We start from the raw sequence: 288,358 nt of genomic DNA, 5'->3' as shown, positions 1-288,358 counted from the left end.
GTGGGACTTAACTCGAGAGCCTTTAGGCACAGAGTTGGGAGTACTATCACTGAGCCAATGCTGCCACTTCATATTGCTTATCATTTCAGAAAATTATTTGTGCAGTTGATCTTAATGAATCAAATGTAGAATGCACAATCTGTTTGTTTTGGTATAGTTCCTAATTATCTGAAACAGCAGTTGACAGTAAACTCCCATAAGAAGTGGAATAAACACATTGGTGAAAATTATCTCCTCTGATTACAATGCATCAGTGAGCAAACTTTCTTTCGTCATGCTTTGAACAAAATCATAATTCTTTCAGTGTAGTTTTGTCTACACCGATTGCTCTCTCCTGTGTCAGGCCATTGTAAGTACAAAACACATGCTAGATTAAGCTAGTAATCTCGACTGACACTTCACTCCTGCCACGATGCTGCATTGCTGTAGGTGCTGTCACTCAGTTCTGTTGCTGAGATAGTCTTTTCCAGTGTTTCAGTTGGATGTTAAAGATCCCAATGTAAAGAAAAACAGGGAGTTCTCCTCCACCCTGGCCAAAATTCCAACATTGGAAACAGGTACAAATTCACGTTTCCGTGCAATAGCAGAAGGTGTAAAACCTGCCCATTTACCTCCTCCTTGCTCACCATCTCAGCCCCTAAACACTCTTCTTCAAGCAGCACGAGCACCTCCTTCAATCTGGTCTATTGTATTCACTGCTCCCAATGCGGTCTAGTCTACGTTGGAGAGACTAAACGCAGACCGGGTGACCGCTTTGCAGAACACCTTTGGTCCTGCTACTTGCCATTTCAACTCACCATCCTACTCTCACATCCACACGTCCATCCTTGGCCTGCTGCAATATTCCAGTGAAGCCCAGCGCAAACTGGAAGAACAGCACTTCACCTTTCGATTGGGCGCGTTACAGCCTTCCGGACTTAATATTTTAAGTTCAACAACTTTAGACTGTGAACTCTCTTCTCCACCTTCACCCCGTTTTTATTTCCATCCATTTAGTTTCATTTCTTCCATCAATCTGTTTTTCCTTCACCATTGACTCCCCTCCTCCCATCCCACTTGGTCCCTGTTCCTAGTTGCCCTTAACACACTGCTCACCTTTGTTCTGCCATTAACACATTCTAATGTGCCACCATTAGCCCCATTCTTCACCTTAATCACCCCATTTATATTCCCTTTGTCTTTTTGTCTATGACGCTTTGTCAATCTCCACCTATCGCTGGCCCTCTATCCAGCCCCACTGTTCCACGTCCCCCCCCCGCAACCCCCACTACAGTATAAATCTGACCCTATTTCCAGTTCTCCCCAGCTGTGACAAAGAGTCATCCGGACACGAAACAATAGTTCCGTTCTCTCTCCACAAATGCTTTCAACCCTGCTGTGATCGTCCCGTATTTTCTGTTCCAGATTGCAGCATCTGCAGTAATTTGCTTCCATATAGAAATTCACTTTGGCTGGGGATCTGAAATGGGTGACAGCCTGTGTGCACTCCATTTGATTTTCTTCTCCTGTGAGTTCCCCTCGCTGGGGTCCTGCAGTACCAAAATCCTGCTGTTGGTCATGGGTCACATTGAGATTCCCGTTCGGCTTGGGTGAAAGACCCACGTGGGAAACGAATATTACATTCAGGAGTTCAAATGGTGAAGGCCTCGCTTCAGCGTCACCAGGTGAGATTGACACTCAGCTGCTGCTCCCTCTCTGAACCCAAACATCAATTTATCTGTCCTTGAGCTGAGTTCCAATTAATGAGCATAACCTATTCTTCTTAATAAAAGAGAAAATAAAAGTGAAGGCAGCAATAGACTACTTGAGCACGTTTATGACTGTGTGTGACTGGTGCTCTTCCCGTAACGGATGCATGGACATTAATGAAAGGAATATGACCAGAGTGATTTTTAATTTTTAAAGACATTATAAAAGATCATTTGAAATTAATTGTCAACATTCAATAGCTGCGTACATGAAATTTGTAACCCTGAGGAACTGCTGCTTCTAAAAAGTTGGCAATATTTTAAAATTAATTCGAAGTGTATAAGTATCACTGGCAAGGCCAATATTCAGGCAGCATTGTGATTAGCACTGCTGTCTCACACCCTCTGACACCAGTTCGATTCCATCCTTGTCTGTGTGGAGTTTCTACGTTTTCCCCCGTGTCTGCGTGGGTTAGGTGGATTGGCCATGCTAAATTGCCCTTTAGTGTCCATGGATGTGCAGGTTAGGTTATGAGGTTAAGGGGAAAGGGTGGGGGAGTGGGCTTGGGTAGGGTGCTCTTTCAGAGGGTCGGTGCAGACTTGATTGGCCAAATGGCCTCCTTCTGCACTGCAGGGAATTCAATGATTTATCATTGCTAATTCCCTGTGAGAATGTTGTGCTGAACCACTGGACATCTGCTGTAGGTACACCTATGGTGCACTTTGGGTGGTGCGGTTGTGAGATTTATGCTGCTAGCATAAATCCGAGATGGAAGCTTGACAAATTGGATTCTCTAATTTCAAATTGATTATTGATTACCTTTCAGTCTTCAGGTCGCCACAATGCACCGTGATCATGTTCTGTACCCCACATGATGTGATATCAAGTTGACTATTAAAGGCTCAATCCACAAATGAAGCCTGGAGAAGCTAGGGAGCTTCTTGAAAGGATGGTAGGAGGTCTTTAGCATGGATTCAGGATGAGCAAAGGCATCACACAAATTATTACTGCTCCCCTGGAATTACTGCTGAATGCAGCCAGGAACGGGGGGGGGGAGGGGTTTGCAGAACGTCCTCGAGCAATGGGAAGGAGAAACCCAGGGCTTTTAACAAGAACCCAGGGCTTTTGTCAGAGACCTCTCACACCCCGGCTTTATCCTCGTCCAGACCCTTCCATCAGGCAGAAGATACAGAAGTCTGAAGACTCGCACATCCAGACATAGGAACAGCTTATTCCCCAAAGCTACTAGACTCTTCAATGACTCTCCCTTGGATAGAGCTGTTCCCTGTAATAACACTATTCAAAATGTCTTATGCAGATCTTGTTTGACCCTTGTTCTGCACTGTAACCAATCACCATTTGTTGATGTACCATTACCATTTGTCAATGTCCTCTATTGACTATTCCTTTGTCTACTATGTACGTACTGTGTACATTCCCTTGGCCACAGAAAAATACTTTTCACTGTATCTTGGTACATGTGACAATAAATGTCAATCAATCAACATGTGGCTGGCTGGAGGCCAATAATGAGGTGAGCAGCATCAACAAAACTTCCCAGTTTTGGGAAAAGCACAAAGTATTTTAATGAGCTAACCAGTTCAAGAAGAGTGAGTAGTTATTGATTCACCAACATCCTGTGATGTACTAAGCCACTCCTCCAACTCCCCCTTACCAAATGTACTCCACGTCACCCTGCTCACCCGAGGAAGGTCTGTGCCCGAGGATGCAGCTGTTCCTATTGAGCAGGTCTCAGTGGCTGAACTGTGAGAAAAGGAATGACAGAGCGGAAGCACTAACTTTGTGAGGTAAACATACCGGCAAGGCCGGCAACGATATTCAATGTTAATTGGCCCACTTAAGGAGGCCCCCACAGGCTACAAGCCACAAATGAAGGCTCGCCAGCCAATTCACTGGGGCTGCTTCCGCCACCCCCCCCCCCCCCGCTAATCAGATTGAGAAGCACTTACGCTGCTCTTGCACAGCCAACCCCACTCAGCTCGCAGATATGGCGCCGAGACGACTGGACCCATGATTTGGAGACACGGACCTGGGGAGGCTCTTAGAGGTGGTCAAGGCCAGGAGGGATGACCAGTTTCCCAAGTGTCCTGGAGGGCGAGCACTGGGTAGCCAGTGCCGCCGGGAATGACATGGCAGCGTCGGCCAACGTGACCAGGAGGACTGGCCTCCAGTACCACTAGAAGATCAACGACCTACACAGGGCCGTACCTGTGAGTTGGCACCACACCCCCCCCCCCCACCCTGAAACCTTCCCACCCCTGTGGCAGGCACTGTTCTAGTTGATTAAAGCCACTGTTCACTTCAATTCTCTGTCTCGTGTGAATTGATGGTCGCATCAATTTAATCAACTACAACATTGCGATGGAATCAGCCCTCAAACCTGACCGACTGTGACTTGACCCACAGGCTCCGGAGGCCAAAGGGATTTTTTCACACTGGCTCCGATGTTTCGAGGCCTACCTCGCCACCTCCTCGCCCTCCGTCACCGCCGAACAGAAGCTGAGCCTCCTCCACGCCAAGGTGAACCATAGAATCTCTGTGCAACTCGAGGAAGCCTCCACATATGCAGACACCCTCGCGATGCTGAAGCGCCTATACGTGAGGCCGGCGAACGAAGAGTACGTGCGGCATCTCTCGCCGCCAATGTCCCGGGGAATCGCTGGAGGAGTACCTATGTGACCTCAAAAGTCCTCGTGCGAAGCTGCCACTACAAGGCCGTCATGGCCTCCAAACACTTGGAACTCGCCGTCCGGGATGCCTACGTGGCTGGGGTCCAGTCCACCTACGTCAGACAGCACCTGCTCAAGAAGGGCGCCCTTGACCTAGAAGAGATGTTAAAATGAGCCACCTCCCTAGAAGTAGCGTTTCAAAGCCTCAACGCTTTCTCTTCCAATCACGCGACCCCCTCATGGACTCCTGACCAGAGAGTACCCCAGGCCTGTGCTGCACGGCTGCCCGCCCAACCCAGACGGCTACCCTGCTATTTCTGCGGCCATCACCTGCACCCCAGGCAGCGTTGCCCGGCTCAAAACGCGAACTGTAGCGACTGCGGCAAGAAAGGACACTATGCCAACCAATCCTTCCCACTGACCACGTGTTCATCCTCCCGCAGGACCTGCAGCCGATGGCGCCGGCCCATCTGGGGATGGTTCTCCCCCCTCTGCCTCCCATGAGCCACCTCGGAGGAGAATTCGAGGGTGCCACCATTAATGCACCACAGCTTTCATCCCCACCCTCTACCAACGCAGAGGCACTCCCTGCCCCATCGGATACACCCTGACCAAACATACCTGGCTACCGGGGGGCGGTGGGGGCAAGGGGAGCTGATCACCGGACCACACACCCTGCACTGAAGACAGCCAAACAGAACGTTGAACATCGAACAGAAGCTAGAGCCCGGCCATGAACATGTGTCCAGGACTTGGGCCCATTCCCCTGGGTGATCGAAGGTTGGCTGCTGTGTCTGTGGTACTGCCTCCCACAGTGTTCAGGCATAGTGCCCATGTATCACGGTGCGATTTGGCTGCTAGGCAATGAGCCCTACATGGTACATGGCCCGTCCACCCACGGGGATCCACTTGGGAAGTGTGAAGTGCTCACTTAACCACAATCGCCAATTCCCGATTAGCAATAGCCTTCAACTGCACAGCTAGAGGCCTCCGTGGTCAGTTGGAGTTATGGGTGGTTGGTGCGGCAGGCAGACAGACAGGGACGAGGGTTGCCCTTGGAACAGGAACACACAATCTATGGGTTGGCATGGAGGACCCACCCACGGTTGCCCCCTCTCCCCCCCCCCCAGCTCCGATACCCCCAACCCCCCCATGGCAGTCCATCCAAACCGGGGCTGCATCTCCCCCTACACCCCTCCCCCCCCAGATGGCGCCCCCTCCGGGCATGATGGCAGCAAGCCTATTGGCCCCGGGCTCACTGCCTATGAGCAAAGTTGGCTACTCACCTCCTCAGCTCCCTGCAGCAGTCCATCCACCAGGTTTACCTTTTTAGAACGGAGTACTGATTGGCGCCATCGTGACCACTTACTGGCGAGGCTGCTGGATCAGATGAGGCCATTGGATATGGGGTAGCTCCCATTAATTGCATGGAAATAGGGATTAAGTGGTGATAATTGGTTTCTCGCCATGCTTTCCTGATTTTGCCTATTGGAGCCGGCTGGTTCGATCCCAGCGGTTTGGCTCCCGGTGCGGACCTCTGACGCTATTCACCAGCCTTATTGTGCTCTCGCTCGGGTGAAATGGGGCCGCTGAATCACACCCATTGCATTCGTGGCCTGTCACTGATTTTCACCGACTGTGGTAAGAAGAATGTTCGGAATGATACGGTACTGTTGGGGAATGATGGCAATAGGAAACGTGGAAGTGGGAACACCACTCAGAGCACTGATACTTCTCGCTCGCAGCACTCACACCACCATCCACCAAATCAAACCTCAATAGGCTACCTCATCCCCCGGTGGCAGACTCTGTCCTCGCCCCTTTCCCTTTGGAGGAGGTGACAGATTTTGTCAGAGACCTCCCGAACTGAAAAGCTTAGAGGCTGGTGGTCATTTTGAACAGGGATCTGAGCAACCTGTCTCCATCTCTGCTGAAATCACAATTGGTTCACTGTGTAGAAGCAACTGGAAATGTGAAGAAAGGTAATATCATTCATCAAGGTAAATGGATAGCTGGTAAAATGTTAAGTGTTTTTAAGGCACATAAAATGTAAAAAATGTAATGATTAATATCACTTACACATACTTTCCATTAACATGTCCCTAGTGGCAACCCACCTCTTCAACTTCTTCATTGTAATAACCTGTACGAAGTACGCGGTGCTGTGCTGATTGTTTTTCCCATGTGGCTTGAGGAGAATGACCTCCCCCACCATCGATGGGGGTATTGCCATGTGACAGAGAGAGAGGACCCAGTGAAATCTAACCAGCCCCCTGTGTAAATAGAACGTATTATAAATAAACTCCTTTATGTTACTCATCTGACTCCCTTTGCCTTAATAAAACTGCCGACCAAGATAAACTGGAACTGTTAGCATGCTACTCTGCCACCTATACCATCTCTCCATCACTTTGCTTCTCCTGGGACTAAGATTCGGCGTTGAATCTTCACCATGCCTTTGTTTGGTCGTTTGGATACTTTTGACCCTGCAGTTGAATCCTGGAGCCAGTAATGATAATAATCTTTATTGTTGTCACAAGTAGGCCCACATTAACACTGCAATGAAGTTGCTGTGAAAATCCCCTAGTCGCCATACATTCAATGCCTGTTCAGGTACACTGAGGGAGAATTCACAATGTCCAATCCACCTAACAGCACGTCTTTTGGGACTTATGGGAGGAAACCGGAGCACCCGGAGGAAACCCACGCAGACACGGGAGAACGGGCAGACTCCGCACAGTGACCCAAGCCGTGAATTGAACCTGGGTCCCGTCGCTGTGCAGCAACAGTGCTAACCATTGTTGTATTGTGCTGCCCATGCCAACAACATCAGGGAACATTGGCATTACACTATGATCCTGTTGACAACCAGCGGTGTGCACACATTCGGCATAATTAGGGGTCTTGTTTTTCCAGCAATGCCGAATACGGTAGTATTTGATCAGCTCATCGTGCTGATGGGGAATCATTTCAACCCGACACCATCCATCATTGTGCAATGGTACAGATTTAATCCGGTGGAAAGTATTGTGAATATGGAGCTGTGTTGATGGATATGCTTCGTGGCCACTTGTTTTGCGGTATTAACAATCTCAACAAACAAAAAAGGCTTCTGAACGAAGGTTCCCTAACGTTCCAGTAGACTTTGCAGATTTCTCTTTCACAGGAGCGTGCCTTGCGGGGCGTACAGGAGCTTCAAGCACAGGCGGTAAATGTAATTTGACACTGCCCCTCTCGCTCCCTTTGAGCAACTACACTGGATCACTGCAATACGCAGTGCGCCTACGGTCTCGAGGTCTTCGTCTTCTCCAGATTCTCGCCCCCTGTGAGAAGTGTGAGTGCCAAAGTCGTCAAAGTTGCTGGCAGCATGAAGGACAATGCCCTCACAATTTGTGTAGAGGTACTCATCAACCCCGTGCTAGGGCCCTACATTTAGATGACCCTGAAGAAGCTGGCTGACCCTTGTTATTATGTTTCTGCCTCGTTTACTTCGATTATCTTATTCTTTATAATTATCTCATAATTAAATGTTGTGCTTTGATGTTTCAGTAAGAAATTTGTAGATGTATGTAAAGTTTAATGTAAAACATTTATGAACAAAAATATTTTTTTAAGTACAGAACTTTGAAACCAGTTGACATTTAACTTAACATTTAACTTTATCAGCTGAACAATGACATATTTCCTGCAATAAAATACATTTTTTCACTTGAACACAAAGGTCAATAAAATATATTTTTCCACATAAACACAACGGTTCTGTCTATTTGTAAAGATGAGGGAGGAAAGTGGGAAGGGAGGGGAGGGATTTGACATATCAATTGAGATCAATGTCTGAAAGCAGCAGCTGCTGAAGTGCAGTGCCTGACACATTATCTCCTCTGACATCATTTTGGGATGGCCTTTGTCAGTACACTCTTTGGGGTGGGTAAATGATTCGCTGTAACGCCTGTCAAAGAGATGTTCACATTAGCTCACAGGGCGCTTGCATGTATTAACTAAGGCATTAAACTTTGTTAAAGCATTTGATGTATTCACTAAGGCTTCTAAGGATGCACATTACATCAGGGAGACTCTTAACAACACAGCTTAAAATACATTGCAAAATCCAAATGTACTGAACTAGCTGGGAGGATATGCGTGCTAACATTAATGTCCTTGAAAGAGTCAATAGCACCAGTATCAAGGCCATGATTATCCGAAACCAACTCCACTGGGTCGGCCATAATCTTAGGATGTCCAGAGTCCCAACTGTCAAAGTAAATCTTCTTCACCTAGCTCCAGGAAGGATCATGAACAAGAGGAGGACAAAGGAAGCTTTTCAAAGACAAGTTGTAGGCTTACCTCAAGAAATAGAACATAGTGGTCAATGCTTGGGAGAACCTTGCTCAAGAGAGATCTACTTAGAGGAACCTCCTATTGGAAGGCTCACAATTCTTCGAGAAAACCCGGCAGCAAGAAGAAAAGGATCCTGAGAAAGGAATACCCACAACTTAACGTCCAAGGACCAATCACACCTTTTGGAAACTCCTGCCAAGTGAGTGACTGAAGATGTGGCTCTTGGATCGGACTCTCAGCCAGGTAAGGACCAACAAAACCCATGACCAGTAATACGGAGTATCATACCTATACCTATACGATTGTCCATATGGTGAACTATCCATTATAGTTCCTTTAATGGCATTAACTTCCTCATGACACACCAAAGTTAAAAATAAATGATTATTTCACCTCTGTGACTCCAAACTCACATTATACAGTAAAGTATCCTTTTAATGGAATTAGCAGTCTCACGACAAACCAAAGTTTAAAAAAAATAAAAATATATCTTCCTTTCACTTTATTACCATTTTAAACATATTTATATACGCTAAACGCTAATAACGTAAAACATTAAGCGACCAAAAAAATGTCTCCCGATGTCTCGTGCCTCTGCGACACCGAAAAATAAAGCGCAAATAAAAAGGCATAAAAACTCACCTAAAATGCGGCTAAGTGGCCCAAGTTGGGGCTGTCCTTGCATTTTACATTCAGCAGCTCCAGCGCAATGCAGGGCTTCAATCTTGTTAAAAATAAAGCTAACCCTGGATTCAAATGCCGCGCGCTTCTGGAGAGCATCCCTATACTGCCGCACATCCAAGTCGTCACGCCACGCAGGGTGGGGGCTCCAATGACTTAAGTCGCGAATCCTGCAGGAAGTTACGGACTTTTGATTCTTGCATTAAATGGGAGTGGTCCTTCTATTTTGCTGACTGAGTTCGATTATTCACTGATAGGAGGAAGCTCATGGCGACAATTGCTCATGTGTTTTTTCTCGTCTAATTTTTTTTCGAATCCTCACAATGCAGAAGGAGGCCATTCGGCCCATCGAGTCTGCACCGACCCTTGGAAAGAGCACCCTACTGAAGCCCACATCTCCACCCTATCCCCGCAACCCAGCAACCCTACCTAATGCTTTTTGACACTAAGGGGCAATTTAGCATCGCCAATCCACCTAACCTGCACATCTTTGGACTGCGGGAGGAAATCTGATTACCCGGAGGAAACCCACGCAGACAGGTGGAGAAGGTGCAAATTCCACACAGTCACCTGAGGCTGGAATTGATCCTCGGATCCTGGAGCTGTGAGACAGCAGTGCTAACCACTGTGCCATCATGCTGCTTTGTGGAAGAGGAGGATCTGGTAATCAAAGTGGCTCATTACTACCACACCAATCTGAGTGTTTAATTGAACAAAACAATTAGCGACGCTTAAATGTATGAGGAATTGTAAAAATTATTTACCTCCAGGGATTTTCTATGCATAATGCAGGCAAGTACTGTCTATCAGTTCCCACTTAAGCAATTGTTCAATCTGTTGAAGGTGATATATTTTTTTTAATAAGGTGCTTCAACATTATCAATTGCAATGTATGTTTTTTACATTTATATTCTGATTTATACATGCTTAATTAATCTGTTGTAAGTATTTTAGAATGTTTGATAATTTCTTTCAATGAGGCAGAACAGGAAAGTGGACTGGCCAGTTAATACCATATTTTGAATACTAATCAAGGTTTATTTCTTCTACAAACTGAGCTGAAAACATGATTGAAGTCTGCAGGGGATTGCATTTGTGAAATTACTTCAAATCAGCAGCTCTAGGGCAACCTATCTATCCACATGACTTCAAATTGAATTAAACAGAGAGGAAAAAGTGCACCGATTCTCATCATCCCACTCAGTGAATTTCTCAGCAAACTGGAGGCATCAACTGACAATTGAGAGTAGCTTTGACCTTGAACAAGGAAACTACTGACTCCATATTTGCAACTTCTACCGGTTGGACTCCCCGAGTAGCCATGGCTTTTTTTTATCACCTTCTACCTTCCCACATAAGATTTTGCTTCCGAGCAAAAGAAAAGTTTATTGGTGGGATTCTCCAGTCTCCGAAATCGCTTTCAGAAATCGGCTGGAGAATCCATGTTGGTGCCGAAATTGGGGGGCGGCACCGCTTTTGCAATCCTCCGCCCCCTCCAAAATGGCCTCGGAGTATGCCGCACACCATCAGGACGATGGTCTGCCCTCGATGGGCCGAGTTCCCGATGGTGTCGGTGACTAAGTCCAGCAGCGCCACAGTCGGGGGGAGGGGGGGGGAGGGGGGAGAGCCAATCTGCGGACAGGGAGGGCTCTGGCAGGGGCTGGGGGCACTGGTGGGGGATGGTCCAGGGGTGGCGGGTCTGGCCAAATAGGGTCACTATTTGGCAGGCTGGGTCCGCACGCCGCCGTGCGCATGCGCGGCCACGGACCCGGCAATTCTCCAGTCGTATCCGCAGCTGGAGCCGGGTGAACTACACTGCGTGTTTTCTAGTCCCCCACCAGACAGAGGATCGGTGGACATTTTGCACCATTTTTACGGTCGTATAACGCCACCGTTCCCATGCCGGCATCAGCACTTAGTCTCAAAATTGGCGAACCCAGCCCCATATTTCTCTAGCTGCTTTCACAGCCTCGGGCATGCCATAAAGTTTTACAACCAATAAAATATTTTTGAGGTGAGGTCGCTGTTGTAGGGAAGGAAGATGTCAAATTGCAACCAACAAGCTCCCACGAAGGGCAATGTGATAACCATCAGGTAATCGGTATATTTTGCATGTTGGTTGGGGAATAAATATATCCTGAGACATTAGGGAGACACTGCCTGGGCTGGGTTCTCCGCTGTCAGAATTCTCCTTTGCACCGACAGCGCACCCAAGCCCGGGGATTTCCCGACGGCATGGCGCTTCCCACAATGGGAAATCCCATTGGCTGGTGAGACAGAGATTCCCGCCACTGGTGGAGGCATGCTGTACCAGAAAACTGCTGCGTTGGGATGGAGAATCCCAACCCTTGCGAAAGGGAAAATGCTGGAAAATCTCAGCAAGCCTGGCAGCATCTGTAGGGCGAGAAAAGAGCTAATGTTTCGAGTCCGATGACTCTTTGTCAAAGCTAGCAGACACAGAAAGTGGCAAATATTTATACTGTGGAGTGAGAATGAAAGATGAGTCATAGCCACAGAAACCCAGGGAAACTGGGTGCTAATGGCCACAGATACTAAGGGGAAAGAGTGTTAATGGTAGTCCCCAGATAGGACAAAAGATGTGAAAGGTCAAACAGCTGGGAAACTAACATCAGAGGTGTCAGAAGAAGAAAATTACCAAGAATCCCAATCCCTGTTCTTCTTTGAAATAGCACGGTAAGAGGGTTACAGGGAGAAGGCAGGAGAGTGGGGATGGGCAACTTATCAGCCATGATCGAATAGTGGAGCAGACTCAATGGGCCGATTCTGCTCCTTTATCTTATGGTCTTATGATCTAAGTGGGTCAATATAGACTCAATAGGCCAAATGGCCTCCTTCTACACTGTAGACCAGTATATCCACTCGAGAGTGCAGACAGAGAGTAGACAGTTAAATCTGAATGATAGAAGCTCTGAAAATAGCCATCCTAGATTATGTGCTCAAATCTCTCAAGTGACCTTCTGCATTGGAGGAAGCGTGCTACTGCACTGAGTTGGTGACATTTAGACATTACTATCAGTGTCTACTGCACCACTCACACTGCAGCGCCACTGACAGAAGGTGCACAGAAGAGTTGAATTATATTGCATTACAGTGCAGGTAAGGCAACTTTAGCTCAATAAAACTTGGAGTCACAGGTTGAGTAGCAAGGTGTCCTGTCTGTTCAGAGAGCAGAGAGTTGTAGCTGTTCAGCCACGCCACACTGAAAAGTAAGTTCTTTATTACAGTTTGGACTTGTAATTAGAGGGACTAATAAACAGGAAGATTCACCACAGAATGGAAGAGTGCACAGTGTTTTTTTGTCAGAGAGTTTGAGTGCCTTAACCATTAGGCAGGTATATTACAATAGAGCGGGAACAGTATGTGAGTCCAAAGTGCGTTAAACCACACAATTCACAATGCAGACAGCCATGTAACAGAAATTAAGACAAATATTGTAGTATTGGGGCAGGGGTTCACAAACCTGGGTCCACCGACCCCATGGGGTGTCTGTGAAGAGTCTCACAGATAAAAAAGACATCCTATGGATACTGGGGATGATGAACTTTGTTGGCAAGTTTATTCCCAACCTGGCATCTAAAACCTCTCACCTCCAAGATATGATCAAAAAGGACGCAGCGTTCCAATGGTCTCCCAGACTTGAGCAGGAGTGACAAACATTGTGTATCTCGTTGACTACAGCTCTAGTGTTAACGTTTTTAAACCCTGCGAAGAAGACCAAAATTTCAGCCACTGCGTCTAAGTGTGGCCTGGGAGCAGTGTTACTGCAATAGGGTGCAGACGATAGCTGATTATATCATGTTTTGTAAAGCACAGTTACATTTGTAAATGTTAACACTTTCAAAGGAAGAGGGATGTGGTGATATGCATGTGCACCTCAATGTATATAGACATCTATCTATGTATATAGTTATCGGTATGACCTCCGACCAGCAGGTAGCGATAGAGATCCACCATGTGACTTGAGAAATTCGGCAGTTGGTATTAAGTCGAACAAGAGGTTAGACGTACTGAAAGTAGCTCCAGGAGAATTCACTAAATTCATTGATTTTGTTACCGTTCATGTCATAGTTAGTTAGTTATCTTTCTATGTGTTGATTTGTTAATAAATTACATTACTTGTCAAAGAACTAGATGTTCTGTGTTGATCTTTACTATGACCATAACACAGGACATAACAGTATTGAAGTCAAGTGTTATTAATAAACAGTTATTGTTCAAGCATACAAGCCGCTTGACTTCTTCATGAGGCAACATATAGCATTACTACATGGTAACAGCAGCTGAAGGCCCCCCAAATCCCTAAAAATGAAGAAGTAAAGAAACTGCAGTCTGACCTGAGAGAAGAGTGTGGAGGCTGAAGGACAGAAGAAAGATCCACGGTGTAGGACCCCTTTTACACTGAGAATTTGGAAGCCCGTTGTAAGACCTGATCAAAATCCGAGTGAAAGGACCCAGCCAGATTGTCAAAGAGGGAGCAGACTCCAAAAGAAGACTGAAAGAAGCTTCTAAATTTGGTACAATAGTCAGACGGCACTGGCAGATTGAGTGAGCCTGAGTTGAAGAATGCTGAGTCCCAGATCGAAAGTCAACACCATATCATTGTGCACAAAAAAACATTTTAAAGTAAAGTCAGAGGGAAAAAATCAGCTTCAATCTGTTTCTCCAAGCTCAGGGAAGCAATTAGCTGGAAAAAGCAATTTGTTCAAACTTTTTCAGCAGAATCGCTGAAGTTTAAAATGGCTCCGTAACTGCGACGGCAGCCCGCCAAATTCCGAGAAGCATGGGAAGGGAAAAAGGTGCAATTATTCTGGTGCCATTTAGAAAGAAATTAAGCTGTGCCCCACCTATGCTGAAAACAGTCAAAGTTGGTTAGTCAACACTGTGGGACAAATAAATGGAGATGAAAGGGCAGGCCAAGTGAAAAATTTCACATTATGGACAAGAGGATTTTAAGATATATGTCAGCATCAGGCTTGAATATGAAAACAGAAGCTGAACAAGTGAAAACAGCATCATATTCAGTAGGTCCAATAGCCGAAGACAGAATAAGTCAAGGAATAAGGGAATCGTCATTTGATACGTACTTTAGCCAAAGACAAAATAACATTTTGAAGCAAGCACAATTTAACAAGAGAATCCAAAAGCAGGGGAACCTTTTGACTCTTTCATAAAAGCGTTATATAGATTTGCTGAAGGCTGTGACTTTAGTGGCCTCTAGTCAGAGCTCATAATAGACTGAACAGTAGTGAGAGAATTTGATGCTACTCTTTCACATGCACTCCAGTTGAAAGAAGATATGACTTTGGAAAATCAGAAACCATCTATCAGAGCAGCCTCAATAGTCCAGATCACAAAGCAATCAAAGGGCAAGGAGCCTCCAGGGCAAGGCAAATAACACCCAGATAAAACACAGGATGAAGCAGACCATGTCAGCAATGAGGTGTCACATTACTGCGTGGTCCAAGAGGAATAGAGGAATTGGAAACTCCTGAGAGTTTCACCAGTGCAGTTATGTTGATGGGGATATCAGCTCATAATAATAATAACTTATTGTCACAAGTAGGCTTCAATGAAGTTACTGTGAAAAACCCCTAGTCGCCACATTCCAGCATCTGTTCGGGGAGGCTAGTATGGGAATTGAACCCGCGTTGCTGCCTTGTTCTGCATTACAAGCCAGCTATTTAGCCCAGTGTGCTAAACCAGCCCCATGCTAAACCAGCCCCATAATTGTCCTCACGACAAGTTATTCCAGCTCTTTTGCAGGCAGCAGAAATACTCTTCTTCGATCAGACCAGACAAACCTCCATATGAAAACCAACATACTTAAAACAGAGGATACAGAGGAGGAGCAGCAGGTGGAGCCCGAACTTTGGAGTCAGCAGTTGCTGTCACAGAACCAGTGAAAACTACAGCAATGAGGCGGGAACTTCAAGCTCACACACAAAATGAAGTTGACATGAGAGCAGGAGAGAAGCAACCAAAAACTCACCAAGACAAAACTCAGAGAGGCACAATTGCACATGAAAAATCAGAGCACAGTTAGAAACCCGACTGCAGGTTGGGCCCAAGGATGAGGAAAATATACATAATACAATCATAAGGAAGCTTCAACTTCGAGGAGGAACCTGGTGGGCTGTATCGAAAAAAAAACGCCCTGAGAATTAATGGAGGGAACATTCTCTCTGGAAGTAAGTCGATAAGTGCATGGTATCTGACCAAGGGAGACAGATTGTCGGTGAAGAAAAGTACAACACAAAGGGGCGTAGAAAGTGAACCAGATGTTGACACATGAGTATTTGTAACACCAAGTACAATAAATTCAACTCCAGTGCAACAAAGTCATCTCAAAGCTGTTGAACCTACTACTTCTCAAGATCTGAAAATAATGAGATCTGGAAGTGCCATAATGCCTCCAGACCATCTCGATTTTTAAAGTTGTAGACTTGGGGGAAGAAGGGGCTTGGCCTGTAAATATTATTGTAAAGACTTTCGGGGAAGGGCAGCAGGAGGGTGTTTATGACTGTAATGATTAATTTAACACTGGGGAAACAATGCTGCCTATATTCTTGTGGAGAGTCACATGGGATTAGAGGGCTGGTTTAGCACAGGGCTAAATAGCTGGCTTTTAAAGCAGACCAAGGCAGGCCTGCAGCGCGGGTTCAATTTCCGAACAGGTGCCGGAATATGGTGACTAGTGGCTTTTCACAGTAATTTCATTGAAGCCTACGTGTGACAATGTGATTTTCATTTTCATTTGAAGAGTGTAGAAGTTAGTCCAGTAAAAATCAGCATGAAGACAGCATCTTGAGAGGACTGTATCCTGTATATATAAGAACATAAGAACATAAGAACTAGGAGCAGGAGTAGGCCATCTGGCCCTTCGAGCCTGCTCCGCCATTCAATGAGATCATGACTGATCTTTTGTGGACTCAGTTCCACTTTCCCGCCGGAACACCATAACCCTTTATTCCTTTAATCTTCAAAAAACTATCTATCTTCATCTTAAAAACATTTAATGAAGGAGCCTCAACTGCCTCACTGGGCAGGGAGTTCCATAGATTCACAATCCTTTGGGTGAAGAAGTTCCTCCTAAACTCAGTCCTAAATCTACTTCCCCTTATTATGAGGCTATGCTCCCTAGTTCTGCTTTCACCCGCCAGTGGAAACAACCTCCCTGCATCTATCCTATCTATTCCCTTCATAATTTTATATGTTTCTATAAGATCCCCCCCCCCCCTCCCCCGCATCCTTCCAAATTCCAACGAGTACAGTCCAGTCTAATCAACCTATCCTCGTAATCCAACCCTCTCAACTCTGGGATTAACCTAGTGAATCTCCTCTGCACACCCTCCAGTGCCAGTACGTCCTTTCTCAGGTAAGGAGACCAAAACTGAACACAATACTCCAGGTGTGGCCTCACTAACACCTTATACAGTTGCAGCATAACCTCCCTAGTCTTAAACTCCATCCTTCTAGCAATGAAGGACAAAACTCCATTCGCCTTCATAATCACCTGTAAACCTACTTTTTGCGACTCATGCATGAGCACACCCAGGTATCTCTGCACAGCAGCATGTTTTAATATTTTATCATTTAAATAATAATCCCTTTGCTGTTATTCTTACCAAAATGGATAACCTCACATTTGTCAAACTTGTATTCCATCTGCCAGACCTTGCCCATTCACTTAAACTATCCAAATCCCTCTGCCGACTTCCAGTACCCTCTGCACTTTTTGTTTACCACTGACCTTAGTGTTGTCTGCAATCTTGGACACATTGCCCTTGGTCCCCAACTCCAAATCATCAATGTAAATTTTGAACAATTGTGGGCCCAACACTGTCCCTGAGGGACATCACTAGCTACTGATTGCCAACCAGAGAAACACCCATTAATCCCCACTTTTTGCTTTTGCTTTCTATCAATTAACCAATCCTCTATCCATGCTACCACTTTACCCTTAATGCCATGCATCATTATCTTATGCAGCAACCTTTTGTGTTATATATGTATGTATTTGTGTTATTAACAATTAGTGTTTAAGTATACAAGCCTCTAGTCCCCTTCATCAGACAATATAAACCTTACAACAGCTGTCTGAACGTAGTGATAGAACAGTACAGTGAATGATCCAGGCCCAGCAGGGAATCTACAGCTGACCTAAGAACTATGCAGTCAGCCACCATTGCCTTCAGCTTTAATCTCATCAAAGCCTTCCAATGTCCAAAGGAGACATTCAACAGTCAAACACTGGGCGCGATTCTCCGGACTCACGCCGGTTTGGAGAATAGCGGGCCGCGCAAATTTTCACGGCGACGCAGGTCCAACGCCCTCCCGCTATTCTCCGAACCCCGCACAAACTACACGTCGGGATTCCTGGCAAAGGCCTCGAACACGCCCCCGACACGACCAGAATCGCTACTTATTGGCCCCCCGCTATTTTCCGTCGTCCCGACGTCATCACGCACTGTTTTCACGCCGGCCAACACACCTGCTTTTCAAGTTCGTCAACCAGTCATGCTGGCTGACGAGATCTTCGATTAGGTGAGCGCACCGCTCAGCGCACCGCTCAGTGCACTGCTGGAGTCTGGCCACAACGGGGAAGGCATCCCCGAGAACGGGAGGGGGGGTCCAGAGCGGGGGGGGGAGTGTGGGAGACTGAGGGGGGAGTGGGGGAGACTGAGGGGGAAGTGGGGGAGACTGAGGGGGGGAGTGGGGAAGACTGAGGGGGGAGTGGGGGAGACTGAGGGGGGAGTGGGGGAGATGGAGGGGGAAGTGGGGGAGACTGAGGGGGGAGTGGGGGAGACTGAGGGGGGAAGTGGGGGAGACTGAGGGGGAGGTGGGGGAGACTGAGGGGGGGAGTGGGGAAGACTGAGGGGGGAGTGGGGGAGACTGAGGGGGGAGTGGGGGAGATGGAGGGGGAAGTGGGGGAGACTGAGGGGGGAGTGGGGGAGACTGAGGGGGGAGTGGGGGAGGCTGGGGGGGGAGTGGGGGAGACTGAGGGGGGGAGTGGGGGAGACTGAGGGGGGAGTGGGGGAGACTGAGGGAGGAGTGGGGAGACTGAGGGGGGAGTGGGGGAGACTGAGGGGGGAGTGGGGGAGACTGAGGGGGGAGTGGGGAGATGGAGGGGGGAGTGGGGAGACTGAGGGGAAGTGGGGGAGACTGAGGGGGGAGTGGGGGAGACTGAGGGGGGAGTGGGGGAGATGGAGGGGGGAGTGGGGGAGACTGAGGGGGAGTTGGGGAGACGGAGGGGGAGAATGGGGGAGACGGAGGGGAGGGAGTGGGAGTGGGGGGGGTGGTCGGGAGAGAGTGAGCGAGTGACCCGTCCAACCCCGCTACAAAATGTCTGCCACCATGCCATGGTGTGCCGGTCACGAGTACACGGCTGCTGGTTGCCCTGTGGCTTCCGGACACAGGCCACTGACGCACCGGTGAAGAGGACGTAGTTAACTGCCCGTTGGATGCAGAAAGTGACCAGGGGTTAGGCTGCCCGCGTGTCAACAGCGCGACCAGGCCACCGGGACACACAGGTATCCCGTGGCAGGCGGCTGCCGAGGTGTCGACTAACCTCCGTCTAACATGTCCCGTTTCTCTGCCCCCCACCACCCTTCTGTAGGTTAGCACAATGTCTGCGAACGGAATGGCTATGTTCTGCGCAGTGGTTGGAGCCGCTGCACTGCATTTGGAGATGCAGCAGCATCCACAGCCAAAACCCTCAGTGGATGCAGGGCCAGCTGCAGCAGCAGAGGGAAGGGTCGAGGAGTTGCCAGTCGTCGAGCAGCATGGGGGGGGAGGAGGAGGAGGAGGGGGAGGAGGAGAGAGTGAGGGTGCAGCCACGGCGCCAGAGGCGACGACCAAGGCCGAGCGTGTACCGTGCCCGGATCTCTTTCCTAACAATGACGGACATCACCTGCAGGAGGAGACTCCGGCTGAGTAGGCGGACGATGATACATATCTGTCACCTCGTGGCGCACCTCGCCCCACGTGGAACGGGGGGAGGACACGCGATCCCGGTTGCCATCAAGGTGACGGTCGCTCTTAACTTCTATGCTACCAGCTCCTTCCAGTCTCCGAGCGGGGATCTCTCCGGGATCTCCCAGTCATCGGTGCACAGGTGTATCCGGGATGTGACCGACGCCCTCTATGCCATCGCCGATCGCTACATCACCTTTCCCGAGGACCGAGCAACTCAAGACTCACGAGCTCGTGGATTTGCCAGCGTGGCCGGGTACCGATGGTGCAGGGGGCAATCGATTGTGTTCACGTCCCCATGCGCCCGCCTGCAGGGGACAGGGACGTGTTCACAAACAGGAGGGGGACATACTCCATGAATATCCAGGTGGTATGCGACCCCCACATGAGGTTCATGAACGTCTGTGCAAGGTTCCCAGGGAGTGTGCATGACTCCTACATACTGGCGCAGTCGTTCATCCCTGCAATGTTTGAGAGATGTCCCCCCCCGGCTGAGGGGCTGGTTGCTAGGCGACAGGGGTTATCCGTTGGGGTCTTGGCTGATGACGCCTACAAGGAGGCCTCAGACCAATGCGGAAACCCGATACAATGATGCCCATGCAGCAACCAGGGGTGTGGTGGAGCGCTGCCTTGGCCTCCTGAAGATGAGATTCAGGTGCCTGGACCGCTCCGGAGGGGCCCTGCAGTACCAACCCGACAGGGTCGCTCGCATTGTTGTGGTCTGCTGTGCGCTGCACAACATTGCGATGCAGAGGGGAGATGACCTGCTGCAGGAGACGGAGGGAGAAGCAAGTGGCAGTGGTGCCAGCACAGAGGAGGAGGAGGAGGAGGAGGAGGGGGAGGAGGCTGGCGGAGTGGCGGGCGCAGCACGCAGACATGACCCTGGTGCTGGTGATGTCCAGGAGGCGGCACGACGGACCCGGCGAGGACGGCGGGCACGCGACGCCTTGGTGGCAGCACGGTTCACGCGTCGTATGCGACGTCCCCGATGAACACCAAACCACCACCTGCATCGCTAGTCGTGCAGAGGGCCAACACATAACTGCCACCACCACAAACCCCCCCCCCCCCCCCCCCCACCCCCTCTCAGTGTACACTGCTCCACTTCGACATCACCCTTATCACTGGGTCCAGACGGTATGGCACAATATTGATGACTGTGTCAGCGGGTGTGATCAGTGCCATGTGGAATGATGACAGCCCGCTCTGCGAAGAGCTGTGAGCTCAGAATCGTTAGAGAGAGTCTGACCCATGGCAATAGCTGAACCATCCACCTTGGTGGCCGCTGAGATCATCACGGACACTCCATCACGTGCCCGCGTGGGCTAGCCGTGGGAGGGAGTGGGGGGGAAGGGACTGCACACCCGGCACCGAAGTTTCATCGCTCGTCAACCCCAGCGACACTCGGTCACCATCACGATTCCTGTGGCTGTGGAACAATCACACGGTATTACAAGTAAGGTGGAACTGTGCGTTTAATGTGAACAATAATTTACAGGTGCCCTAGCCCCTCCAACTAAACTGTGCCCTTCACCCGTACCAACTTACTCAGTGTCTCTCTTTGTTGCCTTACGGGCCCTACCACTACGTCTAAGTGATTCCCCAGATGATACAGCAGGAGTGGAGGAGGACTGCTGCGAATCGCCCCCTTCGACTCATTTCTCCTTCGGCAAGCGTTTCCTGGGGCGACCCGGCCTTGATGGGCCAGGCTGCTCTGCGGGCGTCTCAGGTGACGTTGTGCCACCCTGCTCTGCCTGCTGCCCACCCGATGCACCAGGGATGGGACGGGGGGAGGCCGAGAATTCCGGGACGTCCCGTGATGGAGTTAATGGGACGGGTCCCGAAACCTCCTCCTCCCTCGGGGAGCCCGGTGGCCCCCGGGCCTCACTTTGGGACAGAGGTGCGAGCGGGGAGGTGCCCCGTCGCGCCACCGACACCTGGCGCTGCCAGTCCTGGAGGCCTGCAACGGTATCCACCAGGATCCGAAGGTTTTCAGAGACGGAGTCCAGGGAGTTAGACATTCCCGCCAGGGACTGTCCGAACTCAACCTGTGAGTGCACGACACCATCCAGCACATGTGTCAGGTGGTTGATGCTCTCCGCGACTGACTGCTGGGACTGTGCCATCGACTTCTGGGACTGTGCCATCGACTGCTGTGACTGTGCCATGGCGTGCTGCGACTGGGCCATGACCTGCTGAGACTCGGCCAAGGCCCGCAGCGAGCCGGCAATGTCGTGTTGGCTCTGGCGCTTTGCTGCCTGTGAGAGGGCAACCCTGTCCAGGGCCGAGGATGACGCGTGCACATTAAGCCCAACGCCTTGCATAACCTGACCCATTGCCTCCACCGCGGATGCCACCCGTGCGGTGTCGGCCTGGGTTGCTGCCATGAGTGGCACCACTCCCTGCTCGTGGACGCGGTTCGACTCCTCTAACAGCGTCTGCAGAGTCTGGAAGACATCCCTCATCCCGTCATTGTGTCCCTGGGTTTCTTGATGCATCGGCTCGGTGGGTTGAGAAAGTCCAGGAACTCGGAAAACGTCTGGGAGCCAGCTGCATGCTGGGCCTGGCCTGGCCTCCGCCAGTCCGGGCCCTCGGCTGCTCCGACCTCCACCTGCTGTACCTGCTCAGCTGTGATGTGCGACCCAGGCTGTGACCCAGGAGCCTCATCACTAAATAGGCCAATCGGGGTGAGTGTCTCTGGGATGGTGGATGGTGTGGGAGATAGCTGTGCCGCAAGCTCGAGGTCGTCTTGGATTGATGCCTCCTCTATGTCATCGTCCCGCTGAGAGGCCGCAGGGCGTTCGCGGGCCATTTCTCTCTCTTGCTCTGTCGCCGCCCTCTGGGCGTCCTGCTCCACAGATTCGGTTGGGGAGGATGGGACTCCCCGCTGATCGGGCACCCTCTCTTGTGCGGCCCTGGGTGAGGTGGGGGCAGATGCCTGTGTCTGCCTGGAGGCAGACGGCCCTGGTCGTTCGGCATCACGTCCTTCGGAAGAGAATGAAACGGGTTATTTAGATTCGCTCGGCCGGGCGCTGGACGGTGACCCAGTGGGCAGGGTGTGAAGGGACAGAGGATGGGGGCGGTGTCCAAGTGGGCAGGGTGTGAAGGGACAGAGGATGGGGGAGGTGTCCAAGTGGGTAGGGTGTGAAGGGACAGAGGATGGGGGAGGTGTCCAAGTGGGCAGGGTGTGTGAAGGGACAGAGGATGGGGGAGGTGACCCAGTGGGCAGGGTGTGAAGGGACAGAGGATGGGGGAGGTGTCCAAGTGGGCAGGCTGTGTGAAGGGACAGAGGATGGGGGAGGGGGGGTGTTTGTCATGCAGGGTTGTCTCACTTGTTGCAGCTCCGCCAACCTCGCATTGCGCGATCTCCCGGGTGGCAGATCCCCCAACAAGGTCCAGTGCCCTCTGCTCAAACGTGGTGACGGGGCGCAGGATGGGCGAACCCCCTCCAGTCTTGTTCCGCTCATGGGTGTTGTGAGCAGTCTTGTCCTGTTGGGGGAGGGGGCATAGGTAGATCATTACAATAGGGCAGGTATCAGCAGTCCGTTCAGATACTGGCACAGTTTGGGGGTCAAGTTGTAATAAGACCATTGCATCTCTCCACGGGGGCCAGAGCGCTGGGTCTGTGACTACTTTGTGAACCACCCTCAACTCACTCTGCCCCAATCCCCCTCCACCCCTCGTGCCGGGAGGGGAGGGGGGGGGGGGCGGAGGTGGGTGATTAAGTTATGGGGGGAGGGATGGTTGTGACCCGGGGGCACCTTCTTGGCACTTACCCTGGCAGCCCTGGTGAGGTCGTGCGTCTTCTTCCGACATTGGTCTGCAGAGCGAGGGGTCTGCCCCACAGCACTGATGGCAGCAGCCACCTCACGCCAGGCCTGGCGCACCGCGCTGGCAGGGTAGCGATGCCCTCTACGCGGGCAGATGATGCCCCTCCTCTGCTTGATTGATTCGAGCAGCATCTCCACGTCAGCCTCAACGAATCGCGGGGCTGATCTCCTGAGCTCCGACATCCTGGCCTAGTTTCTGTGCTCGCCTGCGCCCTTTTACAGCGTCGGCCGGCGTCACGTGGGCGTGTTCGTAGCGTCGCCGCGTTCCGGCGTCATCGCGCACGTGATTGACGCGGCCCCGATCCTAGCCCATTTCCCGGACGTGAATACCTCGGGAAATGGGCCGTGTCGGGCCGTCGCAAAAGTTTTCACGGCCAACTTCGCGATTTTCCCACTTCCTTTGTTGGCCTTTTTAGAGGGCTGTCACTTTCTTTTTGCACGTTGAAAGAGTGACAGAGTTCAAGATAGATTCAAAGTGGATTAAAGATATTAAATTGTGCAATGGTTGAGATGCACACATGCAGTGTGTTTGCCTGGAGCATTTCCCTCTTGTGTTCCATGAATCTCAATGTTGGTATCGCTGCTTTCAGAGGCAACACACACAGCCGTTTGTTTCAGATTATATTGACATGAGAGTCACTTGTTTGATCTATTATTGGAGGGCATCTCCTTATAAGGTTTTCATTCAAATGCTCCTTAAAATCTTCCTCTGTCACTGAGCTACTTGGTCACCTGACCTGTTGCCTTCTTCTTAGTTCAAAGTCACGTTTGTATCATAACAGTCCTGTTGAGTCCATGGGCATTGCTGTGTTTGAGGTACTATGTTGTTGCTGTGGAGTAGATGTGTTCACATCCATGACAATTTTGAATCCCGCTTTCCGAATTGCTTCTAGTGACGATTGGAAGATGTCTGGAAAATTGTATTATAAATGTAGTGGCAATTTAAGGGTAAAAAGCCTGGGGTCAGAATGTGTTTGTTTGGAAGGACTTTGTTTTGCCTCCAGGAAACAGCAGGCAAAATTGAGAAGGAATGTGCTTAGCAGTCTGGTTTAACCAAAATCTGCTTGATGATGTGAGGTTGTGATATACACCTTTTGGGGATCACATTTTTCTGTCAAGTGCAAGGAAGCAAGTTGATCGCACTATAGTTGCATCTTCTATGTGACAGTAAACCTGAGATACCTGAGAATCTTAAAACTCAATGATGGTATATATTTGGGGCACAATTAATGGGCATGTTGCATTTAAGCGAGAGTGTGCCGAGGCCGTTAGATCGCGGGAGAGGCCAAAAACAAGAACAGTACCTGGCGCCGATCGGTTTGTGATTTAACCGACTTGCTCCCGTTGGGAAAATCAGAAACGCATTGTAACCTGGCGAGAAACCAATAATCATCACTTACGGCCAATCTCCATACAATTAACAGGAGTGACTCCCTATCTAACGTCCTCCCATGAACTAACCGCCTTCCTCCCCCCCAGCAAGTGGTCACATGGGCGCCAATTAGTACTCCTTTTTTTAAATGTGAAGTTGGCAGAATGGCTGCTGCAGTGGGCCGAGGAGGCAAAGAGTCCAGGGTGCACTGTGCTTGCTGCCCCGGTGCTTGGAGGGGGTGGGGGAGTCCCCGAGGGGCCATCTCAGTCGAGGTGGCCACCATTGTAAGAGGGGTAGGGATTGCGGGGGGATGGCCACCCATGGCTTGGGGGTGGGGGGAAGAGATGGGTGTCTCAGTGTTCGCGGGTCGGCCCTGTGTGTTCCCATTTCGGGGGCAACCCCAGTCCCAGCCCGCCAGCCCCACCGACCACCCGTAACTCCCACTGACCGTGGAGGCCTCGGGCCATGTGGCTGAATGCTATTGCTAATTGAGAGTTGGCAGCAGTAGCTAAGTAAGCACTTCACAGCTTCCAAGTGGATTCCCATGGATGGGCGTGCCATGTAGCATGTGGGGTTATTGCCAAGCATCCCAATCAGGCCGTGATGCCTGGACACTGTGCCTGAATGCTGCGGGAGGCAACACCACATGCAGTAGCCAACATACAAACACACAGGAGCTGGGTCCCAGCACTGGGGACATATTGCTGACCAGAGGGTGGGTGCGTACACCAGAGAGGGGACAAGCACCCAGTCCAGGTAACATTACATGCAGGTATCTGGGTTACAGGGTGTGGCATCCAATGATCAGGGGGCCGCGCTGCGGGTGGGGGGATGTGGGCAAGGTGGTTTGGATTACAGGGGATGTACGGGGGAGGGGCACAGTGAGGCGGGAGCAATGGGGGAATGGAGGATCCCGGGGAGGAAGACACCGCTGATTGTCAATCTCACACCCTCTCCCAATTCCTTACAGGAATGATATGGAATACATGATATCTTCGATCCCGTGGAAGTGGCCAGATGTCAGAGGAGGCAGCAGCAGCATTGACAGAGGCTCAAGGCAGCGTTCCATATGCAGGGCTCCACCCCACACCCTGAGGATCCGTCCTTTAGACCAGAGAAGGACCCAGAAGGGGAGACCCATGACCGCCCAAAAAATGACTGACAGCGTGTGCCACAGGAGGCTCTGCCTCAACAAGGAGAGGTGCGGTACCTGTCCCATGCCTTTGCAGACCACGTGGAGGAGGGGTATGCCCACTCCCAGTGGCCATCAAGATCACCGCAGCCCTGAACTTCTACCCCATAGGGCTCGAGCGGGGAGTTGTGTGGTACCTCATAACCTGCTATGGGTCACAGATGCCCTGTTTGACCATGCAGCTACCTATGTAACCTTTGACAACTCAACTGGATGCATGGGCAGCAGGTTTCTCTGCCATCCCCAGGATGCCCTAGGTCCAGGGGGTGGTAGATGGCATGCATGTCACCTTGCACTCACCGGGCTGTCTGCTAGTGCCCTACATCAACAGGAAAGGGATCCACTCCATGAACGTCCAGTTTGTGTGCTACCACTACATGAAGATCATGTATGTGTTTGCATGCTTCCCAAGGAGGGTGCATGACAGTTACATTCTGAGGCAGTCGGGCATCCTGACCCCATAAAGCCTGCCCACCATCTACAATAGCTGAAGAGATTGTGGAGGCATTGGTGGTGATCTTTCAGGGATCACTGGAGGCAGGAAGGGTCCCAGAGGACTGGAAAGTGGCTAATGTAACATCGCTGTTTAAGAAGGGAGGGAGGCAGAAGACGGGAAATTATAGGCCGGTTAGCCTGACTTCAGTCATTGGTAAGATATTAGAGTCCATTATTAAGGATAAGATCGCGGAGTACTTGGAAGTGCATGATAAAATAGGACTGAGTCAGCACGGCTACATCAAGAGGAGGTCATGTCTGACAAATGTGTCAGAATTCTTTGAGGAATTAGCAAGGAAGTTAGACAAAGGAGAACTAGTGGACATTATTTATTTAGGTTGCCAGAAGACCTTTGATGAGATGCCGCATAGGAGACTGTTAAATAAATTAAGAGTCTATGATGGCATGGATAGAGGATTAGCTGACTGGAAGAAGGTAGAGAGTGGGGGTAAAGGGGTCTTTTTCAGGATAGCAGCCGGTGACTAGTGGTGAGCCTCAGGGGTCTGCGCTGGGACCACAAATTTTCACAATATACATAAATGATCTGGAAGAAGGAACTGAAGGCACTGTTATGAAGTTTGCAGGTGATGCAAAGATATGCAGCGGTAGGGCAGCACGGTGGCCTAGTGGTTAGCACAACCGCCTCACGGCGCTGAGGTCCCAGGTTCGATCCCGGCTCTGGGTCACTGTCCGTGTGGAGTTTGCACATTCTCCCCGTGTCTGCGTGGGTTTCGCCCCCACAACTCAAAAATGTGCAGAGTAGGTGGATTGGCCACGCTAAATTGCCCCTTAATTGGAAAAAATAATTGGGTAATCTAAATTTATAAAAAAAAAAGATATGCAGCGGGACAGGTAGTATTGAGGAAACGGGGGGCTGCAGAAGGACTTGGACAGGCTAGGAGAGTGGGCAAAGAAGTGGCAGGTGGAATACAATGTGGAAAGTGTGGGGTTATGCACTTTGGAAGGAGGAATGGAGGCATAGACTATTTTCTAAATGGGGAAACGCTGAGGAAATCAGAAGCACAAAGAGACTTGGGAGTCCCTGTTCATGATTCTCTTCAGGTCAATGTGCAGGTTTAGTCGACAGTTACGAAAGCAAATGCAATGTCAGCATTCATGTCGAGAGGGCGAGAATACAAGGCCAGGGATGCACTTCTGTGGCTGTATAAGGCTCTGGTCAGACGCCATTTGGAGTATTGTGAGCACTTTTGGGCCCCGTATCTAAGGAAGGATGTGCTGGACTTGGAAAGGGTCCAGAGGAGGTACACAAGAATGATCCCTGGAATGAAGAGCTTGTTGTATGAGGAACGGTTGAGGACTCTGGGTCTGTACTCGTTGGAGTTTAAAAGGATGAGGGCGGTTCTTATTGAAACTTACAGGATATTGCGAGGCCTGGATTGAGTGGACATGGAAAGGAAAAACTAGATAGAGTGGATTTGTCAGAAAAACTAGAAGCAGAAGACACAATATCAGACTAAAGCGATGATCCTTTAAAAGAGATGTGGAGGCATTTCTTCAGCTAGAGGGTGGTGAATCTGTGGAACTCTTTGTCGCAGAAGGCTATGGCTGCCAAGTCACTGAGTGCATTTAAGACAGAGATAGATAGGTTCTTGATTCATAAGGGATCAAGGTTTATGGGGAGAAGTCAGGAGAATGGGGATGAGTGAAATATCAGCACAACTAAGGAGTGTAATGGAATACTCTCCACTTGCCTGGGTGAGTGCAGCTCCAACAACACTCAAGAGGCTCCATTCAGGACAAAGCAGCCATCTTGATTGCTCCCCCTTCCACAAACATTCAAATTCTCCACCACTGACGAACAATGGTAGCCATGTGTACCATCTACAAGATACACTGCAGTAACTCGCCAAGGTTCCTTCGGCAGCACCTTCAAAACTCACGACGACTATCATCTAGAATGACAAGAGCACAGCCACCTGGGAACCCCATCACCTGGGGTCACTCACCACGCTGATTTGTAAATATATTGCCGTTCCTCCCCTGTCGCTGGGGGGTAATCCTCGAATTCCCTCCCTAACAGCAGTGAGTGTACCTACACCTCAGGAACTACGGTGGTTCAAGAAGGTAGCTCCACCAACTTATGAAGGGCAACTAGTGTAGGGCAATAAAAACTGGCCGAACCAGCGACACCCACATCCTGTAAAAAATGAATTTTAAAAAAGAGGAAATCCCTGGCCTCTTTAAGGACCACCCCAAGATGGCCGTTTGACTCTTGGGAGATAAGGAGTACCCACTGAGACCCTGGCAAATGACAAAACGCAGACTGATTCAGAGACCCGCTATAACGAGGCCCATCTGGCCACTTAGACTGTCATTGAGTGATGTATTGGATTGCTTAAAATATGGTTCTGATGCCTCAACCGCCCTGGTGATGCATTGCAGTACATCCTCCGGAGGGTCACCCGTTTGTGGTTTTCTGCTGTACCCTTCACAACTTGGCACAGCTGCGGGGCAATGTGCTGGAGGTGCAGGGGGAGGAACATGTGGCCACCTCCGAGGAGGACGAGGATGAGGAGGCACCGGGCCAGGAGGACTGGAGGACCAGCCTGGGGAGGACCGCAGGACTAGCTGGAAGACTAGCATGGAGGACACGCTGCAGTCCGCCATGCCTAGAGGGCCAGGGAGGCCCTCATCCTCATCTGCTTCACATAGGATGTGGCTACATCTGTCATTCCCTCCTCCCCACCTCCTCTGGTCCCCCCTCCCAGGGTATGTGTTACATAACTCCAGGGTGCTAGGACTGCGTTGGCACTGTGATTGGGTCACTGTCAAGGGCGGGGGGATGATGTTAACACGCTGAGAGCTGAGCATCGGCACTCCTCAATCTATATCACAGTCTGACTCCAGCCTGTCCGCTTGAGTGCTCGTTCGCACCCATCACCTGCATGTGGTGTGCCTGGGTAGTGGGGTGAGGCAGATAGATAGAGATAGAGAAATACAGCACAGAACAGGCCCTTCGGTCCACGATGTTGCGCCGAACTTTTGTCCTAGGTTAATCATAGAATTTTGGATAATTTTTCATGGCCAATCCACCCAACCTGCACATCTTTGGACTGTGGGAGGAAACCGGAGTACCCGGAGGAAACCCACGCAGTCACGGGGAGGATGTGCAGACTCCACACAGACAGCGACCCAAGTCGAAATCGAACTTGGGACCCTGGAGCTGTGAAGCAATTGTGCTATCCACAATGCTACCGTGCTGCCCTTAAGAAGTTAACCTACACTCCATTATTCTACTCTAATCCATGTACCTATCCAATAGTCGCTTGAAGGTCCCTAACTTTTCCGACTCAACTACTTTCACAGGCAGTGCATTCCATGCCCCCACTACTCTCTGGGTAAAGAACCTACCTCTGACATCCCCTCTATATCTTCCACCATTTATCTTAAATTTATGTCCCCTTGTAATGGTGTGTTCCACCCGGGGAAAAAGTCTCTGACTGCCTACTCTATCTATTCCCCTAATCATCTTATAAACCTCTATCAAGTCGCCCCTCATCCTTCTCCGTTCTAATGAGAAAAGGCCTAGCACCCTCAACCTTTCCTCGTATGACCTACTCTCCATTCCAGGCAACATCCTGGTAAATCTCCTTTGCACCTTTTCCAAAGCTTCCACATCCTTCCTAAAACGAGGTGACCAGAACTGCACACAGTACTCCAAATGTGGCCTGACCAAGGTTTTGTACAGCTGCATCATCACCTCACGGCTCTTAAATTCAATCCCTCTGCTAATGAACGCTAGCACACCATAGGCCTTCTTCACAGCTCTATCCACTTGAGTGGCAACTTTCAAAGATCTATGAACATAGACCCCAAGATCTCTCTGCTCCTCCACATTGCCAAGAACCCTACCATTAACCCTGTATTCCGCATTCATATTTGTCCTTCCAAAATGGACAACCTCACACTTGTCAGGGTTAAACTCCATCTGCCACTTCTCAGCCCAGCTCTGCATTCTATCTATGTCTCTTTGAAGCCGACAACAGCCCTCCTCACTATCCACAACTCCACCAATCTTCGTATCATCTGCAAATTTACTGACCCACCCTTCAACTCCCTCATCCAAGTCGTTAATGAAAATCACAAACAGAAGTGGACCCAGAACTGATCCCTGCGGTACGCCACTGATAACTGGGCTCCAGGCTGAATATTTGCCATCCACCACCACTCTCTGTCTTCTATCGGTTAGCCAGTTTGTTATCCAACTGGCCAAATTTCCCACTATCCCATGCCTCCTTACTTTCTGCATAAGCCTACCATGGGGAACCTTATCAAATGCCTTACTAAAATCCATGTACACTACATCCACTGCTTTACCTTCATCCACATGCTTGGTCACCTCCTCAAAGAAGTCAATAAGACTTGTCAGGCAAGACCTACCCCTCACAAATCCGTGCTGACTATCCCAAATCAAGCAATGCCTTTCCAGATGCTCAGAAATCCTATCCCTCAGTACCCTTTCCATTACTTTGCCTACCACCGAAGTAAGACTAACTGGCCTGTAATTCCCACGGTTATCCCTATTCCCTTTTTTGAACAGGGGCACGACATTCGCCACTCTCCAATCCACTGGTACCACCCCTGTTGACAGCGAGGACGAAAAGATCATTGCCAACGGCTCTGCAATTTCATTTCTTGCTTCCCATAGAATCCTTGGATATATCCCGTCAGGCCCAGGGGACTTGTCTATCCTCAAGTTTTTCAAAACGCGCAACACATCTTCCTTCCTGACAAGTATCTCCTCAAGCTTATCAGTCTGCTTCATGCTGTCCTCTCCAACAATATGGCCCCTCTCGTTTGTAAATACTGAAGAAAAATACTTGTTCAAGACCTCTCCTATCTCTTCAGACTCAATACACAATCTCCCACTTCTGTCCTTAATCGGACCTACCCTCGCTCTAGTCATTCTCATATTTCTCACATATGTGTAAAAGGCCTTGAGGTTTCCTTGATCCTACCCGCCAAAGATTTTTCATGCCCTCTCTTAGCTCTCCTAATCCCTTTCTTCAGTTCCCTCTTGGCTATCTTGTATCCCTCCAGCGCCCTGTCTGAACCTTGTTTCTTCAGCCTTACATAAGTCTCCTTCTTCCTCTTAACAAGACATTCAACCTCTCTTGTCAACCATGGTTCCCTCACTTGACCATCTCTTCCCTGCCTGACAGGGACATACATATCAAAGACACGCAGTACCTGTTCCTTGAACAAGTTCCACATTTCACTTGTGTCCTTCCCTGACAGCCTATGTTCCCAACTTCTGCACTTCAATTCTTGTCTGACAGCATTGTATTTACCCTTCTCCCAATTATAAACCTTGCCCTGTTGCACGCACCTATCCCTCTCCATAACTAAAGTGAAAGTCACAGAATTGTGGTCACTACCTCCAAAATGCTCCCCCACTAACAAATCTATCACCTGCCCTGGTTCATTACCAAGTACTAAATCCAATATGGCCTCCCCTCTGGTCGGACAATCTACATACTGTGTTAGAAAAGCTTCCTGGACACACTGCACAAACACTGCCCCATCCAAACTATTTGATCTAAAGAGTTTCCACTCAATGTTTGGGAAGTTGAAGTCACCCATGACTACTACCCTGTGACTTCTGCACCTTTCCAAAATCTGTTTCCCAATCTGTTCCTCCACATCTCTGCTGCTATTGGGGGGCCTATAGAAAACTCCCAACAAGGTGACTGCTCCTTTCCTATTTCTGACTTCAACCCATATTACCTCAGTAGGCAGATCCCCCTCGAACTGCCTTTCTGCAGCTGTTATACTATCTCTAATTAACAATGCCACCCCCCCCCCCCCCCCATCTCTTTTACCATCCTCCCTAATCTTGTTGAAACATCTATAACCAGGGACCTCCAACAACCATTTCTGCCCCTCTTCTATCCAAGTTTCCGTGATGGCCACCACATCGTAGTCCCAAGTACTGATCCATGCCTTAAGTTCACCCACCTTATTCCTGATGCTTCTTGCATTAAAGTATACACACTTCAACCCATCTCCTTGCCTGCAAGTACTCTCCTTTGTCATTGTTACCTTCCCCACTGCATCACTACGTGCTTTGGCGTCCTGACTATCGTCTTCCTTAGTTGCTGGACTACAGATCCGGTTCCCATTCCCCTGCCAAATTAGTTTAAACACTCCCGAAGAGTACTAGAAAACCTCCCCCCCAGGATATTGGTGCCCCTCTGGTTCAGATGCAACCCGTCCTGCTTGTACAGGTCCCATCTTCCCCAGAATGCGCTCCAATTATCCAAATACCTGAAGCCCTCCCTCCTACACCATTCCTGCAGCCACGTGTTCAACTGCACTCTCTCCCTATTCCTAGCCTCGCTATCATGTGGCACCGGCAACAAACCAGAGATGACAACTCTGTCTGTCCTGGCCTTTATCTTCCAGCCTAACTCCCTAAACGTGTTTATTACCTCCACACCCTTTTTCCTACCTACATCGTGGTACCAATGTGCACCACGACTTCTGGCTGCTCACCCTCCCCCTTCAGGATCCTGAAGACACGATCCGAGACATCCCTGGCCCTGGCACCCGGGAGGCAACATACCTTTCGGGAGTCTCGCTCGCGACCACAGAATCTCCTATCTATTCCCCTAACCATTGAATCTCCTATTACTATTGCTTTTCTATGCCTCCCCCTTCCCTTCTGAGCCCCAGAGCCAGACTCAGTGCCAGAGACATGGCCGCTGGGGCCTTCCCCCGGTAGGTCATCCCCCCAACAGCATCCAAAACGGTATACTTGTTTTGGAGGGGAACGGCCACGAGGGATCCCTGCACTGTCTGCCTGTTAGTTTTCTTTCCCCTGACTGTAACCCAGCTACTCTTGTACAGTACCTTTGGTGTGGCTACCTCCCTGTAACTCTTCTCTATAACCCCCTCTGCCTCCCAGATGATCCGAAGTTCATCCAGCTCCAGCTCCAGTACCTTAACACGGTCTCTGAGGAGCTGGAGTTGGGTGCACTTCCCGCAGGTATAGTCAGCGGGGACACCAGTGGTTTCCCTCACCACCCACATCCTACAGGAGGAGCATGCAACTGCCCTAGCCTCCATCCCCTCTTACTTTACAGAATTAGCTGCCCCTTGGACAACTGGACCTCCGCCCTCCGACTACTTCCAGTCGGCTGTACTATAAACTCCTGGCTCCCTTCACGCTCTTTGATAAATATAGAAAATGAAATGTAAGGAGCACCTTACTCACTCCTCACCTAACTCCCTCAGTCACCAAACTCTCACTGTAGCACTCAAATGCCACAAACTCAGCAGTCCCTCAGTCACCAAACTCTCACTGTAGCACTCAAATGCCACAAACTCAGCACTCCAGTGCAAACCGGTGTGGGTGAGGCGGGGGTGGGTGGGGCGGGGGTGGGGGGTGGGTGGCGATGAACCTTCCAGGACCTCCAGGCCCAGGGGGCTGTGTCAGGGGTTAGTGCTCAGCGCACATTGTGGAAGAAAGTGCCAGAGGCGTCGTATTTCTTGAGCGCAACTTTATTTAATGCTATACGTATATGTCCTCTACTGCCCTAATCATCCAATGTTGCTGCCCCACTCTCCTTACACCTTCCCCCAATTGCACCCTCCTTCCCCTTATCCTCTTCCCGCCATGCCCTCTCAGTGATCCTCGATGTGCTTCACCTTCCTTGCTCTACAACTGACTCACAATAGACGTGGAGGCAGCCTGCTACTTACCACATCCCGTGGCCATCGAACCCCTGAAAGGCCTTCTCTGGGGCTGTGGTACTTGCCGGTCTCACCTGAACTGGCATGCTGCCCTGTTCCGGGTGCTGACTCCAAGACGCGCCGCTGTCAGCAGGGTAGGTCGCAGAAGAGCTGGTGAGCACCGTCACTACTCCATAGTGTGGTTCCGGGTTGGCACCCAGTGCCCCCTCCTCCTGGTTGGTGCCCAAAGGTCCTTGGGGTTCACCTCGGAATGGAGGGGAAGCTGTATCGAGCACTGGCTGCCCCAGTGTAATTTAGCTCTTCCAGCCCCTGTCTGCAGCACAGTATCGACGCACTTGGCAATGCTCCTTAGTGACTGGGCCATGCACCACAGCGCCTCAACAATGCCCACATGATACTGGGTCCGTCCCCCACTCTTTGGGACATGCAGTCGAGGTGCTCAGCCATGGCCGTCACTGACTGAGCCCACCTTGGACACCTCCTTTCATGCTGCCGACGTCGTGCACCAGACTCTCCGCTGCAGTCGCCACCCTACCAGTGTTAGCCTCGGTGTCATGTATTGCTGGTGCCATCTCCTTCATCCATAACCTTTGGGACTCCTCCAGTCAGCCATGGACCTGCTGGAATGTTGCTGTCATCCCCCTCGTGGCCGCACCCTGGCTTCTGCATCAGCTCCAGGTAAACCTGGCTCAGAGGCTCAGCATCTGACTGGGATCCAGCAGATCTCCGACTGCTGTCTCACCTGGGTGTTCCTGCCTCCAGGTGATGCACATAAGCAACTGTGTGGCTGTGCCCCAGAAACCTGACCACTACTGTCGTCGACCTAGGTATATGTCTCTGCGCTGATGGAGGATGGGGATGGTGGTGTCCTCGGAGCTCCCCTCCGGTGTGTTCCCATGGGAGGCAGGAGCAGACCACCCCGGATGGGCTGGCACCGTCAGATGAGAATCCAGCAGGAGAATGGGCATGTGGTTAGTTGGGAGGGATGGGCCATTCGGTATGGCATTGACAACTCATGTGTGACCGGTCATCTGGTTGGGGGCTGGTGGAACAACACCTCTGCACCATAGGCCAATCTCTATGTCAGAGACATATCTGCCCTCGGCAAACCCCCGCCCCGACCTCCAGGGCCCGTTCCTCGCAGGTGATGAGGACTCCGAGGGACGGCATACAGCTGCCCGTCCGGGCCTTCATCTGTTGTAGGCCAATTTCTCCTGCTTGTGCACAAAGGGGGCACCGTGAGATGAACGCATAGGAGTATGGGGGGATTGGGGAGCAATGGAGGGGGGGGAGTAGTGGGGGAGTGTGGGGAGTTTGGGGGGAATGGGGAGCAGTGGGGGGGGGGGGGGGAGGAGTGGGGGGAGTGTGGGGAGTATGTGGGGAATGGGGAGCAGTGGGGGGGGTGGGGAGTAGTGGGGGAAGTGTGGGGAGTTTGGGGGAATGGAGAATAGTGGGGGGGGGAGTAGTGGGGGGAGTGTGGGGAGTATGTGGGGAATGGGGAGCAGTGGGGGGGTGGGGAGTAGTGGGGGGTGTATGGGGAGTTTGGGGGGAATGGGGAGCAGTGTGGGGGGTTGGGAGTAGTGGGGGGAGTGTGGGGTTTGGAGGGAATGGGGAGCAGTGGGGGGTGGGGAGTAGTGGGGGGAGTTTGGGCGGAATGGGGAGCAGTGGGGGGTGTGGAGGAGTGGGGAAGTGTGGGGTTTGGAGGGAATGGGGAGCAGTGGGGGGGTGGGGAGTAGCGGGGGAGTTTGGGGGGGATGGAGAGCAGTGGGGGGGTGGGGAGTAGTGGGGGGTGTATGGGGAGTTTGGGGGGAATGGGGAGCAGTGGGGAGGGGTGGGATGCAGTGGGGGGAGTGTGGGGAGTATGTGGGGAATGGGGAGCAGTGGGGGGTGGGGAGTAGTGGGAGGAGTGTGGGGTTTGGGGGGAATGGGGAGCAGTGGGGGGTGTGGAGCAGTGGGGGAGTGTGGGATTTGGAGGGAATGGGGGGCAGTGGGGGGGGGGGGTGGGGAGTAGTGGGGGAGTTTGGGGGGGATGGAGAGCAGTGGGGGGGTGGGGAGTAGTGGGGGGAGTGTGGGGTTTGGAGGGAATGGGGAGCAGCGGGGGGTGGGGAGTCGTGGGGGGAGTATGTGGGGAATGGGGAGCAGTGGGGGGGGTGGGGAGTAGTGGGGGAAGTAGTGTGGAAGTTTGGGGGGAATGGGGAGCAGTGGGGGGGGGTGGGGAGTAGTGGGGGGAGTGTGGGGAGTTTGGGGGGAATGGGGAGCAGTGGGGGGGGTGGGGAGTAGTGGGGGGAGTGTGGGGAGTTTGGGGGGAATGGGGAGCAGTGGGGGGGGGGGGTGGGGAGTAGTGGGGGGAGTGTGGGGTTTGGAGGGAATGGGGAGCAGTGGGGGGTGGGGAGTAGTGGGGGGAGTGTGGGGTTTGGAGGGAATGGGGAGCAGTGGGGGGGTGGGGAGTAGTGGGGGAGTTTGGGGGGGAATGGAGAGCAGTGGGGGGTGGGGAGTCGTGGGGGGAGTGTGGGGAGTCTGGGGGGAATGGGGAGCAGTGGGGGGGTTGGGAGTAGTGGGGGGAGTGTGGGGAGTTTGGGGGGAATGGGGAGCAGTGGGGGGGGGGTGGGGAGTAGTGGGGGGAGTGTGGGGAGTATGTGGGGAATGGAGAGCAGTGGGGGGGGGGTGGGGAATAGTGGGGGGAATGTGGGGAGCTTGGGGGGAATGGGGAGCAGTGGGGGGTGGGGAGTAGTGGGGGGAGTGTGGGGAGTTTGGGGGGAATGGGGAGCAGTGGGGGGGGAGTCGTGGGGGAGTGTGGGGAGTTTGGGGGGAATGGGGAGCAGTGGGGTGTGGGGAGTAGTGGGGGGAGTGTGGGGATTTTGGGGGGAATGGGGAGCAGTGGAGGGTGGGGAGTAGTGGGGGGAGTGTGGGGTTTGGAGGGAATGGGGAGCAGTGGGGGGTGGGGAGTAGTGGGGAATTTTGGGGGGGAATGGAGAGCAGTGGGGGGGTGGGGTGTAGTGGGGGGAGTGTGGGGAGTTTGGGGGGAATGGGGGAGTTTGGGGGGGAATGGAGAGCAGTGGGGGGGTGGGGAGTAGTGGGGGGAGTGTGGGGTTTGGGGGAATGGGGAGCAGTGGGGGGTGGGGAGTCATGGGGGGTGGGGAATAGTGGGGGGAGTTTGGGGGGTGAATGGAGAGCAGTGGGGGGGGGGGGGGGGTGTAGTGGGGGGAGTGTGGGGTTTGGAGGGAATGGGGAGCAGTGGGGGGGGTGGGGAGTAGTGGGGGAGTTTGGGGGGGAATGGAGAGCAGTGGGGGGGTGGGGTGTAGTGGGGGGCGTGTGGGGTTTGGAGGGAATGGGGAGCAGTGGGGGGTGGGGAGTAGTGGGGGGAGTGTGGGGTTTGGAGGGAATGGGGAGCAGTGGGGGGGGTGGGGAGTAGTGGGGGGAGTGTCGCGTTTGGGGTGAATGGAGAGCAGTGGGGGGGTGGGGTGTAGTGGGGGGAGTGTGGGGTTTGGAGGGAATGGGGAGCAGTGGGGGGGGTGGGGAGTAGTGGGGGAGTGTGGGGGGGAATGGAGAGCAGTGGGGGGGTGGGGAGTAGTGGGGGGAGTGTGGGGTTTGGAGGGAATGGGGAGCAGTGGGGGGGTGGGGAGTAGTGGGGGGAGTGTGGGGTTTGGAGGGAATGGGGAGCAGTGGGGGGGTGGGGAGTAGTGGGGGGAGTGTGGGGAGTTTGGGGGGAATGGAGAGCAGTGGGGGGGTGGGGAGTAGTGGGGGGAGTGTGGGGTTTGGAGGGAATGGGGAGCAGTGGGGGGTGGGGAGTAGTGGGGGGAGTGTGGGGAGTTTGGGGGGAATGGGTGAGGTGTGACGGCATACTGGACATGGCGGTCGGGGTATGGAATGGTGCTGGGCGAAGCCGTGCGAGGCAAAATGTCATAGGGGGACGAAGGGAGGTTGGGGGTCAACACCAAAACATCCTTGTGGCCCGGTAGAGGTCTTTGACCTTCTTATGGGACTGGGTGCCAGTCTTCAGTGATGCTTCCCGATCTGACGGCCGCTGCTACCTCCTCCCAGGTGCCACTGGCTGCCCTGTGGCTGACATTCTGATACCCTCAGGGAACCTCTGCCGCGTCCAACAGTCTGGCCAGGTTGACCTCCCTGAATCATGGGGCGAATGGTATGACTGTGAGCTGTGTGGCGTTGGCTGTGCAGGAGTGGTTTATTTGCTTCTCTCCCTTTTTTGCGGTGCGATGCTTGTGGGGCCTCGTTAAGTGGTCCAATTAATGTTTTATAGCAGCAGTGGCCTCGCCGTGTGGAGCATCGGGAAGCTCGCGGCAGTTCCTGCTTCCTACCATACTTAGAAGCTTTTCCATTAAATCGGGCTCCCGTTTCACCAATGTAGACGTGACTGCCTCAGTGTACACATTGCAGTGACCTCTACAATGGAGAGACTGAATACAGATTGGGTGCACACCTTCATTCCGACCACAAGTGCGACTCTGAGATGTTGGTTGTGTATCGGTTTCGCATTTGTGGTCCAGCTAAATTTAACAGCAAGACCTAATTAACACTTTTTGCCTCCACTGACCACCGACAGCCAACAGACTGAGAAGCTGGTTGGTGGCTGGGTGTGTCACCCGACCACTGCAAGACCTGTGGAGCAGTATGGGGGCTCTTTGCACCCACGTCCACCGAAGGTGGGATGCTCTGCCTGACCCAGCACGTTACACGAAGGGAGAGGGCACAGAAGTTCTTGGATGAGGCACTGGAAATACTGCTGGGACTGGTCCAGAGGGGAATCTGGGAATGTCCTTTAACTACAGCCGGGGAAGGAAGCCATCTCTGCCTCCCCGTTCCTCTCTCCTGAAGCAGCTGCTGCTACCATACCAGATCTCAAATCCTGTCCCCATTACTACGAAAGAGCACGGGGAGAAACCTGGCAAGAGAACTTTTCTCCTGGTGACTCTTAGAAGGTGTTCAATGAGATAGAGTAACACAGCATTTAATCTTTTTAGGTGAAGTCCTCAGAGAATTTTCAGAATAAATGTTGCTCTAGTACTGGCAATATCTTGACAAAGTGACTTAGAAAGTTTTCCAATATGTTTCAAAACCTCTCTTCAAACCTCCAGGAGCAAGTAAATGGCATAAATTGATATGCCTTTAAGTAGTGCTCGAAATCCTCAATATCATATCTACTCCCAATCAGTGAAGGACACTAACCACCAAAATACCATGCAGCCTTTCTAATGACCACGCGGCAATTTTCTGTTCAATGAGCCTCCATGCAGCATTCCGGTGCGGGTTTCAACTCCTTTACCAAGCTGCCAGCTTGCACTAGACACGGGCTAAACTGGCATTTTGGTTTAAAACCCCATCTTGACCCATTGGAGCCTCTTTCACATCTAAAGTGTCTGAGGAAAGCTGCCCTCTTAGCATTGGGGTGAGAGTTGGAACTGAGTTCTGGAGCATGGTCATGAGATGCCAACTGCACCTGGACGCGTACATGGCCCCGTTATAATTAGATTGAACAATTGAGGTACAGGGGCAGATACATGAGTTGACCTATAGGGCAACACGGTAGCAGTGGGTAGCACTGTTGCTTCACAGCGCCAGGGACCCGGGTTTGATTCCCGGCTTGGGTCACTGTCTGTGCGGAGTCTGCACGTTCTCCCCCGTGTTTGCGTGGGTTCCCTCCGGGTGCTCTGGTTTCCTCCCACAAGTCCCGAAAGACGTGCTTGTTAGGTGAATTGGACATTCTGAATTCACCCTCCGTGGACCCGAACATGCGCCGGAACGTGGCAACTAGGGGTTTTCACCGTAAATTCATTGCAGTGTAAATGTCAGCCTACTTGTGACACTAATAAAGATTATTATTTTTCTATATTTCTGTTGTTTGGGTATAGTATGGGGAAATTGGGTTGTCGTTAATATAAGAGGTAATTTTCAGGCTAAATAATCATAGCGAGAAAAAAGCAGCAGGCATCCACAAGTTAGAGGCACTATTCTAATATAATCTCGTTCCATTTTTTAAAATTACTTTTTAGCTTCTTGCAAATACCAATCATTCAAATTACCTCGCAAAAACAAACTATTACGGTAACCAATCAGAGTTAACTGTGAATTTATTGAGTTAGAATCATCACAGCCAGTTTCCGACACAAGCATTATCCCTACCTTTCATGAAGCAGGGTGATAACGCTCAAAAGAGATGACATATGATTGTCCGCCACTAAATACACGAATGCAGATGTCTAGAAATGGATTCATTTTATCATATTCCTTGTTCTGTGGAAAGCCACAGACGGCATCACACTGTACTGCAGTTAACAGGGTTTAACTCATTTTATACAGCATCAATCCTTGAAAGCAGCCAGTACCTTTCTCTGACACGGCATTAATATTCATATCTTAGCCAAGAAACTCAGCAGCTCCCTTTGGTTCAGAAGAACGCAAATGCTCCCTGGCCTTCCTTATTTTGCTAAATGCTTTGTCCATTAAACAGATTTGTACAACTAGATACAGCAATATTTTTGATCATTCACTTCATTTGTTATTGTCAAAATATTAATCTTAAAACAATACCCTAACCAACCGTACAGACCAATACACATTGTAATTTAGTCCAATTAATATTCATTACTGAGTATGTGTAAAAGTGAAGTTGGCTTCTCAAGACAGGTTATGGAAGCGGCTCTGGTTCCCCTCCTTTTGAAGTTAAAAGGCATCACCTTAATGGCCTTCTTCCTCCACAATTATTTTTTTTAAATAGTTTTTTTTCTTTTGCAAACACGGGGAGAATGCGCAAACTCCACACGAACAGTGACCCAGAGCCGGGATCGAATCTGGGACCTCGGTGCCGTGAGGAGCAGTGCTAACCACTGTGCCGCCCACTGTGCTGCCCTTAAATAAAAAAGAGTATTTAATGTTAACATTTGAGGGTGAGACAGGTCGCCTAATAATAGGGAACAAGGAAATGACAGATTTTGAATCAGATTTTGGTTTGGATTCTCCGGTCCCCCGGCCATGATTCCCTGGGCGGCGTGTCCTCACCAACAGAGGGATTCTCCGTTCCTGCCACCTGCCAATGAGATTTCCCATTGTTGCCACCCCACGCCACCAGGAAACCCATCAGCGTGGGTGCGCTGCTGGTGCGAGGGGAATCCTGCCGGCAGGGAAATTCCAGCCCCCCGTATCTGTCTTCACAGTGGGAGATATGAAATTGCATCCCAAAATCAAGAACAAAAGGGAGGTAGGAACTTAAAACAATCATGACAACAAGGGAATAAATACCATGAACCATGATGCCTGATTCCTGGGATCTGAAAAGAAGTGGCTGAACGGGTGCATTGGTTGTATTGTTCCAAAATTACCTGGATTCTGGAAAAGTGCCTACAGGTTGGAAAACCATAAATGTGGGGCTGGATTCTCTGTTTCTGAGACTAAGGGCTGGATTCTCCGATCGCGATGCCAAAATCGCATTCGGCGATCGGCAGGAGAATACACTTTAACGCTGGAATCTGGGCGGCGTAGTTTTTCTGATGCTCTGCCCCCTCAAAAACGGCGTGCATGAAGATTACGTTGCAAGCTGTCGGCCTCAGAGCCGGGAGCAGGACGTTACCTGAGGCACGCCCCCGATGCTCTGCCGCCGATGGACCGAGTCCCCGAGGGCATGTGACACGTGTCCTCAGAACTTTCAGGGACTTTGTGTGGCGGCTGCAGACTGTGTCCTGCACCGACACAATCGGGGGTGGGGGGCGGTGGGGGGGGGGGGGGGGGGGGAGCCCTTTCGCTTGCAGGGGGGTTATGGCTGCAGCTGGGGGGACTGGTCTGGGGTGGTCTGGGATGGCGAGATTGTTGACAGGGGGACAGTTTTTGCAGGCTGGGTCCGCGTGCGGCCGGCACCATGTTGTACGGCGCGACCGACGCAGGCAGCCGCTGTGCGCATGCGCGGCCACGGACACGCCCATTCTGTGGCCATATCCGCAGTTAACGCAGCGAGGCCGCTAGTCCCCCACTGGTGCGAGGATCGGTGCAGGGGCGCCGCCGACGTTTTCGGATCCTGCGGACATAGCCGCAGTATTGGAGAATCCAGCCCAAAGTGTTGACATATCGTGCAAGTTCCTGCTTCTTGAGGTAGTTAAATGCTTTGCTGAACTCTCCCCGAATCCTAAATTTGTAGGAGATCGTCCTGTCCTGTCCAGCACAACACCTAGGAGCCAAAGTGCCCCATCTCCAAATTTGTGGGCATTGACCATGTCCCCCGAGTGAAATTGCCGCCCTGGCGTTCTCCGGTCATTGTGCCGCCTCCTGCTGCACCTCTACTTTCCTGCTGAGCTTCAGAAATGTGATGTTCAACCGGGTTCTGAGCCTTCGGCCCATCAGCAGCTCTGCAGGGTCTATCCCTGACGTCACCTGTGGTGTTGTGCAGTAGTTATAAAGGAACCACGCCAGTCGCGTGTCCATAGAGCCCGTGGTTTGCTTTTTTATGCCCCTTCCAAAAGTTTGGACTGCCCTTTCTGCCAATCCATTAGATAAGGGATGGTAAGAGGCAGTTCTAATATGTCGGACGTCATTCCGTTTCACAAACGTGGAAAACTCCTCACTCATGAAGGGCGTCCCATTATCCATCACTAGGACCTCAGGGATCCCATGGTGCTGAACAAGCACCTGAGTTTTTCTACCATGACCCTGGACGTTGTCGGGACCATCTTGTATATGTCAAGGCACTTCGAGTGGGTGTCCACAATGACGAGGAACATGGGCCCCATGAAAGGCCCATGGTGCAACCATGGGCATCCCGCACATTCCCATGGATGAAGGGAGGCAGCTGGAAGGAGCTTCTGTGCTCCTGGCATGCCAGGCAGCTACGAATGACTCTCTCAATATCTCCATTGATGCCGGACCACCATACATCATCTTAGAGGCATCCGGATGTCCACTGTTAAGGTCATTCAACAGGGACTCCTCCCCCTGTGTCGGGATTACCATGCAAGTTCCCCACAGTATGACACCATCCTCCACACTGAGCTCTAAAATCTTCTGGGCAAAAGGCTGTGGGACAGAACAGGACAATCTGTAGTCCTGTGCTCCGCCACTCAAAAGCAGGTGGCGGAGGTTTGCCAGTCTCGGATCCCACTGCGTCCATGCGTAACTTATAAGGTATCCATAAAGTATTTTAAAATAAATTTAGAGTACCAAATTATTCTTTTCCAATTAAGGGGCAATTTTAGCACGGCCAATCCACCTAACCTGCACATCTTTGAGTTGTGGGGGTGAAACCCACACAGACATGGGGAGAATGTGCAAACTCCACACAGAGTGACACAGAGACTGGATTGCACCCAGGTCCTCAGTGTGGTAGGCAGCAGTGCTAACAATTGCGCCACCGTGCCATCCTAAGGTATCCATAAAGTTAAGAGTTGCAACCACTTCATCCGCCACTGGTGGGGATGGTGAACTCATGGGCAATGGTAGACGACTGAGAGAGTCGGCATGGGCAATCTGCGTACCTGGGCGGTGTTAAAGCGAATATTCATACGCAGCGGGTAGAAGCTGAATTCTGGCTGATGTGATGGGTGAGATTCCCTTATCCTCCCTAAAAAAGTCTGAACAGGGTCTTATGGTCAGTCACAACAGAGAAGTGCCTCCCGGAAACATAATTGTGGAATTTCTTGAATCCAAATATCACCCAAGCCCTCCTTCTGGATTTCAGCAAATCGTCGCTCAGCATCTGCCAGAGTCCTTGAGGCAAAACAGATGGGGCGTTCCGTACTGTCATCCCATCTGTGGGCCAGCACCATCCCAATGCCAGAGAGGGAGGCATTGAATGTTAGGATTAGCAGCCAAGGTGGATCATAGAGAGTGAGGAGCTGGGAGGATGGCAGATACTCTTTTACTCCGGGGGACACTTTGTCTTGATCGGCACCCCAGCACCACTTTTGGTCCTTCTTCAGTAGTATGAGGCATGGAGCCATTAAGGTGGCCAGGTTGGTGATGGACTTTCCGTAATAATGTACCAGGCCTGGAAACGACTGGAGTTCAGTGGTGTGCTTCGGGGTCAGGGCCCCTTTTATGGTCCGAACCTTGTCCTCCATTGGGCGTAGACCATCCCTGTCCACCATGTAACCTAAGTAAGTCACTGCTCTAGCACGGAACACACACTTTCTCCTCTTCAGCTGGGCCGCACTTGGGAAAACGGCCTGATTACTTCTTGCAGGTTGTCCATGTGCTCCTTCTCTGTGGTGCCCGTGAACAGAACGTCATCTAGATCATTCAGTGGTTTTCATACTTTTTTTCCGGGGCCCATTTTTGGCAACTGTCCCACCTTCGCGACACACGCCAACAACCTTTGCAACACATCCCATGTTCGCTTACTTTTTAATGTGAAAGGGATGCCTGCTTTGTCTTCACAATCTCACATCAATTAGGTTCAAAGGTGGAGAGGGCAATGCACATATGGGCTGGTTTAGCTCACTCGGCTAAATCGCTGGCTTTTAAAGCAGACCAAGCAGGCCAGCAGCACGGTTCGATTCCCGTACCAGCCTCCCTGGACAGGCGCCGGAATGAGGCGACTAGGTGCTTTTCACAGTAACTTCATTGAAGCCTACTCGTGACAATAAGCGATTTTCATTTCATTTTTTTCACATATCAGGTGCTGACTTCAGCCAGTTCCTTTGTGCTGTCTTCATCTTTATGAAAACGGATAATCTAACCTCACACATGTAGGTCATCGCGAATGGCAATAGCAACAAAATGCATGTTTTGCTCACACTGGATACTCCTGCGAGATGCTACACTAGAATGCTGACAGCCTCAAGGGCTTCAGGCGAGTTTTTAATGTGGTCTCACGGGTAAGCTGCAGCTTACTCATTTGGAGTCAGCTCTAAGTTAATAACTGACTCGGCGGTCTCAACCTGAAAAGGAATTTTTCACACTCCACTTCTCTTTCACAATCTGAAACTTCTCTCATTTGCAAGTACTTCCCTGCATATAACACACATGGGTTTTGCCTCCTTATTGCATTGTCAGAATTGACAAAACCATACCTCAAGAAATCATCTTTACACTTTTTTCTTCTGAGTTAAGTGTATTTTTTCAGGGCTGTTAACCAGAGGCCTTGGAGCTCTAACACAACCACAGGACTCTCCTGGGCAGCTCTCTCCAGCAGATTCTGTTGTGAGATATGAAAACCTCTCCGATAGGTAAACTGCCGACCTATTTGGGTCTCTGACTGTCTCTTATTTATAAACAAATTGATCTTCACAGTTCACTTGCCTTGCTTGCCAGCAGCTGCAAAATCAAAGCTACTTTACTCCCTGGGTTGGTGCTAAAAGCCAGAACCTGGATGGTGTTTCACATCAGCTCTATTTGATCTTCTCTCTGCTGCCGCTTCTGGCCAGAAGACTTCAGGCAGCCTAATCTGTATCTCCATTTAAAAGATGGCAGGGGCCTCAATTTTCCATGTAAAATCCAGTTGCAGCTGTTTGGCCACTTCTCCCATGATTAGGACCACTGCAGGAATGGTGGGACCCATCACTCCACGACACTCCTGACACTGCCTGTGACCCACCTGCGGGTGGCGACCCTGATCTTGAAAAGCCCTGAGCTAGATAGATGGCCCCACCTTCCGCAGACCCTGCAGGATTCTTTCCATTACTCACTGGAAAATCGCTGGGACAGATGGGACCCCAAACTGTAGGCAGGTGTATTCAAGTAACCCTCTATGGGTGTTTATGATTGCAAATTTTCTGGACACTGGATCTAGCTCCACTTGTAAATAAGCATGGGGGCGGAGACCGGCGCCACTGAAGTGATTCTCCAGTCCCCGGAGAATCGCTCAGGAATTATTTGCGCGTGATCTACGCGGCACGGCTCGGACGCCATTAACAGAGGCACCCCCCCCCCCCGGCGATTCTCCGCGCAAAACTGCCCAGTTCCTGATGGCATGGTTCTAACCACATATCGGCCATCGGGAACCTCGGGTGGCGACTATGGACTCAGTCTGCCACCGCCCTAGTGGGGGGCGGGGGGATCGATCAGCGGGGGGGGGGGGGGGGGGGGGGGGGGGTGTCTGATGGACGGCCAGGGGAGCGATCGGATGGCACGATCCACTGCCGTGCGCGATCTCAGGGGGGGTCTACATTTTGGATGACGGTCCGTGGTCCGAGTCCGCTGCAGTCTGCCGCCGTGCCCGTGCGCAGACTCCCGACCGGAGGTGCACGGCCCTGTATCCACAGCCAGAGCTGCGAGGAGCACTCTGGGGCCCTGCCAGCCCCCTGTAAAGTCGGAGAATCTCTCAGGACTTTCTTAAGGAAAATCAGGAGTGAAACGCCAGCATTTTTACGCTGCCAGGGGGACGGAGCCCATTTTTGGAGAATCCAGCCTGGGGAGTTTCAGATCATTAAAACCAATGCATCAATTATCTCAATGAAAACTTCTTTTAAGACCCCAGAATGAAGTTCACCAGGACCGGGGCACTTGTCAGCCTGCAGCTCCAGCAATTTACTCATTACCATTTCTCTGGTTATTGCAATTTTCCTGAGTTCCTCCCTCCCTTCCATCTCTTGATTGTAGGGTGCATTTCAATGGCATCTTCCCACCCAACTTGGTGACACGACAAGGCCGCTGAATCTCATAAAGAAGTTTTGGGCATTTTAAAAAGCATTAAACGAGGTAAGTCCCAAGGGCCTGATGGGATCTACAGCGGACTACTAAGGGAGGCAAGGGAGGAAATTGTTGGGGCCTTGACAGTAATCTTTATCCTCATTCGCTACAGGTGAAGTTTCAGAGGACTGGAGAGTAGCCAATGTTGTTCCATTGTTTAAGAACTGCAGCAGGAATAATCCAGGAAATTATAGGCCATTGAATTTTACGTCAGTGGAAGGGAAATTATTGGAAAAGATTCTTAGAGATAGGATTTACTCACATTTGGGAACAAATGGACTTAATAGTGATTGGTTTTGTGAAGGGGAGGTCATGCCTCACTAATTTGATCAAGTTTTTTGAGGAAGTGACAAAGGTGATAGAGGAGGGAAAGGCAGTAGATTTTGTACACATGGACTTCAGTGTAACCTTTGACAAGGTACCTCATGGTGGACTGGTACAAAAGGCAAAGTCACATGGGATCAGAGGAGAGCTGGCAAGTTGGATACAGAACTGGCTTGGGCACAGAAGACAGAGGGTAGCAGTAGAAGGGTGTTTTTCTGAATGGAAGGCTGTGACTAGCGGCATTCCACAGGGATCAGTTCTGGGGCCTTTGTTGATCATGGTGTAAATGATTTGGAAGAAAAAGTAGCTAGTCTAATTAGTAAGTTTGCAGATGACACAAAAATTGGTGGAGTTGCGGATAGTGAAGAGGATTGTCAGAGGATACAGCAGGATATAAACTGGTTGGAGACTTGGGGGGAGAAATGGCAGATGGAGTTTAATCTGGACAAGTGTGAGGTAATGCACTTTGGAAGGTCCAATGCATGTAGGAATTACACTGTAACCAGGGGCTGGTTTAGCTCATAGGGGCTGGTTTAGCTCACTGGGCTAAATCGCTGGCTTTTAAAGCAGACCAAGCAGGCCAGCAGCACGGTTCAATTCCCGTACCAGACTCCCCGGATAGGCACCGGAATGTGGCGACTAGGGGCTTTTCACAGTAACTTCATTGAAGACTACTCGTGACAATAAGCGATTTTTATTTCATTTTCATTAAATGGTAGAACTCTTGCGAGTACTGACAGGCAGAGAGAGCTGGGCGTGTATGTCCACTGATCACTGAAAGTGGCAACGCATGTGGATAATGTGGTCAAGAAGGCATACAGCATGCTGGTCTTCATCGGTCGAGGCACTGAATATAAAAATTGTCAAGTCATGTTGCAGCTGTACAGGACCTTAGTTAGGCCACATTTGGAATATTGTGTACAATTCTAGTTGCCATGCTACCATAAGGATACCATAAGGACCATAAGGTGCATTGGAAAGGGTGTAGAAGCAGTTTACTAGGATGTTGCCTGGAATGGAGGGCATTAGCTATGAGGAGATGTTAGCTCAATTTGGTCTGTTCTCACTGGAACTATGGAGGTTGAGGGGCGACCTGATAGAGGTCGACAAGATTATGAGTGGCACGGAGAGAGTGGCTAGTCAGATGCTCTTTCCCAGGGTAGGAGAGTCAAGTACTCGGGGACATAGGTTTAAAGTGCGTGAATAAAAGTTTAGAACAGATGTGCGAGGCAACTTTTGTAAATATATGGAACACGCTACCTGGGGAGGTGGTGGGAGCAGGTACCATAGCGGTATTTAAAGGGTATCCAGACAAATATATGAATAGGGTGGGAATGGAAGGATACGGACTCCGTAAGTGCATACAATTTTAGTTGAGGCACCGGCCATGGTCGGCGCAGGCTTGGAGGGCCGAAGGGCCTGTTCCTGTGCTGTGTTGTTCTTTGTTCATGAGAGGCTTCTCACGGGATTTGTGATGCTCGGCGAGCTTCAATGAGCCCTCGTGAGATGTCGCAATCTTGATTTTGCCCTTGTTGGGCAAGATCAAAATTAACATATCTAAATGAGCCATTAGGTTCATTCAAATATGTCTGCGCCGTATTCTCTCATGCCTCAGAAACTAATAACCTCACCTGGGAAGCCTTACCAGGGCGCCATTTGGCACTGGGGCACACAAACGTAGGCGAGGAGTAACGGCACCTGGGAGGGAGGTTCTCCCAGGCCATTAGTGGTCGGGTTCTGGGCATGGTGGCACCCTGGCATTCCCTCTGGCACCCAAGCAACTTGGAACTGCCATTCTGTCCTCTTGGCACTGTCACTCAGGCACCACTACCAGGTTGCCCATGCCAGGGATTGGGCCCAGGGGTGCCTTGCCCTTAAGAAGTGGGGTGAGGCGGGTCTCGATTACCCCAGAAGAGGGAAGTTGTGTGAAGTGGGGGTGTCCTGAGGACGCGGCAGGGTGGCTGAGGGAAGGGGTCGAAAGATCGGAAAATGGCACCCCAATCGAGTCGAGCTGAGATTGATAGTGCAGGAAATTAGGTAAGTGCGGCCTTGACTGGACATTCCTCGCCGTGGCCCCAAAAAATGTAAAGTGCCATTAAATAGTGCAATGTATCTCGGCGCTAAGCATACTCACAATGGGACTCTGTTTTTGTCTCATTGAATCATGCCCATAGTTCCTGTTGACCTTGGTTGCAAGGAAGGATTGAGTATAAAATTAGGGAAGTCTTGCTCAAACTGTAGTGGACATTGGTGACCCTGCACCTGGAGTATTTTGTACCCCTTACTTAAGTAGGGATATAATTACACTGGAAGTAGCTCAAAGCAGGTTCACTCGGCTGATTCCTGGGAGAAAGGATTGTCTTATGTGGAAAGGTTGAGCGTATAAAGGGCAGCACGGTCGCATGGTGGTTAGCATAAATGCTTCACAGCTCCAGGGTCCCAGGTTCGATTCCCGGCTGGATCACTGTCTGTGTGGAGTCTGCATGTCCTCCCCGTGTGTGCGTGGGTTTCCTCCGGGTGCTCCGGTTTCCTCCCACAGTCCAAAGATGTGCGGGTTAGGTGGATTGGCCATGCTAAATTGCCCGTAGTGTCCGAAAAAAAAGTAAGGTTAAGGGGGGGGTTGTTGGGTTACGGGTATAGGGTGGATACGTGGGTTTGAGTAGGGTGATCATTGCTCGGCACAACATCGAGGGCCGAAGGGCCTGTTCTGTGCTGTACTGTTCTATGTTCTATGTTCTATACTCAGCGGAATTTAGAAGAATAAGCGGTAATTTTGCAGCAGAGCACTTAGAAAACAGTGACAGGATCAGACAGAGTCAGCGTGGATTTGTGAAGGGGAAATCATGCTTGACAAATCTACTGGAATTCTTCAAGGATATAACTGGTAGAATTGATGAAGGGGAACCAATAGATCTTGTGTATTTGGACTTCCAAAAGGCTTCTGACAAAGTCCCACATAAAAGATTAGAGTGTAAAATTAAAGCATCTGGGACCGGGTGTAGTGTATTGAGAGGGATAGAAAACTGGTTGGCAGACAGGAATCAAAGAGTAGGAATTAATGGGTCTTTTTCAAATTGGCAGGCAGTGGCTAGTGGAGTCCCCCAGCAATTGGTGCTGGGACCCCATATATTCACAATATATATTAATGATTTAGATGAGGGAACAAAATGTCATATCTCTAAATTTCCAGATGACACCAATTTGGGTGGGAGGGTGAGCTGTGAGGAGGATGCAGAGATCCTTCAGTGTGATTTGGACAAGTTGAGTGAGTGGGCAAATGAGTGGCAGATGAAATATAATTTGTATAAATAGGTCAGCACGGTGGCACAGTGGTTAGCATTGCTGCCTCATGGATTCGAGGTCCCAGGTTGATCCTGGCTCAGGGTCACTGTCCGTGTGGAGTTTGCATATTCCCCCTGTGTTTGCGTGATTTTCGCCCCCACAACCCAAAGATGAGCAGGGTCGGTGGATTGGCCACACTAAATTGCCCCTTCGTTGGAAAAAATGAATTGGGTACACTAAATTTATAAAAAATAAATAACTAAATTATTTGGATAAATGCAAGGTTATCCACTTTGGAAGCAAAAATAAGAATCAGACTATTATCTGAATGGCCATAGATTTGGAGAGGGGAACGTGCAACGGGATCTGAGTGTCCTCATACTCCAATCACTGAAGATAAGCATCCAGGTGAGGCAAGTGGTAAAGAAGGCAAATGGTATGCTGGTCTTCATTGCGAGAGGATTCGAGTGCAGGAGCAAGGGAAGTCTTGCTGAAATTACACAGGGCCTTGATGAGGCCACAGCTGGAATATTGTGTGCAGTTATGGTCTCCTTATCTGAGGAAGGATGTTCTAGCTGTAGAGGGAGTGCAGCCAAGGTTGACCAGGCTGATTCCTGGGTTGACAGTACTGAGCGACGAAGGGAGATTGAATCGGTTCGGACTGTATAACTGGAGTTCAGCAGAATGAGGAGAGATCTCAGAGAAAATTATAAAATTCCTACATGACTGGACAGGGTTAATGCTGGAAGGATGTTCCCGATGGTAGGTGTGTCCAGAACCTGGGGTCACAGTCTGAGGATACGGGATAGACAATGTGGTACAGAGATGAGGAGAAATTTCTTCAGACAGAGTGGTGAGCCTGTGGAATTTGTTACCACAGGAATGAGTTGAGTCCAAAACATTGTATGGTTTCAAGAAGCAGTTAGATGTAGCAATTAGGGCGAAGGGGATCAAAGGACATGGGGACAGCGGGATAAGACTATTAATTTGGATGATCAGGCATGATCATAATGAATGGCGGAGTGTTCTTGAAGGGCTGAATGGCCCCTCCTGATCCAGTTTTTTCTGTGTTTTGTTGAAATATAAGGGGCGGGATTGTCTGAGAACCGGCGGGACGGGCCACTCCGGCGCCGAGGGGTGGCGTGAACCACTCCAGCGTCAGGCCGCCCTGAAGGTGCGGAATCCTCTGCACCTTCAGGGGCTAGGCCGGCACTGGAGTGCTTGGCGCTGTGCCAGCCGGCATGGAAGGGCTTTGCGCCATGCCAACCGGCACCGAAGGGCCTCCACCGGCCTGCGCGAGTTGGCACATGTGGGGAAGTGCCAGCGTGTGCTGGCATCATCCCAGCACATGCGCAAGAGGGTCTTCTCCGCACCGGCTATGGTAGAGGTTGACAGCGGCCGGTGCGGAGGGAAAGAGTGCCCCCACGGCACAGGCCCGCCTGCGGATTGGTGGGCCATGATCGCAGGCCAGGTCACCGTGGGGGCACCCCCCCAGGGCCAGATTCCCCCGAACCTCCCGAGGACTCTGCAGGCTGCCTGTGGAGCCAGGTCCCACCAGTAAGGACCTGTTGTGATTTACGCTGGCGGGACCCGCCGAAAACGGTCGGCCACTCGACCCATCGCGGCCGGAGAATCGCCGGGGTGGGGCTGCTGACCAGCGCAGCGCATATCCCGCCCCCGTCAAAACCCGGCACAGGAGAATTTGGCAGCCAGCAGAGACGGGATTCACGCCACCTTCCCGGCGATTCTCCGACCCGGCCCGGGGGGGGGGGGGGGGGGGGGGGGGGGCGGTCGGAGAATCCCGCCCCTGATTCTGAGGAAAGCTTGAAAGGATGGTATCCCCTCTTATGGGAATCCAGACCTGGGGGACTGTTTAAAAACAAGGGATCTCCCATTTAGGGCAGATTTGAGATGGAATGTCTTCTCACAGGTCGTTAATCTTTGGAATTTTTTCCACAGAGAGCAGCAGAGCCTTAGTCATATTGAAGGTTAAGTTGGCCTGTATTTTGATCTATAAGGGAGGCAGGAATTATGGTGGCATTCAGGAGAGTGGAGTTAATGCAATAATCAGGTCAGTCATGATCTGATTGAATGATGGAGCAATTTTGATGGGCAGAATGGCTGCTGCAGTCTTATTTCTTATGATTTTATGATGTAGCACTCTTTGATGTTTCAGGACCGCCCAGTTCTTTGAACGAGAGATGAGAGACCTCCATACCTTTTCATGCCACATTGTTCGTTCCAGTACTGCTTTTCTTTGAGCCAAAACTTTTCTGAAAATATTTAATGTCATTACACTACCCACTGCTGGGATAAAAAGACAGGATTTCCAAGAAGATGATTTGAATTCTGGATGCATAATGTTTTGCCTTTTGTTAAAAATGAAAGTAATGAAAAAACGTATTGATATCCCATGGCTCCAGACTCAAACTTAGCTGCAGGCTCCCTCTTCCAGAGAATATAGAAAAACTCTGAACTGACCTTCAGCTTTGTATGTTGAACATTGGCTTGAGGAACTGCCGATCAATGCTACCCTGCTGCGTAAAAGATCTCTAACTTTCTCCACCAGCTCCCCTCACCGCCAACTCACATTGTTAAGTGGAATCATGAAACTACTTTGCTGCATCAGATGAATTCCCTGTTGGTACAATGAATGGAAGCTTTCCAACTCTGGTGATGCAAATATCTCTGGGAAGTACTTGCCCCATTTTCTCAAACTAATCTGGTTTCTGAGAATGCTCAATTGCTGACAGCTCTGATACATCAGTTAATCGTCATAATCAGCATCCTGAATATCTTGTGCTGCAGGAGATTAACTCTTTGCAGATTGAATTTTACTTCGAGAATAACGTTATAATGTGAATTATAATGTGAATTAAAAGGGCAACACGGTGGCACGATGGTTATCACTGCCGCCTTGCGACGCTGAGGACCCAGATTCGATCCCGGCTCCGGGTCACTGTCCGTGCGGAGTTTGCACATTCTCCCTTTGTCTGCCTGGGTTTCACCCCCACAACCCAAAGATTTGCAGGGTAGGTGAATTGGCCATGCTAAGCTGGCCCTTAATTTAAAAAACAAATGAATTGGGCATTCTAAATGTATTTTAAAAAGTAAGAATTAAATAGAATTCTTTGCAGACGAATAGGTAAAATTCTGGAAACAGAAGAGGTACTTCAACTCCAGGGAATACTTGCAATGTGTCCTGACCTAGACTATGAGTGACATCATTGATGTGGATTCTCCCAGAACATTGTGCCTGATATAGAACATAGAACATAGAACACTACAGCGCAGTACGGGCCCTTCGGCCCTCGATGTTGCGCCGACCTGTGAAACCATCTGAAGCCTATCTGACCTACACTATTCCATTTTCATCCATATGTCTATCCAGTGACCACTTAAATGCCCTTAAAGTTGGCGAGTCTACTACTGTTGCAGGCAGGGCGTTCCACACCCCTACTACTCTCTGAGTAAAGAAACTGCCTCTGACATCTGTCCTATATCTATCACCCCTCAATTTAAAGCTATGTCCCCTCGTGTTGGTCATCACCATCCGAGGAAAAAGACTCTCACTGTCCACCCTATCTAACCCTCTGACTATCTTATATGTCTCTATTAAGTCACCTCTCAGCCTTCTCCTCTCTAACGAAAACAACCTCAATTCCCTGAGCCTTTCCTCGTAAGACCTTCCCTCCATACCAGGCAACATCCTAGTAAATCTCCTCTGAACCCTTTCCAAAGCTTCCACATCCTTCCTATAATGTGGTGACCAGAACTGCACGCAGTACTCCAGGTGCGGCCGGACCAGAGTTATGTACAGCTGCAGCATGACCTTGTGGTTCCGAAACTCAATCCCCCTGCTTATAAAGGCTAGCACACCATATGCCTTCTTAACAACCCTATTAACCTGGGTGGCAACTTTCAGGGATTTATGTACCTGGATGCCGAGATCTCTCTGTTCATCTACACTACCAAGAATCTTGCCATTAGCCCAGTACTCTGCATTCCTGTTACTCCTTCCAAAGTGAACCACCTCACACTTTTCCGCATTAAACTCCATCTGCCACCTCTCAGCCCAGCTCTGCAGCTTATCTATGTCCCTCTGTATCCTATAACATCCTTCAGCACTAGCCACAACTCCACCGACCTTCGTGTCATCTGCAAATTTACTAACCCATCCTTCTACACCCTCTTCCAGGTCATTTATAAAAATAACAAACAGCAGTGGCCCCAAAACAGATCCTTGCGGTACACCACTAGTAACTGAACTCCAGGATGAACATTTGCCATCAACCACCACCCTCTATTTTCTTTCAGCTAGCCAATTACTGATCCAAACCGCTAAATCACCTTCAATTCCATACTTCCTTATTTTCTGCAATAGCCTACCGTGGGGAACCTTATCAAACGCCTTACTGAAATCCATATACACCACATCAACAGCTTTACCCTGATCCACCTGTTTGGTCACCTTCTCAAAAAACTCAATAAGGTTTGTGAGGCATGACCTACCCTTCACAAAACCGTGTTGACTATCGCTAATCAACTTGTTCTTTTCAAGATGATGATAAACCCTATCTCTTATAACCTTTTCCAACATTTTACCCACAACCGAAGTAAGACTCACAGGTCTATAATTACCAGGGTTGTCTCTACTCCCCTTCTTGAACAATGGGACAACATTTGCTATCCTCCAGTCTTCCGGCACTATTCCTGTCGACAAAGACGACATAAAGATCAAGGACAAAGGCTCTGCAATCTCCTCCCTGGCTTCCCAGAGAATCCTAGGATAAATCCCATCTGGCCCAGGGGACTTATCTATTTTGACATTTTCCAAAATTGCTAACACCTCCTCCCTTTGAACCTCAATTCCATCTAGCCTGGTCGACTGAACCTGAGTGTTCTCCTCGACAACATTGTCTTTCTCCAGTACTTATCAAGGACACGCAGTAGCTGTTCCTTGAAAAAGCTCCACATTTCGATTGTACCCATCCCCTGCAGTTTCCTTCCCCATCCTATCCATCCTAAATCTTGCCGAATAGCATCATAATTGTCTTTCCCCCAGCTATAATTCTTGCCTTGCGGTATATACCTATCCCTGCCCATTGCTAAAGTAAACATAACCGAATTGTGATCACTATCACCAAAGTGCTCACCTACATCTAAATCTAACACCTGGCCGGGTTCATTACCCAGTACCAAATCCAATGTGGCCTCGCCCCTTGTTGGCCTGTCTACATACTGTGTCAGAAAACCCTCCTGCACAAACTGCACAAAAACTGACCCATCTATAGTACTCGAACTATAGTTTTTCCAGTCAATATTTGGAAAGTTAAAGTCCCCCATAACAACTACCCTGTTACTCTCGCTCCTGTCGAGAATCATCTTTGCAATCCTTTCCTCTACATCTCTGGAACTATTCGGAGGTCTATAGACAACTCCCAACAGGGTGACCTCTCCTCTACTGTTCCTAACCTCGGCCCATACTACCTCAGTAGACGGGTCCTCAAGCGTCCTTTCTACCGCCGTAATACTTTCCTTGATTAACAATGCCACACCCCCCCTCTCTTTTACCATCTTCTCTGTTCTTACAGAAACATCTAAATCCTGGAACCTGCAACAACCATTCCTGTCCCTGCTCTACCCATGTCTCCGAAATCGCCACAACATCGAGATCCCAGGTACCAACCCATGCTGCAAGCTCACCCACCTTATTCCGGATGCTCCTGGCGTTGAAGTAGACACACTTCAAACCAGCGTCCTGCTTGCCGGTGCCCTCTTTCGAACTTTTAACCCTATCCCTGACCTCACTACTCTCAACATCCTGTACACTGGGACTACAATTTAGGTTCCCATCCCCCTCGAGTATATCTCAAGTACACTGTAGTAATCAATAGAGAACCTTACAGTTACTCACAGTGTGAGGGACCTAGGTTCGATTCCGGCCTTGGGTGGCTGCTTGGTGGAACTTGCATTTATCCCTGTGTCAGTGTGCACTTCCCCCGGGTGATCTGGTCTCCTACTGCAGTCCAAAAACGTGCATGTTAAGCGGATTGGCGATGTTAAATTGCTCCTAAGTGTCTAAAGGTTAGTTGCAGTTATGGGTGTCATAATATACATCCAGGTATATGATGGAGTGCAGACAGGCAGTGATTGACACACAGGATGACCAGTGAGCACACAGAACACAGCAGTCAATCACCAGACAGGACACGAACACTATAAAGCCAGAGGGCACTAGTTTTCCCGCTGTCTCGGGATCCAGCCTCTGAGACAGTCAGAGCTCGTGAACAGCAGCTAGAACAAACACCATGTGGTAGTCAGTTAGTCTGGTCAGGTTAGCCTCAGGTCTCCAGTCAAGTCAGCATAGTGTCAACCCACAGTTAAGCATGTATTATAGTTAGCTGTTCAATAAAATCATGTTGCATCTTTTCAAGTGTTGGAAGCCTGTGTCTCTTTCTACTGCATCAAAAGCAGTCCACGTAGACACAGCTTACCCAACACATCAATGGGGATAGGGCAGGGGAGTAGGCCGAGTTTGGGGTGTTCTTTTGGAGGGTCGGTGCAAACTCGATGGGCCAAATGGCCTTCTTCTGCCATGCAGGGGATTCGATTATTGTATTCTCATCTATGATACTTAAAAGGTAGCCAGTACCTCCTCTGTGGATGTTCAGACTGTCTCTTTAGATGACTGGTAAACCAGATTGGAGAGAGCTGTCCCCTATAATTATAATGTCCTCGGTGACTGACAGTGAAGAGGCACAGGAACTCCCGTTAAAGCTGAGTGTGGAAGCCATTAGAAAAAAACTGAAACCTGAAAGATTTGAGGACTGACCAGGCAGGTTGAAGGACTGGGTGGATTTTATCAGAGCCGATCATCGAATGTACCGGGCTATCCTTGCATGGACGAATGAAGGGGACTCTGGAAAGCTACACCATCAGGACTGCTTTGATGCGAGGGGAGGAAATAGGCCATGCTGGTGATAACGTATCCATGGTGGTAACTATATCGATGGGGAAAACTGCACCTGTGGGTCTCAGAAAGGGTAAAGCTGTTGTCGGAGGATACTTGAGGATTGGATCTTGAGTGACAAAGAGTGGTTAAACCCTGCTGGAGAGCTGGGAAGGACTTTGGGGCCGCACATGATGCCAGTATGTGCTAAGTGTGCTGCTTGAGAAAAATGTGTAGCAGTTATTTAAAGTAGAATTTATAGCTGAATACAGTTGTCTGTTAGTTCATGGTTAATCTATGTTGATTTTAGTAATATTGGTATAGCAAAAGGTTTTGAAAAGTGAAATCTTGTCCATCGATTTCTAAAATTGGGGTCATTGGAGAAGTTTGATTCTTTGATGTTAGCAGTCTGCACCGGGAACATAACACAACAAACATCACATGGGGCTTCATTGATCCCCATGGTTTTGTTCAGGCTGCTTCTCCACAGAAAAACATCCATGCAGAGCTAGTTCTCTATTGTGGTGACGTTGTATGAATCCATTCAAATGGTATTTGTTGCGTTTGATAATGGCCACATGTGCACACTGCTTGGACAAGCAGCAGGAAGGTGGCAGGTCAGGCCAACCAGGCAGAAATTACCTCTGCTATTACAGAAACATTATGGAAGCAGGATCAAAATCCCTGGATAGGTTTAAGGCCAAATGGGAGGAAGAATTGGGCGCGATGTTGGAAGAAGGGTTTGGTGCAAAATATTATGGAGGGTAAATGCATCGACATTGTGCACGAGGTTGGCACTAACACAATTGAAGGTAGTTCTCAGAACACATTTGTCGAGGTCACGAATGAGTCGCATGTTTGAAGGAGTTGAGGACATTTGCGACAGATGTGGGAGGGGGCCGGTCAATTATGTACACATGTTTTGGTCATGCCTGAAACTGAGGAAATTCTGGAACATCTTCTTTCGCACTATGAACCAAGTCCCCTGGCGGCCATATTTGGGATGTCGGAGTGGGGGGCAGATGTCATAGCCTTCACCTCGCTGGTGGCGATGAGGTGGATCCTATTGGGTTAGAGTTCTGTTGCTCATCCTGTGCCTCAGCATGACTGGGAGACTCAATGGGGTTTCTGAGCCTAGAAAAGGTTAAAATTTAAATTGGGAATTAGGAGGGCTTTCACAAGAGATGGCTTCCATTCAAATCAGGGCAGCACGGTAGCATTGTGGATAGCACAATCGCTTCACAGCTCCAGGGTCCCAGGTTTGATTCCGGCTTGGGTCACTGTCTGTGCGGAGTCTGCACATCCTCCCCATGTGTGCGTGGGTTTCCTCCGGGTGCTCCGGTTTCCTCCCACAGTCCAAAGATGTGCAAGTTAGGTGGATTGGACATGATAAATTGCCCTTAGTGTCCAAAATTGCCCTTAGTGTTGGGTGGGGTTACTGGGTTATAGGGATAGGGTGGAGGTGTTAACCTTGGGTAGGGTGCTCTTTCCAGGAGCCGGTGCAGACTCGATGGGCCGAATGGCCTCCTTCTGCACTGTAAATTCTATGAATATCTCACTTTAAGGATTGGCTTCTGTCAGCAGCTAAAGTGCGAGGGATAGTTAGTTAATTAATGGTTTTCAGGTTGAGGAAGGGATTGCTAAACGTTAGCTAAAAATGTCTAATGTAACTTATGATGTGTTCCGTTTCAGCCGCTTGAATACGTGCGAGTATCGGTTAGTGGCGTGTTCATGCAGAACGCAGGTCTTGATGGCTATAGCAAGGGTGAGCTGTTTAACTTTGAGGAGCTGCTGGCGTAGGGGGTTCGATTGGGGGTCCGAAAACGATCTGGTCACGGATCACTGAATTGGAGGTGGAGTCGTAATTGCAGGACTGCGCGAGGATGCGAAGGTGGGTGAGGAAAGATTGAAAACGTTTATTCTTACCCTGCAGACGCTGTTGAAAGACGTAGCGCTCAAAACTTTCATTTACCTCGCTGTCACAGTGCCTGTCGAATTTGAGCAGGACTGTCTTGAACCTGGACTTGTCCTCACCTTCAGCGAATGTGATGGAGTTGAAGATATGGATAGCGTGGTCCCCGGCCGTGGAAAGGAAGAGAGCAATCTTCCTGGTGTCTGAAACAGCTTCCAGGTCTGTAGCTTTGAGGTACAGTTGAAATCTTTGTTTAAAGATTTTCCACTTTGCACTGAGGTTGCCGGTGATGTGGAACGGCTGGGGAGGGCGGCCGCTGTCCATACTACCGGCTGGCTGATCGCTGGTCGAAGGCAGATTACTTGAGGGTAGGTCCATCAAACTCTAACATCACGTCCTGGTACCATGATGTGTTGGGTACTCTGGATCTGTGAAGACTGCGTTTACCCGAGCAGTAATATAGACAGGCTACCAACACTTGTAGAAGTACAACTCTATTTTACTTAACTACGAGCTGTTAAACATACTTGCACTGTGGGTCGACATTATGTTAGGTTGACTGAAGACCTATGCCTTATCTGACCAGCCTATACTGCTGCACATGGAAGCGGTTTGTGCTACTGACTGCGGGCTCTGTCTGTCCTAGAGGCTGCATCCCGAATGAGCGGGAAAACTAGTGCCCTCTGGCTTTATAGTGACTGTGTCCTATCTGGTGATTGGCTGTTGTATTGTGTGTGTTGATTGGTCTTGCAGTGTGTCAGTCGTGTGTGTCTGCACCATTATCTACTTATGTGTATATTATGGCAACTTATGATAAAAAATTTGAAAAAGCTGAAAACCATATTTCTAAAAAAAAGCAGCTTTTTCCCAGGACTGATCTGTTACTGAAGAGGAGGTATATTGTCTTGCAGAAGCCAATTATTTCACACATTCCTGCCACACAGGCAGCACCATGGTGAACCATGAGATTAGGGTTCAGAGTTCACATATCACAAACTGACACCAACAGCAAGCTCAGTAGGAAGTACTAGGCATGCCCTGTTGCTCGTTCTGGGTGAGTGTGCTGTACACTCAATTGGCTCTGTTTTATTCCTTAGCTCTAGAGTCGCCAGGTATCTTTATGATACTGCCACGAGGTTCAAGTTCAAGTTCAGATCAATGACTCAATACCCCAGTTAGTAAGGTTCAATCAAACACATTTATTATTTACACAGTAAATCGATACTCATGCAACTAATACTAACAGACTAAACTATTCCTTCCACTATAAGCCAATACTTATCTTCGATAAGGGAACCCACTGGATCAGGGAACAATGGCCTCTTGTTCAGTCCTGAGACTGCAAGCTTCCCAGTTGATATGGGCTAAGGGGTCAGGAGTGTCTATTCTCGTAGCGTGCGTTGGTTGACACTTACTTGTCGGTGTAGCTGCTGGCCAGGCCTCTCCTTCTCATGTTCAAGTTCTTAGAGAGCTGCTGCAAAGGTGTTCTGCTGGGAGGGCCGGCTAAGAGAGAGAGCTGGACTTGGGATCTGTCCTTTATAGGTCACAGGGGCTTCGCACCCATCTGGGCGGACCCTATACCTGCTTGCAATCGATTGGACCTCATACCAATCAATTGGTTTGAATTCCCCAATACTGGGGCTGTTTCCCGATCGCTGGGCGGTTCTTGGGGCTGTTTGTAACTTATTGTCCGGGACTCCTGCTGGCGCCGAAGAGTCTGGCTTGACCTTTGTTATTCTCGATTGTGTCCATTGTGCCCGGGAATCACCGGGAATCGCTCAATTAATATGCGCAACTGTTAGTTTCAGTGCTGTCTGGTTTCTTTGCAGATAGAATACACAGGGAGATTCTGCAGCCTGCCTGTTTTCCTTACAGTGTCCTGTTTTCCCTGCATGCATTTCAATTCTCTATTTTGTGTCGGGCAGTGGCCAACTTACCTGCATATAATAAGCGCCGGCAGTAAAATTATGGCTCTCATAAATTAATGTCCATGTAGATTTATCTTCAGAAAGGTGTGGAAATTGCTTTCATGAGACAGCAGGAATTGGTGATCAGAGAGTCTAGAGGCAGCAAAGATATGAATGAAGGTTGCAGCAGCAGGTGATTTGAGGCAAGAGTGAAGCCAGGCAGTGTTAAGGAGGGGGAAATAGCGGATATGTGGTCGGAACCTCATCACGCGGTCAAATATGATACCAAATATAAAGCCAAAGTTGCAATCTGGTTTGGTCTCAGCCAGTTCCAAAGGAGAGGGATGGGATCATTAGTTGGGCAATCAAGCCTGGATCGGGTGACCAAAGATATAGGACTGCAGATAATGGCTTCTCTATGGGGCTATCAACTATAGTAAAATGGTATACCGATATTTTCTGTAGCCTAACATATCATTCATTCCTTGCTCATCATCAAGATGAGCGACTGATCATGGATCAAAAAGAACATCAGAAGCAACACCAGGTATATCTTAGCAATTAACTAGTGAAGCTAAGCAACAAACTATAGACAGAACTAAGTAGACTCATGAATTAGAGAATAGCTATGTGCCCTCAAACTCCAAACCAAATTAAATAGGCCACTGTTGGGATCTCTGTAGAGAATGATAACTTGAAATTTGAACTACCAGTTAGTGGCTGAAAGAATGACATGACAAGACTTTTACTGTAAACAAAATGCTAAAAGCAGTATTCATAGAATCATAAAATCATAGAATCCCTAAAGTACAGAAGGAGACCATTTGACCCATTGAGTCTGTGCCGACTCTCCGAAAGAGTACCCCACCCAGCCCCACTCCCCTGACCTAGAACATTATTCTTGTAGACAACTTATAATTTCAACAACAGATATTCCTCTTTGTCTTTTAGCTGAACCAAAAACACGCTTCACAATTAGGCATTACACTGTTCTTTAATTGGACATGAAATCCTCCAGAATCAATCCAAAGTGATTTCTGACATCTGAGCATTTCCTTCTCCTTTCTCAACTTTGGAACTTTTAACTTCTGAACTGTCTTCCAGAGTAAGGTTTTTTCCCCCTGTAGACTCTTCCACGAGTACAAGCTAGGCAATTATCCAGCCTAATTTTAACTCATCCTTAATTTTTCAGTTTGAACGCTCCCACCTGTATTCCTGCATGATCAGCCATAGTATCTTGCTGCAGAAAACTCTTCTTCCACTCTAAGATACTAACATTGTTTCTGAGTTTTAAGGATATTTGAGATCCTTTCCCTCTCAAAGCCCACCTTCATGGCAATATGCATGTTATGATCCTTGTATCCAGGTAGAAATGCAGATTAGCTATCCTGGAGAGCCCAACCCTTCATCAGAAGGTTAGAAGTCACGATATTTTCTGATGTTGCACAGATGTTCAGCTCCACTAAAGTCAATGCTTGGGCTGACATCTAGCAGGCTACATGCCAATTAAATTCCAACTCCCCCTGACCCTTAATGACACCACCCTTCTGTGTCCCCCAAAATCCTGAGTGTCACCATTGATCAGAAACTGTACTGGGTCAGTCACATCAACACTGTGCTTGCTACATGAAGGTGGAGGACAGACACATACTGAGAAATGGATAACCTGACCCTTCAAAGTTTCTTCATCTCAGTTGTGAAGCACAGTGGGAATAGCGAAAGGATCTCCCATCTGATAATTTGTGTCAGCTGGAACTTCAATGGCAGCAATAGACTGCTGTAGCGTCTCCTCAGGAAATACAAGGCTCGAGCAACCATGATGCAATGGAGAAGAAACAAAACAGTTACCATAGATCTTAAATACAGAGACAGAAAAAATGATGGTAATAAACAAACTGCAATTGAGCAGACAGCAACAACAAAAGCTTTGTTCAGTTGAGGGCAATGGAATTACATATGGACAGGATTGAATTGTGTAGATTGTGACGTTAGACAGGTATCTCACAGTATCATACCACTGCACTGCAACTGAAAGGTCAAAAAATAATTTGAGGGAGTTATTCATTATTCTCAGATTAAAGGGAGCAACTGTACAAACTGTACTTCTGTTGCAGCAAGTAACATATGTTCTTAGACCTGGCATGATCTGTATATCATTTAGTGCAGAGTTTCTTTAATGTCTTCCTGATATCTTTTCGGAACACAATAGGATTCAGTTCAGTCACTCTTCCTGCTCGAGCTTGCACATCTATTGCCGCAGATATTATGTTGAAACAACATGAAGAAATTAGAGTGGATCATGACCGTGAGCAAATCATCACTGGATGTTTCCAGTAAATTGGCACAGTCCATTAAAAGCAGCTCAGCTTAATGTGAACCGCATATTAGTAATTGTAGTCAACAGACACATAATACAGTTAAACAGTGCAGTTATTTAATTAAAACCAGAAAATGCTGGAAATACTCAGCAGGTCTGACAGAACAGTGAAAAATGAAATGGGGTTAACATTTCAGGTCGATGAACTTCAATCAGAATTGGCAAATGTTAGAGATCAACAGTTTGAAAATTATACAGAGTCCAGAAGAGTGGGAGGAAAGGAAAAAAAAACACAGAGAGTCACTGATAGGAACAAAGGCAGGAAGTGATGAAATGTCAAAAGTGAGGGTGGTGCAAGGCAAAAAAAGGGGCGGTAACGAGGCAAGGAAAATTACAACTAAAACTAGATCTTCAGGAGGTATAAATGGCAACATTGAAATGATTACCAAAACCTGCTGTCCCAAAAAAATGGGAGCAGTGGTTATGATTAAAAATTGTTGTGTTTGACAGCCTGCAAAATACATAATAAAAAGTGGATACGCTGTTCGTCACGCTCATGTTGATCTTTATTAGAGCAGTAAATGAGGCTGAGGACAGAGATGCCAGAGTTCGGATTAGGGTTCGGTTTGGTCTCTCCATTGTTCAAGTGACCAGATTGTGAGTAGCGAATCTGATACCAATCTCATGAATCCAAACTGAAATGCCATCCTTCATGGTTTGAATCTACCCAGGATTACAGCTATTGCGATGATATTCAGCAGTCCTAGAACTACTGCTCTTTCTGTTTCCTGAGATCCACACTCTTTCTCACCATATACAGACTCTCATTTCCCTCTTTTCAGCAGCATTGCTTCACTCTCTTTCACAGCTCTTTAGCTGAATTTCATCCTTCATTTTACCCAACACTTCAACAAAACATTCTCATCTTCATTTCAGGTAACAAAGATCACAAATTTTAACAGCTCTTGGATGTCAACACCTCTCCATATCTTTCTCCACCTTTCTTTTCTCTGATCCTATCCCTATATCCAATCTTACACTTTGCCTTGTTTCCTCATTAACTGCTACTTCTTCTCTGACCTCAAACACTCAGTCCTCAGTGATAGCTGAAGCTTCATTCCTTCATGCCCCATATCAATGAATTTCAAGCCTGGAAAGATTTTGAGCTCTTCTTCTGTTGCCTCTGTTTCCATACCCACTTCTTCAGCCAGGAGTTTCCCCCTCCATGGACTCTTTCGCCCACCTTTGAAATTCTCATTCCTGCTGAACTCCTTTCTCTGGCACCTTTCCCTCTCTGGCACTTCCCATGAGCAACTTGTAGACTGACGGAGGCCATTTCAATTTCTCTGCTCTCCTCACTCACTCTAACCTACCTCTCTTTAAAATTTGTACCAACCACACTCTCAGGTCCATCCCTGACATTGTCATCAAAGCTGCTGACAAGGACTGCCACTATTCATGGTTAGCACAGTTGCTTCACAGCGTCAGGGTCCCAGGTTCGGTTCCCAGCTTGGGTCACTGATATACCATCAATTCAGACACGAGCTGTAGAGTGAGTCCAAAACTTTGGCTTTAATGAGCTAGATGTTAACCCTGCAGTCGACTTACACAGAATGGCCGACTGCCAGGTGCGATAGTACTTATACCCCTCCCCGTGGGAGGAGCCACCAGCCTCTCGTCAGCCAATTGGCAGAGAGGCACATGACCAGCCAGAGCCAATGGGCAGCGAGTCCTCTGCCCCAATAGTAGCACACCTCTTAAGATGCTGCAAGGTCTGCTAGCCATAACACCACAGTCACTGTCTGTGCAGAGTTTGCACGTTCTTCCCATGTCTGCGTGGGTTTCCTCCGGGTGCTCTGGTTTCTTCCTACAAGTCCCAAAATATGTGCTGTTTGGTGATTTGGACATTCTGAATTCTCCCTCTGTGTACCTGTACAGGTGCTGGAATGTGGCCACGAGGGGCTTTTCACAGTAGCTTCAATGCAGTGGTAATGTAAGCCTACTTGTGACAATAAGGATTATTATTATTGTGGAGGGTCTCCGGCAAATTTCTGACACCTTATCCCACCTCCACCTGGACACAAACATCAAACTATAGTTTCTCAGATTGTCATCTCCACTTCCTCCAAACTCATGGGGCGGGATTCTCCAATAATGGGGCTATGTCCCCACGTGAAAACCGGCGCCAACCACTCCGGTGTCAACAGGCCCCGAAAGTGAGGAATTCTCCTCTTTCTAGGGGGCTAGGTTAATGCCGGAGTGGTTCCCACAGCTCCAGCCGGCCGGCGTATTTCCGCGCATGCGTAGGGGTTCCTTTCTCCGTGCCGGCCCCCGGGTAATATGGTGGAGCCCTACAGGGGCCTTGCGTAGAAGAAAGAAGGCCCGTAGTGAACCAGCCCGCCTGCAGATCGGTAGGCCCCGATCACGGGCCAGGCCACTGTGGGGGGCCCCCCACCAGCCTTGTTCTCTCAACGTCAGGCAGCCCACTTTAAGCTCCTCCTGAAAGATCACAAGCAGGTCTGCCTTGGCATATCAATGGCAGGGTTTTCTCAGGGACTTCGGGGCCCCAATATTAGGGGTCACAGGGCTGACAGTATTGATGTCTTGGCAGCCCTACCTTGGGAGGTGGCCACTGCTGAGCCGATCAAGGATTGAAAGGATGCCTCAATATGGAAGCACCCTCAGAAGTCCACGTTTAAAATTACTTTTCGGAGAGGCCAGGCAGAGCCCACACATCAGAGAGGGAAACCTGTCTGGATCACTCTGGGACTTTCTGCTCATGGTCCTCTCTTTGTGGACTGGAACCGCCAGTTCCGTTAGGCCCCTGGAAAGTTACAGGGGGCCTCAGCACGTAGCGTCTCCACACGGCTAGGCATTCCTCTCTGCCACTGCTAGTGAACAGGGAATATCGTCTAATCGGGACCTTAAATGTGCAAATTGATTGCCCACATCAGTTCAGCGGATAGTTGGACCTCAGCGGCAGGAATGTGCCAGGGAAGTGATGAAAAGTAACTATTCAGTTCATCTGCCATTTCTTTATTTCCTATTATTACTTCTCCAGCCACGTTCCTCAGTAGTCCAATGTCTATTTTGCCTCTCTCTTACCTTTTACATGTTGAAAGAAACTCTTCCTATCTTCTTTTTTATTACTAGCTAACTTGCACTCATATTTCATCTTCTCTTGGTTTTGGACAATGCTCGGCACAACATCGAGGGCCGAAGGGCCTGTTCTGTGCTGTACTGTTCTATGTTCTAACTATCCTGGTGTGGCTCCCATTATCCTCCTAACTCTCCAAAAATGCCCACTCCAAGTCCACCAGGAAAAGTCTGCCAAGTTTGTATTTTGACTTGATGTTTATTCATTTTATCCAATCTCTTTTGACAGTCTATTGATAACTCTTTCAATACCTGCCACGACTTTCAACAGTTTCCTGGCCCTAAGTGTCTACTTTTCAACATGGACATCGACACTCCTGATTCCTCCAACTCCCCCCCCCCCCTCCAGGACTGTCTAAGGGCTCTTCGCTTCTTTATTGACTGGAGGCTCAATCAGTTTCCACTCACCAGCACTCTTCTCCACCTGGTTGAACTTGTTCTCAGATTGGACAAAGGCTCTAACTTCACTCAATTCAAAGAGTAACGGGAAGTGTTTGGAGAAGTGATTTTTGGGATACCGATCAGGAAGTTTTAGAAATCAGCCCAGGCAGCTATTGGGGCAGATCTTTCATTAGCGCCCAAAGCTATAACACTTCAAGCCTGCACTATCACCTCAGTAAATAATCTTTTTCCAAACACTGTCTATTATACTTTCTCAAGTACAATCAATGCCCATCATTTACTGTGTTTCTGCATTACTCTGCACAAGTTTATTTAAACCAGCAGGACAGTGGATAAATCAAATAGGAAATCCATTCAAAGCTCATTGTTTTCTGTGAATGTCGCTTCCCTTTTGTATTTGCTAGTCATGATATTTGGAATTTATATTCTTCGAACTCCATGCTTCAAGTGGAATGTCGGACCATACTGGCAGGCCACGTTGGAGAATGCCATTTCCTTGCAAGTACTTCCTCATTGTCACTGTTGTCCTTCTGTCCTGTCGTATCTTCTGGATTCAGATCTTTCTCTGTGGTGAGGCTTCTTTGCAGTGTCGCGTGGCCATTGAAGATTCTTGAGACACCGAGGCTGCAGTATCCTGGTCTAACAGGCTCTCAAAGCACCAATTCTATGCTGGATAATTGCTCTGTGGTGGAAGAAAGCGTGTTGTATCTGTGCTCTGGTTATGTCATTGTCACAATAACATTGTTCACAATGTCTGCAGAGAGCAGTGTTTGTCTTCTGGGAACTATCCTCCTATCCCTTTAAAAAGTTGATTGAGAATGGAAGCAGTTGGGAAAGAGCCTGTGTAATTCTGTGCCAGTAACCTCCATCCAGCAGCACCCTGATAAAAAACAACCTTTGCTGTTCACGTTAGCCACATGCCTTCTGTCCAAGATCGAAATGACAGAACAGGGGCAGATTAGTAAACTTTGGTCTCAGTATTGTGTAAGAGTCTATCCTGCCTATTTCCTTTGCTCCCAATTATTTTATTTTATCACTTTTGATCTGCAGACCCATAATTGGAATGTGCATTTAAGCAGAAGACTCAAGCTGAAGTAGAAGAGTGCTTGTCAGGACATTGTGGGCGGGATCTCCGGAGAGCGGAGAATCGGCGCCAGCGCGGTCGGAGCGGCGCCGGTCGGGGGCCACTTTTACCCGGCCCTCCCGGCGATTCTCCTCCCGGGATGGGCTGAGTGGCCGCAAAGAAATTCCGAGTCCCGCCGGCACCATCCAAGTGTGGTCTTACCTGGCGGGACCTCGGCATGCATCCATCCGGGGGTGGCCTGGTGGTGGGGGGGAGGGAGGGTCTGACCCTGGGGATGGCCTCCGCTGTGGCCTGGCCCGCGATCGGGGCCTACCGATCGGTGGGCCGGCCTCTCGAGCTGGGGGCCTCTTTTGCTCCGCTCCGGTCCCTGTAGCCCTACGCCATGTTGCGTCGGGGCCGGCGTGGAGAAGGAAGCCACTGCGCATGCGCGCAATCGCGTCGGTCGCAGTGCGCATGCGCAGACCCGTGCTGCCCAGTTGATGCCGGTATCGGCAGCTGGAGTGGCGTGGGTCACTCCAGTACCATGCTGGCATACGGAGGGGCTAGGATTCGCTGCTCCTGGGGGCCTGTTGACACCGTCGTGAAACACGATGGCATTTACGACTGTGTCAACACATAGCCTCAGGAACAGAGAATCCCACCCAGTGTTCCTAGGTCTTATTTTAGAAAAGTTTCAGAGTCCCCGGCAATGCGTGAATCCTATGAACCGATTTTGGAGGAAGCCGATTTGATTGGTTAACTGGCAACTGGTGGGTTGGCCAGGGATAGTGATCTGGCTGACAACAGTCAGTGATTGGGACTGAGGTAGGATGCTTTCTGAGAGAACTTGGCAAATGTATGTAGATCTTGGAAGGAGAAGGAACGCGCTCCCATAGAACCATCATAGAATCCCTGCAGTGCAGGAGGAGGCCATTCAGCCACCCCGCCTGCATCGACTCTCTGAAAGAGCATCCTACCTAGGCCCATGCCCACACCCTATCCTCTTAATCCCACCTAACCTTTTGTGGGAGCAAACTGGAGCACCTGGAGCAAAGCATGGGGAGAAAGTGCAAACTGTGAGGCAGCAGTGCTAACCACTGTGTCACTGTGTTGCCCTCTCTCTTGCTTACAGAAGTGTATGATCTGCTCTATTGTTTTAGAACTAGTGAGTGCCTGGCACATCTCTTCTGTAAAGTGGAAATGACCCTGGATCTACAAAGAATGTAGACAACCTTTGCAGAGAAAACCATCTCAAACCTAGAAGGAAGAAGAACTGAAATGGAAGCCTAAACTTCATAAAAATCACAAACTAGAAATCACCCCAGTGCATCAGAAATCTTTATCCTTATATGTCATTAATATTTTCTTTACCTTTCAATCACCCTTTCCCCTCTGTGTTGTGTGTGTGTTGTGTGTGTGTGTCTGTAGAGAGTGGGCATAGTTAGGCAGGGTGGGTGTTGGGAAAGGGGTATTAGATTGCCAGTTTCATTTTCTGTCATTTTAATTAGAATTCTGTACATAGTAAAAGGATACTTATGTTAAAGTTACAAACCTTTTGGTAACTGCAGTTTATTGGGCTCAGCCAATGATGTTGGGTATTTTAAATAAAGGTTGGACTTCTCTGGCCGTTTCCTGGAGGCGGGATTCTCTGATCCTGTCGGCAGCACACCCACACGCGAGTGTTTCCCGGTGGCACAGGATGGCTTCAATGGAAATTCCATTTACCGAGGCGGGAACAGAGATCTCCGCCACCAGTGAATTGCACGCCATCCCCTGTTGCTGGGGAACACACGGCTAAGGGACCAGAGAATTACGCTCAAAATATAATTTCACCTGTTTTGCGTCTCCAGGTCAAGTGAGGCTAGAGTCGACCTTGCACTAGCCCAGGGTGTTGTGGCGTAATTTGGGGGCTGATTCGGGATAATGTAAGAGTCCTTCCTGTTTATTTCCTTTGTTACTATTTCATTAATTTTATTTTTTTTGGTCACATTCGGAATGTGCCTTTAAGAAGAAGGCTCAAGCTGAAGCAGAAGAGTGCTTGTCAGGACATTGTGTTCCCAGATCTTGTTTTGAAAAGGAGAAGTCAAGCTCTTTGGCACTGAGTGAAGCTTAGGAATCGGTTTTGGAGGAAGTTGGTTCCATTGGCTAACTGGCAATCGGTGGGTTGGCCAGGGACAGTGTTCCGAAAATGAAAATCGCTTATTGTCACAAGTAGGCTTCAATGAAGTTACTGTGAAAAGCCCCCAGTCGCCACATTCCGGTGCCTGTTCGGGGAGGCTGGTACGGGAATTGAACCGTGCTGCTGGCCTGCCTTGTTCGGCTTTCAAAGCCAGCTATTTAGCCCAGTGTGCTAAACCGCACCATCTGCCTGACAACAGCCACTGATGGTTCCTGCGTGATGCTTTCTGGGAGAACTTGGCAGAAATTATTAGACCTCGGAAGGAGAAGGAATCTGCTCCCTCTCTTTTCCTCTGGGTGCTCTGGTTTCCTCCCTCTGTCCAAAGAACTGCAGGTTAAGAAGTTTGGCCATACTAATTTGCCTCTTAGTGTCCAAAATGTTAGGTGGGGTTACTGGGTTACGGGATGTGGTGGAGTAGTGGGCTTGGGTCGGGTGCTCTTTCCAACAGATGGTGCAGACTGTCTGGGCCGAATGGCCTCTTTCTGCACTGTAAATTTTATGAATCTATGAAGTGAACAGACTACTTTATTGTTCTAAAACCAATAAGTGCCTGGCACACCTTTGCTGTAAATTTGAAATGATCCTGTATCTACACAGAAATCTAACTTCACCTGTGTTGCGATTCCAGCTCAAATGGAGCTGGAATTGATCTCGCTCGAGAGAATTGAGGGAATGCCACACTGGCTAAGGTACATTCTTTTTGGACGAAATGTTAAACTAATGCTCTCTCGGATTAATATAAAAGTCCCATAGTATTATTTGCAGACAAGCAAACGTGTTCTGGTCAACACTTAACCCTTAGCCAACAAAATTAGAAGAAAACTATTTGGTCATTGATCTCATTGGGGTTTGTGGGCTATTTGGCTGCCATAGGTTTTGCTAGATTACAACAGTGATTATACTTTGATATAGTAAGAAGTCTTCCAAAACCAGGTTAAAGTCAACAGGTTTGTTTCGAATAACTAGCTTTCGGAGCACTGCTCCTTCCTCAGGTGTCACCTGGGAAGGAGCAGTGCTCCGAAAGCTAGTGCTTCAAAACAAGCCTGTTGGACATCAACCTGGTGTTGGAAGATTTCTTACTGTGCCCACCCCAGTCCAACGCTGGCATCGCCAAATCATACGTTAATATGTAAAACGTCATTGGCTGTAAAACACTATTGGACATCCTATAATGCAAAGCTTTTAAAAATGAGAAATGATTGGAATATAATGATTAAAAAGATGAACAAGACTTTACAACCCATTGCGATTTGTGGTAGATGCGCATACGTTGGCTGTCAGGCTTCCTACATTACAATGGTAAATACGGTTCAAAAGAGAGCTGGTAGGCTGGACAGCTGGCTTGTGATGCAGAGCAAGGCCAGCAGCATGGGTTCAATTCTCATACTGGTTGAGGTTATTCATGAAGGCCCCGCCTTCTCAACCTTGCCCCTCGCCTGAGGTGTGGTGATACTGAGGTTAAATCACCACTAGTCAGCTCTCCCCCTCAAAGGGGAAAGCAGCCTATTATCATCTGGGACCATGGTGACTAGAAAAAATAGTTTCAAAGCATTTAACTGGCTGTAGAGAGCTTTAAGGTTCTGAGGTCATGAAAGGTGCTATATAAATGCAACTAAAAAATGTGTACAACAGCGCACTCATATAAAAGAAGTAAAATAAAGACTTCAATTTATATCGCACCATTCATGACTATTGGGTGTTCCAAAGCCCTTCAGCCAATTGGCACAAATTGGCTCAAAGCCGTTCAATGCATTGTTGTCAATGAAGGAAACACAGAAGACAATAAGTTCTCAGCAAACCGTTATAACGACTAAATCATTTGTTTTTATGATGTTGATTGAGGGATAAATATTGACATAAGGATAATTCCTGCTCTTCTTTGAAATAGAACCTGCAACAGCACAATACTCCCTTACCTTTGTACTGGAATATCAACCTTGATTTTCTGCTCAAGCCCTGAAGCGGCACTTAAACCCAAACCTCAGAGGTGAGAGTGCTACTCGCTGAGGCACAGCTGACTCACATAGAACATACATAATATATGTGAAATACAAAAACATTAACTTAGTGTTCCCATTTCTGCGTATATTCTTTGCATATATTTCAGCTTGCTGATACAAACAGATCTCGGTGTTCATTCATCAATAATTTAACAGTGCTGATGGAGGAACTGTGGAATGCAACACAGAAATAGCTGAACATTCAGCATGTCAGGCAATAAATGTGGGGAGAATAGATAAGCCAATGCTTCCAGGATATTTTGTCAAAATTTCAACAGACCTTTCAAACCTTCGAGCACAACATTTAAACACGGCAACTCAACAAAAGGGAAATTTAGGTACAGAAGGAGTTGAGTGCCTGGGCTTTATTTGTTGACCTCGCTTGGACATTATGACCCAGAAGCAAACTGACTGATATTGCAGATATCCTGAGCACTAGGCTGAAGGCATCTGACACATAAACATTAAGAATCATGTGGCTATTGCTCATAAGGGGCGCGATTCTCCGCTCCCCACACCAGGTGGGAGAATCGCGGGAGGGCCGCTCTGGCACCCCCCGCGATTCTCCCACCCCCGCTCGGAGAATCGACGCTCGCCGTTTTTCCCGGTGACTGGCGATTCTCTGGCCCGGATGGGCCGAGCGGCCTGACGACCCCGACGGGTTCACGCCAGCAGCAATCACACCTGGTCGCTGCCGGCGTGAACATCGCGCGAAAGGTGAGTTTGGGGCCTGTGGGGGGGGGCGGAGAGGGGATTGAGCACCATGGCCGTGCTCAGGAGGGGACTGGCCCGCGATCGGCGGCCACCGATCATCAGGCCGGTGTCTCCAAGAGACGCACTCTTTCCCCTCCGCCGTCCCGCAAGATCAAGCCGCCATGTCTTGCGGGGCAGCGGAGAGGAAGACGGCAACCACGCACGCGCGGGTTGGAGCCGGCCAGCCTGCGCATTCGCGGCTGGCACCACTAAGACGCCGCCGGCCGCGTCATTATCGGCGCGCCGCCTTGACGCCAGCGTCAGGGCCCGGTGGCCGAGCTTCACGAAACGCCACTCCTAGCCCCCCCCCCCCCGGGGGAGAGAATAGGGGGCGAGGAGCGGCTTCTGACGCCGTCGTGAAACACTCCGGGTTTCACGATGGCGTCGGCCGTTGCGGAGAATTCCGCCCAAGATGTTAGATCTTGTCTGTAGCTCTTCCTGAGGGTAATGGCACATTTCTGATATTGCTTCATTTACAGGATGTGGGCTGACTTGACCAGCATTTATTGTCCATCCCTAATTGCCCCTGAGAAAGTGGTGGTGAGCTGCCTCCTTGAACTGTTTCAGTCCTTGAAGTTTAGGTACACCCACTGTGCTGTTAGGGAGGGAATTCCAAGATGTTGACCCGGCAACAGTGAAGGAACGGCGACATATATCCCTGCTTCTACGTTCTATACGACAGCCTCAGAAGGCAGAACCTCATTTTCAGATATGGGTTACCAGGATACCCCCTATTGGAGACAGCTCTATATAATTACCCTGTGTGTCAGTTCACAGCTATGGCTGTCCTTTAATTTGAATCAGAGTTTAAATTCTCATCTTTATGTTCAAATCACTCTCGCCTTGCCTGTCTGTGACTTCCTCCAACTCGATAAACCTCCAAGAGCTTTGTAACATCCAATTCTGTCTCCCTTTGCAACTCTCATTTCCTTTCACTCACCATCAGTGTGTCTGCCACTAACTGCCTCGGCCCCAAGTCCTGGAATTATCTCCCCAAATATCTCATTCTCTTTACCTGTTTGTTTCACACATTCCTCAAAAACAACGTCTTTGACTAAGCATTTGGTCACCGCTCCTAATGCCTCCTTCTTTGGCTCAGTGTCAATGTTTTGTCTAATTATCCTCCTGCGACGGGCCTTGGGAGCCGTCACTACGCCAAAGGCGGTATATAAATGCAAGTTGTTGTTGTTAACTGAAAGAAATACTCAAAATAGTGAGAGTCCGCTATCTTGAAGGTCAATCATGCAGCAGTCTACTTTTCATTACTGACAGACTGTATGCTGCCACACCAGCTGATTTATAACTGGGAGACACATACTGCATGCGTGATGCATTTGGTTTGCAATATTGTGCGCTTTCCCCTTAAAAGCCTATTAGGCTGCCAATAACGAACTGAACTAACTTAATGCAGTTGCTCCAGTAAGCAACTCATTCCCAATGTCAATTGGCCCCATGTGATAAATGGTTTGAAAATGTTGGCTAATGCACATTCACAATATTAGTGTGGGTAACATTCAGACAATTCAGCTCTACAGTCCCTTATAGTGCAGAACATTTGTTATTGTATTCAATTTGCATTGACATGCTAAACAATCACTCTGGCGCTGTGGTGAAAAGCACCCTGAATATAAATGCACTGTGTACCGAAACAGCCTCTGATTAGAGAAATTTTAATTGCCCTGTCAGAATCTCACACAGGCTTCAGTCAACAGTAATCGTCTGAATGCTCAGCACTGGCTCTACAGAAAGAAAGAAGCTTGACCTGTGCAAGCAACAGCTCGGGGAGACTTGTGAAGTAACACATTGAAATCACTACCAAGGATGAGAAATTACATTAATTCAGTCTGCAGTTCAAAGCACCACTGGGTCTGAACAGGTACTGCATTTCTGAACTAAAAGCTGATTTGCAGCTCCACGATCCTTCTTGATTTGAAATGAACTGAATTTAGAATCAGCTTCTTTCTGAGATGTTGCCTTGTTCATTGCAGGCACAGAATGAAGCGATGGTACTGGGATCCAGGGCTTGAATTTGCAGCATAGAATACTAATTCCTGCCCATAGTTCTTCTTTCATTTGTTGGCCTTTGAGAAAGATTGTGTGAATTTATTGTCGCACGTCTTATTTTTTATTCAAAAGCAGAACTCTACAGTCCTGAAAGTCTAAAATAAAAACAGAAAATGCTAGAAATACTCAGCAGGCCGGATAGCATTGGTCAGAGCGAAACCGAGATAGACTTTCAGATCGATGACTTTTCATCAAAACTCGCTGATGAAAGGTGTCGGACCTGGAGATTTAACACTGCTCTGCCTCCACTGATAATTGTCAGACCTGCTGAATATTTTTGGTGTATTTTTGTTTTTGCCTTTCTTTTATTATTCTTGATTCTCTCGAACACTCCCAAAGATGGTGCCGCTAGCCGGAGTACTGAAACATGGTGGTTAGCATTGTTGGTTCACAGCACCAGGTTCGATTCCCCACTGGGTCACTGTCTGTGTGGAGTCTGCATGTTCTCCCCGTGTCTGCGTGGGTTTCCTCCGGGTGCTCCGGTTTCCTCCCACAGGTCTTGAAAGATGTGCTGTTAGATAATTTGGGACATTCTGAATTCTCCCTCAGTGTACCCGAACAGGCGCCGGAATGTGGAGACGAGTGGATTTTCACAGTAACATCATTGCAGTGAGTCTACTTGAGACACTAATAAAGATTATTATTAGATTATTATTCATGAAGTCAAAGACCCAAGAACAACAAGGACACTTCCCCTGTGCCCAGCCAATGCTTATCCCACACGCAACACCCAGAGAAGGTCATTTGGACACTTAGCGCATTGTAGTTCTTGAGAGTTTTTTGTGTGCAAACTGCTCTCCGTATTTCCGACGTTGCAATGGTGGCTGAATCTGAAAGCAATTACTTGGCTGTAAACACTTTGGGATGTGCTGAGGCCAGGACAGGTGCCATATTAATATTAATCTGTCTGACTGTTGAGTGATCACATTTCATTTGTTACCCTGGACAAGGAATGGTGTTACACTCGGACCCCAGTCATTTACCCAGTCCTGTTCTCACCCTGAATGAAGACAGAGGGGCGAGATTTTAATTCATTCAATATCAACCCAGAGTTACATAGAGTTAAAATCACACCCTATATTTTCTCTTCACATTGTGCTTAACAGAATAATCCTTCGTAAACAAATTTAAATTTCTTCCCAGCAGCAGAGGTTGTTGGATAGTGGTGAGCAGAGTGAGTAATTGCAGTTCATTTTCCTCTCTGGTCCCAGAACACTTCCAGCAGCTATAGTGTCATATTCTGCTCTGATTAGAATCAGCTTACTGAGCACAAACAAAGGATCAAGCCTGGTACCTGATATTCTGTGTGATTAAGTTTTACACCAGTCAGTGACTTCCTTATTAGCCTACTGCATGAGCTTTAATGACCTCCCTATATAAACGGAGAGGGCATCATGACTATGGGGTGATCACAAAGTAGCAGCGATCAGTAGTCACTTATTAATATCGCTCCATGACTAATGCAACACAATATTTACTACATTGGGGACCAATCGTGCAACGAATGCCTCAATTGAAACTACCTCCACCACACTCTCTGGCAGTCCATTCCGGGTCTTAACCACTCACTGCGTGAAATAACTGTTCCTTGTGCAACCATTTCTTCTTTTGCCAATTACCCTAAATCTGTTTCTTGGCTTGGTCCTTTCACAAGCGGGTAACAGCTTTTCCAGCCCCCTAGTTATTTTGAATGCATGTCAAATATCCTTTCAACCTTCAAGGAAAACAATTGCGACTTCTCCGATCTATCCTTGGAGCTTAAGTTCATCATCCCTGGAGTCATTCTCATGAATCTTTTCTACACCCTCTCTAATAACTTCATGAATACATTCATCATAATATAACATAATATAACATTAACTGTAATGTCATAGAAATTAAATATTATTATAAATATTATTATTGTTAAATATAACATACTATAAATATAAAATAATATAACATTCATGAGAATATATTCTCATGAATCTTTCCTGCACACTTGCTAAGATCTTTATATCTTTCCGAAAGTGTGGTGACCAGAACTGGATGTAACATTCCAGTTGATTGATGCCAAATCCATATTCTATAAAAGTTAAATATAACCCTCTTGATCATTTATTCTAGGATACTGTATGCTTGATTAATGCTCTCTCAATCTATCCTGTCACCTTCAATGATTGATGCATCAAATCACCCAGGCCCCTTTGCCCCTGCACTCACTTTACGGTTGTACTGTCATGGGAGTGTCCCTTTAAAAAATGTTTATGTCTTATCACATGGCTTCAGTGATGTCATTGTATGGGTGGACTGGGCTGTGGCACTGTGAGTTTTTACTTTTGCTTTGAGATTGGAGCTGGTTTGTGGCTCTGTGCATTTTACTTTCGCTTTGAGTTTTGGACTGGGTTCAGAACTGCACAGGTCGAAAGAAGTGTTTCTCTATCTTCATTTTTAAAGCTGTTTCCAGACGACTTGATAACTTAAATGAGATAATTGCTTTCTGGAAGGAATTCAAACCTGCTGTATGAGAAGGGGAACAGAGTATCAATAACAAGTCTTATACCAGTAAGAGTGCCGTGTGCTGGACCACACCTTTGAAAAGGGCTAACTGGTTTTTATTAAATTGGAAGTTAAGGGAGAATTCATTAAGGGTTATACATAAATTACTGCACCACTTTACAGTGCCAGGGTCCCAGGTTCGATCTCGTGCTGGGACATTGCCTATGCGGAGTCTGCACGTTCTCCCCATGTCTGCGTGGATCTCCTCCGGGTGCTCCGGTTTCCTCCCACAGTCCAAAGACGTGCATGTTAGGTGGATTGGCCATGCTAAATTGCCCTTTAGTGTCCAAAAATGTTAGGCGGGGTTATTGGGTTACGGGGATAGGGTGAAAGTGAGGGTTTAAGGGGTTGGTGCAGACTCGATGGGCCGAATGACCTCCTTCTGCGCTGTATGTTCTATGTTCTTTGTACTGCAGCTGTGTGGGGTCTTAATGTTTGTGGTTGATAAAATTCTTACTGTGTGTGTTTATAAAAATGTTAATTAAATTTGTCGAATAAAACTTGTTTTTTTGATTAAAACCATCTAAGAACTCTGTTGAATAATTCATGAAAGGCAGGCTCTTGTGCTCATCGTAACAAAAATCAATAAACAGCTAGAGGTTAGGTGAACTCCATGATATAATTTGGTGTTTTCTAAACCCTAGCCCATAACAGTACTCTTTACATGATATTGTCTCCCCGTGTTCTTCTGACCAAAATGAGTCACTCCACAACTCTCCACATTGAATATCATCTCCCACTTGACCACCCACTCCACTGGTTGAGGTTATATAACATTTTTATCACAATTCAATGGCTTCAAAGTTACTTTCACTCGCTATTTATTTCAAGATTCGTTAAACTGTTCAAATTTCTAAACTACCCTTGTGGGAATTGAGCTTGTGGGCTGGATTCTCCATCCTGCCCCACCAGATTTCTGGTTCAGCATGCCGGCGGGATGCTCTGTTTCGGCGGCTGGTCAATGGAGTTTCCCATTGAGGGGCAGCCCCACACCATCGGGAAACCCCCGGGCTGCCAGCAAAATGGAGCATCCCGCCGACGGAGAATCCAGCCCCGTGTCTCTGGAACATGCTGGGTATAGAAACATGTGGCTGTACCAACTACTTGTTCCTACAACAAAGTCCCATTCCGATGTCACCAAAGCCTCAAAATGCTGACAGAGTAAAGCCGGCTGTGATTCAGTTAGTACCACTCTTGCCTCAAAGTCACAAATTCAGGGCCCAAGTCCCACTTCTGGGCTTGAGCGCAAAGATTACGGCTAACCATCCTGTGGCGTACTGAGAGATTGCAGCACTGTCACTGATGCTGCTGTTTGGGTGAGACATTAAACTGAGGCCCCGTCGGCTTGCTTCGGTGGTTGAAAGGTGTCCCTTTCATTAGTGTGAAGAAAATCAGTGGAGTTCTCAGCCAACACTAATCTTTTATAAAGCCACAAAGGAGTCCATACCGAGTAGTTGAAAGATGGTTCATTTACAATCGCGGTTATATACATGTGGAGATGCCGGCGTTGGACTGGGGTGGGCACAGTAAGAAGTCTTCCAACATCAGGTTAAAGTCCAACAGGTTTGTTTCGAATCACTAGCTTTCAGAGCACTGCTCTTTCCTCCTTCACCTGAGGAAGGAGTAGTGCTCCGAAAGCTAGTGATTCAAAACAAACCTGTTGGACTTTAACCCGGTGTTGTAAGACTTCTTACTATTTTATACATCAGACGGTGGATCCCAACTGGGTCTGCCTTGCCAGTGCCAAACCGGCCAGCTATATATGGGGGCCACCCCGGGCGGCGCTAAAGCAATTTAACTGCATACAGTCATCTTCTTCAGGCTTATCCAGGTGGAAGGTAGGGCTATTGGCTGATGCATACCTCTACCGGGGTGCTGGACCTCTGGTTGGGCTGCGGTCTCACCTGGGTCGACGACCACATGCCCTGCAACGACCCAACTCATTGGAGTCCAGGCAAGTCTCTCATCAGGATAACCTAGACTTCGGCCAATGGGTGATGCTGTCAAGATGCTCAGTCCAAAGCAGGGTAGCAGTATGGGGAGGGGGCACGCCATAAGGCATTTATTTCCAAGCCCTGTATTTCCTACACTCCTCGCTCTGTGCTTTCCCGGGACAGTGAAATTTGTATGGCCTCCTGCAGATTCAGAGATGGTTCGGCCAATAGTTTCTGCTGTGTGGCTGCATTGTTAATGCCACAAACTAAACCATCTCGCAGAATTTTTTGTAGGGAAATGCTGTATTCGCAGAACTCAGCAATCGTCTGAAACTTGACAAATACTTGATGACGGACGCAACCGGGATCCTATCCGTGGTACTAAAACAATAACTTGTACAATAACAGACAGAAGCCCGGACTGGTAACACTAGTAATAGTGTTTTCCCTCCCCCTCCTCTCCCCTCCCCTCGCCTCCCCTCATCCGTTTGATCAGGAGTGAACTCCTTACGTCTTTACAGCACAGATAGGGGGCGGAATTCTCTGGTCGCCGACACTGAAATCGCAGAAGAATCGCCATTTCCGATTAAATCGGGGGCGGTTCCCTTTCACGATGCTCCGCCCCCTCCAAAGCGGCGTATTCTCGGAGTAAGCCGCCCGCCGTATCGATAGCCTCAGGACGTTGCCTGAGGCTCGACAACCTCCCCCCCCCCCCCCCCCCCCGACCAGCCGAGGTCCCGGCATGGATCTCTCATGATCTTACCTATCGGGAACTCGGCGTAGCGGCTGTGGACTCAGTCCAGTGCCGCCACAGTTGGGAGAGGGCCGATCCACGGGCGCGGGGGGGGGGGGGGGGGGGGGGGGGGGTGTACTTTGACATGGGCTGGGGGCACTGTTGGGGTGTGACCGGGGGCCGAGAGCCAGCCAGAGGGGGGCACTATTTTGCAGGATGGGCTGTATCAGTAACGAGAGCTGGGTGCGCTACAAGGCCTTGCTGCCAGCTCCCATCCAAACGGATGATCGGTGACCGTTTTGCACCAAAGTTTCGGTCATAAAACGCCACCATTCCCTTGCCGGCGTCAGGTCATAGCCTGAGAATCGGAGAATCCAGCCCAGGCAATCAAACCTGGCACCTAATGCCTCCATTAAAACTTTGATTTTTTTTTTAATCGTCAAGGGAATAGATTTCACCCCGTGTGAAAAGCTCGCAGTGTGATGAAATATGCAGCATTCGATACACACTCCCCTTCCTGCCAGAGATTGGTCAAGCGAGCCAGATTGAATTTTTTCTCTCACCGTGTATTGTTTTGACATATTCCCCCCTCAACATTGCGCTTTTCTTTGACGGTGTATTCCTTTTGGAAATGGTGTCCTATTTCCGCCCCTCAGTAAAAGTTAGTGGGCGGGATTCTCCTTCGGCCGACACCAAAATCGGGCAAGGTGATTGGCCGGAGAATCGGTCGTGAAGCTAGAATCGTGGCAGGCGCCGAGCATACACCAGAATGCCATGCTCCGGTGCCTCGATGGCACTGTCAATGCATAGTAGTCTGCATGTACAGTAAACGCCGTTCACATATCATTAACCGGCCTGACCCGGTATTCTCCTGGGCCCTCACAATGCTCTGCCTCCACCAGGGGAGTGACTGACAGTGAGTTTCAGTTGTGGTTTTGAAAATCAGGAAATTGTGGCTGACAAGGAAGAGAGAGGACCATGGGCTGGTAGTCCTGCCACTGGCAGGGCTGGCTGGGGGGGCGGGGGGAAGTCAGGGAGGGACCAGGGGATGGACCTTGGAGTTGGGGGTGACCCCCCATGGGTCCGGGGTATCTAGACTCGGACCGCCATTGCAGCGGCCTGCAAGGCAACCATCTTGGAGCGCACCCCGTTCATCGCCCTCGTGGCCTGTGGTTGTGCAGAGTGACACTGGCCACATGGGTGCATTCACCCCAGCACCCTAGCCTCCACCCTCCACCAACTCCCTTCCCCCAACCCCAACCGGCTGCAACCAGTCGGCGGGACAGCATGCTGCCCACCAAAGGGCAGTAGCCTCTGCAAGAGGGCACTGGACAGAGGCCGCAGAGCCTACTGCTGGCATGGGTAGTGTCAGCCAACGGTACTCTGGGCAGCAGGGATGGACGACGGAGCCAGGGGTGAATAGGGCAGAGTGCCGGGGAGTGGTCAAGCTCGCTCTTCGTGCTGCCATTTTTGGCTGGAAAGAGTGGTGTGGGGAGTGGAGCTTGTCAGCCTCTCGTGTTTCAATCCCGACCCCAGTGAATCTGATTCCGTTTTTCATTGGAACTGATTATGGACTGAGCAGCGCCGGTTCTAGCCCATTAACAGTTGATGAATTGCTTCCGGAGCAGCTCTCATTTTTCCTCTCATAGAATGACACCAATTCTGTCCTGGCGTCAACACTTCACCTCTGAAATAGAGAATCCCCCCCCAGTGTGTTTTGCAGCGTTAAAGACACTTGTGCAAGTAAAAGGTGTGGAGCGAGATTCTCCGTTGGCTGACGTCGAAATCGTGAAACGCGATTGAGCGGAGAATAGGTTTCGCATGGAGCGCGATTTGACGCCAAATCACAATTCTCCATCACCTCGACAGTGGAAGGAATGTACAGTAAACACCATTTACATGTCTTTAGCCGATATTCTCCAGGACCGCCGCGATGCTCCACCTCCAATGGGCCGAGGTCCGACGACGCGGTTCAATTGTGATTTTAAAAATCATGGAACAGGCACCGTGGCTGCTCAGGGCGAGAGAGGGCGTACGGAAAGTGTCCAACATCGCCATAGTTTGCTGACAATTGTGCCGTTGGCCGGGGCGGCATCTGCCAGGGCCAGAGGGGGGGGGGGGGGGGGGGGGCTGGCCAGGAGGTGGGCTGTGGGATGGGCTGGATTGGCAAGGAACACCATTGTCGCAACTGGCAAGGCAGACACACAGCTGTGCACGCCGCTAATAGGCCATTGTGAACTTGGGGCCACGGGTCGTATAGATGTCCCGCCAGGCTACCCCTCTAGCTGCCCTCTGGCCCCGGCCAACCCATCAGCTGTATGGGCGTGCTCCAGCAAAACCAGTGGCATCTTGTTGACTGGGATTAATGTGCATGGAGATTGTAATGTGTGTATGTATGTATGAGGCTGCAGCTTGTCAGCCTCCAGAGTGTCAATCACAGACCTGGAGAATTCCACACTGTTTTTCATTGGAATCGATTGTGTTCTATTGTGCCAGCCCCTCCACAGTCACTGAATCAGTCCAGGTTCAGCGCCAGTTTTGCTGTCATAAAAGTCCAAGGGCGAGATTCTCCGCAAATGCGGAGAATCGTAAAGGCTGCCGTGGGACAGGCCGTGACCCACGGCAGCCTTCACGCCCACTTCCGGGGCCGATTCTCCCCCCCGGGCGGGGCTAGGAGTGCGGCCCCATGAGTCACGGCGGTGCGGCCTTGACGACAGTCGTCAAGGCCGCACGCCAAGCATGACGCCGGCTGAAGCGGCCGATGACGTCAGCCACGCATGCGCAGGTTGGACAACGCCAACCCGCGCATGCGCAGTTGCCGTCTTTTCCCTCAGCCGCCCCGCAAGACGTGGCGGCTTGATCTTGCGGGGTGGCGGAGGGAAAAGAGTGCGTCCGTTACGGAAGCACGGTCCGCTATCGGTGCCAAATTTGCTTCATTATTATTGGGCGGCGAATGTGGACAAGATGCGGCAGTGGTAGGAAGGAGAAGGGGTAGAGTGGGTTAGGATAGAGGAGGAATCTTGTGAAGGGTCTAGTTTGAGTGCTATTGTGACGGCATCATTGCCAATGGCTCCGAGTAGGTATTCAGGGACCCCAGTGTTCAGTCCACGGTGAAGGTACGGAATCAGCTAAGGAGGCATTTTAGGGTGAAAGGGATGTTGGTGCTAACGCCGCTGTGTGAGAATCATGGGTTTGAGCCGGGGGGATGGATAGTGTATACAGGAGGTGGAGGGAAGTGGGGCTGGTGAAGGTGAGGGATTTGTATTTGGAGGAATGGTTCGCCAGTCTGGAGGAGCTAAGGGAGAGGGTAGTGCTGCCGACGGGTAGTGAGTTCAGGTATCTACAGGTTAGGGACTTTGCACAAAAGGTCTGGAAGGGGTTCCCCAGATTGTCGGGATACACCCTGCTGGAGCGACTGCTGCTTCCGGATGTGGAAGGGGAGGGAAGAATTGGGGATACATATATGTGGCTGGTGGATCAGGGAGGCGAGCGGGTGGTGAAGATCAAGGAGAAATGGGAAGCAGAGTTGGGAATGGAGGTCAATTGGGGAGTATAGAATGAGGCACTGCAAAAGGTAAACGGGACCTCCTCTTGTGCAAGGATGAGCCTGATACAGTTTAAGGTGGTGCACAGAGTGCATATGACTCAGGCGAGAATGAGTGGGTTCTTTCAGGGGGTAGCAAATGAGTGAGAGAGGTGTGGGCAGGGGCCAGCGAATCATGCGCACATCTTTTGAGGTTGTGAAAAATTGGGAAGATTTTGGGCGGGAGTGTTCGGGGTCTTAGCCAGGACAGTGGAGGAGGGAGTGGACCCGGACCCTTTGGTGGCGATATTTGGGGTTTCAGAGAAGCCGGAGCTCATGGAGAGGAGGAAGGCCGATGTCATGGCCTTAGCCTCTCTGATTGCACGGTGGCAAATTTTGCTGGAGTAGCGGACGGCATCGCCACCGTGGGTAGCGGCTTGGTTGGGTGACCTGTGCGACTTCCTGTGGTTAGAGAAGATAAAGTATGAATTAATGGGCTCAGCAGGGGAGTTTGAGAAATGGTAGGGGATGTTTGTGACCGTGTTTGAGGAGCTGTTCGTCGTGGGGTTGGGGGGGGGGGGGGGGGGGGGGGGGGTGAAAAAGGAGGAAAATCTGTACTAACTGTATCGTTGATTGTTGGGAAGAATGTTTCCCAGTGTGTTTATTTGCTGTTACTACTTTGTTACAAGTTTGAATAAAATGCGTTTTTAAAAAATGGAAAATAGGTTTCTCCTGAATTCATGACTGGATTTATTAGCTGCTTTTCTATTGATGACCACAAGTGGGGAAACCTTCTCAACATTCACCCTCAAAATCCCTTTCACCATCTTCATGACCACCAACAGACCATCCCTCAACTTTCTCTTTTCTCAAGAAAGGAAATGTAGCCTATTCAATCTTTCCTGATAGACATACACGCTCAGCTTTGTCTTTGTCCTTGCGAAATCTTTTGGCATCTTCGCCAGTGCTTCAATATTCTTACTGTAACATGGACTTGGCATTCAATGGCAATACCACCACTGAATCCCCCACAATCAACATCCTGGGGGTTACCACTGATCAGAACCTGAACTGGACTAGCCACATTAATATTGTAGCTACAGAGCAGGACAAGACTAGGAATCCTACGGTGAGTAACTCACTTCCTGACCCCCCAAAACCTGTTCATCACCTACAAGGCACAAGCTCCAACAACACTCAAGAAGCTGAACATCATCCAGGACAAAGCAGCCCACTTGATTGCTCCTCATTCCACAAACATTCAATTGCTTCTCCACCTTCTCCATCGACAGGATGCACTGCAATAACTCACCTAGGTTCCTCTGGCGACATCTTCCAAACCCATGATCACTACCATCTGGAAGAGCAAGAGCAGCAGATATCTGGGAACCCCACCATCTGGAGGTTCTCCTCCAAAACACTCACCATCCCAACTTAGAAATATATCGCCATTCCTTCACTGTTGTTGGGGAAACATCCTGGAACTCCCTCTCTAACCGCACTGTGGGTGTACCTGCACCTCAGGGACTGCAGTGGTTCAAGAAGGCAGCTCACCATCAACTTTTGAAGGGCAACTAGGGATGGGCAATAAATGCTGGCCTAATCAGCGACGCCCTCATCCCGTAAATCAATACAAAATGTTTTAAAAAGAGTTGGGTTAAAGTGCTGCCCCACTAGAGTTACTAGTTGGTCAAAGGTTAGTGTGCCGGATGCGATGGGCACGTAAGGCGTCATATCACTCCAAACATATTTGAGCCACCGGCAGTCAACATGATGATTATGAGGCGATCATTCTCCATGATATTGTTTGCCCTTAAAAAATAGCGCATTCGCTCCCCATACTGATTCCAGTCTTCCAAGCTGGCATCAAAGACATCTAACTGTCCGAACAGAGGCATAAGGAAGAGAAAATTCCAACTTTTATCCAGGTGGCTTATCTAATGGTCTAGTAGCACTGATAGCTATCCAGTTTGTCCCTCATCACCAGTTTTATAAGGCTCTGAAGCTGCCCACACTGAGTAGCTCAAAGAAACTTAGTTTATTTACAAAAACTATAATATACATCACACAGTAGATCCCAACTGGGTCTGTTTTGCCGGTGCCAAACTGGCCGGCTTTATATATCATACAACGATGGGTTGTTTTCAGGTGCCCCATCCCCTTAATGGGGGCACTCATATTCTGCAAGGTTCAGGGGAAGTTAATTGTTCCCACCCCGCAAGATCCTTGCGGTTTATAACATAATCCCTCGGTCTCCAGCAGAGAAAAAATAGACGGCCTGGCTGTCGCTGATTGTGGGAGCTTGCTGTGCAGAGGTTGGCAACTGTGTATTCTACGTTAAAACAGTGACTACACTTGAAAATTACTTCACTGGCTATAAAGTTCCTGGAGACATTCAGTTGTTGTGAAATATAAATATATATATCTAAATGCAAATCTTTCTTTTTTAACTACAGACGACCTGAGTTATTTCTCCAATTTTTAGTTTTGTTATGTGTGGATGCCAATATTAACAGAGGGTGAAGAGAAGACATGACGATAGATTTTCTGATTGGGACAGCATTATTTAATAACAGCACTGAGCCATTTATATTAAACCAGACACTGCTGCTCTTAAAAGAACATCGATTGGAAAGTCTAGACCATGGCTTGCTGGCCACAGCAGAGCTGTCTTTATTCTTTATTCCAATCCTAATGACATTGGTGCGTACTGCCACCATTTTATCTCATATAACAAATAGACAGAAGCAAAGTGAGATGTCAAATGGAAAATAAAGCCGGAATGCTGACGGCGGGATACTTTTCAAGTCAACCAAACCTGAAGAAAAAAAATATTTTTTCATCAAGATAAGTTTAAAGGAATTGGGAAATGAAACAAAGAAAATCAATAATGACCCTACCAGGTTATGAACACCAAGTGTGCGAGGAATAGAGGCTATTTCAAAAAGGCTGAAAGTGTTCATAGTTATCCACAACAGGCTAGTAAGCAGAGAAAGCCATAGTACTGTGTGTGAAGTGAAGAAGTCGGGAATGATTAGAGATAGCACTGCCAAATCTGGGAGCTGCAGGGAATGTTAACAATTGACAGAATGAAAGCCTCGGTATTGTTCTACTTGAGTTTGATTGACAGCCTGCAGCATAATAGATAGATATGAATGTAAGCATAACACAACCTGTTTTCCCCTCTGATTCTATCTCAGTCTGGGTCTGTCTGGGTAGTAAGTCCATGGACGTTGCTATTACATGCTGTGATGTTCTGTGTAGAAAATAGGTTGCCTGGTGTTTGAAGTGTTTGATTTTAGTTGTTTAGTTGAAGCTTTGCTCAGTTGTATTCACAGTGGAACCCACTAAATTTGACCTGGATACCTCATTTGTTCAGTGCCATCCCGTTGGATGACATGGCTGGGCTTGTGCGTGTGCCTTTATTAAGTTAGTTTTGCTTCAGTCGCCCATGGCTATCTGGGATCTGAAAATGAAAAATGACGGGCTGTGAAGGAATTACACGCAAATTAGACTCCCACCTGGCCACAAGTGGCACACAAATGGATTTGCTGAAAATTGAGCAGACTAAATAACTGACAGAATCACAGAATCATGCAGTGCTGAAGAGTCCCTTTGGCCCATCCAGTCTGTACTGACGCATGTAAAACAATTGACCGACCTACCTAATCAAATTTGCCAGCAATTGGCCCATATCCTTGAATGTTCTGACGTGCCAAGTGCTCATCCAGGTACTTTTTAAAAGATGTGAGGCCACTCGCCTCTACCACCCTCCAGGGCAGTGCCAGACCATCACCATCCTCTGGGTAAATAAGTTTTTCCTCAAATCCTCGCAAAACCTCCTGCTACTCACCTTGAACTTGTGTCCCCTCATAACTGACCCTTCAATTAAGGGGAACAGCTGCTATCTATCCAGCCTGCCGATGCCCCTCATAATCCTGGACATGTCGATCAAGCCGCCCCTCAGTCTTCTCTACTCCAGCAAAAACAACCCAAGCCTATCCAACCTCTCTTCATAACTTAAATGTTCCATCCCAGGCAACATCCTGGTGAATGGCCTCTGCACCCCCTCCAATGCAATTACTTCTTTTATGTAATGTGGCGACCAGAATTGCACGCAGTACTTCAGCTGTTGCCTCACCAAAGTTCAGTCCAACTCCAATATAACCTCCCTGCTTTTGTAATATGTGCCTCAATTGATAAAGGCAAGTTTCTCATATGTCTTTTTCTCCGTCCAATAACCTGCTATTCTGCCTTCAGAGATCTATGGACAGGCCATTCATTGAATACTTCCTTGTCGCATTACTCCTTCCAAAGTGTATCCCCTCACACTTTTCAGGGTTAAATTCCATCTGCCACTTTTCTGCCCATTTGACCATCCCGTCTATATCTTCCTGTAACCCAAGACACTCAACCTCACTGTTAACCACCAGGCCAATCTTTGTGTTATCCACAAATTTACTGATCCTACCCCCCACATAGTCATCTATGTTGTTTATATGAATGACAAACAACAGGTTGCCCAGCGCAGATCCTTGAGGTGCGCCACTGGACTCTGGCTTCCAGTCACTAAAGCAGCATCGGTCATCACCCTCTGTCTCCTACAGCTAAGCCAATTTTGAATACTTCTTATCAAGCTACCCTGTATCCCATGTGCATTTGCCTTCATTATAAGTCTCCCATGTGGGACATTAATTTTTGTAATGCCCAACGTCACACATCATACCCACCTGATTACACAATTCAATGTATGCTGTTGCTATGATGTGTTGCCAGAAATATGTGTGTCTCCCAATTTGGTTATGGTCAATATGCAGCTCCAAGACTGGAAAGCCAGTTTTGGCAGGACATGTGCGGATATCTTTTAAAAAGTGAGCCTCATGCCAAAAGTCCTGGTTTTAATATAGAATTCTCCTTTCCGCCTGCTGTGTTGCAGCGTTTATTGCTGAGATATTCAATTAATTGTCCCCTGCAGCAATAGGTACAGGAGAAGCCAGGCTCCCCTCATCCCCGGTCCCCTCTCTCCCCTCCCTGACTCGACCAATCCTTTGCCTGGTGCCTTTTGCCAGGCTCATTGTTCCCATGTTAATTTCTGATTTTCTTTGCAGATGGGGGGATGCAATAACAAATTGCAGTGAGTTCACTCATGTCTCCTGCAGACACTTAAGCATTATCAGCAGATGCAAATACATTCAGCAGCCTTCTAGCAGGCCACAGTGTGTGAGCACTAACAATGCGAGAAAGTAATTGAAAGGAAAGAAAAAGCATTACACACCCCGACTACTTGTAAAAGACGGTGCTCACGAACTGTCTGCTCAGGGAAGTGGACTGGCGACACAATCATGAATACTTGAAATTCATTATTTCTCTCAAGGAGTCTCATTAACAGTAAAACAATGACATTGCATTTTGAGCACTTTCACCACAATCACAGCGAGAGGCAATGACCAGGACACAGAGAATAGAAAGCCTGGTCAGGAACAGCAGTCGTGAAGGGCACATTTCCACTGATTCCTGCTTAATTCAATACTTGTTCCCTCAGTTAGTGAATGCCATTGTCTTATTAATTGGCTGAGGGTCGAGTTAGGGATCAAAGAGCCACACGAGGATACTCTATTTGAAGAGATAATTGTATAGCTCTCTGTATTCTAAATAAAAATCCATAACTGTTATGGGCATTGCAGTGCCAAAATTTCAGGTCAAGATAATATTGCAGTGGCATAGAGACGGGAAGCTTATAACTGTAAAGCAGCTCCATCGCATCCAATGAGAATTTCACAGCAATATCAGGGTTTTAGTCTCGCACCTACATCTGGCTGCACCATGAGTGGCTTCAATGCTATCCTCACTGGAAAATGGAAGAAATAAAAAGGCCATGGATGCAGGGCTATCCCAGTATTCATACCAATACCAAAAGCTGTCTATAAGGGCTGCAGTTTTAATTTTCCCAATCACTGTGACGGCTGGGAAAGTCTATGGCACTCAGGAACAAGAGGGAAGGTTCACAGGTCGTACAGCCAGCTGAAGAAGGAAGTTTCAGGAGAACGAAGAGAAAACAAGATACAAAAGGCAGAGAAAGGAAAAAGGGAGTAAAGTTTGAATACATCCGCTTCTCCTCTGATTCAAGGGAAGCTCAGGATTTTTGACTTGTGAGGATATTGTGAGGGCACCCTTTCAAGGGACGACAGCCTAAGCTACAGGTGATGCAGGGTGACAGTAAGTCACAGAGTCTTAGAGGTCTGCAGCACAGAAAAGGCCCTTCGACCCACTGTATCTGCACCAGTCAAAAACAACCATGTCAGTATTCTAATCCCATTTTCCAGTACTTGGCCCCATAGTCTTGTATACCTTGGCATTGCAAGTGCACATCTAAATACTTCTTAAATGTCATGAGGGTCTCTGCTTCCTCCACACTTTCTGGCAGTGAGTTCCAGACTCCCTCCATCCTCTGGGTGAAAAATATTTTCCTCACAACCCCTTAACCAAAACCTATACCTCCCCGGCCATTGATCCCTCCACCTGTCGTGATAGCATAGTTGTGTTGTAATTCACCAACTGACCACTAGGAGTCTCATTAGTGTATAAGTATATGTTAGAGTCAGGTGACCTCAGACTGACTGGAGAGCTGGGGAGAAAGGTTGCTTGTGCACGATCATACTGTCATTCATCTATTATTTTGTATATAGTTGAACGGCAGTTAATGGTTATAAATCATTTATGTTCTTGCAATATAAATCAGGCCATCCAAAAAGAAAATGACACCACCAATGGGTTGGAAGGGTGGAAAGTTACCTAGACACTCTATTCCAAGAGACAGTTCTAACTCTTAGATTAATTGTTAGAGGTTAGGAAGGTGTAACTGCAAGTCAAGCAGATATGGGGATCCAGGGTGCTGTCATGTAGGAAACTCAGCCCTTGTCTTTATCCAACATATCTAAGGTACTTGCTACCTTTGTGGATGAGAATAAGGACTGCAGGTGAATGGGTAGATTGACCATGGCATCACAGCATAGGAGAGCATTTAAGCGAGGTGGATGTAAACGGATGTGGTAATGATAGTGGACAATATAGTCAGGGGAATAGGTACAATTCTGTGCAGATGTGACCAGGACTGACAAAGTTTTTGTTACCCGTCCAGTGCCAGGTGTCAGGACAGGTCCTGGAGAACAATGTGTGGGAGTCAACACCCATAAGTAAAACTAGGAAGGAGGTACTGAAAAGTGAGTTTGAGGAACTGGGTTTCAATTAATAAGAACGTCAAATATAACAATTGCTGGTCACTACCCAAACTCTGCACCAATTGACATTGGGTGATACAGATTTTATTTTAAGCGTATCTTCATATTCACACCATTTGTTACCCTTTGGGGAGTAGTGTGGGAAGTCTTTCTGGGCTGATTATCAGCCAATTGAACTGTGTTAAATGCTTCTTCCGTAGCCAAAATGTCCTGGTGTTGGACTCAAACTTGGTGCTTCTGGTCTCGAGGTGGGCAGGCTACCACTGTGCCACAAGGCCTCCAAGCAGATTATTAAACTCATGACTTAAAGTCAAGGTGGGGGAAGAAGGGGATTTTGAATTGGCACCAATTTTTGTGAGAGAGGGAGCTGTTCCATTGGGATAGGTTCCACTTAAAAAGGACTGGGATTAGCATCCTGGCAGATCATATGACTAAGGCTAAGGACAGGGTTTTAAACGACAAGAGAGATGAGAGGAATCAAGTGGAAATAAATTTAGAAATCTAGTGCAAAGTGAAGGCAATACAACAGTGTAGGTAGTTTGGTAAAGATGAGCAGAATGGGATAAGACCAAAAGGTATAGGAACAGAACTAGACCATTTGGACCATTGGGTCTGCTCTGCCATTCGAACATGACTGATATGTTTCTCATCGCCATTCTTCCGCTTTCTCCACATAATCACCAATCGCCTTATTAATCAAGAACCTATCTATCTCTGTCTTAAAGACTTAGTGACTTGGCCTCCACAGCCTTCTGTGGCAATTAGTTCCACAGATTCACCACTCTCCGGCAGGAGAAATTCTTCCTCCTCCATTTTAAAGGATCGTCCCTTCAGTCTGAGGTTGTGGCCTCAGGTTCTTGTTTCTCCTACAAGTGGAAACATCCTCTCCACGCCCACTCTATCTAGGCCTCTCAGTATCCTGTAAGTGTCAATGAGATCACACCTCACCTTCTAAACTCCATCGAGTATAAACCCAGAGTCCTCAACTACTCCACATACAACAAGCTCTTCAGTACCAGTATCATCCTTATGAACCTCCTCTGGACCCACTCCAAGGTCAGGGATGAGAAGTGTCAAAGAGTTTAACAGTCAACATGCTTCACCAAATGACGTGGCTCAAAATATAGATGAAAGAAAGGGAGCTGAATTCTCTGTTCCTGCATCTAACTGCTGATGCCAACTGAGGATTGTGGTGTTTCACGACGGAAAAATTGGCGTGAAACCCGCACCAATTCTGGCTCCTGATGACGCCGATTTGCAGGGCATGGAGCATTGCGACCCACATTAAACCGGTGGGGTGTGATTTCAGCATTGGGAGCCATTCTCTGCACGATCGCCGTTCCCGATTTCCCGGGCAATGGAGAATCCCGCCCACTTTATCTGAATGCAAGATAAATGGAAGGGCAGCGTACATAGAGACAAATGGATTTGATCGAATTGCCAGAACAGAAATATGGTTACAAGGTGACTCAGGTTGGACAACGAGCATGCCAGAGTACTTAACATTTGGAAAATAGAGACAGAATGGAAAAGGAAGAGGAATTAAACTGATAATAAAAAGTGATATAAGGAAAGTAGTCAGCAGGATGAATCATTATGAACGGAGATGAGAACTAATACGCACCAGAAACGGTTGGTGGGAATAGTTTATAGGCCCAGTAACAGAATAAGGAAGATTTTTTTAGAGTTTTTAACAAAGGCTATGTAACCCCCTGGTTAGACCCCACTTGGAGAACTGTGAGTAGTTCTGGGCATCACAACTCAGGAAGGATATTTTGGTCTTGTAGGAAGTGCAACGTACATTTACAGAAATTATAACTGGACTACAGGAACTAAATTATGAGGCGATAATACACAAATGAGGCCACTTTTTGCTAGAATTTAGGAGATTAAGGGGTGGTCTGAACAAAGTCTTCAGGATATTAACATGGAAAAACAGGTTAGGTAAATATAAACTATTACAAAAGAACAAAGAATAAAGAAAAGTACAGCACAGGAATAGGCCCTTCGGCCCTCCGAGCCTGTGCCGACCATGCTGTCCGACTAAACTACAATCTTCTGCACTTCCTGGGTCCATATCCCTCTATTCCCATCCTATTCATGTATTTATCAAGATGCCCCTTAAATGTCACTATTGTCCCTGCTTCCACCACCTCCTCCGGCAGCGAGTTCCAGGCACCCACTACCCTCTGTGTAAAATACTTGCCTCGATCAGGGAAAAAGATAAAGAGAGGGAGTTTGAACTTCAGAAAATGGCTATGGAACATGATATTCAATTAAAATTGGCAGACGTAAAGGGAAACGTACAGTTGGATGATAGTGATGAGGATAGTGAGAAAGAGCGCCATAGTCGAAGGCTTGGTGGGAATCTATTTAAATATGTCCAAGCATTGACAAGGTTTGACGAGAAGGAAGTGGAAGCCTTTTTAATTTCATTTGAGAAGGTAGCTAAACAAATGAAATGGCCACAGGACATGTGGGTATTACTGATTCAAACAAAGCTGGTAGTAGAGCTAGTGAAGTGTTTGCTTCACTACCGGTGGAGGTATCTGGAACGTATGGGGAGTTGAAGAAATCCATCTTAAGTGCATATGAGCTAGTGCATGAAGCCTACAGACAAAGGTTTCGAAATTTAAGGAAAGAATTTGGTCAAACATACATGGAGTTTGAAAGGCTCAATCAGAGTAATTTTGATAGGTGGATAAGGGCTTTGAAAATAGACCAAACGTATGAAGCTCTCAGAGAAATTATCCCTTTGGAGGAGTTTAAAAATTCTATTCCTGATGTAGTGAGAACTCATGTGGAAGAACAGATGGTTAAAACTGTCAGATTCGCAGCAGAAATGGCAGATGATTATGAATTAGTTCATAAATCAAAGATTGGTTTCCGACATCAGTTTCAGCTGGTGAGGGATAGAAACTGGGGACAAGAGAAATACTCAAGTGGTCAAGGTAAAGGTGATCTGGGGCGGTATTCTCCCCTATCCGGCGGGGTGGGGGGTACCGACGGAGTGGAGTGGCACCAACCACTCTGGCGTCAGGCCTCCCCAAAGGTGCGGAATTCTCCACACCTTTAGGGGCTAGGCCCGCACCGGAGTGGCTCCCGCTCCGCCAACTGGCGCCAACGGCCTTTGGCGCCATGCCGGCTGGCGTCGGGGCTGGCCGAAAGGCATTTGCTGGTCAGCGTGAGTCCGCGCATGCGCCGGAGCATCAGCGGCCGCTGATGTCACCACTGGCGCATGCACGGTGGAGGGGGTCTCTTCCGCCTCCACCGTGGTGGAGGCCGTGGCGGCGGCAGAAGAAAAAGAGTGCCCCCACGGCACAGGCCCGCCAGCCGATTGGTGGGCCCCGATCGCGGGCCAGGCCACCGTGGGGGCACCCCCCAGGTTCAGATCGCCCCGCGTCCCACCAGGACCTCGGGGCCCGCTCGCGCCACCTGCCTGAGGTTGATGATTTATTTTTTTTCTTGGCGGGAGGTGTCATGTGAGAGTACCTTTAAGAAATGGATGTTTAAGCAATGTACCTTTAAGAGATGAAGCCGCTCATGTTACTGAAGTGATGTCAGAGGGTGGGGGGACCTGAGCTGAGCTCACTTCTGCTTTTAATTTCAGGTTTGAGAAAAAGAGCTTGGGTGTGTCTGCGTTTGCAGTGAGCTGGATCTGCTGTGATCTCTGCCATGAAAGACTATCTCTGAATCATTTGGGTGATTTAAACTCATGATAGTAATGTCTTTAACCTGATGTGTTTCTGTTTGAAGGTGTTAAGTCTCTTGGATGTTTAAAGGAACAACTGAAGGATTATTTAGTGTTGTATTATTTTCGGGGTTATCTTTGAATTAAGGGGTGTTAAGTGATCCAATGTTTATTTAAAAGGTTAAGTTGAATTCATGGAATAAACATTGTTTTGTGTTTAAAAACCCGCGTGTCCATAATTGTAATACCACACTGAGGGAACAAGCTGTGTGCTTCAAAAGCAACAATACATTAAAGGGGGAGGTTGCTTGAACTCCATGATACATTTTGGGGTTCTGAAAATGCCTCTCCCATAACATAAATAAAGCAACCAGACAGGTATGAGGATAGATGGCTAAGGTTCATTGAGGGATAACCTGTAATAAACATTAGGAAACATTTAAAGAGATGATCCAAAATCTTCCACAAGAACATTTACCATTAAAAGCAAAAACTCAGCAACAATGATCCGATCTGTGGTTTATTTGGGAAACTAAGGATAATATTAGATTAATAGAAAAGGACAGTAATGTTACAAAGAAAACACTATACTGTGAGTTTTAGAAACCTGTGAAGGGTAACCAAGATGTTGATACAATGAAAAAATAGAATGAGATTGCAAGAGCTTTAGCTAGTGTAATGGAAAAAAAGAGATTAGGATTATATTCATTGGAGAAAAGTGAGAGGTGATCTCATAAAAATGTATAAAATTCTAACAGGATTAGGCAAGGTAGATTCAAAAAGAATGTTCCCAATGGTGGGGGAGTCCAGAACTAGGGTTCATTGTTTGAGGATAAGGGATAAACCTTTTAGGATTGAGGTGAAGAGAAATTTCTTCACCCAGAGAGTGGTGAATCTGTGGAATTCATTACCACAAAAAGTAGTTGAGGCTAAAATGTTGTGTAATTTCAAGAAGGAATTAGATATGGTCCTTGGTGCGAAAGGGATCAAGGGATATGGGGGATAATGTGGGATCAGGTATTGAATTTGACGATCAGCAATGATCATAATGAATAATAATGTGACTAAAGCGACTAGGGGCTTTACTGTGAAAAGCCCCTAGTCGCCACATTCCGGCGCCTGTTCGGGGAGGCCGGTACGGGAAATGAACCTGCGCTGCTGACCTTGTTCTACTGTCTAGCCAGCAGTTTAACCCACTGTGCTAAACCTTAGCAGGCTCGAAGGGTTAAATGGCCTCCTCTTGCTTCTATTTTCTATGTATGAGTTAACGTACAAATTGGTTCCTAAGAAGCAGAGACATAACTAATTACCATAGGAAAAGGTGGGGAACATGAACAAATGTTTTGTGACTCTCTTCACAGAAGACACTGAATTACATGTCAGAAATAGAGGCTAACCAAGGGGCTAATATGATGGCGGGGCTTAACGTAATTAGCATTAGTAGCAAAGAAGGAGTTAGGGAAGATAAAGGCCAATGATTCCCCAAGTCCTGATAGTGTATAACCTAGGGTTCTATCAAAGGTCGCTGTAGAATAACGCACCCACCATTATTTTCCAAAATCCTCCAGATTCTAGAACAGTGCCAGTGGATTGGAAGCTGGCAAATGTAACGCCAATATTCAGAAAGGGAGGAAGAGAAAAAACAGGGGGCAATAGACCAGTTAGTCTGGCATCAGTCATCGGGGGAAATTCTAGAATATTTTATTAAGGCAGTCTTATTTACCAAATCTTTGAGATAATTGATTAAAGTTTCTTTTAGGATATGTAGGGGTACATTTTCCAGTTCTATTGCTGAGGGAATCACAGGAGGCGGGACTGGAAAATGTGATGGTCCATTGGAAGGTCCGTTCACCTAGGTAAGGAATTTCCAGTCTTAGGGAGGATGGGACCAAAACATCCCATCATTGAGTCTGCTAGAAATGTAGATGAAGGGGAGGCTGCAGATGTAATACACTTGGATTGTCAAAAGATAATCGGTCAGGTGCCACACATCAGGTTAAGGGCTTGTGGAGTTGGTAGTAACTTATTGGCATGGTAAGAAGTCTTACAACACCAGGTTAAAGTCAAAACAAGTTTGTCTTTCCAAGGGCCGGTGCAGTCTCAATGGGCTGAATGGCCTCCTTCTGCACTGTAAATTCTATGATTCTATGTTTGGAGTCACTAGCGTTCGGAGTGCAGCTCCTTCATCAAACGAGTGAAGAGATGGGCTCCACAAACTCATATATAGACAAATTCTCCAAACAAACCTGTTGGACTTTAGCCTGGTGTTGTAAGACTTCTTACTGTGCCCACCCAGTCCAACGCCGGCATCTCCACATCATGGCTTATTGGCATGGGTGGAGGATTGGCAAACGGACAGGAAGCAGAATCTGGGCATAAATGAGGTATTTCAAACCAACAGGCTGTAACAGTGCCACAAGGATCAGTGCTGAAACTAGGAATAATAACTCTGCTGACAAAGATGGGACTGTAACTGGTGAGGCGGCTGCAAAGGAGCTGCAAAGAGGGAAAATTAGGTCAAAGCAGTGAACAATGAGGTGTCGGATGGAGAATAATGTGAGGAAGTTTGAAGTTCATCACTTTGATCGTAAGAATAGAGCAGTTTTTTTTAAAAGGTGCGAACTTTTGAACTGTTGATGTTCAGGCTGGATTTGGAGAATGGAACACAGCAAGCTAGCTTATGCATGCAGCAAGCAATTAATCAGGCAAGTGGCGCATTGGCCTTTATTGTCAAGGGACTGGAGAATAAGAAATAAAAAGTGTGCTTGCAATTCAACAGGGAGAGACCATTGCAGGAGGCCTGTGCACATTTTTGTCTCCATACACTTGCCTTGGAGGCTGATGAGTACAGGTTCACTGGATTGACATCCAGTGTGAGAATGTTGCAATGTGATGAGAGACTGAGTAAATACTCTCTGGAGTTCAGACAAATGAGAGCTGATCTAATTGAAAGATGAAAGGTACTGAAAGTGCTTCGAGGGTAAATACTGCAAGTTTCTTTCCGCTGGCTGGGGGATTTGGAATACAGGGGCACAGTCCCAGTTCCTCTAGATTGGAGCAGTGGCTTGCAGAGGTCTGGTGATGCCCGGGGCAAATCTTGATTGTATGTCCCAAAGACTCAAGTATAAGGCCTAATATACTGAGAAATATTATGAGAAAGGAAAACATTATGAACACAGATGAAACATGAAATAAACGCTTTATTCGATTTTAATATAAATCAATCAAATTTATTAAGTTCTTTTCCCCAAATGATACCTCCTGTCACAAAACACCTGAACTACTTCACTTTTTACATCAGCTGTGAGAAATTCTTTTTCAATGCTTATTAAAGCCAGGTTGGTCAGTCGCTCCTGTGACATAGAAGACCTCAGATATGTTTTTATTAATTTCAGTTTTGAAAATGACCTTTCACAGCTTGCGACTGAAAATGCGATTGTAAGCAGTAATCTGTATGAAACACACAGCGTCGGAAAGACATCCCTCCCATACTGCAGTAAAGACTCCAGAGCATCTTTAGGATCAGGGGAACTCTATTCCCTCCAGCTCGAAGGAGCATCACAAAATCAATAATTTCGTCATATAACTGAATTGCAACCACATCATTGTCATAATAATTTGCAAAGTCTGAACATTCCTTTTTTAATTTCTCTCTTTCTTGTTCATCTTCAATCACTACTGAATTCAAGTTCAGAAGAAAAGAAAATCGGTCACTGAGTCTTTGAAGACAGACACTGCGGTCTTCAATTTCAGTTTTTAATCTGTTCACAATCTCTACCATTACTCTATTCATTTCTTCTTGTGCCGTCAGTCCACTATCTCTTGCTGACTCTCCAGGCATTATTCTTCTTCTCCTTGTTCGTGCAATTGGTATTCCCCAATTTTCACAATATTCATTGGCTAAATCTATTGCATTGTGGATAATTTCGTCATTCTTCAAATTCAAGATATGAATAAGTCCTCTCAGATCACAAGAAGCTTCATGGAACCCCATTTTCGGATCCTGCAAACGTTTTGAGACTTTCTCCACTGATGATAAAACTGAGTACCAAAAATTTAATAAAGCTATAAACGGGAACTGTTGAATAGAGTTCAGTAGCGATCCTGCATCAGATTTAGTTTCCCTTGAAAATTCTCCTTCCAGCAGGTGTTGAAGGCTTGCAATAACGTTGTCACACTCTTCGTGGATTACTTGCACAGCATCATGGCTGGAACTCCATCTTGTGTCATACTGTCTTTTCACAGTCCGAGTGACAAATGATTTTAACACTTCCCAACGAGAAGTAGATGAAGAAAAAAAAGTAAAGAGTTTTTCTAGAATGCCAAAAAATGTAACAACAACAGGTTGCACCTCACTTGCATGGACACAGGCCAAATTGAGGCTGTGGTTCTCGCAGTTCACAAACACAGCTTTTGGGTTAACTTCAAGAATTTTTTTGTTGAACACCTCCTCTCACTCCAGCCATAACTGCTGCATTATCATATGCTTGACCACGACAGTCATTCATGGAAATTTTGTCTTCTTCCAATTTTTCCAGAATTTTATTTACCAGGCTGACTGCATCTTTCTTGTTGACTTGAAAAAATCCAAGAAATGTCTCCTTTATTTCTACTTTTCTGTTTTCATCAATATGAACGTAACGCAGAATTTCAGAAACCTGATCTTCATGGGCAATATCTGGAGTTGAATCCAGCATTATGCTAAAATATTTTGCGTCCTTAATTTCGGAAATTATATTTTTCTTGACAGTTTCACCAAGAAGATTGATTATTTCGTTTTGAATTGTGTTGGACAAGTAGGTGACACTTTTTGGTTTCTCTTTCCCTCTCTGCAAGTGTTTTGCTAAGATGTCATCATATTTGGCCAAAAGTCTGATTGTTGCTAGAAAGTTTCCTGTATTTTCACTGACTGTCTCCCCTGGCTCTGATAACCCATATATTCCTTCTCCTCGATGTCCACGATAGGCCAGATTGTGTTTTGCCAGAAAGGATATAACCTCGACAATCCGTTCAGTTATAGCTTTCCATCTTTTCTTTTCAGCAGACATTTGCTGTTGAAGTTCAGCATCTATCGTAGTTGAATGATGGAGTCGAACTACGAGGTTCAGGTATTCCCTCATGTGAGCTCTATGAGAAGGGCTTTTCTCATGGTCAGGTATTGTTGGATTTAATTTTCTCCAAGTGGAGAAACCGTCTTCCTTTCCAAAGTTTGACACAGACGACAAATGCTCCTTTGAAAACAAAAAGCAAACAAAACAGTAGCATGCTTTCCGATATGGAGAGTATAACAACCATTTTCTCTCCACAATTTCTCCGTTTGTGGAAACTTTATCAAACCACTGTTTGGAAAATGATCTCCCATCCTTCTCAGCAAATGGACCACTTTTATTCTGATATCTTTCAGGGCCATGTTGTAATATTGTCATCTTCAAATGATCTGGAATCGGTTTCTTCAAACAGCCAAAATCGCTTCTTTGCAAAAAAATGCTAAAATCTTCTTTATTTTCTTCACATGGATCATCATCCTGACAACGAGACTGAGGAGAGAGAGTATTATGTTCTGACCGAGCTGAATCCGTATCAGAAAAATCCTTCTCTGCACCCACATCATCTTTTACTTCTCCAGGTTCTCCTACTTCTTCTTTACTTCTTTTTATCCATGCATCTAATGCCCCTCTTTGATGGGACTCTTCTTCGACTCTGGCCCTCTTTTTTTTCCTGTTCTGTGCTCCACTCGGTTGTACACAAAATACTCGTAACATTTCATTTTCTATCTCAAAAACCGTAAGACACATGAGAAAATGGAAAGAAAATGGTAAACAATCGGTCAGTTGCAGACGGATAAACCATATGTCATTTCTTTGTTCCTTCGTATCAAATTATTTCACACTAATTCTCCACTGATAATTTTGTGCAATTTATATCATAGACTTGCAAATTAGTGGTATCTGTATTCGAATATTAGCATGTTAAGGAATAAATGTCTCCTATTCCGAGATTAAATGCCATAGCAGTCCTCTGATCATCCAGGCTTCACTCTTACTACATCCCACATATATATTTCATTAAATATCACCAAAAAACCTATTAAAAACATAGTTGCACCCGTTCTAGAGCTATTCACTGACCTGAGTAGGTAAAAGAGCTAATCCAGATGCACAAAAAGCTGAAGAAAAGACGAGTTATGACTCGAGGAAACGCAGGAATGAACAGCCACGTCTGCTTGTTGCTTTTGATGGTTGCACCACGTACATCATGCGCATGCGTGTGGGGGGGATGGGGAGACGCACCATTTTCTCTAGACAGAAAGGGTACACCATGTTAAAGGAATAAAGGGCTAACAACTGCCTCTGCAGTGTGGTGAGCCTCCAAAAATTGATTTATCACCGCTGAAATTTAACAATTACTATCTTATTTCCTTCTCTGGGGCAGCACGGTGGCCTAGTGGTTAGCACAACCGCCTCACGGAACTGAGGTCCCAGTTCGATCCCAGCTCTGGGTCACTGTCCGTGTGGAGTTTGCACATTCTCCCCATGTCTGTGTGGGTTTCGCCCCCACAACCCAAAAAATGTGCAGAGTAGGTGGATTGGCCACGCTAAATTGCCCCTTAATTGAAAAAAATAATTGGGTAATCTAAATTTTAAAAAAAAACTTTAAAAAAAATAAAAATTATTTCCTTCTCTGATTGGATCCTCTGATTGGATCATTGGATCCAATGAATGCCCGGGGCCAATGCACCGTCCCCCCCCCCCCCCCCCCCTCTGCACACCACTGGATTGGAGGGTAGCTAATGTATCTCGCTATTTAAAAAGGGAAGTAGGGAAAAAACAGGGAATTATAGACCAGTCAGCCTGATGTCAGTAATGGGGAAAATGCTAAAGTCCTTTACAAAAGATTTAATCGAGAACACTTGGATAACAGTAGCAACATCGGAGAGTCAGCATGGATTAACAGAAGGAAAATCATGCTTGACCAATCTACTTGGATTTTTTGAGAATGTAACTGGTAGAGTTGATGAGGGGGAGTCAGTGGATGGTTTATTTGGACTGTCAGATGGCTGTCAACAAAGTCCCACATGAGGCACGGGATTCTCCGACCCCCCCCCCCCCCCCGCCGAGTTCTCTGGCGCCGGAGATTCATCGGGGGCGGGAATCGCGCCGCGCCGGTCGACGGCTGCTTGCAGCGGCCCCGCGGCGATTCTCCGACCCGTGATGGGCCGCAGTCCCGCTCATTCTGTGCAGGTCCCGCCGGCGTAAATTGGACGATGTCCCTTACCGGCGGGACCTGGCGGCGCAGGTGGGCCCCGCGGTGGCCTGCCCCGCGATCGGGGCCCACCAATCCCTGGGCGGTGTCATGTGGGCAGACTTTTCCTACGCGCTGGCCGTGTAGGCCTCCAGGATGGCTGGCGCGGCGCCAAAGGCCTTCCAGGCCGGCCGGCGGGGCGCAAACCACTCTGGCGCCGGCCTAGCCCCTGAAGGAGCGAGGATTCCGCACCTTTGGGGCAGCCCGACGCTGTAGTGGTTCACGCCACTCCGTCGCACCGGGACCCCCGCCCCGCCGGGTACTGTTGCTAATTGTGCTTTTACTTAATTGCTCTGTTTAATAACCTTTGCTCTAGAGTCGCCAGGTATCTTTCTGATACCACCACGAGGTTCAAAGCCAAGTGCTGATCAATAACTCAATACACCAGTTAGTAAGTTTCAAACCAAAACACATTTATTATACATAGTCAATCACTACTCATGCATAAAACTCTACTTACTAGACTATCTCTAACACTAAAAGGACTATCCGTAGCTTTGGAAATGGCCCACCAGGTCAGGGGAACAATGGCCTTTCGTTCGATTCTGAGGCTGCAGGCTTCAAATCTGGTATGGACTAGTAGCTAGGAGCGCCTATCTCGTAGCGTGCGTTGACTGGAGACTTACTTGGTTGGTGCAGCTGCTCGGCAGGTCTCTCCTTGTTGAGAGTCACGGTCAAGAGTTCTTTCGAGCTGCTAAGAGAACCTGCCAAGAAGGACGAGCTGAACTTGGGGACTCAGTTTTATAGTCCCCAGGGGTTTCGCGCCCTTTTGGGCGGACCCGGACCTGGTCCCAATCAATTGGACCAAGTCCCAATTGTTTGGATCGATTTCACCAATACTGGAGCTGTTCCCTGATCGCTGGGCGGGCCCTATGTGTCCGTTGGCCTTCCTTTGTCCTGGCTCCCGCTGGCGCCGGGGAGTCTGGTTTGGTCCCGATCGTTTCAATGTAACTAATTGTTCCTGGGGATTACTCATTAATATGTAGATGGTTTTGGTTCTGTCTGGGTTTTTGCAAGTCTTAATACACAGGAAACCTTGCACCTGCTTGTTTCCCTGTGCCTGACCATTTTTCCCTGTATTCTTTGCGGGTATCCATTTTGGAATTGGGAAGTGGCCACCCCAGGTGGCTACAGTATGGGAGAATCCCGCCCAAGAAGTTAGAGTATAAAATTAAAGCGAATGGGATTGAGGGTAATGTATTGAGAGGGAAAGAAAACTGGTCGTCAGACAGGAGACAAACTTTAAGAATAAACAGGGACGGGATTCGCCGTTGCCCGAAGCTGATATCATAATCGGAGATCGTGTGGCGAATCCCTTCCGACACCCAAATCGAGGGCGGTGCCGGTTTGACGCTGGTTTTTGAGTCTCCGCCCCTCCAAATAGGCGTCATTGCATCGCATGCCGCTAGAACAGTGTTGGCATGTCATCAGAAGGCCTTCCCCTGATGCTTCACCCCCGACCGCATGGTTAACGTGTTGTCTGAGTGGTCGGGAATCCGGCGTGGGGGCCGCGGGCTGTGTCCAGCACCGCCACAGTTGGTCGGAAGCCATGCTGCTGGCCGGAGGGGGTTGGGGGGGGTCTTCCGAGAGGACCGGGGGGGGGGGGGGGGGGAACTGGTGGGGATTGGCCAGGATGTGGCCAGGGGTTGTCCTGTTGGACCGTATTTGGAAGGTCGGGTCCGCGCACGGTCGGCGCCATGTTTCATGGCGCGACAGATGCATGTCGTCGCCGTGCTCCTACGTGGCCAAAGACCCGGCCGTTCTCCTGCTGTTTTTGGCGCTGGATCCGGGGGTTTTACCTGGCGCCACTGTTGCCCCTCAATTTCCCGGAATCGGTGAGGGTTCGGCGCCGCTTTTGGCGTCGTAAAACACAGTTTCCATGCTGGCGGCGGTACTTAGCCACAGAATCAGATAACCCAGGGAAGTAGGCTGCCAGCCCGCGCAGGTTGTCATGTCTGGGCCCAGGTGGCAGAGGCCATCAGCACAGTGGCCAACACCGTCCAGATCAGCCGGCAGTGACATAAAAAACTGCAAAACTTCCTCAGGGCGGCCAGGGTGAATAGACAACACTGTGCCCCCTGGCACAGCTCCCTCTCACACACTCACACACCCCCCCCCCCCCCCCCCCCCCCCCCGCCCAACTGGAGGGCAGATGAACCCCTACCCTGCAATACATACCGGCACTTAAACCAGCCACAATGGCCGAGTGCCCTGGCCACTGAGGTGGAGTTCACCGGTGGGCGAGGAAGTGAGACCCTGCTGAGTTGCGGTTCCCCATGATGTGTGTCAACCACCACCACCCCCCCAACACGACTCCACACCACCCTCACTCCCATCACCATCCCCACACCAACCCTACCCCACCATCCGTTACCCCCACTCACACACCCACCCCCATCACCCACTAACCCACGATCTAATCATGCATCTTGACTTGTGTCTTACAGGGCCTGAGGGTGATAAGGCGCGTCCATCTGGCGTCCCCACCCCCAGCCAGTGCCACAGCCGGAGCCCCCATGTGAGCCGAGGAGCAATGAGAGCAGCTCTGATACCAGCCCTCCTGTCCAAGACTCAGGAGATCCCGGAGCTTGAGGTGGAGGATGACACGGACTTCCCATCACAGCTGTCTCCGACACCATCTCAGAGACACTCACCTCGGTTGGGCACTTTAGTGAAGAGGCTCCTCGGAAACTACCTGTTGCTCACCACATAGCTGATCCGGTGCAGCAGGTGGAGGTAGGAACACCCGAGGTGGTGGATAGTCGGAGGGCAGGACGTCCTGAGGAACTAGCTGCCGTCCAGATGGATTTCAGGCTTCTGGAATGGACAGTCCCATTGGTCGTGGAGATGCAGTCTCAGAGCCAGGGACTACATGAGAGATTGCCAGCAAGCATCCAGCACCTGCAGGTGCAGTTGAAGGAATCCAACTGCGTGCAGCAGCAGGATGTGGTGCAGGCAATGCATGCCACCTGATGTGTTTGGCAGGTTGGTTCGACGTTGACTGCAACTGGATGCAGTGAAACTAGAAACAGACGTCTGACACAGGAGATGATCCAGCGCTGTTTTATTTAACTAGTGGACTGCTGTACATGTTCAGCTGTGGGTTGACACTCTACTAATCTAACTGATGGCCTCTTACTGGCTTGACCAGACTTACTAGCTACCGCATGGTGATAGTGCTCACTAGCTTGTGCACTCTGACTGTCTCAGTAGCTGGGCCCTGAGAGAGAGTCTTAATGCCCTGTGGGCTGTATAGTGGTGGTGTCCTGTCTGGTGATTGGTTGTTCTGTGTTGTGTGTTCATTGGTCATCCTGTGTGTCAATCACTGCCTGTCTGTGTCTCATTATATACATGAGTGGACATTATGACACCACCCAGGCCAACACCACACGTGGCGTCCACAGTGAAGGCATTGGGGGCAACGTCGTGGCAATGGATCAGCATGTCCACGGCCTGGGGCATTCTGTGTAGGTGCTGGCAGAGGCCCAGGATAGAGCTGCCGTCTCACAGGCAGTCATGTGCCAGAACCATCTAGACATTACAACAGCGCTCCTCAGCGTGGCCCAGTCACAGCAGGCCATGGCTGGGAACGTTGGCGGCATTGTCCAGGTGCTGGCTGACGAGGCGCAGACACAGAGGGAGGTGGCCCAGTCCCAGAGGGAGATGGCGCAGTCACTGGCTGATATGACACAAACCCACAGGGGGGGTGGCGTGGTTGCAGCATGATGTGGCGCAGTCCCAGACGGAGATGGTCCACTCTCTGTGCTCCATGGCCGCGAGCGTGCAGACCCTCATCGAGATCAGAGCAGGCCTCTGGGACTGGCAGCATCAGATGGTGGGGGAGCCTCAGGGGATAGCTCCCCTTGCATCCCCGTCCCATGGAGTAGCCTGGGGGGGCCATCAGGCACTCTGAGGAAGGAGGAGGTGATGAGGCTCGTGCCAGTGACTGCCAAGGGGAGGTGCTGGAACAGCGCAACACCTCAAACTCCCCCCTCCTATCCCTGGTGCATCTGGTGGGCAACTGGTAGAACGGGGCAGCACCATACCGCCTGAGACACCCGAACAGCAGCTGGGCCCATCCAGGACTGGTCCCCCAGGAGAGCACGCCAACGGTGACCCAGATTGCAGGGCTGCCTCCACTCCTACTGTACCATCTGGGGAGCCACCTTGACATAGCATTAGGGCCCGGAAGGCCAGAAAGTTAGACACCAGTTCAGTTGGCAAGGCTGCAGAGCACAGTTTAGTTATAGTTGATAGGGCACAAACCTGTAAATATCTGTTCACATTAAACATTTGCTACCACTGGTACAGCCTACCTTGGTGCTCTGTCTGATGGGTGTGAGGGTTGGGCTAATCTGGGCTTGAGATAGGGTGCATAGGTATGGGGGGGGGGGGGGGGGGAGAATATATGGACGTTGTGGGTGTGTGGTCTCCTCACCCCACAACTGTAACTACCACCCCCACCCCAGGGTTTGATGGGACCATGTGATGGAATGGCTAGCTCACATGCAGGGATCACCCAGGTGGGCGGTGGAAAGTGTTACCATGCGCAGGAGTCAGACGTTGGCATGCGATGCGGAGCACCAGAGCTCATTGCAGGACGGGTTGCCAGCATCCTCCATCCCATAGTCCAGACCCGGTGCTACAGCCAACCCAGGGCCCGCACCCCGTGTGCAGCAGATATGTATCTCAGATGGATATGTAGGCAGGGAGGAGGGGTGGGGGGGGGGGGGGGGGGGGTCGTGGGGGAGAGAGGGTGTGGGGTTGGGATCAGTGTCCGTGCCTCTGGCCAGTTCCCCCGTTCACCCCCCCCCCCTCCCCCCCCCCCCCCCCCCACCACACACACACACAGTCGGTGAACCTAGAGGTGATCAGAGCAGACCACGCGCGTTGGCTCTGGTGCACGCGGCGTGCTGCCTCCTGTGCCTGCCTGGGCCCCATGTCCTGCCCATCTTCTCTCTCCCCCGCATCCTCCTCGTCTGACGAGGCCTGGCGTTCCTCCTCCAGCACGTCGTGCCTCTGCTGTGCGATGTTGGCGGATGCAGCAGGCCGCCACGGTGCAGGTGACCCTCTCAGTTGCAGGGGCCCTCCTAAGCGGTCCAGGCACCTGGACTGCTTCTTCAGAAGACCGAAGCACCACTCGATCACGCTCCTGATTGCTGCATGGGTATCGTTGTTGCGGGTCTCCGCGTCGGTCTGTGTCCTCCAGATAGGTGTCATCAGCCATCACCGCAGTGGGTAACCCCTGTCACCCAGGAGCCAACACCCCATCTGTGGGGGGCATCTTAAACTTGTTAGGAATTGTTGAGTGTGCCAGGATGAAGACGTTGTGCACACTGCCTGGGTATTGGACACAGAGGTGAATGATGTGCAGCTAATGGTCATGTATCAGGTGCACATTCATCGAGTGCCACCCCTTTCGGTTGATGAACAGCAGCCTGTCATCTGCCGATGCCCGTAGGAGCACATGCAAACCGTTAATGACGGCGAACCCCGCCGCCCGAGCAGCCTGGTGGGCTCGGTACATATTGAAGTGGATGTATTGAGCCACCTAGGTTCAGAGGGCCTCCATGATGCACCAAGGTCATTGAGATCCCGGATAAGTCCCCACTTGGCGCCTGGACGGACTCAACCTTGTAAAAGTTCAAGGCAACCATCACCTAGATCCCACTGGGTGCGGTGTCCTCCCCCATATCCCCATGTGGAAGGTGTGCTATCATCTGGCAGATACGTTACACTGTCTCTTTGCTCAGCTGGAGTCTGGCATGCCCGGTCTGGCAGGTCCTCAAATGACAGGAGGTGCCAGCACATAGGAGGACTCATGTGGTGCTTTTTTGGCACCTCCTCCTCCTCGGCTGTCGGGCAGCCGGCTCTCCATTCTGGGTGGCTGCCACCTGTCCCTCTGCAGCATGCTCCTGAATGCTCCGCTGTTGCAGCTTCCTCCTTCTCCTCGAGCTGCTCCAGATTGTACAGCCACAGGGCAACCCCCAGGCCTGCAGCGACTAGCAGGAAGGCCACCATTGCTGGTTGAATTCCAATATCCATTGTCTGCAGGGGGTGAAAGGCTGACATGCTTGCATGGTGAGTACCCCCATGCCCAACCAGGTCCATTGGACAACATAGTGGCCACGGTTGGCACCGCGGGCTCTGGCCCCGCGTGTGAGTCCCCCCCGTACGCCGTCCCTGTCGGTGGTTGTCACCGTTGGGGCCTCCGCCCTTGGCACCCAACCCTGATGCCAAGGGTACCATCGGCTAGCACTGCCCTCACCAGTGGGTCGCTCCGTGGCCCCCGCAGGGCCTATTGAGGGCATTACCCTCGGATGGCCACCGGCGGGCGGCGGCCAGGTGGTGGAGTGTGGGGTGCAGGGGTAGGGGCGCCAATAAGGCCAGTGTCACTCTGCAGAACCAGAGGCCAGGGTGGGTGGTCAGTGGGTACACAGCGAGATGGCCACGGTAATGGCGGTCTGTGCCTGGACACCACCCCAGTCCCGTGGTGGGTCACGCCGGCCTCCCGGCCTGTTTCTCCCATCACCCCCCCACTCCCCCAGCCCACCCAGGGCTCCCGCACCCCAGCCAGCCCGGCCAGTGTGCGGCCCAGCAGCCCACAGTAACTCCTTTCTATGCCCTACCTCCTCTCTCTGCCTCATCAGCCACAAAGCCATCTTCATGATTTTTAAAAGCACATCTGAATCGCGCTGTCGGGAACTCGGCCAATCGGAGGAGGAGAATCGCGGAGGCCCCGGAAAATAACGGGTTGGGCCCTCTAATGATATGCAAATAGTGGTTCCGGTTTGCATTGACGCCGTTGTTGATGTAACAGAGAATAGCGATTTGGCGTCAAATCGGCGCCACCGTGATTTTGCCATCGGGAGCTATTCTCCACCCAATGGCGTTTCGCGATTTCGGCGAATCCTGCCCCAGATCTTGTTTGCACATTTTTGCCCCAACCCGCCGGCGGGATTCTCCGTTATGCCGGCCGGTCAATGGGGTTTCCTATTGTGGGGCAGCCCCACGCCGTCTGGAAACCCCTAGGCGCCGGCATAACGGAGAATCACGCCGATGGAGAATCCAGCCCAAGGAGTCCCCACCAAGTAAAATAAGAAACAAAGTTTAGTATACATAAACGATATATACACTACCCGGTACATCCCTACTAGACTCCCATCTGGTCGGTGCCTTACTGCCAGACATTTTATGGGTTAATTGAGATACCCGCCCATAGTTTGGAGCTCTTACTCCAAAAGGAGCTTGGGGATGACAAGCATTCCCACCCGTAGGTTCTGTGTGGAATATAAGATATGTTCCCAATGGAAGGGGTGTCTGGAACCTAAGGTTACAGTCTAAGGATACGGGACAAAACATTGAGGGTTAAGTGTTTTCTGGTGCTATGTGCCCTGGCCGGCAGCGGGGTCCTCTGTCCCGGAAACCGGCCAATGGGGTTTCCCATTGTGGCCACCCCCATGCCATCATAAATCTGCGAGCATGAGTGCCCTGCCGGCAAAGCGAAGGATCCCGCTGTCTATTTTCTATGTTTCAATGTAAGAATTGAGAATCGTTGGAATTCTTTATCCCAGAGAGTTGTGGATGCTCCATCATTCAATACATTTAAGTCTGGGTTAGGCAGATGTTTGATCTTCTCAAGACATCAAAGAATATTAGGAAGAGGCAAAAAAGTGGAGTTGAGGAAGGGGGTCAGTCATGCTCCTACTGAATGGTGGGGAAAGTTCATGGGCTTACTACTGCTCCAATTTTTTTATGTTCTATTATTTTATTCACTCTGCACAGTGCAAGATTACAGGCAGACTTTCATTCTCGGCTCAATGGTATCACTCTTGCATTTGAATGAGAAAAGAAGAAATTTGAATTCCCACTTTATAGTTTGAGAGCACAATCTCTGCTGACACCTCAGTGCATTATTGAATCACAGAATTGTTACAGTGCAGAAGGAGGCCAATTGGCCCATCGTGTCTGGAGCACGCTTACCCGAAGATCAGAGGCTGAATGCCCTTGACTGCTGAAATGTTCAGCCTCTGATCTTCGGGTAAGTAATCTCCAAGGCGGCCTTCAGGACGCGCGACAACACAGAATCGCCGAGCAGAAACTTATAGCCAAGTTCCGAACGCATGAGTACAGCCTCAATCGGGACCTTGGATTTGTGTGGCATTACATTCACTCCCCACCATCTGGCCTGGGCTTGCGAAATCTTACCAACTGTCCTGGCTTGAGACAATTCACACCTCTTTAACCTGGGGTTACCCCTCTCTCCAGTCGCTCCGTCTGGACCTGTAGACGTAATCACCTGCAAAGACTCGCTTTCAAAGTATTGTATTGCATCTTTGACTTTGTCTATATATGTTTCTGGAACCCATCTCTTCATTCACCTGAGGAAGGAGCAGTGCTCTGAAAGCTAGTGATTCGAAACAAACCTGTTGGACTTGAACCTTAAGACTTCTTACTGTGCTCACCCCAGTCCAACACCGGCATCTCCACATCTTGCCTGATATAAAGCAATTTCTTTCTTTCTTGTTACCAGAGCAAATAAACTGAGGAAGGAAATGTCATGTTTAATGCAAGGAGGGTTCATCTGGAAAGGTTATTTTAGTGGGTAGATGCTTAATTTTCTGAACAATTATTTAATCAACAGAATTATTATTGGAATTTTGGACAAAGCATATAGTTTGCATCTAACATGCAAATTAAATTAATCACGTCTCTTGTTCATTTTTAAAAAAAGATTCTTGTGATGTGGGCTTCATTGACTAGGCCAGCATTTATTGTCCATCTCTAAATACCCTTGAAAAGGTAATGGTGATCTGCCTTCTTGAACTACGGCAATCTATGTGGTACAGGCACACCAAAAGTGCTGTTCGGGAGGAAGTTCCAGAAATTTGATCCAGTGACACTGAAGGAACAGTGATGTATTTCCTAGTCAGGATGGTGAGCGACTTGGAGGGGAACCTCCAGGTGATGGTGGTCCAAGTATCTAGTAGCCTTGTCCTTCTAGATGGCAGTGGTTGTGGGGTTGAAAGGTGCTGTCTAAAGAGCCTTTGTGAGTTTCTGCAGTGCATCTTATCGATGGTACACACGCTGCTACTGTGCGTGGGTGGTGGAGGGAGTGAATGTTTATGGCTGGGCTGCCAATCAAGAGGATGGCTTTGTCCTAGATGGTGTTGAGCTTCTTGTGTGCACTCATCCAGGCAAAGGGACAGTATTCAGTTACACTTCTGACTTGCGCCTTGTGTATGATGGACAGGCTTTGGGGAGTCAGGAGGTGAATTATCCATGTACATTTCCTGGCTTTTGATCTCCTCTTGCAGACACAGTATTTATATGGCTAGTCCAGTTCAGTTTCTGATCAGTGGTAATGCTCAGGATGTTTATATTGGGGGGCTCAGCAATGGTAATGACATTGAATGTCAAGGGCAATGGTTAGATTGTCTCTTGTTGGAGATGATCATTGCCAGGCACTTGTGTGGCATGAAAGTTACTTGCCACTTATCAGCCCAAACTTGATATTGTCCAGGATTTTCTGCCTTTGGACATAGACTAATTCCGTATCCGAGGAATCATGAATAATGCTGAACATTGTGCAATCATCAGTGACTATCCCCATTTCTGACCCTATGATAGAAGAAAGGTCATTGATGAAGCAGCTGAAGACGGTTTGGGCCTGAGGAACTCTGCAGTGATATGCTGGTACTGAGTACGATTCACCCCCAACAACCAAACCATCTTCCCTTTGCTCTATGTTTGACTCCATTCAACAGAGAATTTTCTTTCCAATTCCCGTTGACTCCATTGATGCATTGATGTCAAGGGCAGTCACTCTCACCTCACCCCCAAAGCCGTCTCTTCTCTCCATAGAACATAGAACATAGAACAGTACAGCACAGAACAGGCCCTTCGGCCCTCGATGTTGTGCCGAGCAATGATCACCCTACTCAAACCCACGTATCCACCCTATACCCGTAACCCAACAACCCCCCACTTAGCCTTACTTTTTCGGACACTACGGGCAATTTAGCATGGCCAATCCACCTAACCCGCACATCTTTGGACTGTGGGAGGAAACTGGAGCACCCGGAGGAAACCCACTCACACACGGGGAGGACGTGCAGACTCCACACAGACAGTGACCCAGCCGGGAATCGAACCTGGGACCCTGGAGCTGTGAAGCATTTATGCTAACCACCATGCTACCGTGCTGCCCCCATGTTTGAACCAAGGCTGTAATGAGGTCAGGAGCTGAGTGACCCTGACAATGTTTCTCCATGTTTGAACCAAGGCTGTAATGAGGTCAGGAGCTGAGTGACCCTGACAATGTTTCTCCATGTTTGAACCAAGGCTGTAATGAGGTCAGGAGCTGAGTGACCCTGACATAATCCAAACTGAGTGTCTGTGAGCAGGTTATTGCTGAGTAAGTGCTGCTTGATAGCACTGTTGATGACCCCTATCATTACTTTTCTGATGATTAAGAGTGGGCTGATGGGCGGCAAATGTCTGGAGTGGATTTGTCCTGCTTTAACTTGGACAATTTTCCACATTGCCGGGTAGATGCCAGTGTTGTAGCTGTACAGCTTGGCTCGGGGTGCAGGGAGTTCTGGAGCCCTTAGTTTGGTGTTATTGGTAGAATGGGAAATATGCCAGGCCAAGAGGTTACAGATTGTGGTTGAATACAATTCTGCTGTTCAATGCCCAATCTTGAGTCACTAAATCTGTTTGAAGTCTATTGCATTTTGTACGTTGGTAGTGCCACACAACATAATGGAGAGCATCCTCAATGTGAAGTTGGGCATTTTTCTCCACAAGGACTGCAGTGGTCACTCCTACCGAGACTGTCATGGACAGATGCATCTGCGGCAGGCAGGTTGGTAAGGATGAGGTCAAGTATGTTTTTCCCTATTGTTGGTTCCCTCATCACCTTCTGCAATCCTTTAGGACCTGGCCATCTGGGTCTGTGGTGGTACTTCTGAGCCACTCTACCCGGAGTCCATTCTATGCATTTGCTACACTCAGTGTTTCTTCCAAGTGACGTTCAACATGGAGGGGGCAAAATACATGGTAATCAGCAGGTGGTTTCCTTTCCCATGTTTAACCTTATTCCACTTCATGTGGTCCGGTGCCGATGTTGAGGATTCTCAGTTTGCAAAGTTACACTTTCCCAGAATTCATTCATGAACACACAATACATTTAATAATAAGAATCGTACAGTAGCCTCATGGCTGTATCCAGCTCCCAAAATGTCACATTGCCTCGGAGGCTCTCTCACCATGGGGTGATTCCCCACTCTGAGTCCCGATTGGTAGCACAGGCCATGTGACCCTTACTCTGCTGTGTTGCCCTTAAAGGGACAATCACCACATCTCTCCCTCTTTAACTCCTTTACACAATCTTCAATAACTAATTCACTCAATTTGAAACACGAGCTAAACATTATATACATGAGATGGGCAAGCAAGTTTCTTGTAGAGAAGTATAATTGTATTGTCTGAGATGCTTCCACAGGATCAATGTTAAAAGGAATTGAAATAATGGGGGCGCGATTCTTCGATGTCACGCCGGTTGGGAGAACAGCGGGCTGCGCCAGTTTTTCACGCGACGCTGGTCTGATGCGCTCCCGGGATTCTCCGAAACGGCGAAATCTGTTCCGTCGTGTTCTGCGCGGCAAAACCTGGGGAATCGCCCGAGGCACCCAAAATGGTGAATTCTCCAGAACCCCCGCTATTCTCCGGCCCGGATGGGCCGAAGTCCCGACGGCGTGACCCCAGTTCAAGCCGTCGCCGTCCACACCTGCTTTTTAAAGTCGTCAGCCAGTCATGCTGGCTGACGCAAGCAGTGAGGAGGTGAGCGGACCGTCCCGGAGTCTCCGCAGACTTGGGAAGGCATCCCCGAGAACGCAGCGGCCAGTGAGTGGGAGGGGGGGGAGAGGGAGTAGTGGGGGGGGAGAGGGAGTAGTGGGAGGGGGAGAGGGAGTAGTGGGGGGGGGGGGGGGAGAGGCAGTAGTGGGAGGGGAGGGAGTGGAGTGGGTCGTCGACCCGCGGATGCAACATCTCAGCCGCCCTGCCATGGCAGGACGGTGACGAGGACACGGCCGCTGGTTGCCCTGTGGCTGATGGGCACAGCCCACTGATGCACCGGTGAGGAGGACGTTGTTAATTGACCGTTGGACGCAGAAAGTGACCAGGGGTTAGGCTGGCCGCGAATCAGCAGCACGATCAGGCCACCGGGACACACAGGTATCCCGTGGCAGGCGGCTGCCGAGGTGTCAAATAACCTCAGTCTAACATGTCGTTTCTCTGCCCCCCACCACCCTTCTGTAGGTGACCATAATGTATTCGAACCGAATGGCGATGTTCACCGCAGTGGTTGGGGCCGCCAGTTGGACATCCAGCAGCATCCAATGCGACATCTCACAGTGGATGCAGGGGCTGCTGCAGCAGCAGAGGGGATGGCCGCGGAGTGGCCCGTCGTTGCCGTACAGGCCGCAGGCGCTCATGGCCAGTATGTCCAGGGGGATGCCGAGGGGAACATTGACCCCCCAAACGCTGAGGAAGGCACAGGATGCGGGCACTGATGTCGAGCAGCATGGGGGGGAGGGGAGGAGGAGACACTGATGGTGGAGCCAGGGCGCCAGAGGCGACAATCGAGGCCTTGGGTGTACCGTGCCCGGATCTCTTTCGAGACACTGCCGGACATCAACTGCAGGAGGAGACTCCGGTTCAGCAGAGAGACGGTAGCACATATCCTCCACCTCGTGGCACACCTCGCCCCACGTGGAACGGGAGGAGAACACGCGATACCAGTTGCCGTCAAGGTGACGGTGGCACTTAACTTCTATGTTACTGGTTCCTTCCAGTCTCCGAGTGGGGACCTATCCGGGATCTCGCAGGCATCGGTGCACAGGTGCATCCGGGATGTGACCGACGCCCTGTTTGCCATCACCGACCGCTACATCACCTTTCCCGAGGACTGAGCAACTCAAGAAGCACGAGCCCGTGCATTTGCCAAGGTGGCCGGGATACCAATGGTCCAGGGAGTGATTGATGGTGTTCACATCCCCATGCGCCCGCCTGCAGGCAACAGGGAAGTGTTCACTAACAGGAGCGGGACATACTCCATGAATATCCAGGTGGTATGCGACCCCCACATGAAGATCATGAATGTGTGCGCAAGGTTCCCTGGGAGTGTGCATGATGCGTATATTCTTGCGCAGTCGTTCATCCCTGCTATGTTTGAGGGACGGCCCCCCCGGCTGAGGGGCTGGTTGCTGGGCGACAGGGGTTATCCACTGAGGTCTTGGCTGATGACGCCCATACGGAGGCCTCAGACCAACGCGGAGACCCTTTACAATGAGGCCCATGCAGCAACCAGGGGTGTGGTGGAGCGCTGCTTTGCTGCACAACATCGCAATACAGAGGGGAGATGCCCTGGTGGAGGGGTTGGAGGGAGAAGCCACTGGCAGTGGTGCCAACACGGAGGAGGAGGAGGAGGAGGAGGAGGAGGAGGAGGAGGAGGAGGAGGAGGTGGAGGTGGAGGAGGTTGGTGGTGCGTCGGGCGCAGCACACAGACATGACCCGGGTGCTGGTAATGTCCAGGAGGCGGCATGACGGACCCGGCGAGGACAGCGGGCACGCAACGCGTGCGACGGCATCGCTGAACACTACAACCACCACCAGCATCGCCAGTCGTGCAGACTGACAGCACACAACTCCCACCACCAAACCCCCCCCACCCCGCACCCCCTCTCCATGTACACTGCTCCACTTCGAGATCACCCTTACCACAGCGGCCAAACGGTATGGCACGACATTGATGGTTGCGTCAGCGGGTGTGATCAGTGCCATGTTGAATGATGACAGCACGCTCTGCGATGAGCTGTGAGCTCAGAATCATTAGACAAAGTCTGACTCATGGCAATAGCTGAACCATCCATCTCGGTGGTTGCTGAGTTCGTCAGGGACACTCCATCACGTGCCCGCGTGGCATAGCTGGCATCGGAGTGCCGAGGACTACGGTGTCCGACTGCGGGAGAGGGGGAGGAAGGGACTGCACACCTGGCACCGATGTTTCACCGCTCCTCAATCCCAGCGACACTCGGTCACCATCACGATCCCCGTGGCAACGGAAAAATCACACAGTCTTACAAGTTAGGTGCAACAGTGAGTTAAATGGTGAATATTATGTACAGATGCCCTAGCCCCTACAACTAAACTGTGCCCTTCACCCATGCCAACTTACTCTGTGTCCCTCTTCATTGCCTTACGGGCCCTACCACAACATCTAAGTGAATCCCCAGATTGTACAGCAGGAATGGAGGCAGACTGCTGAGAATCACGCCCCGTGACATGTCTCCCCGTCGGCACTCGTTTCCTGGAGCGACCCGGCCTTGATGGGCCAGGCTGCTCCGCGGGCATTTCGGATGATGTGGTGCCACCCTGCTCTGCCCGCTGCCCACCCGATGCACCAGGGATGGGACGGGGGGGGGGGAGACCGAGCGTTCCGGGACGTCCCGTGATGGAGTTAATGGGACGGGCCCCAGAACCTCCTCCTCCCTCGGGGAGCCCGGTGGCCCCCGAGCCTCACTGTGGGACGGAGGTGCGAACGGGGAGGTGCCCCGTCGCCCCACCGACACCTGGCGCTGCCAGTCCTGGAGGCCTGCAACAGTATCAACCAGGGTCCGAACGTTCGCAGAGACGGAGTCCAGAGAGTGAGACATTCCCGTCAGGGACTGTGCAACCTCAACCTGTGAGTGCGCGACGCCATCCAGCACGTGCGTCAGGCGGTCGATGCTCTCCGCAACTGACTGCTAGGACTGTGCCATGGCCTGCTGGGACTGTGCCATGGCCTGGTGAGACTCGGCCAGGGCCCGTAACGTGCCGGCAATGTGATGTTGGCTCTGGCGCATTGCTACCTGTGAGAGGGCAGCCCTCTCCTGGGCCGACAATGACGCGTGCACGTGAAGCCCAACGCCTTGCAGAACCTGACCCATGGCCGATACCGTTTCATCCATTGCCTCGACCACGGACGCCACCCGTGCGGTGTCAGCCTGGGTGGCTGCAATGAGCGGCACCACTCCCTGCTCCTGGACGCGGTTTGACTCCTCTAACTGCATCTGCAGCTGCTGGAAGACGGCCCTCATCCCGTCATTGTGTCCCTGGGTTTCAAAATGCATCGGCTGTCTAGGTGGGTCAAGTAACTCCAGGAACCCGGGAAACGTCTGGGCGCCAGCTGGATGCTGGGCCTGGGCTGTCCTCCGACCATCCAGCCCCTCGGCTGCTCCGACCTCCACCTGCTGTACCGGCTCAGCTGTGTGGTGCACACCAGACCGTGACCCAAGAGCCTCATCACTTAATTGCCCAACCGAGGTGAGTGTCTCTGGGATGTTGGATGGTTTGGGAGACAGCAGTGCCGCAAGCTCTAGGTCCTCATCCGTCAGAAATTCAGGGGTGTCCTGGTCCCAGTCATGTCCCAGTGCAGGACGCACGCGGCCCATGTACGGTTCAGCGTCAGGTGAGTCCGTTGACTGCATCGCCGCCCTCTGTGCGTTTGGGTCCACTGACCCCATCCTGTCCTGTCTCACGGCCTGACCTTTGGGCAACGCACAGCCATGAAAGTCGTCACTGTCCGTCCTCTGTACGTCCTGCTCGACAGTCCCGGGTTGGGAGGATGGCACTCCTGGCCGACCTCCTGCCACCCTCTGGCGTGCGACCCTGGGTGCGGTGGTCATCGTGGATGGTCGCCTGTGTGTGGCACCAGACGGCCCTGGACGTTCGTCAGCACGTCCTAGGGAACAGAATAATACGGGGTTAGTTAGACACGCTCGGCCGAGTGTAGGATGGTCCAGTGGGTAGAGTGTGAGGTGACAGAGGATGGGGGGTCCAGTGGGTAGAGTGTGATGGGACAGAGGATGGGCTGGGGGGCGGGGCGTTGTCATGCAGGGTTGTCTCACTTGGTTCTGCACCTCCAACCTCGCATTGCGCGACCTCCCGGGTGGCAGATCCCCCAGCAAGGTCCAGTGCCCTCTAGGGGGTGCCTAACGGGTGAACCCCCTCCGGTTCTGTTGTGCTCCCGGCTGTTGTGAGCAATCTTCTCCTGTTGGGGGGGGGCATAGATAGAGCATCACAATTCGGCAGGTATCATCAGGGCGTTCAGATATTGGCACAGGGTGGGGGGAAAGTTGCAGCCACACCATGGCATCTCTCCAGGAGGTCGCAGCGCTCATGTGGGTCTGTGACAACTTTGTTAACCACCCTCCACTCACTCTCGTCCCCCTCCCCCTCGTGCCCGTGGGGGGGGGGGGCTGATGAGGGACATGGGGGGGGGGGATGGTTGTGACCCGGGGGCACCCTCGTAGCATTTACCCTGGCAGCCCTGGTGAGGTCGTGGAGCTTCTTGCGGCACTGCTCCCCGGACCGAGGGGTCTGCCCCACAGCACTCACTGCCGTGCCCACCTCACGCCAGGCCCGTCGCACAACACTGGAATGGTGGCGATGCCCTCGTCTTGGGCAGAGGATGCCCCTGCGCTGCTCCACCTAATCGAGGAGGGTCTCCAGGTCCGTATCACAGAACCTCGGGGCGGCCCTCCGTGGCTCCGACATTTCCCTCTATCCTTTCCGTGCATGGATCGCGCTCTGTTACGACGCGGAGCGGCATCATTCGGGCGTCGCGCGCTGACGATGCGCATTCGACGTCATGCCCCCGGTGTTCCGCGCGGCCCCAATGCTAGCACATTCCAGGGGCCAGAATCGATCTCGATCGGGGCCGTTTCGTGCCATCGTTGAACTCGACCGAGTTCATAACGGCTTTCTCGATGCAACGCGACATCGGAGAATCGCGCCCTGGGTCTTTTGACACAGGCGACTCAGCACTATTTACTCCTATGGAGACATCAGTTATGTCTATAACAGGTTGAATAAACACTTTGGTATTTATGGGTTCTAAAACATTTCTTGATGGCAACACTGACTGCCGGGGTGTCCTTCTACTCAAGTGGTCCATGTGTTTACGAATGATCCATCCCTCCAGATTGACTTGGTATGAAAGGGGTCTGGTCAGAGAGACAATAATTCCGGGAATCCAACTTGATCCACTGTTGAAGTTTCTCAGGTAAGCAGCTTCATTTACCATATATTTTCTTGCTGTACTATGTAAATTATGGCTTGCTTTCTGATTGATTTGGTTGGCTTCTACCCACCCTGGAAAATTTGGAAATATGAGGCTCAGTCTTGATCTGAGTCAACATTTCCTTAGCAGTTCTGTTGGTGGAAGTCCTGTTGTTGCATGTGGAGTGGTTCAATAGCTGAGAAAGAATCATGTGATTTTGGTCTCCAAGGTTACTCCCGACAGTTTATTTCGGCCAGACTTGAATTGGATACCTCTTTTGGCTAGTCTTTTTGATCCTTGATGATAAGGCACAGTTTCAATCTGCTTAATATCGTTGACAGTGTTGAATTTTTGAAACTCAGCACTTATAAATATGGTTCCATTTTCTGATTCCATGGGCGCGATTCTCCGCTCCCCAGGCCGGGTGGGAGAATCGGGGGAGGGCCGCACTGGCGATTCTCCGGCCCAGATGTGCCGAGCGGCCTGCCGTTCCCGACCCGTTCACGCCAGCGGCAACTACACCTGGTCGCTGCCGGCGTGAACATAGCGCGAAAGGTGAGTTTGGGGCCTGCGGGGGGCGGAGAGGGGATTGAGCACCACGGCCGTGCTTGGGAAGGGACTGGCCCGCGATCGGTGCCCACCGATCGTCGGGCCGGCGTCTCCAAGAGACGCACTCTTTCCCCTCGGCTGTCCCGCGGGATCAAGCCGCCACGTCTTGCGGGGCAACGGAGGGGAAGACGGCAAACGCGCATGTGCGGGTTGGCGCCGGCCGACCTGCGCATGCGCGGCTGACGTCACGTATGTGCCGCCGGCCGCGTCATTATCGGCGCGCCGCCTTGACGCCAGCGTCAAGTCCCGGCGGCCAAGTTGCACAAAATGCCGCTCCGCTCTCGGGGGGGGGGGGGGGGAGGAGGAGGAGGGGAGAATAGGGGGCGAAGAGCGGCCTCCGATGCCGTCATGAAACACTCCGGGTTTCACAACAGCGTCGGCCATTGCGGAGAATTCCGCCCCATGACCTCAGGTAATCTGTGAGTTGAAAAACATTAATGCAATCTTTCAATAGTAGCATGTGATATAGGTAACTTTACCTCAAAAATGCCCATCTATTTGGAGTGTGCATGAATCATGAGCAAAAGCAGGAATGGACCAACGTAATTGATATGGATTCGCACCCACGGCCAGCCAGGCCATTCCCAAGGGCACAGTAGGGCTGTATCAGGCAACCTTCGTTGTAGTTGGCACTTTTGACAGTGCTTGATTTCCTTCTCGATATCAATGCCAAGGCACCACACATTACTCCTGGCAGCACTTTCATCTCAGAGATGCCAGGGTGAGCACTGTGTAATTCAGTTAGGAGCAGCTCTCTGCCTGGTACAGGAACGACTACTCTTGCTCCCACGAGCATGATGCCATTCTGACAAACCAATACATTCTTGCAGGTAAAGAATGGTTTTGTTTCCTTGGAAATTGGCTCATTTACCCATCCTATAAGTATTTTGTCTCTCACTTTGGACAGAAGTGGATCTCGATTGGTCCAGTTCCTGATCTATTTCCCGGGACTGGCAATGTTTCTAAAAAATGTAATGCCATGATGATTTCTTGTGGTACTGGAGTACCTGTGAAACTTTCTTGTAAGGGTAGGCAGCTAAGAGCACCTGCATTCGCTATGTGTTTCCAGGTCAGGATTTGAAAGTATATTCATAAGTGGACAGGATTAATGCCCATCGTTGAATTCTCACTGAGTCTATCGGCAGGATAGCCTTATCCTCTTTGAAGATATCTAAGAGTGGATATCCAAGAATGGTTTGTGATCAGAAACAATGGTAAAGCATTGCCAATGTAAGTACTGGTGGAATTTCTTGATGCCAAACACTATTGATAGTCCTTCCTTCTTGATTTGTGAGGAGCCTTTTCTGGCCTGTGAGAAGGTTCTTGAAACATACCCTATTGGCCTTTCAGAGCCGCCGTCTATCACATGGAACTGTTAGCGGCGATGAATCCGAAATAATCACTCAACAGTTGCGTCTGTTCCAGACATCAAACAGTTTTGTTGATTTAACACTGGCGGAGACCAGTCGCTGGACTCACCATACGCTTCTGAACAAAGAAAATCATCAAGTCTTATACAGTTACTTAGCCCATCCCGGCTGCACACAATCCAATCATAATGATTATAGATTACATACATTACATATTCACACAGTGAAATTAGTAACTGGGCATGATGGGCTGCATGATCAGTACATGCTCAACTAGAGGTTTCCCCATAATGTTTCCCAGACCTCTTATCAACTGTCCTTGGGTCAGTACAATGCACAACCAGGCTCAGGACCCCTCTTAACACAGTTCTGTCTCAAGTCAGCAATTCAATAAGTAGCGAGTCCATGTTGCTGCCTGCGCCACTGATGAGAGAGGCACTGCTAGGCAGTTCTTTGTATGTGTCTCCCATTACTGAATTTTCTAGGAATATGGTCAAGTCAGCTAAACCCATAATACTTGAAATGAAAATGAAAATGAAAATCGCTTATTGTCACGGGTAGGCTTCAATGAAGTTACTGTGAAAAGCCCCTAGTCGCCACATTCCGCCGCCTGTCTGGGGAGGCTGGTATGGGAATACTTCTTACTTTAGTTTGTGATACTCCATTTTGTTAACATAATACATATTTTTTATACACGTGTTTTTGAGCAGAATATGCAAGGGGGCTAATACTGTCGATAAGTGTGCTAAAAACCGTCCAGAGTAGTCTACCATCCCCCAAATCAATTTGAGTTCCGTTGTGTTTGTGGGGGTAGGTGTCTCCTTTATCATCAGAAAGCCAGATGGTGAAGGACAGAGCTGGATCCAATCTTTACACACTTATTAGCACTTATTTAGACAGTAACAGATTACTAGCAGACAAAATAAGTGTGAATAGCGGCATGGAAAGATTGGTTCCAGCTCTATCCTTTACCGTCTGGCTTTCAGGAATATAACCATAGGAGGAGGCTTGTGCAGAGTATGGAACAGTTCAGCAAAAGAGTCTGCTCCATGCTCCACAATCAATGTAATTCAGTGTAATCACTGACCAGGTCACAAAGGTGAAGTGTACAAGATTAAAATGTATATAAAAATGAACAATAATCATTCAACCACTGAGATTGGACATGAGAACAAGGGGCTGGATTCTCCAAATTTGAGACTAAGTGCTGACGCTGACATGGGAACAACGATGTTTTACACCTGAAAAAACAGCGTAAAACCTCCACCAATTATCCTGGTGGGGGGGTTAGCAGGCACGCAGTGTAAATCTCCCGTCTTTAGCTGCAGATACAGCCGGAGAATCGGCAGGTCCTTTGCCGCGCACATGCACGGCGGCCGTGAGCAGACCCGGCTTGCCAAATAGTGCCCCCCTTTGGCCAGGCTCGCCACCCCGGGACCAACCCCCACCAGTGCCCTTGGCCTCCGCCAAAGCCCCCCCCCCCTCCCACCCCCCCCCCCCCCCCCTGCCTGCGGATCGGCTCTCCCCCGACTGTGGCGGCGCTGGACTCAGTCGGCAGCCGCCACACCGGGTCCCCAAAACAAAATAGCATGGGTGACCGACATCGCCAGGAACTTGGCCCACCGAGGGAAGTGCACGAGAGAGAACCTCAGGTGACGCTCTGAGGCCGTCCATACGGCGTGCTCGAGTATGCCGTTTTGGAGGGGGCGGAGCATCGCGAAAGCTGTGCTGCCCCCGATTGAAGGGCCAACGGGGATTCTCCGGCCGCTCGGCAAACGCGATTATGGCGTCGGAGAACGGAGAATCCCGCCCAAGGCATCTCTGAATCTTCTTTGGCACATTCTCTTCCTGACGCTGGGTTGCTTTGCTGAGATTGGGTTGTGGGGGCGGTGGGGGGGTGGCGTTGTTGCAGGCGATGGGGCGGAGGTGACTCTGGAACATGCAAACTTGCGCCAACTACGATAGGCAAAAAGAATCAATACTTTATGACAGCAAGCACTTCCTAAGCTCACACCTCTGGTGACACAAGTTAATGCCCACCACCTGCTTCATTTCAATTGATTAATATACAATTAACATCCCCATCCTTTACAGGAAAGTAATAGCATATCCTATTCCTTTTTGCTCTCCTCTATGTATCGTGCTTCACCTGAAAATGCAGCTATGCCAGTCATCTCAACTGTCACTTATGGTAGAGTTCTAGTTTGCAACCACTCTCTTGGTAATGTAGCTTCTACTGCATTCCCATCAGAATTTATTGATAAATGTTTCACAGAATACCTACAGTGCCGAAAGAGACTTTTTGGCCCTTTGAGTCTGCACTGATCGTCTGAAAGAGCACCCTGCCTAGTCCCACTCTCCCACCCCTCATCTAACCTTTGAACACTAAGGGGTAATTGATCATGGCCAGTCCACTTAACCTGCACATTTTTGGACATGGGGAGAACGTGCAAACTCCACACAGATAGTCGCCCAAGGTCAGAAATGAACCCGGGTCCGTGGCGCTGTGAGGCAGCAGTACTAACCATTGTGTCAGCTTTAGTTTTGACCTCTAAAACAGTTGGAAACATTAGGCAGAATTTTCTCATACCATTGGAGTGTGTTCAGGGGCAAGCATGGTGAGAAAGTTGCAGAAATTGACATCAGGTCAGGATTCAGATGTGTTCTTTCAGCTTCCCTCAAGGTGTTTGGAGGACATGTTTGAATCTGTCAGGCAAGCATATAAGCAGTCTGTGTCTATATGCAAGACCTAGGCAACATTTCGGCTTGGGCTTATAAGTGACAAGTAATGTTTGCACTAAACAGGTGCTAGACAATGACCACTTCCAACAAGGGAGAATCCAACAATCTCCCCTTGACACTCAATGGTATTGCCATTGGTGAATTCTCTCACTATTAACATCCTGGAGTTTACCATTGACCAGAAAATCAACTGAACCGGCTATATGAATACTGTAGTTACAACAGCAGGTCAGAGTCTGGGAATTCTGCAGCAAGTAACTCACCTTCTGACACCCCAAAGCCTATCCATCATCTACAAGGCACAAGTCAGGAATTTGATGAAATATCCTCCACATGCCTGGATGAGTGCAGCTCCAACAACCCTCATGAAGCTCAACGTCAGCCAGGACAAAGTATCTCATCCATCGCCTTGCCGATTCACTCCCTGCACCATAATAATAATAATCTTTATTATTGCACAAGTAGGCTTACATTAAGACTGCAATGAAGTTACTGTGAAAACCCCTAGTCGCCATATTCGGGCGCCTGTTCTGGTATACTGAGGGAGAAATCAGAATGTCCAATGTACGTAACATCATGTCTTTCGGGACTTGGGGGAGGAAACTGGAGCATCCTGGGAAACCCACGCAGACACAGGGAGAACGTGCAGACTCCACACAGACAGTGACCAAGCTGGGAATCAAACCTGGGACCCTGGAGCTGTGAAGCAACAATGCTACCCACTGTACTACTGTGCTGCATGCTACCAGCAGTTTCTACCATCTGTAGTGATATTCAGCTATCAATATACATGATCAATGTATGTAAATGTAGTAGTCATTTCAACACTCGATGGCTCACAGTAAGATACTAAAAGAACTGGTTTCCCGCCTTTTCTAAGTCAGATGCTGGCATGATGATCTGATTCAGAACAGTGAACAAGCAAGACATAGAATAGAGAGAGTGAGAGAAGTTAGAACTAGTTTGTTATAATAGTGTATAGTTATATAGTTATCTGTATTGTACTTTAATTCTTCATTGTTAGTTGATTAGCATTGAGTAAAAGGACACACAGTTTATTATTTTGCTACTCACTAAATAGTTCATCTTTCAACAAGAAGACTATTGGTCATTTTATCACCCTGGTGGATTCAAGAGTCATATATATATTAGATAAGTCATTATTTAAAATATAACACCATCTGGAAGATCACTGCATCAACTCACGAAGGCTCCTTTGACAGTTCCTTCTGAACCTGCGACCTTTACCATCTCTAAGGACAAGGGCAGCAGACACCTGGGAACTCCACCACCTGCAGGTTCCCTCCGTGGTGGGTTGCATGGTGGGGGGGGGGGTGTTCAAAATGATCTTTTATGGACTGGGGCGGTGTCACGGGACACACCCGTTTATGCATTTGACACTATGCCCCAAGCAATATGACGGAAGAAAGCTGCCCCAATGGTGCTTTTCCTGCCCGCTAACGGCATTTGTAGATATTCGGGGAAATTCCGCCATTTGTGCTCATGGGCTCATTGATGCCTTGTTTTTCTCACTCATTCTGAGTCTTATTTTCCAAGCATAATGTGTTCTCCTTACTCTTCCTCTCAAAATGCACCATTTCACACTTACCTTTTTTGAAACTCATCTACCAATCGCATCCCTATTTTGCAAGATAATTACTTATGTTTTTTGCCTTCGTTTCTGGACCCACTTTCCCTGTTACATTCTGGGAGACTGTTCAGTTTCAGTGTGATTCCTTCACTGTTTGGCCAATATCCTTCAGTTTTCTGTTTAACTTTAAATTATTGTTCTTCTGTGCCTGAGCCTCTTGAATGTTAAGTCTGCCAACAAACCTGGATCTTTTCAAATCTTGCCCTTATTTGCTGTAATGATATTCAGGAGTTGTTCTCTATAGCCCCGCTCAGCTATTCAGCTCATTCTTGCTATCAGATTCCTGACAGTTTGTGTACAGGATGAGCTGCTCTGTATTCCATTTCAAGCTTAGCTTCGCTGGGATAGAATAACAACAGCTACAAGCAGCAGTTTGTGTTGTGCACAATTTCCTGAGTGAGGGAGGCCCCAAACTGTCACAATTGTCAGTCACTGTTGGAGCAGCACAAAGTAGGTTTATTTGGGAACATTCCACTGATAACGTAAAAGAAAAAGATGAGAAATAAAAAGCGATGACAGTTTTCGCCGAACACCGGGAGATGGACATGAAGATGAATGGAACATCTCCTAATAAACCTTATCCAAAGCCAAGAGATAAAAATTCAATTACATTACAGAGATTAGACATCAGGCTGACTTCACTCTGGTCAGTACAATTGTCTGCAGTTACCTGCGGCGCACAATTCCGTATTATTGAAAGACTCTTCCAGCTTCAGACTTTGTTGTGTTGGCTCCGATCTCTGCAGTTATTTCAGCTTTCAGTGTGGCTGACGGCAGCATTTGTACAACAAAGTATAAAAGATGCAAAGATCCAAGGGATTTGTTTGTACAAGCACCTAGCATTGTGCTTGTTTGAAGCTATCTTTGCTTTTTAGCTCTGCAGTATGTGCATGTTTGTATTTGACCATTTATGTATGAATGCATTTACTTGTATTTTAAAAAAAACATTCATGGGATGTGGGTGTTGCTGGCTAAGTTCAGCATTTATTACCTATCCCTAATTGCTCTAGAGAAGGTAGTGGTGAGTCACGTTATTAAACCACTGCAGTCCATATATTTTAGGAAACCCACAGTGCTGTTTGGACTTTGACTCAGCAACAGTGAAGGAACAGCCATGTAATTCTAAATCAGGGAAAATGCAGGAAAATCTCAGCAAGTCTGGCAGCATCTGTAGGGAGAGAAAAGAGCTAACGTTTCGAGTCCGATGACTCTTTGTCAAAGCTTTTCCAGCATTTTCTTTTCGTTTCAGATTCCAGCATCCGCAGTAATTTGCTTTTGTAATTCCAAGTCAGGATGGTGTGTGACTTGTTGGTGGTTGTTTCCATGCATCTGCTGTCCTTGTCCTTCTAGGTGGTAGGGGGGTCATGTGTTTCAAAGGTGCTGCTGAAGGCATCTTGATGAGTTCCTGCAGTGCATCTTGCAGGTGGGCGCACGGCTGCCACTGTGTGTCAGTGGTGGAGAGAGTGGTCGCGTTGTAGGTGGTGGATGGGATGCCAATCACGTGGGTTGTTTTGCCCTGGATGGCGTTGAGCTTGTTGTGGAGCAGATTATTATACAAAATAACCTCAGCCGACCCAGGTATAGAGTGATTGTTTATTAGCCAATGCAGTGGGAGAGCACAACCTCAGAGAACCTAGTGGAATGGTGCAGCGACAACAATCTATCCTTCAATGCCAGAAAAACTAAAGAGCAAAATACTGCACACAGCATCAATGGAGCCAAGGTGGAGATGGTGAGCAGCTTCAAATTCCTCGGGGTACACATATCCAAAAATCTGTCCTGGTCCACCCACGTCAACGCTACCATCAAGAAAGCACAACAACGCCTAAACTTCCTCTGGAAACTAAGGAAATTCGGCATGTCCACATTAACTCTTGCCAACTTTTACAGATGCACCATAGAAAGCATCCTATCTGGCTGCATCACAGCCTGGTATGGCAACTGCTCAGCCCAGGACCGCACGAAACTTTAGAGAGTCGTGAACACCGCCCAGTCCATCACACGACCCGCCTCCCATCCACTGACTCCATCTCCGCCTCCAACTGCCTGGAGAAAGCGGGCAGCATAATCAAAGGCCCCCTCGCACCCGGCTTATTCATTCTTCCAACATCTTCCATCGGGCAGGAGATACAAAAGGCTGAGAACACGCAATGACAGATTCAAAAACAATTTCTTCCCCACTGTTACCAGACTCCTAAATGACCCTCTTATAGACGTACCCGATTAACACAACACCCCTGTATGCTTCACCCGATGCCGGTTATGGAGTTACATAGTGTACCTTGGGCGGGTTTCTCCCCTATCCGGCAGGGCGAGCCGTACCGGCGCCAAGGAGTGGCATGAACCATTCTGGCGTCGGGCCGCCCGGAAGTTGCGGAATCCTCCGCACCTTCAGGGGCTAGGCTGGCGCCGGCGGGGTTGGCGCCACGCCAGCCAGCGTGGAAGGGCTAGGCTCTGCGCTAACTGGTGCCGAAGGGCCACCGCTGGCTGGAGCGAGTTGGCGCATGCGCGGCAGCACCAGAGTGTGCTGGAGTCATCCCAGCAGGGGGTTCTTCTCCGCGCCGGCCATGGCAGAGGTTGACAGCAGCCGGCGCGGAGGGAAAGAGTGCCCCCACGGCACAGGCCCACCCGCAGATCGGCCCACCCGCTGGTACGGACCCGGTGTGATTTATGCCGGCGGGACCGGCCGAAAACGGGCGGAGAATCGCCGAGGGGGGTGGGGGCGCTGCCAGCGGCTGCCGACCAGCGCGGCGCAATTCTGCAGCCGGCTACGGGGCGGGATTCACGCTGCTCCCCCGGCAATTCTCCAATGACGGGGATTCGGAGAATCCCACCCCTTGGGCGATTGTCCGCTGCCCAGGCCTGGTGGGAGAATCGTGGGAGGGCCGCTCTGGCACCCCCCGTGATTCTCCAACCCCCCCAAAATGGCGTGTCGCGTTTTGCGACTCACCGCTCGGAGAATCGCGGGTCGCCGCTTTTCACAGCGACCCGCGATTCTCCGGCCCAGATGGGCCGAGCGGCCTGCCGTTCCAGACCTGTTCACGCTGGTGGAAACCACACCTGGGGCGAAATTCTCTGACCCCCAGCAGGGTCGGAGAATCGCCTGGGGCCGCCGAAAATCCCGCCCCTGCCGTGGCAGAGATTCTCCGCCACCCGGGAAGTGGCGGCGGCAGGAATCTCGCCACTCCGATCGGAGAGGCCCCTGCCGTGATTCTCCGGCCCGGATGGGCCGAAGTCCCGCCGCTGGGAGGCCTCTCTCGCCACCGAGGTTTAAACCACCTCTGGAACGGCGGGATCAGTGGCGCGAGCGGACCCCGGGGTCCTGGGGGGGCGATCGAACCCCGGGGGGTGCCCCCAAAGTGGCCTGGCCCATGATCGGGGCCCCCCGCTCAGACTCCGGGCCAGTGCCCTGGGTGCACTACTTTCCTCCGCTGCCGCCACGGCCTCCACCATGGCGGAACTGGAAGAGAAACCCACATCGTGCATGCACCGGCAGTGACGCCAGCGGACCGGCGAAAGCCTTTCGGCCAGCCCCGCTGCCGGGGGCACCGGTTTTTTGCGCCAGTCTTCTGGTGCCAACCGCTCCGGCGCGGGGCTGCCCCACCTTCGGGGAGGCCCGACCCCTGAGTGGTTGGCGCTACTCCCCTACGCCGGCACCCTCCATCACGCCGGGTAGGGGAGAATCCCGCCCATAGTCGTTGCCGGCGTAAACATCGTGCAAAAGGTGAGTTTGGGGCCTGTGGGGAGCGGAGAGGGGATCGAGCACCACGGCCGTGCTCGGGAAAGGACTGGCCCGCGATCGGTGCCCACCGATGATCGGGCCGGCGTCTCCAAGAGACTCACTCTTTCTCCTCCGCCGCCCCGCAAGATCAAGCCGCCATGTATTGCGGGGCAGCGGAGGGGAAGACGGCAACCGCGCATGCACGGATTGGCGCTGGCCAACCTGCGCATGCGCAGTTGATGTCATTAGGCGCTGCCTGCTGCGTCATTCTCGGCTCGCTGGACCTTGACACCAGCGTCAGGCCCGGCGGCCGAGTTCCCCGCAACGCCACTCCTATCCCCCGGGGGGGGGGGGGGGGGGGGAGAGAATAGAGGGCGAGGAGCGGCCTCCGACGCCATCATGAAACATGCCGGGTTTCACAACGGCATCGGCCGTTGCGGAGAATTCCGCCCCTTGTGTTGCCCTATTATGTATTTTATTTTATTTTATTTTCATCCAAATCCAGAAAGACTACGGGAGCTGACACTGCCCAGTTGAGAAATCAAGCAATACATATGCACTGTCGGTCATGTGGGCAAGGCATTATTTAGAATTTGAACATTGTTTGCGTCAAACAAGTTGCAAGTGTTCACAAGGCAGAGTAAGATTCTTTCACCCTTACCTCTCTATGGCTCCTCTCGAATTTATTCCCTTATATCTAACCGGCTTGACCTTGCACTACTAGTCATGAATGCTACTTTAGGTCTAGAAAAACAAGTTGCAGACTGTCAAACAACTTACTGAAAACCAAATTACTGCAGGTATCAGTGTCCTTTGCTACATCAGGAGGTGTCTTTCTTCTGAGTGGAATTTTACTTAACCTTTCTAACACACTTCTTAAGTTCAGAAAAACCCTCTAAAATCCTTCACTAGACTGTAATTATTGTTTTCCCGAATAAATTGATGTAATTAAACTGTATTGATAGAACAGAATTTCTATAATACAGTTGAGGCCATTTGGCCCATCGGGTCTGCACTGACCCTGGGAAGAGCACCCTACTAAGGTCCAAGCCTCGACCCTGTCCTCGTAACCCAGTAACCCCGCCTCACCTTTTGGACACCAAGAGGCAATTTAGCACAGCCAATCCGCCTCACCTGCTCACCTTTGGTCTGTGGGAGGAAACCGGAGCACCCGGTAGAAACCCACGCAGACACGGGGAGAACATGCAAACTCGACACATACAGTCACCCAAGGCTGGGATTGAACCCAGGTGAGGAAGCAGTGCTAACCATTGTGCCAGTGTGCTGCCTCCCTTTTACAGTTCCCCCATTTTGGTCCTTGGTCTTACCCAAGGTAGCCAACTTACAGATGCTGACTGCTTCCTTTACTCCCCCCCCCCCACCATCGATATTGGCCATGTATCCAGCTGCGCTTCGTAAAGGCATGTGCTCAGACCATCTGTATCATATGGTCCTTTAGTACAGGTACCTGATGGCTTACTTTATTAGCCCAATTACTGAATGTAATTCCCCATCGCCACTTCTTGTGTGCCTTTCTAGTCCTGAAGATGAGGCAAATTGGGCATATCATCAATATCATTTGGATTAAGAGCAGGACGTGGGAGATAATGAGAGACCATGGGTGTATTTGTATGTTTGAGTGTTGGAACCGCACTCGTCCAGACAAGTGTTCTAACAGGTGCACTGTTTACTTGTCTATGATTGTGTGTGTTTATCTCTGTTTTCTTTAATTAGGTACACAAGTCAATCTGCACATATGCATGAGTGTGTCTGCAGGTGTATGGTATCGCTGTGTCTCCCTGTGTGAGTGTCTATGGATATTTACCAAGTATTATCATTCTGAGTTCCTCTTTCACTGGGCGTGCCTGGTGACAATGGGACTCCAAAAGCCTCAGGATTGTGTAAACTGCCTTCCTGTCCACTAATTCTGTCAGCAACTATATTGAAAGGGACCTCCTGGTGGGTTCCTGCAGGGCTGAAAACCGTGAAAATTCCCTAGGGCTTACTGCAACAGAGAATGTTTTTTTTATAAATTTAGAATACCCAATTATTTTGTTTTCCAATTAAGGAGCAATTTAGTGTGGCTAATCCACCTAACCTGCACATCTTTAGATTGTGGGGGTGAAACCCACGCAGACACGGGGCGAATGTGCAAACTCCACACAGACAGTGACCCAGGGCCGGGATTCAAACCAGGGTCCCAAGCACCATAGGCAGCAGTGCTAACCATGGCGCCACGTGCCGCCTATGTACCAGGGCATGTTTGACATGAAACATAAATCTGTATTATAAACATAGCCTGGAATGGTGAATGTAGTGAGGCAGCTCATGTAAAGTGTTAAAAGAAACCGATGTGTTAAAAGAAACTGCACTTTATGTAATGTCAAATTTGAACTGTAATGTTCCCTTGAAAAATTTATTGAGTAAAGTATATTTTCGGGGCACCATCTGTTTCAGATCGCAGACCCCTTTTAAATTGGAATTTAAGGTCTTGTGATGTAAATACATGCATAATAGTTATGTATTGGGCTAATACTCCAGAGATTGGGACTAATGATCCAGAGACATTCATTCAAATATCTGTACTACCATAACAGATGGGGAAGGTAAATTCAATTAATGAAATAAAAGCTGGAATAAGAAGCTGGGTAGCAATATTGCGAACCATTATACTTCAGTATTGTCAAAAAAATCTTTCTGCTTTGCATTTGTCCCTAAGCTGCGGTGGGCAATCTGTGGCCCAGGGGCCACCTGCGGCCCATTTGGGTTTTGGGTGCGGCCTCATGAGACATTTTGTTGACCGTTGTCCACGCACAGAGTTGCCACATTCCGTCCGGGTAGTTTTTTTCCGACCGGTATGACTGAAGTGAGTCACATATAAAGTGAGGTGCGTGCTGATTTACTGATGGAGCCATGGAAAAGTGTGAGCTTATGCACTTTGGAAGGAAGAATCGAGCCGTAGATTATTTTCGAAATGGGGAATGGCTCCAGAAATCTGAAGCATGAAGGGCTCAGGAGTCCTAGTTCAGGATTCTCTTAAGGTTAACATGCACATTCAGTTGGCAGTTAGGAAAGCAAATGCAATGTTAGCATTCATGTCAAGAGGACTAGAATACAAGACCAGGGAGATACTTCTGAGGCTGTATAAAGCTCTGGTCAGAACCCATTTGGAGTATTATGAGCAGTTTTAGGCCCCGTATCTAAGGAAGGATGTGCTGACCTTGGAGTGGGTCCAGAGGAGGTTCAAAATAATGATCCCAGGAACGAAGGGCTTGTATTGAGGAGAGGTTGGGCCTGTACTCGGAATAGTTTAGAAGGAGGAAGGGGGATCTTGTTCAAACTTACAGAGTACTGGGGGGCCTAGATGGCGTGGATATGGGGATGTGTCTCGTAGGAGAGACTAGAACCTGAGGGCACAGCCTCAGACTGAATGGGGCGATCCTTTAAAACTGAGATAAGAAGTTCCCCCTTTTCAGAGCGTGGTTAATCTGTGGAACTCATTGCCGCAGAAGGCTGTGGCGGCCAAGTCACTGTCCTTAAGACAGAAATAAGTCCTTGATTAATAAGAGGATCAGGGGTTATGGGGAGAAAGCAGGAGAATGGAAATGAGAAACATATCGGACATGATCGAATGGCGGAGCAGACTCATTGGGCCAAATGCCCTAATTTTGCTCCGACATCTTATATTCTGGCAGCTCTTTTAATATATAAATGATTAAGCACTTTCTATAATTTGTTCTGAAATATTCTGCATGTATTAAATGTTTTTAATCTTATTCATGAGGTCATCGTTAGTCAGAAAGTCTGATTTCAATCTTGTGGCCCACTTAAATGAACCTGTGCCAATATCTGAACGCCCTGATGATACCTGCCGAATTGTGATGCTCTATCTATGCCCCCTCCAACAGGACAAGACTGCCCACAACAACCGGGAGCGCAACAGGACCGGAGGGGGTTCACCCGTTATGCACCCCCTGACAGTGTTTGAGCAGAAGGCACTGGACCTTGCTGGGGGATCTGTCACTTGGGAGGTCGCGCAATGTGAGGTTAGAGGTGCAGAACCAAGTGAGACAACCCTGCATGACCCCCCCCCCAGCCCATCCTCTGTCCCCCTCACACTCTACCCACTGGACCCCACATCCTCTTTCCCCTCATACTCTAACCACTGGACCCCCCATCCTCTGTCCCCTCACACTCTACCCACTGGACCCCACATCCTCTGTCCCCTCATACTCTAACCACTGGACACCCCCATCCTCTGTCCCTCACACTCTACCCACTGGACCCCCCATCCTCTGTCCCCTCACACTCTACCCACTGGACCCCCCATCCTCTGTCCCCTCACACTCTACCCACTGGACCCCACATCCTCTGTCCCCTCACACTCTACGCACTGGACCCCCCCATCCTCTGTCCCCTCACACTCTACCCACTGGACCATCCTACGCCCGGCTGAGCGTGTCTAACTAACACCGTATTATTCTGTTCCCTAGGGCCAGCTGACGAATGTCCAGGGCCGTCTGGTGCCACACACAGGTGACCATCCACGACAACCACCGCACCCAGGGCCGCACGCCAGAGGGTGGCAGGAGGTCGGCCAGGAGGGCCATCCTCCAAATCCGGGACTCTCGAGCGGGACGTACATAGGACGGACAGTGACGACTTTCATGGCTGTACGTTGCCCGTAGGTCAGGTGGTGAGACAGGACAGGACGGGATCAGTGGACCCAGATGCACAGAGGACGGCGACGCAGTCAACGGACTTACCTGATGCTGAACCGTACATGGGCCGCGTGCGCCCTGCGCTGGGATAGGACTGGGACCAGGACGCTCCTGAATTTCTGACGGACGAGGACCTAGAGCTTGCGGCACTGCTGTCTCCCACACCATCCAACATCCCAGAGACACTCACCTCGGTTGGGCAATTAAGTGATGAGGCTCTTGGGTCACGGTCTGGTGTGCACCACACAGCTGAGCCGGTACAGCAGATGGAGGTCGGAGCAGCCGAGGGGCTGGATGGTCAGAGGACAGCCCAGGCCCAGCATCCAGCTGGCAGCCAGACGTTTCCCGGGTTCCTGGAGTTACTCGACCCACCCGGACAGCCGATGCATTTGGAAACCCAGGTACACAATGTCGGGATGAGGGCCGTCTTCCAGCAGCTGCAGACGCAGTTAGATGAGTCAAACCGCGTCCAGGAGCAGGGAGTGGTGCCGCTCATTGCAGCCACCCAGGCCGAAACCGCACGGGTGGCATCCACGGTGGAGGCAATGGGTGAAACGGTATCGGCCATGGGTCAGGTTCTGCAAGGCATTGGGCTTCACGTGCACGCGTCATCCATGGCCCTGGAGAGGGTTGCCCTCTCACAGGCAGCAATGTGCCAGAGCCAACATGACATTGCCGGCACGTTACAGGCCCTGGCCGAGTCTCACCAGGCCATGGCCCAGTCCCAGCAGGCCATGGCACAGTCCCAGCAGTCAGTCGCGGAGAGCATCGACCGCCTGACGCACGTGCTGGATGGCGTCGCGCACTCACAGGTTGAGGTCGCACAGCCCCTGGTAGGAATATCGCACTCCCTGGGGTCCGTCTCTGCGACCATTCGGACCCTGGTGGATACCGTTGCAGGCCTCCAGGACTGGAAGCACAAGGTGTCGGTGGGGCGACGGGGCACCTCCCCGCTCGCACCTCCATCCCACAGTGAGGCCCGGGGGCCACCGGGCTCCCCGAGGGAGGAGGTGGTTCCGGGGCCCGTCCCATTAACTCCATCACAGGACGTCCCTGAACGCTCGGCCTCCCCCTGTCCCGTCCCTGTTGCATCGGGTGGGCAGTGGGCAGAGCAGGGTGGCACCACGTCATCCGAAACACCCGCCGAGCAGCCTGCCCCATCAAGGCCTGGTCACCCCAGGAAACGAGTGCCGACGGGGAGACTCACCAGTCTGCCTCCACTCCTGCTGTACCATCTGGGGATTCACTTAGACGTAGTGGTAGGGCCCGTAAGGCAATGAAGAGGGACACAGAGTAAGTTGGCACAGGTGAAGGGCACAGTTTAGTTGTAGGGGCTAGGGCATCTCTACATAATATTCACCATTAAACTCACTATTGCACTTAACTTGTAAGACTGTGTGATTTTTCCGTTGCCACGGGGATCTTGATGGTGACCGAGTGTCGCTGGGGTTGACGAGCGGTGAAACTTCGGTGCCGGGTGTGTAGTCCCTTCCCCACCCTCCTCCCACAGTCGGACACCGTAGTCCTCGGCATTCCGACGCCAGCTACCCCACGCGGGCACGTGATGGAGTGTCCCTGACGAACTCAGCGACCACCGAGATGGATGGTTCAGCTACTGCCATGAGTCAGACTTTGTCTAACGATTCTGAGCTCACAGCTCATCGCAGAGCAGGCTGTCATCATTCAACATGGCACTGATCACACCCGCTGACACAGCCATCAATGTAGTGCCATACTGTTTGGCCGCTGTGGTAAGGGTGATCTCGAAGTACAGCAGTGTACACGGAGCGGGGGCGTTGGGGGGGGGGGGGGGGGGGGGGGAGCTGTGTGCTGTCCGTCTGCATGACTGGTGATGCAGGTGGTAGTGTTCAGCGATGCCGTCGCATGCGACGTGTGAATCTTGCAGCCACCAACGCGTCGCGTGCCCGCTGTCCTCGCCGGTGCCATCGTGCAGCCTCCTGGACATTACCAGCACCCGGGTCGTGTCTGTGTGCTGCGCCCGACGCACCACCAACCTCCTCCACCTCCTCCTCCTCCGTGTTGGCACCACTGCCAGTGGCTTCTCCCTCCGGCTCCTCCACCAGGGCATCTCCCCTCTGTATTGTGATGTTGTGCAGCGCACAGCATACCACAACAATGCGAGCGACCCTCTCGGGTTGGTACTGCAGGGCCCCTCCGGAGTGGTCCAGGCACCTGAATCTCATTTTCAGAAGACCAAAGCAGCGCTCCACCACACCCCTGGTTGCTGCATGGGCCTCATTGTAAAGGGTCTCCGCGTTGGTCTGAGGCCTCCGTATGGGCGTCATCAGCCAAGACCTCAATGGATAACCCCTGTCGCCCAGCAACCAGCCCCTCAGCTGGGTGGCCGTCCCTCAAACATATCAGGGATGAACGACTGCGCAAGAATGTACGCATCATGCACACTCCCAGGGAACCTTGCGCACACGTGCATGATCTTCAGGTGGAGGTCGCATACCACCTGGATATTCATGGAGTATGTCCCCCTCCTGTTTGTGAACACGTCCCTGTTGCCTGCAGGCGGGTGCATGGGGACGTGAACACCATCAATCACTCCCTGGACCATCGGTATCCCGACCACGTTGGCAAATGCATGTGCTTGTGCTTCTTGATTTGCTCGGTCCTCGGGAAAGGTGATGTAGCGGTCGGCGAGGGCAAATGGCGTCGGTCACATCCCGGATGCACCTGTGGACCGATGCCTGCGATACCACGACTGGCTGGCTGACTTTAAATGAAATGAAAATCGCTTATTGTCACGAGTAGGCTTCAAAAAGTTACTGTGAAAAGCCCCTAGTCGCCACATTCCGGCGCCTGTCCGGGGAGGCTGGTACGGGAATCGAACCGTGCTGCTGGCCTGCTTGGTCTGCTTTATAAGCCAGCGATTTAGCCTTGTGAGCTAAACCAGCCCCTGCAGATGTGCAGGTGTGGGCGGCGACGGCGTGAACTGGGGTCACGCCATCGGGACTTCAGCCCATACGGGCCGGAGAATAGCGGGGGTCCCGGAGAATCGCCATTTTGGGTGCATCGGGCGATTCTCCGGGTTTTTGTGTGCGGAACACGACGGAACAGATTTGCCCATTTCGGAGAATAGCGGGAGCGCGTCGGTCCGGCGTCGCATGAAAAGCTGGCGCGGCCCGCTATTCTCCCAATCGGCGTGACATCGGAGAATCGCGCCCGTGGTTTCAGACCCACAGCCACGTGCTTGACTCTTAACTACCCTCTGAAATAATCTGATAAACCGTGAATGAATTTATCAAAATATGACCCCAGAAAGTGTTTGAGAAATTAGCACTTAGGAGGCTGATCAACAAAATTGATGCTCATGGAGTAGCAGGGTCAGCGAGCAATTGGATGGAAGAAACAGTTGAAGGACAGAAGCAAGTCATGTTAAATGGTTATTTTCTGGATTGAAAGCTGGGAGACAGAGGCTTTCCCCAAAGCTCGGTGCTAAGACCCTAGCTTGTTTTCCAATATATAAATGACTTGGATCTTGGAGTAGAAAATTTCAATATTTGCCGATGATACCATACATCGAGGAACGGCAGACGGTGAGGATATGAATCGCCTACAAACAGCCATAAATAGGCTGACAGAATGGGTGGACAAGTGGCAGATGGAATTTATTACAAACAAATGTGAGGCGATATAGTTTGCAGAAAGAATAGGGATGGATGATGTAGACTTAATGACTTAATGCTGTAATGCTAAAGAGTGTGCAGAAACTGAGAGATCTTCAGAGTGCCTGTACATTGATTTTAGAAGGTGGCAAAACATAATGAGAGAGTATTGAGTAAAGCACAGATTTCATCTGGGGCTTCATTAATTTTGGCATTGTCTTCCGCTCCCTCGGGGCTTATACCCCAAGTTGACCCAGAAGATGAGTCTAAAAATAAATAAATAACCTTTATTGTCACAAGTAGGCTTACATTGTTAAAAGCCCCGAGTTGCCACAAACCAGCACCCGTTCAGGTACACAGAGGGCAAATGCAGAATAATTAGCTGGTACAGGAATTGAACCAGCACTACTGGCCTTATTCTGCATCATAAGCCAGATGTCTAGCCCATTGAGCCAAATCAGCCCCTAACATCATCATCCTTATTTGGAACTATCACCATTCCCTTCTACCATCTACAATCTGTAAATAGTTAGCAACTTTTTAGCTGGGAACTAATTGTTGCATGTAAGTGATCTAGGAGCCACATTTCACAGCTGCACTAGAGAGTCACGTGATATGTAACAGAACCAGTTCAAAACTGTCCTTCATTTCTGCAAGGCAGCATGGCCATTAAACATTAAGAGCCCTCATCATTCCAAAGCATGATTATTGCCAACATCAAGGATCCATATAAAGCTAACAGGAACAAAAAGTAAAGCAGCTGAAGATGGTTGGGCCTTGGACACTACCCACAGGAACTCCTGCAGTGATGTCCTGGGACTGAGATGATTGACCTCCAACCACCACAACCATCTTCCTTTGTGTGAGGTATGATTCCAACCAATGGAGGATTTCCCTCTGATTCTGACTGACTTAAATTTTTCAATTTCAAGGACTCCTTGGTGCCCCACTCGGTCAAATGCTGGCTTGATGTTAAGTGGAGTTACTTTTGGTCACTTCTCGAATTCAGCTTTAGAACAAGACTTGAATGAGGTCAGGAGCGGGATCAATTTTCTGGGCCTCAGAGGAGCAAGTACAAGACCTGAACCAACCACCAACCCCTCTTGCCCCAACGCCCACACAACTCCCCTCACCTCGAGGGGTTAGTTTGTTTTAGGTGATAGTTCCAGGACTCTAGGTTGGGAGTGGTGGTTGGGGTAAGGATGGGCTTGTGGTCAGAATGGGGATGAGGTTTGAATTGGGAGCTATTGTTGACCTCCTGCAGCGAGACCAGTGAATACAGTGAGGCCAGTGTCTCAAACGCACAGACCCTTTTCAGCATTGGATGGCTGTCCCACCGAAAGTAAAATTGGACAGTTAAAAACTGGTGGATGATTTATCATCACTCATCTGGTTATAAAAGTTTAAATTAGCTAAGAAAATCTATGAGGAAATATAATTGATGAAATGCATCAAAAGTGACTTTGTGTGACAGTATTAGCTGAGAAAGAAGTCATGGAGTCAGACAGTGCAGGAGAGGCACTTCGGCCCATCTAGTCTCCACCGACCGCACTACACTAAATCCGTACTAATCCCAGCTTTACAGCATATAATAATAATAATTTTTATTGTCACAAGCAGGCTTCCATTAACACAGCAATGAAGTTACTGTGAAAAACCCCTAGTCCCCACATTCCAGCGCCTGTTCAGGTATACAGAGGGGGAATTCAGCATGTCCAAATGATCCAACAGCACGTCTTTGGAGCTTGTGGACGAAACCGGAGCACCCGGAGGAAACCCGCACAGACACGGGGAGAACGTGCAGACTCCACACAGAGAGTGACAGAAGCTGGGAATCGAACCTGGAACCCTGGAGCTGTGAAGCAACAGTGCTACCCACTGTGTTACCGACACTTAGCCATAGCATAGAACATAGAGCAGTACGGCACAGAACAGGCCCTTCGGCCCTCGATGTTGTGCCGAGCAATGATCACCCTACTCAAACCCACGTATCCACCCTATACCCGTAACCCAACAACTCCCCCCCTTAACCTTACTTATTAGGACACTACGGGCAATTTAGCATGGCCAATCCACCTAACCCGCACATCTTTGGACTGTGGGAGGAAACCGGAGCACCCGGAGGAAACCCACGCACACACGGGGAGAACCGTGGACCGTGCTAGCCTTGAATGTTATGACATTTCAAGTATGAGGAAGCAGGGGAGTGAAGAGTTCCAGAATGCTGCCGCTTTCAGCTTTTACTGAACACAAATGTAAAAATATTTGAAAAGCTATAGGGCTTGAAAATTGCCCTCGTGCTTCTTGAATCCAGGGAGATTGGATTTAACACAGGAATTCTCGATTGCTTATCCCACAACAAGTGCGATGATACTTGCTGAACAAATCTTCAATTCATCGGTAAGTTCAGTAAACACCGCCACGATAAAGGAATTACCCTGCGGGGAAACGTCTTTTGCTATTAGGTTTTCTCTGTATTGATTTTGTAAATTCAAAGAATGCTGTGGTACCATTTTATGCCAGAGCTTACAGAGCTTTGAATGTTCATTTCTTCCCATCAAAGACAGTGAGCATCCTGTTGTTGCGTAGATCATTGCATTGATTTTGTTAACCTAATTTTAGCTTAGTCAGAATTTGTGAGCATTTGAATCAGCAGTAAGTAGTCTATTATGATAGAGGAACCCAACATTGGAAAGGAGAGCTAGCCATGCAACAGCTAATGTGGGAGCTTGCTGTGTTCAAATTGATAGTAGCATTCGCTACATTAGAGCAGTGACTATGTTTCAAATGTACTTCATTACTGTGAAGTGTTTTGGGACATCTGTGGATAATGAAGCACGTCACATAAATGCGAGGCCTTCCTTTCCTTTGTTGCTCAATGCGACAGTTAGTTTGGAGTGGGGATGGAGCAGCAGTCTCTTGTGAAGGGTTCGAGTTGCATCTGAACACATTTCACATCAGGCAGCACTTGCAATCCACAGGTTGTGTCTTCCTGGCCAGGGGTTTATGGCCCCTCCCACCAGGCAGGATATTATGGTCCACCAATATAAACGGCAATTAAAAGGTCTGCCGCATCTGCAGGAGGATGGGGGGAGGGGTGGGGGAGAGACAAGCTCTGCCGGGACTGAAACATCCTGGCCCACGAGTTGGAACAGTCACCCTACTTCACGCCTTCAACATGAGTCAGCGTGCCCAGGTTTAGCAAACAGTTTTGCTTGTTACAACAACCATATTTGTCATTGTGTAGCATCTTTGCGTAGGGAAACAATCCAGGGTGCTTCTCTGGAGTGTCATCAAACAAAATTTGACATCAGGCCAAATAAGGAGATATCGGGACAGGGTGCCCACCAATTTACATGCAGCAAGATCCCACAGACAGCAATGTGATAACGTGATGAGGATATGATCATCAGTTGAGAGATAAATATTGCCAATGTTAGGGACTAAGACCTCACCCTGTATATTTTTGAAATAAAATATATGGAGAATGCTCAGTGCTTTCTCCAAAAATTTCAAACTGGACAGAAAGCTCAAAATGGCTGAATCTGTGTCTGTCTCCGACCCTCGATCAAAACAAACCACCTGGCAGTGTGGGAAAAACCCTCATTTTGTTATTCCAGAAGAACCACCAAACAACTCCCCCCCCCCCACCCCACCACTCCCCCACCCTCCGCCACCATTGTCCCAGTCCCCATCCCCCGTGGGGTGCACATAACAAATTCAATGAGAGTTATACAAAGATCATCTACATTTCGTAACTCAGGCTGTCCAACAGGAGCCTATTTGTCTGCTAAGACATAGACAAAGACAAACTTCCTTTCAATTCTTAATGGTTGAGGCATACAACAATCTTGGGACCCAGATGAGGGATACACAGCCTTTGGCAATGACAGTGTGAAGAGGTAGGTGCCATTTGACTTGGGCATCTGGTTTATAGAGCCAGTAATATTGCTTTGCTATTCTGCACAGTCTGAGTTTGCGATTTTAGCAGCATTACAGACAAGGAGCTCTGGCTCAGGTTCCTGCCGCCACCAGAGGTGGTTCAAACCACGGCGGCGGGAGAGGCCTCTCAGCGGTGGGACTTCGGAGAATCGCTGCGGGGGGATCACCGATCGGCGCGGAGGGCACGCCGATCGGCAGGGCGTGATTCCCGCCCCTGCCAATTCCCGGGTGGCGGAGAATTCCAGCCACGGCGGGGGCGGGATTTTCGCCGGTCCTGGGCGATTCTCCGACCCTGCGGGGGGTCGGAGAATTTCGCCCCTGATCTCTGTGAAGGAATACCCATTGGACTTTGATTCTCAACAAGAAACAATATTTCATTTTTCTGTGGTGTCTGCACTGTCTATCTTTATTTTCTCTACCCCTCTTTTGTTGAATGAAGGCAAAGAAGACAACATTGCAAAGCTCCTCCCGCATTTTGAATGGGTGAAAATAAACTAACCTTTGAGATCATCCTATCACACCAGAATGGAGATGTGGAGATGCCGACGTTGGACTGCGGTGAGCACAGTAAGATGTCTTACAACACCAGGTTAAAATCCAACCATTGTTCCTTCTCCTGAGGAAGGAGCAGTGCTCCGAAAGCTAGTGATTTGAAACAAACCTGTTGGACTTTAACCTGGTGTGTAAGACTTCTTATCAGAATTGAGGGGGGAGAGAAATACACCACCGCTGATAAGGGGGAAAGTAAATCATGGACGGATGGTGAGAGGAGAAATTAAGGCAGTTTAAGTTAACCCCTGTCTATAACACCCAGGAATACTGGGCTGATCCTCCTCCTGTGATTTTATTGGAATGTGCAGAAATAAGAAAACGCAGCAAGGTACAATACAACAAAAATAACATTTGTTCACAAAAAAATTAATGTCCCCTTTGCAGAACGTGTTTCTCAGCTTAATTGTCAACAGATGAAATAGTCACCCACTCACTTGATATATCCTAACCATCTGTTTGTACTGGCACCCTGGGTTGTCAATTCCACAAATTCGCTTCCCTCTGCATAAAGTAATTAAATCTAAAACTGTGAAGTATTAGACTAGTTTCAGGAATTTTAAGCAATGTAACATCTATATAAAGTAATCACAGTGACTACATTACCCAACAGATGGCAACAAAATAATGCAAAAATAGAGCTTATATTTTACCAGCTAATTGTATGAGTCAGCATTTATTACCTTCATATATATCAGGAAAAAACAAAACTAGGTGCAGTCAGAATCTATCAGAATCTGAAAATATAGAATGCAAGTTCAGCAACTTGATTTGTTTTGTCTCATTCCTGACATCAAGGAAAGCAGAATCAGGAGGATCGAATGATGAAAAATATATTTTTATTTTAGAATATAACCCAATAGGGAAATAACTGTTCCAAGGATTTTATTGAACTGAAGATGCCTCATATCTTTTACTGCTGAACAACTACCACAACAATTTTCAAAGATTCAGGCTACACCGGAAGCACTAACCAAGTATGTCACAGGTGAAATCCATCAGCTGTAGGGTGGTAAGCGATGGATGTAAGCAGTCAATAGGTTTCTAGAATGATTGATATCCTCCGTCTCGTGCTCTGTGACCAAAAGAATGATTGGAAAACATGGGAACCATGCAATGGGCACATCCCTGAATTCCTGTTATGCACTTGACACACATGACTGCGTGGCAAAATTTGGCTCCAACTCCATATACAAGTTTGCTGACGATACAACCATCGTGGGCCGGATCACGAATAAATATAGGTCAGAATACAGGAGGGAGATAGAGAACCTAGTGGAGTGGTGCAGCGACAACAATCTCTCCCTCAATGCCAGCAAAACTAAAGAGCTGGTCATTGACTTCAGGAAGCAAAGTACTGTACACACCCCTGTCAGCATCAACAGGGCCGAGGTGGAGATGGTTAGCAGTTTCAAATTCCAAGAGGTACACATCACCAAAAATCTGTCCTGGTCCACCCACATTGACGCTACCACCAAGAAAGCACAACCGCGCCTGTACTTCCTCTGGAAACTAAAGAAATTTGGCATGTCCACATTAACCCTTACCAACTTTTACAGATACATCATAGAAAGCATCCTATCGGGCTGCATCACAGCCTGGTATGGCAACTGCTCAGCCCAGGACCGCAAGAAACTTCAGAGAGTCGTGAATACCGCCCAGTCCATCATACTAACCTGCCTCCCATCCATTGACTCCATCTACACCTCCCGCTGCCTGGGGAAAGCGGGCAGCATAATCAAAGACCCCTCCCACCCGGCTTACTCACTCTTCCAACTTCTTCCATCGGGCAGGAGATTCAGAAGTCTGAGAACACGGACAAACAGACTCAAAAACAGCTTCTTCCTCGCTGCTACAAGACTCCTACACGACCCTCTTATGGACTGACCCGATTAACACTACACCCCTGTATGCTTCACTCGATGCCGGTGTTTATGTAGTTACATTGTATACCTTGAGTTGCCCTGTTATGTACTTTCTTTTATTTAATTTTTCTTTTCATGTACTGAATGATCTGTTGAGCTGCTCGCAGAAAAATACTTTTCACTGTACCTCGGTACCCATGACAATAAACCAAATCCAAATTTAAAATTCTACATCCAGAATACCTTCAAATCAGAGGCTACTTCAGTGTCATATACCCTGCTGCCTCACTTATATACCCTGCTGCCTCAAGGTGTGGGGGTGGCAGGAAGTCAAAGGAACAATCCTTGATCCATCCATCTTTGTTAAGTATGATGAAGAACTCTCTTCTCAAAAAGATTCTGAAGCGAGGTCAAGTAAAATTCCAGATTTGATATTGGCGGATTATTATATTGCGAGGGTATTAATGGATATCAAACCAAACTGAATAAATGGAGTGAAGGTACGGGTGATAGGTCAGCTTCTGTCCAACTGATTGACGGCACAGCCCTGAGTGGCTGAATGGCTTATTCCATTCCTTTGAACAAAATTTAAAACTCTCCACAGACGCAGGCTGGAAGGTGGAATGGGAAGCTGCTGATGGTGGTGGGGCTGTATACTCAGGTGGGAATGCTTGGGTGGAGAGCCTGCTTCCCTGACTTCCTCCAATTAGGCCAAGGTAGGAAGTGTCAGAATGACCACTTCAGGACTGCATCCTTCCACCATTAGTATTCAAACAGCAGCGGGCGTGGGTCATGCCATGTGGGAAAAGAACCAGATTAATCCTGGCGGGAATGTCTGCTTCTGAGGTATCCAGGGTACAACCGAGAGATCCACTGGCGACAAGGATGGTTCTGTGGGAAGACACACCATCTGACCTTTAAAGCACCCCACCCCACCCTCTCCACCCTTGCCAGGGCCTCCCCGACTGGCCCTGGCAATTCCACGCCACTTAGCTGCATTTCGAAGCTTCAGCTACAATCTCATCCTTAGACCTCCTGCAATAACGGCAATGACCACCACACCTGATGGTGCTGCTGATCCTGGAGAGTTATTGGCCGGCAGCTCTCAGAAGCTCCTCTGCAGGAGAAATCCATGCAGGAAATGTCCCCTGCAGGAACCAACAGGCTGCTTGATTGGGATTTTCAACAGTCACTCTCCAGCTAGTTGACAGGCCCATTAACTACTGCCTTATGCTTCTTAGAAGAGAAGATCTTATCACATTGTAATTTGCTGATGTAGAGAATCCTACATGTCTAGCCCTTGGTCTCTTGGTTTTTATTCATTACAGATGTTGAATACCAAAGTTGATCAATGATGCCTAGCTCATCAATTACTCTTTCTCATTGACATCTGCATCTGCTTAGTTAGAATAATGGTGGTTTCTTTAAAGTAGTCAGCTATGGTTTTGCGTGAGATTGGATGACAATGTACATGTGAATATATGATTTATGAAGATGAGAATTCGGGCTTGTCATCTACAAGGAGCTTGGTTTTGAAAGATCTCAGTCTGAGACATCAAACTTTGCATTTGATTGCAGATAACAATACATGATGAACAATATATATGCATTTTCATGCTCTCTATCTCCACATTCCTATCAGTAAGACAAATGACAATGTTTTAAAACTGTGAGTGATAGGGAAGTATTATATCATAAGAAGACTTTTCCAAAGATTGATAAATCATGGGTGAACAAAATACAATGCTGCCAATTTTCAGTTCCAAACATTTTGATTATTTGATGCAATATTGTGATACCTCATGTATTTGGTTGGAACAGATTGGATAATTAGAATGTTTTTTCTAATTTTACATGGAATGTGATCATCGCTGGCAAGGTCAGCATGTTACCCATTCCCAATTGCAGTTGAACGGATGACTTGCTCGGCCATTTCAGAGGGCAGACAAGAGTGAACTGTATTGATGTGTATTTGGAGTCACACGGAGGCCTGGGCAGGTTTCCTTCCCGAGGGAATTCGTCAACCAGATGGGTTTGTACAACAATCAATGACATAGAACATAGAACATTACAGCGCAGTACAGGCCCTTCGGCCCTCGATGTTGCGCCGACCTGTGAAACCACTCTAAAGCCCATCTACACTATTCCCTTATCATCCATATGCCTATCCAATGACCATTTAAATGCCCTTAGTGTTGGCGAGTCCACTACTGTTGCAGGCAGGGCATCCCACGCCCTTACTACTCTCTGAGTAAAGAACCTACCTCTGACATCTGTCCTATATCTATCTCCCCTCAATTTAAAGCTATGTCCCCTCGTGCTGGACATCACCATCCAAGGAAAAAGGCTCTCACTGTCCACCCTATCTAATCCTCTGATCACCTTGTATGCCTCAATTAAGTCACCTCTTAGCCTTCTTCTCTCTAACGAAAACAACCTCATGACCATCGATGAATGGTCACCATTGCTGATACTAGCTTTCAATTCCAGACTTTTGTACTAAATAAATCTAAAGTGCAAGCAGTTGCTGTGATGGGATTGAATCTCTGTCGCCAAAGCATTAGCCTGGACATTTGGAGTAATAATCTCGTAACATTGCCGCTATGCGCCACCATCTCCCCAAAGGTCTGAGATGTTTTCCTGCTGCTGGTTCTGTGTATGTGTGCTGGGGAGAATGAAGGACTGGCAGTTAACCACTCCCCAGGGTAGAATTTTGTCTTCAACAATTGCACAAGGCAGACAATATAAATCAGCTCCCTGTTATATAAAGCTTTTCACTTTTGAAACTGAATTTCAGGCGCTGTGTAAAATGGGCAAACAATCTGCAATCATCTATTCTGTGCCACCGGCTGAAATGAATTTCTAGGCTTTGGTCTTCTGAGGCCAACAGTACCCAGAGGTGAATGCTCTCCTGCATCTTAACAACAATTCCCTGGAGTGTGCTGGGTTTCTGATCTCCAGGCACGTTTTGTGTGTGTCTCCTTCACCAAATGCTTCAACAGTGTATTGGACCATGTATTTTTAGAGCTCCTCCTTTGAAGTGAGGAAGCTGCCTCTAGCTACTTCTGGAATTGTGGAGATCAGAAAGAGAAATTTTGTTTGCTGTCTGTGGGATGGTGATAAAGTGAAGGTCTTATTATGATATGACTTATTCAGGAGGCAGAAAATGAAATACAAATATATTTAATTCATGGGCAACAACTTACTCTGGATAAAAAGCATTCAGAATCAGATTCAGAAAGCATTGTGCATCATCAATAACCTGTCCAGGAGTTGTGAACATTTCAGAACTTCGAATGTTTATTTGTAGCTTTATAAAAAATATATCAGTTTATGGGCGGTAGCGAGCGGGAATTGCCGCGAGCTTCGTGGCGCTCGCCTAGCGAGGCTGGCAATGTAATTTTATGTTAATTGGTCCACTTAACGAGGCCTCACGGGCTTCTCGTCACAAATGAAGGCTCGCCTGTTAATTCGCCAGGACTGTGCTCATCAGCCACACATTAAAAAGGTCCAGCAGCACTGAAGCTGCACATGCTCAGCCAACCCGAGCCAGCTCACAATAATGCTACCAAGGAGGCCGGCACCAAGATTCGGAGACGCTGACCTGGGGAGGCACCTAGACACGGTGGAGGCCAGGAGGCATGTCCTGGGTCACGGAGAATCAGCCACAAGGCAGCCAGTTGTGCCTGGGATGAGGTGGTGGCAGCTGTCAGCTCGGCAGTGTGTCCAGGGGGACTGGTCTTAAGTGCAGGAAGAAGGCCAACAACCTACGCCGGGCAACAAGAGTGAGTAGACACCAACACCAACCTCCCTCCCCCAAGGGACATCCACCCCCCAACTCCCCATGCGACCCCCAACCCTTCCTCCACCCCCTTCCCTTTCAACTCCCCCTCCACCTCGGTGAACCACACGTGTGGCTAACGATGCCCTCTCTGTGTCTCCTCAGGAAAAGCTCTCCCGTAATCATCGGACATAAGAATTCTCACCTCCTTCGAGGAGAGTGTCCTGAAAATGTTTGTTGGGCCGAGGGCAAATTGGTCATCCACGCGGTGGCTGGAAAATGCCGCAGAGGTAAGGAATCATCGGGCCACCCGAAGGACCTGTCAAATGTCAGTTGTTATTGCCTTACCGACTGGCCCATCCCTCCCACTGACCACACATCCATTCTCCCGCAGATCCTCCAGCTGATGGCGCCGGCCCATCCTGGGTGGCCCCCTCTCCTGACTCCGAGGAGAACATGGCGGAGGAGAGCTCCGAGGATTCAGCTGTTATTGTCGTGGAACAGATGTCATCCCCACCCTCCACAGTGCACATATATGGACTAGCTTTGGGGGCACAATCTGATGAACACAACACCTCTGACAATACACATCAGGTGCAGGCAGGAATTCACAGGCAAGACAGCAGTTGGAGGTTTGCTGGATCCCAGGATCCAGGTGGGTCCCAGCTTGATGCTCAGTCTGTGGTACAGAGGCACCTGGAATTGATGGAGCCAATAGCGAGTGGCTGGAACATTCAACGGGAGATGTCAGTGTCACTCTGGCAGATCCATAGCAGATTGGAGGCTACGGGTGCAGGAGATGGCGCCGGCAATGAGTGGCACCGAGGCCAACTCTGAAAGGGTGGCAACCGCAAAAAAAGTGGCGGGGCAATTTGACAGGCTGACAACGGGGAGGGCGGTAGGGCAACTGCGTAGGGCAAGAGGGGTGCAATACAAATATGGGGAGAAGGCGAGCTGGATGCTGGCGCATCAGCTATGGAGGCAGGCTGCATCCAGGGAAATAGTGAAGATCTGGACTGGGACTGGGGGTGTGGTGTCAGAGCCAGGGAAGATAAATGAGGCATTTGGAGAGTATTACCGAGGACTTTATGAGGCAGACCCAGGATGAGAAGAGGGGAACATGGGGTGGTTTCTGGACAAGCTGGAATTTCCCCTGGTGGAAGAAGCAAAGAGGCAGGCGTTGGAGAAGCCACTGGGGCTGACGGAGGTGCTGGATAGTATCAGGGGTATGAAGTCGGGGAAGGCCCCTGGGCCGGATGGGTACCGGCAGAATTTTATAAGGAATTTGCGGCGGACGTGGCACCACTTCTGTTTGTGGTGTTTAATGAAGCACTGGAGAAGGGGGAGTTGCCGGAGACGATGAAGCAGGCGGTAATTACACTAATCCCAAAAAAGGGAAGGACCCGGTGGAATGTGGGTTGTACAGACCCATAGCACTATTAAACACGGATGTGAAAGTATTGGTTAAGTTGTTGGTGGGGAGGGTGGAGGATTGTGTCCCGGGGGTGGTTACAGAAGATCAAACAGGCTTCGTGAAGGGCAGGCAGCTTGCGAGTATTATAAGACGGCTGTTGAATGTGGTGATCAATCCGTCAAGAGCTCTGGGACTGGGGGTGGTGGTGTCCATGGACGCGGAGAAAGCATTTGACCGGGTGGAGTGGCGGTACTTGTTCTAAGTTTATGGGAAGGTTTGGGTTTGGGTCGAGATTTGTGGCATGGGTGCAGTTGCTGTATGTGGCGCCAAGAGCGAGGGTGAGGACAAATAAAATGAGCTCACAAAGCTTTGTCTTACACAGGGGTACGAGGCAGGGGTGCCCGCTTTCACCGCTGCTGTTTGCGCTGGCCATAGAGCCATTGGCGATGGTTCTCAGGGGGTCGGCAGAGTGGCAGAGGATAATGAGGGGACAGAGGGAGCATCGAGTGTCGCTCTATGGCAATGACCTCTTGCTGTATGTTTTGGATCCGTTGGAGAGTATGGGAAGGATTATGGGCCTGTTGGGGAGGTTTAGAGGGTTCTTGGGATACAAGCTGAATATGGGGAAAAGCAAGGTATTCCCAGTGAATGAGCTGACACAGCGGGCTAATTTAGGGGGGATGCCATTTACAGTAGCGGCTTGGTTGGGTGACCTGTATGACTTCCTGCGGTTAGAGAAGATAAAGTATGAGTTAATGGGCTCAGCAGGGGAGTTTGAGAAAAGGTGGGAGATGTTTGTGACCGTGTTTGAGGAGTTGTTCGTCTTGGGGGGATTGGGTGGGGGGGGGGGGGGGGGGGGGGGGGGAGGTGATGGGAGGGGGGGGTGAAAAAGGAGAAAAATCTGGACAAACTGTATAGTTGATTGTTGGGAAAAATGTTTCCCAGTATGTTTATTTGCTGTAACTACTGTAAATACTTTGATACAAGTTTGAGTAAAATGCGTTTAAAAAAGAAAAAGGGTGGCGACCGCAGTGGAGAGTCTAGTACACGGCTTCAGCACCATGAGTGAAGGTGTCTCAGGCATAGCGCTGTTGGTAATGGCCATGTCTGATGGTCTTGGCAAAATGTCCGAGCTCACTGGGAAATGTGACCCAGAACCAGGCTAATTTTCATGAGGTTCTGCAGGACATATCCTGCTCTCCGAAGGGCCTCGCGGAGGCGTTGCAGAGTATGTCCCAGTCACTGAGGAGCATTGCTGAGGGCGTCGACACAATGGTGCAGACCATGGGGAACCACCAGGGCTAGCAGAGCCAGATGCGGGGGCAGCCGATGCTTGAACTAGTTGCCCCTCCATCTCAAGGTGAACCCCAGGGCCCTAATCAGGAAGAGGGGGTGCTGTGTGCCAACCTGGACCCACCCTACGGTGTGGCGACGGTGGCCACCGGCTCCCCAAGATCCGCCCCTCTGATGAGGCTGCGTCTCGAGGTCAGCACATGGGACATGGCGGCAGGGCTGACAAGTGTGCTCAGGCCCTCTGGCCTCAGAACCCCCAGAAGATGCCCACCAAGGTTGTTGAAGGCCATGGGATGAGGTAAGCAGCTGGCAGCCTCCACCTCAGATGTGCATCCTAGAAGACACCTTGACATAGTGGTAGAGCTCGGGGAGGGACAAGCACGTTGAGGATCACTGAGGGCACCGGGGGAGGGGCGACATGGTGGGAGGGGAGTAGGTAGGGGATGAGGAGGACTGAGGAGGGTGGGGGTTGGGAAGGTGCAGGGTAGCACCATCAGGAGTGGGGTATTGTACAACACATTAAACACCTTTTTGAACAACCATTATTATTTTTTTTAAATTTAAGAGTACCCAATTCATTTTTTCCAATTAAGGGGCAATTTAGTGTGGTCAATCCACCTAACCTGCACATCTTTGTGTTGTGGGGGCGAAACCCACACAAACACGGGGAGAATGTGCAAACTTCACACGGACAGTGACCCAGAGCCAGGATCGAACCTGGGATCTCGGCGCCGTGAGGCAGCAGGGCTAACCCACTGTGCCACCATGCTGCCCTGAACAACCATTATATGATGCCTCTGTCATTATCCTCCGCAATGCCAGCTGACCTGGAACCCGTTGCCTGTCTCTCCAGGCAAACTTCCCTCCTCGTGGCGCTCAACCACCCTCCGGCCACGGGCATGTCTACGGAGCTGTGTCCATCCACTGGGTATTCAGATATTGAGTGTGTGGTGTTGCCTCCAGCAGTGTTCAGGCACAGTGTCCAGGCATCAGAATGTAATTGGGATTGTAGACAATGATTTCCACATGCTACATGGGCCGCCCACCCACGGGAATACACTTGGGTTGTGTGAAGTGCTCACTTAACCACGATTGCCAATTCCCCATTAGCAATAGCCTTCAGCCACATGGCCAGAGGCTTCGGCAGTCAGTAGGGGTTATGGGTGGCCGTTGGTGAAGGTGGACAGGGACGAGGGTTGCCCCCGGAATGGATACACATGATCCAAGTGTTGGGATGGTGGTGCCGTGAGTGGTTTCCCCCTGGTTACCCCCCAGCGCTCGCCCCCCGCCCATGGCAGCCCACCCTTATGGGGGGTCCCCCATCCCCAGCTGAGGGTCACCCACCACCAGCCGAGGGTCCCTCACTCCCCACAGAGCACCGTGGCAAGCCCAGTGCATCCGGGCTTGTTGCCTGTCAACAAACATACCTCGCCATTCACCTGAGGAAGGAGCTATGCTCTGAAAGCTAGTGTTTGAAACAAACATATTGGACTTTAACCTGGTGTTGTAAGACTTCTTACTGTGCTCACCCCAGTCCAACGCCGGCATCTCCACAACAAAGATGGCGATTCACCTCCTCGGCTCCCCACAGAAGCCCTTCTTCCAGGTTCACATTTTTCAAAAGGAATACTAGTTAGTGCCAGCGTGATCACTTGCTGGGGAAGTGAATAACAGGAGGCTGTTGGATATGGGGTGGCCTCCGTTAATTGTATGGAAACTGGGCTTAAGTGGTGATAATTGGTTTCTCGCCACACTGCGACAAGTACCCGATTTGACTGACGGGAGCTGGGTGGTTGCATCGCAAACTGTTTGCCGTCTCGTACGGATCTCGTTTATGGCCTCTCCTATTCACCGAACTCGTTTCGTTTGAGCGAGAACACAACGAGGCTGGAGAATCGCACACATTTATCTCCTGTGGGACAGTATTGTCTTAATTCTCAGAGAATGAAGGTGGTTTGGATTAGGGTTACAGTTCGACCCACATCCAGCATCTCTCATGCCTTATCAATACCCCCGTCTACCCCTAACTCCCTCCTCGTCACTCTCCAGATATTGCCTGGTGCTGAAAGTTGATATGCTTGTCAGAGAGACAGTCTCTCAATCTGGCTGACTGCAGCCAGGATGCGCAGTCTAAAAATCGCAACTGGGACCTACAGTTAAATTTGACAGGATCTGAGGAAAACTTTTCATTGAATCATAGATTCCTTACAGTGCAGAAGGAGGCATTCGGCCCATCGAGTCTTCACTGACCCTCTGAAAGAACACTCTATCTTGGCTTATGCCCACTCTATCCCGTAACCCAGTAACCCCACCTAACCTTTTGGACACAAAGGACAATTTAGCATGGCCAATCCACCTAACCTGCAAAACTTTGGACTGTAGGAGGAAACTGGAACACCAGTAGGAAGCCCGTGCAGACACGGGGAGAACGTACGAACTCCACCCAGACAATCACCCAAGGCTGGAACTGAACCCGGGTCCCTGGCGCTGTGAGGCAACAGTGTGAACCACTGTGTCACTGTGCCACACTGAGTTTGCAGACAGTAAAACCTTCCACATCCCCCGCTTCCTCCCTGCCTCCCCAGTAATATCATGGCTGAATCGTGTGTCTATTAGTGATTCAAGAGGCCAGATTATGGTCAATGGAATTGTTAAATTCTAGGAAAACTTGTTAGTAACAGGAATAAAATAGAAAAGGAAAAATAAATCAATGCAGGACTTTATCCGCTCTTATTTCTAATGGGAAAGGTTAACATTATTGAGACATGGGCAGCACGGTGACACAGTAGGTTAGCACTGCTGCCTCACGGCGCCAAGCTCCCAGGTTCGAACCAGGCTCTGGATCACTGTCCATGTGAAGTTTGCACATTCTTCCCGTGTTTGTGTGGGTTTCGTCCCCACAACCCAAAGATGTGCAGGCTAGGTGGATTGGCCACGCTAAATTGCCCCTTAATTGGAAAGAAATAATTGGGTACACTAAATTTATAAAAAACAAAAAAAAACATTATTGTCGAAGGCAACGAGATAGAATCCTTTCTTCTAATATTTCAATGTAATTAAGTCATGTTTATAATGTTTTATAAAATATTTCTACCACTATCAGAATGGATGCATTTTACATTTTTGTCCATGAAACCCTAATGAATGGCTTTTCAATCCAAAGTGAGGGAACGCCAGTGCTCAGAAAAGCAAACACTTTTCATTCAAGGAATGCATTGTCAACATCAAATACTCCCAGGGCAGTGTTAGATAGACAGTAAAGCTTCCTCTACATTATGTGTCAAACACTCCCAGAGCAGATACAACGCGGGTTAGATTTTCACCAGGAGAAAGGAAGCGATGTGAAGAGGACATGACGCTAGGCATTGCAACATGAATTACTACTGGATAGAGGGTCAGGAGGGTGAGGTGGGCTCCTGCTGGTTGATACTCCCCTCAAACTCTGGAGCTGCTCCACTAAGACCTCCAGTGCCATGTTTGGCAACCTGTGCACCCTCTCCCTTGGCAACAGCCAGAGCAGAGCCCACATATACTGCTCCATGAAAATTGCATTTAACTCACACTGGAGTGTTGAATCTGCAGCTTCCAGGTTCATTCCTGCAAGCATGTTCAAATCCTGATAATCATCAATTAGCCAGAAAACTCTGTGCTAAATCCAGACTTTCAAACAGACATTTCTTATTAACACAGCTTCCAATTAGTATGTTTTCACCCTTTGGCAAATAAACTCACAGTGAAGCTTCAACTACACTGTCCCCATCAAACACTCGCAGTACAGGTACAGCATGGGGTTAGATACAGAGTAAAGCTCACTTCACACTGTCCCCAGCAAAGACTCCAAGGACAGGTACAGCATGGGGTTAGATACAGAATAAAGTTAATCTGCACTGTCCCCATCAAACTCTCCCAGGACAGGTACAGCATGGGGTTAGATACAGAGTAAAGCTCCCTTTACACTGTCTCCATCAAAGACTCCCAGGACAGGTACAGCAGGGCATTGGATACAGAGTAAAGCTCCCTCTACACTGTCCCCATAAGGTACTCCCAGGATAGGGATAGCACAGGGTTCGATACAGAGTAAAGCTCACTTTACACTGTCCCCATCAAGCACACCCAGGATAGGGATAGCACAGGGTTCAATACAGAGTAAAGCTCCCTGTACACTATCCCGATCAAATAATCCCAGGGTAGATATGGTACAGATTAAATAGGGCCAAAAAAGATTAATCCACAGCTCTCGCAAGCTATTGTTAAACACCAGGCAATTTAGTCATGGATGCAAATCTATTTCTTATTTTGGAGGCCTGGAAGTTAAAAAATTTTGTTTTCAGCCTTTTTGCCTCACTGACAGAATAATTCCCAAATCATGTCCAAAATCAGCTTGCAAAAGATAAGGCTGAAGCATTTGCAATAATCTTCAGGCACGAGTGATAGTGGACAATCCATCTTGGCTTCCTCCAGGGGTTTACAACATCACAGATGTCAATCTTCAGCCAATTTGGTTCACCCCACGTGATATCAAGAAACAGCTGAAGGCGCTGATAATATTCTAGCAATAGTACTGAAGACTTGTGCTCCAGAACTTGCTGCACCCCCAGCCAAGCGGTTCTTGTACAGCTACAACGTGAAATATTGCCCAGGTAAAGTGGAACAAATCCAGCCCAGCCAATTACCACCCGATCAGCCTGCTCTCAATCATCAGTTAAGTGACGGAAGAGGTCATCAACAGTGCTATCAAGTGGCATTTGCCTCACAATAACCTGATCACTGACATTTAGTTTGGGTTTCACCATGTCACTCAGCTTCTGGCCTCATTAAAACTCTTTTGGAATCATCCCTAGCAGAAAGGAAGGTGGTTGCGGTGGTTGGCGGTCAATCAACTCAGTTCCAGCATATCACTGAAGGAGCTCCTCAGGGTAGTGTTCAAGGCCCAACCATCTTCAGCTGCTTCATCAATGACCTTCCTTCTATCATAAGGTCAGGAGTTGGGATGATCACTGGTTACTGTACAATATTTAGTACCATTCACGACTCCTCAGGTACTGAAGCAGTCCATATCCAAATGCAGCAGGACCTGGACAACATCCAGGCTTGGGTTGTCAAGCGACAAACCGTATGTGCCAGGCAATGAACATCGGCAACAAGAGAGAAACTAAACATCACCCCTTGACACTCAACAGCATTGTCATCACTCGATTCCCCACTATCAACATCCCAGATGCTACCATTGGCCAGAAACTGAACTGGACGAGCCAAATAAACACCATGGTGACAAGATCAGGTCAGAGGCAAGGAATCCTGTGGTGATGAACACTCCTCCTGACTTTTAAATCCTGTCCACCGGTCAGGCATGTGGTGGGATACTCTCCACCTGTCTGGATGAGTGCAACTCCAATAATACTCCAGAAGTTTGACACCATCTCGGACAAAGCAGCCCGCATGATTAGCACCTCTTCCACAAACATTCACGCCCTTCACTACCTGTTCAGTGGCAGCAGTGTGTACCACCTACAACATGCTACACACAAAGAACTCACCAAGGCTACTTAGAGCACACATTCCAAACCCACGGCATCTAACATCGAGAAGAACAAGGGCAGCAGCTGCTTGGGAACACCACCACCTGGAGGTTCCCCTTAAAGTCACTTACTACCCTGACTTGAAAATGCATTGTTGTTCCTTCACTGTCGCTGTGTCCCTCCCTAACAGCACAGGTGTAAATATGCCACATGGACTGCCGCAGTTCAAACATTATGTGGGGATGCCACCGTTGGACTGGGGTGAGCACAGTAAGAAGTCTTACAACACCAGGTTAAAGTCCAACAGGTTTGTTTCAAACACTAGCTTTCAGAGCATTGCTCCTTCCTTAGGTGAATCCTCAGATTCACCTGAGGAATGAGCAGTGCTCCGAAAGCTAGTGTTTGAAGCAAACCTGTTGGACTTTAACCTGGTGTTGTAAGACTTACTGCAGTTCAAAAAGACAGCTCACCACCACCTTATCAGGGCAATTAGGTTTGGATAAGAAATGTTGGCCGAGTCAGCGATGACCACAACCCATGAATGAGTTTTTTTTAAAATCTCCAGCTTTAGAAGTCTATCTTGGATGCAAATATATTTTTTGTTTTGGGAGGTCTGGAAGTTTAAAAAATCTTGAGCATGATTCTCCGTCCAGCGATGCCGGAATTGCAAAACACAATTGGGTGGAGAATCACATGCGAGACGAAAATCGTGCCCTGCACCGGGCGCATGATGAAATGCATTGCTCCAGTGCAGTGGCATCAATGCATTCTACTCTGCACGTGCAGTAAAAGCCGCTGGCATATCATTAAGGGCCTGACCTGGTATTCTCCGGAGCATTAATGATATACAGGGGTGTGCACCATGCTAACATATCCCACTTCCACCCCCTGCAGACAATGGACTTCGGAATCCAATCATGAAAGATGGGCTTCATCATGGCCGCCGCATCTCTGGGGGTTGCACTGTGGCTGTACGAATAGGATCTGCAGCGACGATGCCTCCCAAGAGGAACAGCTGCCAGCCAGTGCAGATCCGGCCACCCACCAACCTAGGAGAAGGAGGAGAGATGGAAGCACTGCATGAGTACTCGCGTGTACCAGAAGCGCTTGTCATTTGATGACCTGCTGGACCGAGCATGTCGTCGAAGACTCCAGTTGAACAGAGGGACCATAGACCATAAGACATAGGTGCAGAATTAGGCCACTCGGCCCATCGAGTCTGCTCCGCCATTCAATCATGGCTGATATTATTCTCGTCCCCATCTCCTGCCTTCTCCTCATAACTCCTGATCCCATATTAATCAAGAACCTATCTATCTCTGTCTAAAGACACTCCGCGATTTGGTCTCCACAGCCTTCTGCGGCAAAGAGTTCCACAGATTCACCACCCTCTGACAGAACAAATTCCTCCTCATCGCTGTTTTAAAGAATCATCCCTTTAGTCTAAGATTGTGACGTCTGGTTCTAGTTTTTCCCACAAGTAGACATATCCTCTCCACGTCTACTATATCTCGGCCTCGTAGTACCCTGTAAGTTTTAATAAGATCCCCCCTAATCCTTCTAAAGTCTAACGAGTACAGCCCCAGAATCCTCAACTGTTCCTCATACGACGAGCTCCTCATTCCAGGGATCATTCTTGTGAACCGTCTCTGGACCCTTTCCAAGGCCAGCACATCCTTCCTTAGGGGGCCCAAAACTGCTCACAATGCTCCAAATGGGGTCTGACCAGAGCCTTATACAGCCTCAGAAGTACATTCCTGGTATTGTATTCCAGCCCTCTCAACATGAATGCTAACATTGCATTTGCTTTCCTAACTGCCGACTGAACCTGCATGTTAACCTTAAGAGAATCTTCAACAAAGCTCCTAGTAATCCTCGCCACTTTGTATGCTTTTTCTGTTGCTTTTATGCTGTCCTTGTCTTCCCTCATCAGCCATGGATGACTTGTCCTCCCCTTCGCATATTTCCTCCTCATTAGGATGAATTTCTGTTGTGCCTCCCGAATAATCCCCAAAACTCCAGCCATCGCTGTTCCACTGTCTTCCCTGCTATACTCCCTTTCCAATCAACTCTGGCCAGCTCCTCACTCATGTCTTTGTGGTTACCCTTACTTAATTGTAATACCATTACATCTAATGTTACTTTTCCCTCTGAAGCTGCAGGGTAAATTCTTTCATATTGTGGTCACTGCTCCGAAGTGTTCCTTTACCATCCAAACCAGCTCCAAATGAAACTTTTAATCAAAGCTTCTGCTCGTCTTTTAACAGCAATCCAGTCCAAGATTTAACACCAACCCTTTTAGGCTTTAATTGTCTTGACCGCTGTGCAAACTGCTCAAAATTCCTTTAACACTTGATTCCCAGATAGTATTAAACTGGCATCAGACGATTTATCTCCCTCTGAAGTCTGCTGTCTCACTTTCCATCTAATTATTGTAGTTGCCTCTTTCACCCAAAACACTTTGATTACTCTCCCTTGAATTCTTATGAACAATATATTTGTCTCTGTTCTCTTAACTTCAAATGTCTTAAATGTTCCTTCTCCCTGGTTATCTGGACTGTAACTTGAAGCCTGCCTTTGAAAGTTTCCATGAACAATGTAGAACATTACAGTGCAGTACAGGCGCCTCGATGTGGCGCCAACCTGTGAAACCACTCTAAAGCCCATCTACACTATTCCCTTATCATTCATATGTCTATCCAATGACCATTTAAATGCCCTTAATGTTGGCGAGTCCACTACTGTTACAGGCAGGGCATTCCACACCCTTACTACTCTCTGAGTAAAGAACCTACCTCTGACATCTGTCCTATATCTATCTCCCCTAAATTTAAAGCTATGTCCCCTTGTGCTAGCCATCAGAGAATGAGTGTTGATACATGGCTCTGCTGATGACTATGTGAGGTCCTTGAGGAAAGTGGCTGTTTGAGTGTCTGATGCCATACTGAGAGTTTGATATTGGAAGAAGTTGAAGGATGACTTACCCTGGCAGAGTGGATCGTTTATCCTCTCCCTGCACTAGATGCTAAAGGTGTGGTTGCCAGCCATGCTGACCTTCTCTGTGACAGCTTCTCGGGACAGAAAAGTGAGGCTGGTGAGCTTCCTGGAGCTATCTCTTGAATACAACATTTGCCTGTGCAAGGCCTTGAGGGCCTGGTGGGTGAAGCGGGAAGCTGTCTGCATCTTGAGGCATACGACCTTCTTCTTGGAGACATGGAAGACATCTCTAAAGCTCTCCTGGAGACAGGTGGGCTGGAGAGAATGAAATGTATGCATTCGACTGGCGATCAAATGCAGCACCAGAAACTTCGACCCTGCCAGTTGATAGTGAGCGGATAGATAAGCTTCTGATTCCATCCCGTGATTCCATCCCGTGCACAATCAGGAGTTCCCGCCATTCCACATATTGTTGTGGGTGCTGCCTGCCGCCACACTCACTCTCATAAATGTAAAATTCCATCCATTATTTTTGTTGTCCTCCAATTCTGGCACCTGGAGCAACCTCAGTTTTCATCGCTCCATCATTGGCAGCTGTACCGTCAGAGCTAGAATTCCCTCATTCGTTCCATCCACCTCTCGACCTTTCTTTCCTCCTTTACGACAGTTTTTAACACTTCCGTCTTTCTGATCACCTGTTCTAGTATCCACTGACGTGTCTCGGTGTTGTGTTGTACATGGAAATGCTCCTGTGAAGTGTGCTGGGAGGTTTCACGATGTGAATATATGTCAGATAATGCAGATTGTTATTGGATGATTTTCCCTGGTAGGTTTGAGAGCATGAACCCCTCACTCTCATTTTAAATCACATTTTGATCACATCTCTGGGACACGACTTTGCCATTTAAATTAGGTCTCCGCTCATTCAATGGGACTTGATGCAAAGTGAGATACAGTGGAGTGAATTAAATTGGTGGAGAGGATGCACTTGGAGCATGGCATCAACCCAACAACAGCCTGAACCATATCCCTGCCCCAATGCCTTGCAAGTGTATAACTAATGGCAATATTAAAATACCCCCATTGCTCTGAAGAAGTGCTGCAGATGATTACAGACAATATGAGAGAATTAATGATTCAGATGGCCCAGCGAATACGGGTTAAAATTGTATGGGAGGTTAATGTGTTGATCACATCCTACCACGTTGGAAAGGCATTTGGAAGCAGATGTGCACCTTGAATAAAAGAGTTGAGATAATTCATGAAGGTCGATGTTAATTAGTTTATTGTTACATATGGCCAGAACAGCAGCTATTTGCATTAATATAGTGACTTCAGCCTGGGAAAATCATATCAAGCTGCTCACAGGAAGAGTTAGCAGTCAAAATCTGACTTGAACGACATAGAGAGATATTAGAACATAATAATAATTATCTTTATTGTCACAAGTAGGCTTACATTAACACTGCAAAGAAGTTACTGTGAAAAACCCCTAGTCGCCACATTCCGGCGCCTGTTCAGGTACACAGAGGGAGAATTAAAAATATTAAATTCACCTAGCAGCATGTCTTTCAGGACTTGTGGGAGGAAACCGGAGTACACGGAGGAAACCCACGCAGACACGTGGCGAAGTGGAGAACGTGCAGACTCCACACAGACAGTGACCCAAGCCGGGAATCGAACCTGGGACCCTGGAGCTATGAAGCAACAATGCTACCCACTGTGCTCCCGTGAGCAGAAGTCTAATAGACCACACCTGGCCTACGGTATGGGAATGACTATTTTCCCCATGGTCCTTGAGGATTTCGAGCTACCCCGCGAGGAGTGGGGAAATCTCTATTAACCTCTGTATAGAAGGTCAGCCAGTAAGGTACTGACCAGTGAGGAACCCAGTCGGGATCTTCAAACTGTGTACATATTAAATTGTAAATAAAACTTTATTTCTTTATCTTACTCCCCAGGTCCTTATCAAAAGAAGTTTCATGAAGGAACAGTTAAGGAAATCGGAGTGCGCAACAGGCCAGACGTGAAGGAGTGTAGAAGGCTTGATGGTTGTCAGGCTGGAGAACGTTACAGAGGGAAAGAACTCAATGACTTTACATTGCTGCATATGTGTGTTTGAATGAGAATTACTTTACATTTGTTCGAAATGTGTATCCAATAAGATTGTACATGTCAGAGATATTTGCCTGAGTGATTTCACAGAAAAGTGATGTTGTTAATCTAAATTGCATCAGAGGAGAGGTGACGCAGATATTTCAGAAAGACTCAAAAGATGATTAATTGGCAGCTGAGAAAAATGATTCACCTCAATGCACAGGACATGGATTTAAAATAATTAGTAGAAGGCTGAGCAGAGTTGAGTATTTCTTTCATCCAGAGGGTATAAAGGGTCTGCAACTCACTGTGTGTGTGTGTGTGTGTGTGTGCAACCTTCTTTTTTTTCGCTGAATGCTGTGGCATTATGGGAAATGTTCAGAATGCAAAGAGTTAATGTCATATCATAATTAACCACTAGATGGAGCTGGATGCAGAACTATATAAAGCACTCACTCACAGGCTTCTGGGAGAAGGCTGGAGAGGAGAGCAGAGAAGTGAGAGAGATCAGTTTACAGTTACAGGTAAGAGTGTAGAGATTAGTGTTAGTAGATTGTAGGTTACTAGATTATTGTTTACTAAAGGAGTAAGTGGTCAAGCTTTAAGTAGTGTAAGTAGTGTAATAGGTAGTGTAAATAAATGTTAGCTTTGTTAATGGATTTAGCTTCTGTTTTTACCTTAGAATTTACATTGTACGTCGAGTCGGAAAGCGCACCCCACCCAAGCCCACACCTCCACCCCATCCCTGTAACCCAGGAACCCCACCCCACCATTTTGGACACAAACGGCAATTTAGCATGGCCAATCCACCTAACTTGCACATCTTTGGACTGTGGGAGGAAACCGGCGCACTCGGAGGAAACCCACGCAGACACGGGGAGAGCGTGCAGACTCCACACAGACAGTGACCCAAGACGGGAATCAAGCCTGGGACCCTCGAGCTGTTAAGCAACTGTGCTAAACACTGTGCTATCATGCTGGCGTTGTAAACACTACAACATCCTTCCTTGATAAAAGAATCACAAAGAGCACCACCGATGCTGCCTTAGTTAGTTGGAATACTAACTCCGAGGATAGAAAAGACACACCTCTTTCCATGCAGAACATGCTGATTATAAAAGGTGGGAGGTCACATACATTCTGTCCATGACAGTCTTTCAAACTGAAAGGGCAAGCTTCCTTTTTGCAATGTTAACTTGTCTGTCTCCCCTTTTGTTCAGTTAGGATTGGCTTCAAAAACACACCAATTAAATTAGAAAACAGATTCCCTCATGCCTGCTACTTGTCTGATAAATATGTTACTTGCCACTCATCAACTCAAGCCTGAATGTTGCCCAGGTCTTGCTGCATGTGAACGGGGACTGCTTCAGTACCTGAGGAGTTGCAATTGTAGCTGAACATTGTGCAGTCCCCACTTCTGACCTTGTGATGGAGGAAATGTCATTGATGAAACAGCTGAAGGTGGCTGGTCTTGGACACTACCCTGAGGAAATCCTGCAGTGATGTCCTGGAGCTGAGATGATTGACTGCCAACAACCACAACCATCTTCCTTTGAGCTCAATCTGGGGGAGAGCTGATTCACAGTGACTTGAGTTTTGCTAACACTGCTTGATACCACACTCAGTCAAATATTACCTTGATGTCAATCACTCTCACCTCACCTCTGGAATTCAGCTCTTTTGGACCAGAACTGTGCAGCAGAGAGCACTATCATAGGGGAGTTGCTGGCTGGCTGGTTCGTGATGCAGAGTGGCACCAACAGCACAAGTTCACTTCGTGTACTGCTTGAGGTTATTCATGAAGGACCTGCCTTATCAACCTTGCCCCTCACCTGAGGTGTGGTGACCCTCCGGTTAAATAACCACCAGTCAGCTCTCCCCCTCAAAGGGGAAAGCAGCCTCTGGTCCTCTGTGAGTGTGGCGGTTTTTACATTTACTGCAACATGCTGCTTGATAGAACTGTCAGTAAAATCTTCATCACTTTACTGCTGATTTCAAGTCATTGGCCCAGTTGGATTTGTCCTACTTTTTGTGGAATTGACAAACTGGACAATTTTCCACATTGTCAGGTCGAGAAAAGGGAAGCTTAGAGAGGGCGGAATTCTTAAAACACAACCAGGAGAACTTTTTATGCAAGTGTGTAGGACATGCTACAAGAGGTGCTAGACCTAGTTTCAGGCAAATGTTTTGACACCCTGGGCTAGAGTATGGTCAATACCTGCCCCACTTTACTCCGAGTCGCAACACAATTGGGCAGCATGGTAGCACAAGTGGGTAGGACTGTGGCTTCACAGCTCCAGGGTCCCAGGTTCGATTCCCCGCTGGGTCACTGTCTGTGCGGAGTCTGCATGTTCTCCCCGTGTCTGCGAGGGTTTCCGCCGAGTGCTCCGTTTTCCTCCCACAGTCCAAAGACGTGCAGGTTTGGTGGATTGGCCATGCTAAATTACACTTAGTGTCCAAAAAGGTTAGGAGGGGTTATTGGATTACGGGGATAGGGTGGGAATGAGGGCTTAAGTGGATCGGTGCAGACTCGATGGGTTGAATGGCCTCCTTCTGCACTGTGTGTTCTATGTCTATGTCTAATTGAAATTAACAAATAATTCTCAGAAAATACCCGAAACCTCCGGCCCTTGGCTATCCAAAAACTACAGTCAACAGGGCCGGGATTCTCCCCTACCCGGCGGGGCGGGGGTCCCGGTGTAGCGGAGTGGCGCCAATCACTCCAGCGTGGGCCTAGCCCCCAAAGGTGCCAATGGCCTTTGACGCCCGCCGGCCGGCGTCGGGGCTGGCCGATAGGCCTTCGCCGGTTCGCGCATGCGTCGGTGCGTCACCGGCCGCTGACGTAACCACCGGCGCATGCACGGTAGGGGGGTTCTCTTCCGCCTCCGCCATGGTGGAGGCCGTAGCAATGGCGGAAGAAAAAGAGTGCCCCCACGGCACTGGCCCGCCCGCCGATCGGTGGGCACCGATCGCGGGCCTGGCAACCGTGGGGGCACTCACTGGGGTCTGATCGCCCTGCGCCCCCCCAGGACCCCGGGGGCCCGCTCGCGCTGCCAATCCCGCCGCCACCAGAGTGGTTGAAACCACGGTGGCGGGAGAGGCCTCTCAGCGGCGGGACTTTGGCCCATCGCGGGCCGGAGAATCACAGCAGGGGGCCTCGCCGATTGGCGCGGAGGGTACGCCGATCGGCGTGGTGCGATTCCCGCCCCCGCCAATTCCCGGGTGGCGGAGAATTCCGGCCACGGCGGGGGCGGGATTTTCGCTGGTCCCGGGCGATTCTCCGACCCTGCTGGGGGTCGGAGAATTCACCCCAGGTTTGTAAATTGAAACACAACTAATTTTCATTAATAACAAAGCTATAATTAAACATGTAACAAATACAACTGGTTCACTATTATCTAATTCCTGAACTACCACTTTAACTCAACCCACCCTCTACACAGACGTAAAACAGATGAACACAGAGGGGAAAAGAAGGTTTAAAATAATGATAAAAGGAAGTCTTTGTTTTAGATGAACATCTTCCAATACACCTTTCTTCAATCTAGGCCTTCGCTTCAAGGTTTTTGCTTTCAATTTGTAATGGTTTTCACTATAGATTCATCCCGGTCTCAAGAACTTCTCTGTAGGTTCAGAAATCAGCAGTAGGCAGCATTTCTGGAGAAAGAGACAGAGGGAGAGAGAAATAGACACTCACAGCTGCTCCTCTCAGCTTCCAGGATCCGACTGCCTCTTCCTGGGTTCGCTGAAAACCATCCCACAGGAGTAGGACACAATCACCGCCCGTCACTGGACAGAATACAGCCTGTCCAGAATTCAGGTGCAAAAAGTCTGGGTTCTACTGCTCAAAACCTCCAGAGCACTATTTTGCAGCTTTTGAGTTCCTGAGTTTCTCTGCTCAACTTAAAGGTTTATGACCATTAAACATAAAAATGATAACCACAAAGTAAAATAAATGGGAAATAAGTGAAAATTTCAGGAAGAGCTCTTATGATTGGGAGAAGTTTAAGTGGGGAAACATTTTGGTGACAGTGGCCATAAGGTTGTTATGGAAATGGACAAAGATGGACTGGAAATTAGGGGAAGGCCAATTTAATAGGATAAGACAGGATCTGGCCAAAGTCAATTGGGAGTAGCTACTTGTAGGAAAATCTACATCAAAACAATAGGAATCATTCAAAAGGGAAATAGGGAGAGTACAGGGCCAACATGTTCCCGTAACGGTGAAGGGTGAGCAACAAGTCCCGAGAACCTTGGATGCCAAGGGATAACCAGGATTGGATAAGGAAAAGAAGGGAGGCTTATGGTAGGACTCAAAGTAGTGGAATCCCTGGAGGAGTATAGAACGTGCAGGTGGTTACGTAAAAAACAAATTAGGAGAGTGAAGAGGGAACGTTAAAAAATGCTGGCGGGTAAAATAGAGGAAAGTCCAAAGGTGTCGTATAGGGCAAGATGATGACCAGGGAAAGAGTATAGCCCAGTTGGCGATCTGTGTGTGGAGCTGGAAGGCATATGTGGCATTTTAAATCAATACATTGCACCTGTGTTTGCTCTAAAGAAGAACGATGTAGATGGAAAAACGTCGGTTGGGGGGCACTGTGATGTACTTGAACAAATTAACACTGAGAGGATGGAGGTATTAACAGTTTTAGCGGGCTTAGAAATGAAAAAATGCCCAGGCCCAGATGAGATGTATCCTAGGCTGCTGTGGGAGACAAGGGAGGAGATTGCAAAGGCTCTGACAATTTTCAAATCTTCTCTGGCCACATGAAAGGTGCTGGAGGACAGCTAATGCAATGCCATTATTCAAGAAGGGTGGCAGGAAATTACAGGCCAGTGCGTCGAACTTCAGTGGTAGGGAAACTATTGGAAAAATCATGAGGGACAGAATTAACATCCACTTGGGGAGGCAAGGATAAATAGAGTACAATCAGCATGGTTTTATCAAAGGGACGACAGATTTGATTGAAATTTTTGAGGAGGTGACTAGGTGTGTAGATGAGGGTAATGCAGTTGATGTAGTTTACATAAACTGCAATAAAACTTTATACAAGGTTTCACGTAGGAGACTGGTCAAGAAGGCAAGAGTCCATTGGATCCAGGACAATTTGGTTAATTGGATCCAAAGTTAGTTTAGTGGTAGGAGGCAGAGGACAATGGTCAAAGGTTATTTTTGTGACTGGAAGCCTGTGTCCAGTGGTGTTTTGTAGGGGTTGTTGCTGGGTCGTTTGCTGATTGTAGTGTACATTAATGACCTGGACGTGAATGGGGGGGTTATGAGCATTAAGTTCGCACAGGAAACAAAAATTGGTGGTGTGGTAAATAGTGAGGAGCAAAGCCTTAAGATTACAGGATGATATAGGTGGTTAGCTGGGCAGAATAGCGGCAAATGGCATTTAACCCTGAAAGTTTGAGGTAGTTAATTTTGGGAGGACGAACAAAGCAAGGGAATACACAATGAATGGTGGGACATTAGAAAGTAGAGAAGACCATTGGGACCTTGCTGTGCATGTGTAAAGATCCCTGAAGACAGAGGGACAGGCAGACAAGTTGGTTAAGAAGGCATCTGGGAGTGGCGGTCAGCAACGCCGCCGGGGGTGGAGGCTTGGCTGTGGGACTTATATGACTTTCTTCGGTTGGAAAAGATGAAATACAAATGAATGGGTTCAGCGGAGGGCTTCGAGGCGAGGTGGAGTATGTTCTTGGCCGTGTTTGAGGAGCTGTCCATTGCGGGACGGGGAGAGGGAGGAGAGGAGTGAAAAAGGGGAATATTCATACAAGCTGTATAGTTGTGTGTTGGAGAGTTCGTTCCCCGAATTGTTTATGTTTTGTAACCTTTTATATACGTTTGGAATAAAATACATTTTGAAAAAAGGCATCTGGGGTATTTGCCTTAATTAGCTGAGGCAGAGAATATAAGAGAAGGGAGGTTATTATGGAGCTGTAAAAAATGCTTGTGAGGCCGCAGTTGGAGTACTGTCTGCAGTTCTGGTCACCACAATATAGGAAGGAAATAATTGCACCAGAGAGGGTGCAGAGGAAATTCACCAGAATATTGCCTGGCCTGCAGCGTTTCAGCTATAAGGAGAGGCTGGTTAGACTGGGATTGTTTTCCCTGGAGCAGCGAAGGCTGAGAAGGGACCTGATTGACGTGTATAAAATTATGAGGGGACTAGGTAAGGTGGCTAGAAAGGAACATTTCCCCTTCACAAATGGGATCAATAACCAGGAGGCATGGCTTTAAGGTAACTGGCAGAATGTTTACATGGGGTTTGGGCATAAAAAATTCACCCAGAGGGTGGTGGGAATCTGGTACTCATGGTCTGAAAAGGTGGTAGAGACGGGAACCGTCACAACATTTAAAAGTATTTAGATGAGCACTTGAATTGCCACAGTATGCACGGCTATGGAGCAAGTGCTGGAAAATGGGATTAGAATAGATAGGTGCTTAATGGCCGTCACCGACACGATGGGCCAAACAGCCTCTTTCTGTGCTGTAAAATCTCTATGACTCTATGTTCTGGCACAGCTTGGCTAGGGGTGTAGCTAGTTCTGGGGCACAAGTCCTCGGTACTACTGCTGAGCCCATAGCCTTTGCAGTATCCAGTGTCTCCAGCCGTTTCTTGAAATCATGTGAAGTGAATTGTATTGGCTGAAGACTGACATCTGTGATGCTGGGGACCAGGTGGATCATCCAATTGGCATTTCTGGTGGGGGATTGTTGCAAATGCTTCAGTCTTGTCTTTTGCACTGATGTGTTGGGCTCCTCCCTCATTGAGTGTAGAAGGGACTTTAGTGTGTGGATTAGTTGCCTGCTTAAGTGTATTCATTTTAGCTAGCTGCTTGACTATATTTCATGAGAATAGGCACTTGGCAAAGCATGTTGGATATTTAGCCTTATTTCAGCTAGTACTCTGTGTGAAATAGTCAGAAGGTCATACAATGTAAACAATGTACAGCTGCACATTGTTTTGCTGACAACATACTTTATATGGTTCCATCTCGCTTCAGAAAGGGACAGCTCATTTCCCAAGGTTTGTTATTAAAACATGGCTCCGGCTGCATGTTTTCTGTCTTTCTCTCTCTCTAATCTAAAGCCATGCCTTTGTCCCAGATACTGTTTACTGCATAATATAAAGATGTGCTTTTTGCTCTGTACGAGAGGGAAGTTTGGAATGACTTGCGTCTATCCAGCCCTCCATGAATTCATGCTTAATTTGAAGACCTTTGGCGAAAACCCAAAGTACTGACTTATAATTTCCTCGACACTGAGGATGGGGATACTTATGGAGACTCCTCCACCAGTGAATTGTTTAATTGTCCACCACCATTCATGGCTGGATGTGGCAGGACTGCAGAGCTTAAATCTGATCTGTTGGTTGTGGAATTGCTTAGCTCTATCACATGCTGCTTATGCTATCTGGCATACAAGTTGCCCTCTGTCATAGCTCCACCAGGTTGAAATTTATTTTTGGTATGCCTGATGTTGCTCCTGGCATTGTCTCCTGCACTCTTCATTGAACCAGGGTTGATCCCCTGGCTTGCTGGTAATGGTAGAGTGCAGGATGTGCTGGACCCGGAGGTTAAAGATTGTGGTTGACAACAATTTTGCTGCTGCTGATGGCCTCATGAATGCCCAGTTTTGAGTTGCTGGATCCATTCAAAATATCTCCCATTTAACATAGTAGTGGTACCACACAACACGATGGAGAGTAATCTCCAGAAGTGTCTCCAGAAGCACTGTGTGGTGGTCATCCTACCAATGCTGTCATGGAAAGATGCATCTGCGACAGGTGGATTGGTGAGTGCACCAATGAAATTAATTTGTGAGCTGTATCATAAATTCATACAAATATATAAGCTCTAATCTTCCACGACTGGTTCGATAGGGCATTGATGAGGCCACACCTGGAGTATTCTGTGCAGTTTTGGGATCTTTATCTGTGGAGGCAGTGCAGCAAAGGGTTACCAGGCTGATTCCTGGGATGGTGGGACTGTTATATGAGGAGAGACTAACTCGGTTAGGATTGTATTCATTGGGGTTTAGAAGAGTGAGAGGGGATCTCACAGAAATTTACGAAATTCTAACAGGATTAGACAGGGTAGATTCAGATTTAGGACTGAGGTGAGGAGAAGTTTCTTCACCCAGAGAGTGGTGAATCTGAGGAATTAGATATTGCTCCTGAGGCTAAAGGGATCAACGGATATGAGGATGCTTGAATCAGACGATTGAACATGATGATGAGTCATGATCATAATGAATGGTGGAGCAGGCTCCGAAGGGCCTGCTTCTATTTTCTATGTTTCTATGATCAAAGTTGATCATCTCATTCTCCCTGAAAGCAATTGTTGATGCATGTCATTGGTGGTTTCCACGGAATAAGTTGACAATACGCTTCTTCATTACATTCTTCAATGAAACGATGATTCTCCTCAAAAGAGACAACAAAGACTTGAGAGGAACTGGCAATGGAGTCAAAGAGTGTCGTTGAATCTTGTACCATTTCTCAACTTCTTCCAACAAATATTCTACCTTGGTGACAGTTTGTTTGAGTTACATTTTGAAAGGCAGTGGGTGCGATTTTTGGGGCCCGTTCGATGTGCGTGCAAATCCCTTTATGACCACTAAATCTCGCGAGAGGGCCATAATGGGATTTTTAAAAAATCGTTCATGGGACGTGTGCGTCACTGGCTGTGCCAGCATTTATTGCCCATCCCTAATTGCCCGTGAGAAGGCAGTTAAGAGTCAACTACATTGCTGTGGGTCTGGGGTCATGTGTAGGCTAGACCAGGTAAGGATGACAGAATTCGTTCTCTAAAATACATTTGTGAACCAGATGGGTTTTTACGACAATTGGCAATGGTTTCATGGTCATCATTAGACTTTTAATTCCACATTTTTATTGAATTCAAATTTCACTATTTGCATTAACGGGATTCAAAATGGGTCCCTAGAGCATTACCCTGGGTCTCTGGTTTACAAGTCTAGTGACACTACCACTACGCAAACCGCCTCCCTGCAATATGTGTCGGCAAGATCTTGGTTTGAGACCTTCCCCACCCCCTCCAATCGATAAATCAGTGATTAAAATCAGGGACCTTCAAGAGGCCGGAATCAGAGGAACGGCACTATCTTGGAGAGCTGTGAGGCTGGAGGAAGTTAGAGATAGGAAGAGGAAAGGCCACAGAAGCCTTTGATAACAAGAATGAGAATTTTAAAATCAATGGGTTGTGTGAATGGAAACTGACGTGGGTCAGAAAACTCAGCGGTGATGGAGAAAAGGAATTTGACGCAACTAAGAACATGGCTTGCAGAATTTTGGATGACCTCAAGTTTCAAGAGGGTAGAATATGGAAGGCCTGATGGGGCTATTCAAATCTAGAGAGAATAATTCAGCAGCAGGTATGCTGAGGTGGGCGGAGTCTGACAATGTGACGGAGATGAACATTCGCAAAAACACAGAGTGTTGGCTCAGGCAGGAATTCCAGTGTAAAGCTCGCAGGCCGTACGCCGACTTTTCTTGCCCCATTGAACCACATTCTGCGCAGTTTCAAAAGGGAAGCGAGATTCGCAGTCAGTGGGCGGGGTTGGCCCAAGAAAGCCGACAACGCTGGGAAACCCTTCATGGACATCAAGATCACACATAGACACAGGGAACCTCCCATCCTAAACAACATAACGGGCTACAAAGCGAAGCCGAGCAGTATCTCTGGCAACAGCGCACCCCTCCCCGATAAACTTAATGCATTCTATGCTCGGTTTGAGCAGGTAACCAACAATCCACTGTCGAATGCCCCAGCAGCCCATAATTCACCCATACCCACCATCACAGTTTCTGAAGTCAGATCGGCCTTCCTGAAAGTGAACCCACGGAAGGCGATGGGCCCGGGTGGGATCCCTGGTCGTGCACTCAGAGCCTGCGCATACCAGCTGGCAGAGGTATTCACAGACATCTTTAACCTATCCCTACTCCACTCCGAGGTCCCCACCTGCTTCAAGAAGACCACCATCATACCGGTACCAAAGAAGAACCAGGCAACGTGCCTCAATGACTACCGCCCGGTGGCCCTGACGTCAGTTGTAATGAAGTGCTTCAAGAGGCTGATCATGAAGCGCATCACCTCCATACTCCCAGAATGCCTTGACCCACTGCAATTCGCATACCGTGGCAACCGGTCCACATCAGACGCCATTTCCCTGGCCCTACACTCATCCCAAGAGCATCTCGAAAACAAGGACTCCTACATCAGACTCCTATTTATTGACTACAGCTCTGCCTTCAACACCATAATCCCAGCCAAGCTCATATCAAAGCTCCAAAACCTAGGACTTGGCTCTCCACTCTGCAACTGGATCCTTGATTTTCTGACCAACCGACCACAATCAGTAAGAATGAACACCAACGCCTCCTCCACAATAGTCCTCTATACCGGTGCCCCGCAAGGCTGCGTACTTAGCCCCCTACTCTACTCCCTGTACACACACGACTGTGTGGCAAAACTTGGTTCCAACTCCACCTACAAGTTTGCTGACGATACGACCATAGTGGGCCGGATCTCGAATAACGATGAGTCAGAATATAGGAGGGAGATAGAGAACCTAGTGGAGTGGTGTAACGACAACAATCTCTCCCTCAATGCCAGCAAAACTAAAGAGCTGGTCAACGACTTCAGGAAGCAAAGTACTGTACACACCACTGTCAGCATCAACGGGGCCGAGGTGGAGATGGTTAGCAGTTTCAAATTCCTATGGGGTGCACATCACCAAAAATCTGTCCTGGTCCACCCACATTGACGCATGGCGGGGCGGGATTCACGCCACCCCCCTGGCGATTCTCCGACCCGGCGGGGGGTCGGAGAATCCCACCCCTGATCTCTTCACAAATCCTTGTTGCTGAGCAGTACTTCACTCCAGTATGCTTCACTTGATGCCTGTATCTATATATTTACATTGCGTATTTATATATTTTTTTCACGTATTGAATGATCTGCCTGACTGTATGCAGAACAATATTTTTCATGTACCTCGGTACATGTGACAATACATCCAGTTCATGTTATAACGGAAAGGGAAGATCTCGGAGTGGAACCCTGGTTGAAAAGACGTAACTTTTGTTTTCATAAAACAGGGAGGAACAGAGTCCCAAAACCATTAATCAGTTGTAACAACAAGAAAAAAACATTTATTGAACATGAAAAAGTTGGATTATGATACAGTACGACTTTACTCGCCGGTATCTTAATAATTACACGCGGGGTTTAGGATTGACATGGATTACAAAGTACATAATAAGCTACATTAAACACACAAGATGTCTTTGGGCAAATATACTCCCCGCTCTGAGCCCCAAGCGAATATTTGTGGATATCACCTCAAAATCCCCCCAGATGATCATCATGTGGGAGTTTCCAAACTCCACTCCCAAAAACACAGTTTAAAATCTTCTCTCATTAGTATGCTTTCCCTGAGCAGTTTGCATTCTGAAATCCAGACCAGGGACTGGATTCTCTGGTCTCGCAGACTCGTGTTTCTCAGCAGTGCGCTGCTGGCTGATGGTGGGATTCTCTACTCCTGCCACTTCTCAATGGGATTTCCCATTGTCGCCACCCCACACCAGTGGTAACCCACGGATGGGGGTGTGTGCTGCCGGCATGAACAGGGAATCCCAACGGCCAGAGAATATCAACCCAGATTTTCCAATTGATACCTTCAATCAACGATTCTGTACCACTTTTAACAATGAATCCAATCCAGGATTTTACATCAACCTCTTTCAGATTTCTTTGACTTGACTGCTGTGCAAACTCTTCACAATTGTTTTAACTCTCGATTTCCAGACTGTATTAAACCCACGTCAAATGTTTCATTTACCTCTGCAGTCTGATATCCCTCTTTAACTCTAGTTCCTGCCATTGTCTGTTGAACTTAGAACACTTTATTTACTGCCTCCTTCAATTTGTCTGAACAATATTTTGGTGTTGTTCACTTAATTTCATGTGTCTTAGACTTTGATTCTGTCCCAATTCCCAGGTAATTTGTACTGCATCTTATTTCGTAGGAAGCTTGCATCTTTGCAATTCCCTTGTTCTGTCCAGCTTCACATGGAAGAGTTTTTTTTCTTTTTTTACTAATTTCGAGTACCCAATTACCTTTTCTTTCCAATTAAGGGGCAATTTAGCGTGGCCAATCCACCTACCCTGCACATCTTTGGGTTGTGGGGGTGAAACCCATGCACACACTGGAAGAATGTGCAATCTCCACATGGACAGTGACCCAAGGCCAGCATCGAACCCAGGTCCTCAGCACCGTGAGGCAGCAGTGCTGACCACTCCTGGCAGAGTTGAGAGCTGTTCCCTCTCCAGTGTCCTGTCTCTAACTGCCCACATGTTCAGATAAAACTGAAACTTCAAAGTTTCTCTACTTTCCAGGACCCCAGTTGCTAAGCAACACCCACATGCTTATACCTTTAATTGATTCTTCATGCTGTAATCTTCTCTAAGCACAATAGAAACACAGGTGGAACTAACCAACCTCCAAACATACAAACACCTTTGTCCAGCATGAATCCAACTATAGGTCTTAGCCATCCAGGCACAGAAACATAAAATTAAACACATTTAAAACTATACCTTATCTCAAATGTTTACCAAAACCAATATACATCACTTAAAAAGACCTTAATTTTCCAAACACACTAACACATTAATTTTAACTGTATTATTTATCTATTTGCACAGTGTAACTACTGGATCACAACAATCTCGGTTTATCTTTCGTTGTTCTCTGAGTAAACTGTTTGATTGCAAGTGTTTATGACAAATTGGTCACTTGCTATAATTATCTGTACTTCCTTTGAGCTGATTCCTGGCTGGATCCAAAGCTCCATTCTCCTTCTCCTGACTCTTTCCAAGTCCTGTTCACTCATCAGTCCTGTGTTCACTGATCTCCATTGACTTCTGGTTCAGCAACACCATTATTTTTTAATTATATTCCTGGATTATAAGCATCACAATTTCCATAGAACCAAAGAATTCTAAGCACAGAAGGAGATCATTCGACCCATCGCGTCTGCCCTTTGAAAGAGCACCCTCTCAAGGCCCACTACCCCCCTCCCCCCCCCCCCCCCCCCCCCACTAGCTCACTGGGCTAAATCGCTGGCTTTTAAAGTAGACCAAGCAGGTCAGCAGCATGGTTCGATTCCTGTACCAGCCTCCCCGGACAGGTGCCGGAATGTGGTGACTAGGGGCTTTTCACAGTAACTTCATTGAAGCCTACTTGTGACAATAAGAAATTTTCAATTTTTCAATTTCAATCCCATCCCGGTAACCCTACCTAACGTAAACATCCCTGGACACTGAGGGCCAATTTAGCATGGCCAATCCATCTAACCTGCACATCTTTGAACAGTGGAAGGAAACTGGAGAACCTGGAGGAAACCCACGCACACACGGGGAAAATGTGCAAACTCCACCCAAGAACAGAATTGAGTCCCAGTCCCTGACATTGCGAGGCAGCGGTGCGAACAATTGTGCCACCATGCGGCCCCTTCCTATCTGTGTCACCTCCTCCAGATCTAAAACCCTCTGGGAAATGTGAATTCCTCCCATTCAGACCCCTCCTGCATCTTCTACTTCCCAAGTCCCATTATTGGTGGCTATGCTTTCAACTGTTGACGCCCTAAGCTCCGAATGAGCTCTCTCAAAAGCTCTTCCTCTTACCTCCTTGTTTTCCTTTAAGATGCTACTTAAAACATATCTTGCTGACCTCAACTTTGGTCACCCGCTCTGTCGTCTCCATGTTTGGATCAGTGCTGATTTTTGTTTGTCTGCCCAGCAGGGAAAGACCTTTGAAGATTTTATCCATTCCAGGGCAATGTGAATTCAAGTTGTTGTGTTATTTGGCAAAACTTTGATCACATTTCTTAAAAGATTTTCCAATTAAGGGGCAATTTAGCATGGCCAATTCACGTATTCTGGACATCTTTGCATTGTGGGGGTGAGACCCACGCAGCCATGCGGAGAATGGGTAAAGTCCACACAAACAGTGACACGGGGCGGGATCGAACCCAGGTCCTTGGTGCCGTGAGGCAGCTGTGATAACCGCTGCACCACCATGCCACCCTTTGATCATGGTTTCGCCTGCTGAAGGAAAAGCAGATATGTCATTGATCCCATAGGTCCCATAGGCATGCATCCCATAGATGCACACATAATTCAGATTAAAACAGGGAAACATCTCAGCTGGGAAAGGAAATATTTCAATGCGTCAGTCCCTTGTGTTTATTTCTTGCTGCAGAGACATGATAAGAGCTCGAATTAAGGGTCTGTGACAAGATCCCAGCTCATTTGTATAAGGAGCTCAACCTCGATATTATACAATTAAGGAGGAGTGTCTAGCTTTGGAGATGCAATGTTCAGATTGGTTATTATGTAAAACTGGAGAACTGTGGAATAAACACTGTCAAAAAGCAGACTTCAATTACATTTGAGCTTAGAGAGGGGAGAGAAATGATTTTGCAGTCATTGCTCGTCAAGGTGCATTAAGTCAATGTGTTCTACTAAGGCAACAGGCCGATAACAGTTGATAGAATGCCACTTAAAAGCTGAAGTTTACATAGAATAGATGGAACAGTACAGCACAGAACAGACCCTTCGGCCCTCGATGTTGTGCCGAGCAATGATCACCATACTCAAACCCCCACGTATCCACCCTATACCCGTAACCCAACAATCCCCCCCCCCCCCCAACCTTCCTTTTTTTTTGGACACTACGGGCAATTTAGCATGGCCAATCCACCTAACCCGCACATCTTTGGACTGTGGGAGGAAACCGGAGCACCCGGAGGAAACCCACGCACACACGGGGAGGACGTGCAGACTCCGCACAGACAGTGACCCAGCCGGGAATCGAACCTGGGACCCTGGAGCTGTGAAGCATTTATGCTAACCACCATGCTACCGTGCTGCCCACTTTATTGTCCTTATGCTGCAAACGTGGTACAACTTTAGGCCCATTCTCTAGTGGTATCAGCCCCCACTGCGGAACAACATGTGGGTCCAAAATTGGGCTCCTCAAGTCATCTGAAACTCAGCAAGCCTGACAGACATTATCCTTAATTTTGTGCGACCGCCAGTGGCGAGAGGTACCCACAAGACAACAATTAACCTGATTTGACCAAACCTGCGACTTCCACCACTAGAAATACAAGGACAGCACGTGTTGGGAACACTATCGCCTCCAGGTTTCCCATATCTTTTCGCATTTAAAAATGCCCCAAGTCAAAACGACAGGATTTGGAAAGACCGTCAGCTCCAGATTTCAAAATGTTAGAAGGGTGTCCGGGTTTCTGACTTTGGGATCAAGTTACCTGTCAAGTGGAAGGGTTCACCCTGAGCACGTAGCCACTGCCGAATTCACATTTATTTAGGAAGAAGGCCGCAGGGTCTTCAGAGCCATGGGATTAGAATTCAGGCTGCTCACATGAATGGAAGGATCTTTGAGGACCATCAACAACAGTTTGCTTTTTATGGTCTTTAACTTAGTAAAAAGTTCCAAGACTCTTCACAAGAATGTTATGAACAAAATTTAGGTAGGTCCTGTCCACATAACATAGAACATATCCAACCTGGCCAATTAGAGTCCCATCAGACCCGATCAAAATGGTGGAAGGTGTCATCAATAGTGCTATTAAGCAGCACCCACGGCAATAACCTGTTCACTGACACTCAGTTTGAGTTCTGCCAGGGTTAGCTCCTGATCTGATTACAGCCTTGATTCAAACATGGTGAGGTGAGAGTGTTTGCCCTTGGACATCATGGGATGAAAATACATTTTCTTGAGGGCTCTTGGATTTTTGATTTCCAGATCTTTTGTTTGCTTTCCAGGAGCAGATTTTTCATTCTCACTAACTGTTCTGTTAATTCATTTAGTTACATGGTAAGATTACCTTCTGTAATTGTGTTGACATATAGGCTATTGAGACCCACACAGAAGCCGAATTGGAAAAATCAGCAACATCCTCAATAATCATCACCACCTCCACCAAACATAAGGCCACACAGACAAGGAAAGTGTTGATTTCAAAGACACCACAATATTTAAATTGGCACAAGACAAAATTGATACACCCTTCCACACACTAAGAGCCATCACCCTCTTTGCAGGCTGGTGAGGTGAAAGTGTTTTTATCATGAATGCACGAAACTGGATGTATTTTATTCATTCACGGGACGTGGGTGTCACTGGACCAGAATGTATTGCCCATTCATAATTTCCCATAATTATGACCCATTGTATTGAGATCTCAATATCAGATTTTAATTCAACAATTCAACAAACTGATCGAGCATCAATTGCTGTCTCCAAAAGAGAGTTACAAATGTCTACCACCCTGTGTGCGTTTCATAATTTCACTCCTGAAAGATCTGGTTCTAATATTTTGGATATGCTACCTAGTTCGAGACTCCTCCAAATTAATTGATCATTGACCTTGTGATGATAGGTACGCTATCATCTGTATATAATGTGAGTAGACTATCATCATATGTATGTGTATTATAAGTCATATGTTTTACTGTTGTAATACTAACATCCAACCAGCAGGTGGTGTGAGTGTGCATGCACGTGTCCCGGGACGCACCATGTGCCCCAGGCCAAAGTTGTTAGTAAGGAATTGATTGCAGTCGCATATTAGAGTAGCTCTGTAGTATCTTAGTGTAAGTTAGTGTAAAAACATTGTTGAAACTGCATTAATCTTAGACATTATAGTAATCCTTTAGAGTAGTGTTAGTGATAAATAGTTCTGTTGTAAAACAAAGTCTAATGTTCTTTGTTAACACTACCACATCAAGATTCAACATCAGCATAATCAAAAAACATTACATACCTCACTACATTTGCTTAATTACAGCAGAACTACACTTGCAAAATGTTTCATTGACGATAAAACACTTTGCGATCTCCTGAAGCCATAAAAACGTACTTTAAAATGCAAGTTATTGATTACTGCTTTGAAACTTTGTATATGCAAAATGTGCATGTTTGACTCAAATATAGTTTCTGCATCTCACGTAATCCACAGTATTACTCTGATAACACAAAAATGCAAATCCTTCAAATGAAATAAAATTGTTCAATATTATGTTATCTAATTAACACGGTGTTTATTTCAACAGCATCTATGGCATGTTTCCCCAGACAGTAGCTCCTGGACCTATGCGTCCTGAAACTAGAGATTCCACCTTCATTTGAAAGAAATTCATTATCGGTGTAACTTAAAGTTTTCATGGCTCCTAGTTAGCTGAATATTCCTTTGCTGAAAGGTTTAAAACCTTTCTTTCAATTTGCAGCCCCACTTCCCTCTTCGCAGCCCCTCTCTCTCCTTTGCAACTTCACTCCTCTTTGCAACCCCTCCCCTTTTGCACTCCTTCCCCCCTTTTAAACCCTCTTCCCCCTTTGCAAACCCTCTCCCCTTTGCAATCCCTCTCCCTACTTCTCAACTTCTCTCCTTTTCAATCCCTCTCTCCATGCTGAAATCCCTTTCCCCTTTACAATCCCCCTATCCACTTTGCAATCCCGCTCTCCCCTTTACAATCCTTCTCATTTACAACCCCTCTCTCCCCTTTATAATCCCCCTTCCCCTTTGCAATGTCTCTCCCCCTGAACAATTCATCTCCCCCTTTATATTCCCACACATGTGCAACTTCTCTCTCCTTTGCAACCTCTCTTTCCCCTTTGCAATCCCTCCCCCCTTGAAATCCCTCTCCCCACTTTGTAACTTCTCTCTCCTCTACAATCCCTCTCCCCCTTTGTGATCTCTCTCTCCTTTACAACCTCTCTCTCCTTTGCAATCCCTCTTCTTTTGTGCAATCCCCCCTTGCCCTTTGCAATCCCTCTCTCCCAATTGCAATCCATCTCTCGTCTTTGCAACCTCTCTGCCCTTTGCAAACTCTCCCCTCTTTGCAATCCCTTTCCCCCTTTCCGTCCCTCTCCTCCCTTTGCAACTGCTCCTCCCTTTATAATCCCTCTCACCCCTTTACAACCTCTCCACACTTTGCAACTTCCCCTTTGCAATCCCTTTCTCCCCTTTGCAATCCTTCTCCCTTTTTCAACTCCTCTCTCCCCTTTACAATCCTCCTCCTCCTTTTCAATGTCTCTCCCCCTTTACAATTCCTCTCATCCTTTGTATTTCCACTCCTTTGCAACCTCTCTCCCCACTTTGCAATCCCTCTCCCCACTTTGTAACTTCTCTCTCCTTTACAATCCCTCTCTCCACTCTGCAATCCTTCACCCCCCCCCCCCCCACCATTGGAATTCCCCTCTCTCCTTTACAATTCCTCTCCCACTTTGTATTCCCTCTCCTTTGCAACCTCTCTCCTCTTTACAATCTCTCTCCTCTTTACAACCTCTCTCCCCCCTTTTCAATCCCTCTCCCCCCCCTTTGAAACCTCTCTCCCCCTTTCCGATTCTCTCTCCTTTACAACCTCTCTACCCTTTGCAATCCCCCTCCTCCTTTGCAATCCCTCTCCTTTGCAACCTCTTCCCTCTTTCCAATCCCTCTCTCCCCCTTGCAAACCCTCTCCTTTGCAACCTCTCCCCTCTTTGCAATCCCTCTCTCCTCCTTTGCAATCCCTCTCCTTTGCAACCTCTCCCCTCTTTGCAATCCCTCTCTCCTCCTTCAAACCCTCTCCTTTGCAACCTCTCCCCTCTTTGCAATCCCTCTCTCCTCCTTTGCAATCCCTCTCCTTTGCAACCTCTCCCCTCTTTGCAATCCCTCTCTCCTCCTTCAAACCCTCTCTCTTGTTTGCAACCTCTCTGCCCTTTGGCACATCTTCCCTTTTTGCAATCCCTCTCTCCCCCTTGCAAACCCTCTCCTTTGCAACCTCTCCCCTCTTTGCAATCCCTCTCTCCTCCTTTGCAATCCCTCTCCTTTGCAACCTCTCCCCTCTTTGCAATCCCTCTCTCCTCCTTCAAACCCTCTCCTTTGCAACCTCTCCCCTCTTTGCAATCCCTCTCTCCTCCTTTGCAATCCCTCTCCTTTGCAACCTCTCCCCTCTTTGCAATCCCTCTCTCCTCCTTCAAACCCTCTCTCTTGTTTGCAACCTCTCTGCCCTTTGGCACATCTTCCCTTTTTGCAATCCCTCTCTCCCCCTTGCAAACCCTCTCCTTTGCAACCTCTCCCATCTTTGCAATCCTTCTCTCCCAGTTGTAATCCCTCTGTCGCCTTTGAAACCTCTCTGCCCTTTGCAACTTCTCTGCCCTTTGCAACCTCTCTGCCCTTTGCAACCTCTCCCCTCTTTGCAATCCCTTCCCCTGCTGCTCCTGGGTCCCAGGTTCGATTCCTGGCTTGGGTCACTGTTTGTGCGGAGTCTGCACGTTCTCCCCGTGTGTGCGTGGGTTTACTCTGGTTGCTCGGTTTCCTCCTGTCATAATATGCATTTATGCACATCATGAGATAAAGACAGGCAGTGATAGACACACAGGTTAGCCAATGAACACACAGGACAGAACACAGCCAATCACCAGACAGAACACTCGAGGGGGGGCTTCCTACTCTAAAACACACAAGGCATCAGCACTCCGTCTCTTTCCACTGGTGACAACTGTAGTGACAGTCAGGGTGTATATATCAGTCAGCACCTTCTACACGTGGATCAGAGCTAGCCTTGTCTAATTAGTTAGAGTTAGTACACTTAGAGTACTATAGTGTCAACCCACAGCCAGCTGTGTGCACTGTTACAGAAGTTCAATAAATCGTATTGAACCAATGTCTAAGTTTGGTGTCTGCTTTCCAGTCTAACTGCATCCAGTTGCGGTCCGTGTTACCCCAGGGTGAATAACACGACATGGTACCAGGGGTCTACTTCATCTAAGTAATTTACCTTGAATAATTCAGTGACGACCAGCAAGTGCCTTCCAACGGCATGGAGAAGATTCATGCCCCTCCACAGCTACGAATCTCCAGCAATCTCGGCGCCAACTGGCGGGTCTTCAAGCAGAAGTTCAATCCCTACATCGAGGCCTCAGGCCTCGAGGGTGTATCCGATGCCAGAAAAATCACGCTGCTCCTATCAACTGCGAGGGACCAAGCCAACCAAATCTTCAACTTACGAACTTTTGCTGACGGCGAGGACAAGACCAAATTCAAGACTGTTTTAGCCAAATTCAACAGTCACTGTGAAGTCGAAACGAACGAGAGCTTTGAGCACTATGTCTTCTAGCAACGCCTTCAGAGTAAGGATGCACCTTTCCAATCCTTTCTAACTCATCTCCATATATTAGCGCAGTCCTGCAACTATGGTGACAGCGCTGATTCCCTCATCAGGGATCAGATCGTGTTTGGGGTCCACTCCAACGTCCTGCAGGAGCAGCTCTTCAAAATAAATAACATGACCCTGCTATTGAGACGTGTAAAGTGCATCAACAGGTGAAAAGTCGCTATTATCGCCTTAAATCGGCAGAACAGGACGAACTTGCCTCCCACGAGGCAAAGCTTTGACAAAGAGTCATCGGATTCGAAACATTAGCTCTTTTCTCTCCCTACAGATGCTGCCAGACTTGCCGAGATTTTCCTGCATTTTCTCTTTTGTTTCAGATTCCAGCATCCGCAGTAATTTGCTTTTATCCAGTGAATGACATGACAACCAGGCTTCAGCACATTCTCCATCGACTCCGCAGGTAGAATTTTGAGTTGGTTTACACACCGGGCAAAGAGCTAATCATTACGGCCGCCCTGTCGCACGCCATCACCTCGCCCTGTGAACAGGTCAACTTCATCTGCCAAATTGAGGCACAGGTGCAACTGTGTGCCAGCAACCTCCCGGCCTCAGATGAAAGAGTGGTCAACATTCGAGAAGAGACTGCCAAGGGCCCTCTTCTGCAGCGGGTCATACATCACCTCGCAAATAGTTGGTAGAAAGGGCAATGGCCCCAATTCTTTAATGTCAAGGATGACCTAACAGTTTTTGAGGGGATCCTCCTCAAGCTAGATCGTATCGTTATTCCTCGCAGCCTCCAGAGCTTAGTGCTCAAACAGATCCATGAGGGACACCTCGGTGTCGAGAAATGTAGGCCCAGAGCCCGGCAGGCAGTCTACTGGCCTGGCATCAACCAGGACATATCCAACATGGTCATCAATTGTGCGACCTGCCAGTGTTTCCAGCCTGCTCAGCCCAAAGAAACGCTCCAGCAACACGAGATCATGACCTCTCCGTGGTCGAAGGTGGGAATCGACCTTTTTCACGCCAATGGATGTGACTATTTGCTCATCATCGATTACTTTTCCAGCTACCCGGAAGTGGTGAAACTGTCCGACCTAGCATCAAGGACAGTCATCAAGGCCTGCAAGGAGACATTTGCCAGGCATGGTATTCCGCTCACTGTCATGAGCGACAATGGACCCTGCTTCCACAGCCAAGAGTGGCCCAAATTCGTGAAGCTATATCAGTTCAAGCACATTACCTCCAGCCCGCACATTACCCGCAATCTAATGGGAAGATCAAAAAAGGCGTCCATATCGTGAAGCAACTGCTCTGCAAGGCTGCGGACTCAGCTTCTGACTTTAACCTTGCGCTCCTGGCGTACAGGGCAACCCCTCTGTCCACCGGTATGTCTCCAGTGCAACTCCTTATGAATCGTGACCTGCGGACGACTGTTCCGGCGATTAATTTAACTGACCTGGATCACCTCCCAGTGCTGCAAAAGGTGCAGCAACTCAGGAACCAGCAAAAGCTGACATACGATGCTCATGCTACTGATTTGCCTGTGCTCTCTCCGGAAGATGCTGTTAGCAGTAAGTTACTTGATGGAGACTGGTCGGCTCCAGCTGTTGTTGTTTGACAGGCTGCTCCCAGGTCGTTCGTGGTTCGCATGGCTGATGGATCCATTGTCAGGCACAACAGAAGGGCACTACGAAAGCTTGCCTGCCAAACACCGGATCTCACTTTTCCAGATGTCGTAATGCCTCCTCTGGACACCTCGCTCCACGAGGCCACCAATCTGGTAGCAATCCCACATGTCAAGGTGCCGTCGTCCCCACCTCCACCTCTCAGGCGATCGACAAGGATCCGACGCCAGCCCCAGAGATTGGACATACCGACATTTATTTTGTACATATTGTTCTGTATCTGCACGCTAGGCACCTTACATGTACATAAGCATTCACTCGCTGTAAATAGTTATATCTGTAAATATGTCGTATATGCTCTAAGCAAACGACAATTTTTTTTAAAAAGTGGGGATGTCATAATATGCACCCATGCACATCATGAGGTAAAGACAGGCAGTGATAGACACACAGGTTAGCCAATGAACACACAGGACAGAACACAACCAATCACGAGACAGAACACTAGAAGGGGGTTCCTACTATAAAACACACGAGGCATCTGCACACTGCCTCTTTCCACTGGTGACAACTGTAGTGACAGTCAAAGTGTATTCATCAGTTAGCACCTTCTACACGTGGCTCAGAGCTAGTCTGGTCTAGTTAGTTAGAGTTAGCACACTTAGGGTAGTAGATGTCAACCCACAGTCAGCTGTGTGCCTTGTTACAGAAGTTCAATAAATCGTATTGAACCAACGTCTAAGTTTGGTGTCTGTTTTCCAGTCTAACTGCATCCAGTTGCAGTCCGTGTTATGCCAGGGCCAGTAACACGACACCTCCCACAGTCCAAAGGTGTGCACATTAGGTAGATTGTCCATGATAAATTGTCTTTTGTGTCCACAAAGTTCAGGTGGGGTTACTGGGTTACGGGGATAGGGTGGAGGTGTGGGCTTGACTAGGGTGCTCTTTCCAAGGGACAGTGCAGACTCGATGGGCTAAATGACCTTCTTCTGCACTGTAAATTTTGTGATTCTATGATCCTGGTGGCAATTACTTGCACTTCCTACAATATCACAGCTTCCTTTTTATAGTATGTGTCCTAGAAGTGCGTCCATTTGTCTCAGTGAAGCCTCATCACGGTTTTCTACGTGCTTACCATACTTTCTCTGTTTTTCAGCTCTATCCCTCTAGTAATGAACATTAATGCTTGGTTTACATTTATTGCCGCCTTATTAACCTCTGTCAATGTTTTAAGTGATTTGTGTTTAAGTGTCCTGAGATGTCTTTGGTCCTCATTCAGTCTATTATTTTCCAAGATGCATGTGGCTCCCTTATTCTTCCTACCAATATGCACTATCTCATATTCATCAATATTTTAATTCAGTTGCTAATTATACACACATTCTGCAAATTTATTAACATCTTCTTTCATTATTTTGTCTTTTAGATGAGCTGTTAAACTAAGTCTCCATCTGCTCTCTCACCTGTTTTCCATTCTTCTTATCTTTCGTGTAAATGTACTAATCATGCGCAAGGATTGGTGAAACAATAATGTGTGTTCCTCATTTGAGGATAAGAGTACATGGTGGATCGCATTCACCGGGAGGATGAGAGGCACATATCTGACCTGGGTTACTGCTGCTTAAAGATTGACTGCCAGTCATGGAATTCAGACATCACGTCCTGTTGAAATGAAATGAAATGAAAATGAAAATCGCTTATTGTCACGAGTAGGCTTCAATGAAGTTACTGTGAAAAACCCCTAGTCGCCACATTCCGGCGCCTGTTCAGGAAGGCTGTTACGGGAATCGAACCATGCTGCTGGCCTGCCTTGGTCTGCAATGAGGTTTGCAATGGTTGACAGTAGTTTACTCCTTTAAAGGTACATGTCATCACTTCACAACATCCCCCTTTTCTCTAAAGGCTTAACTTTAAATAATCAAACGATTTACATGGCAGCAAAGGAAAATAACATGTACATCAACACAGATGAATACGTTTACAAGTCTCTGAAATGTACTAATAGCTTGCTTATCTGTCTAGCTTTAGTCATGGTGATCTTTGTTGGTGACTGCTGTACATTATGAGAATTTTGTGTGTTGTCTATGTTGTGTTTTGGATTGTGTTCTCAGTGCAATTGGATTGCTTGGTGTTTCTGGTTGTGGTACTGTTTGGGTTTGACATCCATTTCATGGCACTTTCATACCATTTGTTGTACTTTGTTGATGCAGTCTTGGTTCCGGGAATATGTTGACGATTTCTGCTCGATTTCTTATGTCATCTGTTGGGTGTTGGACTTAAACTTACTGTCTGAGGTACAGGGTGGGTAATACATTATCCACATGTTGTTTGCCGATTTCATCTTCCCCCGCTTATTGAATAGTATATCACGTACAACTGGAAGTATCGATGAGTCATAACTGCGGAGGTTTGTCCGCACTATTCTGCCAAATAGTAACTATGCATTGGTTCCACAGTATGCAGTTTGCAGGTTCTGAATGGGTATACATATTTGGTTCAAATTGCGCCACTCAGCATTCGGTGACCTTCTCCCAGTGTGAACACAGGGTTCCCGATGGTGCGGATTGAGATCTCTGGTCCTCATCTTTCTCTTGACAATACCATGGATGGTGACCAAGGACCAGCCTATGATCACTGGACCTGTGGTGCCCACAATAAAAAATATCTCGGTTGACCAGAGTGAGTTTTTGGAGTGACACTTGAATGTAATGAATCCCAGGAAAGGAATCTCAGTGCCATTGTATGCGGTGGGTTTGGTGTTTGGTGAGTCGAATCATCACTTGCCACTTCTGTGGGTCCATATATTTCAGTGAGTCAACTGGAAGGACGTTTACACCTGCATCATATCCAGATTTGCATCTGGATTATGCCGATCTTTTATCTGCTGGTATACAATCTGGATGGTGTCAAAGGACTTCTGTTGGTATCACTGTGCCAGTACACTGCTTGATGTTCATTGCACTGCATGTCTGGTCACTATGTCCATGGCCTGATCACTTCATCATCTGACTGTGTAGCTTGTCTGGACATTTTGTGGATCATGACTTGGTACGTGCTCTTGCTGCACTGGCATTTAATTGTGGCTGCATGTGATATTGAACCACTTGTTTGGCTTTTGCTTTATACATAGGCACTCCCAAGGTCTTCTTCTGACACATGCCTTGCATATAGCATTAAAATCTGGGCTTTGCTATGTGTATATACGAGGACTCATCGCATTCATTGCTTATGGTGGACGAATGGTCCCCGGACAGGTGCCGGAATGTGGCGACTAGGGGCTTTTCACAGTAACTTCATTGAAGCCTACTTGTGACAATAAGCGATTTTCATTTCAATTAGGCATAGCCTATGAACTGTCAGCCATTAATATGGATTTGTGCTTGAGCCTGCTTTGAAATAATGCTTCCATGGGACATTGGGTTTGTCCAAGAGGTCTTTTTGGAATGCTTCCTTTGGGGTAAATCCAATCATGAGCTCCATTATTCTCTCAGCCACCTCTGCTGCTGTAAAGTTTCTGCCTTTGCTTATGGGTTGATCGTTGGTCTCTGTTGGTTGCTGCCTAAAAGACATGAATTCCAGAAGGTGTATCCTGAGGTTAAGCTTCACTCGTAATTAATCTTGAAATGTTGACCAAGGTTTATCTGGATTTTTAAAGTGGGCATCAAACCAATTATGTTCAATTGTGCAGGCCGTCAATGCCTCAAGCAATTTTGTGATGGTTTGCTTACTTACTTTGTAAATATTGAGGTCCAGAAATCACAACTCGGTGCACTGTCAGAACAAATTCAATTTTGATAGGAAATCCATCGCTTTCCAATTGAGTGATAGAAATGTTTTGGTCAGCTTTTAGCTTTTTGCAGGTCCTACTTGAAATGGCAGCTATTCAGTTCTTTTTTCAGAGTGTTTGCCACTGTCAGTTGTTAGTGGGGTACTTATAGTTATTAGTGAGGTTTTCTTTGCTATAAGTACTAAGGGTGAGAGGTTAGCGGGGTTGATATGGTTGAAATTAGTTATTTTTGTACTTTATCTGTATACATTTGATGAGTATTGTGGTGTTACTTTGTAATATTAACAAACCTTTCTTTGGAAAAAATATGTTAAAAAATCTTACTAGAACCTGCTAGCTACAGAGTGGGGATGATCCCAGAACAGAGGTGTGCTCTGTGCAGAGCCCTACAAATCTGCAGAATACTTACACAAGGTGATTCTCGATGGTTAGTTCAATTTCACACCTTCTTCCTTTTGCATCTTGTCAAGGGATTGAAACCCGTGTTCTATTCAGTCAAATGTTTAAAACCTCTGCTGTCACCCTGCCACCATGTTGCATTCTTTATCTTCTCTCCGAGGGAAACGTAGGAGTCAGACGGGCTTGAAACATGTACTCCATTTCCCCGCTCCACAGATGCTGCCAGACCTGCTGAGTTTTTCCTGCATTTTCTCTTCAATCAGGCACAAGGATTGGTGAAACAATAATGTGGGCCCTTTATTTGAAGATGATGGACAGATAATGTTCATCGGGGGGGGAAAAGATGACCTGGTTCTCTGATTCTTGAAAATTGACTACTAATCATGGGAGCTCTGTAATGATTGACAGTAATTCAATAGATGCTCCCTTAAAGATGCTTGCCATCATGGCATAATCTGGATGCAAAGAACATTCCGAAAACTGAAAGTTTCTGTGCAAATATAATCTTTTATTTTTTTTTATGTGCTCTCCGGTCTTAATGACCTTAAGGTCCATTTACAAAACCATTGTTGATGAAAACAACAAAGAGAATGTCTCGTTTAGGCCAGGAAATTCTAGCAAAGCATCTCATCCCATCTTTCAGAAATGTCTCAAAGAGCATCAATGTGAACAAATTACGGTCACATTGGCAAATGTGGCAAGTAGAGTGCACAAAGCAAGGTCAGATGAACAGCAATGGGATGAATAACTTATTAATCTATTTTTGGTGGTGTTTGGATGGTGCTATGGGATTTTTAATATACAATTGAATCAAAGAGGCAGACGAGTTCTCAGCTTAATATCTCATTTTAAAAGCATAGCACCTTTAACAATGCAGCACCCTAACAATACTGACTGTCAGCTTAGATTATACATCAAGGATTGGTTCATGAATCGACGAGTTGGTTGTTAAATGAGCTGAACTTAAAATCGCAAAAAGTTGGACTGAATGTTATCTTGGAAAGAAGAACAATAAACCTGCAGCCTTCAGTTTTCTCGGAGGGGGTGGAGGGGGAGATAAAAGCAAATAAATAATCAAGAAATATTTTATTCTTCCTTTTCAGATAGATTTAGGAAAATGAAAAGTACTTGGGGGATTCAGGAAGAAATTGTGATGTTGGAAAAATGAAAAACCCTAATACAGGTTCACTTCATTGGTGTTTCGAGTTTAATATTGTGTGGGCTTGACAAGGTTGTCTCCTGGGCTGTGATATTTCAGAATTTCTTATTTTACTTTGCGAAGGCTTCAGACTTCAGGCCTCTTCACAACACAGCGTGTGTCCGAGATTCTGTCACTCGCCAATGAGACAAGCCTAAATTAACTGGAAGCTCTGCTGAGTCCAGAGATCTGCTGATTTCTGTCATTTTTATTCCAGCTCCGCTTCATCTGTTCTCAAAGGAGAGCAGGTCTGAGTGCACGACTCCCTTTTCCTCCCCCTACCATCGATACGATTCATTAAACACTCTACAAGTTCACAGTGAGAGTCCTGTCTATGTTGAATCATTCGTGCGGCTCTGGCTTTTCTTTCTGTTGTCGAGTGCATCCAAGTGGTCAGCACAATTTTCCAACGCACAAAGGAAACTTGCTCAAGTGATTGGTAGTTTGCCACTGGGAATAGCTTCACTAACTGCCCCTCTCCCTGCCGCCCCCCCCCCCCCCCCCCCTCCACCAGCCACCCCCATGGCCCCACTAATTAACACTCACAATGTGACTGCAGAGGCAGAGGTCTAGCTGACTTTTCAGATTCACCTGACTCATTCCAGAGCATATTTTATTTCAGAGCAGTATATATGTAGAATGCATTAGCTCTTTTTAACAGGCCCCAGGGTAATGAGGCACATGCCAATGCCAGAATGACAAAGTGTCTACAGGCAGGTCCTCTGGAGTCGTGACATTCAGGGCAGACCCTGATGGCAACAAGGTTATCAGCACATAGAAGCGAAAAGACCTGATGTTGTCAAGACGTTGAGCAGTGAATTGGCAGCGGTGAATCTCCAGCTTTATCTAAGTCCAGAAGTGGCACAAGAGAGAGGACAAGTCAGAACTGCACATGATTACATTGCAAGATTAGCAAGATGTAAAGCTCTCTTATTTAAATTAATTAATGCAATGTGCAAATTACTGGTTCGGCCATCCGTAGTTGCCCTTGAGAAGGTGGTGGTGAACGGTCTTGTTGAACTGTTGCAGTCCCAGTAATGTAGGAACACCCACTGAGCTGTTAGGGAGGAAGTTCAAGGATTTTGACCCAGTGACACGGAAGGAATAATGGCATATTTCCAAGTTAGGGTGGTGAGTGACTTGGAGGGGAACCTCCAGGTGGTGGTGTTCCCAGGTATCTGCTGCTCTTCTCCTTCTAGATGGTAGTGGTCACAGCTTTGGAAGGTGATTTCAAAGGGATCTTGGTGAATTATTGCAGTGCATCTTGTAGATGGTACACACAATGCCACTGTGCATCGGTGATGGAGGAATTGATGGCGCGATTCTCCGCAAATGCGGAGAGACGTAAAGGCTGCCGTGAAACCGGCCGTGTTTCACGGCAGCCTCCGCGCCCCCTCCTGGGACCCGATTCACCCCCCCGGTTGGGGCTAGCATCGCGGCCCCGGGAAGAACGGCAGCGCTGGCTTAGCGAACGTTCGCTAAGCCCGGCCGCCAAGACTCACGGCGGCTAACGCGCACGATGACGTCAGCCGCGCATGCGCGGGTTGGACGTCTCCAACCCACGCATGCGCGGATGACGTCATCGCGCATATGCGTCAAACCCGCGCATGCGCGGTCCGTCATGCCCCTCAGCCGCCCAGCGGACTGATCCTGCGGGGCGGCAGAGGGACAAAGATGGCGCGGGAATCGGACCCGCCGATCGCGGGCCCATGCCACCCTTGGCACAGCCGTGGTGCGGCCGTGCCAATCGGTGGCATGGTTGTGCAGAACGACACTTTGTGGCCGTTTTCACGAACTGTGATAGCAGGTGTGTTTAAATTCGTGAAAACGGCCGTAAAGGCCTGGGAAATCGGCCCATCGCATAGAGAAGAACCACTGCTCGCCGTAAAAAAACGGCGAGCAGCGATTCGTGTCGTGGGGCGGCCGTGGGGGGGGGGGGGGGGGGGGGAGAATAGCGGGAGGTCGGGAAAAATGTCGGGAAGGCCCTCCTGCTATTCTCCGACCCGTCGTGGGGGGCGGAGAATCGCGCCCTGAATGTTTGTGGAAAGGGAGCAATCAAGGGGCTGCTTTGTCCTGTATAGCATTGAGCTTCTTGAATGTTGTTGGAGCTGTTGTCATCCAGGCAAGTGGAGAGTATTCCATCACATTCCTGACTTGTGCCTTGTAGATTGTGGACTTTGGGGAGTCAGGAGGTGAGTTACTCACTGCAGGATTCCTAGCCTTTGACCTGCTCTTGTAGCCACAGTATTTGTATTGCTAGTCCCTGTCTTCCTGAGGGATTTGTTCTGTGGCCTTAGCTCTTCACCATATATACCAATGACTTGGATGAGGGAACAAAGATTTGAACAGCCAATTTGTCAGATGACATTAAGCCAGGAAGTTGAGTAAGGTGAAAGTTTCAACTGGACATGAACATTGGGGGTGGGAGAGAGAAAGAACTCTGGGAACAATAGGACGTCTGATCACACACCAGGATAAAGCAGCCATGGAAAGCGAGGGTGCACTGTGAGAACAGTGGGGTTTTTAGGTTAAGTATCGGTGATGTGTCATCAGGCTGTGAGACTGAATTTAACGAGAGGGAAAAAATTACAAAGTGATGATGCGGATCAAGGAGTCAAGTGTGGTGAGTACACCAGTAAGCTTTTAATTTAATCTAAATCATACATATGAAGCAGGAACAGATCAATTCATTAATATAACTACGAAAGCCAATTTGAGAACTCGTCATATTACTACAATCAAAAATTGATTAATCAAATCTAGGGGATAAAGCCGAAGTTAAGTAAGAGCGATTAGTAATACTGAAGTGTTCCAAATAAATGAAAATCTGAGGTATTCTGATAATAAGAATTATGTATAAATATTTAAAATATTTTATATCTCTATAAAATAAAATTATGTATGCACCGAGAATTAGCAAATATGTGAGCAGCCAATGAGTCTTCATTCATTTAAGTTGCAAGTATAATTGTCTGATAAATAGAAGCATGGTAGAGCCATTCAGACCTGTGGGGTGCACATCCTGTTCCATGTGAAAACTCCTGGAACCTTCTCATGTCCGAGACAACCACATGTGCAGGATTTGTTATCAGCTGCAGCAGCTCGAGCTCCAGGTTTCAGAGTTGAAGCAGCACATCTGCAAGGCTGAGAGCTAGTATATTTAGATGTGGTCACCTTACAGCTTAAGGGCATACAGGCAGAGAGGGAATGATTGACCATCAGGCAGTTAAGAAGGATCAGACAGGTTGTGCAGACGTCCGCTGAGTTCATTTTACTCTCCACCAGTATTCAGTGCTGAATATCGTTGAGAATGATGGTTCCTCCAGAGTGTGAAGTCTGAGCCAATTATATGGTGCCATAGCTGACAGGGGTACAATAGGAAGATTGGGACAGGAGTAGATATAGGGGATTCTATGGTTAAGAAGCCAGATTGGCATTTCCGCTCCAGCAGAAGTAAATTCTGGATGATATGTTGGCTTCCTGGTCCCAGGCTTGTAGATGTCACTGAGTGGCTGCAGAAAACCCTGGGTAGGGAGGGCGAACAACCAATGGTTATAATCCATATCAATACCAACAAGGTGGGTGGAAAAGGGATGAGGACTTGCAAAGACAGTTAGGGAATGAGGAAAGGAACCAAGCGGGACCTTGAAAATAGAAATCTCTGGATTACTCCTAGTATTAATTCTGGAGGAGATTTTGATTTTTTATTAGTATTCTCACATGTATTAGTATACAGTGAAAAGTATTGTTTTTTGCACGCTATGTAGGCAACGCATACCGTACATAGGGAAGGAAAGCGAGATTACAGAATGTAATGTGACAGTCATAGCTAGGGTGTAGAGAAAAGATCAACTTCATACGAGGTAAGTCCATTAAAACGTCTGATGGCAACAGGGAAGAAGCTATTCTGGAGTCGGTTGGTCCGTGACCTCAGACTTTTGTATCTTTTTCCTTATGTTTGCTGATTGCCTTTCCGAGGCAGCGGGAATTATAGACAGAGTCAATGGATGGGAAGCTGGTTTGTGTGATGGACTGGGCTACATTCACGACCTTTTGTAGTTTCCTGAGGTCTTGGGCAGAGCAGGAACCATAACAAGCTGTGATATAACCAGAAAGAATGCATCTGTAAAAGTTGGTGAGAGTTGTAGCTGACATGCCAAGTTTGCTTAGTCTTCTGAGAAAGTAGAGTCGTTGGTGGGCTTTCTTAACTTTAGTGTTGGCATGGGGGGACAAGGACAGGTTGTTGGTAATCTGGACACCTAAAAACTTGAAGCTCTCGTCCCTTCCTACTTTGTTCCCATTGATGTAGACAGGGGCATGTTCTCCTCTACGCTTCCTGAAGTCAATGACAATCTACTTTGTTTTGTTGACATTGAGGGACAGATTATTGGCGTTGCACCAGTACACCAGATTCTTTCACTCATTCCTGTACTCTGTCTCGTCATTGTTTGAAATCCGACCCACCATGTGGTGTCTTCTGCAAATTTGGCCTCATGGGAGTCTCTGGCTTGTGACTGGCCAAACTGGAGAAGGTTCAAGTGGGATGACAGCAAACTCATTGAAGACTTCGGCAGGAATTCTTCATCCAGTCGGATTTCTTCACACCACCAGTAAATGGCGCACTGCTGAGCAACATGCAGCTGAGGGACAGGAGAACATGCAGAGATGGAGCCACGATATCAGAAGTAGCGCAGAGATCTCCAAACAACCCTCCAACAACCCTCCAACAACCCTCCAACAACAACCCTCCAACGACAACTCTCCAACAACAAACCTTGAATAACACCCTTCCAGAACTCTCTAACGACAACCCTCCAGCAAGAAAAAGAGATGGTGGGGAAAATAACAAATGCACTCGTGATAATTTCCCAAAATTCTCTGGACTCTGGGGTGGTTCCGGCAGATTAGAAAACTGCAAATGTGACGCCACTGTTTAAAATAGGAGGTAGACATAAGGTGGGTAACTATAGCTGGTTAGTTTAACTTCTGTAGCGGGGAAAATGCTTGAATCTATCATCAAGCAAGAAATAGTGAGACATCTGGATAGACATTGTCCCATTGGCAGACGCAGCATGGGTTCATGAAAGGCAGGCCATGTTTAACTAATTTACCGCAATGCTTTTAGGACATTACGAGTGCGGTGGATAACTGGGAAACGGTTGGGATGTAGTGCATCTGGATTTCCAGAAGGCATTTGACAAGGAGCCGCACAAAAGGCTGCTGCACAACATAAAGGTGAATGTTATATGGGCAATGTATAAGCATAGACGGAGGATTGATTAACTAACAGAAAGCAAAGAGTGGGGATAAATGGGTGTTTTTTTGATTGGCGATCAGTGGCTAGCGGTGTGCTTCATGGATCAGTGTTAGGGCCGCAATTGTTTACAATTTACATGGATGATCTGGAGTTGGGTGTTAGACATTTAGCTGCAGTTGTAGAAAGAGTCAAAGGTATTGCTCCTTTTTACAAACACCTATATTTCCCCTCTGCACAAAACTCTAATATCACATCACCTGACACAAAGGCCACCTGAAGCCTCTTTATATAATCAGTGTCAATTATTGGATACTTAACATAAACGAGACAACTAATTGGAATGTCTCTTAACCCATTACTTAACATTGGGGACCAAGTGTAATGTGTCAAAGTTCACAGATGACACTAAAATGAGTAGTAGAGCAAAGTCTGCAGAAGACATTGAAAGTCTACAGAGGGGTATAGATAGTTTAAATGAGTAGGCAAGGGTCTGGCAGATGGAGTACAATGTTGGTAAATATGAGGTCATCCATTTTAGCAATAACAGCAGAATGGACTATTATTATCTTGGGATTGCTACCAGTGCCACATGCCAGTCAGAGTAGAAATGACAGGATAGATAGGATGAATGCATGGCTTGAGAGATGGTGCAGGAGGGAGCGATTCAGATTTTTCGGACATTGGAACCGGTTCTGGGAGAGATGGGACCATTAAAAATTGCATGGTTTACACCTGGGCAGGATTGGAACCAATGTCCGAGGGGGGTTGTTCGATAGCGCTATTGGGGAGGGTTTAAACTAATGTGGCAGGGGATGGGAACCTATGCAGGAAGTCAGAGGATAGTATTGAGGGGGTAGAAACAAAAGCTAGTAAGGAGAAAAGTGGAAGGCAGAGAAACAGATTGAACTGCCGAGTAGGGCAGGGGAGTGGGAACCAGAGCAGTAGGTCAGCGGGAGAAATAACTGAGGGAGAGTTACAGACTAAGGCTAGTAAGATTAAGAGGAAGAGGCGGCATGGAGTGGTTGTTCAATGCAGCGGGGCTGATGGGCTGAAGTGCATTAGTTTCAATTCGAGGAGTATTTCAGGTAAGACAGATGAACTTAGAGCTTGGATTAGTACGTGGAATTATGATGTTGTGGCTATTACAGAAACTTGGTTGTAAGAAGGACAGGATTGGCAACTAAACATTCCAGGATTTAGATGCTTCAGGTAGGATAGAAGGGGATGCAAAAGGGTTGTGGGAGTTGCATTAGTGGTTAAGGAGAATATCACAGCTGTGCTGAGGGAGGTCACCTTGGAGGGTTCAGGCAGCGAGGCAATATGGGTAGAGCTCAGGAATAAGAAGGCTGCTTTCATAATGTTGGGGGTTTACTACAGACCTCCTAACAGCCAGCAGGAGATAGAGGAGCAGATATGCAGACAGATCTTGGAAAGATGCATAAACAACAGGGTTGTTGTGGTGGGTGATTTTACCTTTCCCTATATTGACTGGAACACACTTACTGCAATAGGCATGGATGGAGCAGAATTTGTAAGGAGCGTCCAGGAGGGTTTCTTGAAACAATATGTAAATAGTCCAACTTGGGAAGGAGCAAAATTAGACCTAGTGCTGGGGAATGAGCCCGGCCAGGTGATCAAAGTTCCAGTCGGAGATCATTTCGGGAACAGTGATCATAATTCTGTAAGTTTTAAGCTGCTTATGGATAGGCTAATTACAATAGCATTAGGCAGGATCTGGAGAGTGTTGACAGGACGAGGCTGTGTGAGGGAAAATCAACATGCAACATGTGGGAGGCTTTCAAATGTCAGTTGATTAGAATTCATGACTGGCGTGTACCTGTGAGGACGAAAGATGAGGGTGGCAAGTATAGGAAACGCTGGATAATGAGGGATATTATGAACCTTGTCAAAAAGCAAAAGGAAGTATTCGTAAGGTCTAAATGGCTTAGGACAGATGAAGCCTTTGAAAAATATAAAGAAAGTAGAAAGGAACCTAAGGCAGGAGTAATGAAGGAGAAAAGGGGTCATGAAATGTCGTTGACTAACAGGATTAAGGAAAATCCTAAAGCGTTTTATACATATGTAGAGACCAAGAAGGTAGCCAGAGAAAGAGTTGGACCATTCAAGGATACTGGAGGGAATCTATGTATTTTTTTTTTCATAGAATTTACAGTGCAGAAGGAGACCATTCGGCCCATCGAGTCTGCACCGGCTCCTGGAAAGAGCACCCTACCCAAGGTTAACACCTCTACCCTATCCCCATAACCCAGTAACCCCACCCAACACTAAGGGCAATTTTGGACACTAAGGGCAATTTATCATGGCCAATCCACCTAACCTGCACATCTTTGGACTGTGGGAGGAAACCGGAGCACCCGGAGGAAACCCACGCACACACGGGGAGGATGTGCAGACTCCGCACAGACAGTGATCCAAGCCGGAATCAAACCTGGGACCCTGGAGCTGTGAAGTGATTGTGCTATCCACAATGCTACCGTGCTGCCCACAGCACGTATGTATGTATGTATGGAACCAGAGAAAATGAGCGAGATATCAAATGAAAACTTTGCCTCAGTATTCACCAAAGAGAAGAACTTGGGAGATGAGGAGCATAGGGTAGAGTTTGTAGATATTCTGAGTCATGTTGCTGTTAATAAAGAGGTGTTGGGCATCTTAAAAAGCATTAAAGTAGATAAGTCCCCAGGGCCTGTTGGGATCTACCCCAGAATACTGAGGGAGGCAAGGGAGGAAATTTCTGTGGCCTTGACAGTAATCTTTGTATCCTCATTGGTTACAGGTAAAGCTCCAGGGGACGGGGGAGTAGCCAATGTTGTTCCATTGTTTAAGAAGTGCAGCAGGGATAATCCAGGAAATTATAGGCCGGTAGATCAGCCATGATCTTATTGAATGGCAGAGTAGGCTCGAGGGGCCAAATGGCCTACTCCTGCTCCTAGTTCTTATATTCTTATGTAACCCACCTATCCAACCCTTCAACACTGCAGATCATACATTGGACTTAGCAGTAATCTCAAAACCCATTGAAAAGGGACGATGCAGGGGTCTCGGCAAGACCGTCACCTCCTACGTTAAATTCTGCCCTGTAAGTATGAAAGCAAAAGCAAAGAAATTGAAAAAGGCTTTTGGTATCCAAAAGGCTTGTAACACAGGGTAATAGGGCATGCAATTGCTCCAACTGTGGGGAAAATGATTTCTGTATATAAAATTGTCAACATATTTATGGTGTGGAAGGAAGTACGTCATTCGTTGAAGAAAAAGTTAAGCTTTCACAGCAGAGCCTGGTCCACCTTCACCAGAGATCACAGATTTTCTCAATAGAGACAAATTTGAGAAAACTACCTTGTTATGTACCTACCTTCATATTATAATTTGACATTATTGAATAACTTGTTTCGCTTTGAGAGAAAGGGTTCAATGTCTCATCAATGTTCAGAAACCGGAACTACTATAAATTGCCTTTTTACCACATAGGACAAAATTCCAAAGGCTAACCATATTCCCCTTCCAAGCTTTCTATCTCAAGGATAGGCTGATTGAGCGGCCGGTCAAACTAGCGCCTCTACCTTTGTTGTGGAAGCAACTATATTATCTAATGTGTTCAGATTCCAAAATGAGTTTCCTGCTTCCTGCTGTGCTCTATGAATGAAATCAATGTGACATTGTGGAAATCTCTCTGAGATGATCAGCATGTTGTTTAAATTTGATATGGTTTTCTGAATAGACACAATCCTATTAATTACTTCGACTGATATTCTAGCTAATGCACCAGAATAGTGTTTCTGGAGGTTAACCCTTTGAGGCACAAACTTACTTTCACAACAACATGGTATTGAAAAATAATTTAAAAACTCATGTTCACATGGACTCTTTCACAATCTCGGGGCATTCCAATGTATTTTAGAACCAATAAATTTGTTTGTTTCGAGTCCAAAGGAAATTTCAAAAATGTCATTCCATGTAACTGCAAATAATAATCTTTATTAGTGTCACGATTAGGCTTACATTAACACTGCAGTGAGGTTGCTGTGAAAATCCCCCTGTCACCATACTACGGCGCCTGCTCGGGTACATTGAAGGAAAATTCCAAATGTCCAATTCACCTAATCTATTCACGTCTTTCAGAACTTGTGGGAGGAAACCGGAGCACCCGGAGGAAACCCATGCAAATGCAGGGAGAATGTGCAGACTCCGCACAGTCTCCCAAGCCGGGAATTGAACCTGGATCCCTGGCGCTGTGAAGCAGCAGTGCTAACCACTGTGCTACCGTAGATTTCTTGGCTAGGATTGTCTCAGAATGGGGTAGGCCCACCGTCAGGGTCAAATGCAGGTCCCACAGAGTCAATCTTCCCAGTGGCAGCCAATGAAAATGCCACTGCCAGGCCTGCCGTCCAATTAGGGACAGCGGTCTGGATCTCTATGCTGTTGGCCCAATGAGAGGAGCAATAGCTCTGATGCCTTGGCAGTGCTACTGTTGAGAGCAGGAAGAGGAAAGGACGCCCCAATTTGAGGGATTCTCGCAGGCGGGATGTAAACTTAGTTTCTGTGTCCGAGCCAGGCTGGTACACCTTGGCAATTGGAGAGGACACCCCTTCAGCGGTGGTGATTAGATTGTGAGGACAGGCTTGGCAACGGTGAACCTCCATCTTTGAACTGGAATTCTAGGTGCATAACTCCCTATCTCCAGGAAGGGGCTGGGAGGATGCCTCCATTTAGCTGCTCCACATGAGGCAGGGATCTGGCGCACTCCATGATCAAAATAGCAAAAATGGCTTTCAATTATTCAAATTGACTGCCCACCTCTAGTTGGTAATCGGTCGAGTTACTTCCAGTCCCACTGCTGGAAAAATGACCCAGTGGCAAGGTGGTATCTTCCTGATCGGAACCTTCCGGATGCCATTCCATGAGAACACATCCCAATCCCATTCCATAGGGGAGCTTTCACAATGCCATTCCATGCCACTTTCCCACCTCTCCCTGCTTTGGCCTGCCACCATGTTTGGTGTACCTGTGTCTTCTATATGTTTGACCTATCTTCCTTAGAAATACTATATTATTACTCTGGTACGCTTGAAACTGCTTTATTGACTCGATATATGTAAGAGACGTCACGGGTAGGAATGTCTCTCCTGACTACTGGGTGTTCCATCCTCTCTCTCACGGGAGTCTAGCACATGACTTCTGATGTCAGAATTATATCAGAATCATAGAATTCCTACAAAAGGAGGCCATTTAGCCCATCGAGTCTCCACCCACCCTCTGAAAATACACTCTATCTCGGCTCACTCCCCTCCCCTTCCTTGTAACCCTACCTAACTGTTGGACATTAAGGGACAACTTTAGCATGGCCAATCCACCTAACTTTGGACTGTCGGAGGACACTGGAGCACCTGGAGGTAGCCCACGACGCAAGGGGAGAATGTGCAGACTCCACACGGACAGTGACCCAAGGTCGGGATTGAACCCGCACCCTTGACGCTGTGAGACAGCAGTGCTAACCACTGTGCCATCCTGATACATCACTGATACTTCATTGTATATATTACTCATCACTTAGTATACCTATTAACATATTACACTGCACTCCTGTCTCCCAGATTGTCTAAAAGCATTTACAAACTCCCTGCCCTTTTATCTGTTTTATTTTTTTGTTAATTTATGGGACGTGGGTGTCACTGGTGAGACCAGCATCTGTGCCCTTCCCAAATTGTCCTTCAGAGGATGGTGGTGGGCTTCTATCTTGAACCGCTGTAGTTCCTGAGGTGTAGGTACCCCCACTGTGCGCCATGAGGGAGTTCCAGAATGCTGTTTAGTGACAGTAAGAGAGAAGCAATATATTTCCAAGTCAGGATGGGGAGCGACTTGGAGGGAAACCTCCAGGTGGTGGTGTTCCCAGGTACTTTCTGTTCTTGTCCATCTAGATAGCAGTGATTGTGGGTTTGTGAGATGTTGCCGAAGGAACATTAATGGTTCTTGCAGCCCAACTTGTAGATGGTCCACACGGCTGCCACTGTTTGGCAGTGGTGATGTGCTGGGATCGGCACACCTCCCTTGACGCAGATTGGAGGTGGCAATGTGGTCAGCGGGGTGCCAAGGTAGGCTGGTTATGAGGTCTGCCTCGGTTCTCTAGAATTCCAACCCAATTGTTTGATTACATTTTAGGCCCTCTTACCCTCATAGCTCATACTCCATCATTCTCCACCTACATCTCATCACAACTCCATGCCCCCATGCCAACTTATGCTCCCTTAATGATACCATGGCCCCTTAAAACCCCCATGCCAATCCATTTCAACACATGCCCTCCATCCCTCTCCATGCGAAATTATGGCTCCCATCACAACCCATGTCAACTCATTACACCTTCCCCCTCCCATAGCCTTTATAGGCTCCATATAAACTAATTCAGTATCTAAAAGGGAGACCTCAAGAGACATGTTACGATTAAATAAAATAAAGTTATAAGAATACAATGCAGCATTTGTTATATAAAAAAAATCTTCCATTCAGGAAATCCCATTCAAAACTTCAAATCTCAAGTGGTTAATCTCATAATCAAACACACAAACGTTATTCATACTCCTAATCCTTTGATAACCTCTTTGAACTGTCAGTCAAACATTGAACTGAGAACTCTCTCTGCCTTCACTTTGTTGAGATAATTGCAGCTTTTAAAAATCACCCAAGCATCCACAAAGACCTACTGATAGCCTTGGAAAAATGTCAACAAGCAGTTTATTTAACTTATCATTGTGTAATGAATGCAAATCGCTTATTGTCACGAGTAGGCTTCAATGAAGTTACTGTGAAAAGCCCCTAGTCGCCGCATTCCGGCGCCTGTCCGGGGAGGCTGGTACGGGAATCGAACCGTGCTGCTGGCCTGCTTGGTCTGCTTTAAAAGCCAGCGATTTAGCCTGGTGAGCTAAACCAGCCCCCATTGTCAGTTGTAGCCTGTTTTTCTAAGTTCAAAGAACAGGGGAATTAAAACCTTCAGAACATGACAGTCATGTAGACCATATCCATCGTTCAAGAGCATCTATTCCATGAAGTTGTGATTCCCACATTCTGCAGCAACCAAAATAGGGTCTGTTTGAACTCAGCATTAAGTTCAAATCTTATAGAAGAGAATCCCATAGAATTCCAACAGTGCCGAAGGTGGTTATTTGGCCAATTGATCCTGCACCAACCCTCCAAAGGAGCACTCAATCTAAGCCCACACCCCACCCTATCCCTGTAATGCTGTGCATTGATCCTGGCCAATCCACGTAACCTGCACATCTTTGGACTGTGAGAGGAGACCGGAGCACCCGGAAGAAACCCATGCAGACACGGGGAGAACGTGCAAATGCCACACAGTCACCCGAGACCGGAATGTAACTCAGGTCCCTGGTGCTGTGAGGCAGCAGCGCTAACCACTGTGCCACCGTGCTGCTGTAAATGGCTTTGCTCAGTTTGGGTTTCCACCCTGTATGAATCATTCCCAATTCCCTTTCCCCAATCAGCAAAAATTGGGTCTTTGGCAAATGGGAGCAGAACTTCAACGTCCAGGCACAGTCCGCCATTAGGGACTTGCCGGTGGAACCATTTGCTGATTATAATATGCTTTTTCCATCCTACATGGGATGTGGATGCCTTGTACATGATGATGGGAGGTCCATCTGACAGCGCCATTCTATGACCATGCTCTGTGTACAGAAAATGGTTGGGGTTCAAGACTCAGGTCAAAAGGGCAGCGGAATGGGTCAAGGATAAGTATTGGTCGTGTAGGGGATCCAAGTAATCTGATCATGCCGCCACTGTAGCAAAAGCAAAGGCAAAATAGGAAAGAATAATCATTTGCATAGCATTTGTTATTATCTCTGGGCATCTGAAACAGCTTGACAACCAAAGAAGTATTTTGGACGTGTAATCATTTTTGTAATGCAGATAACGCAGCAGCTGATTTATACATAGCAAACAGAAATATGATAAAAGCTGAAATAGTCTGTTTTTAGTGATGTTATTTGAGGGAAAATCTAGACCACGACTCCAGGGTCTTGTTTTTCCTCAGATGTTGTGTGATGAATGTAGGGATTTCAGACATATTATATTATATGTATTTGGCGCAGTAAGGCTGTAAAGTCTGGGTTAGTGTCTGAATGACTGCAGCAGTGGTTTAAAAATCTGGTTTGCAAGACAGCTAGGTTTTTTGGGAGGCAGAGGTGCAATTAAAGATTCGTAAAACTTTGGGCTAATGGATTTTTGTTTATGTTAAGAGAGGTAGGAACATAGGAACATATAAACTGGAATGGGCCATTTAGAACCTTGAGTCTGTCCTTCCATTCAATGAAATTATGACTGATCTGTGATCTAACTCCATATACATGCCTTTGGTCAACATCCCTTAATATCTTTGCTTAACAAAAATCTCTCAATCCCAGATGTAAAATTAACAACTGATCCAGCTTCAACTCTATTTCTGAGAGAGAATTCCTGCGGAGTAATTAATTAGAGTCATTGTGTTCAGTTTAGGTAGATTATGGAGTTAGTGGGAGGAGCCAGGGGTTGAAGCAGTCAATTAGAAGTTTTCAGAATTTTAGTTTGTGGCTGGAAGGCAAGCGGAGAAGTTTCTGAAGAAATACAGCCAGAGATTTTGCATTGTTGTGACAGGGTCCAGCTCTATCTTTTCAAACAGGCTCAAAAGACATCTCGGCACAGCAAGTATTCCTGCGTGCTAACTGTATTGAAAAGTGGATAGGGATCTGACATGGTTTTAAGTAAAGATAGCAGTTAAGGGTTATTGTGTCATTGTTTAAGGGTAATTGTAAGCTATTTTCTTGTGTGACATTAAAGATATTTTTAATATATTGTTAGTAATAAAATTTGCTTTAATATACCATATCCCTATTTTGCGGAAAATCACTCCTGGAGTGAAGTATCCTTTCCTCACAGTCTTACATCTGGGACGAGGGCGACTTTACCTTATCTTGCAAAATTGAACTAAAATATTGGGGTTTCTATCCAGTATTTGATCCGAGATTGTAAGAGTTGCGTGGCCTATTTAACGTCAGTTAGAACATAGAACAGTACAGCACAGAACAGGCCCTTCGGCCCTCAATGTTGTGCCGAGCCATGATCACCCCACTCAAACCCACATATCCACCCTATACCCGTAGCCCAACAACCCCCCCTTAACCTTACTTTTATTAGGACACTACGGGCAATTTAGCATGGCCAATCCACCTAACCCGCACATCTTTGGACTGTGGGAGGAAACCGGAGCACCCGGAGGAAACCCACGCACACAGGGGGAGGACGTGCAGACTCCACACAGACAGTGACCCAGCCGGGAATCGAACCTGGGACCCTGGAGCTGTGAAGCATTTATGCTAACCACCACGCTACCCTGCTGCCCCAGGGTTGGGATCAGATGTTGGGTTATTATCTCATCTGAAGGATGACACCTCTGACAGTGCAGCACTCCCTCAGAACATCATTGGAGTGTCAGCCTGGAAGATATACTTAGGTATTTTCATAGGAACTATCAGCCTGTGGCCTATTGACCTCTGAGATGTTTATCATGATAGCCATGATGTGGAGAAGCCGACATTGGACTGGGGTGAGCACAGTAAGAAATCTTACAACACCAGGTTAAAGTCCACCAGGCTTGTTTCAAACACAAGCTTTCAGAGCACTGCATCACCTGAGGAAGGAGCAGTGCTCCGAAAGCTAGTGTTTGAAACAAACCTGTTGGACTTTAACCTGGTGTAAGACTTCTTACTATGGTTATCATGGTTTACATCGTGATGAGAGTTGATGATACCTCTACCCGTCATATATTACCTTCAACAGGCATGTAGCGAGGACTTTACTTTAGCTATTTGAAAAAGTCCTTTTAAAAACTATTTTAGAAAACAATGGTGAATTAATTTTTAACCATCGTCAATTGCTGACATGGGTAGATTTGCCGGCAAGGTACATCAGTCTTTCAGAGATTATTAAATTTTAATCTTTTGCGTGTTTAGTTCTGCAAAATCCTTGAAAATTACTCTCAATAATTAAATATTAAAACCAACGGCAGTGTTGGAATTTAAACATGTTTTGAATTTTAAACAGTGCATTCTGTACCGATTCGGTTCGGTCTGTGATCCCCTGACCAACCAGCAGTGTCAGTGTTGAGCACAGTAAGAGTTCCTTGATTCTAAATAAAGCCTGAAAGTAATAGAATGAAAAGATAAAGACGAACATTTGCAGAGTATCTTTCCGAACCTCGGGATGTTCTATACCACTTGAGAGCCAGTGAAGTATTTTTGAAGCCTACTCACTGTCGCCTTGTCGGAAATTTGATGCTAAAAGCAACAGCTGCAAGCATTGGGTACAGCTGCCATGACTGGTGTGGTAGCCAGGATTCTGAAAGCAAGCAATCTATGTGAGAAGTCCAGTCTGCGACACCCATCGCAAGTCTGTCCTGCGCGCCAAAATCTTTGCAATGTATGCAGTGTAAAAGGACATTGGACTTGCCAATGCAGGAAATATAGTGCTGTATGCGTGACCAGAGGCAAAATTAAGATGCAACCAAACAAAATGTTTGCTTAATGAAGGGACCCAGTCTTCAAGGACACCCGACGGCAAGTGGAGGCCTGGAAAAGGAGCCTAAGAAAGAAACACCAGCAATCTAGAGTCCAATCCCACCTCCCGCAAACGCCTGCCAAGTGTGCGGTCAAAGATGTAGTTCCAGAATCGGGCTCATCAGCAAGGACCAATGGATCCCATGAGCAATAATATGGAGTTTCTTAGATGAACACTCATACTCATTAGCGAGTGATCGCTGAAGTATATGCACATAATTTAGACAGTAACAACAGTGCGCTACAGGCCTGCATAAATGCAAACACATGCACAAGGCTAATGGCCAGAGGGACCAGGGTGACGATTCAGAGTGGAAACATGTTCCGCTGAAAAGCAAGCATGTTTTCCACGTAGTGAATGTGACACAATGTGTGGATGAAGTCAAATGGCTGGAAGCATTTGCTACTGTCAGCATCATGTGCCTGGACAAAAGGCGCAAACACGCATCCACAGCCAAAGCCTACACAGGAGTGGGCACAAACATCTTGCCAGACTCTTGAAGAATATGCATCATTATGGGCAGCACAGTAGCACAGTGGGTAGCACAGTTGCTTCACAGCTCCAGGGTCCCAGGATCGATTCCCGGCTTGTGTCACTGTCTGTGTGGAGTCTGCACATTCTCCTCGTGTGTGTGTGGGTTTCCTCCGGGTGCTCCGGTTTCCTCCCACAGTCCAAAGATGTGCAGGTTAGGTGGATTGGCTACGCTAAATTTCCCTTTGTGCCCAAAAAGGTTGTGTGGGGTTACTAGGTTACAGGGATAGGGTGGAGGAGTGGGCTTAAGTGGGGTGCTCTTTCCAAGGGCCGGTGCAGACATGATGGGCCAAATGGCCTCCTGCTGCACTACAAATTCCATGATTCTATGATATTGCAATCGCAGACCAGAGTCAACAGTGGCTACGATACTGGACCAAAACCCCAATATTTTAGTTCATTTGTAAAACCGTGTGGAAAGAATGATTCACTCCAAGGATGATAGCATGAAGAAATAGGACTTTGGTATTTCTGAAACAATATTAAACTTTTCTTCAAACACCCAAAATGAACAGTTTACAATTACTTGTTAACACTACTTCTCAATTTCCCATTAAAAAACAAGAAAAGAAACATACAGCCCTCAATCCATTTTCAATTAGCATTGCATAGAGTAATACATGCTTTATAAAACAGATTTGTCTCCTGTACGAAACCCTTCAGACTCTGGTTGAATATCTCCAAAAAGCTGGTCCACCTGGCATGTTTCATTTTCTTCTTGGTCCCCAGACAAGACTGCTCTGCTTTACAGATTATTACTCTTTTATAACTATTCTACTGTGAGAGAATTGTGGATTCGGTTTCAGGCAGCTGAGAATTTTCTTCTTCTCTCCGGTGACTTCCCTCATCAAGTCACATTCCTCTGCTCAATTTCATCTGCTATTTCCTGGAAGCAAAACAAAATCCTTCTTAAACAACATGACCACTGCTGTCAAACACACTATACCCCCCAGGCTTTTAATCCTTAAATTGCCCCGATATTTAAAAGCCAATATTCCTAAAATTCTCCATTCATCATAATCATAGAAAGTCAATGATACAGTTTAAGACAGTCAAACTAACTGCGTACAATGGTCACTTATTCTTTACATTTGTACATTGTACATTGAAATGCAGCTTTGGCCAGTCTGAATGGAAACCAGAAGTATTTTACCCAGTGGGTATGAGGGACCAGCAAATAGCAGGGTTAACAGTGTGTACTGATCTCAACATTGCTGACCATACACATGATTACCAAGATACCAATCGTGGCAGAAGAGACCAGGAACAATCAAATTGAGTCAGTCTAAGAGCAAGAGCAGAAATACCCAGGCAGATTCAACACTATAGGGAACTTCAGCTTTGCTACAACTTCTGTTACAACTTGGAAGAAGTACCTAGATGTGCACTTGTGATGTCAAGGCATACAAGGCTATGGGTAAAGTGCTGGAAAATGGGATTAGAATAGTTAGGTAGTTGTTTTTGACCAGTTCAGACACAATGGGCTGGAGGGCCTTTCCTGTGTTGGAGACCTCTATTATCCTATGACTAGGTTGCAGAATGGTTATGCCAGACACACCAAGCAGATTACCAAATCCTCTAAAGGCTATGGAGATTTCGCTAGACCTGCAGCTAGATGGTTGAGTCACAGAATTGGAAGGTGCTCAATGTTAATTTGATGAATATTGGTCAACACAAATGTAACCAACTTCAGGAAGAAGCAGAATATAATCCACGACTGAAGGAATTATGGAGAATTATTGTCAGAGGATGGCTTCTTATGATACAAGAGGTGCCAGAGAGCCTCAGCTGTTTTTGGCCACACAGAGATAGACAAGATATATCAAGAAGTGTGATTTTCAAGATTTTCAGATGTTTGTACCTGAAGTGCTGCTCCAGGGTAGGTTGTCACAGTTACAGCTGGGGTATATGCACATGGAGTGAACAAGGTGCCTCGCAAGGGGAACTGTGAATTTGCCAGGACTCAGCAATGATATCGAGAAGCCAGTGAGGATGTGTGAAGCATGCCAGAATCACCTCATGAGATTACATCATACTTTTGGTCTAAAGACACAAAAGATTTATGCACTATCCATGGCGACAGCTTTCTCCTGGTCACTGATTAATTGTATGAGTGCAATATTTAGTTTGTTTGCTGGAGAGATTGTTTCAGACAATGGGCCACAATATACCGACAGACATTTTAGGGACACATGTGCTCAAAGGGACATAAACCATGTGGCAGACTCACCACACTGTTCCAGATCTACCCACCTTGCTGAGTGAATGGTTCGCATTGTTAAGGCGTTAATCGCAACGTGCAAGAAAACAAAGTGAGGGGTGGGATTCTCTACCGGCGGGATTCTCTGTTTTGCTGGCACCCGGGGGTTTCCCGACAGCATGAGGCTGCCCCACAATGGGAAACTCCATTGACCGGCCGGTGTAACGGAGAATCCCGCCGGCAGGTCGAGGCTGAAAGGTGGCGTGGCGGAGAATCCAACCCGAGGGCTCCATATCGCCATGTTACTCTTAAGAGCAACAACTTTAGACATGGGCTTACCGTCACCAGCAGAAATCATGGGCAGGATTCTCCGACCCACCGCTGGTGGTGGTGGTGGGGGGGGGGCATGAATCCTGCCCCCGCCGGCTGCCCAATTCTCTGGCACCGGGGTTTTGGAGGGGGAATTGCGCCGCGATGGTCGGCGGCCTCCGGGTCCTCAGGGGGGCGCGAGGGGGGATCTGGCTCTGGGAGATGCCCCCACGGTGGCCTGACCCACGATTGGGGCCCACCGATCCGCGGGCAGGCCTGTGCCATGCCGTGGGGGCACTCTATTCTTCCGCGGTGGCTGCTGTGGTCCTCCGCGATGGCCGACGCGGTGATGAACCCACTCCCCGCACATGTGCTGGGATGACGCCAGCACATGCTGGCGCTCCCACGCATACGCCAACTCGCGCCGGCTGGCGGAGGCCCTTCAGCGCCAGTTGGCCTGGCGCCAAGCCCCTTCCACGCTGGCTGGCGGGGCGCAAACCACTCCAGCACCGGCCTAGCCCCTGAAGGATGGAGGATTCCGTACCTTCGGGGCAGCCCAATGCCGGAGTGGTTCACGCCACTCCTTCCCGCCGCAGTTGCCCGCCCCGCTGGTTTTCACAGAATCCCGCCCCTCGTTTGGAAGGCAGGTTAGAACAACCTTGCCAAGCCATCACGTGCCTCATTTCTCGCATATACAGGAGAAAGTTTTTGAAAAACACGAGAGAATGAAGGTGGCATACGACTGACATGTCGTGCAGAACTGCCTAATCTGTGCAGAGAATGAAATGTTCATGTCATGCATCCTACCCAGAGAACCTTGTCAAATGCGGAAGTATCCAAAATGTGCAGTGAGCCCAGATCCCAGGAGGCCACAACACCGAATGGGGCAATGTTAAGTAGAAACTGAAGCCAGCCAATGGAACTGTGCCACTGCACTCCAATTGCATCTAAAACACATCCAGAAATGAACATGGAAAGTGAAATTGCAAAAGTCTATCGTGAAAACAATCAGGATTCAGACAGCACACAGGATGTCAATGCAACTGCAAGAGCACCTGAGTGATAAGTCTAGATCGCAGGAAGATCATATCATCATGTGATCCGAGGAGATTACTCCACCGCCTGCATGTTATGTGGACTCTTATCAAACTCTTAAACACAGGTCTATCACTTGTGTAAATAGTTTTGCAAGCAACCTACTGTGCATGTGCTTTCACTCTTAATCTTTGTTATCCTGGAGAAAAGGGGAATGTTGTGATATCGTTTTAAGGGAATATGCAAAGATATATGTAGGAATCGGAGCTGTTGCTGTCCTTGTGAGTAATCATTGCTGAATCCACAAGGCAAATCTGCCTGTTGAGACATCCTCATCTGTATATTGTAGCCACCTAAGATGGACACTGGGCTACCAAAATGGAAAACTGCTAAGGCTGCAGGGAGAAAACAGTCTTAGTAAGGACAAGCAGTTTGCAGAAGGCTAATTAGCATTCTGCACGTACAAAACCAGTTTATGGCCAGGTGCAGGATCTCAGCTTAAGGTGTAAATGGCAACAACGATTTGCATAGTAATGAGGTGATCCAGATCTAGGCCCACACAATAGCAACATTTGGGTTTGAATGGATACTTTGAGTGGATGCCCAGACGAAACGGCACCAGAAGTATCCATCACAAAAGACCCTAGAGACCGCCCCACCCATCGAGAAGAGACCCTCAGATTGGGGGTTTGGAAAATATCGATTGGGAGAAGACGCAATCGATACCTAGCAGGTAAAGGCCCGCCCCGAAGAGGCACGGACTTTGGGGGACCTATAAAGGTAGACCCCGCACATGGTTCTGTCTGTTGACTCCGGCCCAGATCTGCTGTTTTGCTCCGGCTCTGTTGCATCCTGACTCCGACCCCAGCCTCCAGATCCTGTCTTTCATCACCGGCCGTTGAGCACCAGCCATCGTTCAGTAAGTGCCAAAACGATGCTCGCTACGTGAACCCGGCATTGCTTATACTCTAGCCGACTATTAGTGAACAGAAGGTGCAGTCCAGAAAGGAACAAAGGCCTTGTCCCCTGACCTTGCTGGTTCCTACTTAGATAAGTATTTAGTCGTTTAATAGTAGAAATAAGTATTAGTCTTTAGCGTATGCATGCGTATTTATTATATTGGTTATAATAAATATCAATCGTTTGAACTTACTAATCGGTGTATAGTTTTATTACTTTGAACCTGACCTTGATATACTTGTGAGGTGTCTAAATATGGCACCTGGCGACTCCGAGCTGAAATTACATACACAGAGCTGTAGTAGTGTTAAGCACACAGCCTTTAAACGGAGGCGTGTTAATACACTCCAATAAACGCGTAATACACTCAATTAAAACGTGCAACAATATTCACTGAGGCTCTAAGAGTGGTTTACCAGTCTTGGTGCAAGATTGGTGAGTTTGTGCAAAGGAGACACAGAAATCCAAAAAAGCCTGGTCCGAAGGTCAGGATGCAGTGCTGCAAAAATTCACTGACCTTATTAGATTGGTCATGGCCAGTGAATGCATCTTCAAATTACATCTCCCCTACCCACCATCACAGCACCCACCTCTATAACCACTCAATGCACAACATCACAATGACTCAACAATCAGGGAACAAGCCTAACATTCTGGTCCTTCACCTTGCGCTCATATCCCAACCAATACTGCCAGCTTCACGACCACAACTCTCAACTTTAACACACTTCCAGCCATTCAATTATGGCAGGCACATGACCTGAGCAGATTGCAACTCACCCACTGGTGTTCTGGCTTACCTCTTACATTTGAAGGTTGCAACAACTGAACCACAGAAATCGTTACAGCATAGAAAGAGGCCATTCAGCCCATTGTGTCTGCACTGGCCAAAAAAAGAAATGAACCACTCGTTTTAATCCCACTTCCCAACACCTGGTCTATGGTCTTGCAGGTTCTAGCACTTCAGATGCAAATCCACGTACCTTATAAATGGATTTTACAGTGAATTTCAGACACCCACCACCCTCTGTAGGGTGTAGTAGTAGACTCGCCAAATTTAAGGGCATTTAAGTGGTCACTGGGTACACATATGGATGAAAATGGAATAGTGTAGGTCAGATAGGCTTCAGATGGTTTCACGGGTCGGCGCAACATCGAGGGCCGAAGGGCCCGTACTGAGCTGTAATGTTCTATATTCTATGTTCTATGTTCTGGGTGAAGACGTTTTTCCACATGTCCCCTCTAATCCTTGTAACAATCACTTTATATCTGTGCCCCAGTAACTGACCTCTCAGCTAGGGGTATCAAGTCCTCGCTGTCTACTCTGTCTAGGCCCCTCATAATTTCATACACCTCAATCAGGTCACCCCTCAGCCTCATTTGTTCCAAGGTAAACAACCTGAGTCTATCCAATCTCTCCTCATAGCTGCAATTTTCAAGAGCTGACAACATTCTTGTAAATTTAATCTGTACTCTCTCCTGAATACATATGTCTTGCCGGTGATGTGGTGACCAGAACTGTATGCAAAGCTCCAGCTGTGGCCTAACCAGTGTTTTATACAGTTTCATCATTACATTCTTGCTTTTGTATTCAATACCTTGCCCAATAAAGGAAAGCATTCAATATGAATTTCTGACCACCTTATCCATCTGTCACCTTCAAGGACCTGTGGAAATGCTTGCCAAGGTCTCTCACTTCCTAGACTCTCTCAATATTCTCTCATTCTTTAAGTATTCCCTTGTTTTGTTTTCCCTCCCCAAATGATTTATCTCACATTTCTCCAGGTTGAATTCCATTGACCACTTTTCTGCCCACTCAACTATAACATTGATATAATTGTGAAGACAACAACAGCCCCCTGGAGGGCTGGTTTAGCACACTGGGCTAAATAGCTGGCTTTTAAAGCAGACCAAGGCAGGCCAGCAGCACGGTTCAATGCACGTACCAGTCTCCCCGAACAGGCGCCGGAATGTGGTGACTAGGGGCTTTTCACAGTAACTTCATTGAAGCCTACTTGTGACAATAAGCGCATTTCATTTAATTTCATATCAACAACACAGCCAAATATTTGTATCAGCTGCAAATTTCCCAATCTAGCCTCCCACGTTTAAGTTCAAACCATTAATACATACAACAAACAACAAGAGACCCAACACTGAGAGCTGCGGAACACCACTGGAAACTGCTTTCAATTTTCAAAAATACCCATCAACCATTAATTACCCCTTATTTCCTGTTGCTGAACCAATTTGGATCTAATTCATCACATTCCCCTGTATCTTCTCGATCAGGCTACCATGTAGGACCTTGTTGAATGCCTTACTGAAATCCATGTGGACAACATCCACAACACTACTCCCATCAACCCTCCTTGTTACTTACTCAAAAAATTTGATTCCATTAATAAGGCACAGTCTTCCCCCACAAAACATGCTGACTATCTCTGAGTAATCTATTCCTTTCTCAATGACAGTTTATCCTGTGTCTCAGAATTGATTCTCATAATTTACCCATGTCAAATAAATAGTCGCCTTAATAAAGGTAAACCGCACATCTTCCCAAACATCCCTCTGAGGTGGAATTACTGTTCTATCTTTATCCTTTCCGTAACTATGCCAAACCTAATTGGATTCTGGTCACTATCCCCAAAATGGTTACTTCATCCACTTGTCCTGCTTACTTTTCGAAGACTGCAACTAAAATTGCGCCTCCTCTCTTTAGGCTTGTTACGGGCTGCTTTAAAAATGTAGCCCAGGAATTCTGTGTCCTCTGTGCCCTTCATACTGTTCATATCCCAAATGATGTTTGGGTGGATGAGGTCCCCAATGATTACTGGCCTATTGGTTTTGCACTCTGAAATCTCTCTCTATATTTGCTTTTCTAGCTCCCTTCCACTATTTGGGGATCTATAGTACACTCCTGGCAGTGTGGCTGCCCCTTGTTTATTCCTGAGCTTAACCCATGTGGCCTCATTTGGTGCTTCATTTACTATATCATACCTCCTCACAGCTGTAAGTAAAGCAATAATGCTATACTCCTACCTTTTTTATCCCTCTCTCTATCCTGCCTGAAAACTCTATTTCCAGAGATGTTGAGCTGACATTTCTGCCCCTCCTTCGGGCAAGGTTTCATTGTAGTGATGAAGCACTTCTTCACTCAAAGGGTGACACATTGACGCCGCTGAGCCCCTAGAGGCAGTAGGCTATTGCAATCTGACATGTGGACTCCTGATCTTCCACTTCCCTCACCCATTCCCACAACTGCAGAATGTCCCAACACAGCGAGGCCTGATGTGAGGGCCAGAGTGTCTGTGCGGGAAGCGGGGGAATGCGTGTCCACGGGGAAATCCAAAGATCACAGAGGAGTCATCGGGAATTGTGTACTTGGGAAATTCTTCATACCTCAGCCAGTCAGGCAGAACATTCCAATCACTCTCTTCTCCCCAGGTCTCCTGGTGTTTGCAAATAACCATTTGTGGCAAGGTTAATATTCTAATAATGTAACATATTTGATCATAGCCATCGGCCAAGACCATCTCAGCCCACACCAGGTCAGAGAATCACCGGGCCGGGCGCAATTTGCGTGACGTCGCCCCGACACCGGTCCGCTGATTCTCTGGTGAGCGGAGAGCCAAGTGGTCAGTGTGGCGCCGGTCAGGGGCCGCTCTACTCGGGCCCCCCCCCAGTGATTCTCCTCCCGTCCTCCCAGGATGGGCCGTGTGGCCGTCCAAAAAAGCCCGAGTCCCGCCGGTGCCGTTCACATGTGGTCTTACCTGGCGGGACCTCGGCATCCATCCTGTCTGGGGCGGTCTGTTGGGGGGGGGGATCTGACCCGGGGGGGGGGGGGGGGGGCTGCCTCCACCGTGGCTTTTCATGGTTGGGGCCTCTTTTGCTCTGTGCCGGCTCCTGAAGCCCTACGCCATGTTGCGCCAGGGCCGGCGTGGAGAAGGGAGCTACCGCGCATGCGTGCATTCGCACCAGTCGCAGTGCGCATGCGCAGACCCGCGGCGTACATTTGATACCGGTATCGGCAGCTGAAGTGGCGTGGGTCACTCCAGTGCCATGCTGGCACCCTATAGGGCAGAGTATCGCTACACATAGCGGTCCGATGACGCTGTCGTTAAACTCTCCAGTTTTTACAACGGCGTCAACACTCCGTTGGCAAAACTGGGCAGGCACATTTAAAGCTTTACCTTAAAAGATGGATAAACTAACACAGCAAATTATACTTACACAAATTTGTCACCTTAACTGAAGGACATTAATGAATCCCAAATTGCACGTGATATTTTTTCAAGCCCTTAAGCTTGACAAACTGCAGAAAATAGCACTGAAACAGGAGACACAGAAGCAGCTAGAATTTCTTTTCATTTCACTGAAAGTTTTGCTGAAAATCTTCAATGCAGAACTTACTGAAGTCACATGTGGTGCCAGACGCTGCCTCAAGGTTATTACTGATCTCTTAGAGATTGCAAGCAAAAGAAATATCATATGTAACAGAAGATGTCCAGCGCCAGATGTCAGCGATTTGCTTTAGGGTGGAAAAAAGAACACACATTCATAACATGGTTTGAAAAACATCAAGGTAATAGAACTTCAACTTCCGCTACATGCGCCCACGCTCCCAAAATGCTGCATTGTTTTCTGGAATCGTGTTCCATTCCTTCTTACATGTGAATTCTGGGCTAGACAGGACAGATCTTAGGTTATCTCAGGAAATAAATGAAATAGCTGATTATTATTTTATAGTATTTACAGAATTACATAATATTTACAGCACAAGAACAAGCTATTCACCTTAAATGGTTTATATCACTATTTATGGGCCATGTAATCCTCTACCCACCCTGTGAATATTGTTATGAAAGTCAAACTTACCGTAAGTATCAGAGTGGAGGTCATAAATTTCAACATTTGATGGATCTTGGAGCTTTTGTGCATGTGTAGATTGGCATTGTTGCCTTCTGTGGGCCCTGTGTGTTCATACATCGGAAACAATGGTGCAAAAACCTGGGTCAGGTGCACCATTGAAAAGAAAGTGTTCCAGGCAGGGGACAAGGGAGTGGGGACGGGGAGAGGTCCCAAAGGGATAGGGGATGGGGAGAGTCCCCAAAGGGAGAGGGGACGGGGTCAGGAAAATGTACCAGTTCAGTCAAAAAGAGAGAAGCAGAGAAAAAGGCTCCAAATAGGGGAAAGGGCTGTGGGAATGTGCAAGCTCTGCTCAAGGAATGCTGTCGTAATTGTTGAATTGGAATCAGGAAAGGCCCAGAAGATCCGATGAGGCAGCTGAAGGTTAGTGACTTCGTACTGCAGGCTGTTGGGGCAAAGATTACCCTTTGGAGCAGTAATGTTCTGTTCGGAACAGCTGAACTGCTGAGGTTGTGCTTGTAAGTTGCTGTTTGAGCTCACACTTTGGAAACCAGGGGGAATGAACTTTTAAAGAGAATTCTGAGGTTAGATCTTTGAAGGTAAAGACTGAAGCCCTTCGTGAGAGAGACAGAGTTTCAGTGAGGTTGGTTAACTCACAGTGTTACTGATGTTGTGAAATCCATGGACTCTGCCTTGCTCACATCTGCCATTTATAGTGTATTGAGGTGCGTTTGACCACTGATGGCTTGTTAATTCCCATGTGCCTCATACTTCCCTGGAAGTATGAGGCAGATATTGTAAATTGTTTAATCTTTCTGACCTTGAATAGTAAAGTTGATTTTTAATGGTTTAAAACTGATGAAATCCTGTGGTTTTATTCATGGAGCAAGTGTCCTGAATCACAACTTTGTCTACTTTCAACAAACCATTATTGGTCCCTCACCTGATATTACCAACAACTTGATGATCTGGCTGGAGTCATAACAGCATAGCCTTCTATCCCTTTCTCCCTCATGTACTTATCCAACTTTTCCTTCAACACCTCTGTGTTATTCACCTCAGTTACTCCGCGGGTTCCTCATTCCAACTCTCTCCAGGTAAAGACGTTTCTCCTGAAATTTTGTAAAATAAATACAGAGTATCCAATTCTTTTTATTCCAATTAAGGGGCAATTTACTGTGGCCAATCCACCTCGCCTGCACATCCGTTGGCTTTGTGGGGGTGAGACCGAAGCAGACATGGGGAGAATGTGCAAACCCCAGACGGATAGTGACCCGAAGCCGGGATCGAACCCGGGTCCTCGGCGCCGTGAGGCAGCAGTACTCACGATTTCACCACCGTACCGCCCATTTCTCCTGTAATTTTGACTGGATTTATTCGTGCCTATGTTAAATTTATGACCCTTAGTTTTGGTTTTTCCTAAAAGTGGAAAGAAAAGTCTTTGTATCTTTCTCATTTTAAAGACTTCTATTAGGGCACACTCATCCTGCCTTTTCCTGGAAAAGAGCATCATCCTTTTTACTTTTCCTTGATATTCAGAACCTCAGGGCTTTGGTATTATCCTTTTGAATCTGTTTAGCATCTTCGCTAGTGCTTCCAAATCCTCCTTGCAATATGCAGAGTACAACTTGCACAGTACTCAAAGCATGATGTAAATGCAGAAACCCCCCACCAGGCGACCCAAGAATAACAGTTGTTATCTGAATGTTTTTAAAAGGAACAGAACATGTCAGGATGTCATAGGGCAGGTAATGTGACATTGGCAATGGAGAAATGTGCTCAAGAGCATTTTACAGGTTGGTCAAATGGATCAGTACTGTGTGAAAGCACCACACATACAACCACGTCTAATGAACTCGTCAACCTCATGGGATTACTTGAGATAGTGGCCTTAATTCTCTGGCCATTGGGATTCTCTTTTCCTGCTGGCAGTGCATCCCCACCCGTGGGTTTCCCGGGAAATCCCATTGACAAGCGGCGGGAGGAGAGAATCCCACCACCAGTGAATGGTGCGTCACCAAGAAACAAGCGGCTGGGGGACCAGAGAATGCCACATAGTAACTAAAGTAAGGGTGAAGTGCTACCCAGTGGATAGAATATACTAGACAAGGTTCTCCATTTGGGAGACGATGCTCTCCCGCCGGAGATGAATTGCACTTGGTTTGCGTTCCCAGCGATTCCCAATTCTTGGCCATGCAGACGTATGCATGGCAAGGATTGCGAGGGATTCCAGAGAGAAATCCATCATCGGGCCACCATTTTAAACTGGCAGCCCAATAGCAATTTCCTGCGACTGGCGACCCTTCCCACATTGCAATTCAGACCCCTCACCCCTGGCTTTTCTGGGTCCCTTGCCTCCTTCCCAGAATGATTGATCCGACCCACCCCACCAACAGAGACCCCTGAATAAAGAGAACCCCCAAAGATACCACCAAATAAAGATGCCCACCACAGAGACCCCCTAAATACGGAAACCGCCCACAGACCCTCCCAGAAGAGAGTTTGGTGCTGCCAGTTTCAACCTGACCACTTCAAAGTCACTTCATCGTGAAGAGAGGTTATTGCAAAGCACTCAATTCTGTTTGAAGTGGCCCAGGAGCTGTCAATCAATGCTTGATATTTATAAACATTGCGGTTTGACCATAGAATTTGCAGTGCAGAAGGAGGCCATTCAGCCCATAGAGGTTGCACTGGCCCTTGGAAAGAGCCCCCCACATCAGGCCACACCTCCAACCTATCCCCGTAACCCAGTAACCCCACCTAACCTTTTTTTGGACACTAAGGGCAATTTATCATGGCCAATCTACCTAACCTGCACATCTTTGGACTGTGGGAGGAAACTGCAGCACCCGGAGGAAACCCACGCAGACACGGGGAGAACATGCAGAGTCCGCACAGACAGTGACCCAAGCCGGAATCAGACCTGTTACCCTGGAGCTGTGAAGCAACTGTGCTAGCCACTGTGCTACCGTGCTGCCCTACCCCTTCAAAGTTACTCAATTGTGAAGGTAGATGAATGGAACAATGCTGCCAGCTTGGGGGGGGGGGGGGGGGGATCTGTCAATCACAGCCTAGTAAAGCCAATGAACGGCTTGCAGATCAAATATCTGAGGGGATTTAAACCAATGTGGCTGGTTTTCTCTTTACAGGAATTGACAGGTGCTGTTTCCTGTGTCTGAGCCAGCAGATGTATTGCCCAGGTGAGTGTTAAAACAGTGATTCTTTTCACTGCCTCTGTCTGTACTGATCTGTAGCTTCCGGACACGGGTCACTCTTCGGGCGGCTTCTTGACAGGGGTCTCTCTTCTGGAGGGTCTGTGAGTGGAATCTTCTTAGTTCGGGGGTCTGTTTGGGAGGTCTCTTTATTTAGGGAGTCTCTGGTAGGGGATGGGGGGAGGCAGTAGTATGGTGGTCTGGTGAGGGTGGGAAGGCCTTGCATTATAGGGGGGAGGGTGGCCCTCCAATGAATCTTGGGGGTAACTCCCTTAAAGAATTACCCACTTGGCCACCGGGAGGTTCACCGAACCAGCGCCATGCTTGTCAGGACGAGCACTAATTCACGCCGCGTGATTCCTGGACAAGAGGGCTGGAGAATTTGCGGGTTAACATATGGGGCGCAATTCTCCGCACTCACGACGGTGCGGAGAATAGCGTGGCTCGTAAAATTTTACGGCCACGCTGTTCCGACGCCCTCCCGCTATTCTCCCCCCCCCCCACGCCCGACTCCCGATACGAATCGCTGCCGCCGTTTTTTTACGGCCAGCAGCGATTCTCAGCTGATCGATGGGCCGAGTTCCCAGCCCTTTACGGCTGTTTTTACGAACGGCAAACACACCTGGTCTGGCCGTTCGTAAAAACGGCCGTAAACTCTCGATTTTTAAAACCATGGCACCGATTGGCACGGCAGCGGGCCCGATGCCCGCGCACTCTTTGTCCCTCCGCCTCCCCGCTGTATCACTTCGCGGGGCGGCTGAGGGGCATCCCGGCCCGCGCATGCGCGGGTTTCGCGCAAATGCGCGATGACGTCATCCGCGCATGCGCGGGTTGGAGTCTTCCAATCCGCGCATGCGCGGCTGACGTCATATGACGCGTCAGCCGGCGCTAACTCTGGAAAGCGGGCTTAACGAAATTCGTTAAGCCCGCGATGCCGGAGTTTACGGCGTCGGCATGCTAGCCCCGACCGGGGACCAGAATCGGTTCCCGGTCAGGAAGGGGGGGGGGGCTGGCGTCAAACCCGCCCGGATTTGACGCCAGCCTTATGATTTCTCCCCCTCTGGGAGAATCGCACCCACGGTGCCTGTCCCGCTAAATGGATGCAAGTACGTTTTAATGACCCATTTTCATCCTTCTGATGGCGCACCACAGTCTGACTTGGTGAGAGGAAGCTGAAAGTAATGGTGAATGGAAAAGCTCTATCCAGAAAATAGTTGATGAATGAGTTCCTCCCAGACTGAGTTGCGAGCCCTCGAATGTTTACATTACTCATGAACGATTTGCAGAAGTGTATTCATGGAGTATTGTAATTCAAGGCACTGAAGGCTATTTCGCTGGTGATAAATAACATTCTACCCTCCTATTCTGCTCTATTTATAAGGAAAAGGGGAAATGCAATAGACAAAGAGAGTGAGGAATTGAGGATGATAATTCCCAAGCCTCTGTTAAGAAGAGGTTTTGGGAGCTGTCAGACAAGTTAGGAGGTTGCAAGGTGAATTAAACAAAATATATCATTTATGGGTGTGAATGTCACTAGCTAGGCCAGCATTTATTACCCATCTCTAATTGCCCTCGATAAGGTGGTGGTGAGCTTCCTTCTTGACCCACTACATTCCATTTTGTGTAGATACACCCACAGTGCTTTTTGGAAGGGAGCTCCAGTATTTAACCCAGCGACAGTGAAGGGACGGCGATATATTTCCAAGTCAGGATGGTGAGTGAGTTGGAGAGGAACATCCAGGAAGTGGTGTCCCCAGGTATCTGCTGCTCTTGTCCTTCTAGATGGCATTGACCATGGGTTTGGAAGGTGCTGACTAAGGGGGCTTGGTGAGTTCCTGCAGTGCATCTTGTAGATGGTGCACAAGGCTACAACTGTTCTTCGGTGATGTCAGGATTGAATGTTTGTGGAAAGGGAGCCAGTCAAATGGGCTGCCTTGTCCTGGATGGTGTCGAGCTTCTTGAGTGTTGTTGGAGCTACACCCATCCAGGAAGAACATAAGAACATAAGAACTAGGAGCAGGAGTAGGCCATCTGGCCCCTCGAGCCTGCTCCGCCATTCAATGAGATCATGGCTGATCTTTTGTGGACTCAGCTCCACTTTCTGGCCCGAACACCATAACCCTTAATCCCTTTATTCTTCAAAAAACTATCTATCTTTACCTTAAAAACATGTAATGAAGGAGCCTCAACTGCTTCACTGGGCAAGGAATTCCATAGATTCACAACCCTTTGGGTGAAGAAGTTCCTCCTAAACTCAGTCCTAAATCTACTTCCCCTTATTTTGAGGCTGTGCCCCCTAGTTCTGCTGTCACCCGCCAGTGGAAACAACCTGCCCGCATCTATCCTATCTATTCCCTTCATAATTTTAAATGTTTCTATAAGATCCCCCCTCATCCTTCTAAATTCCAACGAGTACAGTCCCAGTCTACTCAACCTCTCCTCATAATCCAACCCCTTCAGCTCTGGGATTAACCTAGTGAATCTCTTCTGCACACCCTCCAGCGCCAGTACGTCCTTTCTCAAGTAAGGAGACCAAAACTGAACACAATACTCCAGGTGTGGCCGCACTAACACCTTATACAATTGCAACATAACCTCCCTAGTCTTAAACTCCATCCCTCTAGCAATGAAGGACAAAATTCCATTTGCCTTCTTAATCACCTGTTGCACTTGTAAACCAACCTTCTGTGACTCATGCACTAGCACACCCAGGTCTCTCTGAACAGCGGCATGCTTTAATATTTTATCGTTTAAATAATAATCCCGTTTGCTGTTATTCCTACCAAAACGGATAACCTCACATTTGTCAACATTGTATTCCATCTGCCAGACCCGAGCCCATTCACTTAACCTATCCAAATCCCTCTGCAGACTTCCAGTATCCTCTGCACTTTTCGCTTTACCACTCATCTTAGTGTCATCTGCAAACTTGGACACATTGCCCTTGGTCCCCAACTCCAAATCATCAATGTAAATTGTGAACAATTGTGGGCCCAACACGGATCCCTGAGGGACACCACTAGCTACTGATTGCCAACCAGAGAAACACCCATTTATCCCAACTCTTTGCTTTCTATTAATTAACCAATCCTCTATCCATGCTACTACTTTACCCTTAATGCCATGCATCTTTATCTTATGCAGCAACCTTTTGTGTGGCACCTTGTCAAAGGCTTTCTGGAAATCCAGATATACCACATCCATCGGCTCCCCGTTATCTACTGCACTGGTAATGTCCTCAAAAAATTCCACTAAATTAGTTAGGCATGACCTGCCTTTAACGAACCCATGCTGCGTCTGCCCAATGGGGCAATTTCTATCCAGATGCCTCGCAATTTCTTCCTTGATGATAGATTCCAGCATCTTCCCTATTACCGAAGTTAAACTCACTGGCCTATAATTTCCTGCTTTCTGCCTACCTCCTTTTTTAAACAGTGGCGTCACGTTTGCTAATTTCCAATCCACCGGGACCACCCCAGAGTCTAGTGAATTTCGGTAAATTATCACTAGTGCATCTGGAAGGTGGAGAGTGTTCCATTACACTCCTGACTTACGTCTTTTTGGTGGTGGACAGGCTTTGCAGAGTCAAGAGGGGAGTTACTTTTTGCAGGACTCCAGCTTCTGACCTGCTTTTGTAGTCACATTTATATGTGCAGTCCAGTTCAGTTTCTGGTTAATGGTAAGCCCCCTGGATGTTGATCGTGGGGTATTACACAGAATCGCATTGAAATTACAGTACAGAAACTGGTCATATGACCCAATTAATCCTTGTCTGTTTATGCCCCACATGAACCTCTTACCTTATCCTATCTTATCTCACCCTATCAGCATTTTGTTGAATTCATTTTCTCCTTCATATTCTCATCTATGAATGCATCCATACTATTGGCTCAGGCACTCCGTAATTTGGTAATACAAAAGTTGCAAATCTAAAATAAGAGCAGAGAATGTTGGAAATACCCATTGGGGTCAGGCAGCATCCATGGAAAGAGAAACTGAGTTAACATTTCAGGTCAATGTGAACTCATGGAACAGTAAATTCCGTGTTCCAAACATTCTCTAGGTAAAGAGGTTTTTCCTGAATTCCTTGTTGGATTTATGACTGATTAACTTACTTTTATAACCCTTAGTCTCAATTCCCTCTTAAAGTAGAAATATTGGACGGGATTTTGAGCCTCTGGTAGGGTATAGATTGGAGGTGAACAGAGCCAAAGGTTAATCCTGCCAACAAGATCCCAGTTCCCTGGCTCCATCATGTCTCTGAGTCATATTTTGCTGAGCTGAGTTCGGGCTGAGCAGCGGAGACATGTAGTGGGAAATCATTCAGGCTCACTGAGAGCCTAACAGGTCATCATAGGATCATAGAATCCCTATAGTGCAGAAGGAGGACATTTGGCCCATCGAGTCTGCACTGAGCCACTGAAAGAGCACCCTACCCAGGTTCAACCCCCCACCCGACCCCCATAACCCCACCAGGGGACAATTTATCATGTCCAATCCACCCAATCTGCACATTTTTGGAGTGTGAGAGGAAACCGGAGGACCCGGAGGAAACTCACTCAGACAGGGGAACATAAGAACATAAGAACTAGGAGCAGGAGTAGGCCATCTGGCCCCTCGAGCCTGCTCCGCCATTCAATGAGATCATGGCTGATCTTTTGTGGACTCAGCTCCACTTTCCGGCCCGAACACCATAACCCTTAATCCCTTTATTCTTCAAAAACTATCTATCTTTGCCTTAAAAACATGTAATGAAGGAGCCTCAACTGCTTCACTGGGCAAGGAATTCCATAGATTCACAACCCTTTGGGTGAAGAAGTTCCTCCTAAACTCAGAATGTGCAAACTCCATACAGCCACCCCAGGTCAGAATTGAACCGGGGTCCTGGCGCTGTGAGTCAGCAGTGCTAACCACTGTACCGCTGTACTGCCCTAAAAGAGGCCCCTTAAAGTAGGTGGAGTGGAATTTTCCATTATTTTTAGGTTCTGGAGTGGTGGACCCGTTTTGGTGCCTGGAGTAGTGCACCTATCAGCAAGAGGGTGAGCAGCACTCCAAACAGGCCTAAGCACGCTCACTGGCCTCCTGGGTGCAGGAACAGCCAAATACTGCCCTGTATTGGAGAGTCCCAATGCCCCCAATGGTTGGAATCCATTTATTAATTAAGACTAAAATATTTGGGGAGAGGAAGCTCTCACTTGCTTACCTTTCCTTGCAGCCTGCTGCTCCTCTCAAGTTGGAAGAACTCTAATTGAATCTTCTGCTTCTACAGGCCTGGCCACTGTCCATAATTGGATGGAGACTCTGTCTCCAGGCAAATTCAGAGGGTTCTCCTGTGAAAAGCTAATGAGTGACCATTTCCTCTCCAGTCACAGGTTCAGGGCATGTAAACAGTCTTGATCGCTGCATCCCCCTCCACACACCCACCCGTTTCCCATCCCGGAGGAAAAATATGAAGTCAATTCTCTCCATATCCATCCTATCAAACATGTTTGTAATTTTGGATTCTTCTCTTTGGTCACTAATAATGAATAATTACCCTTGGTAACAGTGAAAGAAGCTGGGGGAAAGAGTGGAGCAGAAACCTGGACAGAACCTTGAGTTTCAGGATCTTTGCAAAGCAGGTTTGTGATGGCACAGTGCACTGCTGCCTCACAGTGCCAGGGATCAGGGTTCAATTCCGGCTTTGGGTGATGTCTGTGCGGAGTTTCCATGTTCTCCTCATGTCTGCGTGTGTTTCCTCCTGGTGATCGGTTTCCTCCCACAGTCCAAAGATGCGCAGGAGGGACGCTACATTGCCCCTTAATGTCCAAAGATGTGCAGGTTCAGTGGACGTTGTGGGGTTAGGGGGAAAGGATGGGTGTGTAGACTAAGCTAGGGTGATCTTCCAGAGGGCCATTGAAGATTTGATGGGCCAAATGGCCTCCTTCCGCACTGTAGGGATACAATGGGGAGAAAGATCCAGGGATTGAGACAGCAGGGGGTATTATCTGGAAGCAATGAAATCGATGAGCTTAGGAATTCCAGGTGGATTTCAATGTGAACCTACAACAAGTTGGAACTGTGAACAAGAAATCTTTATTTGGTGAAAGCTCATCTATTACTAAATTTTTAAAAAAGGATTTGGGTATAACCACATAGAACATAGAACTGTACAACACAGTACAGGCCCTTCGGCCCACGATGTTGTGCCGAACTAGTCTGAAACAAAGATCAAATCAACGTACTCCCAATCATTCTAGTGCACTCCATATGCCTATCCAAAGTAGCCACCTGGGGTGGCCACGTCCCGATTACAAAATGGACACTTGCAGAGAATGAAGGGAAAAATGGACAATGCTGAGAAAGCAAGCAGGTGCAAGGTTTGTCTGTTGATTGGAGCTGTAGCTCCGAGACAAGACCGATACTGCAAAGCCATTACCATACTAATGAGCCATCTCCGGGGACAAAAGAGTAACAATTAGGTAAACGATACCAAAGCAGACACCCCGGCACCAGAGGAGACTAGAACAAAGCAGGCCAATGGCCATCTAGGGCCTGCCCAGCAATCAGGGCACCCACCCCTTTATTGCAGGAAATCGATACCAATGATCAGGATACGGTCCAATTAATTGGGACCAAGTTCAAGGAACGCCCAAAAGTGGGCGGAGCCCCCTTTGGATATAAGAGGAAGCCCCCAAGAGAGAATCGTTCTTCTTGGCCTTGGCTCTCAGCGAGGAGAGACCTGCCTAGCAGCTGCACCAGAACAAATAAATCCAAAGACGCACGCTACGAGATAGACGCTCCTAGCTACTATTCCGTACCAACTCGACCCCAGCAGTCTCAGAACCGGACAACGGCCATTGTTCCACTGACTGAGTGGGCGCCCGAAGCTAAGTATAGGCTTTAGTAGTAGTGATAGTTTAGTTGGTAGAGTTTGTGCATGAGTATAATTGACTGTGTGTGTAAATAAATGAGCATTGATTTCGAACTTACTAACTGGTGTATCGAGTCTTTGATCAGAATTCGGTTTTGAACCTTGTGGCGGTATCGAAAGATACCTGGCGACTCTTGAGCAACCGTAATTAGAATTAAGGACGGCGACCATATTAACCGTCATAAACAGAGCCAATTAAAGAGAGAACACAACGAGCAACACCAATAACCGCTTGAAAGTTCCTAAAGTGTCCGACTCCACTACCATAGCTGGGAGTGCGTTCCATGTCCCAATCACTCTCTGAGTAAAGAACCTACCTCTGACATCCCTCCTATATCTTTATAGCTTATTTTTCACAAGTAGGCTTCAATGAAGTTACTGTGAAAAGTCCCTAGTCGCCACATTCCGGCGCCTGTTTGGGGAGGCTGGAACGGGAATTGAACCCACACTGCTGGTCTTGTTCTGCATTACAAGCCAGTTGTCCAAGCCCACTGTGCTAAACCAGCCCCCAACTAACTGTTGACCATTTGCTGACCATTCACCAGATTTTGCATGTGGGATATATCTCCAGGGTACTTGATTTCCATCAGATGCTTGTCATTCTGACGAACATATTGGTGAGAAGATATTTAGAGTAATTCATGTCCATTCATCAAAAGGTCACGGCTACATTGCAGAAGCTTCGAAGGGTAACATCTATGATTCTGTGACATTAAATTCTAAATTCTGAATAAGCGTTCAAAAATTACAATTGGTGAGAAGAGAATTTAGGGGCGAGGTGACCCAGATATTTAAAATCCTGACAGGCATTGAGATGACTGGTAGCCATAAGCAGTTTACTTAACATAAATTACAGTCACTGAATTAAGCAACACAACAATAGAGACAGAACGCCTTCCAGCCAGAGATTACAATGCTCTGCTGATGTCATGAAGCTGCATGAGAAATGTGTGCAAAACATAGCGTCAAGCTTATAATACTCTCTCACTATCCCTGACCTTCCTGTCTAGGGAGGCTTCACATCAATGGCAGAACCTTATAATTTCTACTTTAGAAACTTATTTTCCCTTTGAGGTGTAATATCCAAGGGTGCTGCAATTATCAGTTGGTTTAATAAGCAACTGTGTAAATCCAGTAAATACCATGGATTAAGGTTGATTCTTTCTTATAATGTCCTAATGTTCTAACCATCTTCAGCTGCTTCATCAGTGACCTTTCTTCCATCATAAGGTCAGAAGTTGGGTTGTTTGTGGATGATTGCACAATGTTCAGCACCATTTGCGACTTCTCAGAAAATGTTGCAGTCTAAGACTATTTCCTCGGGTGGATGTAGCTGTCATAACTATAAGGTTCGGATGAGAGATATGGGAGGGATGTCCGAGGTAGGTTCTTTACTCAGAGAGTGGTTAGGGTATGGAATGGGCTGCGTGCTGTGATAGTGGATTCGGACACTTTAGGAACTTTCAAGCGGTTATTCGATAGGCACATGGAGCACACCAGAATGACAGGGAGGGGCTAGCTTGATCTTGGTTTCGGACAATGCTCGGCACAACATCGAGGGCCGAAGGGCTTGTTCTGTGCTGTACTGTTCTCTATTCTATGTTCAAATGCAGCAAGACCTGGACAATATCGAGGCTTGGGCTGACAGGTGGCAAATTACATTCACAACACATAAATGCCAGGCAGTGACCATCTCCTACAAGAGAGGATCAAACCATTACCCCTTGGCATTCAATGGCATTACCATTGCTGAACCCCCATTATCAACATCCTGGAAGTTATCATTGATCACAAACTCAACTGGACTAGCCATATAAATACTGTGGCTACCAGAGCAGGTCAAAGGCTAGGAATCCTATAGCGTGTAACTCACCCGATAAGACCAGAAGACGTAAGAACATAAGTAGACCATTCGGCCCATCAAGTCTGCTCCACCTATCAGTGAGATTATGACTGACATGATAATCATCAACTCCACTTTCCTGCCTTATCCCTAGAACCCCTGATTCCCTTACTGATTAAAAATCTATCTATCTCAACCTTGAACATACTTATCAATCAACCTCTATAGCTTTCAGCGGTAAACAATTCCACAGGTTCAATTCCCTCTGAGAAGAAATTCCGCTTCATCTCGGTCTTAAATGGCTAACTCCTTATCCTGAGATTGCGCCCTCTGGTCCTAGACTCTCACACAAGGGAAAATAACTTCTCAGCATCTACCCTGTCAAGAATTCTAAATGACTCAATAAGGTTACCTTTCATTCTTCCAAACTCCAATGGGTACAGGCCGAACCTACTTAACCTCTCTCATAAGAAAATCCCTCCATACCCAGGATCAACCGAGTGAACCTTCTTTCAACTACGCTTAATGGCCACATATGGGGGGGGGGGGATTCTCCCGGACCCGGTGGGGCTTGCGGTCCCCGCACCGAGGAGTGGCGTGAACCACTCCGACGTCGGGCTGCCCAGAGGGTGCGGAGTCCTCGCACCTTCAGGGGCTAGGCCAGCGTCGGAGGTGTTGGCGCCATGCCAACTGGCATGGAAGGGGGTTGGCGGTGTGCCAACCGGCGCCAAAGGGCCTCTGCTGGCCAGCGCAAGTTGGCGCATGCACGGGAGCGCCAGCATGTGCTGGCGTCATCCCAGCGCATGCGCGGGGGTTTGTCTCCGCACTGGCCATGGCGGAGGTCCACAGCAGCCGGTGCGGAGGGAAAGAGTGCCCCCACGGCACAGGTCCGCCCGCAGATCGGTGGGCCCCGATCGCGATCCAGGCCACCATGGGGGCACCCCCCCAGGGCCAGATCCTCCCGCGCCCCCTGAGGACCCTGGAGGCCGCCCACAGAGCCAGGTCCCACCAGTAAGTACCAGGTCTAATTTACGCTGGTAGGATCAGCCTAAAACGGGCGGCCACTTGTTCAATGAAAAACTGTTCAAGTCAAAAAGCAAGATTGGGAGTGATCTCTACGGTCTCTTCAACGAGCTTAAAATTCCACATCCTGTGACTGCTGAAGCCAATCTGGCACGACTGTTTGAAAACCAGCTGTCCCTACCAGCAAAATAGCTTAATTGTAACTTAATTGCGGGCCGGAAAATCACCGGGGGGGGGGGGGGCGCTGCCAGCGGCTGCCGACCGGCGTGGCGCAATTTGCACCACCGCCAATACCCCGGCGCCAGAGATTTCGCCAGCCGGCCGGGGTGGGATTCACACCGCCCCCCGGCGATTCTCTGGCCCGGCGGGGTTCGGTGAATCCCGCCCATGGTCCATATTTAAGAACTCAGCGACAAACCTAAATGAGTATGCCACCACCGTGACAGACTTCATCAGCAAATGTGTGGACGACTGCGTGCCAAAGAAAGCAGCACGTACATTCACCAACCGGAAACCATGGCTTAATCTATCCCTCAATGCCAGTAAAATGAAAGAGCTGGTCATTTACTTCAGGAAGCAAAGTACTGTACACAGCCCTATCTGCATCAATGGAGCAGAGGTGGAGACGGTTAATAGCCTAAAATTCCTCGGGATGCACATCACCAAACATCTGTCCTGGTCCACCCACTTCAACGCTATCACCAAGAAAGCACAACAGTGCCTATACTTCCTCAGGAAACTAAAGAAATTTGCCATGTCCGCACTGACTCTTACCAACTTTTACAGATGCACCATAGAAAGCATCCTATCTGGCTGCATCACAGCCTGGTATGGCAACTGCTCGGCCCAGGACCGCAAGAAACTTCAGAGAGTGTGAACACAGCCCAGTCCATCACACGAACCTGCCTCCCATCCATTGACTCCATCTACACCTCCCGCTACCTGTGGAAAGCGGGCAGCATAATCAAGGATTCCTCCCACCTGGCTTACTCACTCTTCCAACTTCTTCCATCAGGCAGGAGATACAAAAGTCTGAGAACACGCACAAACAGATTCAAAAACCGTTTTTTTCCCGCTGTTACTGGATTCCTAAACAACCCTCTTATGGACTGACCTTATTAATACTACATTGCTGTATGCTTCATCCGATGTCAGTGTCTCTGTATTTACATTGTGGACCTTGTGTTGCCCTTTTATGTATTTTCTTTTTATTTTTTTTTATTTTCATGTACTAAATGATCTGTTTGAGCTGCTCGCAGAAAAATACTGTTTATTGTACCTCAGTACACGTGACAATAAACAAATCCAACATATGTTTCTGTAGATAAGGGATCCAAAACTGTTCACAATATTCCTGACATGGATTAACTAAGAATCCCAATTGTTGTTGATTTACCCCTTGCTAGACTCCTTCTTCCTTACTGGGATATATCGTTGTTGTGAGTCATGAACAGCTTTCATAAACATCTATCATTGCTAATCAAGCATCTTTTCTGCTAAATTCCTTTCCCGGTCCACTCCAGCCAACTCTGCCCTCATTCCTTTATGATTACCCTTATTTAGGTTTTGCACAATTGTTTCTCACCCAGGTTTCTCGCTCTCAATCTGAACGCTAAATTCTACCATGTTAGGGTCACTGTTTCTTGGGGGATCTTTTACTCTGAGATTGTTTCCTGCCTGATTACACATTACCAAATCTAAAAAAACCTGATCCCTGGTTAGATCCAGAACATAGGAAACTGTCCCAAATACACTCTATGAATTCTTCCTCATGGCTACCTCTGCCAATTTGATATTCCCAATGTACATGAAGTTTAAAGCCACCTATGATTAAAGTACTGCCTTTTTTACATGCTTTTATCGTCTCCTGATTATTCTCATCCTACAGTATAGCTACTGTTTAGTGGCCTATAGACTACTCCCACCAGTGTCTTCTTTCTCTTGTTATTTCTTACTTCCATCCAAATGAATTCTACATCTTCCAATCCAAGGTAATTTCTTGCTGTTGTACTTATTCTATCTCGTACTAACAAAGCTACCCCACCACCCTTTCCTTTCTGCCTGTCCCTACGAAAAGTCATATACCCCAGAGTATTTAGTTCTCAGTTTCGATGGCTTTGTACTTCTATCTCTGTCATGGTTATAAGATCATACCCATCAACCTCAATTTGTGCTGTAAATTCATTTATTTTCTGCTGAAGTACAGCAGGCATTAAGTAAAGAGCCATTAATTTTGCATTCTTACCATTTTTCACCTTTTGACCATATTTATTGCTGTTTAAAAAAAAATATTTGTACGCTTTGTCCCTTCCTGTCGCACTCCGGATATCATTATCTAAATAGCTGCTTTGGTAATGCTGCCATATCTTTTTGCTTTGTAAGCCGACAAATTCCCTTTCCAGAATATTCCCCACTCTATTTAGTTTAAAGCCCTCTACTTCCCTGGTTAGGTGCTTTACAAGAGCACTGGACAAGGATTGCAGATACCGGGGATCATCGCCACGTGGAGGTTCTCCTCCAAGTCATTCACCATCCTGACATGGAAATATGTTGCTGTTCCTTCAATGTCGCTGGTTCCCTAATGGCACTGTGGGTGTATCACACGGATTGCAGGGGTTCAAAAAAGCAGCTCACCACCATCTTCTCAAGGGCAATTAGGGATGGACAAGGAATGCCATCCTAGCCAGTGATGCCAACATTCCAAAAATGAATTTGAAAAAATAAGGGTAAGTATTGTTTTAGGTGGGTAAGTATTGATTTACAGACGGTGTTGGAAGATAACTGAAATCCTTGTAATCAGTGTTATTGGGAAAGAAATGTGTGTATGCTTGTCAACCCCTGAGTGTGTAGTGCTTTTTAAACAATCAGTGGCAAGTTTTTGAGGGTTCTAAGAAAAAGTATTATGGAGCCTAAAATTGACATCACCCAGACACTCAAGAAGAAAATACAGTTCAAGAGGATATTACACACCTTTAAGTTGTAATTAAAGAGTAGTTCATATTTGTCTAGCTTGTCACAGGATAACACTGTCATTGTAGACCCTTAATGAAAAGTTGTTCAGCTGGTTTCAATGGCTTGTGTTGTATATCAAGGATTATTAAAGGATTTCATCAAAGAGGTGGATGGTGAGCAAGTTGTGAAGCTTGTCACTTTTAGTTTTTTTCTTACCAGTTAACCAGGTTTCTTACAGGTGGACTTGAAATAAGAAACCGCCTGGAGGATTTTCTAAGATTTAGCAGTATCTAGGTTCTGTAGCTGATATTCTTTCGTGGATATTCTTGATGTGGAGATGCCGGTGTTGGACTGGGGTGAGCACAGTAAGAAGTCTTACAACACCAGGTTAAAGTCCAACAGGTTTGTTTCAAATCACTAGCTTTCAAAGCGCAGCTCCTTCCTCGGGTGAAGGAGCAGTGCTCCGGAAGCTTGTGTTTGAAACAAACCTGTTGGGCTTTAACCTGGTGTTGTAAGACTTCTTACTGTGGATATTCTTGGTTGACTCACCAGCTTTTCTCTGCTTCTTGGGATAATAGACATAGGGCGGTATTCTCCGATCCCGCGCCAGGCCAGAGAATCGCTGGTGATGCGGGAAATTCCTGCCACGCTGCTCCGACGCTGGAACGCGATTCTCCGGCGACCAAAGAATCGGCGGCAATCGTGCCTGCACAGTCGACGCGGTGCCAGTCGGGGGCTGCTGAAAGAGGCCCACTCGGTGATTCTCCGCAGTCGACCAGCCGAATTCCCGCCGAGTTCCGCCGAGTCCCGCCAGCATGATTCTAACCTGGTACCACCCGGTGGGAATTTGGACCCGCAGCCATGGTGGCCATCTTGGTTGGGGGGGGGCCTCCATGGCGTCCAGTCCCGCGATCGAGGGCTACCGATCGGTGGGCGCCCGCGATCTGGAGTCGGCCTACCTCCTTCCTGGAGGGCGCGTTGTAGGGCTCCGCAATGTTGCGCAGAGCCGGCATGGAAACGGCCACCACACGCATGCGCGGTTGCGGAGACGGCTGTCGTGCACATGCGTCGGCGCGGAGACGGCTGTCGCACGCATGCGCAGACCCACGTTGGCAGTGGAGGGCTGTGTAGCGGCACTGAAGCAGCGCGCAGCACTCCGGCGCCATGCTGGCCCCCCTGAGGGCTGCGGAATCACTGGGCCAGGAGGCCCGTTGACGTTGGCATGCACCACTCCGCCGTTTACGCCGACGTCAACACTTATTATTTGCAGACAGTTCCAGTCACACTTTTGTTCACCCAGAATCATTTGGAAATTCAAAGCCAATGCTACACTATGGGAGATAGGTGATGCCATTCACACATTCTTGAGGTTAACTGGTTTTCTGCGGTTCTCTTTCGTTAAGTTCCGAATGTAGAGGCTGGATCGTATTAGCTGAGATAATTTTTCTTATTATTTTGTTATATACAGCACAGAAGGAGGCCATTTTGTCAATCGTGTCTGCACCAGCTCCCAAAAGAGCGAAAGAGTTTGTCCCATTCTCCAGACATATCTCCGTAATCCACTAAATTAATCACTTTCAAATATATATCCAGCCCTCTTTTGAAACCTCCTATGGAATCTGCCCCCACCACTCTCCCAGATAGCGCAATCCAAACCCTAACAACCCTCTGAGTAAAGAAGTTTCTCATCTCACTCACAGCTCATTTGCTGACCATCTTGAAATTGTGACCCCCAATCACTGACATACCAACTAGTGGAAACAGGGTGGGCGAAATTCTCTGCACCCGCGGAAAATCATAAAACTGTCGTAAAAGTCGGGAGCGTTTTACGACGGTCGCGAAGGCTTCATTTCCCGACGGATTCACTTCCTGGAAATGGGCTAGTAGCGCGGCCGCGTCAATTACGTGCGTGATGACGACGGAACGCGACGACGACACGATCACGCCCACGTGACGCCGCCCGACGCCGTAAAAAGGCGCGGGCGACCACAGAATCTGTCGGGCAGGATGTCGGAGCCGAGGAGAGCTGCTCCTCGCTTTGTTGATGCTGACGTCGAGGCGCTGCTCGATGCCGTGGAGCAGAGGAGGGGCATCATCCGCCCGCGGAGAGGGCATCGCCAACCTGCCAGCGCGGTACGCCAGGCCTGGCGTGACGTGGCTGCTGCCGTCAGTGCTGTGGGGCAGACCCCTCGCTCAGCTGAGCAATGTAGGAAGAAGCTACACGACCTCACCAGGTCTGCCAGGGTAAGTGCCATGAGGGTGCCCCCTAGTCACAACCATCCCTCCCCCTTAACTTAAGCACCCCCCCCCCCCCCCCCCCCCCCCCCCGGCACGGGATGGGGGGGGAGAGGGATTGGGGCAGAGTTATTTGAGGATGGTTCACAAAGTTGTCGCAGACCCAGCGCTCTGGCCCCGAGGAGAGATGCAATCGTCTTATGACAACTTGACCCCCCCAAACTGTGCCAGTATCTGAACGGACTGCTGATACCTACCGTTTTGTAATGATCTACCTATGTTCCCTCCCCCAACAGGCCAAGGCCGCTCACAACCACCGTGAGCGGCACAAGACTGGAGGGGGTTCGCCCAACCTGCACCCCCTCAGCACCTTTGAACAGAGGGCCCTGGACCTTGTTGGGGGGTCTGCCAGCCGCGATATCGCGCTATGCGAGGTTGGCGGAACTGCAGCAAGTGAGACAACCCTCCCTGACAAACACTCACCCCTCCCCCATCCTCTGTCCCTTCACACACCCTGCCCACTGGGACACCTCCCCATCCTCTGTCCCTTCACACACCCTGCCCACTGGGACACCTCCCCATCCTCTGTCCCTTCACACACCCTGCCCACTGGGACACCTCCCCATCCTCTGTCCCTTCACACACCCTGCCCACTGGGACACCTCCCCCATCCTCTGTCCCTTCACAAACCCTGCCCACTGGGACACCTCCCCCATCCTCTGTCCCTTCACAAACCCTGCCCACTGGGACACCTCCCCCATCCTCTGTCCCTTCACACACCCTGCCCACTGGAACCGTCCAGCGGCCTGCCGAGCAAATCGAAATAACCCGTCTCATTCTCTTCCCTAGGACGTGATGCCGAACGACCAGGGCCGTCTGCCTCCAGACGGACACAGGAATCTGCCGCCACCTCACCCGGGGCCTCACAACAGAGGGTGCCCGATCAGCGGGCAGCCCCATCCGCCCCAACCCAATCTGCGGACCAGGACGCACAGAGGGTTCGAAGTCCACTACCACCAGAAATAGCCAGGGACAACCCTCCTGTCGCTGAGCAGCCCCACAGCCTGGAGGAGGCCCTAAACATTGAGAGCGTCGGGCTTGCGGCACTGCTTTCTCCCACCACATCCATCATCCCAGAGACACACACCCCGGCGGGCCTATTTAGTGATGAGTCTCCTGGGGCACAGTCTGGTTGGCACATCACAGCTGAGCAGGTACAGCAGGTGGAGGTCGGAGCAACAGAGGGCCCGGACTCGCGGAGGCCAGACCAGGCCCAGGATGCAGCTGGCTCCCAGACGTTTTCTGAGTTCCTGGAGTTTATCAACCCACCCGCACAGCCGATGCCTCAGGAAACCCAGGGAAACAATAGCGGGAGGAGGGCTGCCTTCCTGGCTCTGCAGACGCTGTTAGAGGAGTCGAACCGCGTCCAAGAGCAGGGAGTGGTGCCGCTCATGGCAGAGACCCAGTCCGACACCGCACGGGTGGCATCCGCGGTGGAGGCAATGGGTCAGGTTATGCAAGACGTTGGGGTTAATGTGCACGCGTCATCCTCGGCCCTGGACAGGGTTGCCCTCTCACAGGCAGCAATGTGCCAGAGCCAAAACGACATTGCCGGCGCCATGCGGGCCATGGCCGAGTCTCAGCACGCCATGGCACAGTCCCAGCAGTCGATAGCACAGTCCCAGCAGTCGGTCGCGGAGACCATCAACCGCCTGACACATGTGCTGGATGGCGTCGTGCACACACAGGTTGAGGTCGCACAGTCCCTGGTGGGAATGTCTAACTCCCTGGACTCCGTCTCTGCAAACCTTCAGATCCTGGTGGATACCGTTGCAGGCCTCCAGGACTGGCAGCGCCAGGTGTCGGTGGTGCGACGGGGCACCTCCCCGCTCGCACCTCTGTCCCAAAGTGAGGCCCGGGGGCCACCGGGCTCCCCGAGGGAGGAGGAGGTTTCGGGGCCCGTCCCATTAACTCCATCACGGGACGTCCCGGAATTCTCGGCCTCCCCCCGTCCCATCCCTGGTGCATCGGGTGGGCAGCAGGCAGAGCAGGGTGGCACAATGTCACCCGAGACGCCCGCAGAGCAGCCTGGCCCATCAAGGCCGGGTCGCCCCAGGAAACGCTTAGCCAAGGAGAAACGAGTCGAGGGGGGCGATTCGCAGCAATCCTCCTCCACTCCTGCTGTATCATCTGGGGAGTCACTTAGACGTAGTGGTAGGGCCCGTAAGGCAACTAAGATAGACACTGAGTAAGTTGGCACGGGTGAAGGGCACAGTTTAGTTGTAGGGGCTAGGGCACCTGTAAATAATTGTTAATATTAAACGCACTGTTCCACCTTACTTGTAATACCGTGTGATTGTTCCACAGCCACAGGAATCGTGATGGTGACCGAGTGTCGCTGGGGGTGACGGGTGGTGAAACCTCGGTGCCGGGTGTGCAGTCCCTGCCCTTACCCCCTCCCACAGCTAGCCCACGCGGGCACGTGATGGAGTGTCAGTGACGAACTCAGCGGCCACCAAGGTGGATGGTTCAGCTATTGCCATGGGTCAGACTCTCTCTAACGATTCTGAGCTCACAGCTCTTCGCAGAGCGGGCTGTCATCATTCCACATGGCACTGATCACACCCGCTGACACAGCCATCAATGTTGTGCCATTCCGTCTGTACCCAGTGATAAGCGTCATGTCGAAGTGGAGCAGTGTACACTGAGGGGGGGGGGGGGGGTTGTGGTGGTGGCAGTTGTGTGTTGACCCTCTGCATGACTAGCGATGCAGGTGGTGGTTTGGTGTTCATCGGGGACGTCACATGCGATGCGTGAACCGTGCTGCCACCAGGGCGTTGCGTGCCCGCCGTCCTTGCCGGGTCCGTCGTGCCGCCTCCTGGACATCACCAGCACCTGGGTCGTGTCTGCGTTCTGCGCCCGCCACTCCGCCAGCCTCCTCCTCCTCCTCCTCCCTCGCCTCCTCCTCCTCCTCCTCCTCCTCCTCCTCTGTGCTGGCACCACTGGCACTAGCTTCTCCCTCCGCCTCCTGCAGCAGGTCATCTCCCCTCTGCATCGCGATGTTGTGCAGCGCACAGCAGACCACAACAATGCAAGCGACCCTGTCGGCCTGGTACTGCAGGGCGCCTCCGGAGCGGTCCAGGCACCTGAATCTCATCTTCAGGAGGCCAAGGCAGCGCTCCACCACACCCTTGGTTGCTGCATGGGCCTCGTTGTATCGGGTTTCCGCATTGGTCTGAGGCCTCCGTATAGGCGTCATCAGCCAAGACCTCAGCGGATAACCCCTGTCGCCTAGCAACCAGCCCCTCAGCTGGGGGGGGACGTCCCTCAAACATCGCAGGGATGAACGACTGCGCTAGTATGTAGGAGTCATGCACACTCCCTGGGAACCTTGCACAGACGTTCATGATCCTCATGTGGGGGTCGCATACCACCTGGACATTAATGGAGTATGTCCCCCTTCTGTTTGTGAACACTTCCTTGTCCACAGCAGGCGGGCGCATGGGGACGTGAACACAGTCGATTGACCCCTGAACCCTCGGTATCCCGGCCACACTGGCAAATCCACGAGCTCGTGAGTCTTGACTTGCTTGGTCCTCGGGAAAGGTGATGTAGCGGTCCGCGATGGCATAGAGGGCGTCGGTCACATCCCGGATGCACCTGTGCACCGATGACTGGGAGATCCCGGAGACGTCCCCGCTCGGAGACTGGAAGGAGCCGGTAGCATAGTAGTTCAGAGCGACCGTCACCTTGATGGCAACCGGGATCGCGTGTCCTCCCCCCGTTCCACGTGGGGCGAGGTGCGACAGGAGTTGGCAGATATGTATCACCGTCTGCCTACTCAGCCGGAGTCTCCTCCTGCAGGTGATGTCCGTCATTGTTAGGAAAGAGACCCGGACACGGTACACCCTCGGCTTTGGTCGTCGCCTCTGGCGCCATGGCTGCACCCTCACTCTCTCCTCTTCCTCTTCCTCCTCCTCCTCCTCCCCCCCCATGCTGCTCGACGACTGGCAACTCCTCGGCCCTTCCCTCTGCTGCTGCAGCTGGCCCTGCATCCACTGCGGGTTGTGGGTGTGGATGCTGCTGCATCTCCAAATCCAGTAGAGCGGCCCCAACCACTGCGCAGAACATAGCCGTTCTGTTCCCATACATCGTGCTAACCTACAGAAGGGTGGTGGGAGGCAGAGAAACGGGACATGTTAGACGGAGGTTAGTCGACACCTCGGCAGCCGCCTGCCATGGGATACCTGTGTGTCCCGGTGGCCTGGTCGTGCTGCTGACACGCGGTCAGCCTAACCCCTGGTCACTTTCTGCATCCAACGGCCAGTAAACTATGTCCTCCTCACGGGTGCGTCAGTGGCCTGTGTCCGGAAGCCACAGGGGAACCAGCGGCCGTGTCCTCGTCACCTGCACACCATGGCATGCTGGCAGACATTTTGTTACGGGGTTGGACGGCTCACTCTCTACCTCACCCCCCCCCCTCCATCGCCCCCCACTGCCTCCCCCGTCTCCCCCACTGCCTCCCCCGTCGCCCCCCACTGCCTCCCCCGTCTCCCCCACTGCCTCCCCCGTCTCCCCCACTGCCTCCCCCGTCTCCCCCACTGCCTCCCCCGTCTCCCCCACTGCCTCCCCCATCGCCCCCCACTGCCTCCCCCGTCTCCACCACTGCCTCCCCCGTCTCCCCCACTGCCTCCCCCGTCGCCCCCCCACTGCCTCCCCCGTCTCCCCCACTGCCTCCCCCGTCTCCCCCACTGCCTCCCCCGTCTCCCCCACTGCCTCCCCCGTCTCCCCCACTGCCTCCCCCATCGCCCCCCACTGCCTCCCCCGTCTCCACCACTGCCTCCCCCGTCTCCCCCACTGCCTCCCCCGTCGCCCCCCACTGCCTCCGCCGTCTCCCCCACTGCCTGCCCCGTCGCACCCCACTGCCTCCCCCGTCACCCCCACTGCCTCCCCCGTCTCCCCCACTGCCTCCCCCGTCTCCCCCACTGCCCCCTCCGTCTCCCCCCACTGCCTCCCCCGTCTCCCCCACTGCCTCCCCCGTCGCCCCCCACTGCCTCCCCGTCGTCCCCCACTGCCTCCCCCGTCGCCCCCCACTGCCTCCCCCGTCTCCCCCACTGCCTCCCCCGTCTCCCCCACTGCCTCCCCCGTCGCCCCCCACTGCCTCCCCCGTCGCCCCCACTCCCCCCGCTCTGGACCCCCACCCGTCCTCAGGGATGCCTTCCCCGTTGTGGCCAGACTCGAGCGGTGCGCTGAGCGGTGCGCTGAGCGGTGCGCTGAGCGGTGCGCAGAGTGGTGCCCTGACCTCCTCGAAGCTGTCGTCAGCCAGGCCGACTGGTTGACGAATTTAAAAAGCAGGTGTGTTTCACGACGTGCAAACAGGGCGCCATGACGTCGGGACTTCGGCCCATCCGGGCCGGTGAATAGCGGGGGGGCTATCAATGGCGATTCTGGTCGTGTCAGGGGCGGGAAGGAGGCGTTTGTCGGGAATGGCGACTCCGACATTTTGCGGGGTTTGGAGAATAGCGGGAGGGCGTCGGAACAGTGTCGCCGTAAAAATTTCCGACGCCCGCTATTCTCCGACCCGTCGTGAGTCCGGAGAATCGCGCCCAATATTCTTCCTTACCCTGTCAAAACTGTTCTGAATTTTGAACACCTCAATAAGGTCACCTCTTAATCTTCTCTACTCCAAGGAGAACAGGCCAATTTCTCTGATCTTTGATTGTATCTAAAATTCCTCCTTCCAAGTATCACTCTCGTAAATCTCCCCTGCCCTCCCTCCAGGGCTTTAACATCTTTCCTTAAGTAAGGTGCCCAGAACCCGGCGTGACGGAGGGTCCCGGATTAGGGGAGTGGCGCCAACCACTCAGGAATTCTCCCCACCTTTGGGGGCCAGCCCCGCGCCGGAGCGGCTGCCACCAGAAGACCGGAGCAAAAAACCGGCGCCACCCGGCAGCTGGCCGAAAGGCTTTCGCCGGTCCGCGCATGCGCCGGCAGTGACGTCAGCGGCAGCTGGCTGCTGACGTCACTGCCGGCGCATGCGCGACGTGGGGTCCTCTTCCGTTTCCGCCATGGCCTCCGCCATGGCGGCCGCGGAAGAAAATAGAGCAGCCAGGGCACTGGCCCGGACTCTGAGGGGGGGGACACGATCGCGGGCCAGGCTACCGTGGGGGCACCCCCCAGGGTTCAATCGCCCCCCGCCCGCCCCCCAGGACCCTGGGGGCCTGCTCGCGCCGCTGAGCCCGCCGTTCCAGAGGTGGTTTAAACCTCGGCGGCGGAAGAGGCCTCCCAGCGGCGGGACTTCGGCCCATCCGGGCCGGAGAATCGCCGCAGGGGCCTCTCCGATCGGAGTGGTGAGATTCCTGCCCCCGCCACTTCCCGGGTGGCAGAGAATCTCTGCCACGGCGGGTGCGGGATTTTAGGCGCCCCCGGGCGATTCTCCGACCCTGCTGGGGGTCGGAGAATTTCGCCCCTGAACACAATACTCACAAATGTGATCTGACCAATGATTTGTAGAGGTGCAGCATCACTTTGTTGCTTTTATACTCTTTGCCTCTATTTATAAACCCAAGTATCTGTTAAGCCTTCTGAACAGCTGTTTCAACATTGCAATTCCACATTCAGAGAATTATGCACTTGAGCCCCGAAGTCCTTCTGTTCCTGTACTCCCTTCAAAGCTGCACCACTGAGCCTATAGAGTCTCCCCATGTTTCTTCTACTAAAATGCATTACCTCACATTTAGCTGCATTGAAGTTCATCTGCCAGGTGCCTGCCCATTTGGCCAATTTGTCAATGTCCCTCTGAAGTCATTCAGCATCCATCATCCTCACAATTCACTATTCTCCCTAGCTTAGTATTATCTGTAAATTTAGATATTTTGTCCTCAACACCCACTTTTTAATCATTTATATAAATCAGAAAATGCAAGGGTCCCAACATTGAGCCCTGGGGAACACCACTTTCAATTCGTCTCCAGTCTGAGAAATGCCCATCTATCACTACCTCTGTTTCCTATCCCTTAGCCAACTTCTAATCCATGCTGCCAAAGACACATTAATCCCAAACATTTTTAATTTGCTAACCAAACTGCCGTGTGGCACCATAACTGCTTTCTGAAAGTCCAAATATGCAACAACTGTGGTGCTACCTTCATCCACTGTTGGTGTCTCCTTGTTAAAGAACTCAATTACATTTTCCAGACATGACCTGCCCTTGACAAAGCCACGTTGACTGTCTAGTATTCAGTTATTTTTCTGTAATTGGATATTTATATCATCCCGTATTATGGTCTCCATCAGTTTTCCTACTATTGATATCAAGCTAATGGATCTGCAGTTTTCTGGGTTATTGTTGGCCCCTTTTTCAAACAACAGTGTCACATTTGCAATTCTCAAGTCCCCTGGGACTAATCCTATGTTCGGAGAGGCCTGGAAAATTTCTCTCATGGTGCCACAAAATGCTCCCTTATCTCTCTCATCAATCTAGGATGCAACCCATCCGGGCCTGGCGACTTCTCTACCTGGTGTGCTAGGCCTTTTTGACGCCTCTTCTTTATCTATCACTATACTGCTCAGTTGCTCAACACCCACATTTTCAACTGGGCCATTGCCACCATCTTCTAATTTGGTAAAGCAGGAAGCAAAGCACTCATTTAGTACCACTGCCATACCCTCCACTTCAGTGAGCAGTTTACCCCGCTTGCCCCTTATGGGCCTCACTCACTAATCTAATTTCACAAATCTTTTACCATTAAAATGTTTGAAGAATATGTTGCTCTTTGTTTTAGCACAGCCTGCAATCCTTTCCTTTTTTTTAAATAAATTTAGATTACCCAATTATTTTTCCCAATTAAGGGGCAATTTAGCGTGGCCAATCCACCTACTCTGCACATTTTTGGGTTGTGGGGGCGAAACCCATGCAGACACGGGGAGAATATGCAAACTCCACACGGACAGCGCCGTGAGGCGGTTGTGCTGACCACTAGGCCACCGTGCTGCCCTTGCAATCCTTTCCTTATGCTCCCTCTTAGCCTTCCCTTTTCGAGCCTTAGCCTCTCTCCTGCATTTGAGATAGTCTTCCTTTTTAAAAAAAAACGCATTTTATTCAAACTTTTATCAAAAGTTGGTTACAGCAAATAAACACCCCGGAAAACATTCTTCACAACAATCAACGATATAGGGCGCGATTCTCCCGAGTTACGAAAACTCGGGAAGCTGGCGTCAAAAACGGGCGCGTTTGGCGCCAGCCTCCGCCCCCCCGACCGGGAACCGATTCAGCTCCCCGGTCGGGGCTAGCATCGCGCGGCCGTGAACTCCGGCATCGCGGGCTTAACGAATCTTGTTAAGCCCGCTAGCCAGAGTTAGCGACGGCTGATGCGTCAGATGACGTCAGCTGCGCATGCGCGGATTGGACGACTCCAACCCGCGTATGCGCGGATGACGTCATCGCGCTTGTGCGTGAAACCGGCGCATGCGCGGGCCGTTATGCCCCGCAGAAGCGTGGATCAGATCCATCGGGGCGGCGGAGGGAGAAAGAGTGCGCGGGGTAAGTACCCGCTGCCCGCGATCGGTGCCCACCGATCGCGGGCCCATGGCACTCTTGGCACGGCCGTGGTACAGGCCTTGGAAATCGGCCCATCGGCCAGGAGAGAATCGCTGCTCGCCGTAAAAAAACGGCGGGCAGCGATTCGTGTCGGGAGGCGGGCGTGGGGGGGGGGGGGGAGAATAGCGGGAGGGCGTCGGACCAGCGTGTCCGTAAAAATTTACGCCGCCCGCTATTCTCCGAATTTTCGTGAGCGCATGGAATTGCGCCCATAGTTAGTACAGATTTATCTCCTCTTTCACCTCCCCCTCCCCTTCACCCCCTGCCCCCCCGCCCCACTGAGATGAAGCGCCATGGATCCACCATACCCAACCTCTCCATAAACACCCCCCCCCCCCCCCCTCCCCGGGCTCCCTTGCCAATGGCTCAATGGCCAGCGCAAACAGCAGCGGTGACAGCGGGAACCCCTGCCTCGTACCCCTGTGTAAGTCAAAGCTTCGTGAGCTCCTATCATTCGTCCTCACCCTCGTTCTTGGCGCCACATACATCAACTGCACCCATGGCACAAATCTCGGCCCAAACCCAAACCTTCTCAAAAGTTTGAACAAGTACCGCCACTCCACCCGATCCTCGAATACACCTTTTAGACGTGTGAAAAGAAGGAATACTCACTTCCACCTGGGTTCTAAAAGTGCCATGGATCCACCATACCCATCCTCTTCATAAACCCCCCCCCAGCTCCCTTGCCATTCGTAACCTACCCATCGACCTGGGCTCGATCTATCCACCCTCGGCTCTGGGACACAATTAAAACCTCCTCCCATGATCAACTGATACATGGCCAAACCCAGGATCGCTGCCAGCAACCCCCTCATAAAACCCACATCATACCAATTTGGGGCATACACATTTACCAACACTACCGGTGCCCCTTCCAATACCCCACTCACAATCACATATCTCCCACCTGGATCCCTCACCTCCTTCGCACTCAGAAAATCCCATTTTTTTGCTCATTAAAATCGCCACATCCCTCGATTTCAAATCAAACCCCGAGTGAAAAACCTGCCCGACCCACCCCTTCCTTAACCTAACCTGGTCCTTCACACGGAGGTGTGTCTCCTGCAAAAAGACAACCCCCGCTTTCAAGATCCTGAGGTGCACGAACACCCACAACCTTTTAACCGGCCCATTCAGTCCCTGGACGTTCCACGTTACCAAACTTACCGGAGGCTTGCGCCTCCAATCCCCTCTATGTCCATCATCTTCCCCACTTAACTCCTGCCCTTTTAATTCCACTCTGTACCTAGCCCATCCCAGATGGCTCCTTTCTTCGCCCATGACCATGGCATCTCTCACCCCCTGCCGCATCGCAGAAACTCCCCCCCCCCCTGCTTTTTCCCTTCTCCATCTTCCCCCCCACTTCCTCTTTCCCCCCTACCCCTGGCCGCCCCTCTTGGCCTCTCCCCCACCACCTTACTTCCGTTCACCAGCATAACCTGCTAGTGTGGCTGCCCCTGCTCAAAGGCACATCCTAATGACCACCCCCTCCCTCTGCAGCCCCCCCCCCCCCCACCCCCACCATCCCCACTCCTCAGCTCAAAGAAGAAGGCCTCCTGCTGGCCTTACCCTCCCCCATACAAACAAGGACTTTTTTGGTGAAACTTTTTCTGTTACACGGGGACAAAGGGTGCAAAGTATCTGAAACAGTAAGGGACTTTGCCTCAGTTTGGAGCGCAGCATCCCATGAGGAGGAGTGAACGTTTACGAGAGGGAGGAGAAGGTGCGAGAGTAAGAAGGGAACACACAAGGAGGTTCAGGATGTTATGATTCCTCAGGAAGAGGCCAGAGTGGCACCAGACTCTGAGGATCAGGAGGAACCCAGAAACTCTCATCGGGCACGTAAATGAACTGATATCCCAAAGGTATACAGGCAGAGTTTAGGTACAGGTAACTGACCTCATGAGTTACTGGGACTTTTGTGGCACTGGGACCAAGTCCTCCTCAACACTGTCCACTTGGCAGCTACCTCCTTCCATGCAGCAATGAGTTTCTCTGGGCTCCCTTCTCTTCCCAGTGCTCGCCATGAGCTGGTCATGTCTACCGTGTGCTACACACAGGAGGGCATCCAGGGTTACATCACTGAATCTGGGGGCAGCTTTGCCCCTTTTAGAATGTCACTCCGCTCGCTGCGATGGTGCATACATCTATGCTTGGAAATATGTAATAAGTGCACTTCTCAATGCCAAAAGGTGGGAGACTTGTTGAGCCTTAAACTTTGTACCACCTAGACGATTTACATGATTGGCAGAGATTGGTTCAGTTTCAAATTGACTGATCAAGCTAGATTGGAAAATTCACAAATTTTCATTGCGAACAGTTTCTGTTCTTTAATGACATATGGTGGATTACCAGCGCTGTCGCATGCCAGGGGATCCTACGAAGTGCTGGCTTATCTTGTTCCGGGTCACAGCCTGCAGCTCCGAGAACAGACATCTAGTCCTCAAGCACGTATTGGGTGGGATAATGGTAGGTCACCCTTCCTTGCTGCTAATTGGTGATAATTAATACATTATTAGGTGCACAGAGTTCACTGGCCCTGAAGTCGTAACAGCGACTTCCAGATGTGGAATCCACCATCAGCGTTAGTGCATTTATTTCAGCTCATGAAGTCTAGAAGTTTATTAAATTTGAAATTTGGGTAAATCACAAATAATACCAGCTGTAAATCTACATATTGGTTCTTTTGGGCAGGTCCATTCAATGAGGTTTTGTTTTGCTATAATGAGATGAAGACATTAATCATTCATAAGGGATTGGGTAAAAAACTTGTGGGCTCATTTGCTGAGAATAGCCACAGGGGCATTTATGCAGAGGTAGAAAGCTTGAAGACCTCACCTGACCCTTGGCGGCCACCTTGGTGGCCTGATTAGTGTCCTTTTTTTGCCAAATGAAAATAATGTATTGAATTCAGTCCAAGTTTAACTTTTTGAATAGGATATAATTTCAGTGGGTTGACAATGGTCAAATATAGAATGGGATCCCTGAGATGTTTTGAGAAATTGAATCATCTTTTTGGAATCTAACCTGAGTGGTACAATGGAGTTTTTATTTAGATTGGAATGGTCCTGGATTAGTTTTGAGGGTCACATAAACAGTAAAGGAATGAATCACTTTGATTTATGTTGTGGTTCTCGATTCACAGGACATCCCATAGTGAATCACAACCAATGTGCTAGTTTGGTAATAATTGGCTAAGTTTTGTTCTAGTGCCACGAGTCTGCCACAGTGGTTGGAGAACCAATGGGAACACCATATCACTGCCGTACGGGAGGCCCGGTGCAATTAATTGTCCAGCGTTGGGTCTCCTACACAATCAAACTGTCCAAGTCATTACAACCTCATAAATGGTTCACTCAACGACCAGACTCTTGGAATGGAAAATATTTTCTGCTCAACTAAATGTGGGGCAAACAATTCGGACCAGGAGGAATAGATGGAGCCCAGATTTCTGTTCTGCTTGGTGAGAATTAGAGAGGAAATGTATGACATTTGGTAAAATAGCATCAGAGCAATTCAAAATACTATGAGTGCAGCAAAAAATATTTGTGCGTATTTAGATCTGAGCACTGAAGTGTCATCACATTCAATCATTCCTATGTACATCAGCAAACTTGTACAATTCCTTCTGAATATCGATTCCCAACCTTCCATCAAGTCACAGTGTGTACAGATCATCTCTCTATAGACACAAATAACATTTTCATTTGCTGCAGATTTCTCTATCTATGCAATATTCTCGTTTGTTATAACTGCCAGAAAAACAATGAGACAACTTTAGAAAATGCTTCTCTTTTGATTTATATTCTTGAAGTAAATCTTTGGGCCTGGAAATAAAATTCAGCATTCTCAGTATCCTGTGACTGAAATTAAAAAGTACACTTTGAGGGGATTTTCTACCCTTGAATCAACGTGGGAGGGGAGCCCACTTCCCACTACATGGAAAAGTGTCATGCCATCTAGTCATAGTTTCACTTTTGCTTCTAACCAGAACACATACACGCACACACACACCTCAGGCTGGATTCTCCACCGTTTGGATGCTCTGCTTTGCCGGCAACCCGGGAGTTTCTCGACGGCATGAGGCTGTCCCACAATGGGAAACCCCATTGACTAGCCGCCGAAACGGAGCATCCCACCAGTGTGCTGAACCAGAAATCTGGCGCGGTGGGAAGGAGAATCCAGCCCCTCTGCTTTCTACCCCTCATTAAATGTTCTCCTGAGGCTAGGCTCAATAAATGAACCTGCGAGGTTTTTACCTAATCCTTTCCGAATGATTAATGCCTTTATATCATTGTAGCAAAACAACACTCCTTTGACTGTGTTCCAGCGGAAGAGGTTCGCTAATATGTGCGGCATTTTGTCTGGTTCACATGTCCCGCTGCCAGGGAATCCACCGTAAGACATTGCCTTCAGAAGATCCAACCAGTGGGGAGGGCAGGAAAATTGACATTTGAAGCTTTGAAAAATCTTTCCAAAACCAAGTATAAATTGTGCACCATCGGTGTCGGTGAATGTCGTTGCTGTTTTGAAATATGAATACATTTCTGATCATCAGTCACTATGCGGTCTTGGCAACATTGTCTGTTTCACCTGCTCATAACATGTATATCTGAAATTAAATATTGAAGCCAAGTCTTCATGTGAGTAGTGCACTAGACACAAAGTAATTAGCTGAAAAGCAGGAGATCGACTTCTATGCTGAGAAGGAGGCTAACCGTGCATTTTGGCGCCCAAAAATAGGGGGTGGATTCTCCATTGCGAGTCCACCCTGCTACTGAGCGAGCGAGGATGGAGAATTTGACCACGCCATTTGCTGGAGCCAGGATTCTCCAACTCCGCCACTTTTCAATGGGATTTCCCACTGAAACCACCCAATGCCACTGAGAAACTCATGGGCAGAGGTGTGCAGCTATCGGGGTCAGAGAATCCCACCACACTCGAGCGGCTGGAGAATCCTGCCCAGGGTGTTTTCTTATCCATCTGGTTGTATACCATTATATTTTTGAAGATGAAATGAATGAAAATCCTTCTATTTATAGAAGGACATGAAGCAAGCTTGATATAGGCGGCACAGTAGCACAGTGGTTAGCACTATTGTTTCACAGTGCCAAAGTCCCAGGTTCGATTCCCGGCTTGGGTCACTGTCTGTGCGGAGTCTGCTGCACTCCCTGTGTCTGCGTTGGTTTCCTCCGGGTGCTCTGGTTTCCTCCCACAAGTCCCGAAACACGTGTTGTTAGGTAATTTGGGCATTCTGAATTCTCCCCGTGTACCCAAACAGGCACCGGAACGTGGTGACTCGGGGATTTTCACAGAAACTTCATTGCAGTGTTAATGTAAGCCTACTTGTGACAATAAAGATTATTATTATGCTCCACCTATAAGGCACAAAACCTTAAGGCTTGTCTTTTTTACATTTCTTTCCTTGTTCCCATTATTTTTAACTATAGCCCTGTTTGAATCTGGCTCTTGATTTCTCTGCCTATCACTTTTCTTATTCCCTTTTCTGCCTTTTGTTTTTGTCCTTGTTTCCTCCTCCTCTGACTTGTTGCTTAGGTTCCCCCCCTTCCCCCCGCCATTTTAGTTTAACCCTCCCCAACCAGTCTAGCAAATACCTAGGACATCGTCCCGGTCCTGCCCAGGTGCAACCCATCCAATTTGTACTGGCCCCATCTCCCGAGACCCGGTCCCAATGTAGCAGGAATCTGAAACCCTCACCCTCATACCATCTCTTCAGTCACACATTCACCTGATATATCTGGTTATTTCTGCTCTGACTAGCACGTGGCATTGTTAGTAATCTTATGATCACAACCTTTGAGGTCCTACTTTTTAACTTATTTTCTAACTTCCTATATTCTGCTGTTCGGACCACATCCATTTTTTTTTTACCTATGTTGTTTTGTACTAATCTGTACCATGGCCACTGGCTGTTTACCCTCCACCTCCAAAATGCCCTGCGACTATTCTGATACATCCTTGAGCCCAGCATAAGGGAGGCAACATATCATCCTAGTGTCTTGTTTGCGGCCACATAAATGCCTATCTAGAACATAGAACAGTACAGCACAGAACAGGTCCTTCGGCCCTCAATGTTGTGCCGAGCCATGATCACCCTACTCAAACCCACATATCCACCCTATACCCGTAACCCAACAACCCCCCCCTTAACCTTACTTTTTTTAGGACACTACGGGCAATTTAGCATGGCCAATCCACCTAACCCGCACATCTTTGGACTGTGGGAGGAAACCGGAGCACCCGGAGGAAACCCACGCACACAGGGGGAGGACGTGCAGACTCCACACAGACAGTGACCCAGCCGGGAATCGAACCTGGGACCCTGGAGCTGTGAAGCATATATGCTAACCACCATGCTACCCTGCTGCCCCTAATCTGCCCCTAATCTATTCTCCTTTCAGTTGAATCCCCAGATGATACCAAGTTGGGTGGAAGGGTGAACAGTGATTAGGATGCAGAGATCCTACTGCATGATCTGGACAGGTTGGGCAAGTGTGCAAATCATTGGCAGATGCAGCATAATTTAGATCAGTGTGAGGTTATTCACTTTGGAAGCAAAAACAGGAAGGCAGATTATTACCTGAATGGTTGTAAATTGGGAGAGGGGAGTGTACAGTGGGACCTCGGTTTCCTTGTACACCAGTCATTGAAGGTAAGCATGCAGGTGCAGCAGGCGGTAAAGAAGGTTAATGGTATGTTGGCCTTCATTGCGAGAGGTTTCTCGGACAGAAGCAGGGATGTGTTGCTGCAATTATACAGGGCATTTGTCAGTCCATACCTAGAATATTGTGTGCCGTTTTGGTCTCCTTTTCTGAGGAAGGTGTGGTACTATCATACATACCAGTAAACCAAGGGTTAATATATGGTCACAGAGAGCCACTCGAGGGATCTAATCCTCGAGGTATATAAGATAGAGGGCAGGGCCTTGTGGGCCAGAAGATGGGAGCAGGAGTAGGAGCAGGAGCTGAGCAAGGAGTACTGAGAGAGCTTGAGAGTTGTTAATGAGTTGGTGAGTTAGATGTTAGATGAATATAGTTTATGTGTGTTGAATTAACTGTTAGTTCTGAGGGATAAGTGTCAAATCCAATTGTCGTGTTAAATAAACAGTTTTGTTTAGTTTACAAGACTCATTGTTCTCTGATCAACACTACACATCAAAGCCATCTGGATACAAGGATGTTCTTGCTCTCGAGGGAGTGCAGTGATGGTTTACTACACTGATTCCAGGGATGGCGGGACTGTCATATGAGAAAAGATTGACTAGGTTGGGATTGTTCTCGCTGGAGTTCAGAAGAATGAGGGGGGATCTCAAAGAGAATTATAAAAATTCAAACAGGACTAGACAGAGTAGATGCAGGGAAGATGTTACCAATGGTGGGTGTGTCCAGAACCATGGGTCACAGTCTGAGTATTCAGGGCAAACCATTTTGGACTGGGATGAGGTGACATTTCGTCACACGAAGAGTGGTGAGCCTGTGGAATTCACTACCACAGGAAGTAGTTGATGCTAAATCATTGAATATATTCAAGAGGTGGCTAGATATAGCACTTGGGGAGAATGGGATCAAAGGCTATGGGAAGAAAGCACAATTAGGCTATTGAGGTGGATGATCAGCCATGATCCTGATTAATGGCAGAGCAGGCTCGAAGGGCCAAAAGGCCTCCTCCTGCTCCTATGTATCTATGTATAATTATTTTAAAAAAGAAAAAATTTAGAGTACCCAATTCATATTTTCCAATTGAGGAGCAATTTAGTGTGGCCAATCCACCTACCCTGCACATCTTTGGGTTGTGGGAGCGAAACCCACGCAAACACACGGAGAATATGCAAACCCCATACGGACAGTCACCCAGAGCCGGGATCGAACCTGAGAGTTCGGCACCGTGAGGTAGCAGCGCTAACCACTGTGACACCGTGCTGCCCCCATCTTTGTACAATTCTGACATTCTCACATTTATTACTCCTTTCCCATGCAGCAGAACCAACCATGGAGCAATGAGTTTGGCTACTGCTGCTTTTCCCTGGAAGGCCATTCCCTCAATAGAATCCAAGTGGTGTATCTGTTTTGCAAGGGAATGATCACAGGAGATTCCTGCACTGCCTGCCTCCAGAGTCTTACCACTCTCCAGAGTGTGACCCCACCTCAAAACGTGCTATACATGATAGCCTTTGCCTTGCCGATGCTCCACAGTGTTCCGGGCTGCCACTCCAGCTCCAAAACCTGGGCTTCCAGGAGCTGCAGTTGGAGACACTTCCTGCACACATGCTTTCTGTGGTACTGCGGCTCCGTTACGGGGCGTGCCTTCACGGTCCATGTGACCAGCTTGGGCCTATTGCACAAACCCCGACCAATGGAGAATAGGTGTGGGGCCCTGGGAGTGGGGGCTCGGACAGAGTTGACCGTGAAGCCAAAGAGGGAAGACCTGTTTAGTGACTTTGCCTGTGTATAATTTGCCATCCTTTGTTATTAATAAACCCTTGTTCAGTTATACTGCGAGTCTCCCTACTGTTGTCTCAAGCCACTATATCAGTGATGAGTTTAAACCTGATCGATCACAAGTCCTTAGTAGTTTAGGATTCAAGTGGGAAGGGAGAAAGAAGCCTCCAAAATGAACAAGGAAGTTGAAAAGCATCGACGGCTTCATAAAACATGGTTAGCACTGCTGCCTCACAGCTCCAGGCATCCACTTTCAATTCCAGCCTCGGGTGACTGTTTATTTTATTTTTTTTAATTTAGATTACCCAATTATTTTTTTCCAATTAAGGGGCAATTTAGCATGGCCAATCCACCTACTCTGCACATTTATGGGTTGTGGGGGCGAAACCCACGCGACACGGGGAGAATGTGCAAACTCCACACGGACAGTGACCCAGAGCCGGGATCGAACCTGGGACCTCAGCGCCGTGAGGCGTTTGTGCTAACCACGAGGCCACCGTGCTGCCCTGGGTGACTGTTTACGTGGAGTTTTCACTTCCTCCCCTTGTCTGCGTGGTTTTCTTCCGGGTGGTCCGGTTTCTCAAGATGGTCCAAAGATGCGCAGGTTAGGTGGATTGGCCAAGATAAATTGCCCCTTAGTGTCCAAAAGGTTAGGTGGGGTCACTGGGTTACTGGGATAGGGCAGAGGTGTGGGCTTAAGTAGGATACTTTTTCCAAGGGCTGGTGCAGACTCGATGGGCCGAATGCTCTCCTTCTGCACTATAAATTCTGTTCTATGAAATCTTTCCATGGTTTGGAAGTTAGAACCATTCGACTAAGGGGCTGAAGATAGTGTAATGAGTGGCTCTGTTTCTTCTATAACCAACTGAAATAATGGGGGAGGATAAAATAAGTTATCCTATCAACGATTTGTGAACAATTTGACGTATCCAGTGACCCCATTGTGCCCAGCATGAAACTGGATGCAACGGTTGAATTACACACCCATTATTGGGCTCTGCTCCAGGCAATGGGGTGGTCACAATTATCCCACTGGGTGGGATCCAGACCTGAATATTTAAATGAGCCATAAAGAGGCAGAGATAGTCTCACTTGGGTGCCTGGCAACCAAATTGAACTTTATCGCTGTAGTATGATCAGGGGTTGAAATGCTCCCTGACCAACTTCAATTATTGGTCAAATGACTTTGGGCACCATTCAGCAGACTTGAGTTAAAGTCCGTTGAACTAAACGTTTAGTGGTGTGTTTCTCAGGGCCTGCACTTTGCCGTTATTTTGGCCTCGGGAAGGTTCTCTCCGCTGAACCCATACTTAGAGGGATTTCTCGCCAGCATGAAATGCTCCTCGCAGGTCAGGGCGCCATTTTGAGCGGTTGCCCCAATCTCCCCCCCCCCCCCATCCCCTTTCAGTCCGCCCCCCCCACCCCCCCACAATTTTGTCAGCCCGCTCACTTTGCCAACCTTGGAGAGGCCATCAGTCTCCTCCACATGGCAAGCCCCCTGAGCCTGACTCCTGGCAGTGCCAACCCAGCACTCAGGCACCCTGGCGCTGCCATCCTGGCACCCAGGGAGATGACACATGCAGTGAATGGGGTAATTGCATTTGACGGGCAACTTTGAAAATGCTTTCAGCAAGGTGATTTAGGGGATAATATGGAGAAGACAAAAGGGTATGGACATGGGAGTGGGGTAACAGATTGGATGAAAAATTGGCCAAGGCACGAGATAGAGAATGGGAATCAAGAACAGTTTCTCAGAGAGGTTCAAAGTTTGCAGTGGTGTCCTGTAGGGTTCATTTATACATAGCATCAGTTCATTGTGCCCATTGCGGTTTTGGGGGCAGGACTGGAGGGAGTGATGCCCACATTTGAAGATGGAACTAATGTAATGAGCAAGGGGATATTGAAGATGGGTGAATGGGACAAAAATTGGCAGATGCAATTCAATGTTGGTTAATGTGTAATTATTTGTTAAGAAAATAAAAACCTGGACCGAAACAACTCCTTTTGTTAAAATTCCAGTTAACTAGTAAGCAAACATCGTCTTCTCTCAAGTGTCTTCTGTAAGGAAGGTAGTGAGCCCTTAACCACAAAATATTTAGTTAACTGTTGCAGAGAGCAGTAACTCTCTGATAAACAAGATGTATGAACCTTAGTACTGTTCATCTCAATGACCTATCCAAGTAGAATTAGATACATCTCAATTAAATCCCTTCTAACCTTTTGCTCAGTGTAGTAATCCACAGGAGGCAGGAGTTCTGTCACCACACCAATATTTATTTATTTACAATAACGACATTACAGGAGCAGCTACAAACAGTGCTGCTAGCAGTCCAGTCAACTTAAGACTGGCTCACAAAGCCTACACAGATGATTATATGGGCCCCCTCAATGAGCTATCATTGAGGGAGCTCATACTCCAATTGGCCAACCAATAAAGCCAATTGGAGTTCATTACACTCAGTTTGTCCAAGGTTAATAAATATCTCCTCTATAATGCTTTTCAGTTTAGTTCCAACCAATTACAAACGCATGGCCCTCGAAACGGGGCCAAATTTCTTCACCTTTTAACACAGAACCTCAATGAACTTCTGAATTTATGAATTCATGCTTCATAAGGGGCCAGCTCCATTTTCATTGACATTGAGCCAGATTTACCCAACCTGACAAAACGTTTTGGGGTGGGTGTTAAAAATGCCAAAGTGGGTCCCAAATCTGGGATTCCAGCCCCCAGTTCCAGTGCTGGCACATCTCATCAGTGCGGGATGGGTGGGGTGTGTGAAGGGGTAGTATGGTGTATCGGGAGCCTGCACTCTGCTGCCTCCATGTTACAGGCATCATTATGGAAGCAGATAATTCTGACCTTCTGTAGTTGTGATGAAGATGGGGTTTTGAGAGGTGACAGGAAAAACACCAGCAAAAAGGTGTCATGAACCATGTGGGAATCATGATTTGGAGCCAGGAACTTTTTGAAAGGTCAGTCTAAAAATGGTTGCCTACTTCACATGTCACAACAAAATGCTGTAGCATAGGTTGTACTTATATTTACTACAGTGACTCATGCTCGGGATTTGATTTGAAAAGGTAAGTAACCATTAAATAATGTAGTTGTCAGGTTATTATTTATGACAACTGGCAAGCTGTCAAGGCAAAGGAACAGCATTGTGGAAGTGGAAAAGTCTTCAGGTGCATCTGAGTGATGGGAATATGGAAGGGTGAGGGAGGTGAGAGGAGGGGCAGGGGTTGTGGGACAAATCTAGAGGAGGTAATGTGGTGAAGGTAAGGGGGCCTCACACCGAGCTCCAGAATTGGGCTGATGTCTCACCAAATGAAGGTAGGCCTTTTAAACTGGCTGCCTTGGCAGCCCACAAGCTTTCATCTCCTCTTCAGGTGATTAGAGTTGATCAGTAAAGCTCTCCTTCGCTCTGAACTGAAAATGATGACATCACCGTATATGCAACTGTGTTCATTTGCACTCATTTGTGATGATTCGTGTTCCAAAGTGATCTTTCAGTCATTATTTGGCACCTAATAGCTATTAAATGAAATCACACAACACATAAACCACATCAATTACTAACCTTCAAAATGGTCAGAAACTTTCAATTGACATGAAATGAAACGAAAAACAGCATCAACAGCATCAGCAAAGGCGTTAACTGACTAATTTTGACTGTGGGGAATTGTTAGCGATCACAGTTAATAGATATCAGATTTTTCTATGTCCCCTGCGTAAATTGTTTAACATCAAATCACATTCACTGTTGTGATTACTATGGGGTTGCGGCGGCAGCACGGTGGCGCAGTGGGTAAGCCCTGTTGCCGCACAGCGCTGAGGTCCCAGGTTCGATACCGGCTCTGGGTCACTGTCCGTGTGGAGTTTGTACATTCTCCCCGTGTTTGCGTGGGTTTCGCCCCCACAACCCAAAGGTGTGCAGAGTAGGTGGATTGGCCACACTAAATTGCCCAAATTGGAAAAAATGAATTGGATACTCTAAATTTATATGTAAAAAAATGATGGGGTTGCAAACTCATTCAACTTCCAACATTCAGGTGATTTTGTCCTGAAGTAAAGAGTACATAGAACATACAGTGCAGAAGAACACCATTCAGCCCATCGAGTCTGCACCAACCCACTTAAGCCCTCACTTCCACCCTATCCCCATAACCTGATAACACCACGAACCTTTTTGGACACTCAGGGCAATTTAGCATGGCCAATCTACCTTACCTACACGTCTTTGGACTGGAGGAGGAAACCGAAGCACCCGGAGGAAACCCACGCACACAGGGGGAGAACGTGCAGACTCCGCACAGACAGTAACCCAGCGGGGAATCGAACCTGGGACCCTGGTGCTTTGAAGCCACAGTGCTAGCCACTTGTGCTGCCATGTTACATAACTAATCAGTTACGTAATACAAAAAATGTGTTGAATCAGGACACATGAACAGATTTTAAAACTAATTGGGACAATTACCCCAGAGTTACTCAAGAAGATGTGCTGGGGTCACCCGGATATCCACCGCAAGGACTGTGTGGGAATTGCCAGGAATTTAAACTTCCAATGGAAAATTATCCTTCTGGAACCCACCAAAATTCCAATTTAATTTGGAGACTTTGGATGTTTTCGACTCCCTGAGTGGAATCCAAGTAGAAAATGCTGGAAAAACTTAGCAGGTTAGTTCCGTCTCTCCGCACAGATGCTGCCAGACCTGCTGAGACATTCCAATATTTTTCGATTTTATTTCAGATCTCCAAAATCCACAGTACTTTGCTTCTACTTTCTTGGCAGAACAGATACCCAGGAAAAGGCAGAAGGATTAAAACTACTTCTAACACCTGGACACAGGCGTACCGACTCCAACATCATCACCTTCCTTTTCCCGCATCCGTTTTCACCAATTCCTTCCCTCCTACCTTCACACCATTCCTTCTCTCTCTCACCCCCTAGTCCTTTCTTCACGATCCTTGCTTTTCCCTCCCTTCCGCCTACTTAGAATCCATAGAATCCATAAAATCCCAACAGTGCAGAAGAAGGTCATTTGGCCCCTTTGATAAAGGGCATCTGGACTCAAAACATTATTTTTTTTCTCTCCCTACAGATGCTGCCAGGCCTGCTGAGATTTTCCAGCATTTTCTCTTTGGTTTCAGATTGAAGCATCCGCAGTAAATTGCTTTTATCCAGAGGTCATTTGGCCCATTGGATCTGCACCAACCATTTGAAAGAGCACCCCACCTAGGTCCACTCTGCCAGCCTATTCCTGTGACCCCACTAAACCTCCACATCTTTGGACACTAAGGGGCAATTTAGCATGGTCAATCCACCTAACCTGCACATCTTTGGACTGTGGGAGGAAACCGAGCACCCGGAGGAAACCCACGCAGACACAAACAGAAATTGAGAACTCCACACAGTCACCCGAGGACGGAATTCTAACCCAGGTCCCTGGTGCTATGAGGCAGCAGTGCTAACTACTGTGCCACCTTGCCACCCATGCTTCTATTTCTTTCCCTCTCCACCTTCTCCCTCCACACTCATTTACCCCTCCCCTTCTTTTTCCCACCCCTTTCCAATCCAACCTTCCTTTCCCCTCCCCTTCCCTTCTACCTCCTCTTCTTTCTCCCTCCTCTCCCATCTCCCTCACTTCCCCACTCCCCTCCATGATCCCTTTGTTCTTTCCTAATGTTATTTTTATTTTTTAAAAAAAATTTAGATTACCCAATTATTTTTTCCAAATCAGGACAATTTAGGGTGGCCAATCCACCTACTCTGCACATTTTTGGGCTGTGGGGCCGAAACCCACTCAGACACGGGAAGAATGTGCAAACTCCACATGGACAGTGACCCAGAGCCGGGATTGAACCTGGGACCTCAGCACCATGAGGCAGCTGTGCTAACCACTAGGCCGCCGTGCTGCCCCTTTCCTACTGTTATTAACACTAGGCGGTCATGAGGTCACAACCTCACAAGTTCCTTTCTCCTGACAGTCACTCACTGCCCTCTGGTAATAGCTCTTTAAAGATGACAGTCTTGCTCTCTATTATATCATTAATATCTATGTGCAAAGTAAACACAGTTCCCTCGCTTCCTCCTTTAAATCAAAACATCCAGCTAATTATATCCTTTATCCTATCTGCAGGAAAGTGCATAATGACTTCATTGCATAATGTGATGTGAAACAGGAGAGTAATTCTCAGTGTTAACATAAATGTCAAGTCCCCTGGATATGTTAGATGCATCCACAGAGGCAAGTGGAAACTTAAAAAAACGTTAAGATCCTTGAAGGACTTAATTTCTTCCAGCTCCACAGGAGGATTTTTGAAGGCAGAAATGTTCACACATTTAGGGCAAATGATTCGAGCACGAAGCCTCCCTTCAATCGCCTTCCCTCATTTTCCAAAGATTCTTTAAAAGAATTTATTCCCGAATGGCACATGCTGGAGTCACCGCCCCTTTTCAATGTGGCCAGAACTATTTTCCTTCAATCCCGTTCACAGAAAGGAAACCACAGAATGGTCAAAAAACCTAAAGGTCAGAATTTTACGTCGCTTAAGCGACAGCGCCTGCCCTGAAAGCTCGTGAAACTGTGCAAAGAGACATTGAGCACACCTACCAACATCAACATGCACTTGCGGGATATTTCAGATGGCGGGCACGTGCTTCAGTCAGAAGCACTCCCAGCCAACAATCAAGGAGGGAATTTACCCCATTACAGGTCCAATTGATCGCAGAATCACTACAGTGCAGAAGGAGGCCATTTGACCCCTCGAGTCTGCACTGGCCCTCTGAAAGAGCACCCCACCCAGGCCCATGCCCCCACCATATCCCTGTAACCCAGTTACCCTACCTAACCTTTTGGACACTAAGGGGAAATTTAGCATGGCCAATCCATCTAACCTGCACATCTTTGGATTGTGGGAGGAAACTGGAGCACCCGGGGGAAACCCACGCACACACGGGGAGAAAGTTCAAACTCCACACAGACAGTCACCCGAGGCTGAATTTGAATCTGCGTCCCTGTGCTAACCACTGTGCCATTGTGCTGCCCCTAACTTTTCATTTTACTTGACCTATCTGCTTTTACAGTTGGCAGGGGGTCCAGTTGGCAAGGCTGCCTTTACATTGTCGCTGCAACCTCAATCCAGGGTGGGGTGAAATGTCAGGGCTGAAATAAAATTTAAAAATATGTCTGGGGACTTGTTTTTCAATGTGCCTAGATATCCTTTTCAACGTTCTTCCAATTCCTAAATTTAACAGGTCAGTAACAATCTGAGACAGCTCCACGGTGACTGTTCCCCTGAGGGAGCACAGTAGAATGCCAGCCCGCAGCTCCCTTTACTTAACGCACGCCCCTTTCCTGCCCACTTTGACAATGCCAAGCCTTTCCCAGCATGCTTTCTCCACTAGCTGCCTGCTAATTGGCCAGCCTGCATGAAATCGCGTTCAGGGACAATTGAAACTGGATGTGCGTTTTGAACTTACTTCAGGACAATCCTTAAAAATTCAGGCCGAACACTCAAAACATGTTGTCCTCGGTCTTGGAGCTGTGGACCGTCTCTTACCGTATGATATTAGTTAGACCACTTCCTGCACCATTCAGCTCAAATATAATTTACAGAGTAATCTTCCAAAACTCTGAGCTGATAACAGCAGGGAGAGGCTATCAATGAACGATGAAATCAACAGGTTATATCCGTGACCAATTGGATTTAAGGGCCGGGATTCTTCCCTACCCGGCGGGGCGGGAGGTCCCGGCGGGATGGAGTGGCGTGAACCTCTCCGGCGTTTGGCCGCTCCAAAGGCGCAGAATTCTCCGCGCCTTTAGGGGCCAAGCCCTAACCTTGAGGGGCTAGGCCCGCGCCACAGTGATTGGCGCCCCGCCGGGAACGGCCTTTGGCGCCACGCCAGCCGGGGCCGAAGGGACTTCGCCGGCCGGCGGAAGTCCGCGCATGTGCCGGAGTATCAGTGGCTGCTGACATCATCCCCGCGCATGCACAGGGGAGAGGGTCACTTCCGCGCCCGCCATCGTGAGGACTATGGCGAACGCGGAAGGAAAAGAGTGCCCCCACGGCACAGGCCCGTCCGCCGATCGTGGACTCTGATCGCGGGCCAGGCCACCGTGGAGGCACCCCCCAGAGCCAGATCGCCCCGCGCACCCCCCCCCCCCAGGACCCCGGAGCCCGCCTGCGCCGCCTGGTCCCGCCGGTAAGGTAGGTGGTTTGATTCCCGCCGGCGGGACCGGCATGACAGCAGCGGGCCGGAGAATCGCCACAGGGAGCCCGCCAACCGGCGCGGCACGATTCCCGCCCCCGCCGAGTCTCTGGTGTCGGAGACTTTGGAAGATGGCGGGGGCGGGATTCACGCCCAAGGATTGAGATAAAAAGCAGATGCATTGCAGGGAAAGAAATCAGGTGAATTTGAGGCAAATCAGGTACAGAAATAGGAATAAAGAGAGTTATACAAAGGTCAGATCAAGAGAAAAAAAAGAAAAAAAACATAAATATTTTCATTTTGATTAAATCCTAAGAAGTTATACAAAATACTGGAATGAGCCTTAAATCAATTTCTTTCTGGGTCCAGGTGTTTTATTAGCATTTTATTAACAAGTACCACATCATTAAAAGTGCTCCTTATGCTTTTAATAATGAACTTCAACTTTCTGCAGATCTAATGGGCAATTAATGTACAAATCCAATATGTTCTCAAAGGTAATGGGAGGCTGGAGGATGACTCTCACTCCTGATAGTCCCCAAATAAAATTTAAAACCTGACGGGAGGGAGGTTCTTTTCACACTGACCTTCACCATTGATATCTGAATGAGCACCGTTTGATTACATTAAACTCAGCCGCCTGTCCAGAAGTGTCCCTTACAATTGGATACAGTGGGATCTGGGTTTTTTTGCAGACAAGGAACCTGGGACATTGAACAACCACTAGTTCAAATTCACCCTCAGACTTCCTCACCTCAGCTGAAGCTCTCTTAAAATTTAGAACTGCTATGTACTTTCCAATAGTTTCTGTTTCTAACGGTATTCCATGCAGCAAAAAGCTTACTTTGGTAAACATTTGCATTAATTGCTATTTTTTGCACCTAGTGTCGAATCAACAGTTTCCAGATCAGGTGCAGAATGGATTGGGTGCAACGTGCGAGGATTCTGGACCCCAAATAAATGTTTTAAATTTGTAAAACTGTGAGGAAAGGATCTTCACCCCAGGAGTGAAGACTCTGATAGGTATCTTTTATGTTAAAACAAGCTTTAATTTAAACACAGATATAACCACATTAACGCAAAATAAATATTAACAATTATCAGTTAAACAGTTCTTAAACACAAGGAAAAAACTTTCACTTACCAGCTATACCTAGTACTAATTCCAATTAAGCAACCTAATATAGTTCAAATGCCACTCATAAATAAAGTTAACAAAACAGATTACGTGCTCAGCTATGCAGAAACATTTGGAGAAAGTTATTTTCAATGCATATTCAGTACACTTCTGCGCAACCTAGCAGCATTTGGCAAAAACTGCTGTTCAACTTAAAATCCTCTGTTTTGTCAGTCAAAACCTACTGCAAACTGCAAAACTATAGACATCCCTGGCTCCTCCTACTAATTACCTCATCTGTAACCCACTAAGATGCATAGCTACAATAAAATACAGCTCCTCATAAATTATGTACACACCAGGGAATCTCCAGCAATCATAACAATGTTACATTAGCCCTCTATATATAAACAAGTGAATGGTTAGAATCAATCATGACCTCATCTTTTATGACTTCTTAATTACAGCTTTAGCAGACACACAGTCTGGATACCTTAACCTAGGATTTTTTATTATATTACTGCAGCAAATACATCTTAACCCATGCTTTTAAAAACATTACTGCAACAGATATAAAATAGAATATATAACAATTTCTACATTCACCTCAATTGTAAAGCTCCCTCGACATTCTCTCACAAGGTACATCATAGAGCTTTGGTATGAAAGCAAATTACTGCGGATGCTGGAAATCTGGGGCGGGGCTTTCTGCACACCTCTCTATTGACTGGCCGTGAGATCGTTCGGGCCTGTCATTGTCAACAGGGTTTACCATTGCTTGCACCCTCTGCTTCTGGGGAACCCGCAGTGGGAATGTGGGGGAAATCCCATCCCTTGGAATAAAAACAGATTATGCTGGTAATATTCAGCAGGTCTGGCAGCATTTGTGGACTGAAGAAAGTGTCATATGCAACTCTCTCCAAAAAACACTGCCAGAACCTGATGAGTATTTCCCAGTGCTTTCTCTTTATCATTTAGAGTTCTTGTTAGCGGAAGAATAAAGCTCCATGTATTGTGTTCTGGAAAACAATGCTTCTCACTCCCTAAAGTGCCAGTGATAAATTATTTCCCATCCCACAACAGCCATTCTGTGACCCCCTGATTGAAATTGGAAATGGAATGCTAAATTAGGGCTATCTTACAATAGGGGCCTTTGAAACACATGCAATTGAAAGAAAATACTTTTATCCCATCAGACTGGACTGGATTTGAACCCAGGCTCTCATCTGGACAGTATATAACTTAATAGACCTTCCCTGGTGTTCGATAAAACCATTAGGTAAGCATAAGCCATTTATAAGAGAAGGGAATGTGGAACTTAACTGCATATCAGTCACATAGCAACCACTACTTGTCACATAATTTACTGAAAATTAAATTTAAAAATCTACTGAGTGTAGAAAATGGATTTAAACCTACTTCAAATCACATAACACATCACCATGAGCAGAATAACCCGCCAAATACTCAGTGCTCTACTCTCTGTCTTGCCGAGCTCATTGAGTAAAATAAATTGGATCTTCCTTTCTCCCCACCTTCCCAGGCTTGACCATTTGTTCCATGCGTGATTTGCCTCAGTCAAAACTTTTAAAGTGAAAAAAAATAATCTTACCTCGCGTTTTATTATTCACCGTGCTGCTGTCAGGAGTCTCAGAAATACTAATGTTACCGAGAGGCAGCAGCTGCAAGCGACTTTAAGTAGTTTTATTGGCACTAGTCAATAATTCTTTGTGCTACTGAACTAACCAGCGCCGAGGGTTGTCACTGTGATTAATGTCTACCTCAGCCAACAACTGCACAAAATACTCCATGTAAAGAATGCAAACTATAATTACTGAACGTGGCAGAGATCTGAATATTTGATTAAGGGCTGCAGGAGAGGGGGAAATGAGCAGCTGCTGGAGTTTGATTTCAGACTTTAAGCTACATTATGAAATGTGCTGCTTGCCATTGGCCTGATTATGTCACCATGTTACACAGGCTGATGGGCATCCATTATCAGAAATCCTTTTGGAAGTGGAGTTATTGCGTTACAAATGTAATAGTTATGTACTTGCCCACGTCTTTTGAATATTCCAATTCTCTCCCGGATGGAGCCTGATCTTTCATAACCAGTTAATTTAAAACTCTATTGTATCCCATCCCATACCAAGTCCCCTTCATCAATCACCCCTGATCTTGCTAACCTGCAATGGTTCTTGAATCCTCACCTCAACCCCCCCCCCCCCCCCCCCCCCCCCACCCTCCCCACCCCCACTCTCCCCCGGTACACAGATCATATGAATACAAACGCAACTAGTAGATTCAGAATAAAGCTGGTCCCAGTGTTATCAATGGATGCCTGATTTGTTGGGAACACTTCTTACTCGCAGGAGGAAGCCGAAACATACTTTGCATCTGAATGAATCAATGCAAACTGATTCCACTGTCTCCCCGTGAGTCCGGCTCTTACATTGAGCAGTTTGAATTCCATATCCAGTCAGAGTTCCAGTGCTCTGCAGTGTATTCTCCTTCGTAAGCAGATTTTCACCATTTTTTAGCTTTTATTTGGGTCGGTTTACTTTAAGGGCTTTTTCTCCTCTCCGAACAAACCTTCTGGGTCTCCTGATACTAAATTAGAATGAATCCCATTTCTTTAAAAGTAAACATAGACACTCCATTAGGTGGGAAGTGCATGTACTGTAAAGTGAGCAATAAAGATCTCCAATTAACACTGTTTATGGACACAGGAGGCTTTCCAGGAATAGTTAATTCTCAAGCACTTTTAGCTAGAATAAACTATTGTTGCCTTAGTTTGATTGTAATGTTCATACACATTAATTGCATTGTAATTAGGCACTATAAACACTAAGGCTAGTCTTGCACTGCTGTGTCATTGATGTTTATATTCAGGCGTATGTGACTGGCTTCAAAAAGGATCTAATGATGTTATGAAGTTCAAATAACCTGGTCTGCGGATTGATGGGCCTAAAATGATCTAAGATGCATGTTGGGACCCTGCAGTCATCCCAAAGTGTTTATATCTGTGGGAAATGGCCAGGAAGTTTGAACTTCCATCACAAAATTCTCCTCTGCCCGGAACCCACTGTGAATGTCGCCTCCTCTGAGTTAGAATCAGAGATTTTGGGGAGTTCCATGGGACTTTCTCTGGTTACCCAGGAAACATTAGACAGAAATATCCTAGTGTAACACCTGGTAAAGACAGAACTGGCCCTACGGCCTTCCCCAATTACTCATGCTGACACCCTCAATTCTCCCTTGCATCTTCGGACAGTCTCCTGACCCCTCCACCCCCCCTTCCCCAACTACCATATGACTGCCAACCCACCTACCCACTCAACCCTACCCAAATACCACCCTACCCATCTTCCACCCCACCCATTTTCCACACTACCCACCTGCCACCTTATCCATCTGGTAGCCACCCTCCTCCCCTTCCACGTTTCCCACCTGCCACCTACTACACTAACCACCTGACATCTTATTCATCTACCAGCCTACATAGCTACCATCCTATTCACCAGCCACCCTACTCATCTGCTAAATTAGCCACTTACCTCACCCATCCTCCCCACTTACTTACCCCCATATCCATTCTACCAACTTAGTCATTCATTCAATCATCTATTCACACATTCACTAACATTCAGACAGGCCATTTACACTTACCATACATCAGCTAGTGTCATAGAAATGGGGTATGTCCAGTCCACCGACCGTCTGAAAGAGCACCCTATCTCAGCCCACCTCCCCGTCCATCCCGCAACCCGGAACCTAACCTGCACATCTCTGGACACTAAGGGCAATTGATCATGGTCAATCCACCTAACCTGCACATCTTTGGACTGTGGGAGGAAAGCAGAGCACTCGGAGGAAACCCACGCACACACGGGGAGAAAGTGCAAACTCCATAGTCACCGAAGGCCAGGTCTCTGGTGCTGTGAGGCAGTAGTATTCACCACTGTGCCACCGCGCCATCCTCATGTTGCCCCACTACATCCTCAAGTTGTAAGATGAGGTTGGCAGATATAATGAATAATTTAAATCTCCTACTCCAAGATGTTGAATCTCAGTATGTTTGAACTGCCTCATCCTCAAAGCTTTACCTTCTCCTAAGCGTTGCATTGACCAAACAAATCATTGGCGGAAGTAAAATGGCAAATTTATGGGACGGGATTCTCCGCTCTCCCAGCAACGCTTTTCATTGCGGCAGGAGGCGGCGCACCATTCGCTGGCGGTGGGATTCTCTTTTCCCACCACTGTCAATAGGCATTCCCATTGAAGCCATCCCACACCACCGGGAAACCAATGGGAGGAGGTGCGCTGCAGGTGGGACTGGAGAATCCCACCACCAGCAAACGGCTGGAGAATTCAGGCCATGGTCTTCTGACTCAGAGGCGAGAGTGTTACTGACTGAGCCATGGGTGGCACCTGGCGCTGCGGGTGCTTAACATCAGCATCCCAGGGCCAGAGAGGGGAGACTCAATCAGCACTCATGGGCACTAATGAGTGATTCCCACAGGAGAGGCTGAGACGTTGGGCAAGGACAGGATGAAGTGAGCAGTGAAGCTGCCATTGTGGGTGCAGCCTACTCACACTTTTGATCCAACCCCATGCAGAAAGACTGCCTACTTGAATGAGGTATCGGAAAGCAGATGGCATCTATAAAGCTGTATGCCAGGCAGAGACAGCAAAGAGTAGGAAATGTGCAAAAAACAGAAAAGATACCTGCTGAATAAATCTTATTTGAACCTCTGTTCTTAGTTGATCAAGTCCAAGTATATGGGGGGAGGGGGTCTCCGTCCAGCGTCGTCAAATTCACAAATCGCGATTGGGCGGAGAATCGGAAATAAGCCAAAAATCGAGGACTGCGCCAGGTGCCAAACGGATTGCCATGGTCTGGTGTCTCAGTGGTGGCATGAATGTGTTCCATCCCCTGCACCGGTGAGGACATGCAAAGCGTATAGTAGCATTCGTTAACATATCATTAATGGGTCCGGGACTCATGGTGGTGGCCATGGAGTGAGTGGTCGCATACAAGGTGGCTCCAGCTTGAAAGCATTCATTTTGGCCCCCTCTACACGAACTTTGGGGAATTTCAGTGGAAAAGCTGTGCGGAGAGTCGAAGGGGATAAGTTCTCCCCTGGGTGGACATGCCTGTGGGTTAACAAATTCGACAGAAGACAGTGGGAGCTCTGGCTAAGGAACTGGAGGAGACTCGTGGTACAGCATCAATTGTAAAAATGGCGGAGGAAAAAGGGTTGTTGACGGCTGAAAAGTTGCCAATGGATCAGTTGATGAGTTTCATTAAGGACCAATTTTGACAGCAGCATAAAAGACATGCAGAGTGACTAGTCAAATGCGATTGAGTGGGCTGTGGCACCTCTTCGCAAGACTTTGGAATGGATGGAGGAGCCTTGAGGTGTCGGGGTGGTGATCCATGAGATGGAGAAGCTGGTATCTGACCAGAGTGATTGGATTGTAACACTGGAAACGGAAATGGCGATCCTGGGGGACATGTGTAAGATGCTGCGATCAAAGGTCCAGGTGGCAAACTCTGAGGATTGTGGAGGGAGTGGAGGGAACAGTTACCTCGTGACATAGCCTATGACACGAGGATGCTGGCCAGGTTGGTGGTCGAGAAGCTGATGGACAGAGCTCCACAGGTGGATCGGCCCTTAGGTCCCTGAGGCAGAGGCTAAGGGTGGGGTAGCCACTGCAGGCTGTGATTGTGTGTATGCACAAGTCCCAGGACAACAAAAAGATTCTGAGGTGGGCCAGGGTGCAGTGGGATTGTGAATGGGAAGGAAACCCAATCCGCATTGATCAGGACATTGTTGTGGAGCTGGCCAAGAGACTGGTGGGGTTCCAACAAGGCCAAGGCAGTGTTTTACCAATTCCACATTTGGTTTGGGCTGTACCCGGCCAGGCTTTGGGTCATGTTCGAGGCCAGGAACATTACTTTGGGACACTAGCAGAGGGGAAGGAAGATAAGCTGGGGGAGGGCTGAATTGGGAATGTGGGTGAAAGTTCTGTCTCTGTTGGGTTTTGTTATCTGTTTCTGTTTGCTGATTGGGAAAGGATATTATGGGTGTGGATGCACCCCCCCCCACTTTGTATTTTTTGTATATTTTTCTATCTTTGTATTGCTGCCATTTTTGGAGGGGGCGGTTCTTCGGTATTGAGTGTGTAGTGTTTAATTGTATTGCACTCAGTTAGTTATACTCTGTGCAGTGCATCAGGGGTTGCTGCGAGTGGGGTGGGGTGGTTCACGAATGCTCTGTATGGGAGCCATTTTGGGGTGATGGTTCGCACGCCGGATTGGGTCGGGGTACAGGGTTGGGGAGCAGATCTGGAGAGAAGCAACTGGGAAGTGCAGGTGGGATGATAGAGGGAGATAATGTTGTTTTGGGATTAGAGCCTTCAGGTGGTAGTCGCCACCCGAGCAAGGAATGCTAGAGAATGGAAGTGAACTGGTGATGGTGGGGTGGGGGGGGGGGGGGGGGGGTGCTGCAGTGGTTATCCAGTGTGGGAGGAGGGGGTGGGGAGGGCGAAGAGGGGTTGGGGTGGAGGGAGGGTGAGTTTGGTCATGGACAGGATAGGGAGCCACCTTGGGTGGGCCCGATTCAGAATGTGGGTGGGAGGGGCGGAGGCTAAGAGTGAAGTTGGCGGACTCTCGGGGGAAGGGGACGCGAAAGCCTCTGGTGAGAATTGTGACATGGAATGTCTGCGGGCTAAATGGGCCGGTTAAGCGGTCCCGGGCGTTCATGCACTTGAAAAGTTTGAGAATAGAGGTGATTTTCCTGATGTCAGATCAGGTGAGGTTGAGGAAGTAGTGGGTGGAGCAAATGTTTCACTCGAGGCTTGACTGAAGTCGGGGGGGGGGGGGGGGGGTGTCGCCATACTGTTGAACAAAGGAATGGAGTTTACGGGGGCTAAAAAGGTGCTGGACATGCACATCTTTTTCCACTTTGCCATTACATTGAGGATACAATGGACTTGATGTTACATGTCTGAAGTCATGATGCTGTGCAAATGCCTTCCATTCCTTAAAATTGAAACACAGTAAGAAGTCTTATAACACCAGATTAAAGTCTAGCAGGTTTGTTTCGAATCACTACAGGGGCAGCCACGCTAGCATGTTATGCTGATGAATGGAAGAGAGGTGGTGGGGAAGAAGGCCTCCTGGATGAGGGGGGAGAGGGGTTGGTAGGATTGCGGATATATATGGGTGATTGGGGGAGCAGGGGACAACCTTTGTGAAAATGATCAAGCGGAAGTGGGAGGAGATCTTGGGGAGGGAGAAAGATGGGGACTTTGGAGCAGAGTAATGCTCCAGACTCAACCTCCTCCTGCGCAAAGATGAGTCTTACACAATTTAAGGTAATGCACAGGGTCCACATGATCAGAGCCCGGATGAGTGGGTTTTCTGCGGAGGTAGTGGATGGATGTGAGACGTGTGGGAGGGGGCTGGCAAACCATATCCATAAATTCTGGGGGTGTGAGGAGTTGGAAAACATTTGGGAGTCAGTGTTTGGGAACTTATTGAGGATTGTAGGGTTCAAGATGAAGCCGGACCCTATGGTGGCGATCTCTGGGGTGTCAGACATGCTGGAGCTTCTGGGGGGAAAGGGGCTGGTATTAGAGTCTTCGCCACTCTGATTGTCTGGAAACAGATTATTTTGAATTGGAGGTCAGCCCCACCGCCGGGGCTGCGGGCTGGTTGGGAGACTTGTGCGAGTTTCTCAAGTTGGAGAAAATCAAATTTGCCCGAAGCTGGTCGGAGGTGGGCTTTGAGGTCCGGTGGAGGCCATTCATGGTTATATTTGTGGAGCTGTTTGTCTCGGGGGAGATGGGAGTAAATGCAGAAAAAATGTACAAACTGTATGCCCTGTTGGATTGTAAGGATGTGTTATTATGCAGGATATATTTGGAATAAAATATCTTTATGAAAAAAATTAACAGGCCTCAGCCGGTAGCCTCCGGCCTCCAGCGATGCTCGGCTCCAACGGGTGGAAGTGACGCCAGAGCTGTTCACTTGTGGTATTGAAAAATGGGGACTGGGCGCCATGGTTGCTGAGGGAGAGAGAAGAGGTAAGAAACATTTCCAAAGTGCAGCAGTGGGCTGACAGTTGTGCAGTTGGTTGGAGGGCATCTGCCAGGGCCAGGGGGAAGTAGCGGGGCGACCAGGAGAAGGACTGCGGGCTAAGGGTGTCCCTCCCGGGACCAGGGTAACTGCCATTAGTGTGGGCTGCATGGCAGCCAATGGCTGCACACTCTGCCTACTGCCCACTGTGTCCTGTAAATGTGCAGAGTGCTTTCGGCCATATGGGTGCCCCACCGTATAAGAGTGGGAGGGAGGAGGGACATGCCGCGGCAGAGCCTGCAATGCAGACCAGCGCCACCATGTAGCCTGTTGGACCTGGATGGGCACCTGGAGTCCGCACCATGCTAACATGTCTACCCTTTACCCCCTGCAGGCAATGGATTTCAGAGTCCAGCCAGGAATGGTTGTCATCTGCCTAGGCATGGCAGCCCTTGCGGACGCACTGAGGCAGTAAGAGCAGGAACTGCTTGGGGAGGATCCTGCAGAATGGGAGCCAGTTCCAGAGGAGCAGGAGCCAGCCGATAAGGATGGAAAGCTGGCAGCCCAACAGGCTGAGGAGGAGGTGGGAAGGAGGGGCCGCTCCAGGCAGCACCTATCCTTCGAGCATGCCGGACCGAGGGTGTCACCGACAACTACGGCAGAACAGGGAAACCGTGCAACATCTGTGTTAGATGATGGCGCACCTCAAACCGCGGGGGTATGGGGGAGGACACCCGCTCCCCATGGCCTTCAAGGTGATGGTGGTCCTGAACCTTTTTGGCATGGGATCCTTCCGGCCGCGGAGTGGGGACCTGTCTGGTATCTCGCAGACTTCGGTGCATCTGTGCTGTCACGCATGCCCTGTATGCCCGTGTGGCACAATATGTCAACTTCAGTCCAAACTGAACCCATGAGATTGCCCAGGCACTGGGATTCACCATCATCGCAGGCCCACCTCAGGACCAGGGGGTGATGAATGGGATACATGTCTCTCTACGAGCAGCGGTGCACGAAGGGGGTGCCCCCCTTCATCAGTAGTAAGGGCTTCAACTCAATGAATGTGCCGTCAGTGTGTGATCATCGGCTGTACATCATGCATGTCTGCACCCGGTATCCAGGCAGTGTGCATGATGTTTTTGACTTGGCACACTCAGCAGTGCCCGACACCTTTGAGGCACACTTCGCGTGGGGGCTGGTTCTTGGGCGACAGTGGTTACCCGCTGATCACCTCCAGGTTCTCCGATTAGGGGGCCTGGCCACGGGGCTCAACCATCACCCTTATAACCAGCACCCTTATAAACCTCCTCTACCCCCACCATTGGCCACCCACTCCCCCCATGTCCCTTCTTCCTGCACTCAATCTCCCCACCCCATCACCTCCATTCCCCTCCAAGCTTTCCACCAGCTTCACCACAGGGCGCTGGCCCTGGGTTGGCAGTATCAGTGGGTTTGGTCCATCCTTGGCGGAGGATGATGTTGACCCGTTCTGCACTGAGCTCTGGTGCTCCACATCATTTGACAAAGTCTGACTCCCGTCCGTGTGTCAAATTCAACTGTCCGCCCAAGTGATAATAGTAATAGTACAATAATCTTAATTAGTGTCACAAGTAGGCTTACACTAACACTGCAATGAAGTTACTGTGAAAAGCCCTTAGTCGCCACATTTCGGCACCTGTTCGGGTACACAGAGGGAGAATTCAGAATGTCCAAATTACCTAACAGCACATCTTTCAGGACATGTGGGAGGAAACTGGAACACCCAGAAGAAACCCACGCAGACACGGGGAGAACGTGCGGACTCTACACAGACAGTGACCCGGGTCCCTGGCGATGTGAAGCAACAGTGCTAAACACTGTGCTACCATGCCGCCCTTCCTTGCATGCACACTGGTCACTCCATTACAGGGACCCACAGACCTTCAAAGGGGGCAGGGAAGGGGTCTGGGGTGGCGGGGGGGGGGGGGGGGGGGAGGGGGAGTGGGAACGGGTTTAATGTTTAATATGGAGGTGGTGAGCGGTGATGGATCACTCACCAGGTAGGCTCTGTCACATGGCGTCCCCCCATCTCCGGCCCGGTCCCCCACTGCCTCTGGGAATGGCCCCGGAGGATACGCCAAACTGCCTAGTGTCCCTGGCCTGTGCCATCCTCCAGCAGCTGGACCTCACATCACTGGTCTCCCCCCCCCCCCCCCCCCCCCCCCCCCCCACCCTCAGCTCCCCAGCACACCTCCCTCTCCCCCCCCCCCTCCCAGGGCCACCCCACACCCTGACCCCCACCCCAGCACACCCAGCACACCTACTTCTCCCCCCCCCCTCCCAGGGCCACCCCACACCCTGACCCCCACCCCAGTACACCTCTGCACCCAGCTCTCACACCCTTTGGATGGAGGACCAAGGCAGTTCGGAACATCGGTCAACAGGTGTTTGTTGGTGACAGTGCCTCGTACAATAACTGTGCCCTAGCCCCTAACGATATCCTATGTACTGCACCCGTGCCAACTTAACAGGTGCCTATCTTTCTAATCGTATGTGTATTGATGCTCCTTCTAGGCGGGTCCCCCAGGTGGTGCATCAGAAGTGGAGACAGCCTGCTGCGTATCTCGCCCTGCGACCTAGGTCCTCTTTTGTGGCTGTTCTTTGGAGTGACCGGTTCTGGATCGGCTGGGCAGTCTTCCAGGTGTCGCAGGAGGCATGGTGCCACCCTGTTCTGCCTGCTGCCCATTGGAAGCACCAGGGACAGTGTCATAATATACATCCAGGTATATGATGGTGTGTAAACAAGCAGTGATTGACACACAGGATGACCAATGAGCACACAGAACACAGCAGCCAATCACCAGACAGGACACGACCACTATAAAGCCAGAGGGCACCAGTTTTCCCGCTCTCTCGGGATCCAGCCTCTGAGATAGTCAGAGCTCGTGAGCAGCAGCTAGAACAAACACCATGTGGTAGTAAGATAGTCTGGTCAGGTTAGCCTCAGAGCTCCAGTCAAGTCAGCATAGTGTCAACCCACAGTTAAGCATGTATTATAGTTAAGTGTTCAATAAAATCGAGTAGCATTTCTTCAAGTGTTGGAAGCCTGTCTCTCTCACCACTGCAGCAAACGCAGTCCTCGTAGACCCAGATTACCCAGCATATCTTTGTACCAGTGAGTAATGCTGAAGTTTGACGGACCTACCTTGAGATAATCTGCTTCTGACCAGCGATCAGCCATCCGGTAACATGGACAGCGTCCGCCCTCCTCCGCAGCTCCGCATCGCCGGCAACCTCGGTGCAAACTGGAAGATTTTCAAGCAGAAGTTCCAGCTCTATCTTTAAGCCACCGATCTCGAGGCCGCATCAGATGCCAGGAAGATCACACTCTTCCTTTCTACAGCCGGGGACCACGCTATCCACATCTTCAACTCCCTCACCTTTGCTGACGGCGAAGACAAGACGGAGTTTAAAACAGTCCTGCTGAAGTTCGACAGCCACGGCGACATTGAGGTGAATGAGAGCTTTGAACGGTATGTTTTCAGCAGAGGCTTTAGGGTAAGGATGAACCTTTTCAGTCCTTTTTAACCCAACTCCGCATCCTCGCTCAGTCATGTAACTATGACTCGACAACTGATTCCATGATCCGGGATCAGATCGTTTTCGGGTCCACTCCGATTCCCTTCGCCAGCAGCTCCTAAAAGTTAAGCAGCTCACCCTCACCATCGCCATCGAAACGTGCGTTCTCCACGAGCACGCTAACAATCGGTACTCCCACATCAGGGCGGCAGAAACGGCAAAGCTAAACCTCCGCGAGGCAGAACGGGTGCAGGCCATCAAACAAATGCAGGGCCTGAGTCTGGATGAGGGTGGCCATTTTGCGCGCTTTTCCCGGGCTCCAGCGCATGCGCGCCACGATCGAGGGGACGGCGAGACCAATGACCAGACCGCGCAAGTGCGCACATCGTTCAACCGCACTGCGCATGTGCGGTGGCGCACGGAACATTCTGACGTCAGCGCCATGACGTGTTCTAACTGTGGCTCTGCCTATTTAAAGTGGCAATGTCCCGCAAAATTTCGACGCTGTCTCCAGTGTGGCAAGCTTGGCCACTACGCAGCCCTTTGCAGATCTGCTCCACTGCCCAACACACAGTGATCCCAGCCACAGCACAGGAGCGTCCGGTCAGTACAGCAACCCGTCACAGACTCCGACCCTGACAGTCTACCAGATCCCGACACTGAGGGCCTCAAATCCCTATTCCGGGTGGGCATCATCACCAAGCATGCGCTGCCTTTTTCAACAATGGTGAAACAACTCCCAATTCTCAGCATTGATCCGGACGACAGAGTGGTGTGCCACCCTTACGGTTAACAAGGCTCGCAGATGTTTCAAGCTGGACACCGGCGCTTCAGCAAACCTCATTTCAAAGTCTGACCTTGACACCAAGCCAAGCATTCCTCCACCGGCCTGGCAGCACCTCGACTACAATGGCAGTGCCATTGCTGCCTATGGCTCATGCCAGCTTGCGGTGTCCCATCGGACTTCAAAAGCAACGCTGCATTTTGAAATTGTAGGAACCAACAGAGCTATTGTATAGGACTTTGGTTAGGCCACATTTGGAATACTGCGTGCAGTTCTGGTCGCCACATTACTAGAAGGATGTGGATGCTTTAGAGAGGATGCAGAGGAGGTTCACCAGGATGTTGCCTGGTATGGAGGGTGCTAGCTATGAAGAAAGGTTGAGTAGATTAGGATTGTTTTCGTTGGAAAGACGGAAGTTGAGGGGGGACCTGATTGAGGTCTACAAAATTATGAGAGGTATGGACAGGGTGGATAGCAACAAGCTTTTTCCAAGATTGGGGCCAATTACAAGGGGTCTCGATTTCAAGGTGAGAGGGGGAAAGTTTAAGGGAGATATGCGTGGAAAGTTTTTTACGCAGAGGGTGGTGGGTGTCTGGAACACTTTGTCAGTGGAGGTGGTAGAGGAGGGCATGATAGCATCATTTAAGATGCATCTCGACAGATATATGAACGGGCGGGAAACAGAGGGAAGTAGACCTTGGAAAATAGGGGACAGGTTTAGATAAAGGATCTGGATCGGCGCAGGCTGGGAGGGCTGAAGGGCCTGTTCCTGTGCTGTGATTTTCTTTGTTCTTTGTTACTTGTTCTTTGTTGCCTGCTCGGTGCTCGGGCCTGCAAACTCCTGAACCTAGTGCAGCGGGTTCACACCATGTCGTCTGCTGAGGCAACGGCCTCGCCAGATGTCAACTTTCAGGCTCAACTCGATGGCATCATAGCGCAATACCATAGCATGTTCGAAGGTATGGGCACACTCCCTTATGATACAAAAGCCTAATGAAGCCAAATGCCACCCCTGTGGTTCACGCACTGCGTCGGGTGCCGGCTCCCCTCAAGGACCGCCTCAAGCAGCAGCTCCAAGACCTCCAGGATCAGGGCGTCATTTCTAAGGTCACAGAACCCACGGACTGGGTTAGCTCCATGGTTTGCATCAAGAAGGCATCAGGGGAACTTCGAATCTGTATCGACCCCAAAGACTTGAACCTTAACATCATGAGAGAACACTACCCAATACCTAAACGAGAAGAGCTAACCAGCGAGATGGCTCATGCCAAATTCTTCATGAAGCTGGACGCCTCCAAGGGGTTTTGGCAAATACAGCTGGAAGCGTCCAGTCGAAAATTGTGCACATTTAGCACCCCGTTCAGTCGCTACTGTTGCAAGCGAATGCCCTTTGGCATCTTCTCCGTCTCAGAGGTGTTCCACCGCATAATGGAACAAATGATGGAGGGCATCGACGGGGTGCGAGTGTACGTCGATGATGTCATTATCTGGTCCACAACTCCTCAAGAACACATTGATCGCCTCAAGCGGGTGTTCCACAGGATCCACGAGCATGGCCTCCGACTCAACAGAACCAAATGCTCGTTCGGTCAACCAGAATTCGTCGCCCGCCACAGAGACTGAATTTATAGACTAAATGTTGCATTACCTTGTTATCTCATCATTTCCACATCTGTACATATCGTTTTTTCTCATGTGTTATCTGCCCTCTATCTGCACTATTCACCTTCCCATGTATATAAGTCAGCATATTCTGTATATAGTCAGGCTCCTGTACACATACTCACTATTTATTGACCTGAACACATTTTGTTTTAAAAAAGGTGGGGGGGAGATGTCATAATATACACCCAGGTATATAATGGAGTGCCCACGGGCAGTGATTGACACACAGGATGACCAGTGAGCACACAGAACACAGCAGCCAATCACCAGACAGGACACGACCACTATAAAGGCAGAGGGCACCAGTTTTCCCGCTCTCTTGGGATCCAGCCTCTGAGACAGTCAGAGCCCGTGAGCAACAGCTAGAACAAACACCATGTGGTAGTAAGATAGTCTGGTCAGGTTAGCCTCAGGTCTCCAGTCAACTCAGCATAGTGTCAACCCACAGTTAAAACATGTATTATAGTTAAGTGTTCAATAAAATCGAGTTGCATTTCTTCAAGTGTTGGAAGCCTGTCTCTCTCTACACTCCATCAAACGCAGTCCTTGTAGACTTAGCTTACCCAACACATCAGACAGGTGTGTGGGGATGGGGATTCAGAGGTGCTGCAGTGTTCCGGCACCTCCACTGTGGGAGTCACCGGCACAGGCCCCATCACCTCCTCCTCCCTCGGGGTGCACGACGATCCCCGGGCTACTCCTTGGGATGGGGGTTGCGACCAGAGCGAACTCTTGGGGCTCCGCTATCACCTGGTGCTGCCAGTCCTAGAGGCCCACTCTCGTCTCGATCATGGTCTGCATGCTGGCAGCCATAGAGCATACGGACTGTGCCATTATGACTGGGCCACACTGTGGAGCACTGTAGCAATGTCCATGTGGTCCTGGTACATGGTAGCCTGTGACATGGCCGCCCTGTCTTGTGCATCAGCCATCGACTAGGCACTGTGCCCCAGGCCTTGGACATCCTGACCCATGGTCGTGAATCTTGGACCCATAGTCTCCACCCGCGGACGCCACCCGTGTGGTGTTAGCCTGCTGATTGTCGGCAGCGCTCCTGCTCCTGCAGGCGTTTGGACTCCTCCGACTGCAGGTGTTGGATGATTTCTGCCACCCCCTCATGTAGTCCCCAGATCTAGAATCATAGAATCATAGAATTAACAGTGCAGAAGGAGGCCATTTGGCCCATCGAGTCTGCGCCGGCCCTTGGAAAGAGCACCCTAGTTAAGCCCACACCTCCACCCAATCCAAGTAACTCAGTAACCCCACAAAACCTTTTTTGATATTAAGGGCAATTTGGAATGGCCAATCCACCTAACCTGCACATCTTTGGACTGTGCGTGCATCACCAATATTGATGGGACCACCCTTTCCAGAAGCCCATGACCAATCGGGACGGCAGCTGGTCTGTGGGGTCGGGCTGCCGACTGCTGTCTGTCCCCTTGGGGGTCCCTACCTCCACCTGATACACCATTGCATTTGTGTCGTGCTCGCCAGATAGTGCCCCAAGAACCTCTTTACTAAAATGCCCAATTGAGGTGAGTGTCTCTGGGATGGTGGAGGGTGATGGTGACAACAGTGATGAGAAGTTGGTGTCTTCCCAGGACATGTGCTCTGGGGTATTGTAGGGCTGTGGTGGGGGGTGTGGGACCCCAGACGATCCCACCTCGTCGCCAGGTGATCCTCCAAGACACAAGACAAGATGCACAATGAGATCGCGGGTAGGTGTGGAGTGAGGGGGAGGGGTGACTCACGTGCCATAGGGCCATCAGAGTGCATTGAAGCTTACTTGATTATCCCATGCTGACCTCTGCCTCTGTGACTGCCTGTTCTCACACCCCACCAACCAGGTCCATCACCCTCTGCTCCACAAAGGTGAGTGGCTGCAGGTCCGGTCGGTCCCCTCTAGTCTTCTCCCACTCCTGGGGGAACAGATAATGCACAGTGTGAGACAATCGGATGTGGATAGCACAGGGGGTCTGCAGCTGGTGGCATGTATCTGCAGGGCACCCGGCCATGGCGGGTAGTATGGGTGTTGGCGTGGTGCAGGGTGGGGTGCAAGCGGATTGCGGGCAGGTGGGGTTCAGTCACCCTCTAGGATGGGGGGATAGGTGTGGGGAGTGTGGGAATAGGATGTCACCAGGGCACGGAGCTGGTGATGCCGCCTTGCTGGCCTGGGGGGGTTACCCATTCCCATCCAACACTACCTACTGTTCCGCCTGGGGGCCACATGGGCGGGAGCAGAGTGGGTGATGGATGTGGGGAGTGTGGGATGGGGATGGTGCCAGGGGCACGGAGCTGGCAACTCACAGGCTGCCCAGAGGAGGTCATGCAGCTTCTTTGTGAACTGCCGTCTAGTCCTTGCAGTTGGGCCCGTGGCGCTCACAGCCTCTGCCACCTCCGCCCAGGCCCGGTTGACGTCAGCAGGCGGCAACATCCTTCCCACCCCGGGGAACAGGGTATCCCGCCTCTCCTCCGCAGCATCCAGTAATATCTCAAGCTCTTTGTCGGCGAACCTCGGGGCCACTCCGGAGGATGGCATCTTCTTGGCTGGAATGAGAGTGTGTGGGAAGTGGAATGCTGATATGTAGTTGCAGCTTGCCAGGCTCAAAAGAGCCATTTCCTTCCCCAGGGAATCCGATGCCGGCGTCAGTTAGAATCGCACTAGTTCCACGTGGCGCGAGTGCTGGCCCATTGGCATGTCCTGAATTTCTCCAGGACGGGTGCTACCATCGGGACCGTGGAACATCACCCCATTCAGTCCCGGTGTCAGCACTTCGTCTCTCAAATGGAGAATTCCACCCCATATCATTAATTTGTGTATTATTTACTTTTATTGAACTGATCCAAACGAATGTTCAGCTTATTACTAAACACAACACACACTATGTTGAGCGGCATTTATTAATATCCAATAAAGCCATGAAATTATAATTAAATATTGCAATCAAAACAGACAATCTTCAGCTAAATTTAAATATCCATTAACATTTAAACATCACTTATTAAATTCCTACCACTTATACTAATATTTCCATGAAAATCATTTCTAAGTTGCTGTACAAATAGAATTTTAATTATTCATTTAAATCCAATAAATACCATTCATTTTAATCAGGAGATTAGAAAGTCTTTGAATTGTCCTCGTTTCTCTATCTTGCTATCTTCCGCAGCTTTTTCTTGTCCATTTTTCTTCTGTCATTTTTTTTTCTAACTTGCACAAATCCCTGGCATTAATCCTCTCCTTCTTATCTGTGCTTTTCCCACATGTGTTGGCCCTTTTACTGATGATATTGGGAGTTTTCTGTCCACTTTCAAGTCTCCCGTCCTTATTTTTCTCTCTTTGGACCTTCAAGAATCTCCAGTAATTGTTAAATTTAGCCAGTTGAAATATTACCAAGGAGGGAAGAGATAAGGGAGGGTTCACACCTCTGATTGCTATCCAGTAATCCCAGCAGTAAAGGATGCCTGTGTGGTTGAGAGTGGTAGCATGATTGAGTTTGGCTGTAAAGCCTTTCGTTATTAAATATCATTCTGTCCATCATAACCTGGACATGTGTATTAAAGAAATCACTTGAGAAAAGTACTGGATGACAGCAGTATCTCGGAAAACACAATTTTAAAATTAACCATATTTCGTAATATCTTTAACTCTTTAATTGCCCCATTCACAAAAGTGTTTAGTTTTGTCAGACATCTGTCCTAGCATTAGGATCAGCACCACGGTGTTAATTGCAAATTAATTGTACATAGGTGGTGGGTCTTAACCGGGGACTCACTTGTGCTCCTATGAATAAGCATGGTCAGAATTTGATAAATTTTGGAAAACAGATGCTAATTTCATTTGTGGAACCCGCCTTGGCCGCTGGTGTTTAAATTGCTGGATTGTGCTAAGGTGTCTCACAGAATCCCTACATTGCAGAAGGAGGCCATTCGGCCCATGGGCCTGCACCCCACACTATCCCCATAATCTCACCTCGGGCCAATTTAGCATGGCCATTCCACCTAACCTGCACTTCTTTGGACAGTGGGAGGAAATCGGAGCACCCGGAGGAAACCCACGCAGACTCGGTGAGAAAGAGCAAACTCCAAAGGCACCCGAGGTCAGAATTGAACCTGGGTCCTTGGCGCTGTGAGGCAGCAGTGCTAACCATTGTGCCACTGTGCCAACTGTCTCATACCGACAGGCAATCGGTTTTAACTCGTGTTCAGTTCTCGGAGAAGGAGGTGCTGCTGGATCAGACATTACCACCTTCAAAACCATTTCTGGGGAAATAATAATTTCCTTCACCCTTGTGGAGCAAGTGAGGCATTCCATGGGAACAACAAGAATAGAGCATTCAATGATTTCAGATTTCAAAATAGCCCAGATATTTGACGTAGGTATGAACACAAGCATTAAAGACAATCAGAATGAAAATGACTTTATCACATTTCGTTATTCTTTCAGGACATCGCTGGCCAGGCCAGCATTTGTTCCTTATTCCTGAACTGAGCGGTCTGCAAGGCTTTTTCAGAAGGCAGTTTAGCGTCAAGCACATTGCTATGATCTGGAGACACATTGGCCAGACCACGAAAGGATGGCAGATTTCCTTCCCAGAGGATCATTAGTGAACCAGATAAGTTTTTACAACAATTGATGATGGTTGTCATGGCCACCTTTACTGAGACTAGCTTTATATTCGAGATTTATTAATTGAATTTAAATTCCACCAGCTGCTATGAACCTCTGTCCCCTGAGTATTAGCCTGATCGTCTGGATTACCAGTCCAGCGACATTACCACTCTGCCACTGTCTCTCTGGCTATTAACAGCAGAAGAAAAAAGTAGAACAAAATTAATGGGTGGATGTGTCCCAGGAATCCCCAAAGAACCGTTAATAGATGCTTCAGGTGTGAGTCAATATTATTATGCAGTGATCTCCCCAAAGTGAAGAAGTAGAGTTCTTGAAATGGTTCTGAGGAAGTGGATGAAGATCATCGAATAATAGAATTTACTGTGCAGAAGGAGGCTATTTGGCCCATCAGGTCTGCACCGGCCCTTGGAAGGAACACCTTACTAAAGCCCAAAACTCCACCCCATCCCTGTAACCCAGTAACACCTGCTAACCTTTTTTTGAACACTAAGGGCAATTCACCATAGCCAATCCACCTAACCTGCACATCTTTGGACTGTGGGAGGAAACCAGAGCACCCTGAGGAATCCCATGCAGACACGGGGAGAACATGCAGACTCTGCACAGGTAGTCACCTAAGCCGGGAATCGAACCTGGGATAATGATATATATGGACAAATTAAACTGATCATGACGAGTTTTAGACTTGTAATGAATGCATTGGTCATGCACTCCACTGTACAGTACTTGATTGTGCTTGTACTTCAACAATATGTGGGACAAAATGGTGAATGTGTAATCTTGATTAATTAAGGAGGATCAAGGCAAGGTGAAGGAATATGAAAGAATGACTTTATTACTTTAGTTTTGGCGATGACAACTTATCAGGGTCACGAAAGAGAGTTATAATTCCATGTAAAATATCTGAAATAAGTCAGTTTATGAATACTGATGTCGCCCTTGCCTGTGCTATTGAGTAAATCTTCAATGAAAAAGGAACAAATGAAAATTGACACAAAGATAAAAGCAAATTACCGCAGAAGCTGAAATCAGAAACAAAAACAGAAAACACTGGACAATCACAGCCTCTGTGGAGAGAGAAGGGAGCTAATGTCTTGAGTTTGGATGACTTTGACAAAGAGGCGTCCAGACTGGAAACATTAGCTCCCTTCTCTCTTTCCACAGAGGCTGTCAGACCTGCTGTGATTGTCCAGTGTTTTCAGTTTTGTTGTAACCGAAAATTGACAATGAGCACGATAAGACAATTGGAAAATCAGGTGATTTGTAGTCAGGAAATTATTGTATTCCCTTAACAAAACCTGGTGTTTCTCACCAGTGTCTTGAACAAACGAATGGCATCAGGTGACAAGAATTAGGGGAGAAAAAAAACAAATGATCAAGTTACACCTACAATTTCCTCACCCTACTTGTCAAAGGTTAAAAATGCTGCTGAAACATGCTAGCGTGGGGCAGCACGGCGATGCAGTGGTTAGCACCGCTGCCTCACGGCACCAAGGACCCGGGTTCGATTCCCACCCCAGGTCATTGTCCATGTGGAGTTTTGCACATTCTCCCCGTGTCTGCGTTGGTCTCACCCCCACAACCCAAAAAGATATACAGGGTAGGTGAATTGGCCATGCTAAATTGCCCCTTAATTGAAAAAAAGAATTGGGTTCTCTAAATTTATAAAAAACGCATAATAGCGTGGTTAATGAAAAGCATGCAAGGCCAATAGAAGAAATTAGTGCAAAGTGTGAAATGTGTAAAATAAAGTATGGAGGACACTGTCATGTCCTTTTGTTAGCCTTTCATTAGATGTGGCTTTAATGAGATTGTTGCCATTAGATCTAAAGGAATGGCATAAAGACAGAAATATTTTCATCCTCCGTTTTATATACCTGGCAACCTGATTTAATCTTTTTACAATAAAGCAGAAAGACTAATGAGCTATTATAGGCAATAGCATGGAGAAATTGATAGGAACCAGATCAAAGATTTTGAGATATATTTGAAAATATGAATATCACAGTCATGAATACTAAAACTGAATGTCCTTTCAGCAATGAGCTCTGTGAAAGGAACCATTGGATGATCGATGAAATGCTGCATCAAATTTTAACTAATCATTAGACTACAAGTTGACAATCGCCCTGGCGTAGTAGCTTCATGCTAATAATTTACTTCCCATCAGTCGAGGACACACTCCCTATCCATTAGGCCATGGGCAAATTCCCAACTGCCTTCTGTTCCATGCAATAGTCCACCTGCTTCATTAGGTGCTACAATTGGTTCCATTTCTTCTGTATCCCTGAATTCTATACATCCAGGAAGATGAACTTTCATCAATACTGGGACCTTGAAGAAAATTGGGAGAGCTATCAGGCATCGTAGCAGTCCATCTGAGATGGAATTTAATTTGGGAGATTTGTTGCATTATAAGAGAGGGTCAGAGGAATTGGAAAGCCCCATTAAGGTAATAATAATCTTTATTATTGTCACAAGTAGGCTTACATTAACACTGCAATGAAATTACCATGAAAATCCCCTAGTTGCCACACTCTGGCGCCTGGTCGGGTACACTGAGGGAGAATTCAGAATGTCCAATTCAGACTTCCGGTGGTGACGATGTGCTGAGTGAACGCACATCAGATAGCTCTCATCCCAATCGGACCCAAAATGGCAAATTTTCCCGGTTTCTTGACTCAAAAAGCCACCCAATACTCCTATAAACCCAAAAGACACTAGTAGCGAAGAAGCAGAAGAGAAGATGGCAGCAAACGGTAGTTCAAAGCACCGGTGAGAAGGCAGAAGCGGCGGCAAGGGGCAGGAGCAATGAGCAGACAGACCAGCGGACACACGAGGTAAGGCAGAGACCCTGGCGAAACAAAGGAGGGGCAGCAACGCCCCCCATTACACTGGGAGAGGAATGACAGACATTCCTTAAAAAAGAACTGGCTGCCATGAGGGAAGCAATCAAAATTGAACTCCAGGTGGGTGATGAAAGAGGCGACGGAAGTGATGGGCGCCGTCCAGTGCACGATAGACGGCTTGGAAAAGAAGGTGGAAGCCCAGATAAGGACGATCCTGGACCTGGAAAGGGCGGCAACCGACCAGAGTGATAGGATCGTGGCTCTGGAGACCGAGGTGAAGAGGTTGGTGGGTGTCCAAGGGAACCTGTGGGGACAGGTAGAGGACCAGCAAAACAGGTCCAGGTGACAGAACGTCCGTATTGTGGGTCTGCCAGAGGGGGTTGGGGGAAGGGACCCAACGGCCTACATCACCCACATGCTGGGCAACCTGGTCGGGAGGAACAGCTTCCCAAACACCTCCAGAACTCGACAGGGCACACAGCCTGGGAGCAGCCGAGAGTGACCATCGTGAAGCTGCACCGGTACCAGGACCAGGAAAAGATCCTGAGGTAGACCCGACACACAAAGTTGTGCTCTTGGGAAGGCCACAGAATAAGAATGTATCAGGACATTGGGGCTGACCTTGTGTGAAAAAGGGCTGAATTTAATAAGGCAAAATTGGTGCTGTGCAAGAGCGGGAAGAGGTTTGGCATGTTGTTCCCGGCCATAAAGGAAAAGAACATTACTTCGGCACCCCAGCGGAAGCCGAGGAGTTCATGAAGACAAACAACCTAGAAAAGGAACAGATGCAGCAACGGTGAGGACAGCGGGGAAAAAGATGGAAAGTGGAGGACGAAACGGGACCAAGATCTGTTGTATGGACTCTGCGTTTGCGCGGGTCTGTGCTCCTTCGGTCTCGGACTACAGTAGGAAGACAGAGAGAAGGAAGCGAGAACAGGGAAAAAAGGTGAGGGGGCGAGGAAGGGAATGGAGCTGGGCAGACAGTACAGAGACAGGGCGAGACCAGCCCAGGGAGAGGAGCCAACGTACGAGCAGAGGGGGGAGAGGGCCAGGGAAAACAAGCAGTAAAAGGGACCCAGCGCACCTCTCAGGGGAGAGGGAGCGTCTGGCCAAGGGGCAGGGAGGGGCAGGGCAGAAAGGGGGGAGAATAGAGGGCGGGATACGGAGGGGAAGGGGGGATCGGGGGGGCCTCACAGAACAAAAAAAGGGCAGAAGGATAGGAAAGGGTTGGCAGTAAGACAAACACAGGCCTCAGTAGGCATGGAGCAGGCCGAGGAAACAAGATGGCGCCGCAAGCAGCCACTTTGGAGGGTACCTAAACAAAGGAAAACCCCTGAGTGCAAGGGCCCGACCTCATGGGGAGAGCAGCGACTCCGGCCATTTGGATGGCCCCCTAACAACGGGAAACCCTGGAGTGCAGGGGCGCGCCCACCAGGTAAGTATGGTTGATTCCGCAGGACCGGTGTGGTAGTCACCACTGTTGTATTATATACTGCATATGAGGGTATTACGGTAATGCTCCTGTACTACAGGTACGGGGGTAGATCCCTGCCTGCTGGCTCCGCCCAGTAGGCGGAGTATAAATGTGTGGGTTCTCCGTGCTGCAGCCATTTTGGCAGCAGCTGCGGGTGTCTCAACATCTCTGCTTAATAAAGCCTCGATTACTCTCTACTCTCGTCTTGTCGTAATTGATAGTGCATCAATTTATTACGCAGAGATTTTAAAACAATCGATCTCTGCATCAAGCCTGATCGTCTGCAGCTGCACCCTCAAGCCAAGTCGGCCTTCGCCCACTGGCTAGTTTGCTTCAAGGTATACATCGGATCTGCGAATGAACTACCCTCGGAGCCACAGAAGCTCCAGATCCTCTACACACAGCTGAGTTCAGACATCTTCCCCCTCATCCTGGACGCGCTGACATACGCTGAGGCCATGGCTACTGAAGGAGAACTACACGCAGCAGACCAACAAGATCTACGACAGGCACCTCCTCTCCATGTGCCATCAACTCCCCAGTGAGTCTATCGAGGATTTCTGGCATGCCCTGGATGTCCTGGTGAGAGACTGCCATTGCCAGGCCGTTTTGGCCGCTGAACATTTGGACTTACTACTTAGAGACACGTTCGTTACAGGAATAGAGTCGGCCTACATCCGCCAGCGACTCTCAGAAGGGGCTACCCTCGACCTCGTGGCGACCAAGAAACTAGCGTTCTCGCCCACGGTCGCCTCACGCAATATTCAAGCGTATGCCCCCGAACGCGCGGCCCACCCCTCCTGGACAGCATGGACCCCGCCAGCAAATGCCCTACCGTGCACTCCGTCAGCGACCGCCCCCAGCCAACCACAGGCCTGCGCCGAGCGGCAACCACACAACCCCGGGGGACCCCAAGTGCTACTAATGCGGACAATCAAAGCACCCCCGACAATGCTGCCCGGCACGGAGCACGCTCTGCAAGGCCTACGATAAGAAAGGACATTTTGCTGCTGTGTGCCAGGCCCGCTCAGTCACCGCTTTTTCCCCGGCGCCCCCCCCATGTGCGACCCGCGAGCGCCACCATCTTCCTCGCCGCAGACCTCGTGCGGCCCGTAGGCGCCACCATCTTCCTCGCCCCAGGCCACGTGCGGCCCATGGGCGCCGCCATCTTGCTCCCCTCACAACATGTGTGGCCCGTGGGCGCTGCCATCTTACTCGCCATCTTATTCGCCTCACACGTGCGGCCCGTGGGTGCCACTATCTTGCCCGCCTCAGGATCCCTGTTCGTCGGACACCTCATCGGGTCGCTCATTGCCTGCAACCGCTGCCGACCAGCCACGTCTGGCCTCCGTCATGATCGACCAGACACGATCACACAACCTCGCGACCGTGTCGACGACGGTGAAGATCGACGGGCACAAGGTTTCCTGCCTTCTGGACTCCGGGAGCACTGAGAGCTTCATCCACTCCGATACGGGAAGGCGCTGCTCCCTCATGGTCCACCCCACCAACCAGAGAATCTCCCTGGCCTCCGGATCCCACTCCATGGTGATCCGGGGGGTACTGCATCGCCACCCTCACCATCCAGGGTGTAGAGTTCAGTGTCTTCCGCCTCTACGTCCTCCCGAATCTCTGCGCTGCCTTGCTACTCGGCCTGGACTTCCAGTGCAACCTCCAGAGCCTAACCCTGAAATTTGGCGGGCCCCTACCACCCCTTACTGTTTGCGGCCTCATGACCCTTAAGGTCGACCCATCTTCCCTGTTTGAGAACCTCATCCCGGATTGCAAACCCGTCGCCACCAGGAGCAGACGGGACACTGCCCAGGACAGGACCTTTATCAGATCTGAGGTCCAGTGGCTGCTACGGGAAGGTATTATCGAGGCCAGCAACAGCCCCTGGAGAGCCCAAGTGGTAGTGGTAAAAACTGGGGAGAAGAACAGGATGGTCGTTGACTACAGTCAGACCATCAATCGGTACATGCTGCTCGACGCGTACCCGCTCCTTCGCATATCTGATCTGGTCCATCAGATTGCACAGTACCGGGTCTTCTCGATAGTAGACCTGAAATCTGCCTACCACCAGCTCCCCATTCGCAAGGCGGACCGCCCATACACTGCGTTTGAATTGCCTTTATAATTTCCTTAGGGTTCCCTTCGGCGTCACTAACGGGGTCTCGGTCTTCCAACGGGAGATGGGTGACCGGTATGGACTGCGGGCCACTTTCCCGTACCTGGACAATATCACCATCTGCGGCCACGACCAGCAATACCACGACGCTAACCTTTCCAAATTCCTCCAAACCGCCAAACTGCTTAACCTAACCTACAACAAGGGGAAGCATGTGTTCAGCACGGACCGATTAGTCATCCTCGGCTATGTGGTCCAGAATGGAGTTCTAGGGCCCGACCTCGATCGCATGCGCCCCCTCATGGAGCTCCCCCTTCCCCACTGCCCCAAGGCTCTCAAACGATGCCTGGGATTCTTCTCGTTCTACGTTCAGTGGGTCCCCAACTATGCGGACAAGGCCCGCCCACTCATTCACTCCACCGCTTTCCCACTGACGGCCGAGGCTCACCAGGCCTTCAACCGTATCAAGGCCGACATTGCCACGGCCATAATGCACGTGGTCGACGAAACGTTACCATTCCAAGTTGTGAGCGATGCATCAGACGTCGCTCTGGCCGCCACCCTCAACCAGGTAGACAGGCCCGTGGCATTCTTTTATCGCACCCTCCATGCCTCCGAAATTCGGCACTCCTCTGTCAAAAGGAGGCCCAAGCCATCGTAGAAGCTGTGCGACACTGGAGGCATTACCAGGCCGGCAGGAGATTCACTCTCCTCACTGACTAACGGTCGGTTGCCTTCATGTTTAACAACACACAGCGGGGTAAGATCAAAAATGATAAAATTTTGAGGTGGAGGATCGAGCACTCCACCTACAATTACGAGATTTTGTATCGCCCCGGTAAGCTCAACGAGCCCTCCGATGCCCTATCCCGAGGCACATGTGCCAGCGCACAAGTGGACCGACTCTGCACCCTGCACGACAGTCTCTGTCACCCCGGGTCACCCGCTTTTATCATTTCATGAAGGCCCGCAATCTGCCCTACCCCATCGAGGAAGTCAGGGCTATCACCAGAGAATGCCAGGTCTGCGCGGAGTGTAAACCGCACTTCTACCGGCCAGACCGTGCGTGCCAGGTGATGGCCTCCTGCCCCTTTGAACGCCTCAGCGTGGACTTCAAAGGGCCCCTCCCCTCCACCGACTGCAACACGTATTTTCTCAATGTGGTCGACGAGTACTCGAGATTCCCCTTCGCCATCCCATGCACATGACACCTGCCATCATCATCAAAGCCCTTAACACCACCTTCGCTCTGTTCGGTTTCCCCACCTACGTCCACAGAGACCGAGGATCCTCATTTATGAGCGATGAGCGGCACCAGTACCTGCTCAACAGGAGCATTGCCTTGAGCAGGACGACCAGCTACAACCCCCAGAGAAACGGGCAGGTGGAGCGGGAGAATGGGACGGTCTGGAAGGCTGTCCAGGTGGCCCTACGGTCCAGACATCACCCGGCCTCCCGCTGGCAGGAGGTCCTCCCCGACGCACTTCACTCTATTGGGTCGCTCCTGTGTACTGTGACTAACGAAACCCCCGATGAACGTCTCTTTGCCTTTCCTTGGAAGTCCACTTCTAGGGTTTCGCTCCCAACGTGGCTGGCAGCTCCAGGACCTGATCTCCGTAAGCACATGCGGCTCCACAAGACGGATCCGTTGGTTGAGAGGGTACAGCTACTCCATCCGAACCTGCAGTATGCCTACGTAGCGTACCCCGACGGCCGCCAAGACACAGTCTCCCTTCGGGACCTGGCACCAGCTGGGTCCCCGCACATCTCCCCTCTGCCCCGGCACCACCCTCTCTTCCCCGGCGCACCCCACCACAGCCCCCGCTCCAGGATGATTCACCCTCCCCTTGGTCCCACCCGTGGATGAAGATGAGGTCGACACGCTCCCGGAGTCACCGACAACCGATCAACGCCGGCATCAACACCACACCTGCGGCGCTCGCAACGGCGGATCAAGGCGCCCGACCGTCTAAATTTGTAGACTCTTTCTAAATTTTTGTTAACAACCTGTATGTAAATAGTTTCCACCACCCCTGCTGGACTCTTTTTTTAACAAGGTATGAAACTGCATACGAGGGTATTACAGTAAGGCCTCTGTACTACAGGTACGGGGGTAGATCCCTGCCTGCTGGCTCCGCCCAGTAGGCGGAGTATAAATGTGTGTGCTCTCCGAGCTACAGCCATTTCGGCAGCAGCTGCGGGCGGCTGCACATCTCTGCTTAATAAAGCCTCGATTACTCTCTACTCTCGTCTCATCGTAATCGATAGTACATCAACCGGGGGGTCAGAAACCCCCCATCAGGATAGTCACCTGGATTGTAAGAGGACTTAAGGGCCCAGTGAAAAGATCCAGTGTCTTTGCCCACCTGAGGAGCCTGAAGGTGGACATAATCTACCTGCAGGAGCACCTGAGGGAGAAGGACAGGCTGCTGGTAAGGAAGGGCTGTGTGGGACAGACGTACCATTCATGCTACGGAACAAGGGCCAGGGGAATGGCCATACTGATCATCAAGAGGACGAGATTTACTGAGACTAGGACAGTTACGAACCCAGGGGGGGACGGTATGTCATGGTAAATGGTGTCCGAGATGGGGCACCGGTGGTACTGGTAAATATCTACGCTCCCAATTGGGATGACAGACTTTATAAACAAGACCATGGCGGAAATCCCCGATATTGACACGCGCTGACTGATTATGAGGGTGACTTTAACTGTGTACAGGACCCGCTGGCCGACCGATCAAACCCCAGAACAGGGAAAAAGACAGGCATGGCTAGGGAACTGGGAGCATTCATGGAGCAGATAGGGGCGGTGGACCCATGGAGGTTCCTGCACCCAGGGGAAAATGTATATACCCGTATCGACTTCTTTGCAGTGGGGAAATCAGTGCTTCCAGGAATTACAGGAATGGAGCACTCCGCGATTGTTATCTCTGACCACGCTCTGCACTATGTGGATGTGAGGTTGGAGACCCAACGCCCCACATGGAGGCTGGACACGGACCTCCTGGTCGAGTAGGCCTTCTGCTAAAAATCATCGCAGGACATAGGTGACTACGCGACTAACAACCGGAACGAGGAAGTGTCACCCTCCATGTTCTGGGAGGCACTGAAGGCTGTATTGTGAGGAGAAATAATTGCTTACAAGGCACGCAGAGATAGGGAAGAGAGGGCGGCCAGGCAACAGCTGATCGACTCACCTTGGAGGTAGACAGAATATACTCCGAGGCACCGACCGTAGGCTGCTGGTGGAGAGGAAAAAGCTAGAAATGGACTTTAACCTGCTCTCCACTAGGAAAGCAGTGTACCAACTCCGCCAGACACGGGGGACTTTTCCGAACACGGAGAAAAGGCTAGCTGCCTACTGGCTCACCAACTGAGAAAGCAGGCAGCCACAAGGGAAATGGCGTAGGTAAAGGATGGCAGAGGCAGAGGCAGACTGAATGTGGATGCGAAAATACTCGCTAAAGTCCTGGCCAAAAGGCTGGAGAATGCTGTACCATAGGTGGTCGCTGAAGAACAGATGGGCTTTGTCAAGGGTAGGCAACTCACTGTGAACATCAGGTGGCTGCTGAATATAATAGTGACGCCCCCTGAGATGATCGTCTCCCTGGATCCAGAAAAGGCCTTCAACAGAGTCGAATGGAAGTACCTCCTTGAGGTACTGGAACGGTTTGGGCTAGGAGCGGGATTCACCGCCTGGGTGAGGCTCCTGTATAACGCTCCCATGGTGAGCGTTCAAACCAACATCACCAGCTCTGAATACTTCCAGCTACAAAGAGGCACAAGGCAAGGGTGCCCATTGTCCCTGCTCCTGTTTGCATTAGCAATCGAACCCCTGGTGATAGCCCTAGTAAAACTGGAAGGGCATCTGAGGAGGAGGCAGAGAGCACAGAGTTTCACTCTCTGCAGATAACCTGCTCCTGTATGTCTCCAAGAGTCCCCAAACCAACACTGCAAAGAAGGAAGATTAAGGGTGGCCTGGCACTGCCAAACCTGCAATACTACCACTGGGCAGCAACAGCGGAAAGGATAAGGGGATTGGTGCACAAACCCAAATCGGAGTGGATTTAGATGGAGGAGGCCTCCTGCAAGGGAACGACCCTCCAGGCTCTGGCCATGGCAGCACTCCATCCACCTCGGCGAAATACACATCGAGCCCAGTGGTAATGGCCACACTGAAAATGTGGGGCCAGCTAGGACAACATTTTGGGCTGACTGGGATGTCCCCATGGCCCCCATCTGTGGTAACCACAGACCCGCCAGCTATGCTAGATGCAACATTTAGAAAATGGAGACAGGACGGGGAAACGCTGACAGGGACTTCTACGTGTTGCACAGACTCGCGACGCTGAGCAAACTGACGGACGAATGGGAATTGCTGACAGAACCGGAAATGAGGCACTTACAAATAAAACATTTCCTCCGCAAAGTGACAATAGGATGTCCCAGGGCACCGGAGACTATACTATCAGAGAACCTGATGACCACGGACAGTAAGGAGGAGGGACTATGTGGGAAAATATACAGGCAGCTACTGGTCAGAGCCCGAACACCACTGGACAAGACCAGACGGAAATGGGAGGACGAACTGGGGACAGAAGTGGTGTGGGAACTATGGAGCGAAGCAGGGCCAACTCCACCCCCTCCTGCGCAAGGCTCAGCCACATGCAGTTCAAAGTGGTGCACAGAGCACACCTGACCAGAACCTGAATGAGCAGATTCTTCCCAGAGATGAAGGATAAATGTGAGCGGTGCCAGA

The sequence above is a fragment of the Scyliorhinus canicula genome, chromosome 1, assembly GCF_902713615.1.
Source record: "Scyliorhinus canicula chromosome 1, sScyCan1.1, whole genome shotgun sequence".
Taxonomy (NCBI): Eukaryota; Metazoa; Chordata; class Chondrichthyes; order Carcharhiniformes; family Scyliorhinidae; genus Scyliorhinus; species Scyliorhinus canicula.
This window is presented reverse-complemented; position numbering follows the sequence as displayed.